The following is a 274,705-nucleotide window of genomic DNA, read 5'->3' as shown; positions in this document are numbered from 1 at the left end:
TATTGAGGATGATTTACTCAGCTCTCAGGGGGAAAAAGTCATTTATTGCAGCGGCCTCGTAAATTGCCAATTGAAGACTGGATTAAGCTGCATTGTCAGAAGGCATGGGTTGATAAATGTGGTTCTAATGCAAACATCTGCCCACACAGTCACAACAGTCTAGTTAGCTGTGGAGGACAGTATGCCCAAGCGCTGCTTCCCAGTATGAACCTCCATGGCAAGAGGGCCCTGCAGAGGATAGTGAGGGGAGCTGAACAAGTCATCGAGTGTCATTCATCTAAATGTGATGTGTCCAGGGTGATGTGCAGCTAACATCACCCTGTGCTTTTTGTTACACCACCCAGCCTCCCCAGAGTATATTTTCATTGTTTGCTCTCATCTGTGGTAAAACTTATCCACCTCATGTCTTCCTAGTTATTTCCTGGTTGTTTTCTTCTGCAGTTCTGTTGTAAAATGTTCTGCAATTTTTTCATTAAAATCCACTCCAGTATGATCTAGCCTGCGTCCTGCCTGTGTTTGGGTCCACTATGACCAAGAAAACATGACATATCTGCTGTGTTCCTTGGTCTTTATGGTCCTGTTTGTTTACCATTGTTCTCTTACAAATCTCAAAGCCCTTTACAGAAAAGTTGTACTGGAGTTGAACTAATTAAATGAAAATTAAAGTAAATACCCAAATAAATTGAAGATTTTAGAATGTGAATTTGTGTGTATGTTCTTATCTTAGAATACCCGGTGAGACGTTCCTGGCCCCTAGCTGACAGACGGCATTTATCCATCTACCCATTAGTTTCACCGTCTTTCTGTCTGTCTCTCGTCTTACTGTGTCTGTTTGAGGTTTCCACCCTTCTCTCTATGGTTCGGACAAGAAAGCCCAGACACAGCTCAGCTGCTCCTCATCTCAACAACAAACCTGTATGTGAAGGTTACATAATTCCCACACATCATCTGATTCTGCGGTTACATGTGAGTTTGTAAAAGAAGAATGCACTCTTCATTTATCTCTGTACAAAAACAAACCAAAACTTGTCTTCTTTTACTGGTAATTGAGTTCAGAGAAAATGCCATCTGGATTTTGTGCCCGTGGAGTCGGAAAAAATCGATTTATTTTCAGTAAATGGAAATGCTAAAGTTCATCTGCAAGCAATCTCCTTTTTAAGTGCTTTTATAAATTCTCTTTGGTTTGATCTTTGGATATAAAGACAAGTAAATTCATATTTTATTTGTTTTTAGCTAAAATGAATCTGATAAAGCAGGCGAAATTGAATCATGTTTTGTACCGTGATGCTATAGTGCAATTCTTCTCAGATATGAATTCTTTAAAACTGCTTGGGGTCTCATCAGCAAGCAAAAACCCATCCACTGATTCTTGGTTTAAGAATGTAATTCATACAGTGGCTCTCAAAAGTGTATAAATCCATCCCATGATTTTAAAAAAATTCGACCAAAAAAAAAACAGAATTTGTAAAACTACTTCAGCCATTATTTTAACATTTCTCCTTTGTTACTATACACAACAAACAGACCTGTTAGAAGCAAAAGGAACACATAAGTAAAATAGTTGCCATAAAGTGATTGATAAATGTGCATGTCATTAGACAAATAACTTGGTTTTATGCATCTTTTGATCCAGTTATTAGTATGTACACACCTAACATCAATTATAGTGAACCCATAAGAGCAGGATAAAAGCTGTGGCTAAAATGTGCGTTTCTGAGTTTCTGATTAAACTAAACGTACATTTTTGGTTGGCAATTCCAAAAGGTACATTTGGCACATAAACAAAAAAACAAAACAAAAACACCATACCCACAGTGAAACAAGGGGGTAGTTGCATCATGCTCCGGGCCGCTTTTCTTCACATGGAACTGGCCCTGCTAGAAAGCTATACAGGTCCTTCTCAAAATATTAGCATATTGTGATAAAGTTCATTATTTTCCATAATGTAATGATGAAAATTTAACATTCATATATTTTAGATTCATTGCACACTAACTGAAATATTTCAGGTCTTTTATTGTCTTAATACGGATGATTTTGGCATACAGCTCAGGAAAACCCAAAATTCCTATCTCACAAAATTAGCATATCATTAAAAGGGTCTCTAAACGAGCTATGAACCTAATCATCTGAATCAACGAGTTAACTCTAAACACCTGCAAAACATTCCTGAGGCCTTTAAAACTCCTAGCCTGGTTCATCACTCAAAACCCCAATCATGGGTAAGACTGCCGACCTGACTGCTGTCCAGAAGGCCACTATTGACACCCTCAAGCAAGAGGGTAAGACACAGAAAGAAATTTCTGAACGAATAGGCTGTTCCCAGAGTGCTGTATCAAGGCACCTCAGTGGGAAGTCTGTGGGAAGGAAAAAGTGTGGCAGAAAACGCTGCACAACGAGAAGAGGTGACCGGACCCTGAGGAAGATTGTGGAGAAGGGCCGATTCCAGACCTTGGGGAACCTGCGGAAGCAGTGGACTGAGTCTGGAGTAGAAACATCCAGAGCCACCGTGCACAGGCGTGTGCAGGAAATGGGCTACAGGTGCCGCATTCCCCAGGTCAAGCCACTTTTGAACCAGAAACAGCGGCAGAAGCGCCTGACCTGGGCTACAGAGAAGCAGCACTGGACTGTTGCTCAGTGGTCCAAAGTACTTTTTTCGGATGAAAGCAAATTCTGCATGTCATTCGGAAATCAAGGTGTCACAGTCTGGAGGAAGACTGGGGAGAAGGAATTGCCAAAATGCCAGAAGTCCAGTGTCAAGTACCCACAGTCAGTGATGGTCTGGGGTGCCGTGTCAGCTGCTGGTGTTGGTCCACTGTGTTTTATCAAGGGCAGGGTCAATGCAGCTAGCTATCAGGAGATTTTGGAGCACTTCATGCTTCCATCTGCTGAAAAGCTTTATGGAGATGAAGATTTCATTTTTCAGCACGACCTGGCACCTGCTCACAGTGCCAAAACCACTGGTAAATGGTTTACTGACCATGGTATCACTGTGCTCAATTGGCCTGCCAACTCTACTGACCCGAACCCCATAGAGAATCTGTGGGATATTGTGAAGAGAACGTTGAGAGACTCAAGACCCAACACTCTGGATGAGCTAAAGGCCGCTATCGAAGCATCCTGGGCCTCCATAAGACCTCAGCAGTGCCACAGGCTGATTGCCTCCATGCCCTGCCGCATTGAAGCAGTCATTTCTGCAAAAGGATTCCCGACCAAGTATTGAGTGCATAACTGTACATGATTATTTGAAGGTTGACGTTTTTTGTATTAAAAACACTTTTCTTTTATTGGTCGGATGAAATATGCTAATTTTGTGAGATAGGAATTTTGGGTTTTCATGAGCTGTATGCCAAAATCATCCGTATTAAGACAATAAAAGACCTGAAATATTTCAGTCAGTGTGCAATGAATCAAAAATATATGAATGTTAAATTTTTATCATGACATTATGGAAAATAATGAACTTTATCACAATATGCTAATATTTTGAGAAGGACCTGTACAGGAAGTAGGATTTCATTTTTCAGCATTACATCGAATAATAACATACTTTCAATTCAAGTAAGAAAAGAATGACCTCACTAGAAGAAAATGAAAATTGTGGAATGGCAGAGCCAAGTCCAAAACTAATCTCTGGAGTCATATCAAGAGGAAGGCTGACAAGATATGCTCTCACAATTTTACAGATTTGGAGAGCTTTTGCAAGGAAGGGTGGAACATCTTGATTTTGGTTTTATCAAGTCAAGATTGGTATGCTTATCGACTCCTACCAAGGCTGAATGCGGGTTTTAACCAAAAGATGCTTCAGCAAATTTTTATTTTAAGGGTGTGCATATTTATGCAACCAGGCTAATCAGGCACTTTGTCTGAAAATAAATGTGTTTTCCTGTTATATGGTGCGGGATATGCTTCATGAGAAAGGTGGAAGTAGTTTTTAAAAAGTTTTTAACCTTTTTACATTTTGTTGTCTCATTTTTTAAATCACAAAAAACTGGCAATTTAAAAGGAGTGTCAACACCTTTGAGACCTACTCTATACTCTATGTTCTATTTTAAATTCTTAGGTTATCAGAGGAGAAAGTCTTCTGAAAACATGACCCCATGTGGCAAGTAGGGTATTTTGTATCACATTTTTACATATAAATTTTAATCAGCTCACTGCCATGTGATTCTCTCTCAATTTCTGGCGTCACATTATTTAACTTTATTATGAGATGGCCAAATTCATGCTCTCATTCATGTTATTTATTGTCAGAAATTGAGACTGATTAGTGGAAACATAAAGCTGATCTTTAACAGGAGTCACGCTCTAATATGTTAAAATAAAGTTGCTGCACAACATCTCCTCTGAAAAAATGAAGTAAAATCACCTTCTGTGTGAGTTATAGTAAACGTCTGTGCTGGTATTCTGGCTACATTTAACTTTACTGTAGAGAAAAGTTAGATGTGGTAAACTGTTTTTGCCTAATTTGTGGTTTGAATCCTCTGTTCTTCTCTGCCTCCAGCTTGCCGAGTTAGACTTCCCACAATAACAGGAATACCCACAGAATATGTTTGTGTAACCGCCTCCTGTGTGTCACACACAGCATATAGCAACAAAAATACTGACTCTCTTTTTTGCATAAACTACGTAGGCCTACTAAATTAAATTGTAATTCGACCGTATGTACATTTATATTATTCGGAAAGTTGAATCTAAACCTTGGGGATTTAGTTGTGCATCGCAGGCAAATGAGTTTTACTGATTGGAATTTACTTGGAAATTAATTTAAATTAATTTGCTTCATGAATAGTGGGCTGAGATTTAAAAAAAAAAGATAACCCGAGTAAACACAAAAATGTTGTTTCCAAATGATAATATTAGAAAATCTATATAGGCCTGACCCTGTCTAAAAAAATTTAATTGCTCCCAAAATCTTATAACTGGTTGTGTCGTTCTTGGTTACAACAGCTGCCAAAAAATTGTTTAAGATAACTAGCAATGAGTCTTTTATTTCACTGTGGGGGAGTTCTCGCCCAACTTTTAGCCCAATCTTATTTGCAAAATTGTTGTGATGAATCCACACTGATGGGTTTTCAAGCATGAACCATCTGTTTAAGGTCATGCCAAAACATCTCAATTGGATTTAGGTACAGGCTTAGACTAGGCCACTCCTAAACATTTTCGGTTCTTTGAGCCATTTAAAGGTGGACTTGATGGCGTGCTTCAGATCATTGTCCAGTTGCATAGCCCAAGTGTGCTTGAACTTAATGTTATGAACCGATGGCCGGACGTTCCCCTTCAGGCATTACTGCAAGACAGCAAATATCAGCAATCAATCAAGTTGTTTTTGTATCTCTCTCTTGTTACCATTTTTGTCAGTCTCTTTCTTATTGTTAAATCATGCTTCCTTTTCCAGGATTAAAGAACTAATGTCTCTATAGGATCTTGGAAAAACTCACCCATGCATTATTCATTGGTCAAATTGATTACTGCAACAGCGTCTTCACAGGTCTGCCTAAAAAGTCAATTAGACAGCTGCAGCTGATCCAGAATACTGCTGCCCGCATCCTCACTAAAACTAAGAAAGTGGAGCACATTACCCCAAAGTCCTTAGACTGGCTCCTTGTATCTCAGAAAATATACTTAAAAATACTTCTGATTATGACTGAATGGCTTAGCAACAAACTACATTAAAGATTTGTTGTCACTTTATCAACCTTCCAGACCACTCGGATCTTCTGTGTCAAGTCTACTCTGCATCAACAGAACCAAATTTGGAGAAGCAGCATTCAGTTCTTATTCTCGAATAATTTCTATCAAATCCAAAAACTGCAGAAATGTTAAAACCCTCAGTTCTTTTAAATCAAGGTTAATATCCCTTTTGTTTAGAGTTGCTTTTGATAGTTCTATTTAAACTATTAACTGAAACATAATTAATTTCAGTCTGTAGTCCAACTTTTCTTTCCTTTCCCTAATTATGCCAATGTTATGTCCATTTTTATTTTTATTTTGGGAGACCGGCCAATCCTGAAAAAGTTTACCTCTGTTCCATATGTTCCCCATTTGTGGATTATGGTTAGCCATTTAATGGCTATATAGCCTAACCCTTTGCTGACTGATTAATTTGTTTTCAATCATTTTTTGAAGTTAGCCTTTTGGGACCTTTTAATTCAATTCAATTCAGTTTTATTTATGTAATGCCAAATCACAACATGTCATTTCAATGTAGTTTACAAAGTCATTTCAATCGAATCATGCAGATTTAAAGTCGGGTACATACATTCAAATTAATCCCAACCATCAAATGGTGCAATCAGATTTGGATTTTATTCAAATTTGTTAAAAAGTTTTTCTACCTAAGGAAACCCAGCAGATTGCATCGAGTCAGTGACCTTCAGCATTCACTCGTCCTGGATGAGCATGTAGCGACAATAGACAGTCACTGGCGTTGACTTTGCAGCAATCCCTCTTACTGAACATGCATGTAGCGACAGTGGAGAGGAAAAACTCCCTTTTAACAGGAAGAAACCTCCAGCAGAGGCTCAGTGTGAGTGGCCATCTGCCACGACCGACTGGGGGTTTGAGAGAACCGGGACACAAAAAATGCACAGAAGCACTGATCCAGGAGTATTTTTAATGGGGAAAAAAGTTTTAGTCTACTTCATCTTGTCAGACAGGTTTTATTTAAGAGATGGTGTCACAAGGTGTCAGTTAATTACAATTTGATCAGACAAAGTTGTGATTCAACAAGGCAATGGGCTATATTTTTACAATGGACAGGTTAATTTGGATGGCCTTCTTCCCTTAATAAGAAAAATTGTTATATGATATGACCTGAAAAAAACTGTGAAAAAATAGCAAAACAATAAAACCCTAAAAAGGTCAGGTGTTTTGAAGCACCTGTTATATGATAAACCTACTTGCCATACAACATTACTTCCTGTCTGCTGACACGGATCACATGACTTACTTTGTATTTTTTTAGGCAGGCTTTGTTTGCTCTGACTCTGTCCTCAGTGATGGTTCCCTACCTGTCCGTCTACCCTCCGCAAGTCACCTTCTGCTGAAAACATGGAGCGGTACGCGTCTGACGCCGAGGGAGACGAGCAACAAAAGCCGCTCCTAAGCCGAACACAAGAAGATAAAGTCCAGAGAGGTGAGACAAAAAAAAAACTCTGCAGCTAATAGGCTAACATTAGTACTGTAACCGGTGTTTAAGTCGGTGGTCAAGAAGGCAAGAGCAGATTTCTCAGTTTAACTTTAAAGTGTACTTAGAGACGACGAGCTCCTACTACCAATTTTCGTCAGTGGGATAAAAGTTAACAAAGCATTTCTATTTGTTCTTAAATCAATCGAAGCATTGGCTCGACCACCCAGGGTCTTTGTACCCACTAAAACTTCCCAAATCAAATAATAATTAAGAAAAAATTATGAATAAAAAAGTTAAACACCAAAACAAAATATATTTTTAATAAATAAGAAATATTAGAGTATTTTTTTATTTGGGTTATTACATTTTATGTCCAAAACAAGCACTTAGGTTTATAGAAGAGCGTTTAAAAGTTAGCACACAGCTTCAGTTAATACAGCTAGAAACCACCAGTCAGGCTGGAAACCTGGGTGTAGTGATGGACTCAGACCTGAACCTTCAGAGGAACATAAAGACAGTAACAAGGTCGGCCTTCTATCACCTAAAGAACATCTCCAGAATTAAAGGACTAATGTCTCAGCAGGACCTTGAAAAACTAATTCATGCGTTCATCTTTAGGAGAATTGATTACTGCAATGGTGTCTTCACAGGTCTGCCTAAAAGGTGGATCAGACAGCTGCAGTTGATCCAGAACGCTGCTGCCCGCGTCCTCACTAGAACTAAGAAAGTGGAGCAGATCACCCCGGTTCTAAAGTCCCTACACTGGCTCCCTGTAGCTCAGAGAATAGACTTTAAAATACTTCTGTTAGTCTATAAATCACTGAATGGCTTAGCACCAAAATACATTACAGACTTGTTGTAAGTGGATCAACCACCCAGACCTCTCAGGTCTCCTGACTCATATCTACTCTGCAGAACCAGAACCAGAACCAAACATGGAGAAGCATCTTTTAGTTCTTATGCTCCACTAATCTGGAATAAACTCCCAGAAAACTGTAAAAGCGCCAAAACCCTAAGTTGCTTTAAATCAAGATTTAAAACCTATTTGTTTAGAGTGGCCTTTGACTGGGCCATCTAGGCATGATTAGTTGCGTTTTCAGTCCAAATTTCCTTTCATTTTCTTGTCCATCATTCTATTCTCTTTATTTTATTTATATTTTTTCTTAAATTACCTGTTTGATTTTCTGTATCATTGTAATGTTTTTCCGTATGTACAGCGCCTTGAGTGCCTTGTTGCTGAAAAGCGCTAAATAAATAAACTTGACTAGATTTTATTAGCAAAAACTTAATTTAAGACATTTTAACATCTAAATATCAGCAGTCATCACATAAAGAAGTCACTTCTGCCTCATCACTTTTTATTGTATCCTGATGAAAAATCCCACAAATTGTCCAGAATAGTAATCAATTCAAATTGAATCATACCCGATTCTTGGATGCATTTGGCATATTGTTAACCGATTCCTAACATTCTTGTTAATCGTACCAAATTCTTGACAATATTTCAGCGAATCAAGCCGAATCTTACCATTTATCTTCATCTATCGGACCAGTGTCGTAACTGAATCTTAGGGCAGGACGTGGCCTGTGTGAAGCAGTAGCATAAGGCATGCAAAGCACAGGTTGTAGCTACGAGCAGGAGTGTTTTCACACACCACCTGTAGTTGACTTCTTCCCACAAAGCCTTGCAGCGAGAGGTGCCCTGTTCCTGTGAATACAGTTTGAGGAAGTGGTGCTTTCTAACTCTAATACAGGTTGTGATACATTCGAAGTAGAATGGTAGGTATCTTTACTTCATGCAAAGTAACAGTTGGTATGCAAATCAAGTGATAACAGTATTGAAACAACTACTTGTGCATTCAAAGGACAAGGTTAAATTTGTTTTAAAGGTGGACAAAAGTTGCTGTAAAAATTAAATAGGAAGTAATAGTGAGCATTTATTTTTTTTATATTAGTGTTATGTTATTTTGTGTTGCATGTATTCACTCAAATGAATAAAGATTCTTACAAAATATTCAGCATTTCAAGTCAGTTGACTGATTTATTTGTTTGAACAACAATAATCAGTATTTTTTGCTTATATCTATATCTCAGTTATAATATATATTATTCAACCAAAAATGTATCTAAAACAATAAAAAAAAAAATCCAATGTCACAGGCTGCTGTGTCTCACTTTGTCAGTCATTTAAACTACTGTATCTAGTTGTCTGTGTTAAAGAGATACCAAGGCTTTTATTTGTCACCGATTTTCTAATTGGTTTGGTATACTTAAGGTGAAAATATATCAAATGAAAGGCGATTGTGTGTGTATATAAACACATCAGATGACTGGAGTAATTTTGTAATGAACAAAAACAATTTTAATCAGAATCAGAATCAGAAAAGCTTTATTGCCAAGTACGTTTTTGGACATGCAAGGAATTTGCTTTGGCGTAGTCGGTGCAATACAGTACAAATTAAACAGTATAAACATATCTACGATATAATATAAATATATGTGCTCAGTTTTAAGTGAGTGAGAGTAAGTATAGAGCAGTATAAGATGCAAGAGCAATACAACAGTGCAGGTGATCATTGTGCAAGTATGGCAGTGCAAGTAAAGCTGTAAAGTAGGTTAAAAACCTTACTTTCACTACTTTTTGTTCAGACTGAAAGTGGGTCTGCTTTCAATGTCAAAAAAGCATTGAAACTGTTTTAAAAACAAAGGTATTACAGAGCTAGATTAATAGGCCAGGAGCATCTGTCAGCCAGCTCTCACTGCTGTTTTTTTGCGTTTCTCCTCCGACCTTCAGCCCCAGCCTGTTGTTCTTCACGCTACGGCTTGGCCTTGCTCTCCAGCTATGGATTCTTCGTGGTCTACTCTTTGAGGGTGAACCTCAGCGTGGCGATGGTGGACATGCTCAATAACACCCACCAAGCCGGCGGCAATCACAGTGGCTCGGTTTGCGCCCCTCATGACAGCCCTGCGGCACCCAAACACAACCAGTCAGTGAGTATTTCAGCCACTGGGTGTTTTCCTTCACTTCCTGTCCATTTTGTAGCTGTAATCTCGCTGTTTAAGTGTGTTTCCGCCTTTAGATGACTAGACGGTGAATGTCAAGTAGCATGTTTATTTAATGTAGCGTCACTGTGGAGAATTTAGAAAACATGCAACAACTCTGGTAATATTGTCACAGTGCCACTGCAAATGCTACCTATTAATTGTTGCGATTTTATGGACCCTTGTGATGACACGTGCTGGCCTCATTTTTTTGTGATAGGTAAATTAGCAAAGATTGTTTCTAGGAAAAATATTCAAAATTCTAATTGAGTGTAAGCAGTTTTTGAGTATAACTCTTATTTCAGGCCAGTGTGTACAACTGGGACTCTGCAACTCAGGGATGGATCCTGGGTTCGTTTTTCTACGGCTACATCCTGACACAGATCCCGGGGGGCTACCTGGCCGGCCGCTTTGGAGCCAAGTGGCTGATGGGATTTGGTATTCTGGGAACGGTCCTCTTCACGCTGCTCACGCCGCTGGCTGCCGATCTGGGTGCCAGTTACTTCATTGCTGTGAGAGTGCTGGAGGGGATTGGAGAGGTATGTGAGTTTCATATTGATGGGAGACGCTGTTGTTAGTTGGTTAGTCTTTTTTCTCGATCTTTGTCTTAATCTATTATTGCACAAATAAAGAGAAAAAACAGCATATGTTCAACTTAAGTTTCACTATAGTATTTATGGCAAAATACCCATTGGTAAAACTTCCTCTGAAGTTTATATAGTGTTTATAAAAAGCACAATATTTAAAATATAGATAAAAGTGCAGATTTGCTGCCAATTTTCCTTTAAAAAAAAAAAGCTTTGAGTCCATGTTCAGCAAACAAGTATGTCCCAAATCTTTGCCTTTTTTATTAAAAAATCTTTCTGAGGAAAAAACGTTTCACAGGTAACACATTGCCACATGAGGTATCTCTTTTGGCTCTTTCAGCTGGATACTTTTCTTTCAATATATTTGTTAACAGTTGGAGTTCACTGGAACCTTTTCAGTACTTTGCAAAAGTATTCATACACCATAACCTTTGTCATGTCAGAACAACAGTTTCAATGGATTTTATGCGATTAACAAAGGAAAACAGGGATAGAGTTGTGGAGAACCTTTCGGCCCACGTGCAAAACTCTGCACAGCAGGAACTAAAACTGAACACCACCACGAACGTGTCATCTTTACATGATTGAAGGCAGCAACATGCTGTGGGAAGCTTTTTTTATCAATAGAGAGAAGGAAAATGTTGAGAAATTAATGGGAAGAGGGACGGAGCTAAGAACAGGATAATCCCAGCAGAAAACTTGTTAGAGGCTGGAAAGGACATGAGGCAGTGGTTCACCTTTCAGGAGAAAAATTCTTCACGTTAAGCAAGAGATACGATAAAATTGTCCAAAGCTAGCAGATGTGTTAAAAGCTTCACAGGTTGTTTTTTTTTTTTACTTTTGCTTGGCACCATAAATAAAGACATTAAAAACAAAAAAAGTAATTGGATTTTCCCTGAAAATGCAGCAGATTCTTTGTAACGTTGAATTTTTTGCATTCAGGGTGTCACATTCCCAGCGATGTACACCATGTGGGCAGCGTGGGCCCCCCCACTGGAAAGAAGCCGACTACTCACCATTTCATACATTGGTTAGTAGAAGTACAGGAAAAATAGGTTACATAACTGTCTCTTTGTGACTTAGGTTGTCACTGTTGTCCGCCAAATTCTACTGAAGTCAATTTTTGGCCTGAAATTAATGTTCAAAAATGTTAAATATTTTCATTTTCCAGCTTTTGGCCTTGAAGACCCTTTGAACACATTAAAACTTTGATGGTTTGATGGACTTTTCCATTATATTTCCCTTATCCTGATTTAGAGCCATGTAAAAGCCAACACTGATTGGATTAATATTCCTAACACTGCTAACATTGTCCTGTGACCAATCTTGTGGGTTTATGTCTCATCAGAATGCAAACATTACAGTAAACCACTGATTATGTACAGGTCCTTCTCAAAATATTAGCATATTGCGATAAAGTTCATTATTTTCCATAATGTCATGATGAAAATTTAACATTCATATATTTTAGATTCATTGCACACTAACTGAAATATTTCAGGTCTTTTATTGTCTTAATACGGATGATTTTGGCATACAGTTCATGAAAACCCAAAATTCCTATCTCACAAAATTAGCATATTTCATCCGACCAATAAAAGAAAAGTGTTTTAATACAAAAAACGTCAACCTTCAAATAATCATGTACAGTTATGCACTCAATACTTGGTCGGGAATCCTTTTGCAGAAATGACTGCTTCAATGCGGCGTGGCATGGAGGCAATCAGCCTGTGGCACTGAGGTCTTATGGAGGCCCAGGATGCTTCGATAGCGGCCTTTAGCTCATCCAGAGTGTTGGGTCTTGAGTCTCTCAACGTTCTCTTCACAATATCCCACAGATTCTCTATGGGGTTCAGGTCAGGAGAGTTGGCAGGCCGATTGAGCACAGTGATACCATGGTCAGTAAACCATTTACCAGTGGTTTTGGCACTGTGAGCAGGTGCCAGGTCGTGCTGAAAAATGAAATCTTCATCTCCATAAAGCTTTTCAGCAGATGGAAGCATGAAGTGCTCCAAAATCTCCTGATAGCTAGCTGCATTGACCCTGCCCTTGATAAAACACAGTGGACCAACACCAGCAGCTGACACGGCACCCCAGACCATCACTGACTGTGGGTACTTGACACTGGACTTCTGACATTTTGGCATTTCCTTCTCCCCAGTCTTCCTCCAGACTCTGGCACCTTGATTTCCGAATGACATGCAGAATTTGCTTTCATCCGAAAAAAGTACTTTGGACCACTGAGCAACAGTCCAGTGCTGCTTCTCTGTAGCCCAGGTCTGGGGAATGCGGCACCTGTAGCCCATTTCCTGCACACGCCTGTGCACGGTGGCTCTGGATGTTTCTACTCCAGACTCAGTCCACTGCTTCCGCAGGTCCCACAAGGTCTGGAATCGGCCCTTCTCCACAATCTTCCTCAGGGTCCGGTCACCTCTTCTCGTTGTGCAGCGTTTTCTGCCACACTTTTTCCTTCCCACAGACTTCCCACTGAGGTGCCTTGATACAGCACTCTGGGAACAGCCTATTCGTTCAGAAATGTCTTTCTGTGTCTTACCCTCTTGCTTGAAGGTGTCAATAGTGGCCTTCTGGACAGCAGTCAGGTCGGCAGTCTTACCCATGATTGGGGTTTTGAGTGATGAACCAGGCTGGGAGTTTTAAAGGCCTCAGGAATCTTTTGCAGGTGTTTAGAGTTAACTCGTTGATTCAGATGATTAGGTTCATAGCTCGTTTAGAGACCCTTTTAATGATATGCTAATTTTCTGAGATAGGAATTTGGGGTTTTCATGAGCTGTATGCCAAAATCATCCGTATTAAGACAATAAAAGACCTGAAATATTTCAGTTAGTGTTCAATGAATCTAAAATATATGAATGTTAAATTTTCATCATGACATTATGGAAAATAATGAACTTTATCACAACATGCTAATATTTTGAGAAGGACCTGTATGTACATTTATATCAGCAAGTTAATTATCTGCATGGTTTCTCTCTAATTTAGCTGAATTCAGTGCAACGCTTCTTCGAAGTCCTGATGTTTATGATAATATAGTTTCTGAACTGAAATCACAAGAATAGCCTTAGTGCTAAATCCATTTCCAAAATATAATTTGATTAGGTCTTTTTCTGCATAATACTCTGAAGGCAATCCCATCTGTGATGAGGTTGATCAAAGTTCCTGTTTCTGAGGAGTTTTGTTGCTAATTCATGGTTTTATGTCACAGCTCAATTTATCGCAATAATTTATCCACAATAATTCTGAATGTCCTATTTTACCATCACAATCTCTAAGGGTTCTCATGCATTACCTAATGATATACCTAAAAACTGCTGTATGACTCCTTTCTCTCCAATCCAATCACTACAGTATCAAAAGTTCTTATGTCTCTGAATACATACAGATAGTCCTGCAGTCTATCAGCTGTTGCTGACTGTGATGTTTGTCTTTTCTCCTCCATCCCAGGAGCCCAGCTCGGTACCGTCGTAGTTCTTCCTCTCTCTGGTGAAATCTGCTTCTACATGGGCTGGCCCTATGTCTTCTACTTATTTGGTAATATGTGAGGAATGTCAGTAGTTGAAGATCAGTTTTCTAATCTGCTACTATGTGTAGTAAGAGTTGTGTTACATTACGTTTTGAAACAGGCCACTAAATGGCCTTAATTGATTGCTGAAAGGCCATCTTAGCAAAGCAAGTATGCCGTTTTGTCTTTTTGTTATATATGAAGAGTTGTGATCAGCTTTTTGTGAGTTTCTAATGTGTCCTGCTTTAAAGGAAGGTGTTAAGATGATTAAGTTATGTAGCATTACAACAAAGCAGACCAAGAAGGTAAATGACACCTGATGTCTTAATTGTTTTTGAGTGATAAAGGCTGTTTTCAGTGATGTGTCATCACAGAATCAGCTGTTTGGTTCCTCTTTGCTTTGTGGAAACGATGATTAAGCAGATTGAAGAGGAAACTGCGCTCGCTGATAAAACCATTCGCAAGTTCCACTGCATTTGCTTCTTGCTGACTGAAGGCCTGCTTTAAAATTGCTGCGCTGTCCTTTCTGAACATTATAGTCTATAAAAGGCACACCTTTGCCTGTGTGCAATCATGTATGCGATGAAGACTTCAGTTTTTGGTAAAACAAGTGTCTGTGTGTTTGTCCAGGTGCTTTTGGCTTGGTGTGGTTCATCCTGTGGGCTTTTCTCGTCTTTGACAGCCCAAACAGCCATCCCCGAATATCAGAGGAGGAGAGACTTTATATCACAAATTCTCTCAAAAATGAGGTATCCCCAAATGCCTTTCAGACATTTCTGGTCCACTGGACTGACTTTGTTACAAAATCTCAGGATATTACAGAAGTTTTCTTATCTGTCTCGTTCAGTAGTTTGGAGACTAAACCAGCAATGAATCTGCAGTTTACAGACTGCTGATAAACAGCTTATATAAAACATGCAACCACAGCATCTTAGCAGTGTGCATCTACTATACAGTAAAACTTCACAAGCACTTTACTGCATAGATTATATGTTTTAAAGTTTTAGCCATGGCTCGCCTTTTTTTTTTTTTTTTTACATTTTAACCTATCTAATTCAAATAATTCAAAAATAAAGCATTATCCTGCCTGGAGTAGTCATCAGAAGATGGGTGGACTTTGGCCATTAACACATGGACATGGTCAGCAGCAAAATTAGCTAGATAGAACATGGAGTTTAAACAGTGCTCACCGATGCTTGATAAAATAGAGAACGTAATGGATAACCCTGGGCATCCTTTTAATGAGGCAGTAATGCATTAACAGAGTGACTTCAGTCAGTCCTCTTCAGATCTGCTCCGATACAGACCGCCTGGAGCCATCAGCATCTACATCTCTTTGGAGAAACTTAAAGAGTTCAAGTTACTATAAATTTTAACCTGGGGATTAATAGAGTATTGTTGAAATGCACAATGTTAGAGTTTGTCATAGTTTTGATGTGATGATCTTAAGATGTAAAAATTACCATTAAAAACTATTTATGGAGGTATAAAAGCTCCCTGATTTAATAAAAAAACAAAAACATGACTTCAATGTGTCATCACTTAAAACCTGAAGCAAATAATTTATTAAAAAACAATCAAATGTCATTGAGGATTTTTATTTTAGTTACTGCAGCCAAACATGATGTTGGTTTCCATTTTAATGAATGAACTTGATTTTTAATCAGTAATTTTTGTTCAATACGTTTGACACATTTAAACTATCAGATACAATTCTTTAAGAAATGTCTTTGTTCAATATACATTCGTCACATGGTTGCACTTCTAGCAAACTTTCATCTGTGAAAAGCAGCTTATATTTTACACCTGCAGGGGGAGACAAAGTTCACCACTTAGAACCACTGTTTTATTTAGAAAAATAAAGCAGGTTGACTGTAGGCATGGGCCTTGGTAAACTACTTCTTCCTTTAACACCTTCTTTCTCTTTACATCACTGAACTGATTAAAGTTGTATTTTAAGGCCTCACCTTCTGATGAAAGTCTTCAACCTGTGCTTAGCTGATAAACACAGCAGTAGGATTATATGAAATCATGGAAGCAGCTGTGCCACGCATAATAAGCAATGTCTGATCTAACGTTAACCAAAGAGACTATACGAAGCAAGGAACTTTTCCCCTTTCAGTTATTTATCCCTTTCTTTCAGCTGTCTACCACTGCAGGCTACATCCCCTGGCGAGCCATCGTAACATCTGTGCCACTGTCGGCCATCGTTGTAGCTCACTTTTCCTACAACTGGACCTTCTACACACTCCTCACTCTCCTGCCAACCTATATGAATGACATACTGGGATTCAGCATACAGGAGGTGAGAAAGGCTTTACAAGGACTGACAGAAGTATGTTAGGGTATTGCTAATAAACCCAGGCAGGAAATGATATACTAAGAAAGAAATATATATTTTGTCCCTGACAGAATGGATTTCTCTCAGCTTTGCCGTACATGGGCTGCGCTCTGATGGCTGTGCTGAGTGGCCAAGTTGCTGATTACCTGCAAGAAACCTGCCTCTATCGGACAGTCACCGTCAGGAAGTCCTTCTCTCTGATTGGTAATAATAAATGTTTAGATGGTTTTGCATCTTTTATGCGAGGTAAAGACATTTTCTTGTACCGTTTCTGCAGGTATGATTGGGCCAGCAGTGTTCTTGGTGGCAGCAGGATATACAGGCTGTAATTATAAATTGGCCGTGACTTTCCTTACCATCTCCTCTGCTCTGGGTGGAGTGTCAGCCTCTGGCTTTAACATCAACCACCTCGACATCGCTCCTTCGTAAGCATGATGCCTGTCAGCAAAATATTCCACATTGGCCAATTTGTTAGGTACACCTTGCTAGTATTGGGTTGGATCCTCTTTTGCCTTTAATTCTTCATGGCATAGATTCAACAAGGCATCAGAAACATTCTTAAGAGATTTTGGTCCTTGTTGACATAATAGCATTGAATTGCTGGGATGTGACTGGATGATTTGTTATTTGTCTTAAGCATTGGAACAGTTGTATCTAATAATGTGAGTGTAATAGATTACTTTAAGAAAACAAAATTAATCTTTAAAAGAAAAGGGAGTAAACAAGTACAATACTGGTACAATTGAGTATTTTTTCCCTGTAAAAATTGCTATATTAAAAGCGACTGTGTTCTCTCTAATCACTATTCAATTATTTGGCCCTAAGTCATATCATTTTAATAAACAGCAAAGAAATTAGTATTTTCAAGAATGTTATTAAATGTATTATGTAGATCAATTGTGACTTTCATACATGTATATTTACAGGTATGCAGGTATTCTGCTGGGAATCACCAACACTTTTGCCACCATTCCTGGCATGGTGGGACCAGTCATAGCAAGAGCTCTTACTCACAATGTAAGTATGCGCTTCGTTACTCAAAGCAGTCGTTTTCTTTTTTTGGTTAAGACTTTATTTATTTTCTGGTAACTACACCAATAAAGATCACCTCAGTAGCTTCACTCCAGCAGTAAACAATGGATCTCAAGCATCAGTCTTCCATCTGATCAGATTATTTCCTATAAGGTTTGATCTACAAGAGATTTCTATTTCTACATTTGACCACTTGGGGGCGGTCATCTTCAGACAGAAAGTTTCAATCTAGGTTAATTTTTACATTTACGCGAAAAATGAATATTTTTGTGTGTTTGTTTTGTTGTTTTCTGAGTTGAACCCCAAAACTAGTTCTTCTACACATGAGGCAATTACATTAAAAGCTGAAATAGTTATTGCTTCACGGACTAAAACTATCACCCGTTAATGTTTTATTTACTGCAAGAAACTGATGCCATGGTAAAGTATCATTTGAGCCTTTGTTTCTGTACAGCCAAATTCTTAATTGATGCATAATTAACATATTACTAATGCATTAGTTTTATCTTGAAGATGGTACAAGGAAGATAATTTAATTTTGTCTAAAAATGAAATTTAAACAGTTAAACCAATGTCTCTAGCTGTTTCAGTTACTTTGATCAGAGTCCTTCTTACTTTGTGTTTTATCCATTCATTCCTGTGCTCATCATCACATAGAACACTATAGAGGAATGGCAGACTGTGTTTTACATCGCCGCTGCCATCAACGTGTTTGGCGCCCTGTTCTACGCGGTGTTTGGAAGGGGGAAGGTGCAACCATGGGCGGTCCACACATGCTACTCTCACGGGGACTGATTCAGCCACAGATTCATTCAGTAAGAAACATGTTAGACCTGTGCTGATGTTGAGCAGCAGAGTTTATACTTGCAGGAATTTAGGAATAGCCATAATAATGAAGATCCATATTGTGTTAAAGTGAAAACAGGATTTAAACATTTTACCAAAAACAACTAAGCATAAAAACAGAATTTCTGTGGCCTATGAAGAGTCTAAGGACAATATAAAGTTGAGCTGGTTTTGATTGATAAGGTTGACAGTCAGCTACACAGACTTCATAGTTGAGTCAAAAACGCCAGTACATTATTCTGGAATATAACCAGTTATATAAGCTTTGTTAGGTGCTTGGCACAGTGTACACCAAGACCAGCAAACATGTTCCAATTGCTTTAAATGTATTGTTACTCAAAAACCCCTACAGTAAATCATTGTTTTAAACCAACAAAGGTCTACACTAATGAAAAAGGTGTAAAGTTTAGTAAAACGCTGTTTACTTTGCTATGAAAATCAAGGTGACAAAAACGGGAATTTGTCACATTTTCATCTACATTTTAACTTGGCACCTGACCCCACTCCAGGTTGCACAGTTTTGTTTTAGGACTTGGACCAAAGTGCCAGGATATGTTTGTTTTCCAGGTTTACAAAGAAAATAATAATGGATGATATTGTTTTGATTCAGCATTGTGTTTAAACAGCTCATATAAAGCCTTATATCAAGATCGCCTTAAAATGACTATTTCTGTTTGTTGTGGGTTTTTGGCTTGATTCTTTGTGAAGTAATTTTGTTTAGGGAATTAAGTCAGTTTTGAAGTTTACTTTTTTAAATAGAGGGTTCACCAGGAACCTCTTTGTAGGGAATAATGCTCATGTACGTGAGATAAATGGGTTCATTATTTCTTGTCAATAAGCTTTTAGTTTTTCAATAAGGGAATTACATCAGTGTACAGGGTTACAGGTGGACAAGACTTTAAATCAGTCATGCAAAGGATGGACACTCTTCTCAGGGCATTTTGTCATTTTGAATTGAAGATATGAATTGTGAAATGCTTTCAGTGTCACCTGAATTAGTTTTTTTTAATCAATATCTTTAGATAATTCAAAACAATAACTGCACATTAGGAATCTATGTATTATACACTAGCAGTCAAAGGTTTGAACCCACCTTTTGTCATTCAATGGCTTTTACTTATTTTTATGACTTTCTAGATGGTAAATACATCAAAACAATGAAGCAAAAGTATTCAGAATTATGTAGCAAAAAATATTGTGAAATAACTCTGTATTCTTCAAGATAAACTCCACTTTGCTGTGATTACCGTTTTGTACACTCTTGGCGTTCTCTCAATGAGCTTCATGAGGTGGTCGCCTGGAATGGTTTTCCAGTCTTAAAAGGAGTTCCCAGAGGTAGGAATAAAAAAAGACAACCCACTGAATGAGAAGATGTGTTCAACCTTTTAACCTGTTGTGTATCTACATTAAAATTTCCAGAAGTGATGCACTTGTGCCTTTTAATTAAGACATTTATAATCCAGCACTGTAGACATGCTCAGTTTATATATTTCTTAGTCTTTGTTTCTATGTTGATATACGAGGAATCAAAGGGACTTTGTGTAATATATTTTACTCTAACGAATATGATGGGAAATAATTATAATGGAAACATTCCAGAAAAATGTCTTTATTCACCGTTATGTAACAGAAATGCATCAAATACAGCCATTGGCAAATCTGACATTGCTTTGAGTTTTTATTTCTAGCTCCTCAAATTACAGGTAATAGTACATCAAGTCTGGGCAAAAGTGGTAAAATAAAAAAAAAGTTTACATTTAACTCAGAAATGATGTTGGTCCTTGAGTGTTGAAAATCAGTGCAATAACAGTACTTCTCTCAGATAAAGGGAGGTTTTGATTACATAAATCTAATTTCTCATTAGGTTCCACCAGAAAGTTACTCTTATAACATGTCTTTCAAAAGAATTCATACCCTTAGAACATTTTCACTTTGCCACATTATCTCCACAAACTTTAATGTACATTATTGGGATTTCATCTGATAAACCAACACAAAATAGAACATAACTTTAAAGTGGACAGAAAATCCTAGACCCCTAAACAAAATCCAGTGCAGAACTCTAACTAGTAAATAGACTCCACTTGTTTGTAATTTCATAGCTGCATACATCAAGTAAAATAATTATTTAACTTGTCAACTTTTTTCTCAGTTTAAATATTTCTAACGGATCCATCGAAATTAATTCGGCATGAAACGTCAGCGACAGCCCAAGTAGTCCACACAAAGAAATCATGGTAATTAGTCCATAAATAAAGTCATCGGTAAAAAATTCTCAAGACTTGGAAAGTATTATGAAACAGCTGAAAGCATTCCTGCTGCTATGTGCAAATTAACTGATTGCCTATTAAAAGGTTTTTCATTATGAAACTATTGCACAGAGCGGTTACGATGAGTAACAGCTAAGAGATCTTCACAAAAACCCCATCATACTATGGCAATGGTTACAGCTGCATATCTGAACTTTTGAATGTTCCAGTAAGGGCCATTGGAGCCATAGTTCAGAAGTGGAAGATAAATTATTTTAAACATTTCACCATAAGCCCTCAAAAGATTTCTGACAGAAGAATAAAAAGAATAATCAAGAAAGTTGTCCAACAACTAAGGAGCACTCAGACAGGATTGGGGTTGTGTAGAAGTTTAAACTGGGATTTGGTTTTAAAACAATAGTTTTATATATCTTACAGAGTGGTGTTTAATCCAATTCAATAATTGAATAAAAAAAAAAGGGCACACAACTGCAAACCTGCCAGGAAACACTCGTCAAGCTAATCCAACAGGGTAGGCAAGGAAAGCAAGAAGCTCATGCTGGAACTGCAGAAAGCCATAGCTCAGGTAGGAGAATCCCTTGCTAGGACGATTGTCAAACTCTCTACAAATCAGGTCTTTCTTGAAGAGGATCGATAAGAAGGTGCTTTTGAAATGAATCCAGTCTTGTTTGTATTTATTTTTTTTACAAACCATGTAGGGAGCATTAAAAACATGAATGTGCTCTGATCATATGAGATCAAAACCCAACGTTTTGAGCCTACATGCAAAAAGCTACATGTGGAAGAAAACTACCACCATTGCAACACATGGCATTGGCAGCATCATGCTGTGGGAATGCAGGGATAGGGAGGCTGGTCAGAGTTGATGGACGGAGCTAAATACAGCTCAGAAAAAGGGAACTTGTTAAGAAGCAGCAACAAACTGCCGTTTTAAACAAACATACAGCCAAAGCTAAACTGCAGAGGTTTAGAATCTGAATCAAAGCATAATTATTTCAGAATGGTCCAGTCAAAGTCGAGGTGTAAAATTTGATTAAGAATCTGTGGCAGGGCTTCAGAATTGATGTGCACGGGTGCTCTCCATCCACTTCAACTAAGGTTGAGCAATTTAACAACGAGCAGAAATTTTAGCCTGTGGATGTGCAAAGCCGTTAAGTGACATACCCTGAAAGACCTACAGCTGTAGCTGCACCAAAAAGGTGGCTCAACAAAGTACTGACTTAGGGGATGCATGCAAATGTATGCCACACTTCTCAATTTTTTTTTTTTTTAAGGAATAGTTTTTCCTTCTACTTTATACTTATACACTCTTTTGTGGTGGTCAGTCACATAAAATCAAAATACAAAGTTTGTGGCTGTAATACGAGAAAATGTTAAACCCAAACTTGTGTACACCTTAAATTATATTAAATGGAATTTGGCGATTTTATTTTAAAGAAGCCTTTATCGTTTGATTAATCAAATGATTTATTAAAAAAAAGCTTCTTTACACTAAAAGCATGCGTGTGCGAGCCTCGCGTTTCAATAACTAGACCAGCAATCAACAATAAACTATCATCTAAATCCCTGTTTCTTCATTTAATGGCGGACATTGTTTTCAAACTTGTTACAACATAAATAAAAGGGAGAATGATCGCTTGTGAAAGTAGCGGTGCTCCATCTTAAAGTGGTTTACGGGCAGTTTTCCTCGTTGGGATGCTGAGCAGCGGTTTTGGTGCGCAGTTACGCAACACCCCCGCCTGTCCTGAGCTATAAACGGATCAGCGTCTCTCCGCAGCCTCTCCGCTCCTGCAGCCAACCTGACACCGGCCAGCTCTCAGGTACGACGCACCACATCCAGAAACAATAACACGCATGGAGGGAAGATTCGTCATAGTTATGTAGGGACATCATATTCTTGGCGTGGTTGTTTTTGTATAAGACATGTGATGCATGACAGGCTGTTGGTACACATGAAACATGGCGGAGGGTCGACATTCCCCTAAAATCCCTTTGACATTAATTTTACCGCAGCGGCCTTTCAGGGGTTTTCCCGCAGTTAGAGCAGCTTTTGTTTGCTGATGCGCACTGCGGCAGTAGCTGTGACGTTATTGTTGAGGGATCAGTGAAACACAGAAGTTGCAGCCGTCCTGGGACTGAGCCCACTTCAACTTGTCTGGCCAAGATCATGTCAGGATGCATGTTAGAATAGGAGCCGCCCCATCTCGTTTGATGCAAATTATGAGAACCTGCATGAATAATTAAATACCAAACTGTGGAGTGCATGGGGGATTCCAATGTTTCACTTGATCATCATAACACCCCTGCAGTTATTAAGGTCAACTTTGCATTAACCTTTATACAGAGCACTGCAGTGTGAGAGAAATGGCTGCTGCAATGTCAGAGGGTTGGATCCGACAAAATGGTGGATTCCGGCTTGGACCGGAACGGTACCGTGTCAGGGCAATATCAGCAGATATACGCGGATGTGTTGAAGAGGAGCTGGATGTCAAACGATGAGAGCAGGGGTGTGGATGGATGCAGGATGAGAGTGGGAGGGGCAGGGTATTTTGTCTCTCAGTGGTTGGAGATGAAATCCCTAACCTGAGAAAAGGCATTTTCAACTATGGCATAATGTTTCTTGAGCCCCTTTTGTTTTCTGGATAATTGAACATGTTTAGTTACATTCTCCTTATTTTCTTCCTGTATGATCCCCAACTCAAAAGAGCTTAAGATACCTACAATTACCAGTTGTTTTGTCCATCAAATACAAGTACATCTCAGTGTCACTTTTTGACTTGATTACCAGAGTTATATTTCAAGGGTTTACTACAGCTAATAACTTAAAATTCAGGTTCTCAAAAAATCTGAATATTATACACAACTGATTCAAAACGTTTTTTAATATTGAAATAAGGAATAAATTACAGCTTCATTGTAGAATGAAATGGAGATTATCATACTGTGGCACTACTGAGATGTTAAGGAAGTCTAATTTGATTCAATGGTGACCTGCAGCTTGTCTGGAGTGTTTTGCATCTTCCTTCTGACAATCCTCCATAGATTCTCTTTGGGGTTTAGGGCAGGAAAGTGTTTTTGGCAAAGGTACTGGTGGAACAGGAAGTAAGGTTTTCCATAGAGCATGTCCGCAAGGAAGAATGAAGTGCTCTAAACATTCCTTGGAGACTTTGGACTTGATAAAATACAGTGGACCAACACCAGTAGGTGACAGGGTTCCTCAAATCATTACTGGCTTTGGAACCTTTCCATGAATATGTTTGGCTTTGCAGTTTAAAAACCCACCTTGTGGAGGATGTCAGTGACTGTCTGCTGGTCAACAGTTTTCTCCATAACTGTGTAGGCCATAACATAACAGTTCTGTATAAAGCCTGCATTTTTTTAAATCTCATGCATCATTAGCTGCTAGCCAATCAACACTTGAAATACAGAATAACTGTATAACATCTAATAAATACATATTGTGTGGACTGAATTACTGTTCTGATTAATTTAACCCCAGCTTTAGCAGACTAGTGACTTCTGTCCTACTGTGGTCATCATGGGAAAGGAAAAGCTCCACATCAACATCGTTGTGATTGGCCATGTGGACTCTGGCAAGTCCACCACTACAGGGCACCTGATCTACAAGTGTGGTGGCATTGACAAGAGAACTATTGAAAAGTTTGAGAAGGAAGCTGCTGAGGTAAGAGAGATGGTGACAAGAAGACCCTTCCTTCTGAAGCAATAAATGCCTTTGATTTCAAGATCATGTGATCTTAAAGAATGCCTAAATACTCCAATTTTAGATAGTCACTTGTAATGAATAAAAGCAATAATGGATCTTGATTGTTTTTTTCTCCAGATGGGAAAGGGTTCATTTAAGTACGCCTGGGTGCTTGACAAGCTGAAGGCAGAGAGGGAGCGTGGCATTACGATCGATATCTCACTTTGGAAGTTTGAGACCAGCAAGTACTATGTTACCATCATAGATGCTCCAGGCCATAGGGATTTCATCAAGAACATGATCACTGGTACCTCACAGGTCTGGAAGATGAGAAATTACGCCAACTCTAAATGCAATAGTAGATCTGTATAGTTTTTGAACATCTAGTGTGCATCTACTGTATTGAACAGTTTTTTCTGTAAATTAAACTGTAGGCGCTACTAATAACTGATGCCAAAGTAGTAATCAAAAACCATCTCAGTGCAGATGTTTAAGATCGTTTACAATCAATGATAATCCATCTTTTCTACACCCTTAGGCAGACTGTGCAGTACTCATTGTAGCAGCAGGTGTGGGAGAATTCGAGGCCGGCATTTCCAAGAATGGACAAACGCGGGAGCATGCTCTCCTGGCGTACACACTCGGAGTGAAGCAGCTCATTGTGGGCATCAACAAGATGGACTCAACCGAGCCTAACTACAGCCAAAAGCGATACGAGGAGATTGTGAAGGAAGTGAGCACCTACATCAAGAAAATTGGCTACAATCCAGACACTGTCGCCTTTGTGCCCATCTCTGGTTGGAATGGCGACAACATGCTTGAACCAAGCCCAAATGTAAGTGTGCCACTTAAACTATTACTAGCATATGTTATCACTTATGAGTTGACATTTCCATTAAGCTCGTAGTTTTTGTATGAAATGCATAATTTGGAAAAACATACAGGATAAACAATGGCCTATGTTTTGTACATAGTGTTTGTTAAGGTAAAAGGTTTCAGATTTTTGCCGTTTTTCCCTTCTAGATGACATGGTTTAAGGGGTGGAAGATTAACAGGAAGGATGGCAATGCATCGGGAACCACACTTCTGGAGGCTCTAGACGCCATCCAGCCACCGACCCGTCCAACGGACAAACCTCTGCGTCTCCCCTTGCAGGATGTCTACAAAATTGGAGGCTTGTAGCACACTTCTGATTTTACAGATCAAAACTGTGTTAGAGCATGAGATGGTGTGACAATTTTTGAAATACTAAATAAAATTTTCTTGATATACAGTATATTTTTAAGAGACTGAACCATTTAGATTTTTTAAACGAGTGCTCGTCCCATGCGACACCCTTTTTCTCAGGTATTGGAACTGTGCCTGTGGGTCGAGTGGAAACAGGAGTACTAAAGCCTGGTATGGTTGTGACGTTTGCACCTGTTAATGTGACCACTGAGGTGAAGTCTGTGGAGATGCACCATGAGGCACTGACAGAGGCCCTCCCAGGTGACAATGTTGGCTTTAACGTCAAGAATGTGTCAGTGAAGGACATTCGACGTGGCAACGTAGCTGGGGATAGCAAGAACGACCCCCCTCAGGAAGCTGCAAACTTCACTGCTCAGGTAGACACTACAAAACAACCTTTTTATTGAAATACTGATGTAGAAACACAAGACTGCAATTTCAGATGCATTTATAGTGTTATTTTTTTTTACCATACTTTTGCAAATAATTATTTCTGTTAGTACCCCACCGTGTCACAATAATGATCAGGGTGCTGTTCTTTTTTGTCCATAAACCCCAAAGGAAATTATTCAACCTCAACTGTAACTACTCTTAAAAAGGCAGAAAGTCAAACAGGAAGCAAGCTTTCTATTTACAGGTCATCCACTTTACTTTGTAGGTGATCATCCTCAACCATCCTGGACAGATCAGTGCTGGTTATGCTCCTGTGCTGGACTGCCACACTGCTCATATTGCCTGCAAGTTTGCAGAACTTAAGGAGAAGATTGATCGCCGCTCCGGCAAGAAGCTGGAGGACAACCCCAAATCTCTCAAATCTGGGGATGCTGCCATCGTTGATATGATTCCTGGCAAGCCAATGTGTGTTGAGAGCTTCTCTGAGTATCCTCCATTGGGTAAGTACAACTGTCCAGGGTTTGTTTGACTTTAAGGGCTTAAAATATCTCGAAACTAACTGATATGCCATTGTTAAGTTATAATGTGCATCGTTTCTCCTGAATTCCCTTCACAGGTCGTTTTGCAGTGCGCGACATGCGTCAGACTGTGGCTGTAGGAGTGATAAAGGGAGTGGAGAAGAAAGTGTCTACCACTGGTAAAATCACCAAGTCTGCTCAGAAGGCCCAGAGGAACAAATGAATGTTGTGCTGCTCTGCCGACCAAAAGGTCTACCAAGGCAGGACATCCCTCATCCAACTCCATCTTATGATTGGCCACTTCAATTTAATAATCAAAGACTGGCTAATCATCACAATGCATCGCAAAAGCATTCGAAGGAAAGAAAAATGTTCATTCTTTAATCCATGTTGCTGTACTCTCGACATCGCTGTACATCTCAGCGGTTAGACTACCATCCTGTAACATGCGATGACAAGAAGTTGAACATAAAAACCAAAATGGTATTAAATGTAAGCTGTTGGTTTGGATCATGGTAATACCTCTGTGACACTGAACAAATAGAAATACACTGTAAATCTTACCGTCCCTCTAGCTGTCTGGAGTGCTGGGCCTGGGTCTCTTTACATGTTGTTGTGCTTTTAGTGTGTGCACCTACATGCTGCTCTATAACAACCAATGGCAAGACTAAAACGTGTTAGCTAAAACTGTTCTTCTCAGTAGTGTGTTAGTGGAACATCTGTTCTATTTAAGCTTTAAATGCCACTTCTAAAATGGTTTAAATTTGTCCTTGTGGAGGGATTCAAAGAAACCTCTCTTGACTCTTAAAGCACTTTGGCAGTTTGCTAACTCTGCACTTGTACTGCAGAATACTGAATTGTCATAAGCTACTGCACCTTATTGTGAGATGGCATGAGCCTCTTTGCAACATTAAACATCTTTCAACCAAAGTATTTTGTGGTCTGGCAATACTATATTTGTGTGCATAATCAGTTTCTGACTCTGAAAATCTGACGAGCCAGAAAATTCCTTTAATTCCAAGTTATATCCACAAGATGTAACTGTTGTTACAGGAATAAAGACACCCTTTTTTGTTTATGCATAATATTGGTATAAGTCCTCTATCAATGATATCTAAATGGTAAGAAAGTAAATGACTCAATGACTCTACTGCACCCGGAAGAGCTCAAGGGCAGTCTGACAAATATGGTGGGGGCGTGTAACAGGAAATAATGCTCGGGTATATTTTCAGCAGCGCAGTTTCATTGCTTTCATTTCATCATCATGAGTGGCCGAGAAAGACCTCTTGATGTAAGGAGCCCTGGCTCAAGAGCTAAAGAAATTAAACATGCATCTCCAGTGCAATGTACAGGCTTTAAAGAGGAGAAGCAGAAAAAAAAGAGAACAAAGACACAGGAACCACAGAAGTCAAATCATGCTGAAGAGAAGCCAGCTGTACAGAAAACTCCTAAAGAAAAGGCCACCAAACATTTGACGAAGGAGAGTAACGAGGAACAGCACATGCCAACTGAAAGCACTAAAGCCAAAACGTGTTCCAGCACGGCCAAGTCACAGAAGAGACCTCCCAGGAATCCTCTGAAAACACAGCTGGAGTTGGAAACTGCAATAACGCTAGAGGCACCAAAGGAGTTAAAGGCTTCTCCAGCAAACACTAAACCTAAAGCTAGTAGTAAGGCAGAATTTCAAACAGAAGAGACAAATGATGAAGAATGTGCTGACGAAACTATGCAGAAGATGCCGAAGGCAAAAGCAGATGTAGATAACTCAGTCCTAAAGTCAATTCTAGGCAATTTGAAGATTAAGGTCAAGGACAGATCCGATTCAAGCAAAGTTGTGAATAGTTTCAGAGAAAATCTAGTCAAGTATTTAAAAAAGACCATATACTTTCATGAAGTTCAGAAACCGCTGTGCACAGGAAGTTATTATGAAAACCTTAAGGTAAGTTACTGTAGTTCAAATTTTTTCTAATTTAGTAAACGTTCACGGCACATAGTTAATGAAATGTCACCATTGCATTAATTTTACTTAACCCAATGACATTCTTGTTTTTACAGATCTTACATCCTGATGAGTTTGACATCATGCTTTGTATGCCGGTGGAACGAGTTAAAATTGAACCTTTTGGAACAAATGGAGCCTTCTATAGCGTGGCATTAAAACGTGACAAGAACCCTTTAATGACATTCCAGAAGAATGACATTTTACCTGCAAGCGAAATCCTTAAACAGTTCAGGGAAAGTGTGAAGACATTTGCCAAAGGATTTACAGGTTAGAGCCAAACCTAGGCCTTAGTTCTGTGTTTCTGTTTCATGTTAAAAATATTTCATTCGAGTTTTACTGTGAATTTTGAAAAATATTACAGAAGGGCTTTGATAAGAATGCAAATATTTCCTAAATATATTACATTTCCAGCAAATACCTGCAGTTCTGGTGGGTAAATACAAACCAGTCATCAATTTAAAATAAACCCTTTCATTCAGCTTCAGCGTGGACGATGACTCCGAAGAGAAAAGGCTGCCCTGCAGTGACCCTGACCTGCCAAGTGGGCTCAGTCACCATTTCCCTTGATGTTGTTCTCTGTCTCAGTGTGAAATCAAGTTGGCCATCTTTTACAAAAAATGGTTTAAAAATTGAGGAGTGGCTTGGAACGAAAGTAAAACAGGAGCACAAACGGAAGCCTTACTATCTTGTGCCAAAATATGAAGGCAGAGGCAATGTGGAAAACGACGGGGTCCAAGCCAAAGGTGAGTACTTCACTGAACTGCTGAACCAGAAAATAATTTTATTTTGTTCACAGACTGAAAAAATGGGTTTAGTGGAACAATCTGAGACAGATTTACACTATAAGTTATTGCATGTAAAAGTATGACCTGTTCTTTCAAATTATGGCTTACACCTGTGGTAAATGACCGTTTTGTCATTTTTATCACAGATGCTTGGCGGGTGTCGTTCTCTCATATTGAGAAGGATATTATAAAAAAACATGGATCGCAGAAGACGTGTTGTGAAAAAGGGGGAGCAAATTGTTGCAGGCAAGACTGGTTACATCTTTTTAATGAATTAACATTAAATATCAATTTGTTTTATGATTGTAATTAGGAAATTAAAGACAGGATCTTTGCAAAAAAAATTTTTTTTGTGGAAATCTGAGAAATTCTGCATCAGTATATAGGATTTATAACCCCTTAATACCTCTTAATTCAGCTTTTTCTGATCAATTCTCTAGTTCATTTAACTGAATTTTGGGTGTTTTGTGCATTCAGAAAAGGCTGCCTGAAACTCCTCAAGTATCTTCTGCATCTGCTGAAGGAAAGCAACTCTACATTTGACAAGTTCTGCTCCTACCATGCTAAGACTACGTTCTTACATGCTTGCTGCTCCAAAACTAAAGACACCGACTGGGGAGAGTCAGATCTCAGTCAGTGCTTTAACCGCCTCCTGCAGGACTTCGAAAAGCACCTGAGATGTGGCGAACTCTTCAACTTCTTCATCCCCAGTCAGAACCTGCTCTCTGGTATAGGAAGAAAACTTTGCACACAACTGGCGGACACCATCAAGGAGCAGCGTGAAAATGGTTTTCCCATCTTTAAAGAGAGAGTTTGTTAATCCACATTGAGTGTTAAACTTCTGAAGTTAGCAGTTTTACGAAGTTGTTTTTTCTTTTTCCTCAAATAATATTTAAATAAAAAATTGTTCAAGCCTTGGAGAGAGAGAGAACTGTGGCCTATTTAAGACTCTCTCGGTTTAATACCAGAGAGCGATTCATTTTAGGTCATATTTATCACAACTACATCTTTTAATATTGAAAGATTTAGAAGATTTGATTAGATTCTAAATTCAAGATATGAATTCATGCATTTATAATCAGATTATGCGACTGCAAAGGCCTCAACAAAAGCTGCTGTACAGACGACCCTTGATTAAAGCATGTTCCTACAAGACCTAAGAACAACAATCCCAGTTGACTACCTGTTGAATTTCTTTTCCCAAAGTGTAAAGACATGTATACCAGAATGGCCCTGCCCTACACAGTACATGAGAAATGTTGACTAGTTTACATCAGCACTATTCCAATGTATTGTACTCTGTGTATGCAGTTGTACATTTGTTATCTTTATTTTTATTATTATCTACTCGTGAAACCCCTTGTTTGTGCACTTTGTACAATTGTTAGATGTTGAAGGGAAAGCAGATACTGGGGAACAAAAAACAAAAACAGATTTGAAAAATAATTTGCTATTTATGACTAGTATTGGTATTTTCAATGTTTGAAATTTTTAATAAACTACCCTTACAAACACTTTGAAGCAAACAAGTTTTAAAGTGTAATCATTTGTATGTTTTCTACGTTAACTGACTTTATTTTATGTCACCCAAATAAAATCCAACATCTTTTACAACATACTAGTAACTAGTCATCTTTTTTTAAACTTTCTGGGAATGCCATCCCTTTCTGAATGTGCAGCTGAACTTGAATGTTCCTTGGACATGCAGATTACCTGGTGATGGGGTAGAAGGCATCACTGCAAACAGGGTGTCCAGACTTTGACATTTACCCAATGTGCTGGGAAAAAAAGAATAACAACTATTTGTTAGAAATATCTGTTCGATTCCTCAGACAGAAGACAACTTGCAGGTAACTCTTCTCACAAGATCTTACACTAATATAGAGAGAATATTAAACATCTACGAATCACTACAAAAACTGTTAAGCAGGTATCTACTGAAATTAAATATACTTGCCCAACGGGTTTCTTTATAATGGGTAATAAAGAAACTTGCAGATTTTTGGCATTAGAGGCACATGCTAATGATTTGTAAAGATATGAAGAATTACTCATACATGGTAGGCAGCCCGGCCTTTGTAGAGTGCTTACATATAAACATTCAGTGACGAGGGTTGCCAGTTCGACTTCCACATGTATTGCCCCAAGTTACATAATTTCTTTTTTCATAGTGTTGATGATAACTGTATGATTTGTTCCTGTCTTGTTTAGGAGTGAAATGTAAGCTCACTGCCAGGGTTGTCAGTGGGAGCAAAGTAATGGTTATGAAACCTAATTTGCTTTTTCTTCAGTCTTTTCAAATATAGTCCGTAAAATGTTTCGGCAGAAAGACTAGCTGCGAGAAATTGATCACAATTCAGATTGTTTTAATAAAAGAAATGCTTACCTTTGGAATTGTCTGGGTAATTTCTTCTGGAAGTAAAGAAAGCTGAAAGCAGATTTTATTCTTGGCTAATGCAGCTAATATTTAAGCCAGCAACTTAATAAAGAATGCACACCGGACAGGATGTCTCTTCAAAAAGAATTTATTTAACATTTTTTCAAGAACACACTTGCAATGCAAAATATTCAGTCTATATGAACATAGTTGAGACACACAGAAAGCAAATACTGGACTTGAAACATTGCATTTTTTTAACCTTTAAACGTCTTTAAAAACAACAATGTCCACCTGGTAAACAAAAGATGGCTATATGTGCACAGAAAAACTAACATTTAAACAAAAAAATAAAATAATCTACATTTTTAAGAATTCACAGCCAGTTTTAGATTGTATTCCAACCTATGGGATAAAAAAAAAAAACAAGAAAATGTAACATTTCCAACGAACCACCCAAATAAATCTTAAATATTTTCCTTTATTACTAACAGTCTGTGTTTTTCTCCTTAACATGTGAACCTACAGGTTGCTAAGACTACTGACAACAGAGCATCAAGTGTTGTTAGAGGGGATGAGATGATATGTGCAGATCTGTGTGTGTGTGTGTGAAGGTCAACTTTAAATTGCAATTGCTGCCCAGAAATAGTTTTATTCTGGAGCAGCTCCACTCTTTCTGAAGATGATTTTCGTTTATACAGGTCCTTCTCAAAATATTAGCATATTGTGATATGGTTCATTATTTTCCATAATGTCATGATGAAAATTTAACATTCATATATTTTAGATTCATTGCACACTAACTGAAATATTTCAGGTCTTTTATTGTCTTAATACGGATGATTTTGGCATACAGCTCATGAAAACCCAAAATTCCTATCTCACAAAATTAGCATATTATTAAAAGGGTCTCTAAACGAGCTATGAACCTAATCATCTGAATCAACAAGTTAACTCTAAACACCTGCAAAAGATTCCTGAGGCCTTTAAAACTCCCAGCCTGGTTCATCACTCAAAACCCCAATCATGTGTAAGACTGCCGACCTGACTGCTGTCCAGAAGGCCACTATTGACACCCTCAAGCAAGAGGGTAAGACACAGAAAGAAATGTCTGAACGAATAGGCTGTTCCCAGAGTGCTGTATCAAGGCACCTCAGTGGGAAGTCTGTGGGAAGGAAAAAGTGTGGCAGAAAACGCTGCACAACGAGAAGTGGTGACCAGACCCTGAGGAAGATTGTGGAGAAGGGCCGATTCCAGACCTTGGGGGACCTGCGGAAGCAGTGGACTGAGTCTGGAGTCGAAACATCCAGAGCCACCGTACACAGGTGTGTGCAGGAAATGGGCTACAGATGCCGCATTCCCCAGACCTGGGCTACAGAGAAGCAGCACTGGACTGTTGCTCAGTGGTCCAAAGTACTTTTTTCGGATGAAAGCAAATTCTGCATGTCATTCAGAAATCAAGGTGCCAGAGTCTGGAGGAAGACTGGGGAGAAGGAAATGCCAAAATGCCAGAAGTCCAGTGTCAAGTACCCACAGTCAGTGATGGTCTGGGGTGCCGTGTCAGCTGCTGGTGTTGGTCCACTGTGTTTTATCAAGGGCAGGGTCAATGCAGCTAGCTATCAGGAGATTTTGGAGCACTTCATGCTTCCATCTGATGAAAAGCTTTATGGAGATGAAGATTTCATTTTTCAGCACGACCTGGCACCTGCTCACAGTGCCAAAACCACTGGTACATGGTTTACTGACCATGGTATCACTGTGCTCAATTGGCCTGCCAACTCTCCTGACCTGAACCCCATAGAGAATCTGTGGGATATTGTGAAGAGAACGTTGAGAGACTCAAGACCCAACACTCTGGATGAGCTAAAGGCCGCTATCGAAGCATCCTGGGCCTCCATAAGACCTCAGCAGTGCCACAGGCTGATTGCCTCCATGCCACGCCACATTGAAGCAGTCATTTCTGCAAAAGGATTCCTGACCAAGTATTGAGTGCATAACTGTACATGATTATTTGAAGGTTGACGTTTTTTGTATTAAAAACACTTTTCTTTTATTGGTCGGATGAAATATGCTAATTTTGTGAGATAGGAATTTTGGGTTTTCATGAGTTGTATGCCAAAATCATCCGTATTAAGACAATAAAAGACCTGAAATATTTCAGTTAGTGTGCAATGAATCTAAAATATATGAATGTTAAATTTTCATCATGACATTATGGAAAATAATGAACTTTATCACAATATGTTAATATTTTGAGAAGGACCTGTAAACGTGTGCTTGATTGTAGTGTGTGCAAACTTACATCCACAGACATTAGAATCGCCGCTTTTCGCCTCTGTCGCCTCTCCCTCCACCACCTCTTCCACCCCATCCATGTCCTCTTGGACAATACATCTCTCTCTCCCTTTTTTGCTTCTCGTATCTCTCTGCCATGAGCACCAAATCTTCTGGGACGTCCTGAAACAACATTCCCTTGTGATATGGGTGGCTACACGGCATTTATAAATTTGGATACCACACCAAATGTCAGCATTGCTAATCCTTATATAATGTTGCAAATATAATGACATGACATCGAAGTTACAAGAGGGTAATCATGCAGCCATGTCCTTTAATGACCTTCCATTGTCTGCTAAAATAACACATTTTATTGGCCAGATTTCTGTGCAACTGGAAATGTATCAGGGTGTGTGAGAAAGGATTAGCATGTCCCTACTTGTCCTGCTCTCTCCAGGATAGAAATCAGCTCCGGGGCCATCCTCCAGTCATCTCTTGTTAACAGGGTAACGGCAGCACCCAATCGTCTGGAATAAAAATGCATCGGCATCACTAACTAACCCAGGGCAAGCCAACAATAACATATGTAAAAGGACTAAACCATAGATCTCTTACCCTGCTCGGCCTGTGCGGCCCACACGGTGGACATACTCTTCTATGTTTCGTGGGAAGTCGAAGTTAAAAACGTGAGTTATATCATGGACGTCCAGCCCTCTGGAGGCCAGGTCTGTGGCGACCAGGATGCGAACGCGACCTAGAAAAGTGAACACAAACACTAAGACAACTTGTACTTTTGATCTGGCACCTGGGAGGCAACCCCTGTCCAAAACACAGGTGGCCAACTGAGTCAACATAGGATCCAAGCTGCCTGGAGCCCAGGCCCAAATGCTGCCCATACCTGCCAGGAACCACAACCACACTTCAATGTATTTTATTGGTATTTTATGTGGTAGACCAACAGGGCGCATAATTGGAAAGTGGAAGGAAAAATGTTTTGTTTGATGATTTGAATGTTGTGGCATATAGTTTTAGAATGCCCCATTACTCTGACATCCCTGAATAAAATCCAATGCAACCAACTGCTTTTAAAACTGGTAAAACAACAAACAACAAAAAGCCTTGTGTCAGGCAGCCTAAATTAGAAATATGAAAGTAAAAAGAATATATGAAAGTCTATTCTCAGAATCACAACAATTCAACTGGAAATTGACCGCTTACCTTGCATGTAGTCACTAAATTATTCAGTAAATATAATAAACAAGACAAATGTAAAATCTAACCACAAATGGATTCTGAAAGGGTTGAAGAAAGCTGTTCGGTGTTGTTTTTTAGTCAATAGGAGACTGTTGGATCTTTGCTTGTTCCTGTCATTGTAATTCAGAACCAAACTGTTAAGTTTGAAAAATGATCTCCCAGAAAGATTAAAGATGCAGTAAAAACCAAAAACAACCGAAAGATGAAACATTGGGATCAAACTCATTGCTAACTCATAAGGACACATCTTAACCACAAAACAATTAGGAAAAATACATTCAACTATTTTTCCAAAACCATTTGTTTTGCTTTTACAAGGATAGGAACGTCATCATTTAGAACAGTGTATTCCTGATTGGAGGTCCAAGACCTGCACTTATATATTCTTACAGGAAATACTATTACTTTAAAGACATAAAAACATTTAAAATTGCATTAAATATCTTAGAAATTTATAGTTATAGAGCGACTAACACTGCAAATTACACTGAACACACCTTCCCCATTGTGAAAACACAGTAGTGGCACAGGGTTGCTACACATTTTTCCATTTCTAAATGCAATTGTTTTTTAGCCTCAAATTTCTAGATGCTTTACTATGTTTTATAATATTTTTGAGCACAAAATGTTCATGTAATGAAGAGGTCTTCATTACGTGGACTATCCCTATTTAAGTAATTCATAGCACTTTAAGAGCACCTTTGCACTTTATTAAAAGCACTTTATCTAGCACTTTAACAAACTTTATTTAGCATTGCACGTTAGGCATGGATTTGCACATAATCATTTGCACACAAGTTTAACTTTTTATTGAATATTTTAGTGATTAGCATGTAGCCTTTTGTTCCAGGCTCTGCACAGCTGTACCAATTTAAAGTCATGCCATTTGGGCTTCAGGGTGCACCAGCAACAGTTCAACGTTTAATGGATCATGTACTGAGAGATGTGTCAGCATTTTCTGCAGCATATCTGGATGATGTTATAGTGTATAGCCAGTCCTGGGAGGAGCACGTGATTCACCTGCAGGAGGTGTTACACCGTATCAGAGTGGCTTTGTCATTGGCTTTGGGAAGATAAAACCTCAAGTTGGAAAGATGGAGGCAATTCAGGCCTTCCCAGTTCCAACCACAAAGAAGAAGGTAAGAGGGTTTCTTGGTTTGGTGGGCTGGTACAGAAAATTTGTACCTTCTTTTGCGGACCGATCAGCTGTACTGACTGACCTAACAAAGGGTTCGGCCCCCAACAAAGTACAATGGACAAAAGAATGTGATCGGGCATTCAAAGACCTCAAGGCAGCAGTATGTACTCATCCAGTTCTACACAGCCCAGACTTCAGCAAGCCATTCATCTTGCAAACAGATGCTTCAGGAGTGGGGCTTGGAGCGGTCCTTCAACAAGAGGTGGAAGGTGAAAGGAGGCCTGTGGTGTTTTTGAGTCGGAAGCTGCTCGACAGGGAGAAGAGGTACTCAACGGTGGAGAAAGAGTGCTTGGCCATGAAGTGGGCTATCAAGGCCCTCAGGTATTATCTTCTGGGACGTCACTTCATTCTAGAGACTGACCATTGTGCCCTTCAGTGGTTAAGACGCATGAGGGATGCCAATGCCCGCATTGCTGGATGGTACCTGTCTCTACAGCCATTGATTTTACGGTTCAATATAAACCAGGGAAGTTCAATGTGGTCGCTGACTGCTTATCCAGAATGGAGGACTGAGGTTCTATGCTCTGAAGAGAAGGGGGAGGAAATGTAATGAAGAGGTCTTCATTACTTGGACTATCCCTATTTAAGTAATTCATAGCACTTTAAGAGCACCTTTGCACTTTATTAAAAGCACTTTATCTAGCACTTTAACAAACACTTTATCTAGCACTGCACTTTAGGCATGGATTTGCACATAATCATTTGCACACAAGTTTATCTTTTTATTGAATATTTTAGTGATTAGCATGTAGCCTTTGGTTCCAGGCTCTGCACAGCTGCTCCTCATTAAGAAGTGGCGTGGGTGTCTGTGAAAGGAGAATTGTTAGTCAGAGCAAATAAGGTCTACTGTTGTGAAACTTGAGCAAATGTTTGTGTAAAGTCTGTTTAAAAGTGTCAGTGAAGGAGAAGTGTTGTGCTAAGGAAGTGTTTGGACAAATACTTCCTCGGGGGTCCAGACACCATTTATAGGTTCCAGGAGAGACCATGGAAAATGTGGGGGATTTGTGCACTTATTATTTGTGAGGTTTTATGGTGTTTGGGTGTGTAGGTTTAAAAAAATATAAAATATTTAGAAAAAGTCAGGGGGAATATGTATATATTTGATAAAATGTATGTTTGAGTTGGAAGTTGTGAGATGTTAAATTCCATGTAAAGAATGGTTTAGTCCTTTTATCAGCTGTGCCTATTTAAGGCTGCAATTGTGTCTTGTTAAGGGGCTTGATGCTGTTAGGCTTGATGGTGTGCGCCTGAATAAATCCACTGCTACTTCCCCCTTCCTCTGCCGTCACTCTTATTTCTCACTGGTAATCCAGCCGCAAAGGCCTCTGGTTGACAGTTCACCTTGAACTGCTTCAGTTCTACACACTATGAAAACACACAATGCTACTCTTTACCTGAATAAAATATCCGTCTACTCTACCCACCTCGACTTACTTCACTGAATGACGAACAAACACGTTTCAACAAAAAATGCACATCTGTCTGCATCTGGTGAGACTTCTGGTTTGAAAACAAGCTTCATTGTTCTAATATTTTCTGTCTGCTGAGCCCGTTGTACCATTTGGAGGTCAAATAAACTTTCATTAAACATTAGATATTGTCACTGGCATTAGTCTGTAGTAATCTATCATGTATACATTACCTACTGTAAGCATACGTTTCAAAGATTTTATGTTGTGGCAAAACTGAGAAAAGTGTTTCTTCTACCTGAATGTGTTATTTTATAATGATCTGATTTATTTTTAGTAATCCCTTGTATTTTAAGTATTAAAACCTGGATATATATTTATTTTGTCTGTATATTTACATAATTTTCACATATTAAAATCAGATTAAGCAGTACTACAAGTACTTGGCTTATTTACCAAACATTTGTTTTTACTCTTGAGTACAATGTTTAGCTTCTCTACCCAGCTCTGGAAGTGACAGTGGGAGTATCCTACACTAAATGCAGATTTTTAAAAGACAGTTTATGAACTTTGTTGCCTTTAGTTTGTTTGTACATTTTGTTTTGTTTTAGTGCGTTTTTTGACCTTTTAATCAAACCCAGTATCAAGACCACTGGTCTAAATTCCTAAAAAAAAAAAAAGTCCAAAAAGTAGTGAAACAGCATTTAAATATAAGCTGATTAAAAGAAAAAATATTAATTTATTAATAACTTTTTTATTTGTGTCCTTTAAAAACCTGAAGATGAGAAAAAAAGTCTGGAAAATTGAATATTTGTCTAATAGCCAGATTTGTTCCATTCCTATCCAGACCTGGGTACTGGTAAAAGAAAATTCCAGACTCTAAGACTGCAGGAACCCAGTTTAGTAGCATCTTCTGTGCGGTGGTTCAACTTAAATAGGATCGAGGGAGCTGGTCAGAAATGACGACATGATGGATGGAGCTTAATGCAGTAAAGACTTGATCCTGGGGCAGAGATTCACCCTTCAACAGCGCTAAACGGAGCCAGAGCTACAAGGAAATGTTTAGATATTTTCAATGTGCAAATAAATTGAAACCCGTTCTGTTTCACAATTACCAGCTTGTGTTCCTTTATCACATGCAATCCCAAGAAAATACACTGAAGTTTGAGGTTGTATTGTAAGAAAATCTTGGAAACTTAGAGGTATGAATACTTCTGCATAGTACTGCATGTACTTTCATCTTTTTCTTCCCAATCCAGATGTATGAAAAGCTTTAAAAAAAAAAAAAAAAATCAGGTTTTATGCAACATACCCTCCTTAAAGTCCCTGAGAGCCTCTTCGCGGGCACTCTGTTCGCGGTCTCCATGGAGGCACTGTACAGCAATACCTTGCAGACACATGTCACTCGATAGGTCATCGGCACTGATTTTTCAGAAACAAAAACACATAAGACCCACATTTTGTGCAGGTAGTGGCTATGTATGTTTTTCACAGTAGCTTTGGGTCAGATTTTAAAAGCAGTGGTCATTTCCTCACTCACATAATCTTCTTGCCCACAAAGACTAGGACCTTATCCTGGGATTGCATATTCCTGATAAAGTCAAAAACATACATCTTTTTCTCCTCCTCCTGAACAATCAGTAGGGTCTGCTCCACAGTGTTGACAGCCTGATGCACAAATGGAGAAACACAAAGCATGAAAACTGACTCAACAGTTATATTTAGCATATATTCAAAATTCTGCCTTGGAACAGAAAAAATAATGACAAAAAAAGTGAAGTACAGCAGAACGCTTTCACTTCCTCTTACAGCCAAGTCCAGAGTGCCCACGTAAACCATCATGGGATTCTTTAGGTAGGATTTACCCAATCTTCTTACACCTGTGGGCCAGGTGGCACTGAAATATGGAGCCAACAATAGAATTTCAGTTTCATACATTAAACAGATTCATGGAAAAAAAAAAAATCTGAAACAGAAGGAACAATAAATTCATTTGGTTAAGAATAAGGAGAGATTGAATGTATAGTTACAATGAGAAGATTCTTCTTTACATTATTTTTATCTATAGGAAAAACAGAACCAAGGGCATCGGTAACCTAGATTTCTAATAAACACATTCTTAGAAATGTAATGCTTCTATAAATGAGTTAAAACCGCTGCATTCGTTTTGATATTTGTGATCGTAAGGATACCCGTGGTTTTAAACTTTATTACAACATTAAGAAAGGAGTTAAAGTGAGTTATTGATTCTTTCAAGTCATTAATGAATAATGCTAAAACAATGTTGAATTTAAAAGCCTTAAAGACTAAAACAGTGAGTGATGTCTAAAGTGTTTGCAGATTTCTAAAATTGAACCCCTTTGTCAGCCGTGATAAAACATTTTCTGTCCACAAACACTCCTGGAAAGTTTTTATGCTCCAACTCAGGAACTACATTTGTTTCTAGGGTTGGGTATCTACCAATGTCCCTGCGATGATAAAAACCTGGCTGTACCTGGTCAGGACAGTCTGTCGGTCTGGGCGGATGTCCAGCAGAATCTTCAGAATCTGGGGTTCGAAACCCATGTCAAGCATACGGTCAGCCTCGTCCAGCACCTTTCCCCGACAATTAAACCACTTTAGTATGAAACTTTTCCAAAGAACAAACAGCAAGACATATAAAAGTAGATGAAAGTTAAGATTATAGTGTTTTCAGTGCAAGAGGAATTTTTTTAATTACATAATCATCAAAAAAAAAAAAAAAAAGTGTCTACTGAAAACAAATGTACAAATAAACCAAAATGTGACCAAGTAGGTGACGGAGTGAAGATTAATGAGCTCGTTCATCTGTAAATCATTGAGTCGGCCTGGTGTGGCGATCACGATGTCCACGCCACTCTTCACCAGGTTGATCTGGCCTCTCCTATCCCCCCCTCCATAGATACAGATGCTAAGAGACGAGGCAGAGGGGGACATCATGATTCTCTCAAATTACAAGTGATTCTGATCTCATCCTTTTCTTTTATACCTTTTGTATCCTTTATAACGGTACTTGTTGCACTCTGTTTCAATCTGCAGAGCTAGTTCTCTGGTAGGGGTCAGCACCAACATGCCTGGACCACCCCTCTCAGCTCTGGGTCTATCATTAAAAAGAAAATAGAAGCATTCTGGTAGATGGACAAATTATCCAGATGATTTTTTTTTTTTTTTTACTCACACAGGCTGTCCATCCATATGAATGAACCCTGGCAGCAGGTAGGCCAGAGTTTTCCCTGTTCCTGTCTGAGCAATGGCTATCAGGTCCTCCCCACTGAGCAACACTGGCCATGCCTGAGACTGGTGAGGAAAAAAAAAAATCATTACACTTATACAAGCTGCACGTTCAAATAATAAAACGACATCAGTTTAGCTTAAAAAAAAAAGGTAAAAAGTATGGTTTGGTCATGTTAGGATGAACGTTTACGTCACCATCTGTATTTTATTCGCAGAGCATTAGCATAAAATATCTGAAGTTTACTGCATCACTCAACAGGTACTGGGTGTGGTCTAGACAAACAGAAGACAGTGAAAAAGAATGCGGCTCGGCAGCAGCTTCAACCTGTAAAACCCATATTACTCAGGAGGCTGCACAGCTATTTCAACAATGTTTTGCAAAATATCCCATTAAATCTCACCAAGCCTTATAGTGAAATGAAAGCGAACCGTAAGGAGGGTGATGATGCACTTTCATTTCCCCCCTGCAGCATATCAGCTTAAAAATTAGCTACGAGGTGATGCTACTGAGCAACATTTTATGATTAGCCTAAAAGGTAGCAGCCTACGTTTATTGCTAATAAATCATATCTTATAAACTCAAAGAGACCATCAAACAATGTGAACAAAGAGGAACATAAACACTTGATGCTTACTGTGCCTGAAAAGAGCAACTTCAGCACATCAGACCAGAGGAAGGAAAATTCAGAAACTGGAATGTGCAATGCTTCAGACAGAAAATAGAAAGGCTGTTGTGCTGATTCATAATTTCCACTTTACAAGAGCAGATAAATAACCAGCTGTCTCTCAACTCTCATTCTATTACAGACACTTTATTTCTTCTGAGGAGGAGGGACTACAGATATGGATTTTATGAACGGGGCTAAAATAGTTAAGGGTTCCCATCAGTGATGCCACTATGGGTATTTCCCTAACCAAATAGCTTCTGGGAATTTACCTACAGCCACTCTTGTAGTGACAGTTGATGGATTAACGAGCAGTCGTTGTAGATTGTGTCTGAGCTTAGCCTAATGCTCCTAAACACATTACTTGTGCAATGTCCCCATGCATTCCTGAAACACTCAAACGTAAAAAACCTTTACCTGCTGAGAACAAGCAAGGCAAAAGTGAAACAAGTTACAGAGTGATCGGTGTCAAGAGTTACTCCTAGTTTTGTCGTACACATTCGTCAGTCTAATTTATCCTCTTTAAGATGATCAGGAAAAACCGTGTCTAAACTTTTGTTTTGGAACTGCGCTCGGTAAAAATTCCTTCTGCTGTTGGATCTTCTGGGTGGGCCGCTGTAAAGTTTGTTTCAATCTGCTGATGAAAGAATGGGTCAAACATGACTAGTGATTAAGAACGTCATTTAAAGTTTGAAATAGGATTTGTGGTCAGAATAAAAAACACTAAAATAAAACTTTCTAGATGCTTGGGTAATACCTGTATAGGAGTTGGTTTGATAAAACCAACACGCTCAATGTTTTCCATAATCTCTGGATAGAGTTCGAACGCCTCCAGAAATGTACGACAGGGATTAGGTATGGGCCTCTTCTCTCCCTCTTCTTTTATGTCATCTACAAATATATTGTTATTTTCCTTCCTGTAAAAAAATGAAAAATATTTCAAATCCCAAATTGATCATCAGAATTGGATTGTTTGAACATTACATGTTTTAGGGGGTAGAAGGGAAATTGTTTTCTGTGATAAATACATATATTAATCCAGTTTTATAGGATTTGCTTTAAGAACTCACCACTGACAAAAGAAATAGCTTTAGTAATACCAGGAGCGAGTCTGAAAGTATTGCTGTTTTCTATCACAACAACTAATAATACATACAGAGCCCCTTATTAGGAACTTTTGTGTACTTTTTGAACATGTACTTTCCCCCAGATATGTTTGAGAACAGCCTACTCCTTCCCAAAGACAAACATCAAAACACCCAGGCTGGTAGACATATGCAGAATCACAGCCCCATTGGCCCACATACCACCTTTGAGCTGTTATGGCATTTTTGAACGTGCCGTTTCCACTACAGTCATGTTTTATGATGTGTGGTTCCGGTTTGGACCATAGGAAGGAAACAATTACATATGATCGAGTGCCTTGTATGGGTGTTAGTTCTGCAGAAAACAAGTATTTTTCTTGCTGTTCTTTAATGATCTCTCAAACCCCGGGTCGGTCGTGGCAGATGTCTGCTCACGCCTAGCCTGGTTCTGCTGGAGGTTTCTTTCTGTAGGAGGAGAGTTTTCCTTGTTGCTACATGCTCACTCAGGAGGAGTGAACGATCCAAGTCACTGACTCGATGCAATCTGCTGGGTTTCCTTAGATAGAAAACCTTTTAAACCAATTTGAATAATAAACTGGATTTGAGTCCACTGTTTGATAACTAGGATCAATCTGAATGTGTATACTTGACTTGGAATCTGTATGATTAGACTGAATAAACTTTGTAAAGCGCTCTGAGACGAAATGTTGTAAATCGGAATTGAATCTTAAAGACTTATATTCCTTAAATTCTTAGCTTATTAAAATTTTTTAATTAGATCGCTAAATAAACTTTTTATACCAACAGTCAAGCCTGTAAAAAAACCAAAACAAAAAGCATCTAGAATAAAACAGTGGAAGCATTTTTAATTCCGTATCAGAAAAAAGGAACAGCATGTAAAAATCACCTCCACTCACGGACCTCCTCTGGTGTGAGCATGGACACACACGCTGCTTCAGTGTAAAAGTTCTTCTTGAGTGGTGGGAGGTCTGAGAAAAGTTTTACAAATATCAAAAATAGCAACATTAAAGTCATGGATGACACTGATACAAAACAAGAATCTACAAACATGTCACCTAAACTTTTAATTTGAACTCCACAAGTATATATTTTTTAATCACTTTAGCAAACTCAATGTGAATCCGCTCCCCCACCTTTCCATTTCAGCTCCTCGTACTTTTTTCTGTTTTCTCGGATGTCGTTCCAGTCTATGGTTGGAGTGGCCGCAGCGTCATCTGGAGCCTGAGGCACCTCTGTTGACCGTACAGAGCTATTCCTATTCATGGCTCCTTTATCTGCTGGTCCCCTGAGACTTTCCCCATCACTGGACTGCCCTCTACCTGGACCTCAGACACAGATACATGTACAGCTTGAAGAAAACATCACAGATAAGATCACAGATAACCTGACTAAAAGCAAAATGGAATTTTGAAATGATTTCATTTATTAAAAAGAGAAAAAAAAAAACGGACTTAGAAAAACTAATTACTCCCTAAACCAGCCACACAGATGTCAAGAAATTTTGTCCAACTCTACTATGCAGAACTGTTTTTATTCAGCCACCCTGGAGGGTTTCAAATGTGAAGGGCCGTTTAAGGTCAAGCTATAGTATCTCAATTGGATTTAAGTCCAGACTTTGACTAGGCCACTTCAAAAAAAAAAAATTATTATTTATTTAGGCCAGTCAGAGATTGGACTTGTGTGCTTTGCATCATTGCTGCATCCTGCATAACCCAAATGTTATTTGGATTGGTTGGGGGGGTATCCGTCTGGGGGAACACATGTAGTTGGTCATAGTGGGGCTCGGCTAGTGGCTTAGTCTGGGGGATAGACGGCGTTGGGTGCTGGGGGCGGGGCTGGGTGTGTCATCTGTAGAAGGAGAACATGAAGTTGTTGTATTGGGGACATCCTGACCATAAAGAATCACAATAGTCCAGCCTTAAAGTAACACATACATGGACTAGTTTTTCAGCATCACTTCTGGACAGGATTTTTCTGACCTTGGAAATATTTCAGAGTTAAAAAAAGGAAATCCTAGAAACCTGTTTTGCATAACAGTGGAAATTTATCCCATGCTGCCTAATAATTTTACCCCTTAGAACCATATATAAAGTACAGAGAATTGGCCTTAGCACTGGACCTTCGGTACTCCACATGTAACCCGGTAGTTTAAAGAAGATTTATAATTTACGTGAACAAACTGGAATCTGTCAGACAAATAAGATTTAAACCCGCCTCATGCTTTTTTCCTGGTCCCTGCAGAACATTCCAGCCTTTGTGGGGGCGTGTTGTTGTTGACCGTGTCTGGTAAGGTGCTGGGATATGGCCGGGCAGGTGCGGGTTCATCGTCTGCCGCCATAGGGATATCGTTGCTGACTTTCGCTGGTGCCGAAAGTCAGCAACGATATGCCATTTTGTATTTCGTTTTACATTTTTAGTTGAGTGCTGCACGGTTGCGCAGTTGTGCTCCATGCTCTCTGCATGTTTCTCCCCGTGCATGCGTGGGTTCTCTCCGGGTATTCCGGCTTCCTCCCACTGTCCAAAAATTCTGTCAGTACTACCCAATACCGATTCACGTAAAATCAAACAGTACCATGTTTCGGTACATAAATGCACCATTGTGACACTGTAGCACCTGGTTAAGCACAATATTTTTCTCAAGGCTGAAGAGCAATTTTCATCAGCCTCAAATCTGTGGGTACAACTCCTGCATTCGGCACCGACAGCGGTTCGTTATCTGCAGCTAGCAACATCGCTGGGTTTTAATTTGTGCATTAAGACAAAAAGTCAGTTAAGGGTTTTCATGTTGAAGACATGTTTGAAACAACTGAGATGTTACAATACAAGCAGCTGGATGTTGTTTTGATATATTCATTATAGTTTATATATTGAGAAATAAATGTTAAATAAATCTTTTTTGGAGATTTTATTATTAAAACGAATTAACATGTATTACCACATAAACACACACAAAAGTACCAAAAACTGGTACCGTCGAGTACCGGTATCGATTCCCAGGTACCGGTATAAATGTGAAAGGTACCCATCCCTAACTTTTTTTTTTTTTTTTTTAAGATATTCTTTACTATTGGGAGCAAAGTGTACCAGAGTCAAATTCCTTGTTTGTCTGTACAAACTTGGCGATAAAGCCAATTCTGATTGTCATGGGAAAAAAAAAAATCATATTTACCATAGTAGATCGATGATCATCACTCAATCAGCTTTACTAATTTTGGGGAGACGATGTACAGGTCAGATGTGTTGCTGAGCCCCCCACCCAAATAAAAAGGCAACCGCAGGGCATGCCGTTTCCCCCTGCTCACTGGAGACGTGCGCGACTAGCAAGACACAATTACACGCTCAAGTAAGTCTGCTTCATAGCTACGCCAGAGGACGCAGACGGTCCAGCAGCTGGTCTTTTCACCAAGTGATGTCTGCTGCTCACGAGCCGGTATTATAAAAAGGAGCAAACCCAGTCTGAGCGGCAGCGAGACTTTCTGAGACTTCATTAAAGAAAAAAACTTGAACTTTTCCCAACCTTGAAAACACCTGGTTAAAATGCAAACATTTTCAAGGATTTCAAGCATCCGTACGAACAATGAAGAAAACATAAAAACAAATTGATTGCAAGAAACAAGAAATGCAGAACTGTCCAAATATCTGCTCAAGAAGCAGAACATTTAACTGAAAATGTTGAATAAGCTAAATTGAAATAGGAAAACTATAGTAAGTACAGTATAAAAAGAACAGCAGATACTTTATACACAAATGCAGCTTTCTGATCAACTGAAGTAGGTATATGTCATCTGAAAACTGATGAAGATGCAGTATATGAAAAAACAGTTGATCAAACGTAATTAATCAGAAAAACAAAATCTGAAAAATACAATAAGATATACGAGCTAATGTGCTGACGAGGCAAAACTTTCAGCTTAAAAGTGGAGAAGAAGAATAAATGTCAATGATCTGCAAAGTAACTTTAGGCTGAAACCTGCTCCAAAAGCTTTAAGCAGAGCTATTAAATCAAATGGAACATCTACTGAAACTTGTTTTAATACCTCAAGATAGCTGAAGAAATGAAACATTTGAAAAATGTTTAGTAAAGCAAAAGTTTTCATTACAAATATAAATGATATGCTGAAGTAGCTAAACTGTCAGCTGAAAACTGTAAAAAAACTGCCAACTAAACTGCAAGTGTCAGTGTGGAAATTAGCTGAAAGATTCTAGGAGGAAATATTATATAAGAAAATATTCTGATGAATACATCAAATGAATATGCAAGCAGAAAAATAAAAAAATTAAAATACGGCATCGTGCTGCTTTTCAAGATGTTTTAGCCTACTTCAGGCAGTCAGTCTGCTTTTATTTTCATAATTTAATTCTAAAGATCTGGCAGTAATCAGGTTTCATGATTTGAAACAAAGTGTGACAAAAAAGCAAAAACTGAAGAAACCTGTAGAAATACTTCTTCACAGCACTTTATACAAATATATTTGGGACAAAAGTGCATATTTGAAATAAACAGGACCTCAACACCTTGCTTCAACCAAGACACCACAATACGAGGTCTCCTTACAAATGCATCCCAGAAGCTTCGAAAACTCACGTAGTGGTTCAGATCAGAACCAGAACACATTCTACCTGAAGGGTTATTAAGGTCGTTTTAGGACTGTTAGTTTAAAAAGTGAACAACTTACAATACAAGCTAAAAAATGTAACTGTCATTTATTTTACAAATATGAAGTCATGACTGAATACCGTATTTTCCGCACTATAAGGCGCACTTAAAAACCATTAATTTTCTCAAAAAATGACAGTGCGCCTTGTAATCCGGAGCGCCTTATATATGGATCAATTGGTTAATTGGTTGATCCATACTGGTTGTACACGGCGCTCTGTCAAAATGTTTCAGTACGACTGGTAAACTACAAAGCCGCACCGCTTGCAGCAATACGGCTACCGTAGTCAGGGGTGTCGCCGAACTAATAGCTGTAAACACCTGTACTGTGCTTACTCCTAGTCCAACACCACTTGTGTGTGTATAACGTTTGAATGTACTGTTGCAGGAATTGCCTGAACTATATGTGATTAGAAGCTCAGTGTGTGGGGTGTATGTTTCGTGTGTGTATGGAAGATGTTGACATTACTCCTCCGGACAGAGGTGGCGCTGTGTGCTGCCGTAGCTGAGAATCAAGAGTGAAGGAGTGACGTCGGTATTATTGTGTGTGTGGGGTGGGTAGAGACGGCGACCGGAGCAGCGGTGTATGAGTCTGTAAGCCCTGTGTTTTTACGTGCTGCAAAGTCATTAAAAAGAACCCCGAATCTCGTCAACAACTCAGTGTTTTGATGCTGTTTCTTCATGCTCAACTCAGCAACGTATGAGTGAGGGAGTTAACCCCGAGGAAACTAGTAACTTCGGCCCTGGAGAAAGCGTCTCCCCTGTGTCATCAGACTACGGTCAGGGGACAGAAACAGGAAAGGTTAACAGTACTAACGTTTGATTTAGTGCATCAAACTGTTTCTTTTACGTGTTTACTAAATCAGGGAAAAGTTCCCTTTCACGTTTTAACTAACGTTTGATTTCAACTTCATAGACTCCAATGCATTCCTAACGTGCGGTTGGCTCTATTCAATAGATTTCTATGTAGAGGAGACCTTACCATGAGAGTGAATGGAGTTATCAGAACGCTGGTTTGTAGTGTATTAATAAAGTTTGACTGACTGACTTATCTGACTGTTTTGTTGACATTCTCTTTAGCACAGCTCCATCTAGTGGATGCATAACGCAACCCCGGTCAAACGTTTGACTGCAGTAGCTTCTATTCTATGCGCCTTATAATCCGGTGCGCCTTATAGTGCGGAAAATACGGTAAGTTAAAACTCTCTGGAGTTCGATCTGATTTGCAGGTTGTAGATGTAAGAAGGATAAAGGAGATTAAACAAAACATACTTTAGCAGAATAAAAGTTTTCTTTTAAAGTATAGGGTGGCAAACCTTCCTAGCAAAACATTAGTTATTAGCTAATTTTCAAACCGATTGGTAAAGACCAAATAATTTAAGTTCCTGCCCCCACAATTATTTGGAACTGGAACTTAAGCAACTTTTGGATCCAAAAGGTGACCAAGTCAATGACCTGACACTTGTGTAGAGATCAGACATCAGAATTATGCCCAGTTACCTCTGAAAAGCCTTTAGCTTGCTTCATAAACCACTTAAAGGCAGGATTAAGGTTCAATTCAGCCATCTTCATCTGTTTTGTCAAAGGACTGATGTAGTGAGGGGAGCAGAAGTTAGCCCTTCCTTTTTTACACCCCTGAATCACCAAGCCAGGCAGTCGCGGACCCACATAAGCGAACCTGTACAGGGGCAAGCCGACCTTACGGGTCAAAGGAGTGATTTAGGGATAAGGTGTGTTTTGTGTGACCAGTCAGCTGCAGGGTTTAAAAGAATAAGGAAGATCCAGAAACCATTTCAGACGAGAGTTATAATTTAATTTTGATAGGTTTGCTCGGTGCCCGAGAGGATCGCTACGCTGAGTTTGTCAGCGGTTACTTTTTTAAACAGAATGTTATGGGGAGACCCTTGATGCAGGTGTTATATGTAGAGCTGATATACATCACCCTGCACTGTCATGCCCTTTCAGGTCTGGGGCCACTTGAGTTAGATAAATACTGAATGAGTCAACGTCATGACAACTAAGACCAGAGCATTTGTTAAGGCCCTTAAGTTCATACAAAAGCAGAGTGTGTATTTCAAACCATAGTACATGTGAACATTTTATCAATACATACACATCATGTAAATGATAAACTCTTCCAACAATTGAGATTCAATCTTTCTTTTAAGGATCATAGATGTTGGCTAATCCTTGTCTTATATAGGAAAGCTGTGAGAACTTGTTTTAATTCCTTTGTTGTCTTCTGACTGGAAACTACAACTAAAACCAGTCCCATGTGACAGAAAATCAATTCATTGTACTGCTGGCCTGCCAGATGTTTCCCCATTACCTTCAACATCAACATCCATTCACGAGGCATTGGTTACAAAGAGCCAAAGCTTTACTTCATGTTTTTAATTACTGTATTTTAGTAGGAAACGTTCATTAAAGTCCCAGCTTAAAGCCTCATCAGTCAGAACTTCACTTAAAGGTAAAATTCAACATTTTGAACAAAGACAAATACGTACCGTAACTAAACAGAGAGGTGCGGCCGGCCACCAGGTCTTCAATCATGTCTTTGGCCTTTTGCTGAGCTGCAGAGGAGCCAAATATGACCACTTCTCCTTCATAATCTCCCCTGGTAATCTTTAAAAACAAAACAAAAACTATTCAGATCCCAGAGAGATCAGATCGTAAAACGTGGTCTCAATTATGTCTCAGTGCTCCATTTGAAGGATTCAGGAACCTGCAGGTTTAGCTGAAGCTGAATGTTTGTATAACTCTGCCTTACAGTTTGTTAATGTTTTCTAACCCATGGATGAACTGGTGTCCATATCAAAGCTTCTAAAAATAATAGTATGACTACAGACTGCAAGCTGTGTTTTGATCCCTAAAACAAGCATTTTTTATTTATTTAACATCAATTGTTAAAAGGAAGAAATAAAAATAAAAAAAGAAAATTATTTTTTGTCCTTAGTTCAGAACTTAAACTTAAGGTGTACTTTAAAAAATGATTCAACCAGAATAACTTTACGCTCTCTGCCATGCCCAATTTTCATGGCATGGTGAGGCCACGCGCTGCAGCGCTGGTGGATTTTATTTGGTGCTAAGGTGAAAGGTGAGACATTCATTAAAAATATGACACTAAACAAGAAAATAAAACATTTTTAAAAATCTATTGTGCCATTTTTTGAAGCTGGTTGCATTCCTTAAACTGGGGACACAGCACCTCTTTCCTAGTCTTGACAGATTTTGAAAAGACTAGATGTTGACACGAACAGACTGCTTTTTGTTTTATGACTGAAATACTGGGGATCACATTTAACAAATGCCTCCTGCTGGATCACAGCTAATGGGTTTTTCACACCAACTGAGTGCACCAGACTCCAGTGGAAACTCTTGCAAGGGTGACAGAAAAAAAAACAAAAAACAGACATACCAGTAGATGGTGGAAATAAAAGATATTGTCGTAGTTTGGACAGGCTGTATTTCTGTGCCACTCCCTCATAAAATAAAAAGTAAATGTTAAGTTTAACCCACAAGTGAATTTGGTTCTGATGTTGTTGGCTGTTTTCTTGCTATACTATGTTGAAAGTAATTTCAATCTAAAATTTTATTATTTCTGTCACAACTATCTAATGTTTGTGCTGCTTAATGCAAATAAACATTAAGAATGTACAGGTTTAGGGAAAAGGTTTGAGCAGTTCTGGATAGAGTATATTTACAGACAAAGAAAGCTTTTAATCTTAAATGCAATTTTGGCTTAATTACTGCTGAGTGGGTTGTTCTTTTAGCAAATGGCACATTTTAGAGTTGGAATACTCCAGTTAATTATTCGATTAGTAAATTAGTTGACGATTACTTCAATAACCAATTGTTAATCGCGATTAATTGTTTCCGGTTTATATGTTTCACATATTCTATGTTGAACATAGAATATGTGGTAGTTCATGTGTTCACATATTTCAATCAAAAATGTCAATTTGTTTAATTAAGTCCTTTTACCTTTATGTGCAATCCGAGAATGATTTGGTTTATTTCAATAAGACCCTTCATTGTTTACTGTGTTTTAGTCTTACATATCCAAGTATCTCTGTTTTTTTTTTATCACTAGGTGACTGTAGTTAGTTAGGTGATGATATTTTGTATTATGCCTAATGCTGATGTGCGTTTATGTTCATAATGTCAGTTATAATGTTGTTCTTTCTTTTTAAATTATACGGCTTGCAGCAGATACTGTATCCCAGCCTCTCTTTTCATTGGCCGTCAGCTATAAGTGTTTGCAGTTGGGTTCTTGATCAGTTCACACTACCTGATCCGCCTCAATTGTTTTCATGTCCTGTGTGAGCTGTGTTATACTTTCCACATAGTACAGCACTTTGGTCTGCTATGGTGTTTTAAAGTGCTCTACAAATACAGTAGGACTGGATTGGAAAAAATTCAAACATGTTTTTTGATTGTGACTGAAATCGGGTCGGTTTCCTTCACACACTTGCAGACTCCATCTTTCAGCTCCTCTCATACTAAAAGATCATCAGGCCGACACGCCCTGCCGACTGACCACAATTGGCGCACTGAAGCAGATTTTCCTCGACTGGAAATCGGGAGTTAAATTGGGCAAAAAACTTCTATAATGTGGCCCCAGCTTTAACAGGCACCTTGTAGATCTGAAGTAAAGACAAGGCTCTACTCTTAAATAAAAAGCAAAGCATTTGCCTATAGAACAAGATCAGAGACAACCTATCAAAGGGAGTGATTCAGCCAATGAAACTATTGATCACACACACAGCCTTTATCATATTCTATTGCTTCATTCATTATCTCACAACACTCATCTCTGCCCCGAAATGACCAATGTTTATAACAGTCGCGTCGCAGTAGTCATCTAGTGATCTTTAACAGGGTCTCTAGGGAATTACCCTGCAAAACGTATAGTTAAAAAATGATTTGCAAACCATGCAATTCGGTCCACTGATTACCACACCTGGGGACCCACTAAATGCTGCACTGGATTTTTGTTGTCTCATTTCAAAGTCAAGTATTAATACAAAAAAAACTGGCATTTTAGGGGTTCACTCTTGGAAACAGCGTACAGACCTACTTGTCCTAGTGTGAGTTGTGAGGTAATGTTACATGTATAAAAAATATATATATATATATATATATATAAAGATAGCTAGATATAAACTTTTGTAAGCTATTCCTTAACAAGGCTTGTGGGCGAAGACGGAAGGTACGGCAGGTTTTGAAGGGGTTAATCAGGACGCTATTGATACCACAGCATGAACAGGGTCCATGCAGTTTGGACCTTGCTGACATCACTAGCTTGCTGGGAACAGAGTTAGCACTTGCCTTGATCCTCCCACCGCTGCTCTCTTCAAGTTCACGGATTTTAGCCCCCCCGCGACCTGTGAACATAGTTAAAAGCTAACCTTAAACAAGGCAGACGTCCAAATACAAACAGTAAAAATATTTTAAACTGTTTTGGCCAATGTCATAGAAATAATCGCTTAAGAAACGGTAAAGGCTGAATTCTGCGACAGCGTTAGCATCACTAGCAAACCAAATTAACCGCGTGCATCTTAAAATGAATTCAAATTATTTTTACTTGAAAAACTTACCGATAATCCTTCCGATGGACAAATTTTCCACTTTGAAAATAAGAGGTCGGGAACCGTCGGACATTTCGTTCCCACACCGACGCTCTCCATGGCTTCTGCCGCGGTCTGGTTGACCTCTTCGGCTCCTGAACTCGGTCCCCTCCCAGCTGCGCTCACCTCTCGATTCTCCAAACCAGGTTCGAGTTTTCATATCGGCATAAACTTTTCCATCTCCCTGGCCATCTTTTGCGACTAATTTATTGTTAGTCGCAGTTTTAGGGACAAGTTTCTCAATAGTAACACCCTCCTGGTCGTAGTCGTCCTCCCAGTCAGACATTTTAAATTTGGGGGCGCTGCCACACAGCAATTAATGCTCGAGTCTCAAATCAAGAAAGCTTGCGTTCACTTCCTATCTGGACAGGAAGTAGTTAAATATGTTTTTGAACGGAATGAACATGAATTGAAAATAAATAATAAAATATTCAACGTTGCTTCAGTAACACAAAAATGTATTAATTTAACTTTATTATTATTATGCACTGAAATCCCCGCTTTAATGTTTTTACATTAAACTTTAAAACGGAACATAAAATGTATTGTTAAAGTTCCTGAGAACGTTCAGAGAATCCCATCGCCCATAGACTGCTGGAGATAGGCACCAGCTCCTCCGCGACCCACAGTGGGATAAGTGGTAGGAAATGACTGACTGCTGTCCAAAGCTACCGCACCCTGTTGGCGGTCAGACGCCTTGGAGATCCACCGGTCCTTGGACCCCGGAAACAGTCACCACTCTATCTAAAGACTCTTAAAGGAACGACTTAAACAGTTTCTAACTTTTAGCTCTTTTAATCTAAATTAAGGCAGAGGAATGATTACAGAGATCAGCGCTGAGGCTCCCGTCTCGGACCGTCGCAGTCTGCTAGAGCATGACGAAGAGCCTCGATAGAAGGTCACATATAGTTTTTATATCTGGCACTCCAATGCAATGGATGTGCACTCCCTCAGTGATTATCAGTAGACTATGTGTCACCATTGTGGTGTCTATCTGGTAGATTGTGTAGTAGCAGGTGTCCATTCTTAATCTAAGTGTGCTGTAGGTTTCTAATCATACCACAGGTCATTTATGACAAACCTTGGGCCATTTATCCTTGTACTGTATGTCTATGAGCATTCTTATCCTATTGTAACAAAAGGGAAACATTAGAACTTATACTTTACTTCACTATAGTATAAATGGGAAAAACAGCTATGAGCATATTAATAAAGGTTATTCCTAACTCTGCCTTTCCCGGGGCTTTACTTTCTCAAGTACACGGTCCTGGTCTGAGATAAGTCTTTCCAGACTTCCACCGGGATTGTTAAAGCAATCAAAGTGCGGCATTGCTGCAGCAGTTTATTGTTTTTATACCACAGAAAAGTAGTTTTAAGATGTTTTTAAATTAGAAAGTAGACCTCAAAACTTCATCTGTTTAGTCGGTTAATCAAGAATGAGCCTAGTTTGAAATGTTCTTTCAGAGTTTTCAGAGCAGGGAGCTCCGCTTACACGCTGGGCTGGCTGCTAAAGTAAGCTAAGCTAACCGGGCTGCTGGACTGGGACTTCCCCACTTGCTGCTGCCTGATCTCATGTAGTCTGGTTTTCCCTGCTACCTTTTATCTGTTTGTGGTGACTGAAAGTGAATATAAAGCATAAACTGCAAGTAACAGAATATTATTAAGTTAATGTAGGCATTAATTATAAACTGTTTTGCATTTCTGTAAGAATCATATTCTAATGCAGTATTAATGATCAAACAGAACCCTTTAAATGTTCTTTGTACACACATTTTCCTAAGACTGGCTTTTCATGTAAACCTAACCTAACTCATGTAAACCTTTATTATTTTTTATAGTTTCATGCAGAGGAATCTGCAGGAGAAGAGACCACAGTTCCAGGTTTGGATGCAGTTTCCCAAAAGCTCCCAGTGATCATCTCCTTCCTTGTGTCCTACCATCATCTACGCCATTGTCTATGCATCTTCTACTTTATAAAAATATTTCTTTATGATTAGACAGTCAAGGTATTAATTCCCTGAAATGCTGGACTGATTTTCTTTTTTTTCTTTCTTTTTTTTTTTTTACTAAAAACATTTTCTGTAGTTGTCTGATATAAGTTTACCTGATGATAATAAATTAAAAATAAGTGTGTTAATCAGTGTTTGGTAGTTGTGAATGAATCATGAAGCAACAACTCTGGCCAAATGCAGGTTGGTAAAAAATTAAATGTAAAATAATGATTTAAACTTTTCCTGCCAATGGACCCAGTGCAACTTAAGGAATAATGGAAGGAATTAATCAACTGTATAATTCTAATGCTCCTATCATTTAATATTATTTATCAGTTGAAACTAAAACCAATATTTACAGCTCTTTTAAAGGCTTTTTTAAAGGGAGTATAGAAGTAATGCCATCTGCTGAACTGAAGATGATATGCAGTTTTCTTCACAACTTCCCCAGATAGGCTGATTTGAATAAATGGTCTGTGGCCTTTCTGAGCAGTGGAAACAGAAGACAACCAAATCACAGGGCGTTTTATGGGAAAGGGACTGTTGTGAAAGTGTAGTTACTCTTCAGGCAACTTTGAGCAAAATGTTGCCTGAACATTATTTAAAAGTTACATTTCGGGAACGATGCGGAAAATTTTTGAGTCTTTAGCGTAAATTTCTTGATTAATCCTATAAAGAAACTTTGTGTTGAAACTTCGGGAATTGTTCCCTGAAGGTTAGAAAATCATTATTCAGACAGTGTCCCCTAAATATTCACTGAAGGTCATACACTTTTTAACCTTTAGGGAATGTTCTGTCTTGGACAGATACCAGAAAGTCAGTGTGGAAAATAACCTTCAAAGAACTCACAGAGAATGCTCCCTAAAGGGTCTCTCAAGGTTGCATTGTGGAAGCTGTTGTTAATCTTTAGAAAACCTTCCCTGAAGATTCTGCAAAAGGTATATTGTGGACATTGTAGATGTCTTTCCAAGAATCCATAGTGAATGTTCCCTGGTAGTTCCTAGAAAGTTTGCAGTGTCAATGTTGAAACTTTCAGGGAGGTTCTTAAAGATTCTCTGAAGGTTAGAAAGTATTTTGCTGACCTAAAGATTATTGTAAAGTTGAACACTGTGCACTGTTTGACGTTCTCGGACAGTTCCCTTAAAGTAAACATGGTCTGTGATTAAATGAGCCCTTAAAGAACCTTCCTGGAACATTGCCCAAGTGTTACACTGTGAAATTTGTTGATTAGATAATCTTTGGGTAGAATTCAATGAAGGTTCTCGAACATTGTGCAAGTTGCACAAAACCTCCGGGGGTCGAAAGGAAGATTTGCCAATGGTTTTCCAAAGGCTACATTTTACAAACCTTTAGGTAGCTTCAAGGGAACGCTTTTGAAGGTTTTTGAAATGTTACACTATAAATGTGGTGGGGGGCATTACCTGATGATTCCACAAAGGTTACATTGTAATAGTTGTAATAGTTACCACTCAGGGAACCTTCTAGAAAACATTTCTTGATAATACCCTTGAACCCTTTTTTAAAAGTTCTACTCTGTTAAACTTTTAGGAATATTCTTTGGTTCTTTACAGTAAAGTTGGAATATGCTGAATATAAACAAATTCAAAGTTCCAAAAAAGCAACATTTATGACTCCCCCTTAAAACGATTTAGAAAATTCACGTGAAACAGTTTTGTTAATCCATACTTTATTAATGAATAATAAAATCACTTTGCATTTCTCATCCAGAGAATATAATGTGCACTTTAATAAATTAATTTCAAAAAAATAATATTGTTAACATTATCAAGCTTTAAGGCCAGCTGTGTCATAAATTACTGTTCAAGCAGTAGAGAAATTATTAAGTATTTTTGGCCATTAAAGTCATAAAGTCTCAGGCATAAAGCCACCTGACTTAATGCAACTGGATGCCTTGTCCAAAATGAGCAGTTGGACTTCAGTACGATCTGATAAAATAGGTTGTAGGTGATGAGCCAAAATAAAAGCAATTCTATTAAAAAAAAGGCACCCTTAAGCAATTTACAGACTGCAAATATTAGCATGTTTCATGGGAAGTATAGCCTCTTTAATTCCTCAGCTATCAATGAGTTGATTGGCCGATACAGTTTTCCATATGCAGTCAACTGTTACACACAACAAATCTGTTCCAATATTATGCAGGCGTGAATGTACCATATCACACTGCCAGGCCCATAGCATTCACTAGAAACTGTACCGTTTGTGTTGAATGAAAATATATTTCTTTGTATCTGAACGTTTTATATGGGTAAAGAATATTTAAAAAAGTCACACAAATGTTAACTTTTACCATTTTTCTGAAAATAATACTTGCTCTAACTCTCACTATTAAATTAATTAGCAATCTGCCTTCTACACAGGGGCTAAAGCAGATGAAATCAAAATGTCCATAAAGGAACTCACTGGCGGTAAAATATATTTTAAGACAAGTGTGACTGTGTGAAAATGAATCAAATGGAAATCAATGTAGAAGACAATAAAATAAAATGGCTAAAATACATTGTGGATAATAAAAAAAACAAAAAACATTTGCAGACATATGGTTGAAGACAAAAAGGCATTAATTATGACAAGATTTTAAAAGCCAGTGACCCTTAGTTCATTTGGCCAATTTTACGATTCCCTAATGTTTACATATCTTAAAGGGCATCAGCTGATTGTTTAAAATGCACCAACCCCAAACTTAAGATGGCTCTCTACAACTCTAATGTGGAATATGTGGAATTTAAAAATGAAAAAAAAATCAGGATAAAGCAAAACATGCATTCAAAACCACACATTTTGTTCAATAACATCTCCCTTCACGAATAATTGTTCAAATTGGATCTTGAATTAGTGCAGCATCTCTAAATTCTATTTTCTGCAGAAAATAGGAAGAATAAGATTCCATTGAAGTGTTGTACATATTGTCTTGATATAATAAGTAGATTATCTTATCAAGTATACACTGCCAAATTAATCAAAATGTAAATTAGGTTCAAGAAGGCAGAATGTCTTTGCATCTTTCGCTTAATCAATTGGAGGAAACATTTTAACAGGCCAAAACACATCCAGGCAACCAGCAACTGCATTTCTGACTTTGACCTCGGCACTTTCACACATGTAGCATCTCATGCATAATTAAGAAGGTCTCCTTAGTCATCTCTGCTAAATCATCATTCAATACATTAGCATTTAATTCACTGGACTATTGTGCAAAACCAGGGGGAGGGTGTCAAACCTTTAAGCAAAAGACTTCAGTATTATGTGATTAACTGACGTGGTCTGATCTGTCACTTTTTTAAATTTTTTTATTTGTTGTTTCCCTTTTCTGGAGGCCTACCGCTTGTTTAAACCTTTATTAATTTTTGAATCGATGTGTGTGTGTGTGGAAAGACATTATATTTATATTCAGGAAAACACAAACTAAACAGAAAATGGCTTGTCTTGCAGGAAAGATCAAATACAAGCATTTATACAGAACAAAAACAGGTGTGAGTCTTAGCTTTGATTCTTGGTGGCTCCTCTTACAATATTTGGTGTTTGTGATTAATGGTTATACTTGTACCTGTTTTCACTAGTTTCAAAATATAAATCTGCTTAGGCAGATGTGTGATTTCTACAGGCACATATGTCAGTTAAATACATTTTAGACTGTTAAAACCATCTTTCCAAGATGTCATTTGAAGTATTTTTTCTTGTTTCCTTTTTCCTTATTTAACAAAAAATGGATTCATGCCTTTCTGCTGATGAGTCTAGATTAAGTTCTTTGGTTTACGTTGAGGTCCAGATTGATTCATAAGAAAATTAAAAATTCACATTGAAAAGAAAGAGAACTCTCAATTGTTCAAGTGAAGAGCCAGATAGTTTGACTTACCTCATCTAGATTCTGATTCTATTCAAATACAAGAAAAATAAACGTTTTTTTTTGTTTGTTTTTTTTGTCACCTCAAATAAAGCAGCTTTTGTCAAAATTACCATCCTGTTTTGGTAGTTCATGATACGAGTGTAAAAGTCAGGAGAGTTGCATTTTCTCCTGGAAGGTTCCTTTTTCCTATTGACAGTTCCTTCTATAAGTATTCACCTCTATTGAATAACAACCACAATCATCAATGTTTTTTATTGGGAATTTATGTGATAGATGCTATAGCGAAGTTATGAACCTTCGTGACTCTATGCACAGTGCAAACCACCCTCAAGGTACAACATGATAGTGTCAGTATCATGCTGTGGGGCTTCTTTTTTCAGAAGTCAGAGTAAAGTGCTATGAAAAAGCCCTCATAAAGATTTGTGTTTTGCCTTTTTTGTCACACTAAAATGTTTCATATCATAAAAAGTCTACCATCAGACAAGGATAAGCCCTGGGTAAAAATGTAATCATGCCGCCTTGAGTGCCTTGTTGATGAAAAGCATTATATAAATAAACTAGACTTGACTCCCTTTGTTAAAACAAAAATTATCTGTGATTTACCACATTTTCTGTTTCAATTTGACTCACTCTACCAGGCCTGATTATTCCTTGATCTGTAGACTCAAGAAATGACTTCAGTAAAACCTGTCTGACAGCATGAAGTGGGTTAAAATGATCTGGAATAGAAATAAAAAATCCTCCACAGCAATATTAAAAAAGAAACTCATTACAAGTTATTACAAATGCTTGGTGGCAGTTGTTTTCCAATCACAACAAGAAGCTCTTAGGTTTAGGTTACCTTTTGGGACAGGGTTGGTTCGGATAACTTTTTTTTTTACCCTATTAAATTTAAAATCTTTGAATTTACTCAGGTTATCCTTGTCTGATTAAAATTTGGTTGACAAACATTAAAACAGAACAAATCTGTAAGGGGGTAGAGACTGTTTTTTAACGGCACTTTAGATGGGAAGATGGATGGAGCTAAATGCAGGGCAATCCTGGACAAACAGGGGCCAAAACAAAAAATGTTTGACTTGAGCTGGACAGTGAGCCTAAACATACAGCAAGAGATACAATGGAATGGTTTAGATTTGAGACTTAATTTGGAATTTAAAGTTTAAGCTATGCACTGTTTTACGTTTTGTGATGGTCTGTCAAATAAAAAACCCAATAAAATGCATATAATTTTGTGATTTTAATGTAACAAATTGTCAAAAAGTTCCAGGAGCATCAATAATTTTGCAAGGTACTGTATATGTAATTTTCATATTTTGTGTAACATAAACATGGACACTTGTGTTGAACTTAATACTATTAGTTACAGTTCTTAGTTCTATTGTATGCAGACATTTAGGTGCCACATTAATGTGTGTTTTATGAAATAATCTGTATGCAAATGGTCATATTCATGTAACACAAAATAGAAAACAATGTTTGCACATGTATAAAGTGTAAAGTTCAGAGCATGATTCACATGGTGCCCTATATAAATATTTTAAAAACTGGGGTTGGCCACAGTACATACAGTTTGCAGTTTGTGTTTTATTTTTCAGTCAGTGTGCTTACACCAGCTGTAAGTGGGAGGATTGACTGAGGAACTCAGAGTTTCCCTTTGAGTGAGGTACATCTTCCTCCTCAGTCTGTAAAATGTCAGATTGGCTGCTGTCCGGTCCCTGGGACAGGAGGTTGCAGTGGTCTGCTGTTGTCTTCAGCTTGCACTCACTAATGAAGAGGTCTGTTCCGTCCCAGTTGCTGAGGTCACTGTGGCCGTTGCCACGCTCACTGTCGTTGCTGCTACTGCTACTGTTGTTGGGTGTGGAGGAAAGGCCAGGGGAACGATTGGTTAGAGGCTGGTTAATATTATGCACAGAGAGGGATTTCCCTAGATGGCCTGCCCAGTCTGTAGGCCTCCTCTCTGGATTAGATGAGAGCAGCAGCAAGGGGTTAACCTCAAGGCTCAAATGCCTTCTCCAGACCCCTTCAGATTTCAAGCCGGACTTCTTTCGCAGCTTCACCCTACCCGATGTAAACCCTGCCTCACCGGGGCCATCACCATTATCATCAGCACTGCATCCTACAACAACAGAAGGGCCCAGACTCTGCTCATCTGCTCCTACTTCATCTGTAATATCATCTGAAATTGGTTCAGTGGGGCATCGGAGGTGTGAGGGTTGCACCATGGGAGGAAGCTGGAGAGTGAAAGTCCCGGTTGACGATGGCGGAGGCGGCAGATCAGGAAAGCGGGCTTTTTTGGAAGGGGTGGCGAGGGTTGGGTAAGGGCTGTCTGGAGGTAACAGAGGTGAAGGGGTGAGCGAGGCAGTGGAGGGGGGGTAGGATGGAGGCGCTGAGTCTGGTGGACAATCGTCGTCGGCCGGTGGCAGAATGAGCCGCAAGCCTCTTGGGTTGGCATTATGAGAACGGTGTATGCCGCTGCCACCGTTGTCTCCTCGAACTCTAACTGTATCCCCCCTCTGGGGGGAGGATGGGTAGTCCAAGTTGGGGTGTTGGTGATTTTCAAGCTCAAAGAGGGGCAGAGAGGAGAGGGAGAGCCCTGAAGGACCTTTCTGTAGAACGTGACGGTAAACATCAAGCAAAGAATCCAGCTTTGTTTCAATAGAGGACACCTTAGTGCAACAGAAAACAATAAGGTTACATGAAAGTTTAAAAAAAAGTATTTTACTTTAAAAAAAACCTCCCTTTTCTTAACGAAAGTAGTCTGAGTTCCTGGACAAGTTAATCCTGAACTGCAGGTATACGATAACAGTAAATGAGATCCAAGATAACAGGTTTAATCTGTCCATTGCATCACATTTAGTAAATATAAATACACCTTGATCTTAGAGCAAGGCAAGAAATGAAACATATTCACATCACATGCTTCAAAATGCAAAAAAGAAGAAACGGGGGCAAAAGACAAAACAAATAGTTGGCAAATGTTTGAAAACTGCATTTAAACTCAACCAGACTGTACATCAAACATGTACGACCATTAACCTTGAAAAGGCAAAATCTTGACATAAATCTGGCTTTTATGTCATTTTTCTGTCAGGCATTCACATTCTTAAAGGAAAAAAGTATTTCTGTGTTTAAAAGTGGCAGGATTGTTGTACTGCAAGGCCTCTCACAATGAGCCATTGCAAACGTTTTACATTTCTTAAAAAATCCCAAGGGTGTTTGGACCCAACCCCTGCCCCCCCAAAAAAACCTATACTGAGCCGGTGGTTCGGGTGGTGTGTCCATGATCCAGACAGATCCTGTACACAAAGAAAAGCCCTTACTGATGCTGACTGTAACCAAAAAACAATAGGATGGGATCTGAGAGAGAAGGGCCCTAAAAAAACATCTAAAGTCTTCAAAGCCCTCTTTTCCTTCAACGCCACAAACTTACCAAACCTTTAGACTTTCCAAGGGAGTATCTTACATAGGACACTGAAAGGTGTAAGAAGGTTTTATTCTCTGACAAGAAAAAAACGAATGTGAACTATCTTGATGGCACCCTGCACTAGTGTCATTACAAGGAGATCCTACTGGAGATGTTTTCTACCAAGGCACAGTAGAGAGGGCAGCATGCGTGGAGCTTTTTCCTTCAGTGGCACAATGGAGCTTCAGGCTGCGCAGTGCTGTCAAACGGCAGCTGGGGTTGTGGAGATGTTGAAGGAGGGTCCTCATCTGAAAGGTGACACCTGGGTCTTTCTACTGGACAGTGCTGCCGTTCACAATGCCCTTCTACTAAAGGACTATCATGCATGTTCTCCTCATCAGGCCTACTGAAAACACTTGGATCAAGTCTATCAAAACAAATTGAAATGATTTACAAGAACACTGGGGGTTCTTACTTCTGATTCCTCTTTTGACACTTTCAGTACTCTTTTCAAGATTTTTGTTGAATAGTCTTAAACTTTTGTTTAGAGTTGTAATGTATTTTCAATAGCTTGCCAACTCAGCTTTTTGTGTCTTGCTCTTGTTTCTTCTTAAAGAGGACATATAAATTAACATTAAATTCTTCCTTTTCACACTTAAATCATGGCGTTGTGGTCTATATAAAGTGGACCTGTAATGCTTTGGTCTGAATTCCTTGTTATTGTAGCTCCACAGGCTCCTATTTTACCCCTGTTCGTAGGTGCGTCTGAGAGCAAATCGTTTTGGTGCCAGGTCAAAGAGCATTCCACTTTAACCCGTTCGGCCATTTTTGTAGTTTGTTAGCAGGGATATTGTTAAGAAGCCCAGAAACAAGACAAAAACGGCAAAACAATGCAAAACTGTTTATCTTATAATACTACTCCAAACACGCAGTACAGTTATGTCCTCAAGGAGGTAAAAGCAGCACATAGGACTAACATAAGCAGAAGGCTCGATGCTACTGCTATCAAAAAAATGGCCAGGACGTCATATCAACACACAATAAATTCATGTCTAAAATAAAGTTTGTTGTCATTTTAGCATTATTTGCATCTTGCTGCTTTGCTGTGTCTATCGTTTCCATTGACAGAAGGAACTGACCCCATAATCACATGAAGTCTTTCTGTAAATCCAGACGTTGCTGAAGGCAATCGTCCTTGAAATGGAGAAATAGGAATTTCCCCACTGATGTGGGAACATTTCTATGAAAAATAGAATTTAACCAGACAGTACGAAGAGGTTCTGATGCTAGGGGACGGTGTGGGTTAATACTCCCCACATCCAAACAGTTAGACTTATATATATTTATATATATATATATCTAAACATAATATAAAGATATTGCTGCAATACCTGGAGAGACTCAACTTTTCTGCAGTCCTACAGACTCTTAAGTACACAACAAAATGTGTTTAAGGGCTGGAAAAGTGGATTTTGCATATGTCCCCTTTATGTTTTTTTTTTTTTTACCAGCAGTGTATTAAGAATGTGTTTGAAAAATGTTGATTTTCTTCGTAAAAACACACCTGTCGCTCTACTTTACACACTCGTCCCAGCATGCTCATGCCCTCCAGAGAGTCTCCATCCGGATGCAGTTTATCCCTTGGTTTCTTGTCCACAGGAATCTGTCCCTTTCCCAGAATCTGATCCACCCTATTACACACAAGCACACACATTGAAGGAGGATGATGATGCTGTATTCCAAGAAATTCCCAATGTCTCATTTCAGATTTTCTATATTAAATTATATAACCTAAAACGACATCAGAATGTTAAGATTTAAGAAAAACATTTCAGACATGACCAAAGAACTGCACTACATCTCACAATTTGCCAGACAATCACAGCACACAATCCACACTGCCCTACAAATGTATTCAAATCCCTTTAACCTTTTGAATTTTGTCACATTACATCTACAAACTGTAATGCATTTCATTGGGACTTATTGTGACAGAGCAACACAAACTGGCACATAATGGTGAAGCTTAAAAAAAACAGTTTTATTGTTTGTTTTACAAATACAAACCTGAGCAATGTGGGGGTGTACTTTTATTCAACCCCCTTTACACTGACACCACTAAATAAAATTCAGTACTACAATCGCCTTCAGAAGTACCCATGATTAGCCATGAATAGTCCACACGTATGTAAATTAATCTGAGTACAAATCCAGTCGCTCTGTGAAGACCTCAGAATTAATGCTGCACACCATCCCACACATGCAATAGACATGGTAAATCCTGATGGCGGCAGCATCATGGTTTGGGGATGTTTTTTGCTTTTGTCAGCAAGAACCGAGAACCTGTTCAGAGCTCACGGGAAGAAAGATGGGGCTAAATGAAGGACAATCCTGGAAGAAAACCTGTCAGAGGCTGCAAAAGCTTGAGACTGAGGTGGAGATGAGCCTTCCCGCAGGACAACAACCCTAATTATGCAGCCAGATCAACGTGGAATGGCTAGATCAAAGCAAACTCATATCATGGCACAGTCAAAGTCAAGACCTAAATCCAAATGAGAATCAGTGGCAAGACTTGAATATTGACGTTTTCAGATGCCCTCCAACCAATCTAACTGACCAGTATCTGCTTATATCAAGATGATAGTTTCATACCCCAAAATACCTGCAGCTATAATATATCTATCATTCCCTTCCAGTTACTTTGTGTTGTTCTTTCACATGCAATCTCAATCCAATACACAGAATTTTGTGCTGTAATGTGACAATTAAAAATGTTTAAGGGGTGGGAATATTTTTTCAAGGTGCTCAAGCACAGGAGCACACTGGTGAGGAAAATTCAGTTTCTGATGTTACTACATTTTAATTTTAACCAAGTAAAAACAAGCATAGAAAACATTATTTGTTTAGCAAATTTTACCATGTTTGAAATACACATTTGTGGCACTGCATTCCAACTGCCAGGAAATGAAGCTGCGATTAATTAATTAGTCAGGTAAACATGCTCACTGATTTGTTAAAACACAACTCATCTTTGTCACACAACTTAAATGAATTGTAAAAACACATACTATATATCTTCCCAAGTTGGCAATGTTGAGAGACAAAGTTTAACCATAAAAGAATAAACAATCTTGTAGGGAATGTAGGTAATACAGATGAGATCCACGCTTAGTTCATATTGTGAGATGTTGCTTCACTATGTCCACATAATCAGAAGATACCAAACAGGTTTTGAAGTGAACCAGGCCCTCCTACACCACAACACCCACACAACATGATGCCTTCAAAGCAGGATAGGCTTTCTCAGGCTTCTGCAGCTCCCTCTATTTTCTCCCAATGTAAAGTTAGTCATTTTGTTCAAATACTTCTGTTTCTGTTTTATCAGACCACGCAACAATTAAGGTCTTTATCCCTGTCTGAATGTACAAAACTGTTTTCTGACTTTTTTTGTTGGTTTCACAGTAATGGCTTTTTCATCTCTGAGTGGCCTTTTGTTCTGGGGTTGATACACATATTTCGCATTAAAACACCTTAATCTCACTGAATAATGGCTTAACTGTTCCATGCTGGGAAGGTCCACAGTTCTCTTCCTCATATCTCAGGTTATTTGTTCTGATTTTTCCATGATGTGACACAAGGAACCAACATGTTTGAGATGTCTTACCTTAAAAGGTATCCACAGGTGTATCTCCAATTAACTTGAATGTGGTAAATTAACCAATTAGAAGCTTACAAAACTATGACATCATCATCCTGGCGTTCTCAAATGATGTCTGCCTTATACTGGCACTTAGCAAACAGAAATACAACTGGTTATTTGGCTTTTTTATGCTGTGTATGTAAATATCTATTTTCATCTGTATCATTTGGACTCCAGAATCTTTCCTAAGTATGATAAAATGTTCCCATGATGATGTTCCTAAAGGCATTTAAGTTTGACTTTCCAAATAAAGATAGCACTTAGGGGTAAATTATTAACTTTGGTCATTTGTTTAAGCTGATAAAGAAGAAGTATTTTGTGATTTCACATTTCATCAGAACAGATTCAGGACAGGATGTGCATAATCAAAAATGGAGCTGACAAATGAAAACAGATTGGGCAAGCTCGTCTGCTTCTGCTTTTACAGGAAAGTATAAACAGTTGTTATGAGCACATAACACTCTACTGTCATTTTCAGAGAAAGCATAAATGAAACCGAAACTACAACACCAGTGCATTATTACAAAAAAGGGATAGGTGCTGGGTGGAGACTCAAATAAACAATAAACTTCACTCTAAAGTTTCAGGTGGCTTCTGACTAATTGTGCAACAAAGGAAACAAGTGGTCTTGAAAAGATTAAGTTGTTTGCTTGTTAAATAACCGAGACAAAGTTATACTGTCTCACTCCTCAACATACCAGTTAATTAGCACTGGTTTGCATCAGCTCTACAACTGGGGAACAATTATTTTGCCAAAAATATATTTTTTCTGCAGCAATTCACAACATGATTTTGCCCAGTGCGGCCTCTTGATCATTGCAGAACCACCAAATTGACAGATTACCAGGGCCAACGGTTCTCGCTTTTCCTTTGGAACATTAAATTATTCTGTTAATCTACAAAAAACAAGACTTGCCATGAAGTAAACACTCCTCGTTGCAGGACTCCTATGCTGTGAACGTACAATATGTTATTTCTCATGAGTCCTACTGATGACATGGATTCCCTGCAAACCTGATGCTCATTCAGCATTTTCACATAAGCAGACTGCAGGCATTATCAGGAGCTGGAGTTAACCTCCACTGCATAACAGGCAACAGTCCCAATTCATAACTGAGTAGTGTTGCCATCTAGTGGATTCCCAGCTTTGTTTGAAATTGCAACTAAAACAGACTTTTACACTAGAAAATAAAGTATTACAAATGCAAGCATATCGGTTAGATCTCAACTCATCATAATGCAACTGAATTACAAAAAATGCTGACAAAACATGTTGGCATCTTATTTGTCTGGGTTGATGCCAGAATTACAAATTAAGCTGTCTCTAAAAACAGCTCCACATAGCTCTTGTTATATTTGCAAACAAGCACACAAAACCATCAAAAAAGCCCTTAATTTGTTCAAATGGCAGTAATCATAAATCAGTAAAATATAGTTATGTTACACTAATATCCTGTAGTTTCTTTAATGTGGAGATTAAAAAATTGAACAAAAAAAAAAAACAAACAAAACAAATTAGGCACTTTTTAAATGATCCTGTCTGACCACCAGGGATGGGCAATATGGGCCTTAAATTCTATCATAATATTTAGTTGTATTCATAGCACTGAGAAATAGTCTTGTTGACTATAAAAGGCAGGGCAAGGTTATGATAGCGCCATTCATATACAAAGTAATTTAATGTGCTTTAGAGGAAACTAAAGAAAAAGAGAAAATTATACCTACAAAGGGTCAGAGCCCCACAAAAACAATAACTGCTCTACAAATCAAGATTGTTAAAAAGGCAACAATTATAAGCCCAAAATGAACCCCTGGCTGATTTAGATTTAAAATTATTTTCTTCAACTAAAAACTTGGTTCCTGAGAGGAAAATAGGAGGAAAATAATGCGAAGAGGCATTAAAGTAATGTAATCGGAGTACTAATAAAAAACATATCCTGTTTTTATTTACATTAAAAATAGAATGTCAAATTATTTGTACTCTTTTCAATTATTATTGAATTATTATTAGGCATTACTTCAAACTACTGTTGTAGTTGTATTGGTGTAGTTTGACAATTTATCTTTGGCAATGAGCTCCAATTTTTTTGAGGGTGGAAGGCCTCTTTCTCATCACCCTAATCTTTAGTTTCGGATTCTCCATCAGATTTAAGTCAGAACTCTGGCCGGGCCACTCCAAAAGTACATTAAGTCTATATTACTTCCAGTCAGAAGAAACATGTTGGTCAAATAAAAAAAAAAAAAAAAATACATTAAACCTAATTTTACCAGGGTTCTGCATTCAGTTGTATTTTAAAATGTAGACTATATTTATTGCTGCTCTCATCTAACTAGCAATGGAAAAATATTTCAAACAGCAAGTTAGGAATCCCTAATGTGCAGTCTTGGGGTTTACAAACAATCAATTAGGGTTTATTATCGTCACACGACTTATTGGGATCTTTTTCTGCATTGTAACAATAAAACATACGAACATTACCCATCCCTGTTGATCACTGCCATCAGATAGGATAGCATGAGTTACGTTTTTGTTTACTTAGACTGTAGCTACAAAATTTGCAATCCCTAAAGACCTCCAGTGGTGGTATTTATGAAAAAAACTCAACAAAATGAGAACAATGCCTTGCCAAACCTGGGTCAACCTGCACTTGGTCGGTAGACATTTGTTTCACATGTAATATGTAATATCTATTAATAATTTATTAGAGGAAATTGAGTTCCATCAAGTGTAAAAATATGGTGCTGATTAAAACAATCATATTTCATGCAAATAAGTGTTGTTTGACTCAGGTTAGGAGCATTTCGGGTTTCGGGCATGTTAGGAGGGAGCCATTGCGGGAAAGATCAGGGAAGGGTAACTCTAACCCAGATGCTGACTGTTTCCTCCGGGTCTGACTGTAATATAAATGCAGAGAGGGAGAAGAAAACGTCTTGATATGGCCTCTTAATGGTCTTGGAGGGGGCCCCACTACTGTATCCAGTCTGGGAGAAAGAAAAGACACTTAACATGCACATAGATAAATAGAGACGCTCTGGTTAGACAGGATTTCTGTGGAAGGATTTCTTTTTTTGGTGAAGTGATCTGCAACGGTAAAAACGTTCAGGTAATTCATCGGCGAAACTAACCACCTTCACATAGTTTTAGTGAATACAGTACTGAAATTCATAAGGAGCAAACATACAGTACCCTTGGTTTCTGCCAGAAAAAAAAATATTGCTCCTCACGGGGTCCTCATAATGGTCCAAAAAAATTTACTTGAATCTTATTATGAATGCTGTCTGATGACCAAAAAAGGATTGTGCTATGTATTTTGTAGCAGAAAAGGAGTGACTAATTGTTGTATCAGCGCAAAAAAAAAATTATTTCTTTATGAATTTTCTTTCCCCACTAAAGAAAAATAAGTCAACTTAAGTTTGTATTACAAGTCATACTGCTGCTATAAATGATGAGCTTATTTGAAAGCTTTTAACATATATTTACTATGGGGGCCATTACCGGTGAGTAAACATATTTACAGTAAGGACTGAAAATGTCACAATTGCATAAAAATGGCATTAATCACTTACGCAATGACCTGGAAAGAAACAATGTAAATAATCTAGAATTAAAATGTAAAAGTGTGGTGAACGTGTCTTTTCCAGTGTTTCCTGACCTCGTCTGAAGGCTCTTGATGCGGTAGAGCATGTCCAGGTGTCCAGCAGAGTACTGCTCGATCACATCCTTCACATCATATGGGCGCAAAGTCTCCTTAAACTTCTTCTTAGCTACATGAAATTTCATGATCCTACACAAACACAGAACACAGAGAATCAAGTTAAAATTGGTCTTGTACCTTTTCTTTAAAAAATTATCCTGAAATGGCATGTGTGGTAAACTGTCCCTGTGTACATAAATTAAATAGACGTCACACATAGTAGTTTAACTGGGAAATACATAATGTAATAGGACAACCACAACAAGAAAAGGATATGATGGGATGCAACTTACAACTGCTAAAACAAACCACTAGATAGCGGTAGCAGCTCGAAGATCATCCACTGGAAAGCCTTTTTTTTTTTTTTGGCTACAATTCACTTTTATTGGATTAGATTAAGAACATATAATTAAGCCCATACTTGTTCATAGACCTGGCAGAGGAGGCATTATAGCGTTACTTTTACCAGCATGTTTCTTCTGACTGGAAGAATGTTTTGGAGTGGCCCAGCCAAAGTCCCGACTTAAAGTGGAGGGAGCAAAAGATTAGGGTTGAGGTATGGAGGACTTTAAAACACTGGACTTAGAGTTAATTACCAGCCAGGAGTGATAGGTACCAATGTAAACAATCAAAAAGCAGGTCAGCAATTGTAAGAAAGGTTTGATGACTGCAATTGCAATGGCTGCAATGTGGATAAAGTTTGATTATTCGTTGATTATTGAGAAGAAGGGTGTAATTAATTAAGACATTTTTTAAATGAAATGTAAATAAAAACAGATTTGTTGTTATTAAAGTTGATGCTTTTTTACATTGTTTAATTATCTTTTACGAGATGACATTCTCATTTCCTAACAGAAACACACTTCTTTGTTCGTAAAAAATTATTAACTCTAAATCTGCCAGGGGTGCCAGTATTTTTGGGCTTGGCTTTATAAATCTTAAACAATATCAGGCAACTAATGTTAGTCTTCTGTAAATTTCACAACAGCTGAAAAGTAACTCCTCAAATTCAAATTACTACTTCCATCTATTTGTTGAATGTAGGCACTAATGGCTGAACAATATTGATATAAGTAAGAAAATCTATGTTCTTTGTTGATTTATATTCCCAGTTGGTTTCTGCTTGTTTCCCGTTCTCTGTTTTGTTCACAGTTTTAATGGAAACACCCTGAGACAGACGACCCGCTGCAATAACAGACCCGACTGGGGACGAGGTGTCCAGTCCTCAACCTGAAACCCTGGGAAAGAGCTGGGTTCTGGCAACCTATGGAGGAGGCCTGCTGAGTAGATGTTAGAAGGAAGGGGTACAGTTTGTGCATTTGTGGATCTAATTCTCAAAGATAAGGAGATCAGAATTGAAGATCTTTAGTGGTGTTGGTTGGAAAAAGACAGTTTTTCAAATGTCAAACTAATAACTTGTTCTCAGGTTGCTTTTGAGATGTAGCTGTCTAAAATAAACATCTCGTAAAGGAGTTCACCTGGCTTTATTGCTCTTTAGGCTTAATTTGACACCAAGTGTTGAGTGCGGGCACAGTCTCTAGTGGTCAAGGGTCAACAAGGGCAGCCTGACTGTACTGCAGCTATGCTGTGAAAATTTGTGCACTCATTGTTTTATTTGCTGGTTAACTGTTTTTTCCTTTCTTGAACAACATTGTAAAAAAATTAGGTCAGCAATGTCTGGTTTGCCATTGATAATGAGGGTGAGGAATTACTTAAACTTCTTATGCTTAATTCAAGTAGGAATTCTTATACTAATCTAGAATTTGACTACAATAATACAACAAGAAAAATCTATTATTGCAAACCAGAATAATTATGAGATTTACACCTGAAAACATAATATAAACATGAAACAAGTTAAAAACAAATAAAACAATTTGAACAACAAAAAAGCATTATATTAAGCAGAAACTTTGTTAAAACTAAAGAAATATGAATGTTAAAAAGGAAACTTGAAAGTAGTGTCTTGCAAAAAGTCTACACATCTCTTTAGCATCTTTTTGGGATGTTGCAACGACAAACATCAATATTTCATAGAGATTTTAGCTGATAGACACAAACAAAGCAGTGCGCTATTATGTGCTATCCTTACACGCGGACATGCTTCCTAATTCGTGAGGAAGAAAAGTATGCCCACAGTATGATGCTGCCACCACCACCAAGTTCAAAGGTGAGGACCATGTTCAGGGTGATGTGTAGTGTTGTCTGCCAACACGGCTTATGTATGATGGTCAGTAACATTGTAGAGTCATCTGACTGGAGCACCTTTTGCTACATTTAACGGTGTCCCCTACATGGTTATTGCTTATAGCGAATGGGTCTTCTTAAGGCTTTTTCCAACCCTTGCTTTTCTCTCGCCACTCTTCCATGAAGGCCAGATTTTTGAAGTGTAAGACTTCTAGCTTCCCGATCAACAAATTCTCCCACCAGAACCGGGGACCTTAAGATATTGTTTTATAACCTAACCCTGCTTTAATGTTTTGTGCAAACTATTCTCTGATGTGTCTGGTGTGTGCCCAGATGTTCATGTCACTGTTTGTTCACTAGTATTCTACTCTTTTTAAAATATATAAAAAAAGAAGGAAAACGTTTATCCTTTTCTTTCCGCTTCACAATTATGAATTATACTGTGCTAGTCTATTACATAAAATCCAGATAAAATGTATTACGTTACATTATGTTTCAAATGTGAGAAGTTGTGAAAAAGTTCAATGAGTATGAATACTTCTGCAGGATACTGTATGAAGTGGGCTTTGATCAATAATGCCAACAGTTAATTAGAGCTGAAAACTATTTACAAAGGTTTTACTTGATCCCCGTGAAGGAATGTAGTTCTTCTTTTAAATGTATTGTTTAACAAAAAAGGTACGGGTTATGTTATGGTAATTTTTTGCAGCAGTCAAAATCCTGTAAATATGTCACTAAAGTTTACAACAAGTCAGTCAGTCACTCATTTTCTACCGCTTATTCCATAGTGGGTCGCGGGGAAGCTGGTGCCGATCTCCAGCAGTCTATGGGCGAGAGGTGGGGTACACCCTGGACAGGTCGCCAGTCCTTCGCAGGGCAACACACAAACAACCAAGCACACACTCATTCATACACCTAAGGGCAATTTAGAGTGACCAATTAACCTAACAGGCATGTCTTTGGACTGTGGGAGGAAGCCGGAGTACCCGGTGAGAACCCACGCATGCACGGGGAGAACATGCAAACTCCATGCAGAAAGACCCCAGGCTGGGAATTGAACCCAGGACCTTACAACAATGTTAGGTTTAATACATACAAAGCCAGATCATACAAAATCGGGCACACAGAAATGAGATGTTCATAAAAATGGTACAGTTTAGTCATATCAGGCAATCGTAAAGGAAGAAAAGTATTAAAAATATACATTTAAAATTTAGATTTCATCTAAGCTAACTGCTCATTTTGTATGGTGTTGAAGTCACATGCTGGGCTTTAAAAAATTAACAGATTTAACATTTAACAGGTATTTAACAGGTTGTAAAAAAAGATTTCAGAAAGTCACAACTGTGAACACTTTCAGACAAAATCACAGACAATCCAGGATTGGACCAGGATATTATTATTTTTATTTATGCAAATAGCAAGAAACAACCTTGTATGCTTAAATGAAAACATCTTGTACCAGAAAATATTGGCAGATATTTAAATTCAGATACTGAAACTGGATCAGGATCTACCAAAAACTGAATTGGAGGATATGTACTTTTTATGCAACCCTTGATGAATATTTATTGTTCACAGCTAAACCAAAAAGTGAGACGGTCAAATTGTTTAAAGTATTTTAGCTTAATTTAAGCATACCTTTGTGTGTATTTGCAGCTTACCTGACAGCTCTGATGACAGCCTTTAAGGGAGCTGAAAGATCCTCCACAGTCACGTCACAATGGCAACCTTTCTCATCAAAGGATTCATCTGTGGTCATGCCTGGGTCCACTGCAAGAGAGGAACATTGATTCATCAATCAACTCAGGCCCATAGAAAATCATTTCCAGTCCTAAAACTCATAAAACACTTTTTTCAGTGCAGGTCTCTACAGGAGGCGTCAAGATTTTTATTTTAAAGCTGATACTATCTGGCTTTAAGGAGGTGAAAATTTATGCTCTGTCTGGATGGAACCTTAAGAATGAGAAACGTTTGGCCAGCTGAGCTATGTAAGGTTTTAGGGGGCCTGTCTGTTTGTCCTTGTGTCTATCCAACCATAAATATAACAATTTCTCAGTTGGAAGATATGGAGAGAAAAAAAATGCTCATTAGGAGTGGGTAACATAAGAAGATTGAAGAAGAAAATAATAATTATACATTGCTATAATAACATTTAGCTTTCAATCTCATTTTGTAGTTCAGGTGATACTGCAAGCTGCGAAGAAGAACAATTTGGCACTTTCTTTATACCTATTATCCATATTCATCATAAGTCCTTGTCCTTTTCAAAGAGCAAAAAGAAAAACTACTGAAAAATAGATTTCAAGTAACATTTTCATGAAAATGTTTGACTTAGTTTTGCTGAGAGATTTTCTATAATTCAGTAAATCCATTAGTGTAAAAAATAGATGCATAACATTCATTATTCTAAGAACTGTATCTAGACAGCAGAGTGAACAGATAACACTGGGAAGGATTAGAAAAAACAAAAAGCTAATTTGTACATCTTTTTTTTCTATGACAAAAACAAACAAACAAGAGTATAGGTGCTGAAAATCTTCCTTCTATGTCAGCTTTTTAGTTAGTGTTGGAGGTTAAAATGTTAAGACGCTATATTATGGTATAATTATTTTTCTGTTTGATTTTCTTTCTACAAACACTTCAGTCCAATAATCCGGGGCGATTTATTTGTAGGTTTCCAGTGACAAAGAAAGAAAAAGCTCTAAATCCTGGTGCTGCCTTTGATGATGTTTTTTTCACTGTTTTCACACAGGCACATTTTTTGAAATATTTGTATAATATCAATGTGGTTGTTAGAAAAAAATCAGAATGAGGCTAAACTTGGCTGATGAGAGCTTTACAAACATTAGACCGGGGAAAGAAAAGTGTAATTGGTGAAACTCTAGTCACATATGTCCTTATATGTTCTGAGTTGCTGGCAAGGCAAAGAACCAGGGGAGGTTTTACTATTTTTATATGTAAAATCACTTACAGATGTAGATGAACCACTGCATAACCAATCCACACAAACTGGATTTTTATGGTAGAGTCTCCAAAACCATACTTTAATACAGAGGTGTATATGCTAAAGTATTCAAGTGATGTAGAAATAAACAGAAGTAAGCTAAAGTAATGTGAGGTATTTCACTGTAGTTACCAACTATAATGTTTGAGAATTATTTTAACACCATTCATGAAAAAAACTGGATTAAGGGGAAAATGATTGAATTACAAACAACTTCTGGATGGTAGTTTTATGCAAAACGGTAGTTTTATCAAAATCTGCCATGATTTGTTGGTAGTGATGACTGTTTACCAAATACTAGAAATATGTGGATTTAAAAAAATAAAATATATATATTTTTTTACCTTTAGCAAACTCCTGGTTTTGGTCTATGACAGCGCATCCAAAAGCGTTTCATTGGAACCCTTACACCTTCATTTTAAAACCTTAATTTTCTTCATCTGAACTTTGGTTTGCAGAGTTCAGATCTGCTTGTCAGTCTCACTGAAGAAGGTGAATGTGACGACAAAAACATGCAAATCTGATATTTTCACTAATGTAAAAATGCACTTGTTTGTGCCACAATCCTTGTAGTAATGTGTTTGATAGTCCACACAGCATAGTAGTGACTCATATACACTGACTTATATTTTCTGATCAGCTGTTTAAGCACAGATCACTGTAGCACAGATTTTAAGATGTACATAAAGAGTAAGGCATTAAGTCTTATTAACTCTATTATTTACAAAGATTTTAACCACAAAACGTATTGCAAATTGTCAGTGTAGTAGTTTCCAAGCACTCTTATATATGTAAATCAAGTGAGATCATCTAAATAAAGAACTTTAAATGTGTTTTTCTCTGTATGCTAAGTTTAGACAGAGATCCAGCAAGAAATTGACTGGGGACCTGATTTGGAAATACATTTTTACCCTACCTTTGTCCGATAAGTGAACATATAATATGTATAATCTACCTGGTGGTGCTGATCACAACACTCAGCGTTTTTCCACCGAACGAGCTCTCATTCTTGAACCAATTCGGTTCAGTTCACATGCCTTTGAACTTTTGTGTTTTGTATCGACACTCCTTTCCACCAGTTGTGGGAACTTAGCATGAGTCATAAACAGTGAGACAGCAGAGCTTGCTGAGCTCCACCCAGTGTTACTTCTAATGCAAAAAGAGATCATGCATAAATCCATAAATAATACGGAAAAAGGCGATGTCGGCCAAATGCAAAAACAATGCTATGTACGATGTTTTTATTTTCATATGTTCAGCATCCATGAGTGTAACGGACAGTAGTTATACAGTGCTTGTACTGTATAAATAATGTTTATACAGTACATTCTTTGTCTTCACTGATGTACTTGTTGCTTCTATTGTCTACATCTTCGACCTGCCCATGGGTAACATAATGGTTCACACAGAAGAACCAACTATTCTGTGGTGCCCAAGTTGAACCAGAGTTTATGCTCTGGAACCTATTTTTGTTGGTGGAAATACGTGTAACCCATTTGAAATCAAGTTCAAGAACCAGAACGGGCTCCGAACTGCAGTGGTGGAAAAGGAGTAAGTGTGGAAGTTGTTACTGAGGGAAGAACACTCAGAGTGACTTTCAGTATCAGTAAGGCATTTAAAATTCAAGTCAGAGGAAAATCAGAGATGGTGGAAGTTGGAAGAAGCTGTTTGTAATGGGCTGCTACAGCAGACAGCTAGACTTTGGTGGTGCTAGCCTTTTTTTTTTTTTTTTTATCATTTTATACTTTGACAGGTTTGGTCATGTCATACACATCTCAAAAGAGCTGTTATGTGACAGGGTGCTCCTGATGTGTGTCACCCTTCTGCCAACTTAAGTAAGTACCAGGAAGCCAGATCTAAATACAGCAAACTTGCTGTGTTTTATCCTCTCGAGCTTTCAGCCTCTGCCTGTTGAGAAACACATTAGATTTGGAAATGTTGGCTACCTTTTGGAAATCTCAGAGTTAAAGTAAGGGTCGAAATTCTCTTAAACAGCGAAACTGTTGTTTACATTAAACAATGCTAACCTTGCTAACTGTGCTCATTGCCAATATATGGTTTAAAAGAAAGTTTAAAATATTGAATCCAAATAATAATCATGCGTTAAAATAATATTTAAACTCTGGTTTACAGCATCTGCTATGACACAGGTTATGCAATCTTGCCTCTGTTCCTACTTTAAATAATCCATGACTGCTCATGGCATGATGACAGAAAGAAATATACAGGTCCTTCTCAAAATATTAGCATATTGTGATAAAGTCAATTATTTTCCATAATGTCATGATGAAAATTTAACATTCATATATTTTAGATTCATTGCACACTAACTGAAATATTTCAGATCTTTTTTTGTCTTAATACAGATGATTTTGGCATACAGCTCATGAAAACCCCAAATTCCTATCTCACAAAATTAGCATATCATTAAAAGGGTCTCTAAACGAGCTATGAACCTAATCATCTGAATCAACGAGTTAACTCTAAACACCTGCAAAAGAGTCCTGAGGCCTTTAAAACTCCCAGCCTGGTTTATCACTCAAAACCCCAATCATGGGTAAGACTGCCGACCTGACTGCTGTCCAGAAGGCCACTATTGACACCCTCAAGCAAGAGGGTAAGACACAGAAAGAAATTTCTGAACGAATAGGCTGTTCCCAGAGTGCTGTATCAAGACACCTCCGTGGGAAGTCTGTGGGAAGGAAAAAGTGTGGCAGAAAACGCTGCACAACGAGAAGAGGTGACCGGACCCTGAGGAAGATTGTGGAGAAGGGCCGATTCCAGACCTTGGGGAACCTGCGGAAGCAGTGGACTGAGTCTGCAATAGAAACATCCAGAGCCACCGTGCACAGGCGTGTGCAGGAAATGGGCTACAGGTGCCGCATTCCCCAGGTCAAGCCACTTTTGAACCAGAAACAGCGGCAGAAGCGCCTGACCTGGGCTACAGAGAAGCAGCACTGGACTGTTGCTCAGTGGTCCAAAGTAATTTTTTCAGATGAAAGCAAATTCTGCATGTCATTCGGAAATCAAGGTGCCAGAGTCTGGAGGAAGACTGGGGAGAAGGAAATGCCAAAATGCCAGAAGTCCAGTGTCAAGTACCCACAGTCAGTGATGGTCTGGGGTGCCGTGTCAGCTGCTGGTGTTGGTCCACTGTGTTTTATCAAGGGCAGGGTCAATGCAGCTAGCTATCAGGAGATTTTGGAGCACTTCATGCTTCCATTTGCTGAAAAGCTTTATGGAGATGAAGATTTCATTTTTCAGCACGACCTGGCACCTGCTCACAGTGCCAAAACCACTGGTAAATGGTTTACTGACCATGGTATCACTGTGCTCAATTGGCCTGCCAACTCTCCTGACCTGAACCCCATAGAGAATCTGTGGGATATTTTGAAGAGAACGTTGAGAGACTCAAGACCCAACACTCTGGATGAGCTAAAGGCCGCTATCGAAGCATCCTGGGCCTCCATAAGACCTCAGCAGTGCCACAGGCTGATTGCCTCCATGCTACGCCGCATTGAAGCAGTCATTTCTGCAAAAGGATTCCCGACCAAGTATTGAGTGCATAACTGTACATGATTATTTGAAGGTTGACGTTTTTTGTATTAAAAACACTTTTCTTTTATTGGTCGTATGAAATATGCTAATTTAGTGAGATAGGAATTTTGGGTTTTTATGAGCTGTATGCCACAATCATCTGTATTAAGACAATAAAAGACCTGAAATATTTCAGTTAGTGTGCAATGAATCTAAAATATATGAATGTTAAATTTTCATCATGACATTATGGAAAATAATGAACTTTATCACAATATGCTAATATTTTGAGAAGGACCTGTATTAAATGTTGTAATTATAATGTTGAAGGACAAATTACAATTGTCCTAAATCACTATTGGAAATTCAATGATAGGAAACTGGCAACAAATATTGAATCAATGCATCATTGATGGCTGCATGGTGGCGCAGTTGCCTTGCAACAAGAAGGTCCTGGGTTCGATTCCTGGCCAAGGGTCTTTCTGCATGGAGTTTGGATGTTCTCCCCGTGCATGCGTGGGTTCTCTCTGGGTACTCTGGCTTCCTCCCACAGTGTAAAGACATGCAAGTTAAGTTAATTGGTTACTCTGCCCTTAGATGTGTGTGTGTGTGTGTGTGGTTGTTTGTGTGTTGCTCTGTGATGGACTGGCAACCTGTCCAGGGTGTACCCTGCCTCTTGCCCATAAACTGCTGGAGATAGGCACCAGCTTCGACACGACCCACTATGGAATAAGCGGTAGAAAATGACTGACTGACTGGATCTTTGATTTTAACCCAGCCGTCTTCTTAAAAAAATCTTTCAAAATTGAAATCACCTAAACATCAAAATCATTTGGGTAATTTGACATAGTTCCAGTGGTTTGATGAAAAATTAAAGCCCCTTGTGGTGTTGGTGCTGTAAGAAAAAGAATCCAGGTCAGCATTTGCTTGGTGCTGTGCTCACCATCTGGGGCAGCAGTGCGAGCCTGGCTCTTCAGCCTGAGCGACGGCCTAAACCGGGTCCGATCGTTGAAGCTCCAGCTCTTCTGCACCTTGGCGGGGCTCCCGCCCATCAGCTCACTGCTGCCCACCACCTCGTTGCCAGGGGAACAGCGCTGGCGATCATTGATGGATGTCTGCCTAACCTTCATGCTCTGACCTCGAGGACTCGCCATCCGGACCCGCTCCTTAAAGCTCAGCTTTTGGCTGAGGAGATGGGTGAAAAAAACAAGAGAGGGGATAAGCTGGTGAATGGAGAGAGGGAGAAAAAGAGACAAAAGTAGGATTTTAAGGAAAGGAGAGATTTGAAATTTTGAGATAAGGAGAGAGAGAGTTAAAGATGGGAGTTGACAGAGATATGTGTTTGGAGACAAGAAAGAATAGAAACAATAGATGCTGTCAACAATCATTTCTCCTCAGATAGTGAAAACGTTCAGAGCACATACAAAGACCAGTGTTTTCATCTTTTCCCTTAGAACATCCATTTAACTTTACAAAACACTAAAACAGAGCCAGACTGGCCGCCAAGCCACCAGAAAATAAAACCCCTCATCGCTGGATCCTGAGATGCTGCAAAGCAATCCCACCCGATGAGCTGATAATGGATTAATCTATTCTCTCTTCAAAACAGACTTAATGAGATTTTTAAAGTTGATATGTGAAGCATGGTAACGTTAATACATTATCACCACATTAATTTTGAGTCCACATTAAACAAATGACACCAGTACTGAGAAAAGCTTAGTTTACTTTTATATCTTTCCTTAAAATCTTGTTTCCTCCCATTGCTTTTTTCGCCAAAAGAAAATAGGAGATCTCAATCCTTCACAGGCTGTTTGACAAATTCCATTTCTTTCATTATTAGTAATTCATGTTGTGTTGAAATTATAAAAGACCTACTAATGTGCAATCTTTATTACTAGTATTTGTTCCCATCACTCAGTTAATCTTTCACTAAGAATAAAAAGCTCATAGCATCAGCAACCTTAGAAACAGAAGATTTTTTTCCCACATTAGGTTCACATATTCAATAATTAAAAGGTGTGAATGCAAAACATGAGTCATACTGCACTTAATGAATAGAGGCCAGCATGCAATGCAAAAGACAAGAGCGAAAGGGATATGCACATTTCCAGCACATCTCCAGCTGTGGTTAGTTTACAAACACTCATCATTAGCACACGTGGCATTAATTTTGGTGTTCTAATGATTAATTTCAACTGTCTTTTCCAGGCTGGAATGATTGAATACAATTGTGATTATTTTAAAAGAAGAACTGTGTGCTGAAGTTTAAATTGACACACTATGCAAATGGTGAAGCATGGTGGTGGTAGCATCCTGCTTTGGGGTTATTTCACTGCCAGTGACAGCTAGATTGTTGAAACTTTGACATACTTGATAAAATGATCTCAAACAAATCTCAAAATTGATTTTGGAAAGGGCTAAAGCAGGCTAACATAAACCTTCTGGAGTTGCTCAAACCTCAACCCTCTTGAAAATGTGAGTAAAAGCTTAAAAGTCAGATCAGTGTCAGGACACCAACTCGATCTACCAGTTCTGTCAAGAAGAGTGCTCAAATACCCAACCAGAAATAGGTCAAAAGCTTGTTTATGGCAAAAGATTTATGTAGTTGAGGTCCAACTTGTTGAGAGACTTTTAATCAAATATTAGTAGGAGTGTATGTACACCAGCCAGCTGATTTATTAAGTACAACTTATCAGTATTAAGTTGAACTGCCTTTTGTCTTCAGAACTGGGTTAAATCTTCATGGCAGAAATTCAACATGGTGTCATTAATGTTTCTCTGATATTTTGTTCCATATTGGGCTGACAAAGTACATTATCCTGTTAAGAGTAGACATCAAAAGATAGGTACCATTGTGGTTGTTAAGGGATGGATTTGGTCCTAACAATACTCTGTGGCACTTAGTTATGTTTATGTTTATTTGCACTCTAAGGGTCTCTAACGGTCTAAGGCTCTAAAGGTCACTCTAAGGGTCTCTAAGGGCTCTAAGTGTCAGGATCTGGGTTTGTGTTTTTGTGCTTGCTACATGTGCTCATTCTCAAGTGGTGCTGAAGCTCTCAGGTGTGCAGGGTGACAGGTGCGACTTATTCCACTGATTGCCAGGAGGAGTACTTCAGCAGGAGGCTGCAAGCACTTCAATGCGAGAGTGTTTTACCACAGTGGTAGAAACTCTAGCAACACTCCAAGTTATGCTTCGTACTTTGACCTCGTTTAACTTTGTTTTTTGCTCCTCTGCAGATTTTGAAAGCCTAAGCTTTGGATCTATGTCACTGAGTTTTCTGGACTATGTTTCTGAAAGTTACTCTGGATGATCAAGCCTGTCTTCGTTCTGAGGATTCCTATCCTGTGATCTACCTTTGTTTGGATTCGCATCAAGCTGGCAGCTTCCTGTCCTCTTCGTCTCCTGAGCCAAGCCACAAGCGTACCCTGTCCACCCTCCAACGTAAGCCACCGCACATCGAACTCGTTTATGGTAACCTGAGCTCCACAGAACAGCACCAAGTGAACTCTCTACGGATATACCTGGCTAAGACCTGGATCCTGAATCTCAATCCTCCTGGCAACCTGACCATCATAACTCAGTAAGCCGATCTCGCTATCAAAATAACTATTTGCCCTTAGTTTTGTTTTTCCCTCCGTTACCTGTACTCATCCATTCTCTTTTCGTTTGTTCCGTTTCTGACTATATCTTCAATAAACAATCTTTATTTTACTTCCTCTTCCTGAGTGTTCTCTGTATGTGGGTCTGAGCTATTTCGAACACCATTAAATACAATTATACCACCACCTTTGAAACAAGGATGGATGCCTTTATGTTGCTGACACCAAATTCTGACTATAACATCTGAATGTTGCAGGTGAAATTGAGTCTCATTAGACCAGGCAATGTTTTTCCAATCTGCTATTGTCGAAATTTGCTGATTCTCTGTGAATAATAGCTGTATTTCTCTCATCTTAGCTGACAGTAGTGGCACATGGTGTGGCCTTCTGCTGGTTCAAGGTTTGGCATGTACATTTCAGAGATGGCATTCTGCATACCTGCATAGTAGTTACAAGAATTTATTTTAAATTTGGTTGGATTTCTATAATATAAAATTAGACTGTCCATTCTCTTCCTTTTGATATTAACAAGGCATTTTCCTCCACTGAATACTTTGTCATTTTCTGACCATTCTCTGTAAACCCAAAAGATGCTTATGCCTGAAAATTCTAGTAGATCTGCAGTTTCTGAAACACTTAGACCATCTTGTCTGCTAATAGCAATGTCACATTTAAAGTCACATACAGGGGTTGGACAATGAAACTGAAACACCTGGTTTTTGACCACAATTTATTAGTATGGTGTAGGGCCTCCTTTTGCGGCCAATACAGCGTCAATTCGTCCTGGGAATGACATACAAGTCCTGCACAGTGGTCAAAGGGATTTTAAGCCATTCTTCTTGCAGGATAGTGGCCAGGTCACTACGTGATACTGGTGGAGGAAAACGTTTCCTGACTTGCTCCTCCAAAACACCCCAAAGTGGCTCAATAATATTTAGATCTGGTGACTGTGCAGGCCATGGGAGATGTTCAACTTCACTTTCATGTTCATTAAACCAATCTTTCACCAGTCTTGCTGTGTGTAGGTGCATTGTCATCCAGATACATGGCACCGCCTTCAGGATACAATGTTTGAACCATTGGATGCACATGGTCCTCAAGAATGGTTTGCTAGTCCTTGGCAGTGACACGCCCATCTAGCACAAGTATTGGGCCAAGGGAATGCCATGATATGGCAGCCCAAACCATCACTGATCCACCCCCATGCTTCACTCTGGGCATGCAACAGTCTGGGTGGTACGCTTCTTTAGGGCTTCTCCACACCGTGACTCTCCCGGATATGGGGAAAACAGTAAAAGTGGACTCATCAGAGAACAATACATGTTTCACATTGTCCACAGCCCAAGATTTGCGCTCCTTGCACCATTGAAACCGACGTTTGAGATTGGCATGAGTGACCAAAGGTTTGGCTATAGCAGCCCGGCTGTGTATATTGTCCCTGTGGAGCTCCCGACGAACAGTTCTGGTGGAAACAGGAGAGTTGAGGTGCACATTTAATTCTGCTGTGATTTGGGCAGCCGTGGTTTTATGTTTTTTGGACACAATCCGGGTTAGCACCCGAACATCCCTTTCAGACAGCTTCCTCTTGCGTCAACAGTTAATCCTGTTGGATGTGGTTCATCCCTCTTGGTGGTATGCTGACATTACCCTGGATACCGGGGCTCTTGATACATCACAAAGACTTGCTGTCTTGGTCACAGATGCGCCAGCAAGACGTGCACCAACAATTTGTCCTCTTTTGAACTCTGGTATGTCACCCATAATGTTGTGTGCATTTCAATATTTTGAGCAAAACTGTGCTCTTACCCTGCTAATTGAACCTTCACACTCTGCTCTTACTGGTGCAATGTGCAATCAATGAAGACTGGCTACCAGGCCATGAAACCTCCCACACTAAAATGACAGGTGTTTCAGTTTCATTGTCCAACCCCTGTAAATCCCTTTTTTGACCCGTAGCTCAGTTTTACCCAAGCCATGTTCACAACATGTAAAGTCTTATTCAAGAAATGAGAATAGGCTCGATTGTCAAATTAAATGTGCCTTTTAGAAATACCTTTTAACCTGTTAAGCCCTAAGGGGTTTTAGAGCAATTTCCGCCTCAAATTACATACCTTTTAAATAAATCAAGTATAGCTCCACAGCAAAAGGCCTACATGCCAACTTTTAGTACCTGTGTAAAGGTAAGACAAAATATTTTTCCAGTGGAACCACTATTATAACTGTTACTATGTCTGATTTATTTGTGATTAAACAAAGAAACATTTTTGAGCCTCGTCAAATGTTTTTCTAAATGAACATTGCAAAACACTATGGAAACCCTTTGGAGTTCCTAGGAGAACCCCCAAGTTGCATTCATCCACATCTTCACTATAACTACAGCAAATTCGGACTGAATAAGTTGAAGCATATATGCTCCACTAAAGGTTTAGAGGGAAATGTGCCAGGTGGAAATGGCAGTTAGGCAAAGGCTGCCAAAACTTTCCCAAATGTGTTTTTTACCTCAAACCTCATAAAAAGGAAAGTGCTGATTTCCATTGTAGGATTCCTATTGCATATGACAGCCTTTGATTTTGACATTTACCCTGTGTATCATCAAAATTCACAGTTGAAAACATAACTCGAAGCTAACGGAGTAGCATGCAAGCTGGCAGCCGGCGGACAGCAACCAGCAGATTGTAATGTGCAAGCCAATTACATCACCAGAGAAGGTGCTAGAAAGACAAGTTATGCCTTGTTGAGTGTCTCTAATTTGTTGTGGTATGAGACATGTGGGGATGCTGCAAAATGAAAAGTACATTTTGTACCGTTGTGTTTACAGAGTCAGCAATGTCTGAGTGACCTTAAAATGTCATCGCCTGTGTTTAAGCTGTTGTAAAACTAAAAGGTATTTGTGTAAAACTCATTTGGGAAATTGTTTTGTGAAGAAAAGCCTCCTCTTGCGATATATTTAAGAAAAAGAAAATGGTGGAGTTTTACCTAGTTTTATAGACCACCAAAAGGGGTGTGGCCTAGCGGGCCAGTTGGGCTTAAGAGGTTAAGCAGTTATTAAACTTATTTTTTGTTAGGTCCACCTTTCTGTATATAATATTCTTGTCTTAAATGTTGCGTTTTCATTAGCTGTTATAACCAGAATTAACAGAAATAAATACTTAAAACCATCAGTCGGTGTATAATTAATCTATATAAAGTATTTTGCTTAATGAACTGAGCTACAAAAATAAATTTACTTTTCAACAATATTCTAATGTATTGAATGTGACTGTGCATAGATGCCTATAACTTCAGTGACTCTTTGCCTGGCTTTCTGACCATACGAGCGGACAGAGATTTAAAGTGGAGAGGCAAATGCAAAGGAGGTGGACTTAGCAGCACTTGTGAACAACACATGGTGACATTCAGGACATGTTACTGTAAAGTGTTGTCTCTGCAGTCCAGGTATTGAACTGTAAGCAATAAGTTTTCATCCATATTATTTGCCCAGAGAGTTTACTAGTGTTATTTTGGCAACGGTTTACGTTTCACCTTTAGCTGTTGCAGATACTGCATGTTATGCCATAAGCTCAGTTGTTTCTAAGCTACACACGCAACACCCCAATGTGTTTGTGGTGATATCTGGTTATTTTAACCATGCTTCACTCTCTGCTATGCTTCCAACATTTCAACATTTTGTCAGTTGCTCTACCAGAGAAAACAAAATTAGTTTTATGCAAATGTCAAGGAATCATACATCTCTAAAGCAAGACCTGCTCTAGGCAAATCAGATAACAATCTTGTTTTTCACTGCTCAAAATATAAGCCCCTTGTTCAGAGGCAACCTGTAATAAAAAGAACTGTTGGAAGATAGTCACAGGAAGCTGCGAGGTTGCTTTGAGGCTACAGCCTGGGATGCACTGTCCCAGCCACATGGATAGGACATCAATGCCATGACTGAGTGTGACTATATAAACTATAACACCATCCCCACCAGAATGGTGAGATGCTGACCTGAAGGACCCACTTGAAAAGAAAAAAAGAGGCTTCAGAGAGGGAGACAGAGAATTGAAGAGTATACAGAAGCAACTTAAACTCAAGATAAGAGACAACAAGGAGGTGTACAAGAAGAGCTGGAGAGCAAGCTTCAGCAAAACAATATCAGAGATGTGTGGCCAAGGATGGAGATCACAGGCTTCAAGCAGAATGACGATCGAACCGATGGATGTCTGGACAGAGCAAATGAACTAAACACTTCAATAGGTCTGGCTCACCACCTTTCTCTCCTGCTCACAGCCAAACATCCCAGACATCCCACCCTCCTTAGACCCACAGCTTTTCTGTCACACCTCAAATGTTTTATCTTCCACCTCAGCCATGGAACCTTCTGCTTCTACATGTTTGCCTTCAACCAAATCAGAAGATGCTGATGCTCCCTTTGCCTCCCCTTTCCACGTGTGTGTCTCAAGAAGTCAGGTGAAGGGACAACTGGAAAGATTGAACTGGAATAAGGCTGCAGGTCTAGATCATGTCACCCCCAGGGCCCTTAAAGGCCTGTGCAGAGCAGCTCTGTGGGATTCTGCAGCACTTCTTCATCTAGCCTGGCCCAGAAGAAGGTTCCAGTGTTGTGGAATAACTCCTGTCTTGTTACCAAAAAAACTCACCCATCAGTCCTCAATGACTATAGATCTGTTGCTGTGACATCCCACTTCAATAAGGATGTCAGGGTGCCCTGGGGCTGACTGACAGTCTACCTTAGGGCAGCTGTGAGGCTTATGTTCTTTGATTTCCCCAATGCACTGAACCCAATCCAACCTGATTTGCTTTGTCAGAAACTCCAGAAGACTCAGGTGGAGGCTTCAATAATCTCCTGGATCAAAGACTACCTGACAAACAGACCACAGTTTGTGAGACTGAAAGGTTGTGTGTTGTCTAACCAGATAGTTAGCAGCACAGGAGCACCACAGGGGACTGTGCTCTTACCAGTGGCGATTGCTCTATGACTGCAAGGGAAGCTCAGCTTCCCCTAAAATGTCCAAAAATAAGTGATCAAATATATACTGTTGTGTGTACATGTCATTGACTAAATAAGCGCTACAAAACGCTCAACTTTTGTTCAGAATCAGCTTCTTATCACTGGTAACAACGCGGCTTTCCTCTCACTCATTCCCGCAGCTTCACAGTGCTTTAAACAGTGAGTTCAATAGCAAAGCAAAAATGCTGAGCTTTGTCCCGCCTATCGGAGGCTCAGCGTCTCTGGAGGTCTATGGGGCAGTGGGCTAGCCTCGGCTGGCCCACTGCATAGCAACCCTGTATTTTAGTTTTAACCCTGTCCCTACCAGCATCTTTGCATCCGGTCAGACGCACTAGCATTGCCAGCAGCTTGTGTCACTCCAAAGTGGGGTCTGCTGCAAAATGTATAGGGGTTGCTGTAGTTCATAACCAATTTAAAGTCTGTGGTGTTAATAAAACTGGTGGGGCCCCCATTGGCCAGTACAACAGATTGTCATGATGGCGACTAAACACAAACTGATTGAGAGACACTGTTGACCAAAGACATACACGGATTTCTAGGGCAAGCCCTAATGCTTGTCAGTTACAGGTCCTTCTCAAAATATTAGCATATTGTGATAAAGTTCATTATTTTCCATAATGTCATGATGAAAATTTAACATTCATATATTTTAGATTCATTGCACACTAACTGAAATATTTTAGGTCTTTTATTGTCTTAATACGGATGATTTTGGCATACAGCTCATGAAAACCCAAAATTCCTATCTCACAAAATTAGCATATCATTAAAAGGGTCTCTAAACGAGCTATGACCCTAATCATCTGAATCAACGAGTTAACTCTAAACACCTGCAAAAGATTCCTGAGGCCTTTAAAACTCCCAGCCTGGTTCATCACTCAAAACCCCAATCATGGGTAAGACTGCCGACCTGACTGCTGTCCAGAAGGCCACTATTGACACCCTCAAGCAAGAGGGTAAGACACAGAAAGAAATTTCTGAACGAATAGGCTGTTCCCAGAGTGCTGTATCAAGGCACCTCAGTGGGAAGTCTGTGGGAAAGAAAAAGTGTGGCAGAAAACGCTGCACAACGAGAAGAGGTGACCGGACCCTGAGGAAGACTGTGGAGAAGGGCTGATTCCAGACCTTGGGGGACCTGTGGAAGCAGTGGACTGAGTCTGGAGTAGAAACATCCAGAGCCACCGTGCACAGGCGTGTGCAGGAAATGGGCTACAGGTGCCTCATTCCCCAGGTCAAGCCACTTTTGAACCAGAAACAGCGGCAGAAGCGCCTGACCTGGGCTACAGAGAAGCAGCACTGGACTGTTGCTCAGTGGTCCAAAGTACTTTTATTGGATGAAAGCAAATTCTGCATGTCATTTGGAAATCAAGGTGCCAGAGTCTGGAGGAAGACTGGGGAGAAGGAAATGCCAAAATGCCAGAGGTCCAGTGTCAAGTACCCACAGTCAGTGATGGTCTGGGTGCCGTGTCAGCTGCTGGTGTTGGTCCACTGTGTTTTATCAAGGGCAGGGTCAATGCAGCTAGCTATCAGGAGATTTTGGAGCACTTCATGCTTCCATCTGCTGAAAAGCTTTATGGAGATGAAGATTTCATTTTTCAGCACGACCTGGCACCTGCTCACAGTGCCAAAACCACTGGTAAATGGTTTACTGACCATGGTATTACTGTGCTCAATTGGCCTGCCAACTCTCCTGACCTGAACCCCATAGAGAATCTGTGGGATATTGTGAAGAGAACGTTGAGAGACTCAAGACCCAAAACTAAAGGCCGCTATCGAAGCATCCTGGGCCTCCATAAGACCTCAGCAGTGCCACAGGCTGATTGCCTCCATGCCACGCTGCATTGAAGCAGTCATTTCTGCAAAAGGATTCCCGACCAAGTATTGAGTGCATAACTGTACATGATTATTTGAAGGTTGACGTTTTTTGTATTAAAAACACTTTTATTTTATTGGTCGGATGAAATATGCTAATTTTGTGAGATAGGAATTTTGGGTTTTCATGAGCTGTATGCCAAAATCATCCGTATTAAGACAATAAAAGACCTGAAATATTTCAGTTAGTGTGCAATGAATCTAAAATATATGAATGTTAAATTTTCATCATGACATTATGGAAAATAATGAACTTTATCACAATATGCTAATATTTTGAGAAGGACCAGTACAGTATTACCTAGTCCTCCCCCAACTGCTTTTTGAATACTTAACTTCTAAATGACTCAACTTTATTAATATCTTCCAAACAATAAAAATGCAACTCTCTGGTCTATGGTCAAGTTGTTTATTTGCTTTCCTATTTCTTAAAAACCATGACCACTATTAAATGATTACAATAAACACTGGCTCTTTCAAAACAAAGCATATGAGGGTTGATTTAAAGCTTGAAATGCTCTAAATAATATACAAAAATACATAAAATAAAGGGGAATAAAGATTTTGACTTTAAAACCTCTCGCCCATAGACTGCTGGAGATAGGCACCAGCTCCCCCGCAACCCACTATGGCATAAGCGGTAGAAAATGACTGACTGACTTTAAAACCTTGCTCAAAATATTATTGCAGTTAATAAGGTTTTAAGTTTCAAAGTATAAAAGTAATGACAAGCATCATTCTGTGACATCCTAAAATGTCTGTTTTTAATGTAATTCCCCTTTAATTCATAACTTGGAGCCAAAGTCTGATTTGCATTCAGCAAGCAGCAGGCAAACGTAGCCGTCTCAGACAAAACATTTTTTATGATAAAAAGGACCAAGGGGATTTGTTTGCGGAAGGTTGGTTTTATTTGTTCTCCTTCATGCCATTAGTCAGTCGTTCACTTAAGATACTTGGCTGCGGCCAGGGCAGAGAAGATGCTACTGTAAGTACCTGCTAAATTTCCGAGAACACTTTCGGAAGAGTCCCCCATTAATTAGACCCTTACTAAAGGAGAGAGAGAATAGAAAAGGGAATGGAGAAGAAATCAAAGGAAAGAGGAAGAGGTGAAGAGGAATTGAGGTGAACAAGGTTAAAGTATTCGCTTTCATGACTGACTCACACACAACACTCACAGAGGGGCAGAGGACACGTTTCAAAGAGGAGAGGGTAAACAGGGTAGAGTCATACCCACCTGAGCTCACATGCCTCTCATGTTGGGATGAAATACATGAATAATGTGTTTTCCTGACACAGAATCTATTTTTCTCTGCCAAAGACATTTAGACTTTTTTCTTCCTTAGGTCCAGCTTTTATATGCTCAACTTACACTTCAACACATTTGATTTGAAATTTATGAGCTAGACCAACACAGAGTAGCGCATGATTGTGAAGTGAAAAGAAAATCTGTAGTTTTAATAAAAACAAATTTGAAATTATTGTTTTCAGCCCTCTTTACTCTAATACCCCTAGATATATTTATTTTAAACTGCATTCAGACGTTTTCTAATTAGTAAACAGAGTCCAGTTGTGTGTAATGCAATCTCAGTTTAAATACAGCTTTTCTGTAAAGGCCACAAAGCTGTGCTAACAAACAACATCATGAAGAGCAAGCAAAGAGCAGACAGGTCAGAGGTAAGGTTTTGGAGAGGTTTTACTGTAGATTATAAAACAATATCTCAAGCTGAAGATTTTACATTTCACAGAGCACTTCTCAGTCCATCATCTGAAAATAAAAAAACAATGTGGCACAGCTGTAAACCTACCAACACATGGTTGTCCATGACTGCTCATTTGCTGTTTTTGCTCCTAAGCTCTGGAGCTCTTTACCAACAGAAGGACAATCCATCACTGAGATAGGAGATTTTAAATCACAGCTAAAACAGATCTGTTTAGACGAGCATTTGACACATACTTATTGTTTTTTTGTGGTTAATGCTCTGTCTCTCACCTACCCAGATATCTTTTTTAGTTCTTATACTCACCGGCCACTTTATTAGTTACACTTGTCCAACAGCTCGTTAACGCAAATTTCTAATCAGCCAATCACATGGCAGCAACTCAATGCATTTAGGCATGTTGACATGGACAAGATGATCTGCTGCAGTTCAAACCGAGCATCAGAATGGGGAAGACAGGTGATTAAAGTGATTAAAGCAGGAAGAATAAAATATAAAACCCCTCTAGTTTTCCCCTGTAACAGTTCAAGGTCTAAAACGTCTCACAATGTTGTGACACAATGTTGAACATGGCATGGTTGTTGGTGCCAGACGGGCTGGTCTTAGTATTTCAGAAACTGCTGATCTACTGGGATTTTCACACACTACCATCTCTAGGGTTTACAGAGAATGGTACGAAAAAGAGAAAATATCCAGTGAGCGGCAGTTCTGGGGGCGCAAATGCCTTGTTGATGCCAGAGGTCAGTTGAGAATGGCTAGACTGGTTCGAGATGATAGAAAGGCAACAGTAACTCAAATAACGACTCGTTACTACCAAGGCATGCAGAAGAGCATCTCTGAAAGCACAACACGTTGAACCTCGAGGCGGATGGGCTTCAGCAGCAGAAGACCACACCGGGTGCCACTCCTGTCAGCTAAGAACAAGAAACTGAGGCTACAATTTGCACAGGCTCACCAAAATTGGACAATAGAAGATTGGAAAAACGCTGCCGGGTCTGATGAGTCTCGATTTCTGCTGCAGCATTCGGATGGTAGGGTCAGAATTTGGCATCAACAACGTGAAAACATGGATCCATCCTGCCTTGTTTCAACGGTTCAGGCTGGTGTTGGTGGTGTAATGGTGTGGGGGCTATTTTCTTGGCACACTTTGGGCCCCTTAGTACCAACTGAGCATTGTGTCAACGCCACAGCATACCTGTTTTATTGCTGACCATGTCCATCCCTTTATGACCACAGTGCTATCATGTCAATATGGACCAAACTCTCTGAGGAATGTTTCCAGTGACTTGTTGAATCTATGCCACGAAGGATTAAGGCAGTTCTGAAGGCAAAAGGGGGTCCAACCCGGTGCTAGCCAGGTGTACCTAATAAAGTAGCCAGTGAGTGTATATCTTTTATTTAGTTTTTGTGTTTTCTTTTTAAATTATATTCCTATATATTTTATCATCTCTTTCTCACTTTTGTTATTTCGTGTCTAAGCACTTCCAACATGTAAAGCCCTTTGAGCACCACTTGGATTGTTGTAATCTGCTATATAAATACATTTTGATTGATTGAGTGATTTATGAGTGATTTATGGGACTGCATCATGCACTGTTGTCTTACAGCAAGAAGGTCCTAGGTTCAACTCCTGGCCTTGGGTCTTTCTGCATGGAGTTTGCATGTTCTCCCTGTGCATGTGTGGGTTCTCTCTGGGTATTCCGGCTTCCTCCCACAGTCCAAAAACATGACTGTTAGGTTAATTGGTCTCTCTAAATTGCTCTTAAATGTGAATGGGTGTGTGCATGGTTTTTTGTCCTGTGTGCCCTTCGATGGACTGGCAAACTGTTCAGGGTGTACCCCGGCTCTAAACTGTAGACAGCTGGAGATAGGCACCAGCTCCCCCGCGACGGTATAGAAAATAGATGGATAGATGATTGATTTATTGTCCACCTAAACTTATATGCTGGACAAGGAGAACATTAATTAGAGCAGCAGTCAGGATGCCCAAGGTAACTCTGGAGGAGCTAAATAGATCTACAGCTCAGGTGGGAGAATCTGCCAACTGGACAGTTGTAAAGGTGTGTTCAGCCTGCCCGCAATTTCAGCGAATTTTTCACCTCATTCGCGTGCTGTTGCCTGCCTCACATTTCGCCAGCAATTTGTGTGGCCAACGGGCGACAACGCTGCACTCGCTCCACTGCGTCATCAAATAAGAGGAGCTTTTATCTGCTGCTTGCCAGTTTCAACTCAACATGAAGCGAGTGACGGTGCTTTATTTATGAAAAGTCTAACAATGCTGCCAGCGATCACCAGAGACGGAACCAGTTTGGAGAGTACAACCACCTACTCTAGGAGCAGCATCTGGATCACGGTTGCTTTCAGTGGTACTTCCGTCTATCCAGGACCCAGTTCGAGGACCTGCTTGTCGGAGCCTGGGAGACTCTGTCTCCTCTCTGCCTGCTGTTTCACTAGAGGGCGCCTGAGCATCCGGCGGGAGAGAGAGCTCAGGTGCAGCACATTACCATCTTCTTCTCTGGAGTATAAAAGGAGCAGGCTGTCAGCATGTCAGTGCCTGAGTGTTAACCAATTATGGTAAACCTAACTGGCCAAAGCTTCTTGCTCCTATGCCTAAAGATCATAGAGAAACTTACCTCCTTGTTTCCTCATTTACAGGGGATCTTCTAGTCCTGGCTCCAGTTCCGATTTGTCTTCTGACAAAGAATCGAGCTTCAAAGATTCCAAGAACTACCTCTCAGATCAAGTCCAAGCTGACAGCATCTAAGCTCCATCACTCCTACGCCTCAAGCAAAAGAAACCAAACCTTGCTCACCCTCCACTGTGCTCCTCTCCCTAAGCCTTCATCAGGTGAAATACAAATCTCAGACTGACTCAATTCCTGAAAGAAAGTTGCACTGCCGTGGGTTCACCCATAACCACCACCCGTGCCAACAATAACCTACCTTGGATGAGACTCATCTCTAAGCGGCTCTGCAGCACTCCTCCCAGGCTCCACATCACTCTCCCCTTGGCTGAAACTCCTCATCACTTCTGTAAGCAAAGATCAAACTTCAATCACAAATTCTCCTCCCTGAAATATAAATCCAACTTACCTGTTCTCCTTCTGTGTGCAGTTGGTGTGTTTCCAGTCCCGGGTCTTCAAATCCTGTTTAGTAAAAATAAACTTGATAAACTTTTCTCTGTCTCCTGAGTGTTATCTGCATGTGGGTCAAAACAGTTAAAAAAAACCATGACAGAACACTCAGACCATTCTGACCCAGCAGATACGCTCAGGAGGACACTTTCTGAGCCACGTCACTGGTCTCTCCTAGAACAACAAAGAAACACAAACCAGCAACTCGACCAGATAGCCTCCGTGCTACAACACGCCCTGAGTAACCAGACTGCCTTGATGGCAGAGGCCACTGATCCCCCGGTCCCACAGCAGCTTCCTCATTCTCGTGACATCACTTCCCCAAATCCCGAAAGGTTTTCTGGTGAGGTTGGTAATTGTGGGGGATTTCTCCTACAATTTTCACTTGTTTTCAAGCGTTCCCCACAATCTTTCCCACACGAGGATGTTAAAATATAATTTATCCAAGGTCTGCTCACAGGGAAAGCCCTTCGATGGGCCAAGGCTAGATTTACTAATTAAAATCAGTTCGGATGTTCTTATGAAGAGTTTTTACAAGAGTTTAAACAAACCTTTGCCACATATTTTGATCAAACGAGTATAGCTCGCTGTTTGTGGGCTTTAAAACAAAGAAGCAGACCAGTATCAGAACATGGTATTGAGTCCCAAACTTTAGCAATATAAGCAAAGCAAACTTTGCTTATATTGTGGTTCACCTGACCACTTTATTACCACCTGTCCTGTGCGGCCAAAAGAGAGGGTCCGTCAGCTATAAAGGGAAAGGCGGCAGATCATCACACGAGCCCCAAGAACCCCAGATTCACTTTACCGGTCACCATTCTGTTTAACCAAGACGCACTAAATCTTTCTGCCCTAATCAACTCCGGAAGCGAACAGAATCTGATCGACCAGCTCCTAGTGGAACAAGCTCAAATAGAAATCGTACCACTCTCTTCACCTCAACAAGTGTTGGCTCTCGATGGAAAGACCCTTCAAAGAATAATCCATCAAACCAAACACTTTGAGCTAGTAATTCAGGTAACCACAGAGAACACATTTCTTTTTATGTATTTCCCATCTCATAAAATTATCTGGTCCTGGGTTTTCCGTGGGTACAAAAACATAACCCCCAACTTAACTGGTCAGAGTGCTGCATTAATTCTTGGTCCACTGAATGTCTTTCTTCTTGTTTACAGTCAGTAGTATCATCCAGACAGCCATCAGTGGACATTGAGGAAACTGCGCAAAAAGCTTTGGTGAACGGCGTCCTTTGGGACTTTCTTAACATCTTTGTTTTTGTTTATCTGGATGATATCCTCATTTATTCAAATAATTTCAGTGAACATCACCGACATGTCCGTCTGGTCCTTAACGCCTCCTGTTAAGGCAGAAAAGTGCATATTCCAGTCACCTTCCTGGGTTTTATCCTAGAGGGTGGGCAGGTTTATCCTAGAGGGTGGGCAGGTTTGCTCGAACCCGGAGAAAATCAAGGCTATTCTCGACTGGCCAGTTCCTGACTCTCGTAAACAATTACAGTGCTTTCTGGGCTTCGCTAATTTTTATCGGAGGTTCATCAGAAACTTCAGGCAGACCGCTGCCCCCCCTAACCACTCTAACTTCTATTGAGAATTCATTCAAGTGGACCCCAGAAGCAAATTCAGCATTCATTACCTTAAAAGACAAATTCTCTCAAGCACACATTCTCATTCTTCCAGATCCATCTAAACAGTTCACTCTGGAGGTCGACGCTTGTGATACGGGGGTGGGTGCAGTTCTATCCCAACGTACAGAGTCTGATGGAAAACTTCACCCATGTGCATTCTTTTCCCGTAGATTGTCCAGCACGGAACAAAACTATGATGTGGGCGATTGAGAACTCCTGGCCATCAAGTTAGCCCTGGAGGCGGGGCGTCACTGGCTTGAGGGGGCCGAACATCCTGTTCTGGTATGGACTTATCACAAAAATGTATCTTATTTCCAATCTGCAAAACGCTTGAACTCTCGCCAGTCCCATTGGTCCATTTTATTTTCTCGTTTCAACCTATCCATTTCATACAGAAAGAATGCGAAACCAAATGCTCTCTCCAGACATTTCTCCCCAGATGATTCAGAAAAGCAGCCAGCCCCAATTCTATCTCCAAGCTGTACCATTGGCTCCCTCACGTGGGAGAAGGAGAGTCTGGTTTTCCAAGCCCAACTGACCGAACCCGACCCCGGAACCGGACCACCTAATTGAACCTATGTACACACTTCAGTCCGTTCCCGTCTCATTCACTGGTTTCACTCCGCCAGATTCTTAGCGCATCCAAGTTCTATCCGCACCATTGCCCTAATCTCCAGCTGTTTTTGGTGGCTGTCCATACATAAAGACGTCAAGGACTATGTTAAGGCTTGTATCGTCTCTGCTAGAAATAAACCCTCCAATCAACCACCAGCAGGCCTCCTTCAACCCCTCAGTATACATAACCGACCTTGGTCTCATACAGCTCTCGACTTTGTCACCGACCTCCCCAAGTCACAAGGTATGACCACTATTCTAACCATTATCGACCGTTTTTCTTAATCCTGCCATCTCATCCCACTCAGAAAACTTCCATCAGCTTTCCAGACCGCCCAAGTGCTTGTTAAGCACGTTTTCCAACTGCATGGCATTCCCAAAGACATCCTGTCGGATCGAGGACCACAATTTATTTCACAAGTTTGCAAACAGTTTTGTTCTGCTCTGGATGCCAAGGTGTCATTATCCTCAGGATATCACCCGCAGTCTAACGGGCAGACCGAGCGGATGAATCTTACTTCAACTAACCCCACTGTTTGGAGTAAGTTTCTTCCTTGGGTCGAATACGCCCACAATTCCAATGTTTCAGCTGCAACAGGTTTATCTCCCTTTGAGGTTTCCTTAGGATATCAACTGCCCCTTTTTCCAGCTGACAAAAAAGGAGATTGCTGTCACATCCATCCGTCATCACATCCGCCACTGCAAACATGTATGGAACGTCACCATCCAAGCTCTACAACACACTGCTGATCAAAACAAGCGTTTTGCTGACTGGAGGCAGACAACAGCACCTCAATACCATCCTGGTCAAAGGGTTTGGGTTTCATCCCGAGACATTCCTCTAAAATCCATGTCAAGGAAACTCTCCCCTTGGTACATTGGTCCCTATAAAACGAGTCTGGGATCAGTCCTACCACTGTCCGACTTTGCCGGCCCTCCAGTCTCCGTATTCACCCTACTTTTCATGTGTCATGTGTTGAAACCTGTACTAACCAGCGCTCTAAGCTCCGTGACTAATAGGCCTCAAGCATAGCGAAACTTGCTCACCCTCCACTGTGCTCCTCTCCCTAAACCTTCATCAGGTGCAATACAAATCTCAGACTGACTCCTCAATTCCTGAAAGAAAGTTGTATTGCCGTGGGTTCACCCATAACCACCACCTGTGCCAACAAAAACCTACCTTGGATGAGACTCATCTCTAAGCGGCTCTGCAGCACTCCTCCCAGGCTCCACATCGCTCTCCCCTTGGCTGAAACTCCTCATCACTTCTGTAAGCAAAGATCAATCTTTAATCACAAAATCTCCTCCCTGAACTATAAATCCAACTTACCTGTTCTCCTTCTCCGCGCAGTTGGTGTGTTTCCAGTTCCGGGTCCATCTTCAAATCCTGTTTAGTAAAAATAAACTGGCTAAACTTTTCTCTGTCTCCTGAGGGTTATCTGCATGTGGGTCAAAACAGTTAAAAGAAAAACATGACACTGCTGCCCAGCGTTGGGGGACGAATCAGCCTCCGGGACACCAACTACAGGCGCTGCAGAACGCCTGTCCATCTGTCTTCATTGAGTAAATAAATCTCAGAATCAATAGATTACAGATTTAGACAGATTGTACTGTCTAAATCTTCTAAATATAATAAACATTTTTGTGCCTAAATATTTGGACGAAGACACCAGGAAAGAGCTGATATAACAACAGAATGTAGCATGGTAGTGTATTGAATAATTATCTAATAACGGCTGCTCAGCAACCTAGAAATTAGTCTTGCTGACATATGTATCTGAAAAATAAATACTTATGAATAAAATATCATTTTCTACATTAACCTAGATGTACCCTGAGCAACTGCTGTGAGTTTCATACTTGTATGACAACTGTTGTGCTGAAATGAGGACTATAGACACAAATTGACAGAAAAGTTCAGATTTTTCAACTCCAGCAAAATTCACTTCGCATCCATCACAGGTTTTGCTCTCGCTTCGCTCTATTCGCACTAATCACGCTCTCGGTGACACGTCCTTCACCTCGCTTTGCTCCTGAACGCACCTTTACATAGGGTTACCATGTAAATCGCTCGTTAATGGGAGGATGAATGGAGCTAAACACTTAAAGAAGACCTGCTGAAGACTTGAGACTGGGGTTAAGGTTATGCCTCCAACAGGACCCTAAATTACACCTAGAGTTAATTTAGAAGGGTTAGATCAAAGTCCAGATTTCAGGAAACATGGCCCAAAAAAGTTGTAGCTGCAATAATGCAAAGAAAGTTCAGCAAAGTGCCTCAGGGAAGCTGAAATGAAAAGTACACCACATGTTTTAGATTTTTATTGGTAAAAAGGTTTTAAAAACAATGCATCACTTTCCTTAAACCTCCCAATCTTGTACTACTTTTGTATTGGTCTATCACATAAAATACCAATAAAATAAATCTAAGTTTGTGGTTCTATCATGACAAAACATGAAAGCATTTAAGGAGTTAGGATCCTTTTACAAAGCACTGTCTTGAACAAATTTCTCAGTATTTGTCTGTCAAACTAAAAGCTGAAACATATGAGGTGTTCATGTTCAGTTTGGCTGGTTTTAGATTAAATGGGACATGTTTTATTTTATTTGAGCCATGTTGCCAAATAAATAGCTAAAAACTGCATGATTTGACATGACAAACCAGACAGTCAGATACAGCTTTGAACATTTACAGATAGCATAAAAGGAACGAAAGAGACAAGTTAATTTCATGAATTGTTTATTAGTCACTGTTTTTTTTCTTGGTTTTCCACATCATAGGGGTTGAATTTAACTTAAGTGCATCACAAAATGCAAACAAGCTCAACATACCCCACCTGTCTGCGCTCATAAAACAAAGAATAAACTCTGTTATCCTTCATCTGATGCTGCCAACATACAATTCACTTATACACAGCTTGATATCCGCTGCAGCACTTTGCGGTGCGCCGAACATTTACAACTGCTGGTGTTTACAACTCTGCTAAACAAACATCACAGGCTGTTTACCACGGCACCTACTGCTGCCGAGAATTGACAGTCTGTAAAACCGCTAATAACGCCAAGACTTGCGTGTTCCCTTGGTAAAGGGCAGCACGGAGAAAAGAAAATAGTGTAATAAAAGTCTGGGTAATTATGATTTAACAAGTGTAAATTGGACTTGGCTGCAGCAAAAAGTTTCTAAGAAAGGAAAACATAGTTACACTAAGTTGTTGAGGCAGGAGGATTTATGGGGAATAGCTGTTGTGGAAGCAACAAAGACTAATTAAATCCTATTTTGTTTAAGAATGCAAAGCACAACTGGTTTTTGCTCGGCAGAGAGCATAAATGTGTACGTGTGTGGCTGTCTCCAGTTTAAATGCATATGATCCTGCTGGCTCAACATAAGGCTCCCAAATGTTGACAAAGAGATGCTGCACTGTAAAAACTATACCAGCATAATTAAACTCACAAATCTCTATCTTTTTAACTTCCCTTTTTTCCTAAATACCCTTTCTCTCTATTCCCTCCCCTTATTTCAGCTTTAGTCACTCTCCTCTAGAGTTGTGTTTTATGAGTTATATAAATACCATCTCAATGGAAAAAGGGTGTAATGGTACAGACATGGTACAGACTTCTGTCTTTAAAAGCATGTGAGAAAGAATAAGCATACGCATACACACACACACACACATACACACAGCAAAGGCACTCGTCATCTTATTACTCAAGAAGGGTCAAGTTAAGAAAGGGAAGAGGTGAAGAAAAGGAAAGATTTAAAAGCTGAAAAAGATAAAGCTCAACATGAGAAATATTACACAGGAGAGTTGCACACTGTATCTTTACAGAATGTTGCTTTAAAGCATATGCTGTTGCACGTTATTTCCAATACTGCAAGCGGTTAAAAATACTATTCTCATTTTTTTCTTAGTGCATGGTCAGTTTTCGATTATGTACTGTATTGTATCAGAGAGCTGGAAGGAGCCATGACCAATTTTTTCTAAGCATGTAAATAAAAAAATTTAGCCTGACACCACCTTTATCAAAATAAACCTGCCTTTTTGCAATTTTTACTTTGTGTGTTCTAACAGTGCAGTTGAGTTTTCCAAACTTTTCTTTTTTTCCCTCCCATTCTGCAAAACATATTATCTATTTATATTAGACATATTATCTAGAGATGCACCAAGAAAATGCTATGGTAACCATAACAGGCTGATTTTCAGCTTAATCGGCACTGAATGGCAACTGGCTGGTTGGAAACTTAAAACATCCGATCACCTTCAAATAAGTGAATGGACCTAACAGTAACACTAACATCAACACTCTTTGGTGTGGAAATTGTTACTGACAGAAGATTCAAATTTAGCTATTTTCCGTGCCAGCAAGGTGATTGAGAAAACCGTACTATTAATGACATGTCGAGAGATGACTGTGATTTAGTTAGGGTGTCAGGATGTGACATTTTGGACTTTGTTTTGGGGTTTTTGTTTACTTTAGCTAGAAGTTTTTTGTTTGGTGTTTGTTTACTTTCTTTTAGTCAGGTGTTTGTCCTGTTTACTTCTGGTGATGGTAGTTTTAGTTTCTATGCTTCAGGTGTGTTTTTGGGTTTCTTATTGATTTGTCTAGGTTCTGTGTTTTTACGGGTTTGATGATTGTCTGTTTAGATCTGTTCCTCCGTTTTCAGTTTGAAATTTATTTTCTGCCCTGTCTTTCGTATTTCTGTTCTGTGTTCTGGTTTCTGCGTCTACAGTTTGTTCTTTGTCTAGCTCCTCCAGGTCCTCATTTGTCCCTATCTGGTTCATCTGCTCTCTCTGCTTCCCTGCCTCCTTGTCTCACCTGTTCCCTGTTCCTTTGATTACCTGCCCTATTGTTTCATGCCCACCTTTGTCTGTATTTAAGTTTGCCTTCGTCCTTTGTTCCACGCGGTGTCGTTATGTCTCTTCCATATCCTCGTGATATGTCCTTTGGGTTACGTCTTCCACGTCTTGTTGGAGCTTTAGATTTACCCTTATTTGGGTCCTGTTTTCAATGCCTTCTATCTGGACATTTTGTTGCTCTGCACTTGCCTGTAAATAAGCAATGAGAATTAAAGGAGTTCTCTCACTGATCCTTCTCTGCTCTCTCCGTACTTGTCTGCCTCTGGTCCACCACATAAATACTGCATTATGACATAGGGTGTGAGAGATAGCTAGACTTTTAGCAAATAACAGGAAGGCATGGTGTAACAGAGCTTGCTCTGTTTTATCCTTTAACCTTTAACATCTGTATGCCATGAAACATGCTGGATTTCAAAATGTTGGCAGGAAATCTCAGAGGTTCAAAAAGGTTTTGTATTTCACTAAGACTGCTGTTTTCACAATTCTAGCTCCACGAACTGCACTAATTGCTAATATAAAATGCTAAACACAGTTTAAAATGTCAACTTTGTAAGTAATTTTTCTTTGCTTTCAATTAGTAAGATGTTGTTGTACAGTAAGGACTGTCTTACAATTGTGACATGGGCTCTGCTCTTATCTTAATGGTCGCTCACAGCCAGAAGGCCAGAAAAAAATATTCTTGGTGCTCTTTTTGTATTTTATATCACAGTTTTTAAAGCTAAATCAGAATCAGACAAGGGACTATGTCTCTCGGCTGGCCTGGGAACGCCTTGGGCTGCCCCTGGAGGAACTGGAGGAGGTGTCTGGAGAGAGGGACGTCTGGGCATCTCTGTTGAGTCTGCTGCCCCCGCGACCCGGTCCCGGATAAAGCGGAAGACGACGAACTCGAACAATATCAAGAGTGGCAGAAATCAGATATCAGACGTCAACCACGAGGTTCTGTTCAGTGCATCTCTAGTAATATCTATTTTTTAATTATTATTTAATTATTACCTACACCAAGGAGGTTATGTTTTCATTTGAGTTTGTTTGTCTGTGTGCACGTGTGTTAGTAACTTTACGGAAAAAGTTATAGACAAATTCTTAAGTTTTTTTTTACCATAGGTGTGTCTTAACCTGATCCCCATTACGATCCGGATCCAGGATTCTTTTAAAGGATTCCACACCATTGCGGGATAGGAATACGTTTTACATTTTTGCATCTAACTCCACAAAAATAAAGCACGAAGGCTTGACAAAAATGAAGGTAATAAAACATATATGTTCTATCGTATGGCAAAGTTTCTTGATGATCGCAGCAGAATTTGGGATCTGGTGATCGAGATTGTGGAAAAATATGTGGCCAACAGAAAAATTTTTTATGTAAAAAATAATGCTAAAGATGTACAACTAACACCAAATTGTAACTGAAGTTCTACTTGTCCGGTAAGGTGCTAACAGATTTGAAGTAGCTTAAACTGTTATGGAGGTGGTTCTGGAAAAAAAACAGCATTAAGAAACAATCATTTTTCTACAATAACTTTTAAACTAATGATGATATAAATGTGAATCCAAGTGTTCTCACTGTAAAAAAAAATCAAATATTATAAAAACATGGAAAGTGTGGTATAGAAGCTTTTTTGTTCTTTCACCCTACATTGGGTGGCGGAGGTATGCAGTCTCTGATTGTCTTGTTTTCAGTTGATGTTCTCTCTCTGACATGAAAATGATACTACCATAATACTAAAGATCGTTCAATTCTTTGTGGGTGAAAGAAAAATTCTGATGCTTATTCTGGCAATTTTAAATGTCAACAAACTAATGAATGTGAGTCAGAACACAAATTTTAAAATAAGAGATAGTAAAGTCAATAAATATGCAAACAGCCCAGAAAACCAGATGAAACTACAGAAAAGTGTACCACATAGCATTAGCACACATCTGGGTTACACTGCTTGTTCAAAGTCTGTATGCCTTTATAGGTATCAGCGGAGAGTCATACAAACCTGTAGGTAGTCTCGCCCTGCTCTTTCCTTCAGTGGTTAGTGTGGTAAATAGGGGGAGGACACAAAGGGAGATAAATCAATATTCAAGCAAAATAAAATTATACAGACTTTTCATTAAAGGTTAGGAAAGTCATCCAGCCAAAAGGACTTCACAGACAGTTTTCATCAAAGCCCATGCAAGCTGTAGCCATGCACTGTAAAACTAAGTATCAGCTTGGAAAAGAAATGAATCTTTGAAAGGATTCAGTATATATGTTTTTTTTTTTTTTGTGTGTTGTCCTGTTTCTAGGAAAGAAATCAGCAAATGTTTGTGTAGCATTAGATCTATAGTCACACAACTGATCCTCCGCATATAAATTGGATTACAGTCAGTTAAACGTATATATAAATGTGCTACAGCTTTGCAGATATATTCATACCCAGGGAACTTTTCACATTTTGTCTTGTTACAACCACAAATCGCAGTGTTTTTACTGGGATCTTATGTGATATACCAAATTCAAAGTACTGCGTAATTGTGAAGCTGATAGAATATGATACTTCACAATTTTGCATAAATAAAAATCTGAAAAGTGTGGCATGCATTCATATAAATAGGGTCTGGACCCTATTTATAGGGGATGGACCCCTTAGAGCCAATAGGTGCCATTCATGCACAAAGAGTCAAGAAGGATGAGTCTGTCCTATTTTGGCCCATGGTGTTGGAATGACCGGCAGCTCAGGTTGATGCTGGAGTCTCCTATTTCTTTATATAGTTTTAAACAAAAACTGTTAGAGGATTTACTCATATTTTGTAACAGTTATGTCTAGGTGTTGTTATTATAAATCATTTTAGTTTTGCTTTGTAAATGTAATACCTTTTTGTTTATTACTGTATGCCTTTTATCTGCCTTTTATCTTGGCCAGGACACCCTTGTAAACAATGTCCTTGTCAATGGATTTCTTTCCTGGAAAAATAAAAGTATGATAAAAAGATTAATAAATGAATATTCAATACGTTGAAGAACACTTTGTGCTGCGTTTTGGACTTTAGTGTAGACTTGATTTGGATTCTACCATATATTGATCTAAACTATTCGATTGTTGCTCCGCCTAAATGCTTAGAGTTGTTTATCTTCTGGAAGGTGAACCTCTGCCTCAGTCAAGTTTTTCACAGCCTCTAACAGGTTTTTTGTCAGGATTGCCCTGTATTAACTACACACACTATTTTCCCATTAATTCTGACCACAGTCCCTGTTACTACTAAAGAATAGGCTCCCAATTTCTTGCCAATATTCCATAAAGGCCAGATTCATGGAGTGCATTGCAAATAGATGCCCTGTCAGCAGAGTCTCCCACATGAGCTGTGGATCTCTGGAGATTCTCCAAAGTTACAAGGGCCACTTGGCAGCATCTCTGATCGATGATCTCCTTGCCCGGCCTTTTAGTTTATGGAAAACTTGCAGTGTTGTCATACTCTTTCTGTTTTGAGATGATGGATTGAACAGAGCTCTGTGAGGTGTTCAAATCATTAGGATATTGTTTTATAGCCTAACCATGCTTTAAACATCTCCACATGTGTATGCCTCATCTCTCTGCCATGGTTCTTGGTCTGTTTGATGCTGTTTGTTCACCAATGTTATCTACCAAAACATTGAGGCCTGCAGAGTTGTCAAATTGAAAGGGATTGTAAAAAAACGCATGCCACACTTTTAGATTCTAGGTTTTAAAACAAATTAAGACCGGTATCCTTTGACTTCAGTATGATACACTATTTTGTCTTGCTCTGTCATATACAGGTCCTTCTCAAAATATTAGGATATTGTGATAAAGTTCATTATTTTCCATAATGTCATGATGAAAATTTAACATTCATATATTTTAGATTCATTGCACACTAACTGAAATATTTCAGGTCTTTTATTGTCTTAATACGGATGATTTTGGCATACAGCTCATGAAAACCCAAAATTCCTATCTCACAAAATTAGCATATGTCATCCGACCAATAAAAGAAAAATGTTTTTAATACAAAAAACATCAACCTTCAAATAATCATGTACAGTTATGCACTCAATACTTGGTCGGGAATCCTTTTGCAGAAATGACTGCTTCAATGCGGCGTGGCATGGAGGCAATCAACCTGTGGCACTGCTGAGGTCTTATGGAGGCCCAGGATGCTTCGATAGCGGCCTTTAGCTCATCCAGAGTGTTGGGTCTTGAGTCTCTCAACGTTCTCTTCACAATACCCCACAGATTCTCTATGGGGTTCAGGTCAGGAGAGTTGGCAGGCCAATTGAGCACAGTGATACCATGGTCAGTAAACCATTTACCAGTGGTTTTGGCACTGTGAGCAGGTGCCAGGTCGTGCTGAAAAATTAAATCTTCATCTCCATAAAGCTTTTCAGCAGATGGAAGCATGAAGTGCTCCAAAATCTCCTGATAGCTAGCTGCATTGACCCTGCCCTTGATAAAACACAGTGGACCAACACCAGCAGCTGACACGGCACCCCAGACCATCACTGACTGTGGGTACTTGACACTGGACTTCTGGCATTTTGGCATTTCCTTCTCCCCAGTCTTCCTCCAGACTCTGGCACCTTGATTTCCAAATGACATGCAGAATTTGCTTTCATCCGAAAAAAGTACTTTGGACCACTGAGCAACAGTCCAGTGCTGCTTCTCTGTAGCCCAGGTCAGGCGCTTCTGCCGCTGTTTCTGGTTCAAAAGTGGCTTGACCTGGGGAATGCGGCACCTGTAGCCTATTTCCTGCACACGCCTGTGCACGGTGGCTCTGGATGTTTCTACTCCAGACTCAGTCCACTGCTTCCGCAGATCCCCCAAGGTCTGGAATCGGCCCTTCTCCACAATCTTCCTCAGGGTCCGGTCACCTCTTCTCGTTGTGCAACGTTTTCTGCCACACTTTTTCCTTCCCACAGACTTCCCACTGAGGTGCCTTGATACAGCACTCTGGGAACAGCCTATTCGTTCAGAAATTTCTTTCTGTGTCTTACCCTCTTGCTTGAGGGTGTCAATAGTGGCCTTCTGGACAGCAGTCAGGTCGGCAGTCTTACCCATGATTGGGGTTTTGAGTGATGAACCAGGCTGGGAGTTTTAAAGGCCTCAGAAATCTTTTGCAGGTGTTTAGAGTTAACTCGTTGATTCAGATGATTAGGTTCATAGCTTGTTGCCATGCCACGCTGCATTGAAGCAGTCATTTCTGCAAAAGGATTCCCGACCAAGTATTGAGTGCATAACTGTACATGATTATTTGAAGGTTGATGTTTTTTGTATTAAAAACATTTTTCTTTTATTGGTCGGATGACATATGCTAATTTTGTGAGATAGGAATTTTGGGTTTTCATGAGCTGTATGCCAAAATCATCCGTATTAAGACAATAAAAGACCTGAAATATTTCAGTTAGTGTGCAATGAATCTAAAATATATGAATGTTAAATTTTCATCATGACATTATGGAAAATAATGAACTTTATCACAGTATCCTAATATTTTGAGAAGGACCTGTACAATCTCTTTAAAATGCAATAAAATTTGGGGCGCAGTGCTGGTGGTGTAGGGGTGAAAGCGTGCAACCATGTTCAGAGGCTATAGTCCTCAAAGCAGCTGTGTCAGGTTCAAGTCCCAGACCTGGTGACATTTGCCAAATGTCTCTACCCCTCTTTCCTGTCTGACTACTGTCAAAGAAAAATACAAAATAAAGGCCACTAGTGCTGAAAACATATCTTTAAAAAAAAAAAATGCACTAAAATTTGAAGGCATTCAGTTCATATTTGATGTCTATGATGACCTAAATTTATGGACATTTTTATTAAAAACATTTTAAATGGGTGTTCAGTGTTGAAATTAAAAGTATTAACACAAACCTGAAGACCTATAGTCCTTGATCAGCTTCTAAGTTATAGGAATGTTGCAAGTAATACATGCCAAGCAAAACAAGCGTGATTAGGAAGAAAAATATTAAAAGTTACAGAAATGGTTAGAACGTTTATAATAAGCAGTCAGTTGAGGACAGAAACAACATCAGCAGGAAAAGACTGACATTAGTTGAGGAACAAGAAATGATGAAGAGGGCTGAACAGCAGCAGCCATGTTTGTAAGTCTGTAAGTTGTTACCTACTTGGCAGGGCTGCAGGTATGGAACGCTTTCAAATGAGGCTTCCAGGTAGCAATAGAAACCGAGTTCTCATCAGCAGCATAACTACGCCAGACACACTACGTGCAAAGTTGACAGGATAAATGATGATAAAAGAAACAATTAATAGAATGTGGAGAGGAAAATAAAAATGGGTGGGATTGCATAAGTTTGGTACAACATGAGAGAATGATGGTGAGGGGGAACAAAAAGAAAACAAGAAAATCTTTGTTAGTTTTTTGGTAGTGCTGGTGCAGTGTTGTTGGTGGTGGTGGTGGTGGTGGTGGGGGGGGGGGGGGGTGTTGGAGGGTGGGTGAGGCAGTGATGGTGGTGCGGATGGAGGGGATACATGCCTGAGGGGGGGGAGTGCGCTTTGGTAGTGATGCCAAGTGGCTCTGAGGTAGGGACGAGCACCGTCGGTGGAGTACAGACGCCAAGCCGCCTGGGTGGGTGGAGGGAGCAGAAGTGGACAGGATACACACATTCAACACACAGAAAAACGCCACACATAAGGGCAAAAACACAAACACAGTAAGGAAAAGGAACGGAAATTAATTTAAACATTTGACATACAGAAATGTAACCTGCTGGCACCAAATTGGAGGTTCTAAATATTCAGAAGGTTTTCCAAATAAGGAGCTTTGATGATTTGACAGGCCAAAGAGGAACTGATTAACTAGCCTCTCTTTCTGCATTGTTAGCATGTCAAACACACAGAGCTTATGTTCAAACAAATCTGAAGCCAATCAATGCACTTTTTTAAGAAACATGATCAAGTACACACCAGATGCTGAAACATTGATGACAGAGAACACTGAGTGTATGACGTTTGCATTATCAAAAGGGGTTCGGAGGAAAGAAGTGTTTAAAAAAATCCAATGACTCTATTTTTGACTCCCACATGGGATATACTTGTCTTTTTGTAGATTTCATTAATTATCAACCTGCTGCAAATTGTTTTGTTGTTGGAAGATTGTTACATTTCCTTATAAAAATCCCATGACACAAATGACATTTTAAGCTTTTTAATTTTAGAGATACAAAGATCAGAGATTTCTGGCTACTGGTACTGATTTCCACTTTTTGTGAAAATATGCCATGTTGATATGAGTTTAAGACAATCCAAATTTATCTTCAAGAAATTGCACTCAAAATATTTTTAAGCCTGTATATCTTGAGTGTTCAAATATTTGTGGTGTGTTTTTGTTTTGCATTCAAAAGTTGGATTTTTTGATTTCCCTATCAGAAAAACAACAAGAAGCTGGGGGCTGCCAAGCAACCCTGAGTTTTCAATCCATTACGGCTATGCACATGTAGAATGTACTGAAAGTTAGGGATATATTTTCACTTTTAACGCTTAACTAATAGCACACATAGTACCCTAAAATATCAACTTGCAAACATGTTACTTTTTGCCTTTTAATGTCTAACATTGGAGGTAATGACATCCAACTATGCCAATCGGAGGGCACTACAACTAATGTTGTTCAGTGTGTAAGTTTGCCAAAACAATGTCTGACTCCGTTGTCTACATGGTGTCCTGAATATGATGTGGGCTACAATGATAATTGCCAAACATTTTGTGGAAAATCTGGTCTACTCCGGAGAGATGGCATCCATCCCACTTTGTACAGTATTAGATTCCAAAAATGTGGTTAATTGTGGTTTGTTGAACATAAGATCTCTCTCTTTAAAGACTTTGTTAGTTAATGACTTGATTTGTGATAATCAGATTGTTGTATTTTGTTTTACAGAAACCTGGCTGCAGCAAGAAGATTACGTTAGTACACATGAGTGAACTCTATTTAATTATTCAAATTTTCACATTCCTCAAAATACTGGGCAAGCAGGAGTAGCAACCATCATATAGTCAGATTCATTGCCCAATCCTTGACTAATTCTTTTGAATATTTAACCTTTAGCTTTTCTCATCCAAATTGCAGGGCACTAAAACCACTTCTGTTTGTTTTATATAGTCCACCAGTCCCTTGCTCTTAAGTTTTAGATCCGTTTTCAGATTTCTTATCTGATTTTGTGTTAAACACTGATAAGATCATTATAGAGGGGGATTTTAACATTCATGTTGACACTGAAAATTATAGCCTAAATGTGGCCTGTAATTCTATCTTAGATTCCAATGGCTTTGCTCAAAACATCCGCAGACCTACTCACTCCTGTCTATATACTCTGGACCTTGACCTGATATATGGTACTGAGTGTTAACAAATAACAGTATTTCCTTATAACCCTGTCCTGTCTGACAATTTTTAATAACCTTTCTATGGAAGTCTGTCAAGAGTCCAGTTGGGTGTCCATCAGTTCAACAAAACGTCCCCAAGGTGTGTTGACAGCCTGCACAGATGGCTCCTTTTCGGATACAAAATAAACTAAACTGTACGAAGGCAAAGGAAATACCAACACTTGGCAAAGTCTAGCTGACTGTTGTATTAGCCTAAATTAAACAATTGACATGTCTCCATGGCCAATACTGGTTTTCCTTTTGAAACATCTCACTGATACAGAAAATCACAAACGTTTACCACAACTTTCCACAATAACAACTTCCACACCAAAGAGTATTATTTTTAGGACAAGATGGTAATGCTTAGGCATGGGGTGTTCACTGATTGGAAAAGGATTTGATTTTTTAAGTTTGAGCTAAAGAATTATGTGATTTCAGTCATCTGACAATTTCTCAGTGTTTGTGTACTTATAGTCCTCACAAAGAAAACTATAACTTTCCAGGTAATGAAATATCTATCTTTTATCTATAGCTATCCACAATTTTTTAGGATTCAGGAAGTCCTTAAACAGGAAATGCTGTACCCCAATAAGATCTTGCTGACTATGTAAGGTCCCTATTAAACACTTATTATATGCAATATTTTTTTTATTTTCGTTCAATTGGCCTAAATTAGAATAAACACTGATTAAAGACTAGCCAGTTTCATAGAAAGGAACATAGTCCATAACAAGGTTTGCAGTTTTGTTTTAAAAAAATAACATCCTGAGTTAACATTTTACAGATGTCTTTACCTCCTTATTGATGCCAGATAGGGTTACAAGATTGGTGTCAAGGCTGGAAAACTGGAAGACATGTTACAAATTAACACTGGACCCCAACCAAAGAAGGAGCAATTGTGGCCAATTTAAATTTATTTTGAGATAATTTTTTGGCAATTGAAACCCAGTTTGAAGAAAGAAGAGATAGTGTAGCAGCATTTTATTCAGTGGATTGACTGCTGTGACTTGAGACCAGTGGTAATTTCCTGCCCTGCATGCAGACAACAACACACAGAACCAACAGCTATTTAAAGCAGGGAGAGATATGTGAAATGGTGGAGTGGATAGAGACACAATGATAATTTCATCCACATGTTTAAGACAACACAACAGTTTCCATGTTTCCTTCTGAGGTTACCTGTTGAAGAAAATATTAAAGGTTTAGCAAATATGCTTGAACAAAAGAGCCAGATAGAGTTAATAAAACAGAAACAACTATCCAGTTTGGATTTATATTAATTTTTTTTTGCAGTACTACGTCATTTATTCTTGTTGGCAGTTCTAACAGAGATGTATAAAAAGTCTAAACAGAATTTCATATTTCATTTTAGAAGAATCATTTAATGCTTTTCTTCAAATTCACCATTTAAGTACATTTATTCAGTTGGGAAAAATCCTATGCTACTTGTTTTTACAACTCAACCAGTGCCACCTGCAGACCTCACAATGTTGATGGAATAAATATAATTAAAACCATTTTTTGAATGCACAGTTTACTGTGGGGAGCTGTTAATTATGAATCCCTATTTTTGTTTTCCAGGGATATGAATATTACAAAACACAGATGCATTTTTTTCCAAGCCACTCTTCAAAAGAAGGAAATACAATATGCTGTTAAATAAAGGCAGACATGATTTTATTTTTCATAAGACTGAAAATGACTACAATGAAGTATCTACTTCTATCTACTAATTAATGCTACATATACAGTAGAAGAAAATAAATAAATTAAAAATTAAAAAGCTAAAAACTGCTGGAACTGTTTCAAAAATGCTGGACCAAAGTTTACCTGCCACCTTGCACAGTGTGAAGGACAGTAAAGGAGGAAGCAAAAAACATAGTGATAATCCAGATTGGCACCTTGAGATCACCAAGTCTCTCTAAAAATCATGAGATGCTACAAACTGTTCATGTCAATCAGTGGTTTGGGGTCATGCAAAAAAAAAAAAAAAATCTATTCAGTTCTATAATCACAAATATAAATATGCAAAGTTTGCTGTTACTGAAACTGTGTGCTTTGGTCTGATGAGATTGTGCTTTTCAGTAATAAACACTCTAGGTTGATTTGGTGTGAAAGAGAGGATGAATATATAAAACATCTAATTATTCTTGCTGTTATGTAAGGTAGAAGATCTGTGATACTCTGGTCCTGTTTATTCTTCCAGAAGGCCCTGTTGGCTTCTACAGAATCACAATCTCTCTGAAGTATAAGCAGATCCTAAATAAAAATCTAGTGGCATCTGGCAGTACACTGAAAATGGGTCTTCACTGGGTCTTTCAGCAAGAATTTTATCCAAAACACAAGGCTTGATAAACACAGAAATGGTTTTGAGCTGAGAAGAAGAGAGAGTATAAGAAAGGACTCTGAACTCGTGATGATTTAGATACTGTGCACAAATTAAAGTGCCTGTGACTTTAAATTTTCATGATGAATCCAATTACATTTATGTAAACATAAACTGACTGCTGCTACAATGGCCAGCAACACAGACAATAGCAAAGAATCAGATATTTCTTTAGATATATTTCTGTCACAAAAAATAAAAAAATAAAAATAAATGGCAGAGCACAAGTGCTGCGACATGCGGACCGCCATCTAATTCGACCAGAGTCTATTTTTACAGGATGCCGGAACACGGCCGGAGTCAATTGACATGAATCATACCGCACCAACAGGAAACAGAACCAGCACAATATCCAGATTTTCAAAATAATTCACTAAAGTCAGACTAGATCTTGCTATATACATGTATATGTATTAGCAGTTGTTAACATTAGATCAATTAGATCAGTTACTGTGTTAACTAACGTATTATAAACCATGAAATTAAATATTAAATGCATCAAACCAGGCAACAAATAAAGCTTTGCTGCACTCAGTGAACTCACCCATTGTAGAACAAAACACATGAAAATATCTGGATGGATAAAATAAAAAATAAAGCAGTTTAACTGGTTTAACTTCCACAGAATGAGTTGTTTTGGACTCGCTATAGCATTTATCACTGACTTTTATTGCACAATCTGCGTATGGTTCTTCCGGGCTTCGCACTGGACCAGATCGGACCAGAGCAGTTACTGTGTAAATCCAGGGTTACAGAATATATACGGCACTGAATGAAAGAACCGGAGGTGAAGCTGAGCAGTAGCAGCAGACACAAGGGATGATTCAAAATCTGAAGACACTACCTGGTGAGTCATTTTTTTAAACTTTATATTAGAATCTTTAGAGAAACATTTAGAAAAATATATTGTATGCACATGTAATATATCTTATTTTAATAATAATAATGATTTTGGGTTATAATTATAAATAATAAAAATAATTTTGTATTTTCACTTAATAACAATAACTGCCGATATCTAAATGTACTTTTGCGACAAGGAGGTGTTCTTACCTGCTGAGCCTTGATCTGTTTAGCAACAGCAACAACAACCTTTTCTTTGGCGATCTTTTCCAATCAGATGCTCTCTACAACGTGGCTATAGCATCTGCTTCAACATTCTCCTTCGTCTGTCAGATTTCCCGACCTCTGACATCATTTCTCTTATGAATTCAGAGGTTCCTTGTTTGAAGCAGTTTGCTGAGAAGTCCTCCAATCACAGCTGACTGTGCTTGGTCGGACCAGTCCATCTTTTCCTTGCCAGTTTTCCAGCTCTGATTCTCTTCACTTCAGGAAAGAAGTGCAGACTAACAGCTGCAGTTGTAGTGTTGCTGCCACCACCAGCAATGCACCGTTTCACCACATTAACCCTGTTTTTAACACAACTTGGCTTCTACCTAGTTGTTTATCATTGATGCTCATACAATGAATGACCGGAGACTGCCCCTTTGACGTCATTTCCGGGCAACTTTGGTATTGCTAAATTTAACACCGAAATATGCCTATTTTGTGTCACAATTGTCTTTAATCACGTCTTTAACCCTGATTTAATGTCAATTACTGCCCAATTCCTGCAATATTAAGATGTTTTCTTTAAATTTCTGCAGTTGTGGGAAATTTGTGTCACAGGTACTTTAATGTTCAAAGATCTGTGTATGCTCCAACCTTGAGACATCTCATAGGAGAAAACTACAGTAAGTTATGTCCTACTGGCAAGAAAAGGTTGGCAAAGTTTTGTCAGTAGGGGATGCTAATACAGTGAGTGTCCCACGCGTAGCTTTATTACACACAGTTATTTAAATTTTTTTCCCACTGATTAAATGTACCCAAATTGAACACTGGATTTGTTTAAATTTTTCAGGGTGAGATTACAGTACTGTAATAAAAGATGACTTTATTTTAAGGCTTTTTAGACATGTTTACCAGTATTGCAAACAAGTATGTCAGGTACTGGATGTGTATTATAATATTTTGACAATGCTGAGTATCATGAACTACTGAATTGTCAATCTTGATATAGATTCTGGGAACTGCTTAGCTTTTCAATCTTTCATTTGCTTTATGAGATAAAGCATTTCAAAAAGTGAGGCAAAGGTTTTTCATAAAAGAAAGACAGAAAGTTAGAAAGTAGAGCATGTACAGACACTGTCAGAGACGCACTTTAAAATGAGTCTACATGCAACAAAACATTGAAACGCAGAAAGGCACTCTACTGCTGTTTTATGTGGACACTCCACAGCAGGTATTTATTTTTCATTAGAAAGCAATGCAGCTGGTCTTGTCTATAACAATGAGTGACAGTGGGGAGGAGCGTCTGCCCGGGGAATGATTGCCATGGAAACGGCTCATAAATCCCTGCAGTGTGTGTTGCTGTTGGACCTGAGATATGTCACCGTGCCTCACAAATACACACCATACCTCGCTGTCAACTGGACATGCTCATGGCCCAAAGAAGGCCAAAAGACATACACACGCTTACAGGGAGTGAGCTCTTAATTAGACGGCTTTACATTTCCCTGCAGTAGATGCAATCATGCTGACATCAAGGGGACATATCATGCAAAATCCACGTTTTTAGCCTTTAAATACATTTTGTTGTGTGCTTGGAGTCTGTAGGGGTGCAGAAAAGTTGAATTTAGTCTCTCCAGGTGTTGCAAAGATATCTTTATATTCTTTTTGGGTCATAATTTTAAGTCCGTTCAGTTTTCTCTATCATCTGTTACGTTTTTCCAACTGTTACATCAGAGTATTTCCTGCAGAACAGCTAAATAAGGTCCTGGACCTACGGCTGATCAGTTCGCGTATCCGCCATACCACCATGCTGAAAGAGGTTTGGTTTGGTTTGGTTGTTGGGTGTATTAACTCACACAATTCACTACACCATCCCCCAGCATCAGAACCTCTTCAAAGTGCCTGGTTAAACAAAATTTTTCATGGAAATCTGCCCCACATTAGTGGGGAAATTCCTATTTCTCCACCTATTTCTCCACTTCAAGGACGAGTGCCTTCAGCAACCTCCACCAGTATCAAGAAGGATTAGCTGAAAGACTTGTTGTGTGTTGATATGACGGACTGGTTATGTACTGCTAGCAGTAGCATCGTGCCTTCTGCTTATGTTAGTGCTGCTTTTAGCTCCTTGAGGACATAACCGTACAGCATGTTTTAAATTGTATTATTACATAAACAGTTTTGCATTGCTTTTGCTTTTTTGGTCTTGTTTCTGCAATGCCAGATAGTTTTTATCAAACTGCAAAAATGGCTGAATAAGTCTAAGTGTAACACACTTTGACCTCGAGGAGGGTGGGATGTGAAGTGCCTCAACAGCATTTAAAAAGACGGCACCAAAATAAGTTGCTCTCAGACGCTCCTCAGAACAAGCTGTGAAAGAGGAGCCTATGGAGCCACAATAACAAGGATTTCAGATCAAAGCATTGCAGTTCCACTTTATATAGACAACTGAATGATTTAAGTGAGAAAAGGAAGGATTTAAATGCAGGATATGTCCCATTTAAAACAAGACAGAGAAAAGCTAAGGAAGCACGCATGGACATTGCAAGTGGAATTCGAGGTAAAGAAAAAGAAAGAGGTCCATCTTTAAGCCGGTCCTCGAAGGCTGCAGGTGCTGCTTGGAAATGAAGAGCTCAGGAGGTAAGACATTTCTTTGTTCACCATGTGTGTTCGTACCTGGATGAGGCTGGCAGCTGGGTTCCTTCGCTTTTCAAAGTGCTTCTGTCGATGCTGCTCCTGCACCTTCAGGGCAAAACCAGACCCCAGAATGCCCTATAAGCCCAAAATTAATACACCAACAACAGGCAATTTGACAAACAATTGAAAAAATATTAGCATTCTGATTATGACACATTTTGAAGAGATAAATGTGAGAAGGTATGTTTGCACGTGTTGTACTCACTGCTGGCAGGGCAAAGAAGGAGATCCCAAGCAGAGCAAAACCAGCAGATAGTAACCGTCCTGTCCACGTCTGTGGGGTCTTGTCACCATAGCCAATTGTTGTTAAAGTGATCTAAATGGTCAAAGTTTTATAGTCAGCCATCTATCCTCTGACAAACTATTTGTGTGCACATTTCAAATTTGGAAAACCTAACTCAAAATGTAGAGCAACCCATATCTGACATGACATTTCAAGAATTTCTTTGTCACAGTTTTAGTAGGACATGATCCCAACAGTTACAAGGTTGCCATGAAGCAGTACATCAAAAAGAAGTCAATGAAAACCAAAATGAGTCTGTTTTTGTTTCTCAACTGAAAACAACTAATTTCTTGAAATTTAAGCTTAACAAAAATTCAAAGAGCTCCAACTAAAGATTTTAACCACTCAATATCGCAATGCCCTGCGATGCCCCAACAGGGACAAACTTTTAACAGGGTCACATTATAGGGATGTCCAACCCTAACCGTAGGATACTGATCACAGCATTTTCGAATGATTGCTTCTCCATCAAGAGACACACATTATGTGCGGCAATTTTTAACAGTCAGAACCTATTTTGGGTGCACAGCTTTCTGTACCATACATATGCACGCTTCTTTGTGGATCTAATTTGGGGTTTGCTTAGAATCTAAGCCTTTTTCATGCTTTACCATGATGTAAACAGTGAGGAAGACAGAGGGGCTGCTCTGGTTCTCTGTCTGTCTTTGTCATGTCACCTACTCTGCCTGCTGTGCTCGGATATACACAGATGGCTCTTGGTGGGCTCTAGGTCAGTTCATTCCTTCACCTATATTTACCCCCATTTCATACCCATACAAAGCCATTTTAGCTCTACTTCCACATCGCACTTATAAACATTACCATCCTATACTGTTTACTGAAAACATTTCACATTAGTTTGTTTTTCAATGTAGCTACATATTTGCATGAATTATGGAGATACATGGTCAAAATATGCTGCAATAAGGTATACAATTATTTTATTAGTTTATTACTTCCTTCAAGCTTTGTATTGCACATTATTTAGATTTATTTTACTTGTGATCTTTGTGTGTGATTGTTGACCTAAAAAAATGTAATTTTATGATTCCTAATTAAACAGTTTGCATGTTCTCCCTGTGCATGTGTGGATTTCTCAAAGTACTCCAGCTTCCTCCCACAGTCCAAAAACATAACTGTAGGTTATTTGGTATAAGGGAGAGTATGTGAATGGTAGTTTGTTCAAGGTGTGCTTCTAGGCAGTTAGTATAGAAGGCTAGTGATCATATTTTCCTCTTTTGTTGGGTTTTATGCCCAGTAGAGAGGCCCAGTCCTCCAGGACAGAGAACACACAGTCAGAACAAAATAATCATGGTTGAGACATCCTTAAAATACTGTATATAAATACTACTTGCTTAGATCTTTTAGACTTATTGGCAGAAATTATTGAGAGAAATAAAAATAAACTCTTACTGATGAGCAGAAGACAAACAGCTCTAATTCAAATAGTGAAAGCAAACAAAAGGATTTTAAATTTTTTATATCTTTTTTGTTATCTTATCAAAACTTTGTTCTTTTCTAACAAAGCCTCACTGATTGTTGAAAGAACCAGATCAGTAACATAAAATTTCAAAAAATCTTTTGTTTTCTCTGAAATTACCTCACTTTAGCTCTTTAGCTGTTGGTGAACCCTTACCTTAATGCCTTTTCCAACGCATCTCTCAGAAGCATTTAAAAACCTTAATCTATTAGAGATTGAATAGAGGATCTGAATGTCTTTTAAAACATGTTTCTCCACCAGTCAGATACATAATTTAAATGAAGCAGAATGAAAGACGAACCAGCGTGAAGGACAAACATCATTAATATGTCAGACCTCTGTACATTGAATATATTACTAAATATATACTAAATCTGCATGCCCAGCAGTAATGGCTCACAGTTTTCTCTTTAACAGCTTTTGTGTTGACTCCTACATCTTGTAAGCTTTGTGTGCCCAGACTTCGGCTTTGCACATTTTTTATATGACAGCTTTTAGTTTCTAGGAGAAAGCAAGAGGCTCCAAGGTGTCACAGCACAGAAACACACTATGTCTCAGTGTCGATCCCAGAAGCCTCTCCGGCCAACTTCACCTGGCAGCAGGATAAAATTGAATTTATTGATTGGTCCACTTCCTGTTTAGGTTGTGTCTGCTTCCACATTTTCAGGGGAGGATATAGGAGGAAACAGTGCGATGCAGCCAGTCGAGTGTTACTTTAGAAAAAAACCTTGGTGTTTGCTGCTGGATTGCTAGTCTTATAAGGGTCGCTGTGAAGGTGAAAATGGAATGTATTACTGTTGTCAAATAAATGCAGCCTAACTTCTACAGTATTTTTCAGCAGCTTCTCATTTTCCCTGGAAATAAAGCAGCCAATGTTAGGTCTGATAAATAAATAGGGATTTTCAAAGTAGTGTGAGAGTCACTTAAATAATATATGAATGCTCCTACAGTTGAAACCAGAACTTTACATACACTGTAAAGAAGAAATAAAACCTTCTTTATTGCCCTGTGATGAACTGGCGACCTGTCCAGCGTGTACCCCACCTCCCGCCATTGAGTGGTGGAGATAGGCACCAGCTTCCCTGCGACCCACTATGGAAGAAGGGGTAGAAAATGACTGGCTGACCTTCTTTATAACCTTTATAACACTGCACCCACTAACTGACATTAAATCAGACTAAACCTTTTGTTTTAGGTCAATTAGGATTAAGAAAATAATTTCTATTTAGTAAAAGCCAGAATAATGAGAAAGAATTTGGAGACTTTGTTTCACTTTCTTCAAATTCAGAAATGTACATACAGGTCCTTCTCAAAATATTAGCATATTGTGATAAAGTTCATTATTTTCCATAATGTCATGATGAAAATTTAACATTCATATATTTTAGATTCATTGCACACTAACTGAAATATTTTAGGTCTTTTATTGTCTTAATATGGATGATTTTGGCAAACAGCTCATGAAAACCCAAAATTCCTATCTCACAAAATTAGCATATCATTAAAAGGGTCTCTAAACGAGCTATGAACCTAATCATCTGAATCAATGAGTTAACTCTAAACACCTGCAAAAGATTCCTGAGGCCTTTAAAACTCCCAGCCTGGTTCATCACTCAAAACCCCAATCATGGGTAAGACTGCCGACCTGACTGCTGTCCAGAAGGCCACTATTGACACCCTCAAGCAAGAGGGTAAGACACAGAAAGAAATTTCTGAACGAATAGGCTGTTCCCAGAGTGCTGTATCAAGGCACCTCAGTGGGAAGTCTGTGGGAAGGAAAAAGTGTGGCAGAAAACGCTGCACAACGAGAAGAGGTGACCGGACCCTGACGAAGATTGTGGAGAAGGGCCGATTCCAGACCTTGGGGGACCTACGGAAGCAGTGGACTGAGTCTGGAGTAGAAACATCCAGAGCCACCGTGCACAGGTGTGTGCAGAAAATGGGCTACAGGTGCCGCATTCCCCAGGTCAAGCCACTTTTGAACCAGAAACAGCGGCAGAAGCGCCTGACCTGGGCTACAGAGAAGCAGCACTGGACTGTTGCTCAGTGGTCCAAAGAACTTTTTTCGGATGAAAGCAAATTTATCAAGAGCAGGGTCAATGCAGCTAGCTATCAGGAGATTTTGGAGCACTTCATTCTCCATCTGCTGAAAAGCTTTAAGGAGATGAAGATTTCATTTTTCAGCACGACCTGGCACCTGCTCACAGTGCCAAAACCACTGGTAAATGGTTTACTGACCATGGTATCACTGTGCTCAATTGGCCTGCCAACTCTCCTGACCTGAACCCCATAGAGAATCTGTGGGATATTGTGAAGAGAACGTTGAGAGACTCAAGACCCAACACTCTGGATGAGCTAAAGGCCGCTATCGAAGCATCCTGGGCCTCCATAAGACCTCAGCAGTGCCACAGGCTGATTGCCTCCATGCCACGCTGCATTGAAGCAGTCATTTCTGCAAAAGGATTCCCGACCAAGTATTGAGGGCATAACTGTACATGATTATTTGAAGGTTGATGTTTTTTGTATTAAAAACACTTTTCTTTTATTGGTCGGATGAAATATGCTAATTTTGTGAGATAGGAATTTTGGGTTTTCATGAGCTGTATGCCAAAATCATCCGTATTAAGACAATAAAAGACCTGAAATATTTCAGTTAGTGTGCAATGAATCTAAAATATATGAATGTTAAATTTTCATCATGACATTATGGAAAATAATTAACTTTATCACAATATGCTAATATTTTGAGAAGGACCTGTACATATCCTTAGTGTTGGGAATTATAAATGGCCTTTTAAAATGTATGAGTTTAATATTCACTCCCTTTCACAAGCTGCTCACAATAGTTAACTGAAATGTTGGCTCATTCTTCCAGACAGAACTGGTATAACTGAGTCAGGTTTGTAGGCCGCCTCACTAACACACACCTTTTTCACTTTGGCATTACGTTTCCTATGGAACAGTGATCAGGGCTTTGTGATGGCCACTCCAAAACATTCACTTTGTTCTCCTTAAGCTGCTTTGCAACTAATTTGGTGCTATTCTCAGGGTCATTGCCCTTTTGGAAGACCTATTTGTACCAGGAATTAACAAAAACAGGCCTAACTGGCACAGACAGCAAAGAGAGTTGATGTTATAAAATAAATGTTGTTGATGACGAGTTAACAGAATGATGGCGTATATATGGAGCATGGTACAGGTGAAACGAAAAAGACTGATTGCCTGATGCAGGTATACCGAATGAAGCTGATTGCTATGGCTGACAGAGACAGGGAGAACAAAACATAACTGGAGCAAAATAGAAATCCAAAGATACAAACTAATAGAGAGAAACTTGACTTGCAAGACATGAACTAAAAAATAATAACAAGAAACAAAAGCACAACAAGGAAAGTAATATACAGACACAGGATCCAAAATACAAACTGGAAATAAGAATAAATAAAACTCAAACAAAAACCAAAACACCCTCAAATCATGACAGCCCAAGCTCTAACTTCCTGGCTGATGTCCTGGCATGTTGGTTCAATATTTCCATAAAATGTTCTTTCTTCATGATGCCATCTATTTTATGAAGTGCACCAATCCCACTAGCAGCAAAACACCAACACAACATCATGCTGTCACCTTCGCACTTCACAGTTTCACAGAAAACATCAATTATCAGAAAGGGTGCAAAATATCTGTCAGCTTCTGAGTTTGGATCGGACCAAAGTGCAGACAAGAGCTTGGCATCCGCATAATTAAAGGAATCTCCATCTTTAATTAGCAATCTCGAGGAAGTAGCAAAACACAAAGAACTGATCAGGGAAATGAAACATGGCAGAACAGTGAGTAAATAAACAGAGGAACCAGCAGGGAACAAAGAACACAGACCAACTAATATACAGGGAGAAAACAAAGGCAAGTAATCACAGGAACTAAGAACAGGTGTGACAAGCTGGCAGGGAGGCAGAGGGAACAGGTGGAACTGATTAACAACACAGGGAAACACAACTAAACAAAAGTTAACACAAAACACAAACCAAGTCCAAGAATGTCATATCATGACAATATCCACCTGGTAGGCACAAATTGATGCATGGTTGGCCCAAAAAATCCTGTCCAGAGGGCTCTGTTTCATACCCAAAAACAGTCATGTACGAAACAAACATAACTACAAAGGCATGAAGTAGCAAAAGGGCAAAATGAACAATACTCCTTCCTGAGTAGGAGAGAAAGAGCAATAGCTAATATGTTTTATTAATTTTATTTTATTTATTTATAAATAGTTTTTTAATTTTGTGGGACTAGCGGCTCTTATTTTTTAGAGAGAGGGGAAGACAAAGGTCAACAAGCCAGGACTCGAACCACTGGCTTGAAGCCCGTGACAGCTGTGTCAAGGACTGTAGCCTCCGTACATGGGTCACGCACTTTACCCCTAAGCCAGGTTTTGAGTTTTACAACAAAGCAGCAACTTTCTGACGCAGGAAATAACTTTTTCAGTTGTCTATAACTCTATTAACTGGTGACACAATAGGATATGTTACCCCCCGAATTATCAAAGTGTTATAAAATTACACACTACACATGCTAACATTAGCATAGCACTTCAGCAAGCGGGTCCATATGGTAACATTGCCTTTAGAGCAAGGTGTGCTTTTGGGCCCAGTACAGAATCCTCCAGAACAGAGAACATACCTTGATGTCTTTCCTTCAGTCATAATGGAAGTTGCTCTTTTAACAATACAAAAAAAGTTATAAACGATTGTTAAAACCCAACTCCTAATCATCTCCATCATCTCAAACAAAAAAAAAAAAAAAAAAACACTTTGAAAACACATCAGCTCTCAATTGGAAAAAACGTTATGCTGAATATCCATACTGATATGGAATGAGTAATGTGTTAGGAACAAAAGGATGCCAAAATTATCAACCCACAGAGGGCTTTTTCCAAAGTCACCAATAAATTTAAACTGAAAAAGCGGTGCAGCAGGCTAGTCCAATTTGCTACACTGTCACTGCAGCAACTCAAAATGGTACTCAGTAGTTTGTATGGCCCAAACATGCTTATATGCATGCCTGACAACATTGGGGCATGCTCCTTCTGAGATGATGGATGGTGTCCTAGAGTATCTCCTTCAAGATCCTGACCAGGGTCAGGCATGCCAAAACATTAACACCAACATTAACACCAACGCAGCTGTCACTGGTTAACAACCTCCTGCTACTGAACTACCATGATCAATATTATAGAAGTTTAACTGACTTGATATACTCTGATTAAAAGGTGTTCCTTTAATTCCTTTGAGTAGTGTGTTAAACATGTAAAATGAGACATGCTCGATCGCATTTGCAAACGCAAAATCATATGAAAAGTAAACTTTAGTCCCATATTAAGTTCCAAAACTGCATCTCTGAAACAGTGTGACATTTAAATGGACTGTTTTGTTTTTGTGTCTGTACAGTGTGTGTCCTTACCGTGCCCCACCACAAAGCATCAGCATATGTGTCAAACTCCTTGTTGAACTCTTTCTCCACAAGATAGACCAAGAAAGAGGAGAAGATAAGTACTAGAAACCCAATATACCAAGCAGTCACCAGCTCCTGCAAGCAGAAATTGTAATAATTTAGTGTTACTCAGCTTAAGGGAGAAAGATTTCCTTTAAACCATGACATTTACCAAGACCTTTAATTTTGGAGTTTAACAGAAAAGTGGGCAACAGTCCCTGAAGGCTTTTTCCTTGTTTGTTAATGGATGAGAAATTTACTGTATTTTTTCCCCACACAAAATCTGAGATTTAGCAGAAATAAATCGAGAAATGTTCCTAAATAATTAACAATAAGGAGAACTTACAGGGGGAGGAGCAGGAAGAGCAGGACATGATGCATAGGCAGTGTAACGGATGGAATCAGTGAAGAACAATGAAAATCAGGGATCTTATATACTGACGGAGGGAGTGGAAAATAACATAGGATCCGAGTGAAAGTGCTGGGAGAGGAGAGTAACACAAAAGACGAAAAACTGAATTCAGGCTGACAACCTGGAGGTCGTCCCGAGGAAGCACAAAGTCCTGGCTGGAGACCCAGAGGTCATTCCAAGGAGGCGCAGAGTTCTGGCAGGTGGCCAGGACATCATCGAAAGAAGGAATAGAGTTCTGGTGGGCTTCAGGTCCAGCAATGGAACTTTTGAGTGCCATGCTAGAATGGCAGGGGCTTAAACGAAGGAGTCATGGAAATATCCCACACTTGTTGTGAAGAAACCCTTGAAACTGGTGCCGGTGAAGCCACAAAAGCTGGTGGAGGAACCCTGGAAGCCGCCAGCAGCACAGAAGGTCTGGAGATGAGCAGCGACGCTGGAGGTCTGTAAGACGGTGGTGCAGGAGGTCTTTGAGGCCAGTGGCAGCACCAGCGTGTAGGTCTAGAAGCCAGTTGCTGCAGTGGAGGAGGTCTGGAAGCCACAGAAGATTTTATCAGGAGGCAGACCAGGAGGCATGGAAAACCCACTGAGGGTTAAGGTGACTGGTCCAGTGGATGTAGGAACCCATGGATGAACCCTGGATAGTGTTGCTGGGTCTGCTGGAACCTTTGATGTAGCCCAGGAAAGTGGCAAGGATACCCGAGAAACCTTCGACAGAGCTTAGGAGAGTGACGTGGAAGCCTGAAAAACCCAAATTAGAGCTTTTTGACAGAAATGTGAGATGGAGATGAGCCCGCCTGATCTTCTTGTTAGAGAACTATTACTCTTAATTATATTTTTGAATCTGCAACCATTTGCACTAATGTCCAAGATGAAGATAATAATCTTACCTGGGACAATTGATTGGCTCCATTTTATTTAGGATTATCAGTAATATGAGCTGAATACAATGCATATGACCTTTATTGTTAAAAAAAATTACTAGTTTTCCACTTCACTATGACAGTATGCAATACTTTGTGTTGGTCTTTTAAGGTGGTTGTAACTTGAAAAAATGTGAAAAAGCTAGAGGGTCTGAATACATTTGTAAGTCACTGTACAATATGGGAAAAACTCAAGTGAGGGGATTTTTCCTAAGTCACTTTTACCCGCATACTTATGTGATGTTAACCTGCACTCAACATGTCTTTTCACGTTAATAAAATTGATATATCATATACTTTTAAAAGATTATATTTGCAGACATACAGTGCTGGCACTTAAGAGAAGAATGTAAATACTTCTTCCATGTGTAGCACTGCTATATATAGTTACATGAATACACATTCCAAAGTTGTACCTTTTTGTGAACTCCCACCAATCTTTAAAATAAAATAAATGAACTAAACACATTTAAAAAGCAAAACCCTGACTAAATAAAATAACCTGCACAGATGAAAACAACACAAATCAATCCTTAGTGGTGGTTATTATAAGTCAAAAATATGTGCAACAAATCAACACATTCCTAACTGGAATGGAAATGTCAACTGGAAAAATAAAGCTCTGGGAACATAAATGTCCTACCTTGCTGTGTGCATAAACTACAGATCCCAGCAGTTTCCAAGTCCCTCCCCTGCGGTCCATGCGCACCATGCGCAGGATCTGAAGAAAACGAAGGCTACGCAGCGCAGAAGTGGCAAAGACGTTGCCCTGGCTACCAGCTGAAACCACAGCAACTGAGGTGATAAGTACGATGATGTCTGGGGAGTAAAGCAATGAAAATTAAAGGTCATGGGCAGCACAATATAAGCAACAGGAACTGTGGTTGACTCACCTGGTTTCTATTTCCAACCAGGCAGTCATCCATCTCCTTTAAGAAAAGCTATTGATTCACGACAGGTTGGTGTTTTCCTTTTTTATATATTGTTTACAACATAAGCCTACTCTTCAATGGCTTGTATGGCACAAATAAAGTTGAAAAGAAAGTATACAAAACATTACACTCTGCTTAACAATCTTTCTGCATGCAATTTCGCAAACATTTCATCTCTATTCTGATAAATGCATTGTAACACTTGAAGATTTTCAAGCTGCATCTTCGGATTTTTCATGTTTATCAGCTTAATCATACCCACCTATGACACAGAAGGGTTTCCGGGCAAAGCGGAGGCGTCCCTGCCAGCCTCGGTAGCGGCAGCAGCAGCCGGCACTCCATATCCTGATGATGTACTCCAGGCCAAATACTACAATCATCACAAACTCCTTCGAGACAGAGACACACAAACATATCATTTAAATGCTGCAAATGGAGAACACCAGAAATAGTCACAGCAAGAAATCATCAGAAGGTCCATAGTACAAATAAAGCTTTAAAACAGCAAATAGGGATTATAATGTGTAAGTATTTTAATAGCTTTATGAGAAATCATGAGAGATTAAAAAGATTATGTAAATACTAAGACAGTTTCAAAGTAAAAAAAATTCTGGAGTAATTTATGTGCCTCATTTTAAATTGAAAACTGGGAAAAGCTATAACCCAGATTCAAGATTAGTTTTGACATAAAAGCTTGTGAAAATTTCATTACCATACCTAATTTTAGCAAACACTTGTCCAAAATCTATGAAAGCAAGACTCAAGGTTTTGTATAAAAGGTTACTTTAAACATTGAAAACATCAGAGACGAGCATGGCATTTAAACAGCTTTACAATGAGCATGAGCATGCTATTCGTGTATGCTAAAACAACCACTTTTGGTCATGTGATTTGACTAGTTGTTTTAGCTGCTTCTTGTCAAAACAGAGTGTTGGAGGAATCCAAATGATCTAGAAACAGGATAAAAGTTAAATTGAAACAGGAAATCTAGAAACATAAATCTACCTCAGTACTGCATGTAATGGACACAGGTGTGAGAATTACAAATCAGGGCCAGGTGGTGCAGAGGAAACTCATGGGTACACAAATAAAACGGGAACTAATACATAACTAGACTTCTTGAACTCTTGTCAAATACCTGTGTAGCACCTGGTGCAATACAACAAAAAGAAAAACAGGGAAAGTGTTTACATAACGTTATAAAACATTCAAAATGAAACAAAAGGAAGATTGGCAAAACATGTAGGTGGAAACAATTTCTTACATCAGCTGTTCAGTGGGAAACAGGCAAACTGTCTAAACTGTTAAATTCACATTGGATGGACAGAAGAAGATGTAATTTAGTTTACATATTCAGTTTAACTCGGCTACATATTTATCTTTTTGTTTGGAAAATGGATTACTCCTTTAATCCCACATAAGAACAAGTTAAACTAATTAGGATGCATGTAATATGGATTTTTCCTGGCAATGGAGTTTAATCAAGGTTCATTATAGGCCTGGGTGGGCAAAATCAGCTTTGAAATATAGCCATGAGAATCACTAACAAACACAAAACCAGGGAATTGTAACACTGTTTCTTTGAGTATTCACACTCTAAGAAAGGCAATTTCCTATAACTACTGTGGATATAATCTGCCTAAACACCCTTTTTTAATATGCCCTATTTTTCTAATGTAAAAAATGTGACCAATCAAATTCTTTCAGAACATTTTCCACCATTAATGCAATCTATTTCTGGTAAATCTGTGTGAAAAAGTGATTGCCCCCTAAATCTAATAACTGGTTTGGCCACCCTTAGCGGCATCAATTGCAATCAAGCGTTTGCGATAACTTGTAATGAGTCTTTTACAGCGCCGTGGAGTAATTATGCCCACTCATCTTTTCAGAATTGTTTTAATTCAGTCACACTGGATGGTTTCGAACATGAATGGCCTTTTTTAGGAGATGCCAAAGCATCTTAATAGGGTTCAGATCAGGACTTTGACTAGGCCACTTCAAAGTCTCTGTTTTGTTTTTCTTCAGCTATTCAGGGCTGGACCTGCTGGTGTGTTTTGGAACATTGTCTTGCTGCAGAACCCAAGTTCGTTTTAGCTTGAGGTCACGAACAGATGGCCAGAGATTCTCCTTCAGGATTTCTTGGTAGACAGCAGAATTCATGGTTCCATTTATCACAGCGAGTCTTCCAGGTCCTGAAGCAGCAAAACAACCCCAGACCACACTACCACCACCATAATTTCCTGTTGGTATGATGTTCTTTTTCTGAAATGCAGTATTACTTTTACACCAGATGTAATAGGACATACGCCTTCCAAAAAGTTAAAGTTTTATCTTGTCAGTCCACAGACTGTTTTTCTAAAGGTCTTGGGGATTATCAAGATGTTTTCTGAAAAATTTGAGATGAGCCTTAATTTTCTTTTTGCTCGGCAATGGTTTTCATCTTGGAACTGGGTGTTGTTGTGGGCTCTTTTGTGACCTCTTGGATGAGTCGTCGCTGCGCTCTTGGGGTAATTTTGGTCTGCTCCTGGGAAGGCACACCACTGTTCCATGTTTTTGCCATCGGTGGATAATGGTTCTCACTGTGGTGTGCTGGAGCTCAAAAGCTTTAGAAATGGCTTTATAACCTTTTTCACACTGATAGATCTCAATTAATTTCTCTCTGATTTGTTCCTGAGTTTCTTTGGATCGCACCATGATGTCTAGCTTTTGAGGATCTTTCGATCTACTTCACTTTGTCAGGCAGGTCCTATGTAAGTGATTGAGAACAGGTGTGGCAGTAATCAGGCCTGGGAGTGGCTAGAGAAAGTGAACTCAGGTGTCATAAACCACAGTTAAGTTATGTTTTAACAGGTAGGCAATTACTTTTTCCACAGAGAGCCATGTAGGTTTGGATATTTTTCTCCCTAATAATAAAAACCTTAATTTCAAAACTGCATTTTGTATTTACTTGTGTTGTCTTTGACTAATATTTAAATTTGTTTGATGATCTGAAACGTGTGACAGACGTTCATAAAAACAAGAAATCAGGAAGGGGGCAAACACTTCTTCACCCCATTGTAAATATCTGTACCATCAAGGTCTAAATACTGAATTTCTTTTTTAAGCATAAATAGGCCATGAAAATATGAAGCATTAGATACCCTTAGTCAGGAAGCAGCGTATTTAATTGTGAGGGGATCGACCTACACATTAATCTTTTACCTTCTATCTTGAGCACACACATTCATTACTGATAATCTCCTTGTAATGATACCCTTGTATATTATGAAGTAGGTATGCACCCTCTGGGTAGCACGTGTTGATTTAATGAACCAATCTGTCTGGAAATGTGTGTTGTGTGTTTGCTTGTGTGTCCTACCAGGATGAGCAGGCAGTGTGAGGAGAATTCCTGGTGAGCAGGGATGGTGGAAAACACAGAGAGAACCAGACAGCCAAACACCAGGATAAAACTGTGGAAAGAACACACACACACACACACACACACACACACACACACACACACACACACACACACACACACACGAATGATAAATACATTTAGGCTCTGAATAACAGATTTAGCCTCATTAGTTATGGTATTGCACCCATCTGCAGGGATAAATATAGAACATGTCTACTCTCACAGGCTACACTGAGAACGGTTTAAGCTGTTTGGAGCATTATTGTCAATCAAAGCACAAGGTAAGACCTTTCAGTCTTACTTATCCTCCTTTGTTTTGTTTTGTTACTGAAACAACTCTGCTCATTCACACACTGACCACATGGAGTAAATTGAAACTATTTCTTGACTTCTTGACAGCAACATGGGTCAGGGATTGCTGATTGTTCGCAGGACCAAAGAGCAAACAGGAACTTGGGAGCCGCATGGTTTGTTGAAATGTTTAATGATAACTGAAGACACAGGCAGGGAGCCAGGTGATAATGGGCATGAACAGGCAGTCCACATTAGAATCCAGTTAAACAATAATACCAGAAAGAAAGGATTAATGAACCAGAAGAGTTAATCAGATGAAATGCGGAGTAGCTGAGGCAGGGAGAATGCAAGGCAACTGAAGGAAGGAGGCTAATTAACACAGATGAGCAGGAACACAGAGAAGTCCAGATGAGTAACAGTAATCTAACAGGAAATTAACTCTAGATGGATTTATAACACTAAAACACAGAAGAATAGACTAATAAGGAAAACACATATAGAACAAAGTAAATAGTAAAGAAACGGTCAAAAATACACACAAGAAAATCAAAACCCCCACCACTTGCAGATTGTGACAACATGAGCTGAATAAGCAGTTGACAAAGGGCTGCAGGTTTTAATTGTGGTACATACTGGAGAAATAGCATCCTGCTTAAGTGGCAGAGTCAGTGTGACACAAACTGTGACGGTCAAGTTGGGAATACAACAAAATACTGAAATCAGTTCAGGCCCATCCTTGAGTGAAACATTGTCTTAAAATCCACACTGACTCTTGCCTGGTTGGCATAAGGGTTTGAAATTATGAGCACCTTGGTGATCATAACACTCCAGAAAATTTCATTAAGTGTGAGTCAACTATCTTGAACTACCTCCTCTAAATAGATTCTCCCATTATCATACTCAATTCAAAATCACTTTTTATAACTATCTACATTTTAAATTAATCCACAGAAAATATTGAAAAAAACAAACAAAACTTCTGACAGTTCCAGGAAGAAGTTTACATAAAATTGTCACTTGGATAAGTGTCCTTATAATGTTGAGCTTAAACTGATTTAGTTAAACTGCTTCTCTAGAATGTAATGTATACACAACATACAACAGCATTGTTTCTTGTATGACAGGGTGTCAAACTTTAGTCCACAAGGGGCAGCGTCCCACAACATTTAGATGTGTCTGTGCTTCAACACAACTGATTTAAATAATTAGGTCATTAGCAGTAATCTGTAGAGCTTCACCTGATGCCTCCTGTATTTCAACCATTTGACCATGGACACATCTAAAGGTTGCAGGAAACTTGGCTTTTGAGGTCTGGAGCTTAACGTCCCAGTTTTAAGAGCAAGATTTTGGTGCCCGTGGTTGAACTTAATATGGATTTTATCTAATGCACATGAGTCAATATTAAACATACTCTACATGTTCATATATGCATACACCACTCCTTTTTGTAACACCCAAATATGTCCAAACTTCATCCATTTAGCGGTTAATTGGAGGTATTACTTGTTCACAAGTCCATCTTCTTCATACAGTGCACCAGTACCACTGGCAGGAAAGCAAACATTCTTCTTGTCATTATGGTCAACTAGCTAAAGTTTTGTCTTGTTTGACCATAACATCTTTCACCAGAAGATATTTAGCTTGTTTATGTGGGCAGCTGCACAATTCAGTTCAGTTCGAAAGATGTAAATTTTGGAGCAAGTGCTTCTTTCTAAGTCAGGATCATCTTGAGCTTTGGCGATATAAAACCTGATTCACCACGGACTGGGACACTGGTACTATCTACCAGTTTGTAGTATTGGGCCCTGGTGATTCCTTTTTCTTTAACATCCTAATCAGTTTTATTTTCATCTGAGGTTCAGGTGAAATGGTTGCAACCTAGACATCATTGTATAATCCAACTGGATATTACCAGAAAAAACACATCTGGTTTAGAAATGGTTGAACCAGGCTAACATTAAGAGTCCAGAATAATCTGGTCTATAATCCAATTGCATCATCATTTTGCTCTGAAAAACAGAAAAGTTAAAACAAACTATTAAAATCTCATGAATCATATGACATCTAAGGCCATATGTGCAAACAGTATGGTATGATGATTTTGGAATTCATATTAGGGGACTATAGTTAAATATAAGTCTAATGGTATTAAACGCTGATAACTACACCAGCAAAAAATATCACTTCAAAACAAACCAGTCTCCACTGTAGCAGACACAATCTGAGGCCATCTTATTGTCTCACTGCCACCCACAAAGCAAAAACGGTCATCTGGTAAGTTGGTTAATGATCAGACTCATAAAATTCATAAGGAAGTTTCCACACAACATATGAACTGGCTAGCTGGCCCAGTAGGGTGTTTTTTCTCAGTATCTCTAAACAGATTTTTTTTTTTAAATGCCATCTGTCTTTCTGACATTTATGGTCTCATTTCAAGTGTTTTTTCTTTCTGTACAGAATGTACTTCAGTCTCCCTCTTGTCTCATTTCAACAGCCTTTCAGTCTTTTCTTTTATGTATTATCTCCTACTTTGCTTTCTGTCTGATTCTGCACGTTCAGTTTCTAATTTCCCCACCTTTGTTTAAGTTACATTTTACCTGAGTGACGCCTCTAACCATTATTTTGTATTTTTCTCTCCTCTGGCTCAGCTGCATGATTGATGCAGCCATTCATTTTCCAAGGGCTTCACAAGAAATATGAAAAGTGCACATATCGGTGCATGTACCTGTGGCTGTGGAGAAGGAATAATTCCTAACTTGCACCCCATATCTGAATCTGATGTAATTTCTAATATTTCTAAAGTCATCACCCAGACAGGCAGCAGGAATAGCAGATTTGCAAACAGCATCCTGATGTAAGCACAGTTTGTGCGACTTGTGTCAAGTCTAACTTTTTAACTGGGTATGAGATAAGAGAACAAGCTGTATTTTTCATTTAAAGGTTTGCAACATATACAATAAATTATATAAAGCACCCCCCCATACAGCATTGTAATACCGCTGTATTGCAAACTTTCTGTAATTCTTTGACCTGCCGTCATACTACATATTACTTCCCGATATACAAGGGTCTGTAGATAGTTCTGGTTCCAAAAAGCACACATATTCCAGCTATGGATACTAAAGAAAACCAAACCATCCTTTCAGTCTAAGGTGGTTGACATACCTCTCCATATCGTGCTGGAGCCACTTGAACGTTGTGGACAAGTCCCCACACCAATTCATTCTATGTTTAGCTGAGCTAGACCTCCATGTTCCAGTTACAGATATAAAGTGTTTAATGCAGCCTTACAGGCGTCGGTATTTTACTGGTTTACACACAGTCTGCTCAGAGGACAAGAAAAAGGAACAGAAAAGTAACAATAAAGGGATTTTTCTCCACTTTCTTCATTGTTTATTTATTGTTGCAAATGTCTAATGTTTTGTGCAATAGGCACAAAGCATTAGACAGAGCTTTAAGTGAACAAAATGTTTACTTAAAGACTTATAGTCCAGATTTAATTTAGCAGCCTTATTATAAAGTGAATCAAAATCTAAATACTAAAGAAATGTCAACATAACATTATCATTTATGTAAAATTTTTATGTAGATACTGTGATACCATGGTATTTTTATGTATATTATTATACCTTACCAACCCATGTGCACTCTCCAACAGAATACAGTATTTCCTTTCTATGGTACATTCATATTCCTCCAGTACAGAGCCATCACTCTTGTGGCGAGCAGAATTCCAGGGGCAACTAAAAAAGGCAGTTTTGACTTGGCCAATCCTACAGATTGCATATACAACCTTGGTCAACAGGGGATCTCCACTCTACAATGTTCAGTTTAGCTCGAGCAACGTACAAAATTCCCGAAACTTGGAGTTCCAGAAGTTTTGTAAGGAAGAGGACCAATACCATATACAGGGAAGGTTAGGTTCCTCCCTTTCATAAACACTTAGTAAAAGGGTCTGAAATACAGAAGCCAGAGGTTCAGCCTAACTATGTTCCGGGTGCCTCATTTTCTTGTTCTGCCATTTCTCGGCACACCCAGATCTGGCTGGAGGGACTATGTATATCTATATCTATATATATCTGGTCTTGGATCACCTGGGATCCCCCATAATGAAGTGAAGGGTGTTGCTGAGGTGAGAGATATCTTGGTTACCCTTGTGAATTTGTTACCCAATGGATGGATGGATGGACGGACGGACGGACAGACGGACGGCTGGGTGGGTGGATGGATGGATGGATGGATGGATTATAGGTTTCATCAGTCAACTGCACTGCAGCAGCTTCATTTCAGCAATGACTCAGTGCTTACAGTATAAGATTTCACAAATGACCTAATGGAAGGAAACTTCCATCCACATAAATATATTCAATTCTCTGCAAACTTTTGTCCACTCAAAAAAACACTATCTGCAGCCACCACACTGAAACATCTGTTACATCACATGGGGGAGAAATATGACACAGAAAGGGGATCCACATATTTTAGCATTTTGCACAAAACAACAATGGCATTGCTTAGATAGGGGCCCTCTGCCACTTTTCCTCAAGGTCCCCCAAATCGCATAATACACATACAGTTTTATTGGGAGCTCCAGTGATCCTTGCTCGGGACTCATTCAGGCTGGGGATGTTTCCATTGATAAACAACAATTTCCCACCCACACGCCCCAATTTTGGTAGTGGAAGAGGCAGTAACTGAAAGAGGTATAAGATGTTTTGATTCAAACATTTTGACCATGTCTATGCAACCAGCAGTGGTATGGGTATCATCATATATTGATCCAATGGCTTACAATTTTCTAACATTTTCTAACAGGTGTTCCCACAACAGTGAAAGCTGTATTATTGTTAGTGTTACAAGTAAACCTGATTTTCTTCACTGTTTACATTGCATTCTGATAGCTCAAGTATTTAATCAAAGTGAACGCCACCATATTTACATACTAGATTTTTGAGATTTTTGGGGATTTTGCCATGTATTTCTAACACCACACTATAATTTAAAGGTAAGTGCTTCTGTCCTCTTTAACGAACCAAAATGGGGGATCACAACACAGAAGGAATACAATGAATTTGGTCTGTTGGATGCCCACTGAAATAATAAAGGTCAGATGACAGACAATTGTCAGACATTACCTACAAGAAACCAACAAGACAAATATTATTAAATGAATCAAACAAAACTGAAATTTGAGGTGAAATAGTGAAATAAAAATGCACAATTAAGTGACATCAGCAAAGAAATTTTAATTATTCATCATGATTCTAATTAGCAAATTGGCCAAGAGGAAGCGTGCCAGCAATGAATAGAAGGGGGCAGAGAAGCCATCTCTGAGATACACCTCAATTCAGCTGAGCTGTGGTGAGCAAGAGTTGTAAACTTGTTTATGATAGTGTAGGTTTTGATTTAGAGGTATGAGTATAAGATATTCAGAATCAACTCTAAATGGTTCAAAACTTGCTGTTATCTTCACTGTCAAAGACGTTTTTTTTAAATTGTCTTTAATACTGAACATAACACATTAAAATGTTTTTAAAGGTGCATTTAAAAGTCAATTTGTGTCTGTGAGGTAAATTTGCTGGCAAACTGCTGGGTGCTAATGATGTGCAAAAAACCCTGTTGAGTAGTACATTTAAAAAGATAACATGACATGCACCGATGGGTTAGAAATAATTATTAAAGCAAAATAGTTAATTGAGTGGTAATTAAACAAAACTCCACAGTCCTGTGTATGTATCAAACACAAATCAAGCCCTTTTTAAAGTGCTTTGTACTTTTTAGGGGCTTATTGAAAATAAAAGAAAATAAATAACACAGTGTATGAGTACACAGATGAACTGTCCTTTTAGTTTTTGTGGATATGTCAACCTTTAAAATGCATTTTATCAAGGTTTCAGCTCTAATTATTGTCCTGTGTCTGTTTGGTTCTGTTTAGGTTTCAGGGCCACCCTTTGTGTGACTGAATGAGTGACTAAATACAAACCAAACTGAATACTAAAAAGTCTGAATGTGCCAGATGAAAAAACTGAGCATTATTCTAGGTTCAGAGGCATGATTACGGCCTTTTGTTAAATCAGTCAATCATATGGAACAGAATGGCTTCTCCAAATGACATTTTCAGGCTTCTTAAACCACCACAAAAAAAGTTTCTCTTTGATCAAAGTTTCAAAACATGTTGATTTTATTCCATTTTATACTCTAAACTGTGTTTTTTTCAGCCATAAAAATGTACCTGTCATATTGAAGTAAATTACCTTTCAGCGAACAGAGACTAGATCTGTAATATCACTCATCAGGTGTTTATGTTCCAACATGCTGATGGAAAAGTGTTACATCTGGGACCTCTAAATTGTCTGGGTTATATTAAATGATGAGAAATACCTCACTTTGCACACCTCAGTGAGGTTTCTATTATGAGTTTAAGTTAGAGAACTAGAGAACTATGAGAAGATGGTCAGAATAAGCTGAATAAGCCCTGTGAGGTTACTTTGAGGCTACAGACTGGGATGCACTGTCCCACCCACATGGAGAGGACATCAATGCCATGACTGAGTGTGTGACCCAGTATATAAATGTCTGCGTGTATAACACCTACCAGAACGGTGAGATGCTTCCCCATTAACAAACCCTGGATAACCAGTGAACTGAAGGACCTGCTTAACAAGAAAATAGAGCCTTCAAAGAGGGAGACAGTGATTTATTGAAGAGTATACAGAAGCAACTTAAAGTCAAAATAAGAGACAACAAGAAGGTGTACAGGAAGAAACTGGAGGGCAAGCTCCAGCACAACAATATGTTTGGTCAGAAATGAAGAAGATCACAGGCTTCAAGCAGAAGGAACGATTAAACAGATGGATGTCTGGACAGAGCCAATGAACTAAACACATTTTTCAATAGGATTAGTTCAGAAACAAACACAGCATCCTCCTCTCCTCTCACAGCCAAACAGGCATCCCAACGTTCTTCGACCCTCAAATGTTTTAGCTTCCACCTCAGCCATGGACCCTTCTGCACTCTATCTTTTCAAAGCCACATTAACATCATCACCCGCTCCACGTATTTTCACCTAGGTAATATTAGTTGCCTCCACCCGTCCCTCACTCCTGCCACCGCTGCAATCCTGGTCCACACTCTGGTCACATCTCACCTGGACTACTGTAACTCTCTTCTCTTTGGTCTCCCCCATATATCTACTCATAAACTCCAGCTGGTCCAGAACGCTGCTGCCTGGGTCATCTCCAGAACATCACCCACCAGTCACATTTCACCTGTACTTTAACAGCTCCACTGGCTCCCAATTAGATACCACCTGGAATTCAAAATCTTGCTGTATACTTTTAAAGCCATCAATCACATCACTCCTTCATATCTTTCTGAGCTCCTCCACATTAATACTCCCTCCCAGTCTCTTATCAACCTCTTGGTGCTTCCTGCTCATCTGACCACTATGGGATTCAGGGCCTTTAGCTGATCTGCTCCCCGCGTCTGGAAAACCCTCCCTCCTGACATCAGAATCACCAGAACCCTCTCCCTTTTCAAATCCTGACTAAAAACTCATTTGTTCAAACAAGCATTTTTACCCTTATCAAACGCCATGTTCCTTCTTATATCATCTTTGGATTTCTTATTATTGTTATTTTTTTTTTGTTGTTTTTTTTTTGCTTCTATTGGTTTTTACTTTCTAAGGTAACCTTGAGTGCACCTTAAATAAAATGTATTAATATTATTAATATTATTATTAAACTCTGGTCTAAAGAAAAGTGTATTTTGCATACGTGACACACAGCAAAATGACAGCAAACACTGTCAGCAAAACACTTTCTTTAAACTGTTTGAAGAAAATATTTTCCTCACATGCTGCAACTCATTGTCACTCTGGGCTCTAGCGTAAGTGTGTTTGGGGTGTGCCTATAGTCAACTCGTTTGGACGCGATTACCAGGAAACGGGGGTGTGAAAAGGACAAACTACCTACCACTCGTGTTTTGTTTTATAGCAGGGAGCTGGGAAATAATCAAGGAGTTTAACTCGGAAAGAAAGCCCAAATAAGCAACTTCAGGTTCAAACACAGGCCCAAAAAATCGCAAGTGATTTGCAAGCGACTTTAGAGAAAAACAAGCCGAAAGTTACTTATAATAAGAAGACTTGGCAACACTTTTCCAGATTGTGTCAGCACTAGAGTCCTGAAGGCTTGTGCAGAGCAGCTTTGTGGGATTCTGCAGCACCTCTTGAACCTTAGGTTGGCCCAGAAGAAGGTTCTAGTGCTGTGGAAGAACGTCTGTCTTGTTCCAGTACCAAAGAAAACTCACCCATCATTCCTTAATGACTGTATACCTGTTGCCCTGACATCCCACATCATGAAGTTCCTAGAAAGACTCCTGAGTTGAAGATGCCATCATACACCTTCTTCAATAGTCCCATCTGTCATCTGGACAAAGCCAGCAGCACTGTGAGGATCATGTTCTTTGATTTCTCTGGTGCATTTAACATAATTCACCCTGATTTGCTTTGTCAGAAACTCCAGAAGACTCAGGTGGAGGCCTCATCAATTTCCTGGATCAAAGATGACCTAACAAACAGGAGTGAGACTGAAGGGTTGTGTGTCTAACCAGGTAGTCAGCAGCACAGGAGCACCTGAGGGGACTGTACTCTCTCCATTCCTTTTCACTCTGTACACCTCAGACTTCCAGTACAAGACAGACTCATGTCATCTTCAGAAATACTCGGATGATTCTGCAGTCGTGGGGTGGATCAGAGATGGACAAGAAGATGGGTACAGCAAGCTGGTGGACCACTTTGTAGCATGGTGTGGAAACAATCATGTCATCTTGAACGTGAATAAGACAAAGGAGATGATTGTAGATTTTAAGAGAAACAGGAATAGGTCAAACACTATTTCCATTATGGGAGAAGAAGTGGAGGTGGTGGAGGAGTATAAATAACTCGGTGATCACCTGGACAACAGACTGGAGTGGAGATGCAACTGTAAAGCCATCTACAAGAAGGGACAGAGCAGACAGTACTTCTTAAAGAAGCTTAGGTCCTTCAGTGTTTGCAGCAAGATGCTGTATATCTTCTATAAGTCTGTTGTGGAGAGTGTGATCTCTTCTGCCATCATCTTTTGGGGTAGCAGCATAAGAGCCAGGGACTTAAAAAAGCTCAACAAGCTGATAAAGAAAGCTGGCTCTGTTCTGGGGACTCCTCTGGAACCTCTGGAGATCATGGCGCAATGAAGGATTATTCACAAAATGAAGAACATCATGAAGAACACTGAACATCCTCTTTATGACACTGTTGTACAGCAAGTGTCATAAAGTGTCTTCAGTCAGAGGCTTCTTCAGATCTGCTGTAGGACAGACCTCTACAGGAAATCCTTCCTGCCCACCGCCATCAGCATCTACAACAGCTCTTTGAAGAAACCTGCATGAGCTACAACATTTAATTTCCCTTTGGGATGAATAAAGTATTTTTTTATTGAATTGAACTGAAATAAAGTTGTAAATCTATTTATTTCCTTATATTTTTGATGTAACGATCGTTAATCGTTTTGAAGATAAAATTGTTTAGTGAGTTCAAAGAGAAGCTTTAAAAAGAATTTTATGATATGAGGCAAGTGACAAATTGATTATCTTATCTAGATTTAGCCACTTTTTCTGTCATTTAAAGACATTAATGGTTTCTGGTTCTGAGCAGTGGCATATATATGTTTAGTGTACACGTCTGACTTTCAAAACAGTCAATTGTTCCTGCCATCAATGGACAATACTAAAGTAAGACTTATCAAAAGAAAAATTTAAGTCAGTTACTAAAATTAAACCTGGAAAAAGAAGCCTTCACACAAAGCTACAACACAGCATCTGACAGCTGAAGCTTCACTATTGCTCATCTATCTCAACATAGTTGAATATTCACCCTTCTAGACATCCTGGATCAGGATGTACCCACAAAAATATGTGAAACACTTCCTGCCAAAGTTGAGGAATGCGCACTGTACTGGTTGGCAGAAACCAGGATAGACGACTTTAATATCAGCACCGAGAAAAAAAATTTAAACATCGCTTTTTAAAAATGTCATGATAAAACAAACTGCAATCGTATTAAAATGTTAATAAATGCTGGGAACATGTGCTAACCATATGGACAAAAGTAATTTATCCTGACATTTTATGACTTTTTCCAGCACCAGCAACTTTGTGTACCTCTGAAAAGAAACTGTTGAGCATAATAATTATTTATCATTGTGGCCCTTAAAGAAAATGTTTTAGGCGTCAGTGAAACTTATTCATGAAAACGACCCCAGAGGATATCTAACCAGCCTCGTGAGCACTGGATGTGTTTTCCTAGAAAGGAGGAATTGGTTTTCAAACCTGCAATTAGAAATAGAAATTGAGGATACAATTTGCACAGGCTGGAAAAATGGATCCATGCTGCCATGTAGCAAAGGTTCAGGCTGCTGGTGGTAGTGTAATGGTGTGGGGGATATTTAGTAACAACTGACCCTTGTTAAAATGTCCCAGCCTACCTGTGTATTTTTGCTGACCATGTCCACTCTTTTATAACCACAGTTGAGCTGTTTTTTTGCTGGCTGCCTGCAACATGATGATGCATCATGTCACAAAGCTTCAGTTGTCTCAAACTGTCTTTTTGAACATTAGATTCACTCTTCTACCCTTTGCTCCACAGTCAGCAGATCTCAATCCAAGAGAGCATCTTTGAAATGTGGTGGAATGGGGGATTTGCTTTATGGATGTGCAGGCCACACATCTGCAGCAACTCTGGTTATGTTATCCTCTCACTATTTATCAAAATCTCCTAGGACACCCTGCTGTTGAATCTCTATCACGAAGAGTGAAGATAGTTTTGAAGGCAAGACGGTCCAACCCAGTACTAGCAAGGTATAACTAATATAATGGCCACTGAGTGTGGTTCTTTGTTACAATGGTCTATAGCACATCAACTTATGTGATGGTAATGAAAGTAAGCTAATTCAGAGGAGGTACAGTGGCATGGTGTTATTACTGCATAAAATGGGCTTCTTGAAGGGATTGTTCATAGTTTTGAAAGTGAAACTTTGTTGAGAATTTATAAGCAGTAAATAACTCTCTTGGATTCTTTGTTGAGTATCCCAGATCAGCTGCAGAAGCTAGTTCGTTAACTTTTTTCTCAAATTTTGAGGACGTCATATGGACGAGGTTTATGAACCTTTGTCAGTTGTCATGTTTGTTGGTTGCAGTTATGAACAAAAAAGCTGATCATTATTAACATGAAAAGTGTTATTAGTAGGCAATGCGCCACAAATGACTGTCCTGAGCGAAAAACAAGTTTAGCATTGATGGTCAGAGCAACTGCCTAAGAGAACTAAGTAAGAACTAAGGAAAAATCGGCAAAATAATGTCCACATGAACTATTATAATATTTGTGCTTTTTACACCTCTTCCCTTTTTACTTTACATAGTTACTGGAGCCCTTAGATATGTCGTTCTTGGTACATGTTTCACGCAGGAAGATCTCTGGTGGTACACCGCCTCCTACCTCCATTTCCAACCTAACATTGAGCATAAATATTAGAGAGACAATATGACAATTTCAAGATTCATAAAGATAGCATTTCCATAAAACTATAACGTCTTTGTAAGTAAAGATGTTCAGGAACCGCCACCTTAACATGGTGGAAGGGTTTGAGTGCTTGAATGATCCTAGAGGCTATGTTGTCTGGGGCTTAAATGCCCCTGGAAGGGTTTCCCATGGCAAACAGGTTCTGGGTGACAGGTCAGACAAAGAGCAGTTCAAGACACCCTTAAGAGGCCCACACAATCAAGGCACGTGACGTCACCCAGTACGGAGGAGCCAGGGTCCCACCCTGGAGCCAGGCCTGGGGTTGGGACTCGTTGGAGAGCGCCTGGTGGTTGCTCCTCACAGGACCTGGCCGGGCCAAGCCTGACCGAGAGACGCGAGGCTATCCCCCAGTGGGTCCACCACCTGCAGGGGAAATCATGAGGGACCGGTGCAAAGAGGATCGGGCAGTGGACGAGGGTGGAGAACTCGGCGGTGGTATAAAAGCTCACCGGTTATCTTTGTTCCCTGTCGCAGCATCCTGTGATGTTCCCTGTAAGTCTTGTACCATTTAGTTATTTTGAGCTGTAACTCCTGGCTCGTAAGATCAGCTCTGTCAACTGCGTATTATGCCGTCCGATTAAATGAAGGATCCAAACCTTACCATGTGGCTACCGAGCATCTTTCTGCATTCTGGTCTGACTCTAACACTTATCATGACAGAACGCAGCGACCAAAAGGACCAGGCAAGAGATGTAGAGCAAATTACTTTTTGGGAGTACTTTAGACGTGCGGAAGAAAGGAGAACGCCGCCACTAACGTCCCAGCCTACCGCTCCAGTTCAGCCACGACAGACCGCTTCTTCCCTGCCAGATCCAGTCTCCGCTGTCGCTGCACGCCGACGCTGTGAGCCTACTCTGCCCACTGCAGACACAGAGCCACCTAAGCCGGCCAGTTCACCTTCAGACTCTGAGTTTCCTGCTGGCCTCTCTTCTCGTCCAAGATGCCGTTACCATCGGAGCTCCGCTCCTCTTCGGGACCTGAGCTCGCCGCCCAGTGACTTCAGGTGAGAGAGGGGAGCGTGGTCTGGTTCTCCAGGGCAGCTAGAGGCTGCTGCGCATGCTGTCCGTCCTCCAGGCAAGCGCCCTACGCCTGCATGGGTGCTATCTGGTTTGGCTGCAGGTCAAGCTGCCTACTTGGACTCTTGCTGCCTGGACGCTGCAGAATATCTGGCCAAGAACCCACAGGACTGTGCGTTGGTGCTCCAGGTGCTCCAAGAGGAGTTTCCTGATGTGGGGTTTCTTGACGCTCCAGCTTCTCTGGGCCCACCTGCAGATTCTCCGAGCCCACCTGCAGTTTCTCTGGGCTCCAGCGGTTTCTGTAACCCTTCTCAGGTCTCTCGCGGTCCCCGTACTGCTTCCCAGGACTCCAGCGGTCCCTGTACCTATTCCCAGGACTCTTGCGGTCCCCTTATCGCTTCCCAGGACTCCAGCTGTCCCCGTACCGCTTCCCAGGACTCCAGCAGTCCCTGTACAGCTTCCCAGCCCGCTGTCAAGCCTCCAGAGCCCCAGCCCGCATTCAAGCCTCTAGAGCTTCAGCTGGGTCCCCAGCCTTCAGAGCGCGACCCTGATTTCCAGCCTAACTTCCAGCCTGACTCCAAGCCTCCTGAGTTCCAGCTTGGTCCCAAGCCTCCTATACCTTCCTGAGGGTCCTCTACTCGGCTCGGCCAACCTCCTAGACGCCGGCCTCCCGGAGAGCATCTTCGTGGGTCCTCCGGGTCTAGGCACCGGTCTCCCAGACCCCTGCTTCAAGGGTCCTCTACTTTGCTCGGCCGACCTCCTGACTGAGGGTCCTCTACCCTGCTCAGCCCCTGCTGGTCATCCAGGTTAATGCCTGGTTGTCGCTGGCCGCCTGACCGTCAGCTCCTTCATCGCCGGCTCCTCCGCCGCAGACCTCCAAATCGTCGGCTCCTTTGTCACCGGCTCCTCCACCGCAGACCTCCAGATCGTCAGCTCTTTCATCGCCGGCTCCTTCGCCGCAGACCTCCTGATCGCCTGCTCCTTCGTCGCTGGCCTCCTGATCGCCTGTTCCTTCGTCGCCGGCCTCCTGATCGCCTGCTTCTTCGTCGCCGGCCTCCTGATCGCCTACCCAGTTTGGACTTCTGATCTGCCCTTGTGGCTTATGTTTTGTTGCTTGGACTCTAGATGTTCCCCTACTGGGTTGTTGTTTGTTGGACTCTTGCCCTCCTTCTGAGGCTCCCTTTGCCCGCCCTGGACAGGTTGTTTTTTTTTTTTTCTTTTTTGGCCTCTTGCCCTCCTTCAGAGGCCCCTCTGCCCACCCTGGTCGAGTAGTTTTTTTTGTTTTGGACTCTTTTGGACTCGGACACTTTTGATTATTGTGTTTGTTCAATTTTGTAGGTTCAGGTTTAGTTTAGTTTCTTCCATGTCTCTGTGTTTCCCGTATTTGTAACTATAGCAACCTCTATTCCCTCATTTCCCTTCACCTGGCCATCGCACCTGTAAGCAATCATCTGATTACCTGCCTTTCTTTCCTATTCTCTCACTATTCATTTCTCCTGTATAAAAGCTCACCGGTTATCTTTGTTCCCTGTCGCCGCGTCCTGTGATGTTCCCTGTAAGTCCTGTACCATTTAATTATTTTGACCTGTAACTCCTGGCTTGTAAGATCAGCTATGTCAACAGCGTATTAAGTCGTCTGATTAAATGAAGGATCCAAACCTTACCATGTGGCTCCCGAGCATCTCTCTGCATTCTGGTTTGACTCCAACACTTATCATGACAAGAAGGAGTCCTATCAGCTGTAGTTGGCTTGTGGCGGCTGATGGGTACCGTGAGGCCAAGCGTGCCGCAGCCTGGGCTGTAGCAGAGGCAAAAACTCAGACCTGGGAGAAGTTTGGTGAGGCCATGGAGAAGGACTACCGTTTGGCCTCGAAACGATTCTGGCAAACCGTTCGGCACCTCAGGAGGGGGAAGCAGTGCTTCACCAACACTGTTTACAGTGGGGGTGGGGAGCTGCTGACCTCAACTGGGCACATTATTGGGCGGTGGAAGGACTACTTCGACCTCCTCAATTCTGCCGTCATGCATTCCCTGGTGGAAGCAGAGGCTGGGGACTCAGGGATGGACTCTTTCATCACACAGGCTGAAGTCAAATAAGTGGTCTCTGGATGTTGTGGGGCTGTCATGGTTGATACACCTCTTCAACATTCATGGTAGTCGGGACAGTGCCTCTGGACTGGCAGACCGGGGTGGCGGTCCCCCTCCATAGGAAGGGTGACCGGAGGGTGTGTTCCAACTATAGGGGGATCACACTCCTCAGCCTCCCTGGTAGTCCTATGCCAGGATATTAGAGAGGAAAGTCTGGCCGATATTTCAACCTCAGCTTTAGAACGAGCAGTATGGTTTTCGTCCCGGCTGTGGAACACTGGACCAGTTCTACACCCTCTGCAGGCTACTCAAGGGTTCATGGGAGTTTGCCCAACCAGTCCACATGTGTTTTGTGAACCTGGAGAAGCCATTCGACTGTGTCCCTCGTGGTGCCCTGTGGGGGGTGCTCCAGGAGTACGGAGTTGGGGGCCCTTTCTCAGGGGCAATCCGGTCTCTGGCTTGGGCATCTACACCGGATGCCTCCTGGACACTTTCCTCAGGAGGCATTCCAGGCACGTCCCACCAGGAGGAGGACCAGGACACGGCCCAGGACACGGTGGAGGGTTTATGTCTCTCGGCTGGCCTGGGAACCCCTTGGGCTCCTCCACAGAAGAACTGGTGGAGGTGTGTTGGGAGAGGGACCTCTGGTTGTCTCTACTGAGTCTGCAGCCCCCATGACTTGGTCCGGAATGACAGTACGACTACGAATAAGAGGATGGTAGGAGCCCGCTTTGGTCCATTGGATTAGCCGTTAGCTTTAGCGTCAGAGACCAATTTATGACTGGTTCACATGGCAACATTTTCAAATTGTCGGCTGATTTTCAAAACCTGAGACACCCATCACATGACGATATAAAATCGTACATAAAACAGGTTTGGTTCTACAGTGTGTGGTGTCCAACCACACGGCAAGCAGATCACACTACATAAAGAAAGATTTCACTCACCAACATTCAGATTTCAGACGAAACATCTTGCAAACCCTCTTGAGATCAAACATGAGTTCAGAGTTATTCTCTTCCGTGTTTCTGTCATCTCGCTTTCTGATTGGCTATACGTCATATTCAACGGGTTGCATGCTCGTTTGTCCTCAGAGAACACCTCACACGGTATGATAAGACTATCCAACATGTTGAATGTGCCCGATTTGAGATTGGAGCGGTCCCAACGTGTTTCCGAGCAGACTAGATGACTCTTAACATACCACACGCAGCAGAATTATCTCATAAGATTGTCTTAAAAGCCATCATGATAATCTGGTCATGTCAGAAGGGGAAGATCAGGGCAAAAATCGCCATACAAATCCTGCTGTGGGAGCCAAGCATAATCTGGATTTATACTGAATTAAGTTTTCAAGAGAGTTACCTACTAACATAACCTCACTTGAGCAAACTAAACCCCTCCTATGAGTGTATTAGGTTCCAAAATCTAGAACAGAAGCCAAAAGAAATGACACTGATCCAAAGCAGAAGGTAAAAAGTCTAACAGCTGTTTACTGATGTTCAGGAAATTAACTGTTCACATAACGTTTGCTTTAGATGTGCCTCTCAGTTTAATTACTGTTTCAAAAGTGTGCCGTCAAACCAACTTGTGGTTAAGTTGATGCTTAACAGGGCACATTGACGAGCTGCAGGTGTTAGAGAGAAAGGCAGCCTCAGAGTCCAACTACTGCAGACATAATGTTGATGAATGGGGTCCAGCAGAGAAACCCATATACAGCAAAAAACCCGCAGCTCTCCTCCAACAAGCTGACAAAGGCATCTGCAAAAGCATGAGGAGTGAGAGGTACGTGTGTGAGTAATCAGTTTACTGGAGACTTAGAGACTGAGCTTTACAAGGAATCATTACAAGTTTCTTAAAATGGAAACTCTGTGCATAGGACAGAAACTGGTCTGCACTGTGAAACATGTGTTTCCATTAAGAAAAAAAAGGTCCTTACCGTGCTCCTTACCATGACCAGAGCATAGCAAGTATGCTCTGACCCTTATTATTTATTGTGGGATTTGCTGTATCAAATCTGGACGTAATCCAAAACTGTTAAGAAGACAGTGAAGAAATTACAAATTCTGTTTGAATGTTTTTCTTAATAACCAAAGGTGAGTTGTGTTTATCTTCACAGTCCTATTTTCCATTAATGCCATTGTAATTGTCACAGATTATCTTTTTTTTTTTTTTTTTATGTGTCCTGTCCAGCAGAGTAGCACTCAGAATTGTGCCAAGAAGAAGCCTAACAGATTTACTTTCACAAGTGGAGCGTAACTGCTTTTATTTTTTCTATAATGCTCTGGTTGATATATATATAAAACCTTATTAGAAATTGCTTTGGTAATTGTTTATTGTCACCGATTATGGTGACAATTGTGTTGCAAACTTTAATTGAGATTTGTTATAGTATTCTTCTTGGCTCTCTTCATTAAAGACTAGATTTATAGAGTGCAAGACTAATAGTTGTCAGATAGCTGTAGATATTTGACAGTTGACTGATTCTCCCTTCCTGAGCTGGGGATCTCTGCAGCTCCTCGGGAGTTACCATGGGCCACTTGGTTGATTTTCTGGTTAGTCCTGTCCTTGCCAGTGTAGGCGGAACATGTCTTGTTAGGTCTGCAGTTGTGCCATACACTTTCCATTTAATAATGATGGATTGAACCATGCAACATCAGAAACTTTAGGATGTTGTTTTCTTACCTGACCCTGACTCAAACTTCTCCACAGCTTTATCCCTGACCTGCCTGCTCTGTTCAGTGGTCTTCATGATGCTGTGCGGTCAGTAATGTTCTGAAACAAACCTCTGAGACCTTCACAGAACAGTTGCATTTTTATTGAAACCAAGTTAGTAAGATGGGCTGAATATCATGTTGACCATCAAATATTGTTCTAATTTCTTAGTTTATCACCTAAAATCCTAATAAAATACAAATGTCTTGTTGTGATGTGATTAAATGCGAAAAAGGTCCAGGGTGTACAAATACTTTTGCAAACTACATTAATATGCACAGACAAAATAAGGAGAGTCTTTTACTTTTTAACAAATAATTAAAACGACTCTGAATGTGAGAAACAAATGTTGTTTTTTCCAGATAAAGCCATCTGTACCATTATCTATTTGCTTTTTTCTTTCACTGCTAACTCTGCTTACTCTACGTCAAGAAATAGGGAGGGATTGGAAACCAAGAAGAGAATATGATAAAAGCCTCATGATGGTGAGGTAAGAAACACCTGAAAACACAAAGTAACAGCAGACGACCGTGCACAAAGTGGAGCGTGGGAGGACTCCACAGTGGCATAAAAAACAAAATGCTAAATCCTTTGAATCAAAATGACAGAACATTACAGGAGTGAAATCAGCAGGCCCTCCTGGATGAAAGCAGCACATCCATCAGAGGCTTCTACAGGAAAATAAAGGGCAGGCTTCACTATAAATATCACTGTTGTCGTTATATTGGTACAACAGAGATAAAAGAAAAGCCCGAAAGATATAAAACAAGATTAAAAAAGAGCTGACAAGCTGTGAAAACCAAGTGAGAACAACCAGTCTCTCCTATCCTCTCATCTGTTTCACTCACTCTGTTTTCCTCTTTGAGATCCATAACAGCCACCACAGCATTGATCCAGTAATCAATTATGTTCTTATGTTGTTGTCTTATGCGTTATTGTTAAACTTGCGTAATGTCAGGAGGGAGGTTGAATGAAGACCTGGGTGAATAAAGAGTCAGAGGAGATGGGAGGAAATAAAGAAAAGGATAGGAGAATGGGGTGGATTACAATGGAGTCACACAGGAAGGCTGAATTTTTTGCCAGTAGTCACTTAGTTAATCCCTTTGTTTATCTATAGGAGTGCAATATTTTACCTGATGATTGTAGCCGTAAAACATAAGGGTTTTATTTCCAAGCAACTACTTACCCAAACAGAGCTGGGCCAATGGCATGGTGCAACACAACATAGGTCTGTGTATGGAAGTCAATACTATGAAATTAATTTTTCTTTTCAACAAAGATTTCAACCAAAAGTATTTGCATTACTGTACAGTCAGAGAGTTTTCCCAAACTCCGACTGTACATTACAACACCATTCACAAACTAGACTGATGGTGTAAAAACCTCCATTTTGAAGGAAAAAAATTAAAACTGCTGCCTCTATGAAAAGCCACTTTTTACAGAAATCCAAACAACATCTAAGTAAAGTTCAGGAAAATCTTAGAATTGCCAAAAGGAAATCTCAATCTATTAACAGGCAGGGAACATCATCAGTACAAACCATACAGTGACTGAGGTCCTAATCAATTTGTCTTCATCAGATACTCTCTTCCTTTTGTGTTTTAAAGTTTTCAATTTTTTACATGCTTTAATCTGTATTTTTTGACTGCACCATTGTTTTAAATTTTGTGAAGTATTCGGTACAGATCTTTGCAGTGCAAAGTCAATAGGTATCTTTGCAGTCAAATACCTATGGACTTTAAAACCCTAATGGCAATGTGGGTCTTCAATTCACACAGTCTGCTGCATATCACTAAAGCAAGTAAAACACTTGAGGAGAAGGTTGGGTTCTGAGTAAATAATGTACAACAAAAAAATTTTAACACCACCCATAATCTCTTTATATTTTGATTCCAATGAGCCAGATATAATTCTAATCTGTAATTTGTCTTGATTAATAGTTGTCAGAATAAGTCATACTTTTAAACCTTTTCTCTGTCCAGTCTATATAACTGACCAAAGAAAAGAAAGTTAGAGGAGAAGCAGAGGGCCATAGAGGATTTTTCGGTGTATTGTGTGAACAAGTATCTCCTCTTCTTTAAAAGATAATGAGGATTGTCACTCAAGGATTAATACAGGATCCCAAATATCATTCCAGTATTGTGTCCCCTCATTATTGGAAGAACTTGCGTTTGACTAGAAAGCAACCTCACCTCCACTTAGGTGGAAAGCTTTACTATAAATCAGGCAAGATACCAAGTGACACTTGACTTTATTTTTTCTGCTGATAAATTGATACTCGATCTTGGCTTGGATCCAAAGACTCATGAATCCAATCTTCCAAGTTTGTCAGACAGACAGCTGTTGCCTCTTCTCTTTTCTTAGAGTAACCAGGTTCAGTCTTAGAGATATGGGCTGAGCTCCTTTAACATAGAGGTAAGGAACTGGACAGTGATCCTGTCTGCTAGATAAGAGCCTGAGATCCAGACAGTAAGAGACTGATGTTCGCTTCTTTTCCTTAGAGCAGATAGGAACATTACATCGGAAAACCTTTCACACAAGTCTCTGAAATTCTGATGAAGTCTGAACAACCATTAGAACCTAATCAGTTGGCTAATAATGTTGCTCAACATTCTAATTTTCATTAGTAAAAGTAATTGTATTTCCCTTGTTAACAGTACCATGTTTGTTGGTTATTATGTTTTTAATCAGAAAATGTGTGTAAGTACATATTTGTTTGATTAATTATATATTTACAGTTTGAATCCATTAGTAGTTTGTAGGGGTTTTCTCATAATCTTTAAACTGATACATACATTAAAATATTGATTAAGTGACAAATAAATATATGATGATTGATTGGTAGGTTTTACAAGGGTGTAATTTAAACACAATCTTTACAAGTCATACCTCATAGTAAAAGTGAATAATCGATACAATGCAACACCAACTGGTGTTATAAAAGAGATAAAGGATAGAGTAAAATAAGAAGATTGAAAAGGCCATTTTGGAAAAACTATACCATTTATGTCAGTGAAATTGTGTTATCTTTGGTATTTTGCTAAGGTTTAACTAAAAACAGTTTTTAATAACAAGCTGGTACAAATACAGCATTACTGGAAAATACATTTGAAAACATTTTAAACAATTGTGAAGAGGAGCAGGATGACCCACATGCCTCAGAACAATTGGCGTGTAAGGGAGTGACTCATTAGAAATCTGCCAGCTGAAGAAACAACTGTTTGTTTTCTTCTCCAACATCCAGGAGCCATGTGACCGCAGTGAAGAAAGATATGTGGAAGAAGGGTGCTTTAGGAGAGAAGAGCAGAGAGAAAGACAGAGAGGAAAGACAGAGCGTAGCCAATTTTCCATGATGAAGGTTGCGGTGAAGAAGGGTGACAGGTGGGAGAAGAGTCGGAAAACTTTGAAAGCATGTGTCCTCACTAACTAGACACAGACTGACATGTTGGTGAAGAAAGCCAACCCTAACAGGGCTCATGAAAATACTGGCTCACATACACAGGCACCCGACACGCATCGTATATCGGATTCTGATCAGCACCCATTTCAGGACTGAAACCAGTCCAAGACTCCTGTTCAGAGTGCTGTGCAGCAGATGTCAGAAAAAAATAGAACTTGAGAGAAGTTCATGCGACAAGAATGTAGTTTGAATTTTATATTTTCTAAAATCTGATTATCTTAAAGCCAAATAACCTAAAACAAACACACACAAAAAAACTGTGGCTGTCTTGTAGGGAATTTCAGTCCTTTACCATTAAATTAAACATGATAATTGTTTTCTTAGACATCAGACATCTTTGAATAAACACAACTTTTCAAGGCAAACCTCTGAGCCAAAGCACAGCTCTCATGTTTCTGTAGGGCTATCACCCTGGCCATTTTAAAATAAACTCCTCTGGTTGTCTACATCAGGTACTCGTTCCCACCTACCCTTTTTGTAGTTTCACTACTGACTCTTTCCACTTAGCTTTGATAGCAGTATTGTGCATTGATGGCCAACTTTACACAAACTGTGTCAAAGGAAATCCACTGTGTTTAGGCAGCAGCCTTGATTGATACCACTTAACAATGAGTTAGGAGCATGTAGATGAAGGCTCATTACTCAGGTGGAGCCGGTAGACTCCAAAGTGAGCTATGATTGAACAGCTATGGTTGTGCAGCTTCTTAAGCCAAAAAAAATGCTTTGTCAGGAATCTTTCTTTGTTGGTCGTATGTTAGAATGTCTATGTTTTTTTGGGGTTTTTTTGTAGATAATTTAGGTAACATTTGCTTTTTCTTTCCAGTACACTAACACAGTACCTTGAGATTATATCTAGAAAGCATTTTATTTTGTGTGTAACACTCTCTGTTGAGATGAAACTAAACTACAGTCTGTAGGGGTCTGGAAGTTTTTATTTTTCTGTTTCTTGCCTGCTATTTACCTTGCTCAGTCCATAGTTGGCGTGGGAGCCCATGGGTGCACAGGTGACAGGTGTGGCTCATCCTGATGATTGCTGCTGGGAGCATTTAAGCAGGAGGCTGCCAGTACTTCACCACCTGAGTGTTAGCCAACAGTGGTAACAGACTCTTGCCAGACTCTGGCTTTGTGCTTAAGCTTTCATGTTTTCTTAGAGCTTCGACTAACCTTCGTGTGTCCTCCTTCTCAGGTTGCTTTCAAGCCCTGGCTCAGTTTCCAGTTCATTTCCTGACTTCTGGATCTTAGATTCAAGCCTCCAGTTTCCTCTCTAGACAAACTCCAAGCTGGCAGCTTTCTGGCTCTGCGATCAGCTGGCAAGAATCAAAGTGAACCTTGTTCACTCTTCAACGAGCTCCCGTGCAAGCCCCGCCACCCAGCACACCCCGGCACCTTCTTCACACCATGGACTAAGCTCAACTGGACATCCTGGAAACCTCCTTCAATCATCCATAGATTAACCTACCTTGGATATTACCCTCTTCAGTTTCCTCTGGTCCTGTGCTCCCAGACTCCACATCTCTCTTTCCCCCTGGTGGTTCAATCATCTCCTCCCGTAAGAGTTATAATAATCAACCCATCACTCTGTACTTACCTGTTCTCCCCTTCTCTGTGCAGTTTGTGATCTACCATTCCTGGTTCTCTCACCACCACTCATTCTCCTGAAAATAAATCTCTTAAAAATCTGTAAAACTCTCCTGAGTGTATTGCTGCATGTGGGTCAGATCCGTTTCAAGAATCATGACACAGTCATATGAAACGAATTGCTCACCCAGTTAAATGTTTAGGTCTATCAAAATAAATGTTCACATACTGTATTTATGTATAACCTGTTGTTTTTTTTCTCTGGAAAAAGTCAAAGTCAAAGGTAACAACAAGTTTAATCACTAGTCAGAGAGATTTTCAGGGGTTTCTTACGTGTACATCCCATTATAAGTAACCACACGAGATTTCAATGACATCAAAATCTGACTTGACCCAGGAACTTCCTTTTTTTTTTATTTTTTAGTCAGTGCTTCTTAAATTTACTGGTATGTTTTAGCTCATTATGTTGCAGTGTCCAGTTCTGCTTCGGCTTGTATTTTAAAAATTTTCTCAAGCTACCTATAGATGATAGGATTCATGATGGATTTTATAATGATGAGCTAGCCAAGTCCTGCTGCAGCAAAGTATCCCCAAACCATCACATTTCCAGCTTCATGCCTCAAAGCTGATATGAGGTGCTGTATCTGGTTTATGTCAAACATGACCTCTGTTCTGGTCTCCAAACAATTCAATTGCATGTGAGAAGTCCTGATCTGTTTACAAGTCCTCTCTGGGCACCTTCAGTCTGACCTTCATGTTTAGTCTTGTAGAGTACACTTGCCTTGAAAGTTAAACCAGTTCAGCATCTTTCTGATTGTACCAACATGCACTTTCAAATCAAGAGTAGCAAGGCCTGCTGTAGATCTCATGATGACATTTTAGGGTTTTTGGAGTCTTCTTTTAGCGTGTTGCCATCTCCCATCAGGGTTGGACTTGTTAGGATGGCCAGATCTGAGCACATTAGTGGTTTCTTCCACTTGACCACTAATTTTACTCTTTTCTGTAGTTTTTACTTTCATTTTTATTGTTAAAATTGATGTAAAATATCCTTATGTCTAAATATATTAGAAAAAACAGGATTTCAGAAACCTTTTTTTTGGACTGTACATCTAAATTTTATTGCTTCATATGAATTTATTTATATTCTTTGGCATTTAAAAGCAGTCAGTCATTTTCTACCGCTTATTCCATAGTGGGTCACAGGGGAGCTGGTGCCTATCTCCAGCAGTCTATGGGCAGGATACACCCTGGACAGATCACCAGTCCATTGCAAGGCAACACACAAACAACCATGCACACACTCATTCATACACCTACGGTCAATTTAGAGAGACCAATTAACCTAACAGGCATGTCTTTGGACTGTGGGAGGAAGCCGGAGTACCTGGTGAGAACCCATGCATGCACGGGGAGAACATGCAAACTCCATGCAGAAAGACCCCAGGCTGGGAATCGAACCCAGGATCTTCTTGCTGCAAGGCAACAGTGCTACCAACTGCGCCACTGTGCAGCCCGCATTTAAAAGCAATCATACCAAAATATGTTCCAGTTAAACACAGTACAAGATGCAGAGGATGTGTATCAGAAAAACAGTACATTCGTACTTGTACTCATCATCTTTGGCTTTATCCAGGACTGGGTCACGGAGTCAGCAGACTCAGTAGAGACCTCCAGACATCCCTCTCCCCAGACACCTCCTCCCAGGCCAACCTAGAGACATAGTCCCTCCAGCATGTCCTGGGCCTCCCCCCGGTGGGACGTTCCTGGAATGCGTCCAGGAGGCATCTGGTATAGATGCCCAAGCCACCTCAACTGGCTCCTGTTGATGTGGAGGTGCAGCGGTTCTACTCTGAGCTCTTCCTGGATGGCCGAGCTCCTCACCCTATCTCTAAGGGAGTGCCTGGCAACCCTACCGAGGAGGCTCATTTCAGCCGTTTGTATCCGGGATCTCATTCTTTCGGTTATGACCCAAAGTTCATGGCCATAGGTGAGGGTAGGAACGTAGACCGACCAGTGAATCGAGAGCTTCCCTTTTCGGCCCAGCTCTCTCTTCACCACAACAGACCAGCACAGTGTCCCCATTACTGCGGCAGCCACACCGATCCGTCTGTCGATCTCCCGCTCCATTCTCCCCTCACTCGTGAACAAGACACCAAGATGCAGATTAATGTGTTGTACTAATTTCACGTCATGCTCAGCTTTATCGTTGTACACAAACACATTGAAATAAGCCGGCCTTAATATTTTTTTGAAGTTGCTGTTTTTTACTTGACAAACTTAAAATAAACATATATCTCCTAAACACCATTAAACTGTATTCTATTTGGGAGTGTAGAAGAATACACTTGAGAATATTAAAAAGAAAAGATATGTGACATTTCTCCTCCAACGTAAGGGTTTGGTGACTGCTGTTGCATACAGGGGTTGGACAATGAAACTGAAACACCTGTCATTTTAGTGTGGGAGGTTTCATGGGTGAATTGGACCAGCCTGGTAGCCATTCTTCATTGATTGCACATTGCACCAGTAAAAGCAGAGTGTGAAGGTTCAATTAGCAGGGTAAGATCACAGTTTTACTCAAAATATTGAAATACACACAACATTATGGGTGACATACCAGAGTTCAAAAGAGGACAAATTGTTGGTGCACGTCTTGCTGGCGCATCTGTGACCAAGACACCAAGTCTTTGTGATGTATCAAGAGCCACGGTATCCAGGGTAATGTCAGCATACCACCAAGAAGGATGAACCACATCCAACAGGATTAACTGTGGACGCAAGAGGAAGCTGTCTGAAAGGGATGTTCGGGTGCTAACCCGGATTGTATCCAAAAAACATAAAACCACGGCTTCCCAAATCACGGCAGAATTAAATGTGCACCTCAACTCTCCTGTTTCCACCAGAACTGTACATCAGGAGCTCCACAGGGTCAATATACACGGCCGGGCTGCTATAGCCAAACCTTTGGTCACTCATGCCAATGCCAAACATCGGTTTCAATGCTGCAAGGAGCACAAATCTTGGGCTATGGACAATGTGAAACATGTATTGTTCTCTGATGAGTCCACCTTTACTGTTTTCCCCACATCCGGGAGAGTTACGGTGTGGAGAAGCCCTAAAGAAGCGTACCACCCAGACTGTTGCATGCCCAGAGTGAAGCATGGGGGTGGATCAGTGATGGTTTGGGCTGCCATATCATGGCATTCCCTTGGCCCAATACTTGTGCTAGATGGGCGCGTCACTACCAAGGACTACCGAACCATTCTTGAGGACCATGTGCATCCAATGGTTCAAAGATTGTATCCTGAAGGCGGTGCCGTGTATCAGGATGAAAATGCACCAATACACACAGCAAGACTGGTGAAAGATTGGTTTGATGAATATGAAAGTGAAGTTGAACATCTCCCATGACCTGCACAGTCACCAGATCTAAATATTATTGAGTCACTTTGGGGTGTTTTGGAGGAGCGAGTCAGAAAACGTTTTCCTCCACCAGTATCACGTAGTGACCTGGCCACTATCCTGCAAGAAGAATGGCTTAAAATCCCTCTGACCACTGTACAGGACTTGTATATGTCATTCCCAAGACGAATTGATGCTGTATTGGCCGCAAAAGGAGGCCCTACACCATACTAATAAATGATTGTGGTCTAAAACCAGGTGTTTCAGTTTCATTGTCCAACCCCTGTATGTGCGTGTGGGGAAAGTTCAGCCTGTTACTCACACATATCCATCTCTACAGGGACACGTAATTCTTACTATATCGCTTTCAACTTCAAAATACTAATGAAAGTCCCATGCCTTAACCATAAAATGAATAGATTTTGCCAAGCTGTTTTTGCTTTCACTGTGCAGAAAGTTTTCAGGTACAGTAGAGATTGGCAAATGAAACATGCTGGAGCTTAACATCAGTCACTTCCAACACTTTTCTCTGACCATTGTTAACATGTTTAGAACTGTAAAATTAGTACAGTTGTGTCTTTAATTTATTTGAGTGATTGATTTTGTTATTTGATATGTTTAAGGGGAATTGAAAATTGAGCTTTATTGAGAATTTATCCATCATGAATTCATCCAAGAGAACAGGGGAGAATTCAGAAACTGTAAATGCATAGGATGTAAATAAATGTTGCAAATACTATAATAGAACCATTACACTAATTGGCATATGATGCCATGAAATACATTCCTAACGTCAACTACTTCATGTTGGAACGATGACTATAATTCCGAATATTTCAGTTAGGTTAACTGTAATAATACATTTTTCCAGTTTCACTCCTGCTCCCTCCTCACCCAGTGATCAGCCTCCATCAGCCAGCACATGGCTTTTCCACATTGCTTTTGATGCATACTGTAATCAAAAAAGAAAAAAATTACAACATCAAAAGCTTACTTTACTAGGCACCACTCACCATGTGAGAATGAAAGAGCATCAGGGAACTGTCTGCTGGATTGTGGATAGAAGCTGTCTGCAGACAACTGAATGACTGTACATTCTTTGTTTTGTTCAATCACAGATTGTTCGAGTGTAACCTCTCTCAAGCACCACTATAAACAGCAATTTCAGTAATGCATGAGTGTAATCTGGCCATTACAGGATTAACAGCATACACCCGTGACTTTTGAGATTTTAGTTATTTGACAGGGGTGAAGTGGTGCATGTGTTTATGCATGTTTTCTGTGTTTTCTTGTGAAAGATACACAGTAAGAACTACTGAAAATGGAGAAGCAGCCACTTGTGACTAACCACACAGGCTAGATATCACCATCTGTGCTAAGCTATAACTTTTAGTTCTTTTTTACATTTCATCTATTACACCAGAAGTAGTTCTGAGCTGACTTGGATAACTGTGGACGTACACTGTAGATGTTTGATACCCCCTTAGCCAGAAGTAGAAGTACACTAAACTGCCAAAGGTATAGTGTCACTCAGGTGTTCTAACTACTTTCATGGACAGATGTAAATAAATCCAACACCTAGGCATGCAGACTACCTTACAAACATTTGTGAAAGAATGGGTTACGGTTAGAAGCTTAATGAATTCAAGGGTGGTACTGTGCAATAAGTCTGTTAAAAAAAATGTCCTTCTTACTAAACATTGTACAGTCAAGTGTTGGTGATGTCATAACAATACTGAAGCAAATAGTAACAACAGCAACAGCAGTGGAAAAACTAGAGAGAAGGACAGCACATTATTATTATTTACACTGTAACTAAACGATCTCAAGTCATTATGTGTAGAAGATATAAAGATCCAGATGTACGCAGATGATACAGTTGTCTATACACATGAGAAGGAATGAAGTGGCTGCCAAGTTATCAGTTGCCATGGAGAAAAGTTTAAACAAATAAAAGACAAATCCTGTCTTTCTGTAAATGTTGGGAAGATAGCATGGATGTATTTTACAAACAAAGACAAACACAAGACCATCCAAATGTCAGTATCAAAGGAGAAATCATAGGCAATGTTAAAAGAATTTAAATATTTGAGTGTTATACTAGACGTGATGATCAGCTTTAAAAAAAATGTAAAAAGACAGCAATGCACTCTGGGATATAATCTTGCAACTTTCAGATCGATTGGAAACTCTCTTAGAGAGACATTTTATGCTCTGATTATGTTACATTTCTCCTACTCTATATTATGCTGGTCACAAGCAGACAAGACAACCTCTCGAATCTTAATATAATCTTGTATAATCAAGCTCTCAAAATCATGAATAAACAATCCCTTTTTCTGATATGCGTTTAGTTTTCAAAGTCTTCCATGATCTGTCGCCTCCCCCTCTCAAGTTATTTGCTTTCTGGACTACTGAACAGATGAACAGAGTAACAAGGTTGACCACCAGATGGAAATGTAGCATCCTTAAACGCAAAACTGCCCTTGGGTAATCTGCTTTTTCTTACAAGTTCATAAAAAAATGAAACAAACTCTCTACTAATTTAAAAATTACTACAGACTGTACAACCTTTCTCAGGGAAACAAAAAATTTATGTGATCATTTTTCCAACAATATATATTTACCTGGATGTATATTATGATTAACATTATGTGTATGGTTTGTACCATTGGAGTTTGGATGGTATTGTGTTTACATAATCTTAAATTAACTTTTATTATTGTTTCTGTAGTATCTTATTTATTTCAACGTTTCTTTTCCTTATCATTTGCCAAAGGCACTACAGAAGGAAATTGGCTAAAAAGCTGGAGTCTGGTGCAGTGCCTCTTTACTCTGTTAGAATGTAATGTTTTTCTTTACATTGTCCGTGATCAAATAAATAAAAAAGAAAACCTTCCCCACATTGTGCAGCATCACTACAGACATCTGAACTCTAAACCAGTTCCAGTGACTATCTGGTTCTAGCTAAGACAAACTGGATCTATTCTAGCCCTGGTTCTCTGGTGGGCCATAGGAAAGAACCGCTTTTGCCAGTAGCAACAAGCTGGCTCATGGGTAACAGCAACCAATCAAAATGTTTTCAGTGCCATGTTTAAAACTCAGGATTTTAGATCCACAGTAAAAACACTGCACTGCAACGAGAAACAAATGACGAATTAGAAAGTAACACAAGACGATTGTTTCAAAACTTTCCTCCAGTTTATTTTAAAGTCAGCCCAAACTGATGGACTGGAACCCGCGACAGCTGTGTCGAGGACTATAGCTTCCAGGTATGGGAGTCGCACACTTTACCCCTGCACCCCCTTTTTTTCCTTTGGTTTTTGCATGCATTTTTTTCTCATTTATGCAAAGTGAACAGTGAAAGAAAGGAACACTGAATTTGTTTCAACAGACCAAGAGATTTTAGACAATTCGAGGCTCCCAAGCTTGTGGAAACAGTTTGGAGATGGCTCCGTCTTCTTCCAACATCACTGATCTCTACTGCACAAAGCAAAGTCCATAAAGACATGGATGAGAGAGTTTGGTGTGGATGAGGTTGACTGGCCTGCACAGAGTCCTGACCTCAACCCGATAGAACACCTTTGGGATGAATTACAGCAGAGACTGAGAGCCAGGTCTTCTCGTCCAACATCAGTGTCTGACCTCACAAATGTGCTTCTGGAGGAATGAAACATTTCCATGAACACGATCTTGTAGACAGCCTTCCCAGAAAGCTGAGCTGTTACAGCCGCAAAGGGTGGACCAACATCATATTGAAACATATGGATTCAGAGTGGGATGTCACTTAAATTGATATGCCAGTCAGGGCAGATGAGTGAATACACAACAAATGGGAACGAATGTTCTTGATCCAAGACTTCCAATGTGTGTCTAGGTGTAGGCTCCTTTCTAAATTTTGGCCAAGCAGCACTGCACTGGATGGTACATTCAGGCCCAGAAACAAGACAAGCAAATTCAATGGCTCAATGTTTGATGACCTGTTCCTTTACTAGAAGTTCAAGTCCAAGCAATAACACTTATCAAAGGTTTGACTTTAACCAAGTAATGTTTAAGAAACTAATATCATAGCAAAGAAATTTGATTAAATGAGCGAATAAACATCCATCCATCATCCATCCATCCATCCATCTTTTTCATAACCACTTTATCAGGTTTACAAGAGATCTGGTGCCCCAGGCCTATATCCAGTAGTCCTTGGGAAAGAGACAAGATACACTCTGAGCCGGTAACACTTTTCTGTCAGCGTAACTTTAAAGCCTCTATTTCTGTTTTTACAAAAAAAAAGAGTTGTCTCTGGGTTAAAAAAAGGTGTGGAACAGGTAACTAGAGTGCCAAATGCTGATAAAGGTCTCTAGACTAAACATCAATTTGTTACCACTGAAGTCAACTGAATAGAAATAAATAATTGGATCAGGTGTTCAGGTTCCCAATTCCAGAGTATACCATCTAGGGGGAAGCGACAGATCAAAACAAAAACCTGTCTAGTTGATCACTCATCGTCATTAGGCAGACATGAAGGAAAATCTTTGAAAACCAGACCAGAAAACCATGTGAAGAGAAACTGCTGCTCTAAAACTTGAGAAATAATCTGTGGATCAGGACTCTGAAGCTAGACATCTGAACTGCATTGCTGGAGTAAGCTCATTATGTCAGCAGATGGTTGAGTGTTTCATATATCACCAGCACAGACAAACAGAACCGTAGAGAGGGTGAGTCAATTCTGCATATGTTTATGTGCAAATATATGATAAATATATGTGCAGCTCTAGTTTTTTTTTAAAGAGCTGATTGCGTGGGCATAAATAGTGTACATTCAGTATAATGTAATGGTGCTCTTGAAGCAACTATCAAGTGTGTCAAGCCCATCATCAGCCCACACAACTCCATCTGTTCTGGTGCCTCTTAAGCTGCATGTTATCAACATGAAACTGGCTATTTCCCTTTTGTATTCCTCATTTCTAGGGTGTGTGGTCATTGAAGGGATGAAAAGAGGTTCATAATGCTAATCACCTCTCATATCCATGGACATAATTTTAATACCGCAATACACTAGAACGAGGGTTTTTCATTACCAATTAACAGTTCTCAACTTTGACCAATTTAGACTTGTGACAAAAGAATATAAGAGTTTCTTGAGAATAAAAAGTGAAGCATAACTGATAATAAATGAATAAAATGGGTAACTTCAGAGTGGCTGTCACAAATGAGAAAATGTTATGGATAACTTAAAAAAAAGATGAGATATCAACTGGCCAAATATTTCATAAAAGTATGTTTGGTGCATCAATGCATAGTAAATACAACGTTAGGTGTCTGAACAAAAGGAAAATTGAAGCAAGAGAAGACCTGAAAGGCTGTGGCTTTAGGAAGAATGAACAATGATCTTTTCTTTCATTTCCAGCCTGGTGAAAATGGGACACAGTCAGCCTTCAAGGAAGAAAATGAAATTAACAAATCCCCAGTTATTTTGTCGTCTCTCCTTTTCTCTTTTTCCTGGACCTTAAAAAATGAGGAGAAACCGGGAGAAGGAAAGTGATAGGGACGCAAAGGAAGCTGCTACAGCTCTGCTACATTCCTACCATTAAAATACATTAGTGGCTATTTTAAGACTTACATTTTCTCTTCATTACCACATTACAAGGAAACATCCATCCATCAATCCTGCTGTCATACATTTCATTAGTGTGTGACACAGCAGGATGGACGCAAAATATGTTATGAACAGATTTTGCATAAAAAGCAGCTGCATCAGACTGAGGGGCATATGAATGCAGCTAAATGTCCTTTTAAATATATTGGCAGAGGGATTCATCTGCAACACATTAGTACAATTTCGGATTAGGAAAGAAAAATTCCAGTACCTGAGTATTTAGCATCTTACATTAAAAGCAAAAGTACCATTGTCCAGTTAGGTAATGATTAATACAGCTGTCTCGATTAACATGCAGAAAAACCATAGACCAGATTACCACCCTGTTCTTATATGAAAAAAAATGTTTCATGTTTCCCATCTAACATCAAGGTTTAAACTGTCACCAAATAACTATTTCATAAAGTACACAGAGTGAATAGATCAATGTTTGGAAAATATCTGATTAAAAATTCCCTAAAGAATTTTATATTAAAACAGGTTTTATTATTATTATATTTGTCTGTGGCACTTTAAGCAAGTTTAGTAAAAAAAAAATAAAACATGTTGCTGAGTGTTTTATAAAAAATACAATAATACAAAAGCCCTAAATGTTGTCTACACAAAGAAAAACTTTATAAAACCCTGAGTTGTGGGTGCCTGTCTCCAGCATTCATTGGGTGATAGGCGGGTACAACCTGGACAGGTCGCCAGTCCATCACTGGGAAACACAGAGACACATTCATACATAAAGGCAATTTAGAGAGACCAATCAACAGGGGAGGAAGTTTAAGTACCCGGAGAGAACCCAAGAATGCACAGGGAGAACATGTACACTCCATGCAGAAAGAGCCCACACTGGGATTTGAATCAAGGATCTTCTTGCTGCAAGGCAATAGTTCTGCCAACTGTATTACCATGCAGTCCCAAATTAAATCAGTTTTTTCAAAATACTAAATATTTCACCATTTATGTGTGAATTTATAGTATAGTTAAATCATAGAAAGTTTTGTAGTCCTGTTAATTTCCAATCACACTAATTAATTAGAGCAGTGGTGACCAAAGTCAGTCCTCAAGGGACGGTGTCCTGCATGTTTTAGGTGTTGTCCTGCTTCAACACAACTGAACTTAACAAATGCTTAATGTATGGGTCTCTGCAGACCTTGATGACATACCGAGGAGGTAATTATTATTTCATTTCATTCATTGATTTATAAAACGCTTTAAACATCTAAATAAGGCGACCAAAGCACATAACAATAAATAATTTATCATCTGAAAACAGATGAGCTGGAGGAGGGACATATCTCAAACATGCAGGACACCAGCCCTCGAGGACTGGAGTTGGATACCCCTGAATCAGACCTTTCCTTTTCATGTTTCTAAGAATATTTACTAAATGGAATACATAAAATACTGGATGTAACACTGTTGAGCCCCACACCTGATAAATAAAAAACACCTTATGAATTTGACTACATCTGAGCCTGACTATTCCCCTTCATGTTGCAGCTTTGAATAGGTAGTGGTGAAAAAACTGCATATTATATTTTTGTGGAAATCAAAGAAATCTCCTTTTTTGCAAAACCAAAGGTTGCGTGGTTTAGGTTTACAAATCTTAATACAAACTGAATTTAGAACACACTAATGCTTAAGTAAAAACTGAGATGGTTTAATATCAGCAGTTACTTTCATTGTAGTGCATTATGATAGAAAACGAAACAACTGTGGCTGAGTGTGAAGTGTAATTGTCTTGCAATCTAAAAGTTGTGGGATCGATTCCAGCTTCCTCCTGCCTGTTAAGTGCCTTGCCCATGTTAAGTTAACCGCATATTGCTTACTAATCTGCGTATCAGTGTATGAATGTGTGCACGTTTGTGAGTGCAACTGGGTGAATGTGGCTATTGTGTAAAGCACTTTGAGTGGTCAGTATGATTGGAAAGGTGCTATATAAATTTAGTCCATTTCCCATTTTAACAATTTAAATCATAATAATGACTGATTCAGATATTTTTTTTAATTAGCCCACACAGAAGAAGCAAAGCAATAGAGCTCCTGGGGAGAAGAACTGTAAAGTAATAGAGCTCTGCTGAATATCAGTGGCACAGAAAAAAGAGGAATAATTTGTAAAAACCAATATTCCTAACTGTGCTGGCTGGACTCTCTTTGGACTTCTATATCTATGTTGGTATTGGCTTACCAGTAGGCAGGCAGGTTCTCCTGACTGCATGACTCTAGTCTGCACAGAGGGACTGCTTTTGGCACCTAAAGGAAAAATGTGGCCATTTGTACCTGGAAACCTATAACACTGCAGGGTTTTGGTAAGTGTGTGCAGAAATCAAGTCCTCAATCACAAACAAGAAACTGGAATTATAGAACATGACATTATCTAATCAATATGTGTGTAAGGTTGAGAAATCAGTTTTTTCAACATGAATTGCAATAAGTGTGTAATAAGTGTTTAATAAGTACTTAGAGTGAACAATTGCACACTTCTTTTTTCAATGTAAATTGTAATAAGTGTGAAATGGTTCACTCTAAACATGATTGTAAACTAGATAAGGATTCAATATGTGACAGATAAAATAGAAAAATAAATACATGAGTTATAGCACTAAAGGCCAGCGTTTTAACAAGCAGGATAAATACAGACATTCCAACAGCGGGAAAGAAAATGTGGAATTCTGGGAATGTCCAAATCAGCCACGCTGATGGCCTCCAGATATCACAGATAATCAGTGATGGGGACAAGAGGCTGTTATTTGAGGGAGGGAGATGGAAGAAACATGTGCCTAATTGACACGCATTGGAACAGATCAAAAGCTTCAGCAGGAAACCTTCACACAGCTGTTTGATGTCTGATTGGTGGGGAAATTCTAGGCAATCTAACATGTCTGTCCACTTGAGTGTGAAGTGTGTAACCTATCTGTTTGTGATTGAGGAAGGGCATCAGTGTAACTGTGTTTAGAGTGTGCATGTGTGCAAAGCATATGTGTACAACACACTACATCTGTTTCTATCGTAACTCCCTTACATCTTCCCTGATGATATTCCAACAACTGTATTCTGATCTGATTCCCTTGTTTAATCTCACTAGGTATCACTTGATTTGAACAGTTTTGTCCTAATGCAATAGGATATACTCCTGGGTTGAGTAAAGTTTCAGACACTTAATATAGTTGTCACCACTTTCATGTAAGTTAATAAAGACACATAAGAGTGGTGGTGCATGAACTAAAGATTTCTGTCCATGTTCTTTCAGACTTTCTGAAAGTCTTCCAGAAAATTTTCCTTTGGTACTTCTTTGCTTTTTCAGCAATTATCAATGCAGGGCAACTGCATATTCAAAGGAAAGAATTGTTTTTGTGTCTTGTTTGTTCATCCATTCTAAACTATGATGATCTGCAAAAGGATTTTTTTTTTTCAGATTTTCTCCTGTTACAGCCACAAACATGGTGCATAATTACAAAGGAGAATGATTTATCCAGCACTTCAACTGCATTCAAAACTCACATAATAAGTGAACGCCGTCCACCTGTGTGTAAATTGATCTCAGTTTAAATTCAGCTGTTCTGTGAAGAGCAGCTGGATTTGCTTGGTTTGCTTGGGAATATTAGGTCTAAGACAATATTCCAAGCTTTACCTAACCTGACAGACCAAGCAAGGAGAACCTCATTCAGAGAAGCAACCAAGAGGCCCTTGGTAAGGAGCTACAGAAATACACAGCTTAGGTGGAATAATCTGTTGAGAGAGCAAGTGTAAATGATAAACTCCACAAACCAGGCCTTTATGTAAAACTGGCAAGAACAAAGCAATCAGAATTCCTGTTTGCAGTTTGCCACACATCATGTAAGCAAACTGCAAAAATATGGATAATAAGGTTTTCTGGTCAGGTGGGACCAAAATCGAACTTTCTGGCCTATGTATAAAATATGTTGTGGTGAAAAAACTATCATGACATATGAATTGTAACATGCCATTCCTATGGTGAAGCATGTTTTGGAGTTATTTTCCTTCAGTAGGGACAGGGAAACTGGTCAGAACTTATGGGAGGAGGGATGGAGCTAAATACAAGGTGTTTGTTTATATTGTTTTGTTAATTATAGTCGTCTGTTTTCATTGTTGTTCTTTCCATCTTATTAAAGTTCCTGTTTTCTGTCCCATTGTTGTTGAGAAAAACATGGACTGGTCAAAGGACAAGTTAGAGGAGCGATCGCTGTTCTGGGGCTCAAAGATTCCATCTCTTGGAAGTGTCCCCTGGCGCTACAGCACCTCTCCGCCACCTCAGAGCAGACCACCATCTCAGCAGTGGGAAAGGCAAAATAAGAAATGCTTCTCTCCCGAGGGACCGACTGGCTTCTCGGCATGTGCCGATGCACCAGTCAGGTGTGCCCCATCTCCAGGCACCGCGACGCCTGGAAAACAGCCCAGACATTCTATACGTGTACTCCGAAGCGAGGATACCTCCACTCCTCCGGGGTCTGGCCTCTACTGCTCCACACTGCCTCAAAGTCCCAGACCCTACTCCCTCCAAGCCCCAGAGCCTGCACCTCGCTGCTTCCAAGTGGCAGAGCCTGCGCCATGTTGCCTCAGAGCGCCGGTGCCTACTCCTTGCCTCATGCTGCTGGTGCCTTGTGCTCCAGTACCTAAGGTCTCCGATGAGGGTGTCCAGGTGGAACCGCCTCATAGTTCTGTTGCTAAGCTCCTCAGTGTTCTGCCTTCAGAGATTCTCTGTGGGTCCCAGCCTTCAGAGCTCAACCTCCCTAAAATGTTCTCCATGGGTTCTACATTATAATAATGTAATGTCATGATCTGCACCTGTTTAGTTCCTTTTTTCTGACCTGTTGGTTGGTTCTCTGTTGCTGTCTTCTTGGTGCTTGTGTTTCCTGTAAGTTAATCATTTTACATTAAAATGTATCCATCCACCATGTGCCTGCCAATGTGCTGTTTTGACTTTGGTCCTTCCCAACTACAAACTGTGACAGTAGAACCCAACTAGAAGAAGGACCAGGCAACAGGTGTGGAGATATTTACTCTTTTTGAGTATTTCTGACAGCAGGCTGAGAAAAACATGTGCAGGTCAGAGGACAAGGTAAAGGAGCAATTGTCGTTCTTGGGCTCAATTCCCCTTAATAGCTACCTCGATTTTACCTCCGGGAAGCGGCCTGCAGCGCTACAGTACCTCTCCGCTATCTTAGAGCAGCCCACCATCATTTTTACATTATAATATATCCATCCACCATCTGTCTGCCGATATCCTGTTGCTGCTTTGGTCTCTCACAACCACACCCTGTGATAGAAAAGCAGTTAAAGGCTGTGAAAAAACTTGAGACAGTGACAGAGGTTTCCCTTTCGGCGGGACAATTACACTAAACATACTGCCAAAGATGCAATTGAATGGTTTAGCTCAAAGCACACTTGTGTTTTAATGGTCCCGTTAAAGTCCCTATCTAAAGTGAATTTGTGGCAAGACTTAAAAAGACTTTCCACAGATTGAAAATTGTTCACATATTAGTTTACAAATGCTTTCCACATAATACGGCTCAGCATATGATATATTTTTTTTTTTAAAGAAAGAATGGGCATAAATCCTCTCTGTATATGTTTAAAGCTGCATGTTCTAGCCTAAAAGACAGGAGCAAAGTGTACTTCTACAAAATATTGAGTCAGGGGGCCTGATTACAAATGCAAGTTACCCTTCTCAGATTTTTATTTTTTATAAAAGAATATTAATAGCATTTGATATTTTTCCTTCCACTAAACAGTTATTTTGATATCTGAGTACCACACCTGTTGCTCCCTGGTGAATACTTCACCTCAGTGCAAGATAGATTAGCATGTCACAAGAGTATAACCTGATAGGCTACAGCTGTGTAACATAAAGGTCTACTCAACATGTGCAGGGTGCTCATGTTGTTATGACAGATACCCAGGGGCATTTTTAGGGTCTTGAAACATTGGGCGCTTTAGCCCAGACCCAAAATATTTAAATTTTCATAAGACAGTTTCTAACTCATTTAAAGTTAAAATAACATAGGACATGTACCAGTTCTCTGTCTAGGTTGGGTTTTGATTTAACGTAAATTATTGTGAATCAAACAAAGAAGGTTTACAATAATTTTACTTGGCTTTTATTGTTTGTTAGAAGCTGAATGAAGGAGTAACAGAATTTAGGATGATTAAAAAACATTTTGCTGAAGCAAATAATGACACATTTGTAGTATTTAGAAAAACAAACCTAATCCAAATTTTTGCTCACAAAATGTGTTCCTAAACTCAGAGATATTTACTATGGGCCAAATAAATTTCCTTATTTTCTCATCTATGTAAATGACCTTTGTAAATGTTACACTTTCATCTAAATATTTCATTCCTGAGGCTCCATGGTCTTAATTTCTTACATTTCAAAAAAGGAAACTGGTATGAAGTTGATTTATTTAAAACTTAGTCAAATGGTAAGATCCTCAAAACATCGAGGAAGGCTCTGGACTGAACAGCCATCCTGAACTTCTCAGTGATGGACAGAGTGCCAGTCCGCCGGTGCCTGTGTGCGTATTTGCAGAGTCGCAAATAACAATTTTTTTTTTTTTTTTCTTTTAACTCATTACCAGCTTAGGTGAAGCGATCCGTGATTATATGGAGCACAATAGAAACAAATCCAATTGTTTTTTAGATAAAAATGTGAAATCCAGTGCCATTTTGTGGCTTAGTGCATCTTTTTAATACTTCTAAATTTCGTCTTTTAAGAGATCGTGGGCTAATCAGGAGCAATATGGCACAGGTGTGGACCAGGCTTGTAGGGAGATGGAGGGAGTGACTAATTAGACCTGATTGAGCGGGTGAAAAACAGGGACATGACTAACTAACCAAAAGGTAAACAAAGAAATTAAACTAGATGACAAAACTAAGACAAAACAAGATCGATAAGGAAAATAAACTAACACAAAGCACAAGAATCCAGGAAGTAATAAAACTAAACAGAAGAAATCTAATGAACCCGAATAGACAGAAAAGCACCTGGTAAAGCAAAAACTGAACAAACACAAAAACCTAACACTGACAAATCATGACAATAATAAGTTCTTGATTTTTGGCAGATGGCTGGTTTCTGAACTATATGTTTTCAACCACACACTTATATACAGTATTTATTCACAGTCCACTCCCACCAAGTCTCCCAGACCTCTGTAGCACCTCAGATATTATCCCAGGTAATTACATGGTTATTCCTCTCGAGTGTGGCCCGTGAAAGGCTTTTTTTTAACCCTGATTAATACTAACTCTACAATATCTCCAGTATGTGTCCATCAGTTTCTTTTCTGATGTTACCTTTAATTGACTGCTACATAATGTGCTCATTCTGGTTTCATTCTCCTACTTTTCTTTTGTTCTTTTTCTTTAATTACATTCCTTGGTCATCTTCTTGCTTACCCTTGTTTTCCAGGTTTTAATGGGTCCCATGTTGACATTTGCATCCTGATTTGAAAGAAATTAAACAAGCCGACAGTCTTTTGCATAAGAACTCACACCCTGTGAACTGTTGTAGTGCATAAAGAAAAAAGCCCAACAGTCGGGTCTATCCTTTACATCTCACGTCATTTTCGCTCTTTTCATCTTCACAATAAGGGCCTACATTCTGATGTGAAACCTCGTAGTAATTGTGCGCCACACAATTATATTTCCAAAATATGAAAAGTGTGGTATGCATATGCGTTAAGCCCCTCAGAGTCAAGGCTTTGCAGAACTACCCTTTTGCTGCAGTTATGGCTGTAAGTGTTTTGGTTAATATTTCTAACAGCTTTGCACATGTAGACATAAGATGTTTGCCCATTCATTCCAAAACAGCTCAGTCAGATTGGCAAAAGAACATCTGTCAACAGCAACTTTCAAGTTTTACCACAGATTCTCTGATGCATTTAGGCCTGGAATTAGACTGAACCATCACATGAATATGCTTTGATCGAAGACATTCCATTGTAGCGCTGGCTGTATATTTGGGGTAGTTGAAGATGAACCTTTGTCCCAATCTTAACAGCCTCTGACATGTTTTATTCCAGGATTGCTCTGCATTTAGCCCCACCCATATATGAATCAGCTCTGACCAGCTTCCCTGCTGTGGAGAAACATCCCCACGGCATTATGCTGCCACTAAGTTTCACCAAGGTTATGACATGTTTAGGGTGATGTGCTGTGTTTTTCCACAGCTTTTTTTCTGCTACTGGTTTTCCTATTGTCACTCTTCCATGAATGCATGATTAATAATATATTAATAGATTCACCTGGGTTGGGGATCTTTGTAGCTCCTCCAGGGTTAACACAGCTTTCTTGGCTGCTTCTCAGATTATTGCTCCCCTTCCCCGGCCTGTCGGTTTAGATGGACAGTCATTTCTTGGTAGGTTTGATTTGTGGCATCCTCTTTCCAATTTCAGATGGTTAATCTAACAGCGCTCTGTAAGATGTCTAAAGGTATCTACAACTGTATTGTTTTATAATCTATCTCTGCTTTAAATGTCTCCTCAGCTTTATTACTTTTTAATCACGGGATATAGCTTCACAGAATATGAAGAGACAGGCTGCCTCTTGATTTTATATATATATATATTATTTTAAAAAAGACAATACAGTGCCAATCTGTAACCTTACATTCTTAAATACTGTCGGTGGAGTTCTGCACAACACGAAAACCCACTCTACAAAAGGAAATTGCCTTCACTCCTGCTTATCTAACTAAAGCTGTGGCCAGCTGTTGCATGTTGACCGCATGTGTGTTCAAGACTGCAAGCTATTTCCTGAGCTGTCTGTTATGATGGCAAGCACACTTGCTTTTCTTTTTGTTTCCATATAATAGACGCAAATTACATTCTTGACTCCTGTGTGGCACAAACACTGATGTGTTTACTCTGTGTTTGTGGCTGACAGAAGAGGATTATTTGTTGCACTAATGAGCATACAGTTTTGCAAAGCTCACACGACCGTCTGTGAATGAATCTGTCACAGATGAACACTGGTTTGCTTTCTCTTCTTTCATTAGGTAATTCAAGCTTATTCAGAATTACTTTAAGAAAACATCATAAATTACAGAGCTATTTATGCACTGACAAAAACTAAATTTTAAAAGCTCTTTTGATGGATACTAACTGTTTTATCTTTTGTATTGATGCAATGGGTCCCTTTAAAATCTGCACTGGTTGATGGATGGATGGATGGATGGATGGATGGATGGATGGATGGATGGATGGATGAATCAATGGATGGATCAATGGATGGTTTGGTGGATGAATCAATGGATGGATCAATGGATGGTTTGGTGGATGAATCAATGGATGGATCAATGGATGGTTTGGTGGATGAAACTGGATTTATGTTTGAATGTAACAACTTGAACAGGGTTATAATTAAAACTGAGCCATGGTATTTAATAAGTCCAAAAGGTAAAAAATTACATCCTGACTAAATAAATGCTTTTCCTCCTACATAAAAGCTGGTTCCAGAGGAAAAGACAGATAATTCACCTGATCAGTCTTTGCAAGAGCATAGAACGACAATGGACATAATGTGCAATACAGATAACACCACCACATCCCTGCTTAGGTAGATCATCAGAATGTTCTAATCTTTCTAATTTAATCATGTCATATACCCCTAATTGACTCTATATGAATAATCAGAATTAATGTCAAAACAATCAACTACACCTAAATAAACTACGTCAGAGAACACATAAGGCTGCATAGTTGTCGGGGTCTGTGAGTTTTCTGTGTATTTGTGTTTGCCTGCTATTTACTCTGCTTGGTCGCTAGATGTAGTTGGAATTCACAGATGCGGAGGGGACAGGTGCTTCGCATAGACTAGTTACCTGGAGGTGTATTTAGACTGAAAGCTGCCAGCACTTAGATGCCTGAGTATTAGTCACCAGTAGTAACAGACCCTCGCCAAACTCTAGCTCTAGTTTTGCTTTCCTGTTTCTTCCTGAACTCTGAATAATTTTAGTGTCCTCCTCCTCAGATTGTTTCCGGACCTGTTTGAGTTCAAGCTGGTTTCCAGACTCTTCTTAAAGAGCGTTTTCTGACTTCTGGATAAGGATTCAAGTCTCCAGTTATTTCCTCTTGATCAAGTTCAAGCTGGCAGCTTCCTGGCTCTTCGACCATCCGAATCAAATCATAAGCAAACCCTGTCCACCGTCCAACCAACTCTCACGCTAGTACCTCCAACCTGTGCTCCACACCATCAATCCACTTTTACCACACATTCCTGCATCAGAGCTCCTAAGGATCTACCTTCACGGAACTGCTGCTGCGTTGTGCTCTCAGACCCCGCATCTCTCATCCCTCTGGCGGTCCATCTTCCTCCCCCAGTAAGCATAGAGACAAACTGACAATACTTTTTATTTCATCTGGTCTTACCCTCTCCCCATCTTCTGTGCAGTTGGCGATCTACCGGTCCAGGATCTCAAAACCATTTCACCCCGGTGGAAATATATCTTTTAAACTTACTATCTATCTCCTGAGTGTTATTCTGCATGTGGGTCAGAGCAGTAACAAAACTATGACAGAGGCCAAGACCCAGCAACAACTTAATGCTCATCCTCTATCGATGATCCACATGGCCCTATCTTTCAGTGTTTAACCCTTTCTTTAGAGGCGACTGTTGGTTCACTTACATGGGAAATAGAGGATCTGGTCACCCGAGTTCAATGCGACGAGCCCGACCCTGGAACTGGGTCCCTGAACCGAACGTTTGTGCCTTCGACTGTCCATTCACGCTTTATCCACTTGTTTCACACAGCCAAGTTTTCAGTCCACCCTGGGGTTAGCAGAACAATAACTTTGATCTCCAGACGGTTTTGGTGGCCGTCTCTCCACCGCAATGTAAGGGAGTATGTTCAAGCTTGCACTGTCTGGGCTAGAAACAAGACCACTAATCAACCACCTGCTGGATTGCTTCAACCCCTCAGCATCCCTAAACAGCCTTGGTCCCACATTGCTTTGGACTTTGTAACTGGGCTACCGACTTTTAAGGACATGACCACCATCTTAACCATGGTTGACCGTTTTTCTAAACGCCTGCCATCTAGTTCCTCTGAAAAAGCTACCATCATCCCTCCAAACAGCACAACTACTCATTAAACACGTTTTCAGACTTCATGGCATTCCGCAGGATACACTCTCTGACCGCGGACCTCAGTTTATTTCTCAGGTGTGGAAACAGTTCTGTTTAGCTTTAGGGCTAAGGTGTCACTAACGGAGAGACCGAACGAATGAATCAACAGCTGGAGTCCACTCTCAGATGGCTCACTTCCACCAACCCTACAGACTGGTGTACGTATCTTTCCTGGGTTGAATATGCTCACAATTCTCATATCTCCTCAGCTACCGGTCTTTCCCCATTCAAAGCCTCCATCGGTTACCAGCCACCTCTGCTCTCAGCTGATGAGAAAGACATCGCAGTAACTTCTGTTCATCACATCCGTCGCTGCAGGAGCATCTGGGAATCCACCATTCACGCCCTTTAACGCACAGCATCCCAGAATAAGAAATTTGCAGATAAACGATGTAGACCCGCACCTGAGTATCATCCCAGTCAGAGAGTTTGGCTTTCATCTCAAGACATTCCCCTCAAATCCATGTCCAAGAAGCTTTCTCCTCATTTCATCTGGCCCTACGTAATCGAGTATGTGATCAGCTTCACTGCTGTACGTCTGCGTCTGCCCTCAAGTCTCCGAGTTCACCCCACATTTCACGTCTCTTGGATTAGGCCAGTCCTCACCAGTGATTCTTCTGTTAGTCTGAAACTTAAAAATCCGAATGCATACCTTAAGCATAATCATGTTGCACTAACATCAACACAGTACAAGTTGTTGCTAAATAAGGAAGACAAAATGGTTCAGAAACAGTGAGATATTATAAAGGGAAGTTATAAGAAACACAGAGATATAAGATATTATTTGCTATCATACCCAGCTTGTAGACATTTTGTGAAAGGAGAAAACTGACCCAGACTCAAATCAAGTCGATATCCAGAAGACTGAACAGACTAAAGGCAAGTCACTATGTTTAATTATTTTTAGCTTTCAATCTCCACTGGTTATGAAACATGATAGATTTGGAATTGATTGCAGTCATTTGGAAATAATGGAGTCAATATTCACAAGGGAAAACACAAGGTGACTGCTATGTACATTTAGAAATGCTAACTGTGCTATTTGCCCATGCTTAAAATGTCATCTCCAAACCATCCTTGTTTTAAACTAGTAAAACCCTGTTTTACTGCAACTCTCTCTTGCAAGGTGATAATAGCTTCTGCTTCTAAAATATATAATTAATGACTGCTCATTCCAGGAAGGTTAGAAAGCAATGCTTTGATTGCTGTGAATTAGAGTAAGACAGAATTGGAATCAATAGGTCAAACCAGATGTCAGACATTGGCCACAAATCTTTGATTGGTTTTGCTTTGGTTCAGAGCCCTTGTATATATATATACGTATATATATATATATATATATATATATATATATATATACATATATATATATATATATTTATATATATATATATATATATACCCACAAGTATGTATATACATATGTGTATAGTAAACGTATACATATATATATATATATATATATATAGAGAGAGAGAGAGAGAAAAATAGAGAGAAATTAAAAAAATTCTCATCATACTTTAATTTGTATTTTATCCATCTATCCTAGAGCATCAGGTTGAGCAACCTAAAAGCTGGCTTTGGCTGAAATACCTTTATTAATACTAGGACTTGGACCATGAAGTTGTTCTTTGAGATTGCCAAAAGAAGCAGGAGACAGGAAGAAGGAAATTACATTTTTTTAAGTATGTCTGATTGTTCATGCTATGTCAAACAGAGGTGAAGTCGGAGACAAGAGAGAAGGTAATGCGTGTTTCCATGTTGAATATTCCTTATTTATGAGCATTTGTGTAAGTAAGTGTAATGGTGATTTGAATTTTGGATGGACCGCATCTAAAGTAGCTGCACCCTGGGACACAGATGAGCAGACATTTTAAGTTACAATAAAATGCTCCTTTGAAATCCAGCTTTGAGAATACAGAACTGTTAAATGCTTTGAAGAATGTGTTGGCAGGAATGTGTGTGAAGCACTATCACTCAACTACTCGTCAACCAGCAGGAAACCCATATGTAGAACAAACAGTACCACAAAAAAAGCAAAACGCAAAATAATTAGTCCAATATCTTTTTCTTAAATACAACAAATTGGTGTAACTGGTGTACATTAAAAAACTTTCTTCCCAACTTATTTTTGAAAACAAACGCAAATAAATAAATAAGTCCTGGATGTGTTTCATAACTGATTGTATGAGGGTTGGAGCTTATTTCAGCAAATGAAGCAGAAAACAATGGACACAAGTGACCAACCACACTGTGACGTGCAGTCAATACAAAAGCCCTAAAATAGAAATATCCTTTACTGTCCCACAGTGGGGAAATACAGGTGTATCCACATGCAAATACACGCAAAGGTAAAAATATATGTAAAAAAATAAGAAAGAAGATTAAGAGAATAAGTAAAAAGTACTATACAGTAATTGAAAATAACACACTCAGATTAAGAGCAACTAAGTGCAACTAAGTAGGGTTATTTAAAAAATTTAAATATGAGCATATATGTTTAAGAATAAAAAAGACTATTTGCGAGAAATGGAAAAAACTGTGCAAAAACAGCAGGGATGTAAACACTTAATGAATTTGTTGGGAGCAGTGATGATTATAAAGTCTGTCAGGTGCTGGGAGGAAGGATCTGTGATAACGCTCCTTTGTGCACCTAGGATGCAGCAGACTGTCTTTGAAGGTGCTCTCTAGTTCTGCAAAAGCTTCACGCATGGAGTGGGACATTTTTCCAACAGTGATATTAATTTTGCTAGTGTCAGTCTGTCTCTAAACAACCCTAAAATAATTAGATGTTGGGCAAAGACCTAATTACCCATAATAGATCAACCAACTGAAAAAAATATTTTTCAATTCAGAAGTCATTCCAATTTAATAGAAATCAGCTTTTGGGTTCTATCTCTCCTAAGAGATTTTTTTTTGTTTTAATGGCAGACAAAATGCATTTATACGCTGATGACACAATCATTTAACAACATTTTGTCTTTTACTCGTTTTTGTGTGAAGGTAATTTTACTATTGTCACACTAGACAAACAGATGGATAGATAGATAGATAGATAGATAGATAGATAGATAGATAGATAGATAGATAGATAGATAGATAGATAGATAGATAGATAGATAGATAGATAGATAGATAGATAGATAGATAGATAGATAGATAGATAGATAGATAGATAGATAGATAGATAGATAGATAGATAGATAGATAGATAGATAGATAGATAGATAGATAGATAGATAGATAGATAGATAGACAGACAGAGAGACAGACAGACAGACAGACAGACAGACAGACAGACAGACAGACAGACAGACAGACAGACAGACAGACAGAGACAGACAAGTTCTGGTTTTGGGTACCCGAATCAGAATCAGAATCAGAAAAGCTTTATTGCCAAGTACGTTTTTGGACATACAAGGAATTTGTTTTGGCGTAGTCGGTGCAATACAATACAAATTAAACAGTATAAACATATCTACAATATAATATAAATATATGTGCACAGTTTTAAGTGAGTCAGAGTAAATATAGAGCAGTATAAGATGCAAGAGCAATACAACAGTGCAGGTGATCATTGTGCAAGTATGGCAGTGCAAGTAAAGCAGGAGTCCATGCTGAACGTTTATGTAACGCATAGAGTTACAAGTTACGGGTGTCCTGTCAGCAAAAACAGGGGGGGGTGTGGGGGAAAGGGAGAGTGTCAGGGTGGTTTCCGGGCTTTGTTAACCAGGCTGGTGGCAGATGGGAAAGTAGATTTGTAGCGAGATGACCTGAGAGGTCTGGCTGGTTGATACACTGATAACAAGTCTGTAATGTATTTTGGTGCTAAGCCATTCAGTGATTTATAGACTAACAGAAGTATTTTAAACTCTATTCTCTGAGCTGCAGGGAGCCAGTGTAAGGACTTTAGAACCAGGGTGATGTGCTCCACTTTCTTAGTTCTAGTGAGGATGCGGGCTCCTCCGGGGAACACCTTGGGCTCCTCGAGGAGCTGGAAGAGGTGTCTGGGGAGAGGGACGTCTGGGTGTCTCTGCTGAGTCTGCTGCCACCGCGACCCGGTCCCGGATAAGTGGAAGACGACGAGTACGAGTAATATTCATCTGCTTCAGTCAAGGTCTCTTCACACCAGAATAAGACCACCATCCAAGACTGTTTCAACATTGCTGAACTCTTAGAGGGGATCACTTTTCTTGTCTTTGACAGCCTGAAAAATGCATTTTGTATTTCACTTGCAGCTTACAAAAGTCAACTTGCTTTTGCATTTTAGCAGCCATGTGTGAAATCTGGAGATGTGTGCGCACGGCTTCTCCACATGTGTTAGTCCTCTACCAGAGGGAGCTCAGCACATGCCAAAGTCTTTATTCAAATTCCTTTTTCAGGAGAGTGTGGCTATTGGCATGAAGATCATAGAATATACATTTCAGCTGCTTGGTAAGATCCTTTTTACTGCAGCCAGTGCAGCAGTTTGATACAATGCAAACAGCAGCTGTGGTGCAAAAAGCATTACAATGATTTAAATGCTGTAAATTCTCTGATGATGAGTCCTCATCTGCGCATATGGGCCACATTTTATGGATAAGCTGCCACTGCTACAACCAGGCTCTTTTCCTCCACATACATGACCCAGGTTTCACCATTATAAGGAACTATCACTGCCCCACCATTGAAGTTTTGTTCATGTTCAAAACTGTTAAGGAATTATGCTGCTTAAAAAGGCATACTGGGGAGCATGATGCATTTTTGATGCACCCCACAAGACATCTCCAAGATCCTGTAAAGACTATCCCTGTTCTGGCTGATTTTTAATGTTGTAGTCAAGTGTGAAGGGAGCCTTAAGTTCCATTCAGATTGTCCTTTCAGTCCGTGATTTACCCGTGTTTTTTACGTGTCGCAATCAACTGAATGTTCCAACACAGAACAGAGGATTAAAGCTACCGCTGATCATTACGCCCCTTATCCACCTCAGGAGGTAGTCACAAACTCGTAAGCGGGGGATATAAGGGGTAATAAGTGATACTCACCGCTCTGCATTATTGTGGCTTGTAATAAACCTTTTAAACTGGTTCTGGCGTCTATAGTGTTTGTTTGCTCTAGGGTCTGGCTGAAGCAGCATTATGACAACATGAGGATCTGGACATGGAGCTCAACCTTAAATCGCTTACAGACTGCTTAGGTGAATTCTAAGCCACCACCGTTTGGTTATGCAATCCCATGTTATTAAAGTACACAGGCCCAGTGATATTACACATGTGTCGCTAAATGCTTGAAATTGGAATTGAAACAGACAACTTTAGTTGATTTCTGAATAATCCAACTATTTTAACACTTGGGAACACTCAACGAATTAAAGTTTCACTCCCTAATGGTCAGTTAATTCTTAAAAATAATATGAACTGTGCTGATGTTGCAGAAAACTTTGAATACTACACCCTGAATTCCAATATACATGCACTATTCGAAATGCAAGCCTTTCAAAAATGGGAGTTGCATGCAACAGAGCAGATGTTCCATTAAATCCCCTTCAATTCCCCACTTTTAGACCTGCAAACAAGCATTTCACAATATACAAACATACATGGCAAGATACAAACCAATTTGACATCACCTTAAGCCACATTAAAACATTATAAACAATTTAAAGGAGCTCTTTGCTCATTTAACTTTAACTCAAAGTCTCTGAAGCATTAATAGAATAATTTAAAGCTTATTCTATTCTTAAAGTAACAGATATTTTTATGGGGAAAATGCCAGTAAATTCTTGAATCATAAAGTAAATATAAACACTCCTTCTTTAGAAGCATCAAATCTACAAAGTACATGTTTAATCGCTGTTGTATGATGTGACAGAGCATTCGACAGCCTTGTTGCGGAAAAGAGCAGTATGTAATGGAACATCATTGGGTCTCGTGTCTGGCTTACAACTGTAGCTGTTTTATCTCTTGCCGAAGAGTACACACAAAAAAAACAGTAGTGGTGTCTGCTAGCTGCCTGTGGTCTGGACATAATCACATGCTGCGGTCAACACTGCAGTGTCTGGGTTATATAATTTACACTTGTCCTCACACACACACACACACATGGTGTCATCAACTGGAGACTGTGGTCATGTAATTTTAACAATCTTTCATGGTAAATGAAAAGATGGGTTTGCCTCTGTTATCTTTTAAAGTGATCCTAAACAATAGTTCTCCAGTCTCTCTTGAAGTTTTGGCTGCTTTTTTTAAATTAGTTTTCAGTCCAGTTCTTGTACATACCAAGGCAGCAAAGAGTGTGGTTTGTGCTTAAAAAAGGAAGTGGTTGAGATGTGAACAATAGTTTGGCTTATACAACACTTTATAGAAAATCAAAATGGAATCTGAAAGTCAGGATTTGATCAAAACTGCAAATCAAGTATAACATCATGACCACTGACAGATCAAGTAAATAACACAGATTATCTCTTCACCATGACACTAAAAAGGTGGGTGAAATATATTGGGCCACAAGTAAAAGTTGTGTTCCCAAAGTTGATGGGTTAGAAGCAGGAAAAATGCGATTTATCCAATTGGGATGGGTAGACAACTGGGTGATGGCATCTTCAAAGCTACAGTTTTTGTGAGATTTTCTTGGTCTGGAGGGGTCAGAATCTTTCAAAAGTTCCCCACAATAGCAGCAGTGGTAAACCGGTGATAGTTTAATGGTGGTTTATTAATGAATACTGGGAGCGAAGGCTGGCCCATGTGGTCTGATTCCATAGCTTCTGTGGCTCAAAGCACTGAAGAAGTTAATGCTGGTTCTGATAGAAAGGTGTTAGAACACATACTATTACAAGATCCACTCCAGACAGCTCCAACAATGGGAACATGACCATCAGAACTGGACCACAGTGCAATGAAAGAAGATGGCCTAGTCAGACAAATTCGATTTTCCTTTACCTGACGCGAATGACAGGTGCATGTGTGTCACTTATCTGGGGAACATGTGGAACCAGGATGCAATGTGGGAGAAAGGCAAGCTAGTGGTTATTTTGGCACATATCACCTACCTAGGCATTTTTGCACATAATTTAAATCCTTGCATTGCACTGCTGGTCAAGATTTGGAAAAAACCTTTAAACAGATTTGAATTATTGCAGTACAATAATCTCACACTGAAAATCTTGAAATAAATCAAACTTCGATGTTCTGCTCTGTCACAACGATGTACATTATTTTAGCTGTGACGTTACCTTTTAATTTTATTTTTCTTTAAATCTTAATGATCATCTGGCCATCTGAGAATGAATGATCATTGGTTTATATGTAGTCTATGAGTGCCCCAAACTGGCCAAATATGATTAGTATTAGCAGGTTTCACTGAATGTCAGTCACTCAAGGCATTTGTCCTGAATAATTCCTCCTCAGTGCAGACATAGCATCTGCATAGCATAGTTTGAGAGTAAATAATGTTTCTATTGGGTCATTCCAGAGACATTTGAGTTGCACCTTGGTCTATTTAATTCCAATGGCACATTCATTTGGTATGTAGCATCTCTATGCTGAGGGGCTCAACACACATATTATTTATCAAGAACAAAAAAATCTGTGCCATCCTGGATTATTAAAACTATACTGTAATAACTGTTTCAGACATATATTTGTCAATAGAATGTCATTCCTTGCCTCTCTGATTTGGGAAATAAAATTGTTAGAAACCTCCTTTTACTGAATTTGATGCAGAGTCTCCAAATTAAAAGAGCTCAGGACACACGCACACACAATCTGATATTATAAATTCATATGTTACCAACCTGATTTAAATAGAGAAAAGGTCCAGGAGGATGAAGAAAAGAGTGTGATAGGCTCAGACTAACTTTATTTTAGCTTATTCTGTCATTCACTACATTTGAATCAGAGAATTAAGCTTATTGTTGCAGTAAAAACAAGCCTGACACATTAGCCAGTTTTCTTTTTTATTGTTCATGCGTGACAGAGCTGGTGCAAATGCGTATGCACAGTGCCCAAGATAGCTTGATTACTGGAAGGGGGCACCGCTTTACTGTTGGCGGAGGAAGGGGGGCTCTAAGGAAAAAGGCTGGAAATCACTGTGCTACAGTTTATATTTAGCACAGTGGAGATGCAGGAGCATCACTGATGGAGATGCAGGAGTATCATTGTCATGATCCATGGGTCTTGTAGTTTTAATTGAAATTTTGGTTTTGTCTTTGACTCATTTTAGGTTATTATTTTTCAGCTTGGTCACTCAACATTCCATACATGGTTCACTCTGGCTTTGTGATCCTTAATTCTTTCTAATATTCTGTTCTTTGTGTATTGGTTTAGATTCATTTTCTTTTTCAGTTTTAGTCCTCAGTTTTTGGTTTTGTAAGATCATATTGAATCCTGCTTAGATGCCTATGTGCTAATTTCTGTGTTAATGACTCTTTTTCCCTTAGCACCTTATTTCAGCTCCTCACCCAACAGCTTTGCAGTCTCAAGATTTGTTTTAACTAGTTTTAAAGTCACTTAATCCCCCCCACAGCAGTCAAAATCCAGTCTGTTTCATTACCTCCTCATCAGATCCTTCTGTTATCTGTGTCCCTGCCATGCCAGTTTCTTTGTTGTCCAAGCTGCTGTTTTCCATGCCCCCAGCGACTCCTTAGTGTCTTGCTTCTTGTTTCAGTTTTTGTACTCTTACAAATTTTACTGTTAAACACCATCTATGCCCACTCTGCCTGCCAGTCTGCCTCACTGCATTTGGTTTACCAAGGTCCATCATGATAAGTTATTTACTTAAGTTATCTCCTTGCCCATTAAAACACAAAGCAGTGTGATAGGGGTATTATTTACAGTATCTATATATATATGCAAAATGTATCTTCAAAATTATGATCATTACTTTACACTGAAGCTACTTACTAATAAACCAGCCAAATAACTGAAGGCAGCCTATGAAAACAAGTGGTTTGTAACCACAGGATGATCATCAGCAGAAATAGCTATTGCCAGAAAGCTGTCATAAAAAGCTGCTCAACCAAAGGTTCCTCAGTCAACAAGTGTTATATGACTAAAACTGGAAAACAAAACATGCGGAGGGACTGCGTATGAAAAGGTAAGTGGTTCTGTTTATGTCTATTCATCCTGACAAGAGAATTGTAAGCGTATCCTTACTCAAATGTCAAACTATGTTGAAAACACTCCAACCAGTCTTGTGTGGCTTTCCCACCCATATGTGAGTTTCCTGTTATAAAAATATCGTAACCACCTGCTTGTATGACTGTCTCTGAGCTATTTTCCTCCAAAGCAGCATCTTGACAGCTGCTGAAGTATACAAGGAGTATAAGTCTCTTCCCACGCAGTGTACATAACAAGCAGGGTGTGGTTGTGTAAAGGATACACCTTCCTTATTTAACTGCCCTACATTCCCTCTACACACACACACACACACACACACCACACACACACACACGCACACACACACACACACACACACGCACACACACACACGCACACACACACACACGCACACACCTCTCTTAATAGCAGGACTGACCAGACAATCTCATGTGGTCTTTGACCCTTAAACCTTCGTCTCCACGCTGGTCCAGACCTGTGCTTCCCCCCTGGGCCCACACCGGTGGAGATTTCTGCATGTCTAAGCGTGTGCAGAACTTTGACATCATCTAGAACATATTCCAACTCTCACCTGCGTTTATGGCAGAGTTGTTCCTGGCACTGTGCATGGACATCTATGGAGCTTCCCTGACATTTGCACTTTTAAGAGCCTCAGAATGAGAGGCACCACACAGGGGAAGAGACAGCCCAGCTCTCATCCCACAGATGCACCCATTAAAGTGCTCGCTGGATGGGGTCACAGTCCTATGGACACTGTGCCTGGGAGAAACATAACTTAAAGGAGCTGTTTTTTCCCCTTTTTTCCATGTAGGTGTTACCATTGTGATTTGGAAAATAGCAGCTTCCCAAATTGTTGTGGATCCACCACTTACTTGCTGAATTCCTACTATATATCCTGTATTGTTAAGGCTAGGGATGAATTACAGAATGCAATGCCACCACAAAATAAACTACAAAAGAGTTATTTTGCTGACAAAGGCTCACTCTACTACATCAGTGCTTCATTTAAATGGACTCAGATGACACAATGTGGATTAGCAAAACTACAAAGCTTGTTTGTAGTCAAGTCAAAATACTTGTTACAGCACAGTAAAGCACTTTAAGGCACTTGTATGTTCGTGTAAACATCATTAGTCTTTTGTAATGGTTGCTATGGTAAAATAAAAAATTGCCGGAGGGGTATGACATACTGGAGCAGCCCAGAGGGTAGACACATAGACACATAAGCTGCATGTTTAGTTAAACTGCAAAAAAAAGCACTTCTTCTAAACACTCATAGTCCTGCTTATATTTTGTAGTCATTCTATTCAGCTTAACTATTTATTTTGGCCCAACTTTGTCCTGTATTTTACTTGTTACAGCAAACTTTTAATGGTACAGGAATGTCCAGATACATTACTAGGCAATATCATTATCTGTGCTAGTTCTTAGAGCAGGACATGCATGAAATGCAACTTGTTTTACTCTATTAGATAATAGAGGTTTAATCTTTATATATCAATATTGGGATTCATTTTGAGGCTTTAAGACAACTGAACAGAACATGAATCAGGTTATTTTAGCTCTTCCCAGTACTACCAATACAAATTAATACACAATTCCTCCTTCTCTCTTGTTATCATCACTTAGACAGCCTGACATTTTGCAGTTGTACTGCAGTCTGAAAAACACATAACTTGCTTCAGTCACCCAGCAACCATATGTGCAATTTGGAGATGAGTGGGCACTTCGCCCTATCTGTGACTACTCTTTCACAGGTAGCCCAGGGCTTATTGAGTCTGATCATGGCGCTGTAGTTACGCTGTAGTATTGGGATGGAGATTGTGGATAATTTGATTTAGCTGTTTGGTAAGATTTATTTTTTTGCAGTCAGAAGTTGGAAGAGGGTGCATTTAACAGCAAAAACTACTTGGAGCATTGCCAGATCAGCATGAGTGTGATAAGGCTGTAGGCTAGGCATGAGGATGAAGAAGCCAGTGATGTTGGAAATTGACGGTTTGAATCTGGTGCTGCATATGCTGCCAAAGCGATAACAGACCAATCTGGAAGGTTTGTGAATGCTGAAAACAGTTGGAAAAAAACTCCAAGAGTAATGGGGAGCAAACTGAGTTTACGTTTCATCCAAGAAAAAATCTCAAAGACCTTGCAAAGATCTTCCACATTCTGGCTGATTTTTAATTGTGTCTTAAAGTCTTATAGGGGAACACAACGGCAGTGTAAAATGCGAATCAAAAACACACACCTATTATTAGGCAGCCCAGATAGAGGGTATCTGGTTGGCATCAGACACTACAAGCCTCCTTTTCAAACCTGATTTAGTAAGGAGGTCCAAAAACAACTATCCATGGTTAATTGGTGTAAGTTGTGAAACAGGCCTTACCTTTTTCAAACAGGCCCCTCTTGTAAATGCAATCTTGGATCTTACTAAGACATTCTGTATAAATAGATTTAATAAAAAACAAAAAACATATACTCAACACAATCTTTTTAGTGTGTTTTCATTCTCACAGACTCTTATTGAATAACTACACCTAAAAATCCCTAATGCTTTGGAAAATGTAAGTATCTTATGTTGTATTGTACCTGTTCAAAGTCTGATGGCATGTCATGCTTTTATTCAAAATATCAAATAATATCATAAGGAGACATTAAAGAGGAAAATGTTAAACATCAAAATGGATCCACATATAACCAAAAAATAAATGCTATTTGTTTTAAAAGGCTTAAGTTGCATCCATCCTAAGCTGTCGGTGGCTTGTGGTAAAACAACATATGCCGCTGTAAACAACTCTCCCACAGTTAAGCTGCAGCAGGTCTGTTTCCACAGAACCTGTGCTGGGGAAATGCACTGAGATTTTAAGTCTTGCCCCGCTTCTATTTTGAGCCTTTTACTCCCTCCATTTCTGGCTGCAGTCTCTGCTGAACTTGAAATAACCCCCTCAGCAAGTAAGCACTAATTACAAAGCTTTGTCTTTGTCAACAAGGCTGTTTAGACATTTTTTTTTTGCAGACTGGGCTCATTAAGTGTCTGTGCTTGCAGTGAGTCAAATGAGGGACTCTGCCAAAGCAAGGCAGAGGAACAACGGTGAGTCGCATCTGCAAACTGTGCAATCAGTTTGCAGACACAACCCACAGTGTTTTACATACTGGGCTGACCTTTTGCTATTTACAGAAGAAGAGAAGAAGGATTAAATGATTGACTCTGCAAAATGAGAAGTCCCACTTTTTTCCAGAATAACATCATATGACATATGATTGGATGAAAAACTTAGCAGACTGTAATTATTACTTGGTTAAATACATGTGAGTGATGGACTTTTTCAAGCCAAATGCCACAAACGCTATCAAAAATAGGATAACATACAAGCTAAAAGTTTTTCAGCTTGTTTGTTTGCTCCGTGTGAAAGTCTGTCTGAAAAAAATAGTCTAAACATGAAAAGCAATGTTAAATGATTTTATTTATTTGAAAAGTGTATTTTAACCAACCAATACGTTCTACAGGTCCTTCTCAAAATATTAGCATATTGTGATAAAGTTAATTATTTTCCATAATGTCATGAGGAAAATTTAACATTCATATATTTTAGATTCATTGCACACTAACTGAAATATTTCAGGTCTTTTATTGTCTTAATACGGATGATTTTGGCATACAGCTCATAAAAACCCAAAATTCCTATCTCACAAAATTAGCATATTTCATCCGACCAATAAAAGAAAAGTGTTTTTAATACAAAAAACGTCAACCTTCAAATAATCATGTACAGTTATGCACTCAATACTTGGTCGGGAATCCTTTTGCAGAAATGACTGCTTCAATGCGGCGTGGCATGGAGGCAATCAGCCTGTGGCACTGCTGAGGTCTTATGGAAGCCCAGGATGCTTCGATAGCGGCCTTTAGCTCATCCAGAGTGTTGGGTCTTGAGTCTCTCAACGTTCTCTTCACAATATCCCACAGATTCTCTATGGGGTTCAGGTCAGGAGAGTTGGCAGGCCAATTGAGCACAGTGATACCATGGTCAGTAAACCATTCACCAGTGGTTTTGGCACTGTGAGCAGGTGCCAGGTTGTGCTGAAAAATGAAATCTTCATCTCCATAAAACTTTTCAGCAGATGGAAGCATGAAGTGCTCCAAAATCTCTTGATAGCTAGCTGCATTGACCCTGCCCTTGATAAAACACAGTGGACCAACACCAGCAGCTGACACGGCACCCCAGACCATCACTGACTGTGGGTACTTGACACTGGACTTCTGGCATTTTGGCATTTCCTTCTCCCCAGTCTTCCTCCAGACTCTGGCACCTTGATTTCCGAATGACATGCAGAATTTGCTTTCATCCGAAAAAAGTACTTTGGACCACTGAGCAACAGTCCAGTGCTGCTTCTCTGTAGCCCAGGTCAGGCGCTTCTGCTGCTGTTTCTGGTTCAAAAGTGGCTTGACCTGGGGAATGCGGCACCTGTAGCCCATTTCCTGCACACGCCTGTGCACGGTGGCTCTGGATGTTTCTACTCCTGACTCAGTCCACTGCTTCCGCAGGTCCCCCGAGGTCTGGAATCGGCCCTTCTCCACAATCTTCCTCAGGGTCCGGTCACCTCTTCTCGTTGTGCAGCGTTTTCTGCCACACTTTTTCCTTCCCACAGACTTCCCACTGAGGTGCCTTGATACAGCACTCTGGGAACAGCCTATTCGTTCAGAAATTTCTTTCTGTGTCTTACCCTCTTGCTTGAGGGTGTCAATAGTGGCCTTCTGGACAGCAGTCAGGTCGGCAGTCTTACCCATGATTGGGGTTTTGAGTGATGAACCAGGCTGGGAGTTTTAAAGGCCTCAGGAATCTTTTGCAGGTGTTTAGAGTTAACTCGTTGATTCAGATGATTAGGTTCATAGCTCGTTTAGAGACCCTTTTAATAATATGCTAATTTTGTGAGATAGGAATTTTGGGTTTTCATGAGCTGTATGCCAAAATCATCCGTATTAAGACAATAAAAGACCTGAAATATTTCAGTTAGTGTGCAATGAATCTAAAATATATGAATGTTAAATTTTCATCATTACATTATGGAAAATAATGAACTTTATCACAATATGCTAATATTTTGAGAAGGACCTGTATGTGAGCACATGTCACAGCATCTCAAACAGACTTGTGTACAACCTTTGACTAGGCTACTCAAAAAGTTTTTCTATCTCCTTCTTTTTAGCCAGTCTGAAGTTATCTTGAAGGTGTGCTTTGGTCACAAAAGGTGTGCTAAGGCCACAAACTGATGGCTCCTTCTCCTTCGGTAGTTCCTAGTAGAGAGCTGGATGCATTGTTTCATCAGTAACATTGAGTCATTTGGTCCTAAAGAAACAAAGGAGCCCCCATACCACCACACTACCACATCCAGGTCTGACTCTGTATGATGCTTTCTGAAAACCTATGTTGGTTTAAAGACAGATGGACTGAACGCACATCTTCGAAAATGTTCCACTTTTGTCTCCGAATATTCGACCAAAAGTCTTGAAGATCATCATGTTTTTTTTCCAAACATGAGAGATGGGCCTTTTTTATTCTTGTTGATGAGTAGTGGTTTTCACCTGGAAAATCTCCCATGGATGCCAATATCATCTAGTCTCTTTCTTCTTCAAACCATAAACATTGACTTTAACCAAGGAAAGTGAGGTCTTCAGTGCTTTAGATGTTGATATAACCACTGTTCCATGTTTTCTTCATTTGTGGATAATGGTCTCATTGGGGTTCTAGTGACTTGTTGCTTTTTGAGAACATTTTGCATACTTGATGTTGTCAGATATGTTCTATAATTTTCTATGATTTCTTCATTTTACAGATTTGGTCGTAATCAGATCTTGGCATGGCTAGTTGGTTAATGATTATGTTATTACATAGGGCCAGGTTGGTTGGGAGAATTTTTTCCCTTTAAAAGTAAAATCATTATACTTCTTGTATTTCCTCATATTATGTTCCTGCATTATCTTGTATTGGCATTTGTTTGATTATCTGAAACATTTAAGTGTGGCAAAAAAGTTAAAACAGAAGAAATCGGTAAGGGGGGAATACTTCTTACATCATTGTAAATAGAATAGGAGTCTACATCCTGCAGCGTCAGCAATGTGTTGAATTAGGATAGAAGCTTGTGAAATATGATAATAACAAAACCTATCCAGAACATAAATTATAGCTTGGAAGCTTTTGTTGTGATAGAATAAGGTGGGTGATTGTCAACTGCTTTTAAAGTCATCCTCTGAGGCTAGAAAATGTCCAGAAAGTTAAATGGCAGAGAGCAAATAAAAGGGGGAATTGAAACACAACTCTGCTCTGATACATGGGTATATTCGCTGATATCAGCGACAAATTAACTATATGGTCTGATCCCTGTGGCATTTAAACACCTAGCCACAGTCAGTAAGACAGATTCATTTAGACTAGAAATACCAATTTCAGCTCCTTCTTTCCTCACGATTTCACACAATGGGGGTAGAATTTGTCGCCAGGATTAAATTATTCATCATAATTGTCGCAGAGGTGCTCAAACCTTGACTTTTTGAACAAGCCAAAGGGAAAATGACTCAGAGGCCATTAAGATTGTAAGTCAGTTTTATGAGTCTGCAAATATCACACGATTTACTAAGAATGATGCTGGAGGTGGTTATCTCCAAGACATTCCTTTTCCTTCAGCATAACTTATTAAATCTTTGTATGTCAAACAGAAAAAGTCAATTAATTACTGAAAAGTATAAGTATTACCACACAATAAAGAAAGTTCTGCCCAGAACTCTCAAACCCTGGCTGCAATAACATGATCAGGTCATTTTGTTCTTACAGCCCTAGGAGAGAGAAGACATTTTTCTATCCCTGTGGAGTAAATAGGCCTTAAACATTACAAATGTTTGTGGTATTATAACAAAGTGGAAGCAACTGGGAACAACAGCAACTCAGCCGCAAAATGGTAGCCCATTGAAAATCCCAGAGCTGTGTCAGTGAATGCTGAGGCGCATAACACGCAGAGGTCGGCAATGTTCTACAGAGTCAGCAGCTTTAGGCTTTATGCAGCCAAGTGTCATGCAAAGCATCAGATGCAGCGCTGTAAAGCACTTCGCCACAAGACTAAACAGCAGTGGAGATTCATTCTCTAGAGTGAAATATCATGCCTTTTTGTGTGGCAATCCAATGGATGAATTTGGGTTTGGCAGTTACAGCATTTACCAGACTGCATGGGGTCAAGTGTTATGTTTATTTGTTTGGTCCAGAGGGGATTATTGTGTGAGGCTGTTTTTCAGACGTTGGGCTTGGCAACTTAGTTCCAACGAAATGAACACTTAATGCATTGGCATACAAAAAGGTTTTGGACAAACTGGACGGATTTGCAAAACCCCTGGTAGGGTGCTTGTTTGTTAGATCTCCAAGCTACTAGTCTCAGATGACATTTTCTCCTGACTTCCTCCTCCTCACTGGACAAACTGTAGTATAATTGTTTGCTGTTTGAACTCACATTCAGGCAGGAGACTTCGTGATGGTATTCTTTCTTGGTTGGCCGATGTGTGATGCAAGGATCCCCAACATTAGTGTTTCAAACGTGATGTGATCATTCTTCAGAAAACCTTTATGGCAGCATTCTCAGCTGGCTCAAACTGGATTTCTTTGTTTTCTTAAAATAAACTGACATGGTCAGCAAAGACCTGAATGTATTGGTTTCAACTCAAAGTGAAGATGCACTGTGCTGTCTTTATATTCAAGGCAGCATTGCAAAATCTACACTTCTAAGGCAAATATGGACCCTTGAGGGGTTAGCGGTCAGGTGAAGTAATTTCTAACGTATAAAACTGCTTACTGGGAGGGCTGTGGATACATTTCAGAAACTATGCCAAGGCATGTATATTCATGAACAGGACTGTTTGTTTTATCAGATTCAAATGAGGTTAGGACAGAAAACAGCAATTTGATCTAAAGCTGTTTTATTGATGAGGATTTCAGTGACAAAAACATTTGCTATCTCTGCTAAAGAAAGGCGCGGTCACTGAGCATCACATTCCATTTGAATGTAATATAAAGGGATAATGAAATATTGAACTGGTGAAAAATATTGCAGTGGGTGATGTAATGCTATGAAGATGTGATCCTTTTTCCCCAATGCATCATTCCTCTGTAATGTTGTTGTCGGGTGTTGGTGTGCAGTGTACAGATATTGTCATATGAAAAATAACTACCATTACTTCTGTCCAGACCTTATGGAGAGTGATGATTATGTCCACCCCCTGACCCCCACCTGAAGTAAAGAAACTATGTCTTCAACTCTCCCTTTGCTACTCCATAACAGATTGATAGCAGCAGCTGCTGGGAGGCTTCAGACACTACACATGTAAACACGTATCTTCATTTCACAGTCTTCAGGCCTTGGCACAAATAAGATTGCATGTGCACACACATACTTTATAGTAAATCAAATACCCTTTATTTAGGTATTATTACATGGGGTATTTTTTTTTCTCTGACAGCTGCTTTTTTTGAGGAAAAACAATTGCATTAATTTCTGCTCTGACTAACTAGAAAACAAAAACACAAACAAAAAATGAATTTCATATTGATAAAAATGACACATTGTTAATATACAAAGTTATTCTGCTATAAATACATATTTAAGTCAGTGGTGAGTCCCACAATGTCAATACATTGTCTTCAATAGGATCAACTAATCTAGCTGTGAGAAACCAGAAGCTTTTGAATAATAAAATCTTTAAGCAGCTCTACCCTCCTGAGTCCAGCCTCATCAATTTAACTTATAGCAGAAACAAAATAGGGAACCGCTGTCCAATGACCAAATCTTAATACCTGCTTTGTGACAAAAAGTTTAGTCTGTCTTCTGATTTACGGTGAGATTAAATGAAGCAGGAGGTTAACGGCAAATCTGTCAAAACAGAAATGCAAATTGCAGAAAAGCAGATTGAGTTCTTCTGATTAAACTAGGGTGATTTTATAAGATTTTTGATCAATCACTAGAAGCAAAAAATCGAATTTTAAATAAAATCTGAACATATTCAAAGAGAATGCATAGTTCTTTCTTTTCACGCTTTTTTTTTTTTTTTTTCCCTTTATTCTACAACTATCCCCACCTGGATATATTGGAAACCTGTCAAACTCTGGACGTTACAGCGGATCCTTCTGAGAAATACAGTACATACATACATACATACATACATACATACATATTTGTTAAAATGTAAATAAAAACTGAGAAATAGTTGATTTTTTTCCTGGCTGATCTTAATTGTCCCATCTTTCAGGAGATGCTTGTTTTGGTTGAATGAAAAGAATTTTAAATCCATTGTATTATTGCTTTTATTTTATGTTTTATGTTACCTTTCTATTTAATGATTTTCAAACTAATATGTTATAGCTACCATTTGGTTATGTCATTTAGTATAAGAGGAAATCATGAATTCATTTGATGTGACTTGCATACACAGACCACACCTTTACTAAAATACTTTGTATGAATGCTGATGGAGCCATTATAGATGTGCAACACCAAGGTGCCGTTAATGCCATGTTTGAACTGTGCACAGACAACGGTTGACTGGCCTACAGTTTTTCATGTCAAAAATGTATTTCAAACAGTGATTCTTTACATTATATCACATATTATACATTATACCATAACACAGTAAGATATATATGAGCTCAGGTTAAGAGATAGCAACAATACATGCATTACTGTAATTAATAATGTAACACAAAAACTACTAAAATACTCTATATACACCTTGTTTTTAAAAGTAATAGGATATCAAATTTTTAATCCATGTCAGTCTATCTTGTGCAGCTATAACAGCTTCTGGGAAGGCTTCACATAATGTTTAGGAGAGGGTTTATGGAAATTTCAGAATATTCTTCCAGAAGACCCTTGGTGAGGTCAGACACTGTAGGACATGAAGGCCTGACTAGCAATGTTTGTTTTAATTTATCCCAAACGTGTTCTGCGGATTTGAGGTATGGACTATATGTGCATGCCAGAGAAGCTCTATATGCACCAAAGTCACTTACTTATTTCTTTGTGTACTGCTGTCATGTTGGGACAGGAATAGGCTGTTCCCACAAGGTTGGGACCATGATTTTGTCCAAAATGTTTTTTAATGCATTCAAAACATTTTGAATTTCTTTCACTGGAACTAGAGGGCCAAGCCCCATTCCTGAAAAACAGCCTTATGGCCCTAATCGTCCTTCTGTTAAACGTTATACTTGACACAATGCAGTCTGGCAAAGGCCGTTCCCCTGACAACAGACAAACAGAGAGTCGTCCACTGGATTTCCAGACAGAGGGGCATGATTTATCAAGCAAAAAAGCACCTCTCCACTGCTCTAGAGTTCAAAAGCACCGTGTTTAACCCATTGCATCCAATGGTCACTGCATTGCAATAGGTGATGCGAGTTTTGAATACGGCTTTTTCACCACAGAAACCGCTTTGATGAAGCTGTCTACACACTGTTATAGAGCTAATTTCAATATCATGAAGTTTGGAGTTCTGTTGCTATTTACTGTGCAGAAAACTCTGCACACTATATGCTTCATCTGAAGTTGCTCTGAGATGTTATGGGGCTACCACTTTACGACTGAGTTGCAGCAGGTCCCAGTCACTTCCATTTTGGTATGTAACAATTAACTTCTGGAGTGACGGATATTTTCTGAAAAGAGACTTAACAGATGGGATGCTGTTATAAATGTACCAATCAGGGATTTTGTTTCTGATTTCTGAACTCAGATTGTGTAAAGGTATGACCTGCCACAGCAAGTTTAGACAATTTTTTTTTCTACATATAAAATGGAACTGTCTTTGGAATTACGTATTTATGATAAGATAAAACTCTAATTTTGGCAAAAACGAAGGACCATGACACATGTCAGATATTTGTAGCTGTTGGTTACAGTACTGTTTGTATTACGCTAAAGAATGACATGTCCGAGTATGCACAAGGCATAAATAAGAGAAAATATTTTAAACTATATTTGGTCAGTTTGCGCAAATTAGATTAACTTTTGACATTTCAACATTTTCAGTCGATCCTCTAGGAAATTTTTTCCCACTCTGAATCAGCCTAAAAGCAAGTCCACCACAGCTTTTTATGTCCTCCACGGCATGAAATGTAATGTGATGCTCATCATTTCTTTGGTAAGTGGCCTTTCTGTAAACATCCCAATAACTGCAATTATTTCCTGTTTTAAGCTCCTTTTCCCATAGCCTCCAGAAATGTTTTCTGTTTCATACTATATGTATATTTTTCTAACTGTGAATTCCCTGTTTACATTTAGTGATTGATTCAGAATGCTGCAGCTTATTGTTATCACTGTAAAAGAGCGGTTGTGTCTGCTGGCATTGCTGTTTGAGGAAAATACACATATTAACAATTAATGTAAAGTTTTTATTGGACTATTTATGTTATTTCCATAAACACACTTGAAAATACAATTCTGTTTGTAGCAGTGGTTTCCGGTGCAGCTAAATCCTTAACAAGACCTTTTATAGCACTTGAGACAATAACATAATACATTTGAGCATCCTCTTCTAGATGAGCATTAAAATTGCCCGTTTCCAATGTAATTGTCATTTGCTTTCCTTAACAGGAACTTGAACTATGTACCTTGACAGTTCAGGACAAATACATTTTCTAATACATGTTTTTATTATTCATAACCTAATCATGAAAAAGTTAATTACTTAAGATGTGTCCAGTCATGCACATTCTTTGCAGGGGGCCACTACTACACAGCCGCCCAATTTAATCCCTGACTGTAGCTATAGAAGAGTCCTAATTAGCCATCCTGCAGCGAGTGGCCATTAATTATTTATATTTTAGGCAGAGGCGTCATCTCACAGTGTGAAACATTTTAACCTGTCTTTAACATCTGATATTAGTATTAAGCGCCATTAGCATTCATAACTATAAGCAGGAGTCTCTGTGTGTCCTACATAGAGAATGCTGACCTCTACAACTAGGAGATTCCTAAAAGGCTGCCAACACATCCAGATCCAGGATGATCCATGACAGACAGAGCTTAAAAGCACAAAATGATAAAATATAGTAACTTTGCTGTACATTTACAGCCGTCCTGTTGTCTGCTGAAATCAGGCACCCTTTTTGAAGCAACAGACTGAATAAATAACATAGGTATGTCCCTAGACAATGCAGCTTTATTTTTGGGAGCTTTTCACACATTTTGTGCCTTGCCTTATTTGATTTTTATCTTAATGATACTGATAATAGCAAACTTTTCCCCTGAGTAATGAGACATGGTCATGTTTAGGTTTGATGAATACCCTGATTGGAGAAAGGATCCGATTTTTCGGATTTTCAACCAAACGTCAAGTTAGATATCAGACATTTCCAGCATCAGCCTGTTTCTCTGTTCATCTCTAGAGAGTGTGTGAGTTTAGCAAAGCAGCTTTCTTCTGGAAATTCTGTTGGAAATGAACCTACCTAAATATGACAAGAATACTACATATTTTCTGTGTAATACTTTGCTGCGTAATATCCTGCCTGTAATACTTTACTTTAAAGTATAGAACTTGAGGTTCCAACATTTACATCATCCGTAAATAAAAGGGCTTTTGTAAAAAGCTAACTGGCAAGGCTGTAGTTCAATTTTTACAGTTTTCCAATCCTTTTTAGTCTCAAGTGTCATTTGCCCTCTTCCTTCCACTTCACAATTATACTTTCTGTGTGTCTATGACATAAAATCCCAATAAAATTCCAATAAAATATACACATTAAAATATACAGGTCCTGCTCAAAATATTAGCATATTGTGATAAAGTTCATTATTTTCCATAATGTAATGATGAAAATTTATCATTCATATATTTTAGATTCATTGCACACTAACTGAAATATTTCAGGTCTTTTATTGTCTTAATACGGATGATTTTGGCATACAGCTCATGAAAACCCAAAATTCCTATCTCACAAAATTAGCATATCATTAAAAGGGTCTCTAAATGAGCTATGAACCTAATCATCTGAATCAACGAGTTAACTCTAAACACCTGCAAAAGATTCCTGAGGCTTTTAAAACTCCCAGCCTGGTTCATCACTCAAAACCCCAATCATGGGTAAGACTGCCGACCTGACTGCTGTCCAGAAGGCCACTATTGACACCCTGAAGCAAGAGGGTAAGACACAGAAAGAAATTTCTGAACGAATAGGCTGTTCCCAGAGTGCTGTATCAAAGCACCTCAGTGGGAAGTCTGTGGGAAGGAAAAAGTGTGGCAGAAAACATCCAGAGCCACCGTGCACAGGCGTGTACAGGAATGGGCTACAGGTGCCGCATTCCCCAGGTCAAGCCACTTTTGAACCAGAAACAGCGGCAGAAGCGCCTGACCTGGGCTACAGAGAAGCAGCACTGGACTGTTGCTCAGTGGTCCAAAGTACTTTTTTCGGATGAAAGCAAATTCTGCATGTCATTCGGAAATCAAGGTGCCAGAGTCTGGAGGAAGACTGGGGAGAAGGAAATGCTAAAATGCCAGAAGTTCAGTGTCAAGTACCCACAGTCAGTGATGGTCTGGGGTGCCGTGTCAGCTGTTGGTGTTGGTCCACTGTGTTTTATCAAGGGCAGGGTCAATGCAGCTAGCTATCAGGAGATTTTGGAGCACTTCATGCTTCCATCTGCTGAAAAGCTTTATGGAGATGAAGATTTCCTTTTTCAGCACGACCTGGCACCTGCTCACAGTGCCAAAACCACTGGTAAATGGTTTACTGACCATGGTATCACTGTGCTCAATTGGCCTGCCAACTCTCCTGACCTGAACCCCATAGAGAATCTGTGGGATATTGTGAAGAGAACGTTGAGAGACTCAAGACCCAACACTCTGGAGGAGCTAAAGGCCGCTATCAAAGCATCCTGGGCCTCCATAAGACCTCAGCAGTGCCACAGGCTGATTGCCTCCATGCCACGCCGCATAGAAGCAATCATTTCTGCCAAAGGATTCCCGACCAAGTATTGAGTGCATAACTGTACATGATTATTTGAAGGTTGACGTTTTTTGTATTAAAAACATTTTTCTTTTATTGGTCGGATGAAATATGCTAATTTTGTGAGATAGGAATTTTGGGTTTTCATGAGCTGTATGCCACAATCATCCATATTAAGACAATAAAAGACCTGAAATATTTCAGTTAGTGTGCAATGAATCTAAAATATATGAATGTTAAATTTTCATCATTACATTATGGAAAATAATGAACTTTATCACAATATGCTAATATTTTGAGAAGGACCTGTATTACATGGTAATGTTGCATCACTCTTTCGGTCATGGTTTTCAACCATCTTTGATCAACTTGTTTATATTGTACATAGCCCATTAGTCTTCCTTATTCTTTAATTCTGCTTGGTAGTTTAGTTGGATTGTTTTAGCATAGTAAAGAGTTTGTTGATTGGAATATGTTTGACTTGAGTTGACTTATTTTTGTTAGTAAATTCTTGTATTTTAAGAAATTGTGTGAATTCATTCCATGTGTGTGCAGAGTTTATGCTGTTCAATAATGTCAGAGCTTGGCTCATCCCTTTCAATTTTGTCCTAATACCATCGCCTTATTGGGCTGGTATTCACAGGACAACCCTTAACAGACCGAAATATGATTTAATAAAATATTAAAGTATTAATATTAAATATTAAATGATATATTCATATTCATAATTACAACATTCGGGCTAAAATTAAATCCACAGATGATGTAATGAACACCCGTATGATTTGATTTGAAGACTTTGCACTTATTTGTTGGTGATCACTTTTAACAAGCTTTTTTTTTTGTATTTAACCGTGTCCTGTCCAGCAGAGTAGCACTCAGAATTGTTGTCTGAGTGCCAAGAAAAAGCCCAACAGATTTACTTTCATAAGTGGAGCATTACAGCTAATGCTTTAAAGCTCTGCTTGATATTTATAAAAGAAACGTTATTAGAAACTGCTTTGGGATTATTTCAATTGTTACGGACAAGGAGACAAGAATGAAAAGAAAAAAAATAAGAAGCACGAAAGAGAGAGAGGTGGGGCAAAAAGGAAAAGGGGAGAGAAGGAAAAAAGAATGGAGGAAAGAAAGAAAGATGAAGAGCATCCAAGATAACACCCTGCTTGCTTCTACACCTGCAGAAACATTCATATTAACAGCTTTTACCAAAAAATGCACGGTACTTATGAATGCAAGATGTATTTAGTGGTAAATGCGGCTCAATATAGAACATTTGTGTATCTGTTAACACCTGAATCTAAACACCTGTGGGCCTGAGTGTGAGCACGCTTGTGTATACAAGGTTTCTCCATAAATATATGCAGTAGTGAGTGTGAGGAGCCATAGACCTGCTCCCCAGGACCCGGGACAGATACGGAGGAGGTCCGAGCCATAGAGATCCAAAGACCCCCCAGAGCACAGGAACTCCAGGAGAACCATCGCCAGGACTACCGAAACCCCCAAAGAGAAGAGCAGGGGAGAGTCACAGGGGAACCACCCAGCAGCCAGAAGCCAAACAACAATCGACGTCGTACACTCACTCACACTCCCCATACATACTCTATACTCCCAGGTCCAGGTACCAATGCCCCATAAGTGCAACCAGCCCCCGGACCCAGGAGGTGGTCCCCTTCCCTCCAGGGGTGGAAACAGGCAGACCGCCAAAGCTAGCCCGACCTGGTGCCCGAACCTGAGCAACCCCGGCCTGGACCCCAAACCCCGCCCGAACCCCAGTCCCCAGCGTCCTCCATCCTCATCCGGAGAAGGGGCCATGTACAAAAGAGGGGGTCTACATGGTCCAAACTAGCCCGCCAACCAGAGCTGCCACAGGATGAAACAGTCCCAACCCCCCAATGAATTATCCCATGAGCCCCACACCCCCAAAGAACCCCAAAATGAATTTTCCCACACTTTTTTGTTAAATGGGAACCGAATTTCTTTGATTATAGGCTTGATGACATCAACAGGCCTATCTGTGATGGTTACATTTTGTGTCTAGTCTCTGCTACAATGGAGCAATATTTGCCGTTTAAAGTTACTGCTAATGAACTCTTTACGTATATAAAACATTTTCATCTGTGAAGCATTATGGTGCTTTAATAATGAAGTCAGGGTGATGCTATTGCAATTTCACAGATCAAAGCACAACAGTTTGGCAGAAATTGATCAGAAAAGGATAAGAGTCATAATGACATGCACACACACCCCTTTTCTGACCTCACAGTGTGATATATGCTAACTCCAATGCACTTTTAACTGTTTATCCTGCTTTGTAATACAGCATAGAACAACAGATCCCACTGTGCAAATATCTGAGTAAAACATTGGATTTCTGGTTGTGCTCGAGTCAAAGACAAGCAATTTCTTTAGCTGCTGAAATGGTCTTAAGCATAGCATGTTTTCTAATTTGCTTTTGTCGTTTGACTTCATTCCAACAAACAAAGGTCGCATTAACTATGAGCAACAGAAATACCAAAGAGTTCAGCATCACGGTAAAGATCCTATTCTACGCCGTGCTTCCTCTCCTAGGCCTTGTTGGTCACTTATAATGACATTGTGCATATTTCATACCACCAGTTGCCTGCCTCCCTTTTAATATTGCAGTCGCCAGGGCAAGGGAGCAGACTGATATGGAATCCAGAAATAGTCTTTTTGTCTCTATGGGAATCTTGCCAACAGTTCTTATGAATTCCCAAGTACATAAATCCTCGGACTGCTGATCGATACTCACCAAAGTGTCACTAGAATCCTTCATTTGATTATGGCTACCTGTAAAGATCATTGTATCCTCTGTGGTGACAGAACAGTTTAATGTGGCTTTTCTGGCCTTGAATGCTCCAGGCAACAGCTATTACCATGGTGTTGCTTTGATCTGCTCAGGGCCATTTTGTTCATTATGTCCTCTTTGCTTTGACTCATCTTTTCTGAGATTTTTTCTTGCCACCTGCATGATTGTGACGTATGTATAAGGTGTTTGCTGAATTTCAGCCCTCTGCTTTGTGTGTGTTTGCATCATCCCTATCTGCTCCTGGTTTCTTTTTATTTCCTCCCTGTTTTGGTAGCCCTATTTGTCTTTTCTCCTTTGCTGTTTAACCATGGAAACTAAATCTGAGCTGAAGTGTGTTCAAATTCTCTTAGGCTTGTAAATCTCTTTTATGAGACATTTACAGCACTTTAACCCAACCAAACTGCTCCTCAGATCCTTCCTGAGCCTTTCGGTAGCTTAGAATTGTGGGCATTGTAGTGAATTTCTTCATGACTATGGAGAGAAACAAAAAAAAAAAGATGTTATCGAAATTACGCTGTACAGATATGTTTAAAGATAGATATGTAATTTTTCCGCACGTATAGGCTCGAGCACACTTAGAGAACACCTTACAGACAGAACTAATTTGTCTCAAACAGCTGGCTTTAGTGAGGTTGTTGCAAGCCTGTAATTTTGAAAGCTATTACTTTAATAGCAAAAGGAAATGAAATGTCAAACTGAATAAAGGCATTTATTTAAACCTGAATCTGTTAGTGCAGATCATAATTTAAAACCTGGTGTTTAACATCAGCTGGTCACTTGACAGATTAAAGCAAACCATTTCTTGCGCTAACATATGGACTTATTTGCACTCTACTGAATATTTTTCTAGTTAAAAAATATAGCAATAATACCTCCTGGATCTACTTAATATATAGAAATGTGAAGATTCACTGTTATCTGAGTTCATTATTGATGTTTTTACAGTACCTTGCAATGGTAAGTCTTTTGCGGTACGTGTCTACTAGCTTTGCACAAGTACAGGTCCTTCTCAAAATATTAGCATATTGTGATAAAGTTCATTATTTTCCATAATGTAATGATGAAAATTTAACATTCATATATTTTAGATTCATTGCACACTAACTGAAATATTTCAGGTCTGTGGGAAGGAAAAAGTGTGGCAGAAAACATCCAGAGCCACCGTGCACAGGCGTGTACAGGAATGGGCTACAGGTGCCGCATTCCCCAGGTCAAGCCACTTTTGAACCAGAAACAGCGGCAGAAGCGCCTGACCTGGGCTACAGAGAAGCAGCACTGGACTGTTGCTCAGTGGTCCAAAGTACTTTTTTCAGATGAAAGCAAATTCTGCATGTCATTTGGAAATCAAGGTGCCAGAGTCTGGAGGAAGACTGGGGAGAAGGAAATGCTAAAATGCCAGAAGTTCAGTGTCAAGTACCCACAGTCAGTGATGGACTGGGGTGCCGTGTCAGCTGCTGGTGTTGGTCCACTGTGTTTTATCAAGGGCAGGGTCAATGCAGCTAGCTATCAAGAGATTTTGGAGCACTTCATGCTTCCATCTGCTGAAAAGTTTTATGGAGATGAAGATTTCATTTTTCAGCACAACCTGGCACCTGCTCACAGTGCCAAAACCACTGGTGAATGGTTTACTGACCATGGTATCACTGTGCTCAATTGGCCTGCCAACTCTCCTGACCTGAACCCCATAGAGAATCTGTGGGATATTGTGAAGAGAACGTTGAGAGACTCAAGACCCAACACTCTGGATGAGCTAAAGGCCGCTATCGAAGCATCCTGGGCCTCCATAAGACCTCAGCAGTGCCACAGGCTGATTGCCTCCATGCCACGCCGCATAGAAGCAATCATTTCTGCCAAAGGATTCCCGACCAAGTATTGAGTGCATAACTGTACATGATTATTTGAGGGTTGACGTTTTTTGTATTAAAAACACTTTTCTTTTATTGGTCGGATGAAATATGCTAATTTTGTGAGATAGGAATTTTGGGTTTTCATGAGCTGTATGCCACAATCATCCAAATTAAGACAATAAAAGACCTGAAATATTTCAGTTAGTGTGCAATGAATCTAAAATATATGAATGTTAAATTTTCATCATTACATTATGGAAAATAATGAACTTTATTACAATATGCTAATATTTTGAGAAGGACCTGTATTTATGTTTGACAACCAAGGATTATCTTGAAGAATCTGGAAATTCAGTTAGTCTTGGAACTAACTTAGGCAATAATCAGCAAACGTTTAGACAACCATTCACAATGCATGATCAGATAAAATATTATTTTAATAAAATAATATTTTAAATAATGATTTGCTGAATAAAACTAACTTTCTGGATGACCACTTCTTAACGGTGTTTAATTAGCTGCCTTTATTTATTAAAATAATATTTAAAGAAATATTGTTTTGAATAAGGACCAAATCTTTGAGAAATGGGCTTAATTATGTTACTTAGTTATCAAGTTTAGTAAAATAATATTTAGGGAAATATTATTTTCTAAATTGAAAACTAACGACCTTTTTGGGTAAATGATATTAGCAGGCAAGCACGTGTTCTTAGCTGTTAGCGGTTAAAGCTAACAAAACAAGCTTATAGCTTATCATCAGAATCAAACACATACCTTTAAAATACCATTAATAAAAGGGTTCAAATGCATAAGCGTGGAGGGCACGTTATGGCCAATCTTCTGTGTAAAATCACGCTTTAAATATAGTTTTTCTTAACTTTTAAAAAACTCAAACACAGAACACACAAACCGAGCACATGAGCTGAGCAGATAATCTGCAAGCACTAACATGGCCGAGTTCCAACACAAACAAAACCAAATGTCATAAAACGAAAAATGTTTAGATTATTTCATTCTGAACTATTTACTCTCTACTTACTCTCCCCAAACACAACCTCTTACATCAACTGTACTGAGGAAAAGTTGTCCGGGCGACGGAGTTGAAGGAAGCATCCACAGTGAACAAAGGGTTAATTGCAGCTAACCTCCGTAGCTGTGGGGAGGGCCAGCTCGTTCTGTCGGCCGGCCAAAACTGCACGTTACTGCTGTAGCCCTGGTGATGCGGTCCCATTGTCCTTCCTTCAAACCGGGAAAACTGCTCCACTCGGCGTCGTAGAGACAGGGTCTCTTCTGGGAACTCTCTGGAACACAGTTTGCTTCTGTAGACCTCAGAGAGAAAGTCAAGCAACGCTTGTACCCTAATTACCCCGTTCATGAATGAATACCGGATACACAAACAGCAATTCATTCCTACTTAACTTAGTGCATATGATCGTGTGATCGTATGACACTCTTGGATCCAGTTTGAAGAGTTATGTCTGTTTGCCAGCAAAGAGACATTAGTCCCTCCGTCCAGTTCCTCTGGAGACCTGCGTGGAAGAGGTAAGTTTTTTGCAAAAGCGGGGTTTTTATTTGGACCGTGACCACTGGGAAGTCCGCTGTTACCCCATTTCTGGCTGTGCTAGAAGTAGGTTAATGCGATTTATTTTGAAAGTTCCTGAAAAGTTCTTATGTTGTCCCCATGGCTGGGGTCTCAACACAAACAAGTTGTATAGTTAAACCCAATAGATCTGGTCGTAAACCTAACTACCAGTAAGTGGAAATGGAAAGTAAAATAAAACTCTAAAATTGTCTTTCATGTAGTCTTACGGAAACATAAACAAACAACCAAACCACTTGATATGGGGGTGGAAGAGACACAAGTAGGTTTCTCAGATCAACATGATTTTCTAATTACAAAGATGGTGCAGCGTAGTTTCATTCAGTTCAAGTCTAATAAAAATAAACATCCATCCATCCATCCATCCATCGCTCCCTCCCTCCATCTGTCCATCCATCCATCCATCCATCCATCCATCCAAATGAGTGACCCTCTTAAGCAGTGTATACCTGAAAGATCTAGAAAAAGCCCTTAGGCAATTGTATCTGTAATTGCAGCAGCACAATCTCACACTGGAAAAACGAATCATTTGGGAACATTCAGGGCAGACAGACCAAATATTACTGCCCCTAAATAAAAACCTTCAATGGTGACACACCATTTAAAATGAAATCTGCTTAAGTTTAATTTCTTTTATTGGGTCTTTGCAATTGTTTTAATTATTATATTTTTATTAGATTTATATTGTTATATAACTTCCTTTTTTGGCGTTTTTTGGCCATAGAATACTGTGGTAAACTTCAGTTGACAAATATGACACTTTAAATATATTCAACATATATAAGGTCTTTAACAAAAGCAGTGTTGTTGCTGTTTCATTCTGCATGACTTGTCACCCCTGTAGACTTGAATAGTAGCACCTAATTTCCACACAGTACCTGCCTCTGCCATGAAACAGAGTGAAATCAAATCTCTTTATTTAAAATTATTACTGGACTAGGCTGTTGAAGAGAGCAGCATGCAAGAGTAGGTCAACTCCCTATGAGATGAAACGGACCAGGACCAGTATCAATATGTAGGTAGTCTTGTAGGCTCCAAAACGCTTGCCCTTTCAAGGATTAAACAACCATGACTTTAGGAAACCTTAAATTACTGGTTAAATCCCAACTGTTGCAAAACCTGGTCACTTTCCTGTATCAATCCACAAATACATCAGCCTTTTTATTGAAATGACAAGTCATGACTCTGGTAGACAACAAACTGTCACAGTGACAGGGTGCAGGCTCCAATCTAATTAGCAAAAGCACAGCACGTACTGGTCAGCTGTAATGTCAGGCAGATAAACTGCATATGAGCACGGTAAACTCACTAAAACAAATGTCCGGAGACAACAGTAAGGAGGTGGGCTTCACATATCTGCTTCACCGGAGTCATAAAGAGATCAAGCTGTTTTTTTATATGGACAATGAGTGAGGAAGAATTAAACAAAACACAAATAAAAAATTTGATTAGGCTCATCATAAGGTTTCTTACTTGACATGTCCAACATTAAAAACTATAACATAAGGTTAGAAAATGCTGTGTGCATGTGAGCTTGACTGTTGAGGTCAACTTGACATACCTTGTTAGTAAGATATCAAAAAGTGACACACATCACATTACAAGAGTTCAGCTAAATTCAATAAAAAGAAAAAGGGCTGATGATTTAATTTAAAGAATCCACACGCTGGAAATTTAATTAAAAATTGTGCATGACAAGGTGGAAAATTAGCCTCTGTGCCATTGCTGCAGTCATGTTTCTATCCAGAAACAAATATGCATATTTCTTACTGAATGCAAGCAGACACTTAGCAAACTATGATAAAGACATTTGAAGACATTTTCTGTGCTAGTTCTAGGCTTAGAAAGGTTTTTCAAATATTTGCTTATTAAGAACAATGGATTTGCTCATCATCTTAAAATTTATAAGATTTTAGTACAGTTTTTAGTTTGATAAGTGATCCCAACAAAAAACAACAAAAGACTAATCTGAAAATGTTTTTTTGACATTTTACCGTCATCGTCGTTTTAAAAAAGCAGACTAGCACATTATTATGCTGAGGAAGTAACATGTAGAAACCCACAGACGGACCTTTAAAGCCAGCAGTCAATTGAACTTATTAAAAATAAAGAAAATAAAAATGAAAATGAGACAATAAAAAAAGTAACTAAACATGGATGTGAAGCCATCAGAACTGAAACCAGATTAAACACAAAGACAAATTAAAGCTGCAAACAGCATAGTAGGCCCTCGCAGCTCAGCGCAACTTGGCCTGAGCAGCGACCGCGGGAGTCTGGCATCGCCACCTGCACGCCACCGACATAGCCAGCACTCGATTCCACACTTGTCATATGATCTTCGGTCATGCCGAGTTCTGCTGTGGTGAGAAGTATTCAAAATTTGGGCGAAGTCCGACCGTCGTGATGGAAGCTGCACTCACTTCTTTGTTAGTGGGAAGGGCAAAAATGATGTCATCAATCGACTATGCCAACATGTTCAGTACTGATCCCTGATGATGTATACTACATTTGAAGTGGATCCGATGATATATGAGGGAGATAGAACACTTGAAATGTCCTAGAGGGCACCATTGATCCAAATTCCAGCTGTTTGGGGGTTGACAAAGATCAACCATATTCAGTTTGGAGCAAATCGGACCGTCCAGATGGAAGCTGCACTCACTTGGTTATTAGCGAGCAGAGCTAAATGATGTCATCAATTGACTGTGGCAACATGTTCAGCATTGATCAGTGATGATGTGTACTACATTTGAAGTGGATCCGATGATGTATGAGGGAGATAGAGCATTTGAAATGTCCTAGGGGGCGTTGTTAATCCAAATTCCAATGTAATCCAATAGAGTTGTTTGGGGGTTGACAAAGATCAACCATAGTTATTTTGGACAGAATCGGACCATGCATGTGTAATTTAGAGGCAAACAAATGGCCGTGGCGTGACATCAGAATTTGCCACGCCGTCACAGCCACACCCTCCAGCCAAACCAGTCAGTACTGGAGACTTTCTTAGACCATCATGTTATCTGTCACTTTGGACAGTTTCACATTGATTAGGTGAAGGACACCAAATATGGCCCATCAAAAGGAAAACATGACACTTCATGTTCTCAGGGGGCTGGGCTTTGATGATGTCATCATCTGATCAGTGAATATTATTCAGGGCCAGAGGCAGATCAATCTTAGAAGGTTTCAGGCCTCTGTGACTTTCCTTATAGGAGCTATATCAATTTTTTCTTTCATGGCGAGAAGTCATATTTTGAGGCTTGGCCACGCCCACACACTTTCATGTCTCAAAAAGCTTTTGATAACTTTGATCCCCAGTGCCTTAAGAGTATACTGAGTGATTTGCAAGTCTCTAAGTCAAAAGCTGTAGGAGGAGTTCGTTCAGGTATGCGGGCTAGAAAGGGCAAAACCAGGGTCAAAATGGCAACTTCAATTCAAAATGTGGAGTTTGGACCAATGCTCCGAGAGACTTTTTTGTAGGTCCTGAGAAGTTACATATGTGTACCAAATTTCAGAAATTTCAAAGCATGGGTTGGGGCTGATGTTTTTATTTTTTTTCTAGGGGGCGCTGAGGAAGAATTAGGCCACACCCACCAAATATGTCATCAGATCTCTTTTGGGGACTGGACTAGGATCAATCATATGGAATTTGGTGCACATCAGATGATCTATGTGGAAATTAGAGCCAAACGTATGGCCATGGCGTGACGTCGAACTTCGCCGCGCCACCACGGCCACGCCCTTTTATGAAAAGTCACTGTGCTTCAAACAAAGTTAGACCCACTAGTTATCAGTCATCAGACACTGTTTGAAGCGGATTGAGTGTAGACAGCGAGATAGTGACCTTTCCCAGTAAAAACAGTGACTTCCTGTTCTCAGGGGGCGTGGTTTTGATGATGTCAGCATATGACCCCATAGGATCGTCGGTAACCTGAAGGTCCTCCTTCATGCCAACTTTGATGTGATTTGGCATTTCATATGAAAGTTATTGCATTTTTCCACTTTCAGAGCGAACACCAAGTACGTGCCCCGGCCACGCCCCCTAAACATAGCCGAAAACTCACAAACTTTTAATCCCCCATGCCTTAACTGCATATTGACCAAATATGAAGCCAATAGCTCAAAATCCCTAGGAGGAGTTTGTTAAAATGCAAGGCGAGTAAAAGCTAAAAACGGTCAAAAATTAGCCTTTGATCCAAAATGGCCGACTTTCTGTGCATTTTAGGGCATACCCCCAAGAGACATTTTTCTTGGTTTGAGGAGCTCTACCAGTGTGCTAAAATTTGAGACCTCTACGACTTACGGTTCGGCCTATCTCACGTTTGGGCCAAACCTCTTAGCCACGCCCACTGACGACGACATTAAAGAACAAAAATTTCACGCGGGAGACAATTTTGGGTGAAATCGTGTGCATTTTGGGGCTTGGCAAAGTCCCCAAATTAACCAGCAAAGATGCAACGGAAAAATAATAAAAAAAGAAAGAATAAGAAACTTTACGATTACAATAGGCCCTTGCAGGCTTTCTGCTCGGGCCTAAATACAACTCTTCTTGAAAAGCACAGAGCACAGGAAGACGCTAGGTTAATTCTCACAGAAGTTACCATATCTCTTATGTAATTTGACTCTTTGACATTTAATGACACATTTAACACAGAAATCTGAAGAAAGGGAACCAGGCGAAGGTAAAAATCTAAAATAGATGACCTTGTGGTTGACTGTTTCGACAGTTACCTTTTCTCAGGGAAAATAAAAAGAAAGAACCATGAACATTTTAGGTTTATGGACGGTTATACTGGAGTAAACTTTAATAAAAAGTGGATACAAAGCAGCCAGTATGGTGAGATGCTTTCTTCCATGACTTTCTCTCCTGCTGTGGATCAGAGCAGAATGAGCCAGAAAAACTGCTTTCCCCTCGAACTACACAGGTTGCTTTGAAACTTTTGGGCACCAAGTCTTGTGCAATATCCATGTAAACGTATTGAATTCACACACTCTAGGAGAGGTAAGGATGTCAAGACAGACCGAATATTTTTACACCAGCTCTACTCCAAGAGGCTGTTGCTGGTCCCCATACAAGCGGGTGGTGACCTCCATTGGAACATTTTACATGGAGCCATAGCTACAAACAGGTATCTGGCACACCCTAATCCTGATATGAGACGCCATATGCCAGATGGAATCATCTTTTTGTTCTTACATTGTTTGTTTAGTAAACTGCATCAACTGCATTCTCTGCATCAAGTTTCTCTACATCTACATAGCCTGACTTGTCTTTAGAGAAGGATGGGAAGTTCTCCGTCTCCTGCCATATTACTGCGAGTACAAATGCAAGAAACTATTGAAAAGATCAAAATTTAACAGTCACTCTGCGTCCAGATAACACTTCACTTGGGTCGCCATCCGGACAGCGGTCCATCATTTGAAGACTGTAAAAGTTGCAAATCAGCAAATGTCAGGAAAACCCCACCAGAAGAGCTGATATTAGTTTCAGATTGATTAGATTCACTATAATTAATGGCAGGTGTCAACTCTAGAAGGATCGAATGCTAAAAACAAATCAAAGAGTACTTCTCAAACGTACTGTACAATACAATATACTTTATTGTCCTCTTGGGAGAAATTAGTCCTGGCTTTGAAAGTGCTGCATTTGGCAGTTTGACAAAAACAAAATGCACAAGACAGTAACCATATGCTCACCATCACAGTCCTATAGAATAAAATACACAAAATATCACTTTCATTGCACATATCCCATGCACACTACTTTAAAAGGGCAAAAAAAGTATTAATAAGCAAGTACTAGAAAGTAAGAAAGTATTGATTTAAAGTGCTGGTGACAACAAATTTTTATGATTAAACCAATTACATTTATGGAAAGGAAACAATAGAATATTTCAAAAATTTAATTCATGCTGTTTTTGCCGGCACAACAGATTTTGAAATATGTGGTCATAAATTTCACTACTTCCAAACTACTCCTTCACGCTCTTTTATGATGTAAAAGGGGAACCCCCACACATAAACTGACTGCTACTACAATGGCTGACAACAGACTGTAGAAGTCTCTGTTTCTTTTGATATATTTCAATCATTATCACAGAGAGACAGTCAGGAGAAGAAAGTCAGCTTTCATCAGATGGCAGACCACAAATGCTGCTGCATGCGGATGGCCATCTTATTTGACCAGTCTATTTTTGCCGGATGCTGCAGCACAGCCAGAGTCAATATGCATGAATCATGCCACACCAACGGGAAACAAACGGAACAAAAACATCCTGATTTTCAAAATAATTCACTAAAAAACAGATTAGATCTCACTATATCTATAAATACACACACATATTTATATATACAAGTGTATGTATTAGCAACTGTTCACATTAGATTGGTTAGTTCAGTTACTGGGCTGTATACCTTAACTAAGGTATTATAAGCTGAGCAATTAAACATTAAAATCCAAATTAAGCAACAAATATAGCTTCGCTGCACTCTGTGTACCCACCCATTGAAGAACGAAACACCGGAAAATATCTGGATGCATAAAATGAAAAATGAAGCAGTTTAACTAGTTTAACTTCTACCGAATGAGTTGTTTTGGACTTGCTTCCTCATTGGCTTTCTGGCGATCTACGTATGGTTATGGGAGCACCTCCAGTAGGACGTCCAGGCGAGCCCCAGAGTTCAGGCGGTCTGCTGCGAAGGCTGACAAGAAGTCTAGGAGGTTGGAGACAAAGACACAGGCTGTCTGGAGGCCGGCAGCGGAACCCGAAGCACCCACGACGAACGTGTAGAGGACCCTCGGAGACACCAATCAGGAGATCGGCCACTAGGAAGCCGGCGGTGGAGCTCTGGAGACTCGAAACTATGGTGGAGTTCTGTAGAGCAGCGCAGAAACCAGTGGAAACCTTGGCGAGGCCGTGAAGATTTGCAGAGGAGCCCTGCAGACCTGTGGCGGAGCTTATGAGGCACATCAGATGGAGGAAGTGCGTCCTTGCACCCTTCACACACAGGAACAGGAAGTAGAGGCAGCTCAAACTCGTCTGACACAGGAACAGGAAGTGAAGGCAGTCCGTCCTCAAACCCCTCACGTACAGGAACAAGATGTGAAGACGGCTCATCAACAGACTCCTCTGGAACAGGATCAGGGAGTGAAGGGGGTTCATCCTCAAATCCCTCCGGAACAGGACCAGGAACAGGATCAGGAGCTGGCTACAGCGACAATGGCGGATCAGGGGCTAAGCCCGGAGCCGATGCGTTGCGCTGACCCTCAGTGGAGAGGGGAGTGGACGAGGGAGGAGGGAGGAGGGAGGAGGGAGGAGGGAGGAGGGAGGAGGGAGGAGGGAGGAGGGAGGAGAGAGGAGGGAGCAGGAAGCGTCCGCATGGATGTGGTGATCTCGGCCAGAGCTCTCTGACGCTCAGATTCGATGGTGTAGTGGGTCAGGGGATCCTGTGGGAAAAAGTCCCAGGATCCTCCAACCAGTCCTTTAGCCGGTTAGCTGCCTCTAATCTCTGCCATGGAGAGTTGGGAGAAGTCTGGAGGTGCGAGAACGGTTTTGCGATAATTTAATCTTTTTTGAATTCCTTCTGTAATCTCCTTGGTTAGGGCTGGTTCCTCCTGTCATAAAGTGCGATTTGTGGTAGGACCAAAGTGCAGAGAAGGATGGAGAAGGATGCCAGGAGCCAGCGCAATGAAGGTAAGTCAAGTTTTAATTGTTCTCAATCATAACTCAGGCAAGAAACCAGAAGTATGCCATACCAGAACCACACCAGGACACAGAGTAACCAGACATACAGAGTGCTAGACAGAATGTCAACAAAAGGGAACCAGCACTAAACAATGGAAACTAAAGAGCACAAAAACGGGGAAAGCCGGGGGGAACCAATGAATAGAGGGACCAGGTGATCAGGGGAACTAGGAACAGGTGTGGGCTAGGCTGCAGGGAGACAGAGGGTAAACAAAGGACCAGACCAAGTTAAATGAACAAATACACAAACAAAACTCAGACACTGGCTGGATATGACATATATTAGAATCTTTAGAGAAGCATTTAATTAAATAGGTGTTATGCATATGTAATATATCTTATTTTCATAATAATAATTTCAAATAATAATTTTTGTTAATAATACAATAATAATTTCAGATTTTTAATAATTAAAAATAACTGCCGATATTTACATGTACTTTTGCAACAAGGAAGTGTTCTTACCTTATGAGCCTTGAGCTGTTTAGCAACATCAAGCAACAACCTTTTCTTTGGCGATCTTTTCCAATCAGATGCACCGAACAGCATGGCTATAGACTCTGCTTCAACATTCTCCTTCATCTGTAAGATATCCTGACCTCTGACACAAATTCTATTGCAAATTCAGAGGTTTCTTGTTCAAATCAGTTTGCCGAAAAGTCCTCTGATCACAACTGGCTGTGCTTGGTGGGACGAGCCCATCTGTCCCTGTCAGTTTTCTAGCTCTGATCGAGGCAGCTCTTCGCTTCAGGAAAATAGTGCAGACTAACAACTGCAGTCGGAGTTTTGCTGCAACCACCAGCAATGGACCATTTCACCATATTAACTTGGCTTCTACCTGAACAGTTTATCATTGATGCTCACACAATGAATGACAGGTGGGACCCTTTTGACGTCATTTCCAGGAAACTTTGAACTTGCAAAATTTAACAACGAAATATACCTATTTTGTGTCACAATTGTCTTTTATCACGTCCTTTAATCCTAGTATGATGTCCAGTACTGCCCAATTTCTTCAATATTAAGATATTTTCTTTAAATTTCTGCATTTGTGTAAAAAGTGTATCACAGGCACTTAAAGGGTGTGCATATTTATGCAATCAGGATATCTGAGCTTTTATATATTTATTTAAATATATTTTTCCTTCTAACAAATTTGTCTGTATTTATTTTAAATGCATAAAGAATAAAGTCACATTAAAGTTAAAAACAACAAAAGTGAAGTATTGTAGTGAGTCATCATTGACTTTTTTATGTAATGAAAACATAGCATTGTAAGAGGGGCTGGTGCACTTTTTATCCACTCTCTGTAACAGTTAATGAGCTGCAGATAGAAGAAAAATCTCACAGTAAATATAAAAGCTGGAGGTCAAGCTGTTCAGTCCATTAAGTACAACTTTTACTAGGAACAGATAAAAACTATAAAATGGCCTCAGTAATTGTTTATGCATAATTTAAAACTGCTGTTACAGTGATTCTGGTGACCCCCTGTGATATTAGTTCTGCATATAAAGACACCATAAGAGTCAATAAACCATTTTTTTCTGTTGTAGACTTAGATGGACATGAATGTCATGGCCTGGGAGATAACCATAACGCCTTTAGTGGTTATAAATTTGGTATGGTGCAAATTATGAACATTAGGCATATTTGAGCATAATTGTGATCAAACTAATTTTGTCAGATACAGTATGTGGATTATTTGATTGATGCTGCTAATTCCAAACGAGGCATTGAAAATGATTGACAACAGTTTCTGTAAACCCAACATCACAGTATTTTAAATATATGTTCGAGCTTCTCACCCTTTCTCTAACAGAGTGCTCGGCCATCCTGCGGAGGAAGCTCATTTCAGCCGCATTTCAGTCTTTCGGTCATGACCCAAAGTTCCTGCCCATAGGTGACTGTAGGAATGTAGATCGACTGGTAAATCGAAAGTTTTGCTTTTAGGCCCAGCTCTCTCTTTGTCACAACGGACCGGTACAGTGTCCTCATTACTGAGGCAGCCGCACTGATCCATCTGTCAGTCTCCCGCTTCCTTCTCCCCTCAGTTATGAACAAGACCCTGAGATAGTTAAACTCCTCCACTTGAGGCAGGAGCTCCCCTCCAACCTGAAGAGGGCAAGCCACCCTTTTCCAGTCAAGAACCATGGCCTCATACTTGGAGGAGCTGATTCTCACCCCAGCCACTTCACACTCAGCTGCGAACCGCCCCGGTCCATGCTGTAGGTCTTGGGTAGAGGGGACCAGTAGGACCATGTCATCTGCAAAAAGAAGAGATGAAATCCATCGGTCCCCAAACCAGACCCCCTCCAGCCCTTGGTTGCAACTGGAACTTCTGTCCATAAAAGTTATGAACAGGACCAGTGACAAACGGGTGCCCTAGCGGAGTCCAACATGCACCGGGAACAGGTCCGACTTAGTGCCGGCAATGCAGACCAAACTCATACTCCGCTAATACAGAGATCAGATGGCCCCTAATAAAGTGCCCCCGACTCCGTACTCGTGGAATGCCCCTCACAGGGCACCACGAAGGGTTGAATGCCTTGAATGCCAGGTCCACAAAACACATGTGGACAGGTTGGGCAAACTCCCATGAACCCTCGAACACCCTGTCGAGGGTGTAGAGCTGGTCCAGTGTTCCACGGTTGGGATGAAAACCACAGTCCTCCTCCTGAAGCCGAGGTTCAACTATCGGCTGGACTCTTCTCTCCAATACCCTGGCATAGGCCTTATCAGGGAAGCTGAGGAATGCGATCCCCCTGTAGTTGGAACACACCCTCCGGGATCACCACCCCGGTCTGCCAGTCCAGAGGCATTGTCCCCTACCGCCACGCAATGTTGAAGAGGCGTGTCAGCACGACAGCCCCACAACATCCAGAGACTTGAGGTGCTCAGGGCGGATCTCATCCACCCCCCCAAAGCCTTGCCACCGTGGAGCTTTTTAACCACCTCAGTGACTTCAGCCTGGGTGATGAAAGATTCCGAGTCCTCAGTCTCTGCTTCCACCAGGGAAGGCATGATGGCAAGATTGAGGAGGATCCTCAATCCTAGTAAACAAACCTAAAACAATTCTACCAAATAGTGACAGAAAATTTAATACAGTGGTTAAAATAAGTATTCATGTCATATCATAATAACGCTATGGACATGAAATTCACTCCATCTCTCCATACATATATGAAACTAAACCTGATAAATCCATAAATTACAGTATGTGAAATTAAGTGGAATGACACAGAGAAGAAGCACTGAACGCATAAACAAAATGAGGTGCACAAAGGCATAGAAAGCCAAGAAAATTCATAAAATCTGTCTGTATTTAGAAAACAATCATGCCCCATATTTCTTGCAAATTAATATAAGCTGTCCTTTTTGATTGCTTATAAAAGGTTTCTCATTAACAGTGCATCACTCAATGTGCATCTCATGATGGGCAAATGCAAAAAACTTTCTCCAGACCTTCACCACCATAAACCTGCTACAGTAAGCCAATCACCATCTCAGGAGAATCTAACAATAAGGTGCTCCTCAGAAGAGTTCTGACAGGGTTAAACAAAATAATCAGAAGAGTTGTCCAAATGCTAAGGTTAACTTGCTCAAAGCATACTGTATAAGAGCATAACATGTTTTTGCTCAGAGCATAAGAAAGACCTGGAATTAACAGGCACAGATTTTCCACCAAAATAATAAATGCATTTAACCACAGTGATCACTCACCATGCAAGACTCTACTGCTGAAGAAAAAGCACGGTAAAGCTCGGTTAAAGTTTCCTGCAGAACATTTGGACAAGCCAATGAAATGAGAGCAAGATATACCTCTTAAATATCATTGCACACATCATTGTTTGGAGGAAAACTGCCATTGCACATCACCCCAAAAACACAATACCAACAGTAAAGTTTGGAGGTGGGAATATCACGGTGTGGGGTTGTTTTCAGTGTGTGGAGCTGGTACACTTAAAGTAAATACTGAGACATTCTTGATGAGAAGCTGATGATGAAGCGAGGGTGGATTTTCCAGAAAAACAATGAGCCCGAACACAGCCAAGGGAACTCTCAATTGGTTACAGAGAAAGACAGTAAATCTGCTGGAATGGCACAGCCATTGACTATAGAAAGAACTAAGGATCAGAATGCATAGAAAAGGTCCCTAATTCTATAGTCTTCAATATTTGAAGATGGTTTGTGTGGAAAAATTGGTCAAAATCGTTCCTGTGAAATGCATGCAACAAGTTTCTCCATACAGGATAAGTTTTGAGACCTAAAGGGTTTTCTGTAAGCATGTGTAAAAAACATAATAAAAAAGACATTAATAAAAGAAAGACATTAAAATAAGACATAACTTTTTAACTTCTAAAGAATTTCCTCTTCCAATGTTAATACGTCACTTGTTTGCCAACAGCTGACACAGAATTGCTTTCATCTTGCCACCATTTCCTCTCATCAGTCAAGCTGTTTTACAGCCCATAGCTGTTTTTGCCCAGGCAGCTCAGCTGGGGCACAGATCAGCAGATTTCCAGTAAGAAATCGTATTCTCTGAGAAGTGATCTCATATCTAATTGCTTTTATTGACTCGGCAGCTCTGATCTAGCTCACTGAGTGAAAGCAGGCGTCATGTAAGGAACGATTAAAAAAAAGCAAAGATGGATTTCTACATCAAAATTGCTAGGAGTCTAAATCTAAAAATACTTGATGTTATGCATTTAATACTAAATATTGTTTAAAACAAAAAAAAAAGATAAATTGTATGAGACATTTTAATGTTTCACTAACTTTCACAGTTAAATTGATAAGAAACAATATGCACAAACACACTTGCACATTGATCTGTTATTTCTTTGCTCTGTTGTAAAACACACAAACTCAGATCTCACTAGCAGACCAAACGATGATCAATGGAGTTCTCTCTGCATAAAATTAGTAGCTAAACCATCAATGTTTCAACAGAAATGGTCTAAAAGAACTCATTTAAGTAAGGTGTAAGAAGAATAAGAGAAGAAAATGCTCATGTTTGGTGTGAGTAAAATACATCAAGCCCCTGACTGAATAATTTATGGTAAATCTGTTTAATTTTACAGAACCTGAAGTGGCCCTAATTAGGGCAGCAGTGTCATTATCAACATGAAAAATCACAACAGAGGACATCTCAACATCATTGGGATTAATAGAACATGAAAATGTAAAGGCCAATAACCAGGAAGGGCATCATAGTGCTAATGACTGCTTTGACTAATTAATTTTTTGTCAATACATATATTCACCAACTCATTTATGTGCATGACAAGGGAAAATTTGTGCAAATAAGTTTGATCCTACTTTAAAACAATAACCTATAATCTATTTTTCTAAAGCTTGTCCAACCTCTCATTATATTTTGTCATATTCCTTTGGTGTCCTGTTGGACACAAACAGAAAAGTAAATATTTATTTGCTCAGCTAATAGAACTTTTATGAGATGTAAAAAATCAATTCTCATGATCAAAAACCATTTTTATTCCCAAGTTGTATTTAGTGCTTTCAGCCAGCAACAGAGCAAATATACAACATTTGATGTGCAAAATATACAGATCTATGCTAATACTAAACAATTCTGATACTTTCAATTCTGTTCTAGCACAATTGGACTCTCTCAGCAGGAAAACGGGGGTTTTATTGTTGGCTCAATGCTTTCCAAACCAGACTGTTGTCGGTTTACAAAGGGGAGTAGAACATTTTATAATGTATAGAATATATCGATGGCTTGTTATGGTGTAGGTGTATGACCACCTTCTAAGGAGGTCAGCCAGCTGACTGAACATTAACAATAAGAAGGTGTTGGTCACCACAGATACTGAATGCCCTTTAGTGAAGAGACATTGCTTGCCAAGGATTGATAGTGATTTTTTAGAGTAACTCTCCTTGTCTCTTGAGAGGGGAAATTTCTGGTATAGTTCTCAAAACGTCTTGTTACTATCTGCTCGAAATATCAGGGGCTGAAAGTCTATTTACAGACTTTTGAAAGGAACATAAAAACAGTTTTATTTCTGTTAATATGCAGAAAATGAGTTGCATGCAATGCATAACCATTAATAGGTACTGATCGTTATCCAGTGGAAAATACATCAATGTTTAAATGATGGGATAAGTAACGAAGATGTCATGTTTCATAAATTAAAAGGGATGTGGTTAAAAAATTAAAATGCTGTAACTATACAAACAATTTGGAACTAACTTACTAAACTAACTTAAACCAACTTAGCCTTCAAAACTCATCAGTATGGATGTTTTGATCTTTTCAACCCATATATTTCCAATTAGAGGATAGAATTATAGGCCAGCTGTATTTCTGAATGGGATTGTTGTTGTTTTTTTGTTTTGCTATGCAGTGTTAGGCTGGGTGCTTTTCCTAATTATGATTAATAAAAGTGATTCATAATGGAAAAAACATTACTACTTCACACACCCATAGAAAGCGGCTCAGTCATACATGCTGTGGTTGCCAGACGTCAAGTTTTCTAGCTGAGAAACATTGTTTTTTAGCAATTATTTCATGATCAATGGAATAAATTTTTTTTTCTTATTTCTGTAAATGCTTCCCGACACTTGTGTCATTCATCTGCTCTCAGCCTCTATGGTGTGAAGACACTGGGAAACACATTATAAAGAGACATCCAAGTACATTTTCACATACTCACAAATACACACGCACCGTTTGTCTGATGGCTGAACTGAGCTTTGTCACACCATGGGGCAACATCTGTGTCACTGCTGTGGTAACTGTTGCGGTGAAGCCTATTCTATATCTTTCCATGGACTCCTCACAAATAAAATAAGCATCGACTTTGAAATGCGGATTGCATGTCAGAGTGAATTTTGTGAGCACATTGTTCCACCACCACAAACCGAAATATTTGGGGTGTTTCAAAAAGGCAGTTAGAAAAACTACAGTCCACCTTGTGCTGGGTTCCTATCTTCCTCAGGACAGATCACACACACACCCAGAGCCTTTCATATGTACTAATATGACTGGAACTATTCCACACAAGAAAAGGATACATCACAATCTAGAACTACATTTTTGCCTATCCTTTTTTGCAAAATATCTTAATCTCCGTCAGATTACACGAAGAGCATGTGGGGATATAAATTTTTAGGTCTTGCCACAGATTTTCAGTTGAATTCTGTACTTTGAGCCAGTCTACACATGACTATGCTTTGATCTAAACCTATTTAACTGTAGCTCTGTCTGTATGTTTAGGATCAAGGTCTTGCTATGATGTAAACCTTTGCCCCATTCTCAAGGTCTTTAAAGCCTATTCCAGGATTCTCTTATATCAAGCTCCATCCATCAACTTCCCTCCTTTCCATCACCTCTGACCAGCTTTCAGCTTGCCAAATAAATGAATCCACACAGCATTACACTGCCACCCCGTTTCACTGTGTGGATGGTGTTTTTGGGGTGATTTGCAGTATTAAAAAGTTTAATTTTAGTTTCACGTGAAAAGAGCACCTTCTTCCACGTTTGTTGTGTCTCGGCTGTACGGCTGGCTAGTGTCAAACAGCAAAAAGGATCTCTAATGGCTTCCTTTCAACAATAGCTTTTATCTTGCTACTCTTCCATAAAAGCCACATTTGTGTGGTGTGAACAGATTCTCCCATCTGAGCTGTGGATCTCAGCAGCTCCTCCAGAGTTACCATGGGCTTCTTGGCTCCTGCCCTGATTAATGCTCTTCTCACAGCTCAGTAAGTTTAGGTGGATGACCATATTGTGGTAAATTCGCAATTATTTTATACTTTTTTTTCATTTTGTGATAATGGATTGAACAATGCTTAAAGCTTGGGGCATTGTCTTATAGCCTAACCCTGCTTTAAGCTTCTACACAACTTTATACCTTAGCTGTCTGCTGTGGTGCTTGGTCTCTATCATGCTGTATGTTCTCTTATGTTTTTTGACAAACCTCCGAGGCCTTCACAGAACAGCTGGATTCAGTTACATACAGATGGACTCTGATACAAAGATTTCTTAAGGCAGCTGGTTGCACTGGATATTATTTAGAGGTACTAGGTGACAGAAAATTCTACTTATTAAAAATAGAAAAATATGTATAATTTAACTGGTTGCAGTTCTCTAAAATTGCTCACTCACTTACTCAGCTGAATTGCTGCAGCTTACTAGAACAGACAGAAGTAAGATGAGTTGAAAGAGAAAAGGGTAAACGGGAACAAAGTCAGAAAAGACTGAAAAATGGAAACAAGGATTAATGGCAGCAAATACATGTATTATGTATAACAGCATTTGTTCACACCTGCCTAAAACATTTGAATAGCACTGTCTATATATATATATATACATACATATATATATATATATATATATATATATATATATATATATATATATATATATATATATATATATATATATTATGAGATGGCCCCTAGTGACTTATTAAAACAGTTGGGCAATGAGTTTTTTGAAGTGATTACTTGGACAGTCTAGATCTCTGCTGGCTGGAGCCATGCCAGATCTACAAGCTTTAGTGTTCGCTCTAATATCTTTAATAAGGCAGAGTCTGCTTTCAATGCACCATTTACCTAAAAATGATCTCCTTTTACTGCAAAGACCCTTGTGTCCCTTCTAATGTATGAGCACACAGCTCAGTGTTGTTGGTGTGACCTAGTCAGGTGGTCTTTTTGCAGCACTGTGTCCACCTGTGGGTGTACAAGTTCTAACTTTTTTTATGCCGTCATACTTGGTTGAGCTCCAAGTTGAAAGATCCTGAGCATCCCCGGTAATATTGTTTTATTCAACATTTCTGCAGGCCAGGGTCAGTGAGGGTCTCAGTCTATTACACAGAAGAGTGTGCCCCCACAGATCAGGCTTAAAAATATTTTAATTATTTTTATCAGGACACACTGATTATTTCTTAAATTAATTTTCATAAAATCCGATAAAAAGGAATATTATATATTATAAAATAAGTACAAATTATGTACCAAATTAGCATTTTACATGCTTCTCACGGCTGCAAGCCTTGCGAGAAAGACTTCATTTTTGTAACACATAAACATAAAACAAGCCCACATTAAAATGGATCAAGATTGTCCTACAGTTTCCAGGACCTCCATGATGACACAAATGCAGCTGAATCATGACAAATCTGTTTTCATCAAACACGTTCTTTCCTACTGCCATGGGTACTGATTTCTGACAATCAGCAAAATTACTATGAATTCTATTATTGCTGACATATGATTGTATTATAAAACATTTGCTACAAGTGCTTTTACCTCCTCCACATCCTCCTTCTTCACTTCATCAAAAAATGCACAATGCCAGGACTGTGTTTTCGACAGTGTGAAATGGCAGCGTGAAAAGCTAAACTTCCAGGAGAGTCCCAGCAACCTGTCTGTGCACAATTTGACGTGTTTGTCTGCTTCATCACAGGTGGGAGCCAAGAACATACAGTTCTCTAAGTAGTATACCTGACCCCCAAAGTGAGGTATTTTAACCTTTTTTTTCTCCTCAGGTAATGCAAATGTTATATCCAGTATTTCAGTCTTTGCAACATAATAACTTTTTTTTCCAGACATACTAACAGCCAATGACTTTCCATTGGTGCTACAGTGGGGGAAATATGTATGTAATCCTATTCTGGTTTTCTAGGTTTGCTCACTTAAAAACAAGCACATGTGGAAAGACAGAATACCAGCAAAAAGTAAAAAAATGCATTTCATAAAAGTGAAAAAATGGCTTACATGCAATGAGTGAAATAACTATTTAATGTCACCTGAAAGTGTGGCTTTAAAAAAATTATTTTTTGGCAAGCACAGAACTAAAACATTTTCTACAGGGCTTTTAGCCCTAACCTCTCTAAATTTCTGAGGTTTCAACTCAAAGCCCCAGCTCTCTCAACAGATTATCTGTAGGATTAAATTTTGGAGACTCACTTGGTTACTCCATTACTTTAATGTGCTTCTTTGGCCACTCCATCGTTGTTGGTGTATTTTAAGTTGTTGTCATGTTGGGAGACTCACCTCTGACCCATCTGTGGTGTTCTCATCCTACATTTCACAGCAAATGACCCCATTCATTGGCCCTCAAGGTGTTGAAATCACCCCTACACCTCTAGTAGATAAACAGCCCCAAAGGGAATTGGTTCCCTGTGCTTGACAGTTGAAATTGTGTTTTTTCTGGTCTTACTCTGCATTTCTCTTCCTCCACAAACAGTTGGTTGAATTTCTCCCAAGCCTTCTCTGAATTACTCTAGGAAGCTAAAAATAAGCCTGTTTATGTGCCGTCTGTAGCGGGGGGGGGGGTACAGGATTCCAATCCATTATGTTGTGATGTGTCTTGGTGATTGTGAATTCAACTGCCTTCAGATCATTAACAAGCTCCTCCTGTGTAGGAGAAGTTGAGGGCAGGAGAATCTGTAAATGATAGGCTGCTTAGTTTGTGTGCAACATGAGAGCGTCACTAATCTGTGCGAGCCAGAGTTCTGGTTGTGTTGTAGGAGATTAAATACCTAATTCACTTAATGACATCCAAACTAATTTTGAATGTTAATGTAAGTATATATAGTATAATTAAATATAGGGCTAATATTCATAACATCGATGTGCAATGGGCCAGATCATAGCACTATGATGGAAATCATGGATTGTTTGTTTTAGCTGTTTGTTGAGGTGCTTTTGCTTGCACTCAGGGCAGATGGGGGATGCAATGATCTCAGCACCTATGCAGAGTTATATTACTTGAATATCTGTCAAGTGGGAGTAATGAGGCTGTAGTTTTGACATAATGCCAGCATGATCAGTCTTATTCCAAATTATATGAGGATAGACCACACGTCAGGTTGAAGAACTACTCTGATTTCTCCACAGAAGTTTTGTACATGCTTAACACAGTCCGGCAACCCTCACGATTTGACATGTAATGGAGAGCACACTGGTTTCTTGATGTACCCCATCAGCCCTCAGATCAGGTGAGAGAGACCTTATGCCAGATTTAAATACGTGCCCACTTTCAACATATTTGTCTACACAGGAGGTAAATTATAATTATAATATTGCCAATGGATATCATGGGGTCTTTTCTTTACGACAGCCAAGGTGAAATTTCTAAATTGGATAATCCATTGATGGATTATCCAATTTAGAAATCCCCCCCTCCCCATATATACACCAAAACGGTTGGTTGTTTGAAGACATAGCAACTGTTGTTCTTGGTTAGTTTTCAGAACTAATTTGGCCTCATTCCTTAAACTAAAGCATGGTTCTTAAACATACATATTCACTCTGAACTGTGATATCACTGCTTCATTTCATTGGTTATTGTTTTCAGTTTTATTCCCATTTGTTCCTTTTTACAGTTTTTTTTCCCCCCATTGTTTATTCGTTTTCTTTATTCTTTTTATTGTACTTAGTAGTTTAATGGAATGCTACTAGCCTAGTTAAAAATTGTCTTTACTAGAGTATTTTAACTGGAATTTGAAGTACTTTGTTAATAAGTTCTTGTACTTTGGAGAGAAGGTGTGTTTATTCTTCATGTGTGTGTATGGTTTGCTGTTGAGAACACCTGTGCACTAACTCACTCCTTCATCTATCTTTTTATAATATCACGCCTCATCAGGCAGTTCTTCATAAAACCATAATTTACAGCGACTGAGAGCTATTTGGCTATTACTTATTTCCTGATAATCCAGGTGGTGCCCTAACTTGGTGATTTCGATTTAAATTACCAACTTTATTAATAATTGTCCTTGGCACTTATTAAAAGTTATTCATAGCCAAACCAAACCTATAGTTGCACACAATCTATGAACTCCATAGTACCCATTGATATTACATAGGAGGAGTTGAATATGGTCACAGACGTAATTTGTGTGGAACTATATGTATATAGCAGCACTCTTTTTCCAGACTTTACACATAATGTGCTTAGCTTCTTTCTAATATAAACATAACACAAAATGTGCAGCAGTATGTCACAGTCCAGCATTTGACTTCAACAGTTTCCATGTATAATATGCTGAGCTAATAGGAGAGAACGCTGTTTGTTGTTTCCATCTGTTTGCATGAGTCTTACTCCTTGAAATGATTAAATACCTCCAGCTTTATAGATTGGCCAGTTTCATTCATGCGCTTCGCAGAAAGCTCTGTAATTATCTCTGTAATTCTGTATAATTATTAATATTCCCCAAGCAAGAAACCAGAGTTGGTTGTGATGGACAACTTGTAAAGGTAAAATCACAATCTGTTCTTTTCTTCATGTCAATACACACAAGCACATGTACGAATCACTTGCCTATCTTTATAGTAGTATCTTTATTGTCTGGCTTCACTAACTCCAAGAACATGAAGAGGTATCAGAACTATGAGTCAACCAAGTTTCCTTTCTTCATCTGGTCATAAGTGTGCATCACATTTCTAAAAACATAAAATAAGCAGCACTCTAGAAGTATTTGTCTTAAAAAGCCTCACAGAATGAGCAAGCAGTTTTCAAGAAACTAAACTACTCTTTTAATCATTCCTCTAATAGTTATTCATCAAAAAACCAGCAGCTTTTGTACATGAGCAGCTTTAATATTGAGCAATAGGAAACATCTGGACAGACAAACCCTTTCAAATGATCATGTTTGCCCTCTAAACATGACAGACTGATAAAACAGTCCAAATTTATAGCCACAAAGGAAAACATAAGCCTGGGCAAATCTGTTCAGTTAGTGCTGTTATGAATTTCAGCAGTATGAAGTGAGCAGAGTGTTTTCAATGGTTATATGAGTGGGACATTTACACTGATTTGAGCTACAAAGCGAAGACTATTATCTTTAGCCTTTGGTCTCCTTATAAGCAGTCTTCTGCAGCCTTAGATGAAGTTGACATTTAGCAAGCGTACCAACCAGGTTTACAAATCTCCCCTTTCTGCTGCCAAGGTTCATTCCCTTTTACCCTGTTTGCCACCCAATTCGTTTTAACATTACAAACCTTTCCTTTGGCATTTGTGAGCTTTCTGTTTGAGTGTACTTATTGATAAGAGAAAACAAGCATTTTGCACTTTATTTGATGTAGTTCCATCAGGTGAAGAAGAAACAAACCCCGATTTCTTTAGCCATAATAAACTGCAAGGACCATTATTTGTTCCAAAAAAGGATAATTCAGTGAGAATATGAGGACCTTGTGCATCCTTCTGACTATGTGTATATGAGTTTAAAAAGGCTATTGAGCCTTAATGGTGAAGACTGAAAATGGCTCAGTGTACTCTACATCTTCATCCTTTCTCTGATGCTGTGTGTCCCCCAACACATAACTCATAATAGTCATGTTTTATGCATGTTCTTTGCAAACCAACCATTTCTTCTCAAATCTGCAAAGGCATTTGAATAAAGATGCACTAAACTTTAGGAGAACTGCCAAATCGGGTCTTAAGCCCTCCCAGATAAGATAACAATAACAGCTACAGGTTGTAAGACATTTATTATCTATGGTATAATAATAATCTTAACAAATATGTTTAACAAAAATAATCTATCAACTTTTTTTAAATTAATTGAACAGAAAGGATGTTAACTACCAGCACCACCAGCATGTCCAGCTGACTGTGGCTTGTGGTCAAAAACAAAAGCACAGCCTCGTCATACTACTGACATACATGCTACCTGTGTACTTACAGCTGTATAAGATTAATTTTATGGAATTTTTTTATTAACCAAACTTTGCCCTGGTAGCAGCTGTGTTGCTCGGCCGTTGCCTCCATGAGCCACCGCATAATAAGCGTACTCACTCTGAACTGTCTGGTTCTTCAGCATCTGGCTCTTTCCTTCTAAGATATTTTTAATCTTCTGCACACCAACGTTTAAAGTTAAGTCATAGTCATCTAGCAAAAAAGAGACTTTTCTAGGAGCAAGGGTGGCCTTTGTAAACTTGAGCACTTCCCAAAACTTTCTGTATTTGACTGAAATACCTTCTCCTTAGCCCCTCCACTGCTCCTGTCTTTCTGCCCTTCCCTCTAAAATTGCAACAAATGATATTCAACATACCTATCTAGGTTCAGCATCAGGGTTTGTCCCTGTAATCTTTCTTATTCTGTGGTATTTGGCTACCACAACTGTGTTAATGTTCTCCTCTGATAATCTGAAATACTGCTACTGCAATCAAGACAGTTTTCCTCACTGTCTTAATGGCAACAAGCCATTGAACAGTTGTATTCTCTGGGTATGAGTCTCTGATGCAACGCCATCAACTATCTCTGTGCTCCTATGTTTGAGGCACATTTTGGAATAGTGTTCTATTGCCAGAAATAGCCTAAATATTCCACAGGGGTGCAGAAGGATGGGATCTGGGCTTTTGCTTGAAAAATAAATCAGAGTTCAAAGAAATGTGTGTATTGTAGCACCCAATTGGTTTAAGATTGAGGTTTTTTCTAGACATCTTGTTTGAACGCTTTAATGAAGTGCTGAAAGTTAATCAGAACCAACTGAAGATTAAGACTTGAATGTTTGGTGTATGGATGGTGTCTTTATGTTAGTTTTGGTTGGTTAGCTTGAATCTCTGAAAATGCAAATATCATTTTATTTTGAACTTTTCATTCTAAACTGTATTCGTGCTTGACGCTGACAATAATTACAGTAGATTATTTCCATGTCGAGATTGAAAAATATGTAAAGAGCGTAAAAGAAAAGTGGTAAACCCAGTACAGCCAAAAGCTACCTGGAATGTCAAACTCAAGCATACAACGGCCAGTGATGGCAAAGTGTAGCCCAAATGTTAGCTCATGAAGTGAGAAATTAAAGTCAATACAAAAATTAAAAAAAACTGACAAACCATATGAGAGCCTCTGTCTTCTTCAAACATATTGAAAATGGGGATATTTAATATCAATTTTAAAAAATCACATTCTAAAAATCTAATTCTAGCGATATAAAAATTATAAAAACTGAAAACAGGACCTTTTATAATTTTAATAGGACAATAATTGCACAAAATACAAAACAATGCACTTTTTATATTTACGTATGTATCCACTTAACCCAACAACACAGTCTTCTCTTGATGATTTTAAACATTGTAATTATTTTAGTTCCCTTAGTTCCAGCTATTTTTATTTGGAGTTTTTATAAAGATTTCAAATGTCACCTTTATTTGGAAAAACCTATTTTGATTTGTCATTTGCTTGCAGACCTACAGCACTTCTTGATGTAGATTGTTGTGGATTTTTTGTTTTGGAATAGTTATATAAATACAATTTTCAAAACAGTCTTTTGTTGTAAAAATCTGTAAACAATCTTGACATACATAAATGCAAATAAAAACAAAAAAATATTTATATTTTGTCCAGTAAAGTAATCCTATTTTAGTGTCAAACTTACGCACATTTTTTTCTATGTGCAGTACAGATAATGAAAATGTCCTTTCTATTCATTTAGTTTCCAAGCGGACTACAGTGTAGAGGCCAGTACGGCCAGCTACTGTAGTTCAATTAGATGTTAAAAGGTGCTGCTTCTCTTGCTTTCCCTTTAACAGACAGTATTAAAGACTTTGATGGTAGATCCAAACAAGCAGCTGTCTTGTTGTGACAGGGTGGTGGATATGTTGGCTGCAGGCCAGCAGAAGGTTTACTTAGAGAGAACAGGATTCACTTTACTTTAGCCTGACCATGAATGGACTCGGCCCAAAGTCTACACACACACACACACACACACACACCCGCACCCACATAGCACATCTTTCTATCTTTACAAGGAATTTGACTTCCATTCATTTTCCATTCATTACTATGACCATTACCAGTAAACACGTAACCTAAACCAAATTCACACCTTAGTCTTAAACCAACCCTAAACCAAAAACAGCATGAAAAAAGTGAGGACCAGGAAAATGTCCTCTCTTTGTTAGGTAAAAACTTATCTCAGCAGCATACACACACACTCACACACACACACACACACAGACATGGTCTTTCTATTGTTTTGAGGACACTAATTCCCCAAAGTCCCCAACAAGACCCCAAACCTAATCTGAATATTCACTACTAACAATTTGTCCACCCAAGCTAGCATAATCATAGCTGAAAGGGCTGGGAAATTTCACTGGCATGAATTCCCTGAAATATCCTCGCTCCTCTTGGCTCATCTAGCCTCACCTTTGTAATAGCATTTATGCACGCAAAGAAAACAAATAAATATAGAAGGATTCCTTAATATGCTCAAATCTTGTCAGAGATCGAGTTTCTTGGCATATATATTTATATTTTAATGAGGTACAGTATACCAGTGTAAGATTCCTGCACTGGTTGTTTGTCTAACCAGTCCACTACTGAAAACAAACTTTGCCCTAAAACACACACATTTACTGGTCCAACAATCACCTCGGGTGAAAAGATATAAATCATGCTTGAACAAACAAAGATCACAGATAAAAATGGCTAAATTAGTTTCATATCGAAATAGGCGGGCTTAGGCTTATATATGACTTGTTCATTCGGGAGGAACTGGAAGAAGAGGCACTGCTGCCTTTGTGGATTTGTTCAGGATGGCTTTAGATGTTCCCACTATAAAGGTGATTTAAGCATATCTTGCTGGAAGGAAAACCTTTGGAGGACTCAGTACATGCTGGAATGACTACATACACTGTATCTCTTCTAGCCTAGAAAATGTCTCAGGATCTTTTAGGAGGCACATGTTTGTATACTTGACCAAAAGTATAAGCAATGATGAAAATGAATGAAAAATAGATAGATTTACATCTGATTCTTTATAGGCCCTTGAACTCACAAACCTTCTTCCAGTTTTGTTGTTTATTTTTTATGGAGAAAAGCAGCAAGGGAGGTTGAAGTGAACCCACTACTTTTACACCTTAAAGCCACCAAGCGAGGTAGTCATATCCCAAAACAACTGATTTTTATCAGGAAGAAATCTATTGTATTTACATATTACATTGGTGCACCACAGAGACACAAAACATCAATGGACTTAAGGCAAGTGTAGCACCTTCAGTACTGTTTAAAAGTAGAAAGGATATTGTGCCACTGAAAAAGAGATATCAGCAAACCGTTTTATGCACAGCATTCTCTATAAACCCCCCTGAGAGACCCACAGACTTCTTTTGATTCCAAGATGCTGGCTTCACTTTTGAAAACTCACAATTGGTGGTTTATGAATGGCCTGAAGCAAGCTTAGCGAGGCGTTGGTGTTTGTTGTTTATGACAGAACTGTTCTGTGACAGGGATTCTCTTCATGACAACAACACTCATCTTTGAAGATCAGTGCAGATTAAGCAATACTGCAGTTTATTTAATTAAACTTTTTTGATTTCATCCTTTTTAACAATGCTTGCAGGGTCACACATCAGTACTTTCAACTCGCTCAATGCCTTGCAGTTATGCAAGGGACAACCATAGCTGCTGATTGTCCTTGTAGTCTATTTAGTTGTGTGACAAATGACTCTTGGAGATAAAAAAAAAAAAAAAAAAAAGCTATTTCAAGATATGTTTGAGCTTCTCAGAAAGAGACCAAAGAACAATATTGTTTGTTTGTTCCTTTGGTTATAGCAAATCATTACTTGGAAATAAAGCTGAAGACTCCTTTAAACATGCTGCAGCCTAGTTCTTGTCTGCACGTTGGTCACTCTAAACCACAGAACGCGACACTTCAGCATTTCTTAGAGAACTTAACAAGCTGCTTCTTTTTTATTAACTTAATATTCAGGATGCCACAAGTATTAGATCGTGATTCTAATCAAGACACGTTTAAATGATAGGCATCTTTGTCCCTGACTAAACACAACTTCTGATACCTATTTTCATACCACCTGCTTGTAAAGCTGTACTATAGGCCACACACATTGTTTTGATGATGTAGCAAATCTGGGCTTTCTCTAAACTCTGTGTCTTTCAGCCTTAAGTGTGACATTCACAGCAAAAAAAAACCTGTTTTGGCTGCTTCAGCTCTTGGCTGGTGTCAACTATATTTTGTTTACCTCTCTTTGGTTCTGATTTAGCACTCTCTCATCAAATTTTAAAAAAGAAACACATCTGAAAAACTTTTTATATCAACATGTTTAAATCTTACATAATTCAAAAAATCTAAATATTAAATTTAAATATCAACTTTATATCTAAATGTTAAATCTAGGCCTAAATGTTAAATCAGGAGCTTGTTCAACAAGCGTTATTGTTTATTTGTCCCTTGGTCCGTGACACACAGACAGTCTGCGTCCATCAGTACCCTCTCCTCACCCTCTGTCTAAGGCTGAGTTTGACCACCCTGGTTCTTGTCTTTTTGGCCGTGATCTGTATCTAATGACTGTTGGTGCTCAGCTGTTTCTTCAAAATAACAGACAGGTACAGCTCCTGGTGCAGTAATGAAGGAGCTATACGTGGGGCCATCGAATCATCTTCTGCTCCATCAACCGTCACTCATGAACAAGATTAGAAAACTATAGCACTTGAGGCGGATTTGCTGTCAAGCTGAAGGGAGAAATCCACCTTTTTTCACTTGGAAACCATGGCCCCAGTCTTTGCTATGATTTGGGGTTGTTTGGTTTTTGGTTTCTAGGTTTTTGTTGGTCTTATTCACAGTTCAAGTTTTGAATCATGTTTCTGTTTATACAATGAGGATGGTATGAGGGCCCGACGTTCACAAATGGGGGTTGTTCTCACAGCCCAACACCGTGCAGGACGCTTGTCATTTGCCAGATTACACCAGGATTGGCAAATTCACCACTGGCGCCCTGTGCTCTTCACAGACGGAAGCAGGTTCACACTGAGCACATGTGACAGACTTGACAGAGTCTGCACACACCGTGGAGAGCGATCTGCTGCCTGCAACATCCTTCAGCATGACCAGTTTGGCAGTGGGTCAGTAATGGTGTGGGGTGGCATTTCTTTGGCGGCCCTCCAAGTGCTCGCCAATAGCCTGACTGCCATTAGGTACCAAGATGAGATCCTCAGACCCCTTGTAGGGACCATATGCTGGTGCGGTTGGCCCTGGGTTCCTCCTAATGCAGGACATTGCTAGACCTCATGTGGCTGGAGTGTGTCAGCAGTTCCTGCAAGATGAAGACATTGAAGCTATGGACTGGCCCGCCCGTTCCTCAGACCTGAATCCGATTGAGCACATCTGAGACATCATGTCTCGCTCCATCCACCAACGTCAGGTTGCACCACAGACTGTCCAGGAGTTGGTGGATGCTTTAGTCCAGGTCCGGGAGGAGATCCCTCAGGAGACCATCCGCCGTCTCATCAGGAGCATGCCAAGGCATTGTAGGAAGGTCATACAGGCACGTGGAGGCCACACACAATACTGAGCCTCATTTTGACTTGTTTTAAGGACATTACATCAAAGTTGGATCAGCCTGTAGTGTGTTTTTCCACTTTAATGTTTTGTGTGACTCCAAATCCAGGCCTCCATTGGTTAATAACATTGATTTCCATTGATGATTTTTGTGTGATTTTGTTGTCAGCACATTCAACTTTGAACAGAACAAAGTGTTCAATCAGAATATTTCATTCATTCAGATCTAGGATGTATTTGAGTGTTCCCTTCATTTTTTTGAGCAGTGTATTAAAGCAAATTCAGGTTAGTGAGTTTAAAACACCAACATGACCAGAATCAACAAGAATTGTGTATCCTAACCTGATTAGTCAAATACCTACAAGCAAGAATCTTTTTTATCTGAGTCTGTGAATGATAAAAGAGGTAAGTGAACAACCCTAAAAATAAGCAATTATTATTTATAATAGTTTTTTTAAACTAAAGTGAGAGGAAGCACGTGGATATCTCACTCAACCAAAACTAGAACTAGTAAAATCTGAATCAGAAAAGAATAATGGAGTATCTCTAACAACAGATGTCATAATGCTTATCAGTTACTGTTTGTACAGTCGTGGTCAAATTAGTTTAGCACTGTTTACCATCAGGTTGTTAGTTGTAATGAAATCTCTGAAACTGTTATCTTACAGGAATGCAGCTGAAAGGTTTATGAACAAATGCATACATAGGCTAGGTGAAATTATTAAATTAGCTCTTTGTTATAGTAAGCAAAGGAGAGAAAATGGTTTACATTTTGCTAATATTCGGTTTACAAAAGTATAATTTCTGCATAGCCTATATAGAATAAACATAGGTCTACATAATATACAGATTGTCAGGATCTGGGTTGTGTTTGTGTTTTTGTGCTTGCTACATGTGTTTTGTTTCAGACGTTGCTGGAGCTCTCAGGTGTGCTGGGTGACAGGTGCGACTTGTTCCACTGATTACTATGAGGAGTACTTAAGCAAGAGGCTGCCAGCACTTCGATGCAAGAGTATTTTGCCACCAGTGGTACAAGCGCAAGCCACACACTAAGCTTCTGCTTCGTTCTTTGACCTCGTTTAACTTTGTCTTTGCTCCTTCACAGATTCAGAAGATCTAAGTTTTGGATTTTGTCACTGTGTATTGACCACGGCTCTGGAAGCTACTCTGGATGATCAAGCCGACCTACGTTTCATGAATTAGAAAGATTCTGCCTCCCGTCTTCGTTTGGATTCACATCAAGTTGGCAGCTTCCTGCTCTCTCCGTCTCCTGAACCAAGCCATAAGCGTACCCTGTCCACCCTCCAACGTAAGCCACCGCACATCAAACTCATTCCTTTTGTTCCGAGCTCACACAGAACAGCACCAAGTGAACTCTCTATGGATATCCCTGCTTAAGACATGGATCCTGAGTCTCATCCCCCCCTTTCGACCTGACCACCATTACCCAGTAAGCCAATCTCAGAATCATGTTAGTTCTTTGTTCTTAGTTTCGTTTTTCCTTCCGTTACCTGTACTCACTCATTCTCTTCACTTCTCTCCCTACAGTGAGATTTTCGTTCCTGATTCCATCAATAAAAAAGTCTTTATTTTACTTCCTTCTCCTGAGTGTTCTCTGTATGTGGGTCAGAGCTATTTCGAACATAATGACACAGCCTGTAAAGTAGGCTTTATTCAAACCTGCCACGTTTGGTCCGTCAGAGTTTGTTTCCCCACTTGGTCCAGACCTTTTGTGGAGCTGTAAATACACTCCAGCTAACCCGGGTCAGGACTAAACAACCGGACCAAGACCCACTCTTTGAGGTGGTCTCAGTCCAACTTTAGGAAACATACACCATTCTGGACCTAACGGGCCACCTTTTCAGGGCAACATGGGAAAAATGATCTCTTCAGTGTTTCTAATGCTACTACTGCATGGATGCTACAAACAATGAGTCGTGGACAGACCTGGAGCAACTAGGAGACACTGTGCCTTCTTGAAATTTGCACAAATGCACACATAACCCAACTACTAGTAAATACACACAAAAATGCAGTCTTTTTCAGCAAGTTTAACCAGAAAATGTAGGAGAGGGGGTTCAAGTGATCTCCCGCACAATGCTGCATTAAAATAAAAAAACTTTGCCAAAGTTATATAAAGGTACAAGACACAGATTTTGCAGCTGTAATAACAGCACAAATATGCAGAACAGAAATGCAGGACTTTCATGATTCCTAAATTTTTGAGTCTGTGCTCTGTCCTGCCCTAGTCATTTCTGTCCGATGGTAGCAACAATCATCACATGTGTGGCTTTGTTTACAGTTATAGTTGACCAGCAAAAAGTACAATGTGAAAGTGAATTGCAGCAAATAAAAGAAAATAAAGTCTGGTTGGGATTTAGACCAAACAAGCGGACCAATGGACTTCCCTGGTTTGAATACACCCTTAGTTAACCTTTTTATAGTTAAAGCCATAGTACTGATCTGTGGAAGAAGGCAGAACACATGGAGTGCAGCTAATGTGGGCAGCAGCAGCCTTTCAGGATCATTCAGATTTTTATTAAGCATGCTATCGTGCAAAGATGCAGGGTAATTTTCTCAACATTAAATCAAGTGCCAGTGGTCTAAAAAACAGTGGAACATGATATGCCCCATTTGGCAAATAAATACAAACATAATGGACAGCGCTAAAGCTCCTCAGGGGAATACTATTGAAGAAGGACGTGTTCTGTCTGGTAATGGCTTTTAATAAAAAATGCTTTAGTCAGTCACACATATGCCAAATATACTTCGCTAAGAGCACTTCAAAAGGGTGGATGTGGATCAACACCTCCACAACAAAATAATTATCTTTAAAGGGCAATAAAAGGATGCTGATTCACAACAGATCCATCAACAGAGAGAGAGTGAGTACAAAAATGTGAGAGAATCATTTTAATGTCTTAATAAAGATAGAGTGAAAATGTGGGAACACGACTGCATGATTCTGTTAGGTTTTGTAAACTTAGGTCAATATCTAAGGCAAGAGCAAATCAAAATTGTAGTACAGACAGGCTAATTCATCAAATATGAGAGCAGAGAAAGTGCATGAGTCCCACTTGTGTCTTTTGAAAATAAAGGTCTTGCTGTTTCAGTCACCAGCTGATTAGTTCACACAAAAAGCAAACCAGCTCAAATGCCTACCCACATCAGTGCTATGTACTCACGAAAAGTCAGAGGAGAAAATAAACTTTTTTTAAATAAATTTTTCTGCACAGTGGTGCAGTTGGTAGCACTGTTGCCTTGCAGCAAGAAGGTCCCGGGTTCGACTCCTGGCCGGGGGTCTTTCTGCATGGAGTCTGCAGGTTATCCCCATGCATGTGTAGGTTCTCTCCAGGTACTCTGGCTTTCTCCCAAAGTCCAAAAACATGACTGTTAGGTTAATTGGTCTCTTTAAATTGCCCTTAGGTGTGAATGAGTGTGTGCATTGTTGTTTGTCCTGTATGTCTCTGTGTTGCCCTGTGACCTGTGCAGGGTGTACCCTGCCTCTCGCCTGTAGACTGCTGGAAATCAGCACCAGCCCCCCCATGACCCACATACAATAGGCGGTATAGAAGACGAACGAAAACCAATTTTTCATCTTACATGCTTTTCTGTTTTACGTTGCACCCTAATCTCAATTTCATTGTGTCTGTATATGTTGTTCATATGAATATTATTGTTAGTAAATGAAGAGACAACCAAATGGGTTTTCAAAAATTCACAGGATTGTAGTAAAAAAATAAAATAAAATATTTACTAAATTTTAACACAAACTGAATTGTCTAAATGCAGACACAATCAAAAAATATATATTTTTCTACAGGCAGATGTGGTTTCACAAAGTGTTGATTCTGGGGGACGGAATACAAATTCAAACCACATTTTCATCTTTTATATGTAAAAAAAAAGAAAAATGTATGTCCTCTCCTTCTGTTTCCAAATTATGCTACTTTGTTTCAGTTTATGACATACATTGGAATTCATGGTCTGACAAAACGTGGAAACGTTCATGGGCTCTGAATACTTTTGCCAGGCACTGTATTTCTATGTACTGTTCAACTAGTGAACACAAATACAATGAGGGAGTAAACATGCCCTTATACCAAATGTTGACCTTCTGGAATAGCAGTTTTATTTTTGTATTAGGTCTGCACATTATATTGCAATATCAGTTTGAGCAATACTAATATCGCAAAGGACAGTTTGAAATTCTATATTAGTATACTGCCAAGTACTGCAGAGGCCTATTGTAATCTCTTCATTTCTTATTATTAATATTCATCTGCAAAATGAATTTTCCCTTTTGGAGGCTTTAACATATTCAAAAACTTAGAACTTCCTGAGATCTACCTACGGCTCTCGTGCAACCATGTCCTATAACAAACAGGAAGCCAGCCATCTTGGATTGAATTTGACCCCGTTTTTGCCGTTTATAGCCTCTATATTTGATCAAAACCGTTAATCATTTAAAATTTGGTCAGTTTGCTCAGAAGTAATGGGGTTATCAAAATTGTGAGTTTTTGAGCATGTTGAAAGGGCGGAGCCAGACCTCAAAGTTTGTCTTGCCAAAAAAAAGAAATTGTTAAAGCTCCTACAAGGAAAGTCACAGAGACACGAAACCTTGTGGGTTTGATCCACATCTTCCCCCGAACGAAATACTGAATGGTCAAATCCTTACATCATCCAAGCTTGCGCCCTGAGAACAGGAAGTGTAATGTTTTCATTTGAAGGTCCACATTTGACCCCCGTCACCTAATCAACATAAAACTTTCCCCTATGGCAGATAGATACGGCCTTAGATAGATACGGCAGATAACAATCTATCTATCTATCTGTCGTAGCTTGATAGAAGTAAGTCTCCAGTACTAAAAAGTTAGGCTGGAGGTTGTGTCCGACGAAATCCCATGGCCTTACATTTGCCTCTGATTTCCACATTTTTCATCCAATCGCCACCAAATTCAATATAACTGATATTAGTCCAGCCTCCTAAAGATATCCAGTGAAAAAATGTGGTTGGGCGCGGCCTAATTTCTTCATCAAATCACGGATTATCAAATTCGGTACAATTATCTAACTTCTCAGGACCTACACAAAAGTTGGCCATTATGGATTGGATCAAAGCCGCCATTTTCTCTTGTGTACACAGGTTGAATCTAAGTGGAATGTTTCACTTTGGATGGTCCATATTTGATCCCCTCACCTAATCAACATGAAACAGTCTCCAGTGATAGATAACATGACTTTGGCTGGAGGGTTTGGCCATGGCAGCATGGCGAAGTCTAATGTCATGCCATGGCCTTACGTTTGGCTCTAAAGTACACACGGATGGTCCAATTTTCTCCAAACTGAATATGGTTGATGTTTGTCATGCCCCAAACTGCTCCATTTGACTATATTGGAATTTGAATCAACGGCACCCCTTAGGAAACTTCAACCGCTTTATCTCCCTCATACATCATTGAATCCACTTCAAATTTGGTATGCATCATTGTGGACAAATGCTGAACACGTTGGCATAGTCACTTGATGACATCACTTTAGCCCCGCCCACTCATAACAGATAATCATTTTGAATGACATGATCAAACACGACGGGAAGTCTTCATTAATCCTTTGCCACCTCTCTATCAAGAAGGTCGGATTCCATCTAAATTTTGGACACTTCTTGCTGGAGCATAACTCAGCATGATGGAAGGTGAGTCTTACTCACGTTACCACCTAGTGGTGATGTGTGGGATCGAGCGGCAGGCTCGCAGAGGGTGTGCAGGCGGGGATGCACATGTCCTAAAGACGCTACACAAGCCGAGCAGCGAGAAGCTGCAAGTGCCGCCCAAAGCTGCTTGCAACTTTAATTGGTTATATATTCTAAGAAGTTGCCTACAAGTTTACAGAAGTTGCCTACAACTTTAAATATGCATAGGTTTTTTATGGTAAAGTGAAAAAATCAGAGAAAATAATAAAAACTTGCATGCATGCATGCATAACTGTTAGCCCCCTTTAAGTCAGTCCTTTGTAGAGTCATCTTGTGCGGCTGCAAGTCGCCTTCGAGAAGTCTCTATCAGCTTGCAGCATCTTGCCACTGGGATTTCTGCCCATTTCTCAAGGCAAAACTGCTCCAGCTCCATCATGTTGGATGATTTTCACTTGTGAAAAGCTATCTTTAAGTCTAAACACAGATTCTCAATTGGACTGAAATCTGGACTTTGGCTAGGCAATTCCAACACATTTAAATGTTTCCCCTCATTAAACCACTTGAGTGTTGCTTTAGCAATATGTTTGGGGTCATTTCCCTGCTGGAAGATGTTGGGACCACAGCCATGGGTTACAAATGAAAGGCCAGTAAGAACTTTTCAGGAACTTTCAAAATAAATCGCATTAACCTACTTCCAGCACAGCCAGAAACGGGGAATAACAGTGGACTTCTCGTGATGTCACTGTCCGAATAAAATCCCCGCTTTTGCAACAAACTGACGTCTTCCACGCAGGTCCCCAGTGGAACTGGACGGAGGGACACAGCGCGCTAATGTCTCTTTGCAGGCAAACAGACATAACTCTTCAAACTGGATCCAAGAGTGTCATACGATCACGCGATCATATGCACTAAGTTAAGTAGGAATGAATTGCTGTTTGCGTATCCAGTATTCATTCATGAACGGGGGTAATTAAGGTACAAGCGTTGCTTGACTTTCTCTCTGAGGTCTACAGAAGCAAACTGTGTTATAGAAAGTTCCCAGCAGAGACCCTGTCTCTACGACACCGAGTGGAGCAGTTTACCTGGTCTGAAGGAAGGACAACGGGACCGCATCGCCGTGGCTACAGCAGTAACGTACAGTTTGGCCGGCCGACAGAGCGAGCCTTAATAATATTTCTTTAAATATTATTTTAATAAATAAACGCAGCTAATTAAACACCGTTGAGAATTGGTCATCCAGAAGATTGGTTTTATTCAGCAACTCATTCTTTAAAATATTATTTTTCTAAGATAATATTTTATCTGATCTTGCATTGTGAATGGTTGTCTAAAGGTATACCAATTATTGCCTAAGTTAGTTCCAAGACTAACTTAACTTCATTTCCAGATTCTTCAAGATAATCCTTGGTTCTCAAACATAAACAACATCACATGGTAATGTTGCATCACTTTATTGGTCATGGTTTTCAACCATCTTTGATTCACTTGGTTATATTGTACATAGCCCATTAGTCTTCCTTATTCTTTAATTCTGCTTGGTAGTTTAGTTGGATTGTTTTAGCATAGTAAAGAATTTGTTGATTGAAATATGTTTGACTTGAGTTGACTTATTTTTGTTAGTAAATTCTTGTATTTTAAGAAATTGTGTGAATTCATTCTTGAGCTTGGCTCATCCCTTTCAATTTTGTTATAATACCACCGCCTTATTGGGCTGGTATTCACAGGACAACCCTTAACAGACTGAAATATTATTTAATAAAATATTAAAGTATTAATATTAAATATTAATTAATATATTCATAATTACAACAAAGATGAACTTCCATCCCAGTCTCAAATCACAGGGAGACTGACACAAGTTTTTCTCAAGAATGCCACTGTATTTGGCAACATCTCTCTTTCTCTTGGCTAAGACCAGTTTCTTGTCCCTTCCTCAGAAAAAACATCCCCACAGCATGATGTTGCCACCACCATGTTCCACTGTGGGGTTGGTGTTCTTGGGGTGATGGAATGTGCCGCCAGACATAGCGTTTTCATTGGTGGTCAAAATGTTCAATATTAGTCTCATCTGACCAGAGCACCTTCCACGATACAGAGTAGTCAACATGCCTTCTTATTTTTAACACTAAGTAATAGTTTTTTTGTGGGCACTCTTCAATAAGGCCCAGCTCTATGGAGTGTACAGCTTTTTGTGGTCCAGTGGGCAGAGACTCCAGTCTCTGCTGTGGAACTCCGCAACTCCTTTAGGGTTACATTTGGTCTCTGTGTAGGCTTTCTGTTTAATGCCCTCCTTGCCCAGTCTATGAGTTTTGGTCAATGACCCTCCCTTGGCAGGTTTGTTGTGGTACCATTGCTTTCCATATGAAGATGATGAATTTAAAAGTGTTCAGGGTAAACATTAAAAATTTAATATTTTTTTATAACCCCACCTTGACTTCTGAACAACTTTGTCCTTGACGTCTTTGGAGAGCTCCTTGGTCTCCATGGTGTGATGCCACTTGCTTAGTGGTGTTGCAGCTTCTGGGGCCTTTCACAAAAGGTGTGTTTATACTGACAGATCACATGACACTTATAACATTTATACATTTACAACATTAAGCTGGAGTTATTAAGAAAACATATTATCCAGTGGTTTAAATTTAGGCTTGGGTCTGTTTAGAAAATATGTATATTTATTGTTAATTATTAATATTACTTTAAGTACTTGCAATTTACCTAAGACAGATCAATCTTTCTTTACTCAGGATGGCAAAATTCTTTAATGCTTTCCCAACTGTTCTAAAAATGAAGTATAAAAGAAGTATTTAATTACTTTGTTACAGTAAAATGATGTAATCCAAAGTGTTGTTCTGAATTTAAAAGGTTACCTTTGTTTCAGAAAAAGCAAACTATCAGCACTCCTCAGTTCAAAGACAAAATAGTCATAACTTCAAAGTGAAACAGCCTCAAAATTCACGGCAACTTTTTACAGTGTATCTTTCATCAGATCCAACAGTAGCATGTGTGTTTTAATCGTTTCTTTGTCTTAGTTCATATCTTTTATTTACATAAGCATAAATTCATTCAGAAACTTGAACATTCCTTGCAGATCTGCTTCATATGGTAAAAACAGATTTATTATGTGAAACTCTTGAATTATTTGAACCCTTGTCTCTAGCACATCTTCACATCACACAGGTCTGATTTAAAGATACCCTAAAGAACGATTTTACTCAACATGCACAGCAATGCAGGTAATGGCGTAGCTAAGTGTTCTTAAAGTGTGGCAATTATAACACCGGGTCAGTCAGCACTGCTACTGTATAATAAAGCCTCTTGAAAGCAATCATTCACTGACACTCTTGACTTCCTAAATGTCTCCACATATGCAGAAACTGATGTCCACCATTTCAATAGTTCAGCAGACTTAAAAAACAGCCTCTTTCTTAAAGCCAAAGGAAGCACATGTAACCCCTAGTTATCATTGCAGCTTTTAAACATTCAAGCAATAACTAAATTCACAGAGAAGAACAAAGATGAAACTGATAGTGATGTTATGAAAAAGAGAAAGCTTCATTAGTAATGATCGGAATGATCATTACCTTTATGAAAGGCGATTTAATATCAAAACAGATTGCAGTTGGTGGCATACGGGGTGTTTGGATCAGTCTGATTAGTTTTCTGATGGTCATGACCAATTTATCGTGAACATGGCCGCTGACATGGGTAAACAAACAAGACAATTTTCCCGGGCCCAGGGTAGACCATCAAATTCTGGTCAAGAGTTTTTTGGGGGTTTTTTTAGGCCTGGCTGAGAATAAAATGCAGAATTAGTGTTTAAGTTACTTAAACCTATTTTTGTAATTATTTTTTTATTCCTTGATCTTGTAGCCGTGGTCAAGAACCCACACATCTGAAACATAAAATGGTTTAGCCACTGGCAACTTCTGGTTTTGAGTCCATTAAGCTGCTCTAGTGAAGTAAAACATGCTTGGTGCCACAGGCACACCGTGGAAAATATTCAGCTTTAATCTGTCCCTCCGCTCTGAGTCAGGCAGCCGCTCCATCACCTTAACATAAAAAAACGGTACAGTGTCTGTCACCTGAGGAACACACCTCAAACTGCTCGTAAAGCCGCTCTCCAATCCACTGTCACCTACAACTGGACCTCTCTCATTTCTGTGTTCACTGCTTTAATGGTGAAAACACACTCAGCTGTTTCTGTCAGAGACGTATTGTGTATTTTTGCTTGTGGAGGTTATAATTAAAACAGGTCCGAAAACATTTGGAGGATGGTAAATCTTAATAGTTGCTCTAGATTTACGTTACTACCAGGGCATCCCCACCGCTGTCCAAAGGATCTAGGTTAGGGGCTATGAATGGAATGAAGATACTGCTGTGGAACCTCAACTTCTAAAGGAAAGCTCAGCCCTTGACATTTGGGGCGCAAATCTAAACATGTCACACAAGCAGTTGCATAAAATAAGAAAGATTTAAAACAACTAGCATGTATGGAAAGTCAAAAGTGCCACAATTTAATACTTTAAAAATCCCAAAATGTATATTTTGAAATGTGAAAATTGTAATAAAACTGGAGTTGTATGTGTCTGATAAGTTTTTTTGTCTGATAAATTATTTTAAATCTTTATCTTAAATACATAAATACATGTAGAAATTACTTTTTTATTTAAACTGTTAGTAATTACTTCATAAATAATAAATCTAAATCCCTCAGCAGGACTAACACTCTTATAGAAAATGGGATTGGTCTGCAGCTGATTTCAATTTTAATTAGATTCCCCGAATTAATTACTTCATAAAGTAATAAATTGAGACCTTTAAAATATATTGAAAAAATATGTATTTATTTGAGATTTCCAATTTGATTAAAACAATGAAATATAACAATGCATTAAATAGCTTATTGATTTTAGGGATTTCTGTCACTAGCCTTCTATAGAAGGAATGGTATCTGGAATCTGTTGTAAGAAGGAAAACTCCAAAACAAAAAAAGCTTTCCAAACTGCTATGAGTCAGTTATTTTGTGGCACAGTTTGAAAATGTATTTGAATGGTTAACCTTGTCCAGTTTCCACTGACAACACCTCAGACTTGGACAACTAAGTTGACAGGCTACTATGTCACCAAGTGGCAGGAAACATGGAGGAAGGATTTGACTCTTCATTTATAATGCATGGTGTGTCATGATTAGAGTTGCCAACCGTCCCTTGAAAAACGGAATCGTCCCGTATTTAGAATAAAAAGTACGCGTTCCGTATTGAGCTGAAACGGGAGGCACGTAGTCCTGTATTATTAGGTGGATCAAAAATCTTTACTAAAATGTCAATAGAATTAATAAATGATGGGGTGCTTTATATTTAACATTACGGTAAATTCATTACCAGCCATATCCTGCTGTGTGACCAATGAGCTGACAGAATATTTCGACTCATCTCATTGGCCAGCAGGTACCGTTGCTAAGGATAGATACAGGTGTTACGTCGATTCGCGTTTTCCCATCAGATACGGTTTCCCCAGCATCTCCTCGCCGCTTACGTGAAAAAAGGCCCGTGTTTGTTCAGCGCTCGTAACCAGCGCACCGTGCTTCCGCCGCAGGAGATCTACGGACACCGTGAAAGTTCAAACAACGTGTTTCGGTAGATAGATAGATAGATAGATAGATAGATAGATAGATAGATAGATAGATAGATAGATAGATAGATAGATAGATAGATAGATAGATAGATAGATAGATAGATAGATAGATAGATAGATAGATAGATAGATAGATAGATAGATAGATAGATAGATAGATAGATAGATAGATAGATAGATAGATAGATAGATAGATAGATAGATAGATAGATAGATAGATAGATAGATAGATAGATAGATAGATAGATAGATAGATAGATAGATAGATAGATAGATAGATAGATAGATAGATAGATAGATAGATAGATAGATAAAGATAGGTTGAACCTGTCCATGGATGAGCTTTATGAGGACTGTGTTCCTGCAAACTGCCTACTAGAGTGCTTCACTACAGTCTCTCGGGAAAAGGCGAAGTGTCAGTCCAGTGGAACAGCAGAGAGGTGGATGCAGGTTCTTCAGGCAGCTAACATCCCCAACATCCAGGCTATTGTACCCTTTGTCCTCAGCATCCCTTCTTCTAGTGGGTTTGTGGAAAATATTTTCTCCATCATGAAAAATAAGTGGACTGATGTGAGAAACAAATGTTCTACAGAATTAATGAGAAGTGAGCTAATTGTCAGTCTAATTAATGAAATGTCCTGCTCAGAGTTTTACTCTGTAGTCCTGAAAAGCAAACAACTCCTTGCAGCAGCAAGAGCTCAAATGAAATATAAATGGAAAAAATACGTTGTTTCCACATAATTCAGCACTGCAGTTTTTAGTTCACTAGTTCAATATTTTTTTCACCACAACTGTACAGTCATGGCCTTTAAGGCACAAGTGTTTATGTTTACAACTTTTCTACAGACTTTTTGTTTGCACTAAATGCACAATTACGAAAATGTTTTGCATTATACTGTTATGCTTTTTTATATTGTTTTAAGTTAAGCAGGACCGAGGTCTTTTCAATAGTGGTTTATTTATTTTACCCTGCTGTTGCCGTGGTAGCTGGTCATTTAGCCCCACACATGTTTTATACCCTTGCAGTCTAATTCATTTCATGCCAGACTTTATCCAAGTACAAAAATGTTCTCGTAATGATCCATGAGTCAATTCATACCCACCAGGTGGAAAGTTTCTCCTCTCTTTCTGACATCTCACACTGACTTTTCAAAACACAATTGTATAATGCATGTGGGTTAAGCTTACCAAAACTAAAAAAATTAAATGTCACTATTGTTGGCTATAAAACATTGTATTATATTCTAATTACTGAAAGAGGAGCCTGAGCTTGAGCGGGAGGTCAAGAGATATTGACTAGAAAAAGCATAGCGTGGGCTGGAATCCGTCATTTGGACCGACTGAGCAGCGGTGGTAGAGCTGAGCTGGATAATATACAAGCATTTAAATTTTTCACTTGTACTTTTTAAATTAATTTGAAGAAAGAAGGCAATGACAGTACATAAATTGTTAATAAAACATGTAATGTTCATACATGTGAAGTATTTTTAACATGCTGTTTAGATTATTAATAAAGTGCTGTTTTGAGAAAAGTTGTGATTTTTCCCCCTCTTTTAACAGTTTTTTTCTATTTTTAACATTTGAATTAGACAAACTAAACTCGGTTAGAACTAATTTAACCACATCAAGCTACTGTTACTCAATAATCCTGTATTGGTTTTACGTGTATCCAGTTCATTCGCTGAACTTAACTGTACCTCATAATAACGAAGGCTTCATACATTGAAAGAAAGTGACCAAATTAAGTTTAAGACACATGAGTCTCTGTTGTTCAGTATACTTAAATCTGTTGAGTAAATCATATGAAAATTGGCTAATTAACATCTACTTAACAAAGTTATGTGGAACCACTTGACATAACATTTGTAAGTAAATCCAACATATCTTTTTTTGAGTGCATTACAGAAGAGGAGCATACTTGCAGAATTGCATATCCCCTAATAATACAAATAACAATTGTTTTTCAACTATTTTGTTTCTGTGATCCTTTTAAGCCAAAATTAAAACAGAGCAATAAATGTAATTAATTCCACTACCCCATTACTAACTGTAAGCAGTCTTTGTGTGTTTTCCTTAGACCAGGAGTGTCAAACTCTAGACCTCAAAGGCCAATGTCCAGCAACTTTTAGATGTATCTCTGCCTTAACAATCCTGAATCACATAATAAGGTCAGTGACTTCCACAAGACACCCAACATTTCTATATCCAAAAATGCAATGACAGACAGAGGTTTAAAGCTAAAAAAAATAATGCAGAACAACTTTGCTTCAGTGTGTTGGACTCTTCCTCTTATTTGGTGAAGTCTCACACCTTGTTTAACATTAGCACAACTGAACAGCCGACATGCCTCTGAAGAACTTTTAATAAGTAGCTTTCAACAGCTTTTCATATATATATATATATATATATATATATATATATATATATATATATATATATATATACAGTACAGACCAAAAGTTTGGACAAACCTTCTCATTCAAAGAGTTTTCTTTATTTTCATGACTATGAATATTGTAGCTTCACACTGAAGGCATCAAAACTATGAATTAACACATGTGGAATTACATAGTGAACAAAGAAGTGTGAAACAACTGAAAATATGTCTTATATTCTAGGTTCTTCAAAGTAGCCACCTTTTGCTTTGATTACTGCTCTGCACACTCTTAGCATTCTGTTGATGAGCTTCAAGAGGTAGTCACCTGAAATGGTTTTCAAACAGTCTTGAAGGAGTTCCCAGAGATGCTTAGCACTTGTTGGCCCTTTTGCCTTCACTCTGCGGTCCAGCTCACCCCAAACCATCTCGATTGGGTTCAGGTCCGGTGGCTGTAGAGGCCAGGTCATCTGGCGCAGCACTCCGTCACTCTCCTTCTTGGTCAAATAGCCCTTACACAGCCTGGAGGTGTGTTTGGGGTCATTATCCTGTTGAAAAATAAATGATGGTCCAACTAAACGCAAACCGGATGGAATAGCATGCCGCTGCAAGATGCTGTGGTAGCCATGCTGGTTCAGTATGCCTTCAATTTTGAATAAATCCCCAACAGTGTCACCAGCAAAGCACCCCCACACCATCACACCTCCTCCTCCATGCTTCACGGTGGGAACCAGGCATGTAGAGTCCATCCGTTCACCTCTTCTGCGCCATACAAAGACACAGTGATAAAGACACAGGAGCTGAGGAGGGATGATGGGGAGAACAAACTGAAGGATCTACCAGCCAGAAAAAAACGACACAAAAGTAAGGGTTTAACCCAAAGATCTCAAACTTGGACTCATCAGACCTAAGCACAGATTTCCAATGGTCTAATGTCCATTCCTTGTGTTCTTTAACCCAAACAAGTCTCTTCTGCTTGTTGCCTATCCTCAGCAGTGGTTTCTTAGCAGCTATTTTACCATGAAGGCCTGATTCACACAGTCTCCTCTTAACAGTTGTTCTAGAGATGTGTCTGCTGCTAAAACTCTGTGTGGCATTGACCTGTTCTCTAATCTGAGCTGCTGTTAACCTGCGATTTCTGAGGCTGGTGACTCGGATGAACTTATCGTCCGCAGCAGAGGTGACTCTTGGTCTTCCTTTCCTGGGGCGGTCCTCATGTGAGCCAGTTTCTTTGTAGCGCTTGATGGTTTTTGCAACTGCACTTGGGGACACTTTCAAAGTTTTCCCAATTATTCGGACTGACTGACCTTCATTTCTTGAAGTAATGATGGCCCCTCGCTGTTCTTTACTTAGCTGCTTTTTTCTTGCGATAATACAAATTCTAACAGTCTATTCAGTAGGACCATCAGCTGTGTACTTTATCCACCTCCTGCACAACACAGCTGATGGTTCTAACCCCATTTATAAGGATTGAAATCCCACTTATTAAACCTGACAGGGCACACCTGTGAAGTGAAAACCATTTCAGGTGACTACCTCTTGAAGCTCATCAACAGAATGCCAAGAGTGTGCGGAGCAGTAATCAAACAAAAGGTGGCTACTTTGAAAAACCTATAATATAAGACATATTTTCAGTTGTTTCACACTTTTTTGCTCAGTATATAATTCCACATGTGTTAATTCATAGTTTTGATGCCTTCAGTGTGAACCTACAATATTCATAGTCATGAAAATAAAGAAAACTCTTTGAATGAGAAGGTGTGTCCAAACATTTGGTCTGTACTGTATATATATATATATATTTCAGCCAAATTTACTGCGATATTTACACTAAATCCAGGTAGTGCCACACTATTATATTATTATAATATAACTCTTATATGTGTGTGAGGGTGTGTGTGTGAGAGAGAGAAATTCAGATGGTGACTCATAGGAGAGAAGAGTGTGTGGTGGGAGAGCAGTAAAAGGTTACCTATATGTGGAGGAGGAAATGTGATCCATGGAATGTTTGCTTTTTTTTAATCCATGGAGAGTTTTACATTACACTGACAATGTCGATCAAAACCGTTTACATCCCTGTCATATTTTGGCAGGTTATAGCTGGACCAAAACACAAACAAGAATTCAGGAGCCACATAGTGAGTCATAAGATATTTTTGGGATGTTTTTGCAGCACTAGTGCCCTTAATTTATTTGTCATTTTTCGAAAGGAAGCAGACAGGAAGCAGGGTGGAGAGAGGGGGAAGACATACAGGACAAGTCTCTGGGGTCAGGGCTCAAACCCGGAACAGCTGTGTCAAGGACTGAAGTCTCTGTTTATGAGTCTCACGCAAACAGCATACATACAGGGAGAAAGCGAAGACAGAGAAAAGGCAACCAGGTGAAAATTAGGAAGAACTGAGAACAATTAAAGAAGAGAGCTGAGGGAGAGAAGAGTACTGAGCAGAATCAAACAGAAAGAAACAAAGATAGGCCTGTCACAATAACAAATGTTGTTGGACGATAAATTGTGCCAGGAATTATTGTGATAAACAATGATATTGTCATTTGAAGACCATTTTCAACTAATATAATGATAATGGCACAATAATGAAAGCAGCTACACCCTCTCAAAAACCAATAAACTTAACACTGGAAGACATTTTAAATATCCAAAATAAATAAATAAATAAACAACCAAAAAATAAATAAATAAAATGGATTGTGATGTCTCTGTAAACAAAATAGCCCTTCCAAAAATATTAATAATTAAGCTGAGACAGGGAAAACAGGCAAAACTGACAATTTTATAAGCAAAAAGTGCAAACTAGAAACAAAGCACTCCATTTGAATCAGAGCAGATGCAGCAACAGGCCATATGTAAATCTGTTGCTAGTTTAGTCTGGCAGCGTAAAAGATTAAATGCTACAATGATTGTCCACTGTCGAGAAGACGAAGGAGGCCCAGTTGTAGTTATATTTTAGTGCAGATGCAGGTTTGTTGTGTTGCTGCATTTAGTTGCTACTGTTTTACAACAAATGAGACACACCGGCTCACTCAGGTTAGGTGGTTCACCACGGTTATTGGGTTTGAATCCAACGTGCTCCCACACTGCAGCTGTCATATTCGGTTTTGAAACCAATTCCATCTCTGGTTTTCTAAATCTCGACTAACGTTTCTCTGGGTTGCTACTCCTCACAGGACTCTCATGCTACACTCTGAGCTACGTAATGAGACTATGCGCCTGTTAAGTACCTGACGCAAGACTTCACTCCCACCTACACTAAAGAAATGAGAAGGGGAGGGGAGGGTTGAGACAAGACGAGACCGATGCACCTCAGTGAAAACTTTTGTCATCCAATCTATTTAGTAGAAAGAGCGAGAGACACATGGAAAACAAACAAGCATGCAAACGGAAATGATCGAGCTCATTTTAATCAATCATGCAATTAATTTATTTCATTGGAGTAACTGATTTATTACTTATTGTGACAGGCCTAAACACAGGAAAGCCATCAAACAGAGGATAATAACAGAAAATCAACATAAGAATGGACAAGGAACCTAATCCACAATGAATGGACTAAAATAGCAGCAATAAGAGAACAGAAACAGGGCATAAACAGATGATAAAGATACTAGAACTCAAACACCTAACACTGATGGATCATGACAATGTCCATGGATAAAGGACTGTCTCATTGAAATTTTATTGTGAAAAAAAAGCTTCCCACCAAGTGTCATGGTTTGCGAATTTGGGGGACCCAAGTGCAAACTGGACATTGGCAGGTGAGTTCTGCTGAGAAGATATAAAAATTATACTGTGGAGGAGTGATGAGTGACATGGAAACCAGTTAAGTACACTCAACAGAATGAAGGGCAGCTGAGTGGAATGAAAGCCTAAAGGAGCTGAGGAGGGATGATGGGGATGATAAACATAGAATAAACAGAGGAGCCGGACAAACACTGAAGGATCTACCAGCCAGAAAAAAACGACACAAAAGTAAGGGTTTAAACCAAAATACACAGAGAACAGATCACAAGAAATGAACTGCATGTAGAACACCCTAAGTGGCAATAACAGACAACACTAAATAATCAAAGTACATATGCAAATGATTCCCAAAAGCAACAACACCCACAGATCATGGCATCAAGAAGATCAGCTGAAATGCTGAAATTTAGAAATTGAACGTCTTGAGTGTATTCATCTTTTAAATCAACTACTTCAACTTCTTTGCTGCACTCCGCACTGAGCAGTATCCCACAAGTCTGTGGTGCAATCAAGCATGTGAATAAGCAACACCAGTTTAAATATTTATGTGTACTAATACCCGTCTGTGCGCAGGTTTTCTGGAGGCAGAGTTAATCAAGTTGATAGAGCGGATATGGTAATATCTGTTGCATGTGCAGCAGGTTGGAGACATTGGTGTGATGCACACTAGTCATGGTGTCCTCAGTGTGGGCAGGGACACCGACAATCTCAAACAGTCTCAATCCATCAGCTCTGCAGTCTGCTTGGCCAAGCCGTTCCTCTAATGATGTATGAGAGGATGGCCAGATGAGATATAGCCAATGTGGACACACATACCATCATACCAACCATATAGAAAGATTTACATTTTAACTGTTAGGACCTACACATGGAGAAAAACTGTACACACTTTCACTTCTTCAGTCTCAATAAAGATATACAGATACAAACACATCTACAGCCTAAACACTTCTTCTCTAACCTGTTTCAATAACGCAGTATACATTTTTCACTACATCTTTAAATCCCATGCTTTTTCATGTGTTCTCATCAAAATTTATGTTTGACTATTCCATTCAATCCCACAACATGAACACTGCCTGGAATAGTTGTTTTTTTTTTGTTTTTTTTCCATTTACACTTAAGAGTGAGGCCATAACATAACACCCACCATATGTGCCCAGCGCCAAGGAACCAAAGTGATTCTTGGGAATCACTGCATGAGGATCAGAGCAAAATGAGAAAACTGAACATGGCTGAGGAAGATGTGGCAAAATGTAATTGTCTTATGATCAACTGTACAATATGGATGAGGGTTCAACCATTAATCATAAGTTTGAATAAGAAACTACACCCCAATCTCCCTTCTTGTAGAAATTATGTTGAGCATCAGTTATTAGTAATTCAGTGGTGGGAAATCAGTGGAGGGGAACTTCTGTGTTAGCTGTTGTCTGTGCTGTTAGGGTACTGATCCTTAAAAAGGTGTTTTCTGACAGTTTTACTTTGAGTACTAACTTTTAAAGCAGACTTTGCTTCCAACCACATTTCTACAAATAAACACTATTACATCACTAATTAGATTGATTAGCCACAGCCAAAAACATTTTCAAAGTATTTTTCAAAAATATTACTGCACAAAAAGTTACTTAAATCAATGGCTGACACGTGCTAAGATAAACAGGTATTTTGAATAGACAACATTTCAAAATGTAGGTCATTTGTAGGATGGCCTCCAGCTAGTTTATCTGGTCTTATCTTTGATCAATTGAGAAAGAAAGGTGAACTGAGCCAAAACATTATGTCAGCGGACACAGTTTGAGACTCTTATTTTGAAGTAGAAATGGATGTAGTTCTTGAGTTGACCTGTTGTGGTGAAAGAGTAAACATACAAAGACTGCTTGCTGGAAGGCACTGAAGAAGCCTCAACCGATTTTAAGATGTTTACCTGGGAGGTTTTTGGGAATTGGAGGAAACAAGAATGATGACATTGACAATTAGGATACAATTAGTAAGAAATGTGAGAATATTGTGACAGGCTAACTGTTAGCCACCAACAATACTAAAGTTAGCATCTGTTTTAGAGCTTCCTAATGAGCCTAAACTAATTAGCTATTTCACAGTAAAAAAAAAGTTCCGGACTGCATTTGATCATCTAGTTTTTGCATTGAAATTCTAATTAAACTTGTATTGGATAGTTATGCAATTAATAAAGATTCAATTAGACACAGTTTTAGATTAATGAAAACCTTATTCTTTTATAAAAACACAAAAAGGAAATATTTGAAATGTTTTTGGCATTAGGACCACTTTTACCATTAGGATCACTAAGGGAAGCATAAGATCCAAGACATATGGACTGGTCAAACTTAGACTGAAATATTCTGGACTGACAACAGATTCTTCAAAGTACAGTTTGTAAAATTAAACAAATTCTCATTTTTAGTTTTCCCAAAAACATTGCTAAAATTTCATCTCATGTTCTAATTAATGCTACATTGAATATCATCTCATCTTGTGAGCTGGATGTATCATTTACTTCACCATCCAAAAGGCAAATGAAGCATTGGTCATTGGTCGTTGCAGCTGCATAGTGCAAATGTGGTGTGATCCTAGTGTTTAAAGAAAGAGCAGTGGCACAATCTGATGTTTATAGCAGCTGTATTGCCAAGACCTTTGCAGCAACATACCTGGAGCACTGCTAGAATATTGTGTATATAGCTGTTGTTGTCTATGCATTAAACCACAGTAGGCAATCGCTCAAATTTGAGCTGGTGCATGCTGGCTCCGCATCTTGGAAATGCTGCCACTATACCCTCAAATCGTCCTTCTATGAGCTAAATACACCATGATTTTACTATGGATGTTTTGTCCATGCTCACAACCCTCCACTACTTATGATCTATCAGTTGTAATTGGGAGTTCTAGATGATTATTGAAGTTGTAGCAGGGTCCTTTTCAACTTCAAACAAGTTGAAAGAAAGTTGGTGAATGATATCGAGACTCAAGATGTTATTTTTGAATTTAGTACACCACTTTGCCAAGTAAGGGTTGAATGGCTCTTAAATCAACAGCAGCTCTTGTCCTCCTAAATCGTAAACATTGTTTCTGAGTAGGCTAACGATTTTGATATGGAAACCTTTTTTGTATTGTCGTAGTCAAGATAACACTGTTTTGTAAATTCTGTTTGTGTATCTTACATTCGAATATGTCTGCCATCTACTTCAAATCAGGATACACAACCAGATGTTGCTTGAAATCAACATCCTTGTGTCTGTTTCCTTTCCTAGAAAATGTGAAATATTTGTCTCTTCCTCCTTCTCCCTTTTTTGTCTTCTCATTGTTTCTCTCCACTCATCCTTCCTCTAAGCCTGGCATAGCAGTGAACCAGCCAGTGATGTGGTAACACCAGTCCCCAGTATCTGTCCTGTGTTAAACTATCAAGTAAAGACATAACACATACACACTCACACTCTCCTTAGTGCCATCTCTGTGCCCATTCATGCAAACACCGGAACACAACATGACAGTATTTATGTGCACATACAGACACACACACACAAATCTCATTCTGCTCATCCGATCTAATAGGTCCTTAGCATTTTCCAACATTTTCCATTGGGCGCTGGCCAGCTACCTGGAACTAACTCTGAACCTAAACATAGACTCTTTTATGCGCTCAGGTGTCTTAAATGTCCCTGTGTTGTCAGGAAACAAAGTGCAGTCTCTATGAGACATCTCTGATGTTAAGCGAATCATTTCTTTCCTGTTTCGATCAATGCAGCTGTAGCTCAGTGAGTGATGGATCAGAATTTGGCAACAAGATCCTTTTGTTTAAAACTTTCTAACAACCATGTACTGTTGTTTTTTGATAATAACAATGAGGTAATGTAATTATTCAGTAAATCATTTAGCACTGCTAAATTTCTATGTGAAACAAAATGAACTGCTGAAAATTATCATGTAGTAATACATAAAGAAAAATATGACCCTAAAAATCATGAATCTACTCATTTCAATTTGTAACGGCCCTTGAGTAACAAGTAGCAGTAAAGTTGTGATACTGTAATCCACAACTACTTTCAAATCCTTTACTTGACCATATAAGTAAGACATAACAAACAGTCTTTCTGAAATTATTATTTTTTTAAAAACTGATTAAAGTGACACAACAAAGAAGCTGATAAAGGGAAAAAAGCCAGAGGAAGTTCTGTTATACCATATAAAGATATAGGGAAGTTAGCCGATCACTCGAATTGCCTGATCTTCTGCTTGACTGAAGTTTACAGGCAAATGGCCACTCAGAAACTTAAAATCTGATCTTTTTTCTAACATTGAATGTACCATGTCCAAGTGCTACCTAATTGTGCTAGCAACAACACTTTTCGGTGTAGAAGCTGTTACTACAAGAAGACTTACTATTTTCTGTATAACCTCAATAATGAGGGTAACAACATTTAATTTCCCTTTGAGTTTAATAAAATATTGCTCAACTGAACTAATTTGAACTGTATTTGAAAAAAAGTCACTGGAAGTCACTAAAAAGTGATTTTAAGAGGAAACCTTTTATTTCCATTTATTTTTGCTGTTTTTCTTGTGTCGTTCCTGCTTTTGTGATGTTTCATCAAAATGGCAAAAAAGCTAACTTACCCAGAGCCAACCTCAAAAATACTAGGAAGAATGGGTATATTACAACAATGTTGCTCTTTTTTAATCTTCTAAAGCTTTAATTCTATGTCAATTAATAATGCTTTCTGAGGTATAAGCTAGTGAGAAACCTCAGACTTTCCCACTTTATATCCTAACTTCTAGAAATGCTTCTGTTCATTTTTCCAACATCAAACTTAGAAATTTCAACTGATTAAATATGGAACACATAAACAAACTGCATTATCTTACCAATCATGCACAGCTAGTGGATAAAAATGTTTTTTGTTTTTTTTCATGTGTTGTTTATATATCACTACAAGAGTAAATGGACCTAATTTACATAGCGCTTTTCTAGTCAAACTGACCACTCACTACATTAGAGCCATTTAAGTTCACACATTCATACACTAATACGCAGACTGGCAGGCAACTTGAGGTTAAGTGCCTTGCCCAGGGGCACATTGAGATATGACAGGAGGAAGCTGGAATGGAACCCACAATTTTGGGTGACAGACAACTGCTCTTCCCACTGAGCCACGGTCGCCCGAAAACAAAACCCCTGCCGTACTACTGTCTTGAAATATTTGTCGAAATGTTGGTAGCACTGTTGCCTTGCAGCAAGAAGGTCCTGGGTTCGATTCCCGGCCTGGGGTCTTTCTGCATGGAGTTTGCATGTTCTCCCCGTGCATGCGTGGGTTCTCACTGGGTACTCCCACAGTCCAAGAAAATGCCTGTTAGGTTGATTGGTCACTCTAAATTGCCCTTAGGTGTATGAGTGAGTATGTGTGTGGTTGTTTGTGTGTTGCCCTGCAATGGACTGGCGACCTGTCCAGGGTGTACCCCGCCTCTTGCCCATAGACTGCTGGAGATAGGCACCAGCTCCCTTGCGACCCACTATAGAATAAGCGGTAGAAAATGACTGACTGACTATTCCATGGAATAAGCTAATTGCACTAAGAATGTCTACAAGAGGCTGTATATTACTTAATATTTCAATATGAAATCATTTTACTCTTTTTAAAAAAACACAGTAAAAGACTTTCACACAACTGTTCTCTCACACACAATGTAAAGTAGCATATCATTAGCCTCATAGGATAACTGCCTCAGTCATATGACTAGCAATTATGCTATAAGCATAATAGCAATTATGCTAACAATATAAGACTTTGTAGTCCTACAGAATCTACAGAATGACCTTTTATCAGTAACTGTCATAAATAAACATTAGAAATTGTACCCTGTGGATCACTAGTGGGTGGATTAGTATAGGACACAATCACAGTAATGAAGATCATATGAAACTAATGAAATGTAGTTCATTTTTTAAATAACAGATTAAGAAATAACTCTGCGAAACATGTAATTCAGAAAAGTGAAAACTGAAAAATATGGAATATGATATTGAATATGGGGAAAAAGAGAAGGGGATGAATTTTACTCCCAGTCCATCCTTCAGAAAGCGATTAATCTTGTAGAAATGTAAACAGAAACGGGCTCAGCTTGATCATTTAAGCAAGGTGATTCACTGAGTGGCAATTCATCTGCCGTGGTTGATTCCCCCCCCCCCTGTTAGTAGACCAATCGTTTGCTAACACACTCATACCATGGATAACTCAATAACATTCCCAGAAACAGGGAAGGAAAGCCAAATACCAAACCTGCTTCTGTAAGTAGATCTCTTGGACACAATCCAACATGAAGATGTGTTAACTGGTGCAGACATCAGTGTGTATGGTGAAAACAACACTTTCCTGACACTGACATGTATAACACATGGATGTACTGAGGCTCCTGTGATTCTTGCATTCGAGAAAAAATATTTAGAACATTTTTTGAGAGAAATCAACACACGCCATCTCATTAGGGAGAAAATGCCAACTGTCTTAAAGCCAACTGAAAGAGCATTATTCTGTAAAACAAGCAACAACATGTTTTCATGTGGATTAAAATTCATACACCAGACATAGTAGATTCCTCCTGTGTCGGTTGCTACACACCCAAACACGTTAAAAGCAAAAAAGCACATCATAAGTCAACTTTTTGATACTCACACAAAAACAAACAGCAGCATCTGGTTCAATATGAGTCCTCTCAAAGCTAGCGATCAAAGGAAAGCTTGATTTTATAAATCATATGCTTTGTGCCTGCTCATAACTTATCATGTGTTAAAATATTTGTGACAAACATGTGTTTAAGCCATGTGAGTTTTTGCAACTACACAGCTTTACAAAACATCTGTCAGTATATAAGTGTGTGTTTGGAGCAGAGGTGACATTTTATGCTTTTAATATGGATTTGCATGCCTTTGTTCTTTGCAAAGCCATACACGTCACATTATGCAGTCAATTAACTGTGAAGATAATAGAATTACAACCAAGATTTATGAGCTTTAACTTTCATTTGCAATGTGCACAGATCACACACACAAGTGCACACAAGATTTTTGCAGCTGGCATATATTTTTTTTTTCACTAATACTTTAACCTGAGAATTAATGTCTGTTCAAATTCCCCATTTGTCTTGTGCACCATAGATACATCAAGTTGCCTTTTGGAACAAAATTAAGGAAACAAACCATTAGTTGAAGTGAATGCATGAATGTCAATCTTTTCCTTTGATGTGGTTTATTTTGATATTAGCCAAATGACTCACTGTCCAGGGTGCCACTCCAACAGTGGGTGGCAAACGTACTCCAAGGAGAAAAAAATTGAATTTGTCAGTTGCACCCAGAACAAGTTGTTATTCATATATTTTTTTATTCACTTATTTCTGTGTAGTCAGTAGGGAGTGGGCACCCCATAGTTTTGTGCACAGTGTAGTAACATTGAGAAAATACACGGAGGCTGAAAAATGATGTAAAAACTGATATGTGATTCGCAGTAAATACCAATAAACACTGTTTAAGATTTGGGAGAAGGAAAACCATAACCTTTTTCATGCTTTTATGGCATTAGAAGGTACAAGTATGAAAACTGTGATAAATATAGACTAGTTAAACCTGGACTGAATTATTCTACATTGATTGCAGACTCTATAAAAAAAATACAGTTTTGATATGTTCAACTTTTACTCTAAAAACAAAGAAATGGAAATTCTTAGTTTACAAAAACAACAACGAAGAGTTAAAGTGCCTTTTTGTCCCATTCCCATGAATCCAGGGCAATATTCATGTAATAATAACCACTGACTAAAAGTTAAGAACAATGATGTTCTGTTTCTGCAAGCTGGTTCTGGAGCTGGCCCCCTTTCATACATAACAAAACAAAGCAGAAATGATTCAGCACTGAACTTCTTCAGTGCCCCCTTGTTTTCAGATAAATTAACTTCATTCCTGTGAATTGAAAATAAATGGACATGATCTAAAGTGTTTGTACAGTTTAATCCTAAGTCCTCAAAATATTACTAATAGCAGTATCTTATCTGCTTTCCCTGCTTGTTTTGGGGACAATTGAATGAAATGTCAAAACCGAGCTTTAAAAAACACATGGCCCATCCACTAGAAAGCTAAAGAATCAAAAGCATAAGCAATATAAGCCGATTAACTACTGGAAAATATCGAAGAGGGGTAACTAAAGCTTTCTTGTCCTGTTAAAGAACGTATCCCTGCTTTCTGCAAATTTGCTTGAAGCGTGAGACATGTGTGCGAATCTCCCCTTTATCCCACTTAAACAAATGGTTTGCTTTGTTAAGTGCACACAGCTGATCAGAACAACTCAGTGTGGGAGGCTGCGGTCTGGAGCAGATGTAACGACTTAACCCTCGCGACCTCGGCTGTCCTGCAGGAGCAAATAAAACGTCAACATCCGGCCTTGAAGCTTCTCCTCTGACAGCTCCACTTACTTCTCGCAATGTTCTTCTTCCAACAGAAAGTGCACAGAATTGGAAGGGAGGCGGTGTTTCAGTCCAATCATGCTTCCAATGATGGGAATGCAGTCCCTCAGTCGAAGCCCTATTTATTTACAACACTACTGCAGATTCTAGCAAGTTGTTTGTGAGTGATGCCTGAAAAATAAAAATTTTCTGCACTACAATCACAAAAGTAAACCTCCAGTGGAGTTATCCTAAGTCCACTTAAACTTGAACAGCAATCGTGTTTTTCCTCCAACTGAATAAATGTACTAGAAGTAAAATTTGTATTTCTCTAAATGTTTCAGTGTGACATTATACGCCTGTAATAAAAGGGGAATTTATCTTAAGGATTTCTTTTAGATGTGGCCTGCACTGCAAAACAACAGGTACTCATTTGTTTTCTGTATGGATAGAAAATAGTAAAATGGTAGAATGTGTGTATAATTCTTTGTTCTTTATTCAACTGAAATACCTGCAGTTGTGGCAATTTAGAGCCAAACCTTATACATTACACCAGCTTTTTGAGAGATACTCTGCCATATCTTCACACTAATACTAATACAGTTTAATTAATCTCCTCTGGGGTGCACTGCCAGCTACACTGAGGAGTTTAACTTAAAAACTCCACTGCTGAGAAAAGGGTGCCACTGACGGAAATGCTGGGAAAATCCCAAGCACAATCCCCACTGCTTGACTGAAAAGATGTTCTACTGACAGGTAAAGCAGAGGAGCTCGATGCCACACCAGCTGCTTCTGAAGGAAAATCTTTTTCTGTTACAACAAGCAACTGGTTTTCTGGTGGGCTGATAGACAAAAACCAATAGAGGTTAGAAATATCTGCTTGCGACATTTTTGCAAATTGATCGTGTGAGAGTGGAGGGAGGAAATCAGAGCATTTCACATAAGAAAAAAAACCTAAAAAAAAAAAACTTGTGGTCAGTGGAAGGCTGTTTTCAGTTTAAGGACTTCCCTCCCAGAGCTACTCTGTTTGGAATCAATTGAAAGCAGTAGCCTGTTGATAGCAGCCACGTTTGTAGTTTGACCGATTTCTCAAATCTCTTGGAGAATTTCCAAGGTGTACAAAGAGAAGTTGAGATGTGACTTAATTACTTACTGATTTTTCTGTTTCAGGGTCAGTAAAATTCAGTTTTTTTGTATAGCACAGATTCACAGCAGAGGTCATATTTTTACAAGATCAACAGTTCCAATTTATAATCCAATTATATACAAATATATAACTAAATCAGTCGCACTGTTATGATCCAGTCACACAGAAATATTATGGTTCACTTACACACAGTTTGTTTTGTGGTAGCTCCAATTACACTTATTAAAGATGGTAAAATGTCATATCAAACGACGTTGAACACTATAGAATACCACCAAAAAGTACATTTATTTCACTACTTCTGTTAAAACAGTGAAATTCATATAGATTAATTACAGAGAATGATATATTTCAAGCATTTATTTCTCTTATTAATTTTGATGCTTATGACTTTCAGCTGCTGAAAATCCAAGATTTAGTTTCTTAGAAAATGTTAACATTACATAAATCCAGTCTAACACAACATTAATGTTAGACTTGAACCAACATGGATTCTGCACCTCTCCACTCTTCCTTCCGATGTTGGGACTTTGATTTCCAAATGAAAAGCAAAATTTACTTTCATCTGCAGTGCTGACTCCAGCCGAAGTCCACACTTTGTGAAGTTCCCTATCACACTTCTTCTTTCTACTAAACTTTCCATTAACATTCCTGTGGACAGCCCTCTGTGAACCACCAGCTACTTCAGCAATGACCTACTGTGGTTTACAGTCCTTGTGGAGGAGGTCAATGACTGTCTGCTGGACAACTGTGAACTCTGAAGTCGCCCCTGTGATTGTATAGGCGACCACATTTAATCACAATTCTGCATAAAAAAAAATCTTTATTTACTGGACTTCTTTAATACTTTAATATTCTAAGAAAATGAACTTTAGGTTTGTATGTGCAGTAAGGCAAAAATCATCCAAATTTACAGACATATATCACTCATAATGAATCTGTGACTTTTTCTCTTTGAATTGAATTACTGAAATAAGTTTTTGATGAGATTCTAACTTATTCTTCAGTCTTGTGTGTGTTCATGGTATTGTGTGTGTACAGGTGATGTAGTTGATGTGGGTGTAGGGGTGGCTGCAGCTGCAGAGGCAGGATAGGAAAAGACATTGCTGGTGTGTGTATACTAATATTTGTAAGCAGTTTTCACCGTTTAAAAGTTTTAAAACCAAGAATAGGAGACATAGTCTTTTATTCTTAATACATGTAATAAAGTCTGTACTCACACAAAGGCGTGATAGACAAAAGCCCACTCCCTCGGTCTCTCCAGCACATTGTAGAGGTAATTCTGGAGCCGCCGGTACCGAGCGTTCCTGCGGCCGCTCTGAGAGCTGTAGATCAGCGGCTTTCCCAGCAAGCTGAGCCGGGCGCCCTGACTCCTCTCCGCCGCCGCTGCTGCCACACCTGCTGCGGGGGGAGAGAGTAGACCGTCCCCGACCCTAACTGCGTTATTCATCGTCCTCCGTCCAGACTCCACATCTTTCAACGGGTGTTCGTGCGTCCGGCTCCCAGCAGAGGTCTTCAGCCAGATCCCGGTGCCGCTATCTTCGTTGGTGTGACTTCGCGGCATGGCATCACCAGCGCAAGCGTGGAGCGCGCTCGGAGACCGGCATACACTCACATGTAGCCAAGTGTTTTTCTTGGTATTCTGACTTCAACTATAAATGTAAATATGATAAAGAGCTTCGTTATGGGTTAAATTACTAATTGACCTTCATCCTGTCTCACTAAGCTCAATTGAACACATTCAGACTCCGGTTTGGACACTTTGGCCATCTGCGCAAGGCTGGGAAAGAGTTTGGTTATGAAGGAGTGGATCTATGAAGACATTTGTCGAGAGGGAGGGTCCCTTCCACCCTCCCACACTCTCACTATTTTACCATCTCACCCTCTGGACTGTAGTCCAGACCCTGCTTACTCTCTATTTGACAGAATGAGCAGAGAGAGTAATCAGTGATTAATAAATTAATAATGATTAATAAATCTATCTATCTATCTATATATCTATCTATCTATCTACTTTTTGGTGCTCCTACACCACACCCCCATCACTCAAAGTGTATAGAGTAGATAGATAGATGGATGGATGGATGGATGGATGGATGGATGGATGGATGGATGGATGGATAGATAGATAGATAGATAGATAGATAGATAGATAGATAGATAGATAGATAGATAGATAGATAGATAGATAGATAGATAGATAGATAGATAGATAGATAGATAGATAGATAGATAGATAGATAGATAGATAGATAGATAGATAGATAGATAGATAGATAGATAGATAGATAGATAGATAGATAGATAGATAGATAGATAGATAGATAGATAGATAGATAGATAGATAGATAGATAGATAGATAGATAGATAGATAGATAGATAGATAGATAGATAGATAGATAGATAGATAGATAGATAGATAGATAGATAGATAGATAGATAGATAGATAGATAGATAGATAGATAGATAGATAGATAGATAGATAGATAGATAGATAGATAGATAGATAGATAGATAGATAATCAGACTAACCAACACTGAAATCCACCTTCTTTGTTTGCGGTAAATTTGGACATGACATGTGCAAACCACATATTTCTGAGCTACATAGGAACAATAATTGTCCAAGCTAAAATAAGCAAAAAGGATGTGTATGGGCACTGGAAAAATGTGTTTTCCTTCAATAGAATCATAGCATTAGCTTGGGAATACTTCCAGATTTGAAGACAGTGTTGGCACTTTTACCAAATAGAGGTATGAAATCCTTTGCAAAGACAAGCCACATTTGAAATTGATTAAGAAAGGTCATCTTGTTTTCTAAAACTAAGATAAACTGAAAAATTGTTCTTAATAAGATTAATCAAACTTCGAAATTGTTGTTGAAAATCATTGGCAAAGTTCTCTCCAGACTTAAGAAAAAAGAGACCCTCTAGCTCAGATGTCAGTACTAAAACATACATTTCTGATTGTATGTGGATGCAACACTGCCTGTAAAAGCCTGAAAGGTGTGTATTGGCTTTACAGCAACATTTGAGCGCAGACTAAATTAATTAATCTGCAAATAACATCTTTTACAACAACATAGTTTTATACTAGAAGAGTGCAGGTGCAGTTCTACCCTACCAGTAAGCAACTGAATAATAAACAATTACAAAAAAAAAAACCAAAACATTTATTTCTCCAACCGAATGAAATTATTTGCTATATACTCTGAAATCTGACATATCCACAGCATAATCTCTGCAGATTTCTTGTGTTCTCCTCACTCCAGTGTTGTTCAGTCAGGGCACTGGTGTTTACGAATTTTATTATTATTATTATTAGTAGTAGTAATACTACTCTTTTTTCGTCCATTTTTTTCTTATCATCCTATAGTAGTAGACCTAAAAATTGAAGTTGCACATTCGTTTCAGCAGAAATACTCGATCTGCAATGTTGTTGATGTTGTGATCCAAGCCTGACCTCTAACGGTCAAGTCACAGCATTACAGAGAGCCAACAGAACCTAGAACATTAGATATTCTTCTTCTTATATTATTATTATTATTATTACTATAATAATAATTATTATTATTATTATTATTATTATTATTATTGGTAGAAGCAGTAGCAATAGTAGTAGCTGTAGTAGTAACAGTTATAGTAGTATCTTTTGTATCAATATTTATTTCTACGAAAAAAGTGCTTTATCTAGAAGTTACATTGTCAGAACTACACTCTTTAACCATTATTTTTAGAGGTTTATGGGAAGCTTTGGCTATCAAACTATCTGTCAGCAGAGATTATTTAGGTTTTTAGATGACAAAAATATTTGATTTAAATATGATTCAAAATATGTATTTTTGTTATAGCCACGTTTAGATGAATATAAGGTGAATACAACCTACAATATGAATTCATTTTATTTACGTCATTTCATGATCGTTTACAGCAACACAACACTAAACAATTTCAGGACCAAGGACAGCTGTCCAGCAAAGACACGCGTGAGGAGTGAAGGTGGGAGTGTACAGAGGGAGAGATTTTCAGAGGGGGAGAATCAAGGAGAGCATTGGTTGGGATTAGGCCGGCGTTGTAGGTTAAGCCGCGGAAATGTGCCGCACTTTATCGTCTGACGAGCTTCTCGCTTCTCCGTCCGCCCCAACCGATCGCAACACCTTATGCGCACCCTGACTCTTTCCCTCCTTGATCACTGCCGAGGTATCCTCTAGCTGCACGGAAACATGGCCGACGTGCCCCAGATCGTCAAAATCGGGATTTCCCTGAAGATGCTTCCAAACAACAGCGCGGTGTACTTCAAGTCGGACGGCGCCCGGTTCGGACAAACCCGGACCATCAAGCTGCTCACCGGGTCCAAGTACAAAATTGGGGTGGTGGTGAAACCGGGAGCAGTCCAGGCCACGTAGGTATTCTGTGTGTGGATTATCCTGATCTGGTCCCCAAAAGGGCATATCTATTTATCCTGAGAGGCGAAACCAACAGGTACTACACTTTCAAACTGGCATTCCTTTTTGTAGTGCGGATATTCAGAGCTCAAAGCTTGAAATTGCATCATTTGTACAAACCGAATCATTTTACCAATGTTACTAACTCAGATGACTGACTTTTTCCTTAGATATGTCCTCATAAAAACGCGTAGAACATTTTGGCCACATTTCCGTCTACGTTCTGTCGACCAGTGGACAACAGATGCACCCAAATTATGGATTCTAGTTGTTTTACTAAAAAAGTTGTTTTGTTTTTCAAATATCAAAAAACATACACAAAACAATCATTCTTGTTCATTTTGCTAGAAGGTGATTTAGATTGATCAGCTATTTTGCACTAGTTTTTTTTTTTTTTTTTGGTCCAACATCATGGCCATTAGGGCTCCACAGGTCACCAAGCCTCACTTCCAGCACGTGAACGCAACATAACCACCTACTGGTTCCACGTCAAATCCACCAAGGATTACTCTAGGATGGAGGCCTTTGTGTGTTGTGTCACTGGGCTCTAGTGATTTGGATTCCTGATTATGTAATGAGCACAGTTGTACCCCCATCTCCAAACAAGGATTAGAGAAGGATGTTTGGCCGTAATTCTGTGAAACATCCCTGAGCACGTTCCTCAATAAAAATATGTGAATGTAGGTCACACATGGGATGATGCAGGAGAGCTGTTCAGCTGAATGTGGGGCATAAAGCACAGCTGGGAGCCTGCAGCTCAACTCTGATTTGTCAGTGGGGCAGTAACAGAAATCTGTCAAATATCTCCAGTTGCTTGTAAAAGACCTTTTCACATTTTAACTACAATATATTTAGTAGGACTTTTATATTATACATTACAACAAAATAATGCATAATTGGGAAGTGAATATAAAATTACTTTTTTACAGATTAAAAATACTTCAGTACCTCCAAATTAAATTCAGTGCAATCAGTTGCGACATGACTACTCTTTTAATTTTCTCAGGAAGATGGAAGAAGGGATACTGTACATCTAAAAGCGGCAGGATTGTAGCTCTTGAGGACTGGACTTGGGCATCCCTGGTTAATATCAAAGCATATTCATGTCTCAGAATGGTCTAGTCAAAGTCCAGACCCAAATCAAAGTAAGAATCCTTGTCAAGACTGGAAAGTTGATGTTCACAAATGCTCACCATCCTAACTGCTCTTTAGCTGTTTGGCAAAGAAGAATGGCTCCAGATGTGCAAAGCTGGTCGAGACATGCCCCAAAAGGCTTACAGCTGTAAGCCTTTTGGGGCATGCAAAAGGTGGGTCTGCAAACTGTTAACTCAGGGTGGTGAATACAAATGAACAGTAATCTATTTGTAAAAAAAATCAATCTATCCCTTGACTTCTTCACAATTGTGCATTATTTTGTGTTGCTCAGTCACATAATAATAAATTACAGTGAAGTTTGTGACTGTAATGAGGCAAAATGAGTTTTAATACTTTTGCTAGGCATTGTTAATGTCATCTACCCATCTTCACATTGAGTTTTTAAATATGAACATGTTTTGCTGTATTTCTGACTGCAGCTCCATGAGTGTGGGTGGAGTGACCTTTCCCTTGGAGCAGCAATCCAAAGATCCCCAGTCCGTGGTCTACACTGGTCAGTATGACACTGAGGGGGTGGCACACACTAAGAGTGGAGAAAGGCAACCGGTTCAAATCAATATACAGGTATGGGTGCAGCGCAAACAATTGAGGAATATGAATCCATACCAGTGTATGAATTTATCAACTATGATTTGGATTATTAAGAATATCCCTTATCAAGCCAAGCAACACAATACTGCTTTTCTTAAAAATATTATTATTATAAATGCTATATGAAAATATTATTTATGTTATTAGAAAAATACTTCTACTACTAAAAATAGTAATAATTATAATTTGATGTTGTAGTATGTCCATGCATGCATGCATCCCTCACCTTTTTCAAACTAAAATGCTAGTTCTAAAGTTTAAAATGGCAGTCAAATATAAAGAGATTATTTGTTATCTAAAAACTGTTTTATAAACTATTAAAAAGCAACACTAGTGTAGTGGGACAAGTCCCTGATGCTAGTCTTACTTTAAAGCAGTGTTTATCTCTGTTTTATTAATGCTTTGTTAATATTAAATTCTGTTCTTCCTTTTAAAATTTAAGCTTTTGTTTTTTTTTTTGTTTTTTTTACTCACTGATAGGAAAAAGTTAAAAATGGTGCTGTAAGATTATTGGGTTTGGCTTTACATTGGGTTTATTAATGATAGTTGAAATATATATGGCATCCCCTCCCTTAACTCTTCTATCACTATGTTAACATATCTGTCTATGAAATGTTGTCTTTTGCTGCACCTCGTCACACTCCTATCACCTCTGTCTCAAAGGCTGAACTCCTAAAGAAAAACAACAGTACAATGAACACCTGCTATAGCATAAAATTAACACTTTCAGTAAAAGTACATCATACCAACAGTTAGGCATGGTCTTGGTAGTGTGATGGTCAGGGACTGCTTTGGACCAGGAATTCTTTTCTCAATCAGAAAATCCTGAAGAAGAATGTCCTCCTCTGAACACCTCCAACAAAGCAGGATAAAGGTTTTGGAGAGCTGGTAAAAAAAAACTTCAGATTTGAATCCAATTGAGATACTGCAGCATGATCTTACACAGGTTGTTCATGCTTGAAAACCTTTCCATATGGCTAATTTAAAACAATTCTCCAACGAAGAGTGTTAAATTCTTCCAGAGACATTTAAAAAAATAATTTTTTTTACATTGAGATTTCCAGATTTCCAGTTTAAAGATTGCGTAGTTATCGCAAACACTAGAACGTGTTTGTAGCCGCCAAGCGGGTCACAATCAGTCATTAGATTGGGGGACAATTACTTTTTTCAGTTAGAGCCAGGATGGTGTGGACAGCTTCATTCCCTTAATAAATGCAACCATCACTTGAAATTCACTTGGCAATGGCTTTTTGTATTAATCAGGCTATCTTTGACAGTAAATCCTATTTAATGATTTGAAACATGTTAGTTTGACAAAAAAGCAAAAACTAAACAAGTCTGCACGGGGGCAAATACTTTTCACAGTATTGCATTACTCTTTATTTTGATTCAAGTATAACTGAAAAGTTTTAAACACGTGGGATGTTGACAAACTAGGTTGGATTAGGACCTATATTTGTCTTGTCACCATGCACAGTGAAGAAAATTTTAGGGGAGGTTAAAAAAGTCTCCCACTCACAATTAGAGATTTGCTGTAAAGAATAACATCTTTGGGTCACAAGCCCTACATGCCAAGCAGTTGTTTGGAAGGAAACATAAATGTGTTAAGTGTGATAAGCTCTGCAGAGACTTTACAACAGCAACAAACATTCGAGATGGGTTTGGCGTGAAACAACACATGTAGAAAAGCACTTCATGCAACTGTAAGTACGGTGGAGGATCTGTAATGTCCATGGAGTTGTTCCTCATCCAAAGGCCCTGGGAACATTGCTGGAGTGCATGGCATCATGAGCTCTTTGAAATCCCAGGGAATTTTGAGTAAAGATCTGATTGCCACTGACAGAAAAATAACGATGGGCAGCCATTGAGTCTTTGGGCAGGATAATGGTCCACAAATATGGGCAAATCAAGACAAAAATTATTTACTAGATTCCCCATTGCAATGGAGGGTTTTATGAGAGGTAATGCAATAAAACTTCAATCGAATTTAATGCTTTTCACACATCTTTACCAGGAGTGCCAATATTTGTAGATAGTTCTGTACATAAATACATTGGATTGATGGTGTGCTATAAAGAAAATAATTAGAGTTCATTGCATGCCTGCTCCTTTTATGTTTGTGTAAGTATTTGTGTAAATGCAGCTCGTCCATAAGGTAGCACCCTACGGCCTGTGGTAACATAAGCCCTATATATGTTCAGAACGTGCAACCATCTGTCCTGCCAATATGTTCCTATTCCTTTCACCTTAGGAGGCTTTTCCACAAACTGCACTTAAAATCTGAATATACAGGAACATCTCATAATCTGTTTCCCTCATTAGTCATCATGTTTAAACAACAAAATTAGATGATGATGAATCCTTGAGGTCCGCATATGCATGTATTTGTATATCTGTATGTGTGTTTCTGCTTCAGTTTATGGAGGTGGGATCGTTTGAAACCGTGTGGCAGGTGAAGTTCTACAACTACAACAAGAGGGACCACTGCCAGTGGGGCAACAGCTTCAACAGCATCGAGTACGAATGCAAACCCAACGACACACGCACACTCATGTGGATCAACAAGGAGATGTTCGTCTAACGGCCAGTGGCCGGCAGAAAAGCGTTGGTTCGTACGTTAACATGTTCTCCCTCCATCTTTCTGAGTCAGAAAATGTGAAGCTCTTTGCAACTGAAATATACCCATACCCTGTTCTTTTCTGTGAAAGATTGCATAAACTGCCATGAAAAACAAATAAGTGTGATATTTTGTCTGAACGTTTTGTGTTTGAGGAATTAGAAATAAATGGGATAAATTAGTTTTTCTTGTCCACCTGCACTATGGAATACTGCCAAACAACTTTGTAAAACAAATCCGTATATGTGTACAGTACTGTAGTTGTGTAAGTTTACCTGTGTTTACATTGAGTATGAGTATGTGTTATTGGTTACTGGCATATATGTATGTTTAAATTAGCCTACATGCGGTACAGTGGAAAAATCTTGAACTATCTCTTATTTCTTGATATTTATTTTTTTCATTTATGTCACTTAGCACTGACCAATGGTATTTGGTAACAAAAAAGTCTCCAAAGCCAGTGATTCATTGTTGTGTCTGCATACAACAGAAAACTTAGAAAAGAACCATTCATAAACTTAATATTTAGACACTTTGTTCCAGGCATGCTGTCACAAAGACACAATTTTCCCAATTCCCATTTCTTTAGCTAAATCGAAGATAAATACCAAAAATAACACAGTTAGACAGACAAAAAAAATAGTATTTAAGCACCAATAAAGTGATTCCCAAATATCTATTAGCATAGCGCTAGCATTAGTGCTACATTTTGGAAAAACCCTAAGAAGGAGAAACAATTGGAGTTTATTTGATCAAAAACTATTGAAAAGTTTACAAAAAAAAAGTAGAATCACAGTCATAAAGAATAGGGGGAAGTTTAAAATAGTGTACAGTGCTGTAGATACAGTGTTTCATTTTACAATTCCCCGTTAGCTACAATCAGTTTTGATCTACTCCTTGGAAACAATCCACTGTCTGGTAAAACTAGCAACAATATCAATATATATTAATAACTTATCAATAAAGACAACTACACTGGAAAAATGGAAAAAAAAATTCCCACCTCCCTAATGCCCACTGTATTTTCTAGTTTATATTTAATTGGCACGTGAGTGATCATGCCCCCATCTGTCCACAAAGCAGTGCCATAAAATATTTGTGTGAAGACTCAGGGGGACAGCTTACATTATGGAAGAAATAGTTGGTGTATGTAAACAGCTTCTTGGCACCAGGGTGCCAGGAGTCTAGGAGATTTGTACCGATATACTGAAAGGTGTGGATGTTGTGGAGCTGAGATGCTTCTCCTAATGGTTCAAGGAGGACTTGGTCAACATCTGTGGCAAATCGAGTGGTTGTACTAACTTTTAAGAAAGGGGACCTGAGAGTGTGTTCAATCTTATGTCGATCATCAGGTTCATCAGGTTCTGTGTGGCTTACACCCTGGTCATAGATCAGGCCTTTATCCTTGTTTAGTGGCTGTGAGGTTAATGAAAGATTGATTGTCTTGTCCACATGTATTTTGTGGATCTTGACAATAATTACAACTGTGTCTCTCAAGGCAATTAGTGTGGGATGATGCTAGAGAATGCCAAAAGCAAAAGCTGTGTCTGCAATCCAATCACAAATTTGGGCTTGTTCCAATTGCTGGTTGGACTTTGCCAGAGCTGCCCCTTGTCCAGGATCCAGTTTGTGGTGTTCATGGACAGAATTCTGATTCATCGTTGAGGAGAGGAAAGTGTTGTTTGCAAACTTCAAGGTTTTGTCTCTGCTTTTTGCAGATAATGTGGTTCTTTTCAAAGCTTGGCTTTCAGCATTCACTGGAGCAGTACAGAGGTTAGTCTGTCTGAAGTGGCCAGGATGAGAATCAGCTCTTCCAAGCTTGAGGCCATGGTTGTCCTCCAGAAAATAATGAAGTGCTTGCTGTAGGTCAGTGTTTCTTAAGCCCTGTCCTCAGGGCCCACTGTCCTTTGTGTTTTTGATGTGTCTTTGCTCCAGCACTCCTGATACGTATGATTACAGTACTTCCTCAACATGTCATGAAGAGCTGCAGAATCATGTTAACCACTCACTTATTGAAGTCAGGTGTGTGGCAGCGGGGACACACCTAAAACATGCAGGGTTCTCTCTGCTGTGTAAAGGAGGAGTTCATCTATCTTGGAGTCTTGTTCATGAGTTATGGTAGTGTGGAGTGGATGAACAGATTGGGACCTTATATGCAGTAATGCAATTGAGGTTCCACTCTGTTGTGGTTGAATAAGAATGTAGTAAAAAACATGGAGTTCCTGATTTGGTGTCCATTTACATTTTGAAGCTCAGTTTTGGTACTAAAATATGGATTGTGTCTGAAAGAATAAGATTCTAGATACAAGCAACTGAAATGAACTTCTCTTGGTGGGGCAGCTGGACTCAGCCATAAAGATCGGGTGAGAAGGTTCAGGATTCGGGTGGGGCTCAGACCAGAGACACTGTTCCTGTCCATCGAAAGGAAACATATGGATAGATGAACAATCCCCTCATATATATTTTAATCTAAAAAGCCCTCAGGATGGTATTGCCATATCTGAAACCATGTTTGTGCTTTCTTGATTTCTGCCCTGTTGACCAGTTTTACGCAGTAATAAAATAAATGACCAAACATTTGGTACATCTTGACTAACTTAAAAAAACCAATCCTGAAATGAAACATACTGGGTGTTTATTATGTTATGTATCATAATTGTAATGTTAAATGCAGTTATAAAAGTAGGTGTTTCAACTTTGGGGGCGGTTGTGTTCTTGTCTACAGCGTGTTTGTCTTCTCTACCTCTTCTAAAGAACTTGGCTGTGTTTCCAAACCAAATGGAGCCTAAACCTTTAGTGACCTATTTATTGACTGTTTTTATTTCATATTTCTTGTGACATTATATTACATTTTTTTTTTTTTTTGTACAGAGAACCATAAATTATTTTTAAATTGTGTGTCTATTTTTCAGAAAACCTTTTAAATTCTTAATGAAACTGATCTATGCAGAAAAATAATGCAGCTAAATGTTCAATATACAGTTCTTGTAGGATTTATATTTAGAAGAAGTCTTTCCTTTTAATGAAAGTGGTGTTTATTATGTTATAATAAAATAAAAATATATCTTTTTGCATCACTTGTTTTTATTAAGGCAACCGGACATGAGGTGACATTTCCTTTTAAACTAGTCAGTTGAAATTACATTGAAAGGTTCTGAATAAATAAACTGTGATTCTTGCTAATCTGCTGTTATTCGTATGTAAACATTCATGTTCCTCCTCCTGGATAGGCTGAAAACTGACTTTACAGTGGGGAATCTGAGCTCTGATACTGTGACTGATGCATACAGTGACCCCCAAAAGGGTACACACCCCTTGTTAAAATGCAATTTTTTTCAATGTAACAAATAAGATAGTCCTAAATAATTTTCAAACATTTCCCACCTTTAATTTTACATATAGTTAAAACCTTATATTTACAGTTAAGTCTAAAATTATTCAAACCCAGTTTGGAGGAGCCGAGCCTTGGTCCATGAATCTGATAGAGAATCTGTAAAAGAAGCAAAAGATTAGGGTAATGGCATAGAGGCCTTTCAGTTTCACAGATTTGGAACTCAGCACCAAAGATAAATTGTGAAAATACCAGTGAAAACGTCTAGACAGCTGGTCAGCAAATAAAAGAAGAGTTTGATTGCTGTAGTGCCAACAAAGATTTTTCCACTGATTACTGGGAAGGGTATATATAATATAAATAAATATTTAAATGTAAATAAAAACATGTAAATATTGCTTTCAAAAGAAAAAAAAAAAAACACTGAACATTACCAACAAAAAAACACCACACCCACTGTGAAACATGGTGGTAGCAGCATCATGATCTATTGATTTTTTTTTTCTGCAACACAGTGAGTTCAAGCATGTATCAAGCATTCGTGAGAGGAAAATTTAAGTTTTGGAATGACCAAGCAGGAGTCCAGAACTGAATTCGACAGAAAATATGTGGGGTTGTACACAAGATGTCCTCACAATTTAATGTCCTATCAAATTAAGACGTGACATGCTAAACTTGTACCAAAGAGGACCTAATGCTTAAAATAATTCAAACAGTTGTTCAACAAACTATTAGTTGAACGATATGCACACTTGTGGAAACATGTTATTGCATTTGATTTTTTTGTTTTCTTTTACTTCCAAAAGACCTTTTGTTTGTCAATTGTTTTTTAGACTATGTCACATTATACAGGTCCTTCTCAAAATATTAGCATATTGTGATAAAGTTCATTATTTTCCATAATGTCATGATGAAAATTTAACATTCATATATTTTAGATTCATTGCACATTAACTGAAATATTTCAGGTCTTTTATTGTCTTAATACGGATGATTTTGGCATACAGCTCATGAAAACCCAAAATTCCTATCTCACAAAATTAGCATATCATTAAAAGGGTCTCTAAACGAGCTATGAACCTAATCATCTGAATCAACGAGTTAACTCTAAACACCTGCAAAAGATTCCTGAGGCCTTTAAAACTCCCAGCCTGGTTCATCACTCAAAACCCCAATCATGGGTAAGACTGCCGACCTGACTGCTGTCCAGAAGGCCACTATTGACACCCTCAAGCAAGAGGGTAAGACACAGAAAGACATTTCTGAACAAATAGGCTGTTCCCAGAGTGCTGTATCAAGGCACCTCAGTGGGAAGTCTGTGGGAAGGAAAAAGTGTGGCAGAAAACGCTGCACAACGAGAAGAGGTGACCGGACCCTGAGGAAGATTGTGGAGAAGGGCCGATTCCAGACCTTGGGGGACCTGCGGAAGCAGTGGACTGAGTCTGGAGTAGAAACATCCAGAGCCACCGTGCACAGGCGTGTGCAGGAAATGGGCTACAGGTGCCGCATTCCCCAGACCTGGGCTACAGAGAAGCAGCACTGGACTGTTGCTCAGTGGTCCAAAGTACTTTTTTCGGATGAAAGCAAATTCTGCATGTCATTCGGAAATCAAGGTGCCAGAGTCTGGAGGAAGACTGGGGAGAAGGAAATGACAAAATGCCAGAAGTCCAGTGTCAAGTACCCACAGTCAGTGATGGTCTGGGGTGCCGTGTCAGCTGCTGGTGTTGGTCCACTGTGTTTTATCAAGGGCAGGGTCAATGCGGCTAGCTATCAGGAGATTTTGGAGCACTTCATGCTTCCATCTGATGAAAAGCTTTATGGAAATGAAGATTTCATTTTTCAGCACGACCTGGCACCTGCTCACAGTGCCAAAACCACTGGTAAATGGTTTACTGACCATGGTATCACTGTGCTCAATTGGCCTGCCAACTCTCCTGACCTGAACCCCATAGAGAATCTGTGGGACATTGTGAAGAGAACGTTGAGAGACTCAAGACCCAACACTCTGGATGAGCTAAAGGCCGCTATCGAAGCATCCTGGGCCTCCATAAGACCTCAGCAGTGCCACAGGCTGATTGCCTCCATGCCACGCCGCATTGAAGCAGTCATTTTTGCCAAAGGATTCCCGACCAAGTATTGAGTGCATAACTGTACATGATTATTTGAAGGTTGACGATTTTGTATTAAAAACACTTTTCTTTTATTGGTCGGATGAAATATGCTAATTTTGTGAGATAGGAATTTTGGGTTTTCATGAGCTGTATGCCAAAATCATCTGTATTAAGACAATAAAAGACCTGAAATATTTCAGTTAGTGTGCAATGAATCTAAAATATATGAATGTTAAATTTTCATTATGACATTATGGAAAATAATGAACTTTATCACAATATGCTAATATTTTGAGAAGGACCTGTATAATGGGTTAGAGAAGAGACTTATTCTTCAGTGATTTTCAGTTCTCCAATAATCTGCTACTTTTTAAATTTAGGATGTTAGGGCAAGCAAGAGTTAGCTACAAATGTTTACCTGATTTAATTGAATTATAGTCAATAGAGATATGCAGTATTTTGTATTGTTATGGAGTACACATTTTATTGTCCAAATTCAATCAAGCTGCTGGTGTTTTTATTGGTTTATTGCAATTTGTTTGTTGTTCTACCTTGTCTTGTACAGTGTTGAGTCCTTGAGTGTTACAAAATTTAAAAAAAAGTTTTGTTATTATTATTATTATTAATAAAAACCTTTTTTAGACTTAGTAATAAAACAAGAATAAATATCATTTTAATCCAAATATTATTTAATGGGGCTGCATTGTGGCGCAGTTGTTGAATCCCAGCCTGGGGCTTTTCAGCATTGAATTTGCATGTTCTTTCTGGTATGCTGGCTTCCTCCAACAGTCCAAAAATTTGACTGCTTTGTTTCTCTAAATTGCCCTTTGGAGTGACCGTTTGCGTTTTACTTTGTGTCTCTGTGTTGCCCTGTGATAAATTTACGACCTGTCCAGGGTGTACCCCCTCTCTCGCCCAATGATTGCTGGAGCCACCAGTCCCTGGCAGGAGTAAGTGGGTATAGACAGTGAACATTATTTGATTATGGTTTCTATTTTTAAGACACTTTTTGGGAACTATAGACATTTGTAACTTTAACTAATTCTTTGGGTTGAAAAGTTAATCCAGTATGCTGGGTTAAACGCATAACTCAACCCTGTTGTGTTAAATCAACCTACACACGTGGACAAAATTGTTGGTACCCCTCAGTTAATGAAAGAAAAACCCACAGTGAGTTGAATCTGACAAAGGTAATAATGAATACAAATTCTATGAAAATGAACAAATGAAAGTCAGACATTGCTTTTCAAACATACTTCAACAGAATTATTTCAAAAAAGTAACTCATGAAACAGGCCTGCACAAAAATGACGGTACCCCTGAAAATAATGTGATCAAAGGGAGATGTTAAATCAAGATGTGTCCACTAATTAGCATCACAGGTGTCTACATTCTTGTAATCAGTCAGTGGGCCTATATATAGGGCTACAGGTAGTCACTGTGCTGTTTGGTGACATGGTGTGTACCACACTCTACATGGACCAGAGGAAACCAAGGAAAGAGTTGTCTCAGGAGATTAGAAAGAAAATGATAAACAAGCATGTTAAAGGTACAAGTTATAAGACCATCTCCAAGCAGCTTCATGTTCCTGTGACCACAGTTGCACATATTATTCAGAAATTTAAGATCCATGGGACTGTAGCCAACTTCCCTGGACGTGGCCGCAGGAGGAAAATTGATGACCAAACAAAGAGATGGATAATATGAACGGTAACAAAAGAGCCCAGAAAAACTTCTAAAGAGGTTAAAGGTGAACTTCAAGCTCAAGGAACATCAGTGTCAGATCGCACCATCCGACATTGTTTGAGGCAAAGTGGACTTAATGGGAGACGACCAAGGAGACCATTATTGAAAACAAATCATAAAAAAGCCAGACTGGAATTTGTCAAACTACATGTTGACGAGCCACAAAGCTTCTGGGAGAATGTCTTATGGACAGATGAGACAAAAACTGAACTTTTTGACAAGGCACATCAGCTCTATGTTTGCAGACAGAAAAATGAAGCATATGAAGAATAGAACTGTCCCTACTGTGAAACATGGAGGAGGCTCTGTTATGTTCTGGGGCTGCTTTGCTGCATCTGGTACAGGGTGTCTTGAATCTGTGCAGGTATAATGAAATCTCAAGACCATCAAGGGATTCTAGAGAGAAATGTGCTGCCCAGTGTCAGAAAGCTTGGTCTCAGTCGCAGGTCATGGGTCTTGCAACAGGATCATGACCCAAAACACACAGCTAAAAACACCCAAAAATGGCTAAGAGGAAAACATTGGACTATTCTGAAGTGGCCTTCTATGAGCCCTGACCTACATCCTATTGAGCATCTTTGGAAGGAGCTGAAACATGCCGTCTGGAAAGGCATCCTTCAAACCTGAGACAACTGGAGCAGTTTGTTTATGACGAGTGGGCCAAAATACCTGCTGAAAGGTGCAGAAGTCTCATTGACAGTTATAGGAATCGTTTGATTGCTGTGATTGCCTCAAAATGTTGTGCAACAAAAGATTACGTTAAAGGTACCATCATTTTTGTCCAGGTCTGTTTCATGAGTTTATTTGTTATCTGCTTTCATCAGAATCAGAATCAGCTTTATTGCCAAGTTCGTGCATACAAACAAGGAATTTTACTCCGGTACACTTTGCTCTTTTGTTCTGTTTTTGCATTACAGAATATACAAATTTACAATTTACAATGTACAATATACACATATCTAATAAAAAAGGTGCATTTGCAACATCTGTATGCTGTTGTTCTGTACTCTATTGAATGTTCATCAGAGAAACAGCCTGGGGGAAGAAACTGTCTTTGTGGCGGCTGGTTTTAGTGAACAGTGCTCTGTAGCGGCAGCCTGAAGGTAAAACTCTAAACAGTTTATGTGCAGGGTGTGTGGGGTCTGCAGAGATTTTAGCAGCTCTTTTCCTGACCCTAGACCTGTATAAGTCCTGGATGGAGGGAAGGTCAGCCCTGATTATTCTCTCTGCAGTCCTGATTATTCGTTGCAGTCTGGACCTGTCCTGTTTTGTGGATGAGCCAAACCACACTGAGATGGATGAAGACAGGGCAGACTGAATGATGGCAGTGTAGAAGATAACCAGCAGCTCCTGTGGAAGTTTGAACTTCTTGAGTTGCCTCAGGAAGTACAGTCTCTGCTGGGCCTTCTTTCGAACAGTGTTTATGTGTGAAGACCATCTCAGGTCCTCAGAAATGGTGGTTCCTAAGAACCTGAAGTGGTCCATGACCGATACAGTGTTGTTGAGGATGGTGAGGGGGGTGTATGGGGGTGGTGTTCTCTGAAAGTCCACCACCATTTCCACAGTCTTCTGGTTTATCTCAGACACTAGTAGATGGGTACAAGGCTACCCTACCCCCCTATTGAGCTGTAGGGTGTCCTAACATTTTCCTCCATTAGAATACTTGTTTTTTTATATCATTTTTATAATGAGTAAAACAGGGATTTTTTGGAGTGTTTACCTGTAATTGTATTACTTTCTTTTCCAGAGATAAAAACAAGGTGTTCTGGTTTTTCACATGATAGATAGATAGTAATAATGTCCCACTTTGTGTTGTAACCTGACAAAATGTAAACAAGTTTAATGATTATGAAAAGCCCTATAATTTGATAAATAAATCTCCCTGTAATGTTTAAATTCCACCACCAGGAGGAGCCATGCACAAAACTGTTCTGTGTGAAGGATATAAAAAAAACCAGAGATGAATAAGTTGACGCCCTATCGAATGCTGAACGGCGTTCCGACGTCGCCGCCATTTTTGTGGAGTCAAGTTGGAAAGCCAAAATGCCTCTTACCTCTGCAGCATGGAATTGTTCGAACCGTTTAGGTGTCCAAACCAAATCATGGCGATCTGCTCTCTTTTGTAAAAGTTCTCATAAAAATTCTGACTTTATTCTTGTAATTTCGAGAAAAAAAAATTCTCTTAGCCTGGCTCTAATTCTCGATCGTACCTACGAACATACGTGTTTGTGTGAGTAAATAACGTGGTGCATTAACGTAAATCTCCGTTAAGATGAGTTTTATGAAATAAAGTCCCTTTATTTGCATTAGTTCACGTCACAGCCTTGCCTCCAGCAATATGGCGGATACACGGTTATGTCTCAGCAGCGGGCCTACCCCCGTCAAAGTATGGAAGCAAATCGTTACCATATTTCAAATGAAAAAGCATTTCAGAAATGCTTTTTCATTTTAAGAATGTGGCTGCATTGTTTGGCTCATAAATGAAATTAGTTATTCTATTTGCATTTTAATGTTCTTCTTCAAGACTGCTCATTCTTTCACTTAATTAAAATGAAAAAGAAAAAATACATTTGAGATTTATTTTTCAAAATGTACCCCAGCAAATAGATACCAAAATTCAATTTGAAATGTAAAATTTGAAACTGAAAAAGCATTTCCAGAAATGCTTTTTCATTTTAAGAATGTGGCTGCGTTATTTGACCCATAAATAAAATTAGTAATCAATCATCCTATTTGCATTTGCATTTTCTTCTTCATGACTGCACATTTTATGCCATAATCAAAAAGAAAACAAAGCAGACATTGCTTTTTCGTTTTTGTGGTCTGCCCGCAAAGTTCTGCCCAGAACTCGAAAACGAAAAAGCATTCCGAGCTGCGGGCGCAGAAGAGTGACGTCAGCAGCCGCTCTTCCTCAGCTCCCTGCTGACCGAGCTGCCCATCTTGTTCGGTGGGAGGCGCTGTGCACATCTGCAGTGCATTACATTGCAAACGTGCCGAGAAATTGGTTGAATTGCAGCAGGGCCGAGCTCAATTTGTGGCAGTGGCAGGCAGAACTGGTAGTTCCGGTGGCAGGCTGTGGCATCCTTGTGGCAGACTTATGGCCTGGGACATCCAGCGTGTTTTTAAGCATTTATTTATATTTTTCTGTGAGTGACGATTCAGAATAGCCGCTCATGCTCTATAATAAACCGGCTGTTTGTGCAATAAATCTTCGTCATCCTTTCAGCACGTCACACATACAGATAGTGTTATTTATTTTCCATGTCAAGTAAATACAATCACCTTATGTTATGGGTCTAAAGCTGTTTATTAAATAATAATCAATAATGAAATCATTATTTAAAGGTAACAGGCTATAACAATAATGACATCCCATTTGCCGATAATCAGCATCAGCTTCTACAAAAACAGCGGCAACCGCATTGGCAAGCTTTTACGGCCGGTCTGCCACCTTCTGGCATCCTCGCGGAATCCCGTGCCACCGTGCGGCAAGCTGTGGCAGTTCCGGTGGCAGCTTCGGTGGCAGGCTGTGGCAGAGCCTGCCACCGAAGCTGCCACCGGAACTGTGGAGCTGTGGCGGAACTACCAGTTCTGCCTGCCACTGCCACAAATTGAGCTCGGCCCTGCTGCAATTCAACCAATTTCTCGGCAGGTTTGCAATGTAATGCACTGCAGACGTGCACAGCGCCTCCCACCGAACAAGATGGGCAGCTCGGTCAGCAGGGAGCTGAGGAAGAGCGGCTGCTGACGTCACTCTTCTGCGCCCGCAGCTCGGAATGCTTTTTCGTTTTCGAGTTCTGGGCAGTACTTTGCGGGCAGACCACAAAAACGAAAAAGCAATGTCTGCTTTGTTTTCTTTTTGATTATGGCATAAAATGTGCAGTCATGAAGAAGAAAATGCAAATGCAAAT

The 274,705-nt window shown here is 39.3% G+C and overlaps 6 protein-coding genes across 7 annotated transcripts; 4 read left to right on the top strand and 2 right to left on the bottom strand.

The window, feature by feature from the left end:
* Positions 1–6,944: 6,944 nt before the first annotated feature.
* slc17a5 (solute carrier family 17 member 5) lies at positions 6,945–20,163 on the top strand. The gene is made up of 11 exons (XM_047350635.1): positions 6,945–7,138; positions 9,927–10,123; positions 10,480–10,713; positions 11,704–11,791; positions 14,224–14,310; positions 14,912–15,030; positions 16,425–16,586; positions 16,694–16,826; positions 16,900–17,047; positions 17,549–17,639; positions 18,312–20,163. Exons 1-11 carry the CDS (start codon positions 7,054–7,056, stop codon positions 18,447–18,449), a joined length of 1,482 nt encoding a protein of 493 aa, XP_047206591.1. The 5' UTR covers positions 6,945–7,053; the 3' UTR covers positions 18,450–20,163.
* Positions 20,164–22,438: 2,275 nt separating this feature from the next.
* eef1a1a (eukaryotic translation elongation factor 1 alpha 1a) lies at positions 22,439–27,541 on the top strand. Its single transcript, XM_047351635.1, has 8 exons — positions 22,439–22,590; positions 24,270–24,452; positions 24,612–24,791; positions 25,012–25,308; positions 25,497–25,647; positions 25,821–26,077; positions 26,359–26,593; positions 26,710–27,541. The coding sequence occupies exons 2-8, from the start codon at positions 24,309–24,311 to the stop codon at positions 26,832–26,834; spliced, it is 1,389 nt and encodes a 462-aa protein (XP_047207591.1). The 5' UTR covers positions 22,439–22,590; positions 24,270–24,308; the 3' UTR covers positions 26,835–27,541.
* A 147-nt stretch (positions 27,542–27,688) lies between these two features.
* Positions 27,689–31,016, top strand: cgasa (cyclic GMP-AMP synthase a). Its single transcript, XM_047351634.1, has 5 exons — positions 27,689–28,550; positions 28,667–28,880; positions 29,093–29,356; positions 29,545–29,644; positions 29,876–31,016. Exons 1-5 carry the CDS (start codon positions 27,876–27,878, stop codon positions 30,216–30,218), a joined length of 1,596 nt encoding a protein of 531 aa, XP_047207590.1. The 5' UTR covers positions 27,689–27,875; the 3' UTR covers positions 30,219–31,016.
* An 891-nt stretch (positions 31,017–31,907) lies between these two features.
* On the bottom strand, positions 31,908–53,584 carry ddx43 (DEAD (Asp-Glu-Ala-Asp) box polypeptide 43). Of its 2 annotated transcripts, none has more exons than XM_047350984.1 (17): positions 53,194–53,584; positions 52,925–52,980; positions 50,101–50,218; positions 44,070–44,261; positions 43,823–43,904; positions 42,588–42,747; positions 41,110–41,228; positions 40,921–41,031; positions 40,701–40,842; positions 40,408–40,508; positions 39,723–39,810; positions 39,454–39,581; positions 39,226–39,335; positions 34,668–34,806; positions 34,492–34,579; positions 34,078–34,232; positions 31,908–32,180 (listed from the first exon to the last, which is right to left on the bottom strand). In XM_047350984.1, the coding sequence occupies exons 1-16, from the start codon at positions 53,507–53,509 to the stop codon at positions 34,089–34,091; spliced, it is 2,094 nt and encodes a 697-aa protein (XP_047206940.1). In that variant the 5' UTR covers positions 53,510–53,584; the 3' UTR covers positions 31,908–32,180; positions 34,078–34,088. The 2 variants fall into 2 exon arrangements, with proteins under 2 accessions (XP_047206940.1, XP_047206941.1); XM_047350985.1 differs by having other exon boundaries at positions 44,070–44,255; positions 53,194–53,583.
* A 3,297-nt stretch (positions 53,585–56,881) lies between these two features.
* On the bottom strand, positions 56,882–256,566 carry LOC124859190 (potassium voltage-gated channel subfamily KQT member 4-like). Its single transcript, XM_047351814.1, has 15 exons — positions 256,018–256,566; positions 128,412–128,502; positions 125,316–125,442; positions 124,765–124,940; positions 122,760–122,885; positions 115,742–115,852; positions 115,516–115,611; positions 107,518–107,606; positions 103,032–103,058; positions 90,079–90,132; positions 79,549–79,790; positions 73,729–73,837; positions 69,836–69,967; positions 64,047–64,173; positions 56,882–61,745 (listed from the first exon to the last, which is right to left on the bottom strand). The coding sequence occupies exons 1-15, from the start codon at positions 256,359–256,361 to the stop codon at positions 60,684–60,686; spliced, it is 2,913 nt and encodes a 970-aa protein (XP_047207770.1). The 5' UTR covers positions 256,362–256,566; the 3' UTR covers positions 56,882–60,683.
* Positions 256,567–258,768: 2,202 nt separating this feature from the next.
* On the top strand, positions 258,769–266,670 carry cnrip1b (cannabinoid receptor interacting protein 1b). Its single transcript, XM_047350823.1, has 3 exons — positions 258,769–259,200; positions 260,818–260,962; positions 263,406–266,670. The coding sequence occupies exons 1-3, from the start codon at positions 259,022–259,024 to the stop codon at positions 263,568–263,570; spliced, it is 489 nt and encodes a 162-aa protein (XP_047206779.1). The 5' UTR covers positions 258,769–259,021; the 3' UTR covers positions 263,571–266,670.
* Positions 266,671–274,705: the final 8,035 nt, after the last annotated feature.

Source organism: Girardinichthys multiradiatus, chromosome 22 (assembly GCF_021462225.1).
Source record: "Girardinichthys multiradiatus isolate DD_20200921_A chromosome 22, DD_fGirMul_XY1, whole genome shotgun sequence".
Taxonomy (NCBI): Eukaryota; Metazoa; Chordata; class Actinopteri; order Cyprinodontiformes; family Goodeidae; genus Girardinichthys; species Girardinichthys multiradiatus.
This window is presented reverse-complemented; position numbering and strand designations above follow the sequence as displayed.

What these genes read in the sequence shown, in the direction of transcription:
- eef1a1a (XM_047351635.1), top strand. Translation starts at nt 24,309, where the DNA reads ATGGGAAAGGAAAAGCTCCACATCAACATCGTTGTGATTGGCCATGTG. An exon ending in CTGCAAACTTCACTGCTCAG is followed by an intron (nt 26,078 to 26,358) that starts GTAGACACTACA and finishes TTTACTTTGTAG; the next exon opens with GTGATCATCCTCAACCATCC. An exon ending in CTCTGAGTATCCTCCATTGG is followed by an intron (nt 26,594 to 26,709) that starts GTAAGTACAACT and finishes TTCCCTTCACAG; the next exon opens with GTCGTTTTGCAGTGCGCGAC.
- ddx43 (XM_047350984.1), bottom strand. Translation starts at nt 53,509, where the DNA reads ATGTCTGACTGGGAGGACGACTACGACCAGGAGGGTGTTACTATTGAG. An exon ending in CGTTATAAAGGATACAAAAG is followed by an intron (nt 40,843 to 40,920) that starts GTATAAAAGAAA and finishes CTCGTCTCTTAG; the next exon opens with CATCTGTATCTATGGAGGGG. An exon ending in TCCTGGAGAGAGCAGGACAA is followed by an intron (nt 34,233 to 34,491) that starts GTAGGGACATGC and finishes ATGTTGTTTCAG; the next exon opens with GACGTCCCAGAAGATTTGGT.
- slc17a5 (XM_047350635.1), top strand. Translation starts at nt 7,054, where the DNA reads ATGGAGCGGTACGCGTCTGACGCCGAGGGAGACGAGCAACAAAAGCCG. An exon ending in TGCTGGAGGGGATTGGAGAG is followed by an intron (nt 10,714 to 11,703) that starts GTATGTGAGTTT and finishes TTTTGCATTCAG; the next exon opens with GGTGTCACATTCCCAGCGAT. An exon ending in CAAGAGCTCTTACTCACAAT is followed by an intron (nt 17,640 to 18,311) that starts GTAAGTATGCGC and finishes ATCATCACATAG; the next exon opens with AACACTATAGAGGAATGGCA.
- cgasa (XM_047351634.1), top strand. Translation starts at nt 27,876, where the DNA reads ATGAGTGGCCGAGAAAGACCTCTTGATGTAAGGAGCCCTGGCTCAAGA. An exon ending in GTTATTATGAAAACCTTAAG is followed by an intron (nt 28,551 to 28,666) that starts GTAAGTTACTGT and finishes TTGTTTTTACAG; the next exon opens with ATCTTACATCCTGATGAGTT. An exon ending in GGGGGAGCAAATTGTTGCAG is followed by an intron (nt 29,645 to 29,875) that starts GCAAGACTGGTT and finishes TTGTGCATTCAG; the next exon opens with AAAAGGCTGCCTGAAACTCC.
- LOC124859190 (XM_047351814.1), bottom strand. Translation starts at nt 256,361, where the DNA reads ATGCCGCGAAGTCACACCAACGAAGATAGCGGCACCGGGATCTGGCTG. An exon ending in GAAACCCTTCTGTGTCATAG is followed by an intron (nt 124,941 to 125,315) that starts GTGGGTATGATT and finishes TTTACTCCCCAG; the next exon opens with ACATCATCGTACTTATCACC. An exon ending in GCTGTCATCAGAGCTGTCAG is followed by an intron (nt 69,968 to 73,728) that starts GTAAGCTGCAAA and finishes GTGTTTGTGTAG; the next exon opens with GATCATGAAATTTCATGTAG.
- cnrip1b (XM_047350823.1), top strand. Translation starts at nt 259,022, where the DNA reads ATGGCCGACGTGCCCCAGATCGTCAAAATCGGGATTTCCCTGAAGATG. An exon ending in CCGGGAGCAGTCCAGGCCAC is followed by an intron (nt 259,201 to 260,817) that starts GTAGGTATTCTG and finishes TTCTGACTGCAG; the next exon opens with CTCCATGAGTGTGGGTGGAG. An exon ending in CGGTTCAAATCAATATACAG is followed by an intron (nt 260,963 to 263,405) that starts GTATGGGTGCAG and finishes TTTCTGCTTCAG; the next exon opens with TTTATGGAGGTGGGATCGTT.